Consider the following 288,358-nt stretch of genomic DNA (forward strand, 5'->3'; position numbering starts at 1 on the left):
AAGTTTCACGTCAATCAATAGGAGCGGGCGGGCTGGAGGGACGCGATGGGCGGCTGAAATGGTTAGTGGACGGAGCCCTCTAGGTGCTAATGACGCCCACATAGCACCTAGAGGCTCATTAGCATATCTATAAAAGTACATTTTTAGGGTGAACGGCAGCAGACAGATGATAAGTAAGAACACTGTTATGGACTGCTGACACTGGCACATCGCTAGTGTCAGTCAGCTAAATAGGACCAAATCTGGTGGTAGAAGCCCTTTAAGGTCCTTTAATCTTTCCTGGTAAGTTTTATCCTGCAATCCATCTACTAGTTTAGTAGCTCTTCTCTGAACTCTCTCCAAAGTATCGATATCCTTCTGGAGATTTCGTCTCCAGTACTGCGCACGATACTCCAAATGAGGTCTCACTAGTGCTCTGTAGAGTGGCATAAGCACCTCCCTCTTTCTACTGGTAATGCCTCTCCATATTCACCCAAGCATTCTGCTAGCATTTCCTGCTGCTCTATGACATTGTCTGCCTACCTTTAAGTCTTCTGAAATAATGACCCCTAAATTTCTTTCCTCAGATACTGAGGTTAGGACTGTATCGCTGATTTTATATTCTGCTCTTGGGTTTTTACGCCCCAGGTGCATTATCTTGCACTTAGCAACATTAAATCTTAGTTGCCAGATTTTTGACCATTCCTCTAGTTTTCCTAAATCCTTTTCCTTTCAGTGTATCCCTCCAGGAACATCAACCCTGTTACAAATCTTTGTGTCATCAGCAAAAAGACACACCTTACCATCGAGGCCTTCTGCAATTTCGCTGATAAAGATATTAAACAATATGGGTCCCAGAACAGATCCCTGAGGTACCCCACTGGTAACAAGACCATGGTCTGAATATACTCCATTGACTACAACCCTCTGTTGTCTGTCCCTCAGCCACTGCCTAATCCATTCAACAATATGGGAGTCCAAACACAAAGACTGCAATTTATTGATAAGCCTTCTATGTGGGACAGTATCAAAAGCCTTACTAAAGTCTAGATAAGCGATGTCTACTGCACCTCCGCCATCTATTGTTTTAGTCACCCAATCAAAAAAATCAATAAGATTAGTTTGACATGATCTCCCTGAAGTAAACCCATGCTGTTTTTCATCTTTTAATCCATGGGATTTTAGATGTTCCACAATTCTCTCCTTAAGTATGGTTTCCATTAATTTCCCCACTATTTATATCAGGCTTACTGGCCTATAGTTGCTCGATTCCTCCCTACTACCTTTCTTGTGAATGGGCCCAACATTTGCTAATTTACAATCTTCTGGGACCACTCCTGTTACCAGTGATTGGTTAAATAAATCTGTTAATGGTTTTGCTAGTTCACCGCTAAGCTCTTTTATTAGCTTTGGGTGTATCCCATCAGGCCCCTGTGACTTATTTGTATTAATTTTAGACAGCTGACTCTTCCTCTGTAAAGACACATGCATCAAAAGATTCATTAGTCTTCCTTCCTAACTGAGGTCCTTTTCCTTCATTTTCCTTTGTAAAAGCTGAACAGAAGTATTCATTGAGACAGTCAGCTAGTTCTTTATCTTCTTCCATATACCTTCCTTCTTTTGTTTTTAATTTAATTCCTTGTTTTAGTTTCCTTTTTTCATTTATGTATCTGAAGAATGTCTTATCGCCTTTTTTCCCTGACTGAGCTCATTTCTCTTCTGTCTGTGCTTTAGAAGCTCTTATAACTTGTTTGGCCTCATCTTATAAATTTGCCTGTCATCCTCGTTTTTTTTTTTTATAATTACTAAATGCTATCTTTTTGTTTTTAATGATTTTGGCCACTTCTGCTGAGTACCACAGTGGTCTCTTCCTTTTTTTGCTTTTACTGACAAACCTAATGCAATTATCTGTTGCCTTCAATAGTGCCACTTTTAAGTAGTCCCATTTCTCCTGGACTCAATTGAAACTGGTCCAATCTGATAGGGACTCGTATACCACTAATCTAATTTTAGAAAAGTCAGTTTTTCTAAAATCTAAAACTTTGGTTTTTGTGTAGTGTGACTCGGTCACTGTACTTATAGTAAACCACACTGACTGGTGATCACTAGATTCCAAGCTTTCCCCTACAGTAATATTAGATACCAAATTCCCATTTGTGAATACTAAATCTAAAATGGCCTCCTTCCAGGTTGGCTCCTCCACTACTTGCTGTAGAGATAATCCCAGTAGGGAATTTAGAATATCTGTACTCCTGGCAGAACTAGCTATTTTGGTTTTCCAGTTTACATCAGGAAGATTAAAGTCTCCCATAATGATAACTTCCCCTTTCAATGTCATTTTAGCTATTTCCTCAACTAGTAGATCATCTAATTCTTTGACTTAGCTAGGTGGTCTATATATCACACCTATACGAGTTACCTTATGATTATCAAGCTGCAAGGTGACCCAAACTGACTCTAAATTGGTCTTGCTAACTTGTATTAAATTAGATTTTATGCTATCTTTCACATACAGGGCCACCTGTGGCGAAAATAACCTCACCACTGGGTTTTGGAGGGGCCTGGTTGCCAGCCTCTTGCCCCAGGATTATGGGCCCTCTCATCAGCCCATGCAAAACTTAAACCTCATGGCGATTTGACTGTGTTTGTGGCATCTGAGCGCTCAGATCCAAGTCATATGGGGACATGTGGGGTTTTTAGGTGTGTGACAGAACCATCTGTCTGTGTAATTGTATTGTATGTTATGTGAGGGTACCCCGATAGCTCATTTTATTGTATTCATGTTGTCTGAGTGCCATTCACCTAATAATATGCACTCAGACTTGAGCTACCTGGGAATATGTTAAATGTCTGTGTTTGCTGTGGGGTGTGACATTGTGTGTTTGGGTGGTGATTCTTGTCCTGTTGTTCCCACATGTGTATTGGTGATTTCCCTTTGTCCTGAGAGATAATTGAATTGCTCCTCGGGTGTCTCCAGGGCAGAGAGGAGTAAACCATGATGCATTGTGGGGATGTGTTGTGTCTGTGTATCCTGAGTGCTACGTATCTGTCCTGTGTCACAGTCTTCCTTCTGGTCCCCTAGGGGCGTGTACACCAGATGGGGACCTGCATAAATACGGGCGGGTAGCCCTCAATAAAGTGTTCCTGTTTTTACACTCAACATAGAGCCTCGTCTCATGTGTGTGGGGATTGCTATACTTGTATACTCCCCTGGCTATTACTCCTAGCTCTTGTAAGAGCTGTTCCTTTTTCCTGGTTCCTGTGGTGGTATCGGTGTCGAGTGGAGTGCTTGGAGTCCTCGGGAGGCACTGGGAGCATTTATCAACGGAGGTACCCGGTCGGGTGCTAGGGGATCAGTTACATTGGTGGCAAGCGGCGGGATCGTTCTCACAGCCCAGAAGGACAGCTACAAAGAAACATCATTCCCTGGAATTACAATTTGAGGGCAGCGCATGTCCCAATACAGCGTTCCTGACAGCAGCAGGATGGAACCAGCAGTGGCATACGATGAGGAAGACCTGGATGGCCGGGATGCATTAAGGAAAGGCATCTGGTACCAGGCCCTGAATAATGTACAATACCAGTGAGGCGAAAGTCTCCCCAGTGAAGAGCAGCGATTGCAGAAGCAAGTGGCCCTGCGGATGCCCTTCCTGGGAGAGCAGCCCCTGGAGGAATGGGTGAGGGAACTAGAGCACCGGATATGGCAAGAGCTATAGCTGGAGGATGCCTACCAGGCGCTCTGGTGCTATATGGCACAGTATATACCCTGGACAGCTGAGCATGACAATCCAGAGGGAGAGGAGTTTGATGGTCCTGGCTTGTTATGGGAGTCCTTTGCAGAGCCTGACTTCGGGAGCCCTGCACAGTCCAGACTTCAGGACATTTTCTATGAGAAGGAGGCTAGGCAGGATTGGGATGACCCCCATGAGGTAGAGAAAGACCTGGCTCACCTAGCAACCCTGGAGTGGGAACTGGAGCAGGACTACCGAGATCTCTTCCACTCCATTGGGAAGGCACAGCAGGACAGCAAGATGACAGACCCAGGTCCAGAGCCCTTCAGCTGGGAGGATATTGGGGAGGTTTACTGGGAAGAACCCCAGGTGGCCAGTGGAGATGGGACCGAGGTCTCTCCACCAGTCCTGCAGGGAATTGGGAGCCCAGTCTCCATTCCCCAGCGGCAGGCTGAGTTACAGGGGGCAGAGACAGTCGGTCCTGTCCCCCAGCAGCAATGTGGTATGCAGGGAATTGGGAGCCCAGTCTCCATTCCCCAGCAACCGTGTGATGAGCAGGGAATTGAGAGCCCAGTCTCCATTCCCCAGCGGCAGTGTGATATGCAGGGAATTGGGAGCCCAGTCTCCATTCCCCAGCGGCAGTGTAATCTACAGGGAATTGGGAGCCCAGTCTCCATTCCCCAGCGGCCGTGTGATATACAGGGAATTGGGAGCCCAGTCTCCATTCCCCAGCGGCAGTGTGATATGCAGGGAATTGGGAGCCCAGTCTCCATTCCCCAGCGGCCGTGTGATTTATTGGGAATTGACAGCCCAGTCTCCATTCCCCAGCGGCCGTGTGATTTATTGGGAATTGGGAGCCCAGTCTCCATTCCCCAGCGGCAGGCGGAGTTACAGGGGGCAGAGACAGTCGGTCCTGTCCCCCCGAGGCAGAGTGTCCAGCAGGGAATAGAGAGCCCAGTCTCCTTTCCCCAGCAGCAGGACACTGTATTGGGAGCAGAGACGGTCGGTCGCCCTCCCCATCGGCTGGAAGTATGTATGGGAGAGGAGCTTGTTACCCCCTCTCCCCAGCGGCAGCTTAACGCACCAGGGGGAGACAGTAAGCCCCACAACAGTGCAGATGGGACCGTGGTCTCTGCACTTACAGCACAGGGGGTAGGGACAGTTGGTCTCCCCCTCCAGCAGCAGAGCTGGGTATCCAAAGGAGAGACAGTCGGTCTCCCCCTCCAACAACCAGGCTCCAACCAGGCTTCTTCCATGGTAACGCTGGCACCAGGGCAGAGTACCGCTGATCCCTGCCCACAAAGCAACCTCCACTCCAAGCCAGGGAGCAACACAGAGACCGGGAGTACCAGCTACCAACATAACGTTGGTGGATTCACTGGACAGAGACAGGCTACCAAATTCAACAGGTCCAGTATTTGGTTGTGGGTGGGCTGCCAGACTAACTCAGGTACCGACCGGCGTGAGGTCGGGTATCTGGTTAGCCTTCCCTGGGAGGGGGAGATGTGTGGCGAAAATAACCTTGCCACTGGGTTTTGGAGGGGCCTGGTTGCCAGCCTCTTGCCCCAGGATTATGGGCCCTCTCATCAGCCCATGCAAAACTTAAACCCCATGGCGATTTGACTGCTTGTGGCATCTGACCGCTCAGATCCAAGCCATATGGGGACATGTGGGGTTTTGAGGTGTGTGACAGAACCATCTGTCTGTGTAATTGTATTGTATGTTATCTGAGGGTACCCCAATAGCTCATTTTATTGTATTCATGTTGTCTGAGTGCCATTCACCTAATATTATGCACTCAGACTTGAGCTATCTGGGAATATGTTAAATGTCTGTGTTTGCTGTGGGATGTGACATTGTGTGTTTAGGTGGTGATTCCTGTCCTGTTGTTCCCACATGTGTATTGGTGATTTCCCTTTGTCCTGAGAGATAATTGAATTGCTCCTCGGGTGTCTCCAGGGCAGAGAGGAGGAAACCATGATGCATTGTGGGGATGTGTTGTGTCTGTGTATCCTGAGTGCTACGTATCTGTCCTGTGTCACAGTCTTCCTTCTGGTCCCCTAGGGGCGTGTACACCAGATGGGGACCTGCATAAATACGGGCGGGTAGCCCTCAATAAAGTGTTCCTGTTTTTACACTCAACATAGAGCCTCATCTCATGTGTGGGGATTGCTATACTTGTATACTCCCCTGGCTATTACTCCTAGCTCTTGTAAGAGCTGTTCCTTTTTCCTGGTTCCTGTGGTGGTATCGGTGTCGAGTGGAGTGCTTGGAATCCTCGGGAGGCACTGGGAGCATTTATCAACGGAGGTACCCGGTCGGGGTGCTAGGAGATCAGTTACACCACCCCTCCCACTTTCTTGCCTTCTCTGTCTTTCCTATATAGAGAGAATCCTGGTATTGTTATATCCCAGTCATTATTCCCATTGAACCATGTCTCAGTAACGGCCACTAAATCTATATTCTCAAATGCCATTATAGAATCAAGTTCATTGATCTCATTCACTAAACTGCAAGAATTTGGAGACAAGACTCTAAACTTGACATTTCTTAACCTATGTGCTACTGGCATCTTCTGGCATTGTTCCGGGGGGGGCAGTCGGACTGCTGGATTATCACTCTTTTGCCCCCCTTTCCTAGTTTAAATGCTCCTTAGCAAATACTTTGAACTGTTCACTGAGGACATTCATTCACTTGAGAGAAAGATGCAAACCATCTTTCTTTTACAGTTCTTTTCCATTCCAACGAGAGCTAACATGAGACACAAAGCCAAACCCTTGGTTCAGACCATGGATGGCTTCTCTTCAGCATAGGCATGACTTCCATCAGACACTTCCCCTTTCAACTTGATTAAAGAATCTGTCATTGAGGAGGTTATCCCGTGGACAGATACGTAGGTCTTTACAAGGCAGGTCAGAATTTCTGGTAAGAGGTGATGTCATGGTACCTAAATTCTAACTGCGAGAAAGAACACCGCACTGACTGAAATTCAGTCCAACCCTTACGAATTTCACCATTCTGATGGTTCTGCCCCCTGCAACTTGGGTTGCAAATAACTTGGTAAAGGAGGGGGCCTGTCCCTTAGGGATCTATACTCTTCCCCATTCACACAAAAACAGGTCAAATCCCTAACCCTCCCAACACCGCCAAAATAAATTTAGTGTGTGTACCCATAGAGACTTATGCAACCTGGCATATCTCTCTACACCTCCAAAGACACAGGTAGATCTATTCACGTGTCAATGGGAAACGACTATAGGATGCAAATGTGTATAGCCATTCGCTGGGCGAGTTTCCATGGGTATAGGATGTCACACATTTGTACCTAGAGTGTCTATGGGTACACAATCGACAAACATACAAAATCAATATATGTTCATAGTACTATGGGGTTTCAGGATTCCATAAGTTATACATCCTGAACCCTCATAGGAAACCAAGTAGAAAAACCTACAAATGAACAATATATAACAAATATGTCCATGAGGTCCCTGGCTTCAGGACTTTGTGGGGGTTATGTCCTGAGCCTCCTACAGTTAACTTCGTGAAATTCCATTTGGTTCTGGTGTAACTGGTCAGCAAGTCCCTTGACCTTCCGATCAGAGATGGCCTTGCCGTTCGCCTGGTGGTTGTTTCGCGGTGAACTTTGCGTGTTCGCGATTTGCCGAACTTATGGAGATATTCGCGCCTGCCATATTATTTTACACTGTGAAGAACTTTGACCCATGACACATCCAACAGGTGGTACAAGACAGCCAATTAAGATGTTTCAGCACATGTACATACCCCCTACCTTATAAATAAACCTGATCTGGCCTCCATTTTACATTCAGTCTTTTGCCAGTGTATGGAGAGGTTGCTATGTGGAGCAGGGTAGGGCTGTTAGGGACACCAAACGCTGTGTTACCTAATCGGACTAGATAGTAGGTGCACAGTGCAACATTACACCAATGTTGTCTGTCCGCCGCAGTCCTCACTATAACACAGCCCTACCGAAAACCTTGAGCCAAACAGTGCTACCTGTAATGATCAGAGACCTTGGTTGCTCATCGTGACATCCCACTTAACCATGTTTCAATATCACCTATTCTGCAATCCAACAACTTTCTCAATCCACAGTATAACACCATCCTACCCAAAGGGGACACAAGAATGAATCAAAACAGCAGCGACTGAACTCACAGCAGGGAATGTAGACAACAAAAATCAACAGGGCGAAACACATTCGTAAACCAGGACTACCGCCATCAACATAAAAAACATACAAACAAATAACATAGCATGGACATACACAGGGAACAAACGGTGTAGCAAATAGTACAGGGGTGTCAAATATTTCCTAGCCTAGATTGGCCATTCTGACCCCTCAGCACCTGGTGAGGCGTATGCTGCTGAGAGGTAACCCCTTTATGGCCAAGCTGACTAGATCCCACTGCATGATTTGTTACCTGGCTATTTCTACTGGACACATTGCAATTCCTTGCACAAGGGCAATTCCTTGCAATGTGTACCTTGTTCCAACACCTGAAGCACCTGACTTGGCTTGTGCTTTGTTCTTTCCTGATTTGCAGTGTTTCGATATATGACCTAAGCCACCACATGCAAAACATCTGATGTTTGCCCTGCATGGCTTAGGTCCATCTGCACTGCAGCTGTGCTCCCTTATGCTGTACTGTTCCATTTTCAGGGACGCACTCTTTACAATATTTCTTTTTTCCAAAGTCAGGGAAAAATCTCTGTTAGGCCTCATGCACACGATCGTTGTTCGGGTCCGCATCCCAGCTGCAGTGCGGACCCATACACTTCAATGGGGCCGCAAAACATGCGGACAGCACTCCGTGGCCCCGCAAAAAATAAATAACATGTCCTATTCTTGTCCGTTTTGCGGACAAGAAAAGGCATTTCTACAATGGGCCGCCCGTTTGGTTCTGCAAATTGCTTATATTTTGGGAGATTTGGCCTGTCACAGACTAATCTCCCCCCTTTTTGCCCTGCACAGGGCAAAATTTTGGGAGATTCTGGCCCTGACTTTAAGGAAAAAGGAAGGGCCGGCACCATTTTGGCAAAATTGGTGATGACTAGAGTTGAGCGCACACCTGGATGTTTGGGTTCGACGGGTTCGGCAGAACTTCACAAAAAATTTCGAGTTCGGGATACGAACTTGACCACGAACCCGAATCCCATTGAAGTCAATAGGGATCCGAACTTTTGAGCACTAAAATGGCTGTAAATATGTCAGGGAAAGGGCTAGAGGGCTGCAAATGCCAGCAAAATGTGGTTAAGAGCATGGCAAGTGCTCTGCAAACAAAAGTGGATAGGGAAATGACTTTAACATAAAATACGTAAAAATATAAAATAATAATCTTAATCTAGGAGGACGAGGTCCATATGGAGTAGGAGGTTGAGGAGGCGGTGGATGTGGCGGTGTAGGTCGAAACGGCAGTGGATTAGGAGGAGGTAGCCTACACTGCTTTTTGGATTTAAATTTAATTTTTTTTTTAAAATTAGGGTACACCCCAAAACATTGGGAAATATAACCTGTGATAACCCCCTCCAGTCGTGCTAAACACATGTTCAGACAATACACTGGCTGCAGGGCAGGCCAGCACCTCCAAGGCGTAAAGGGCAAGCTCAGGCCATGTGCCCAATTAGGAGACCCAGAAGTTGCAGGGGGCAGAACCATCAGTCAGTTCGTGTAAACATGTCGCACGTCCTCGTGATGTTCACGATCCAATTGGATATCTGCTCTATAAACTTTCGATGTTCTTTTCTGCGCCTACCATGTTGATCAGGGTTATCGGCGAATCAGGGTTCCACGCCGGAGAGGGAGCGTGAGAAAGAGAGACCACATCCAATGGAGGTTAATTGTTTCAAATTAAATATGATACAGTGGAAATATGGGACAAAGTATTGAAGCGCAAATGTGGGACAACTTGTTAAAGTTTAAGCATTGAATGAAAGGAGGGGGTGCGCATCAATTAAAGAAGAATTTCAGAAATTTTATTCCCTGTCACCTATTTAGAGCAGGGGTTTCTATCCGTCAAAATTGGTAAAATATCACCTGACAATGTAACAGACGATTTTTTGAAATTTATGTTCCTGTTACCTATGCAGAGGTGCCCCCGTGACGTCCACCATCCATTTGGATATCTTCTCTATCAACTTTCGATGTTCTTTTCTGAGCCTACCATGTTGATCACGGTTATCGGCGAATCAGGGTTCCATGCCAGAGAGGCAGCGTGAGAAAGAGAGACCACATGCAAGGGAGATAAATGGATGAAATTTTATTTTGATCGAGAGGAAATATAGGAAAAGTTATTAAAGCAGAAGGATTGAATGAAAGTGCCAATTAAAGACGAATTTTAGAAATTTAAGTCCCTGTCACCAATGCAGAGTAGGGGTTTTTCATCTCCAGAAATGGGTTAATGTCACCTACAAATGGAACAGATTATTTTTTTAAATTTCTGTCCCTGTCACCTATGCAGAGCAGAGGTTTATTCACATAAAAAAAAATTAAAATGTCAATCCAAGAATGTAACAGAAAAATTTGTGAAATTTATTAACCTGTCTACTAGGTACAGCAGGGGTCTATCACAGACAAAAATTGTTTAATGTCACCCGAAAATGCAAGAGAAAAATTTGTGAAATTTATTAAGCTGTCAACTAGGTAGAGGAGGGGTATATTACAGCCAAAAATTGGTTAATTTCACCCAAAAATGTAACATACAAATTTGTGAATTTTTTTTACCTGTCTACTAGGTATAGCAGTGATATATTACACCCAAAAATTGGTGAATTTCACCCAAAAATTTAAGAGACTAATTAGTGAATTTTTTACCTGTCTACTAGGTATAGCAGTGGTATATCACAGCCAAAAATTTGTGAATTTCACCAGAAAATGTAACAGACAAATTTGTGAATTTATTTAACTGTCTACTAGGTATAGCAGTGGTATATCACACCCAAAAATAGGTGAATTTCACCCGAAAATGTAACAGACAAATTTGTGATTTTTTTTTTACCTGTCTACTACGTATAGCAGTGGTACATCACACCCAAAAATTGGTGAATTTCACCAGAAAATGTAACAGACAAATTAGTGAATTTATTTAACTGCCTCCTAGGTATAGCAGTGGTATATCACACCCCAAAATTGGTGAATTTAACACGAAAATGTAACACACAAATTTGTATATTTTTTTAACCTGTCTACTAGGTATAGCAGTGGTATATCCCACCCAAAAATTTGTGAATTTCACCAGAAAATGTAACAGACAAATTTGTGAAATGACATAAATTAAAATGAAATACGTACAAATAGAATAAAAAAAACTTGATTTATGAGGTGGAGGTCCATATGGAGTAGGAGTTTGAGGAGGTGGTAGACGTAGCGGTGTAGGTGGAAGCAGAGGTGGAGGAGGATGAGGTAGCCAACACTGGTTTTTGGTTTTAATATAAATATTTTTTTCATTAGGGTACACTCCAAAAGAGTGTGAAATATACAAAATACAAGAATGAGTAATTGCGCTGTAGTATAACAATGGCTGGTTAAGGACGGTATACATGTTTATTCTGCTCAAGGTACGGACAAGTCCTGTGGGATCCATGCCTGGTTCATTTTAATGAACGTGAGCTTGTCCACCTCCAAGGCGTAAAGGGCAAGCTCAGGCCATGTGCCCAATTTGGCGACCTAGAAGTTGAAGGGGGCAGACCCGTCATTCAGTACGTGTCGGCGTGTGCACACATACTGCTCCATCATGTTGGTGAAATGCTGCCTCCTGCTAAGACGTTCCGTCAGCTGGTGGTGCTGGTAATTGTGGCGTGCTGACAAAGTTTTTCCACGTTTCGGCCATGCTAACGCTGCCTTCTGAGGTGCTGGCGGTGCCCCAGCTGCGTTGGCGACCTCTTCCTCCTCCTCTGCCTTCGCCTTGTGTTTCCACTGTGCCCCCGCTGTCAGGTGGGAATGCCACCAGCAGCGTGTCTACCAGCGTGCGCTTGTACTCGCGCATCTTATGATCACGCTCCAGTGACGGAATTAAGGATGGTACGTTGTCCTTGTAACGGAGATCCAGCAGCGTGGCCACCCAGTAATCAGCACAAATTAGAATGTGGGCAACTCGGCGGTCGTTGCGGAGACACAGCAGCATGTAATCGCTCATGTGTGACAGGCTGCCCAGAGGCAACGAAAAGCTGTCCTCTGTGGGAGGTGTATCGTCAGTGTCCTCTGTATCCCCCCAGCCACGCACCAGTGATGGCTATGAGCTGGTCTGGGTGCCACCCTGCTGTGAACAAGGTTCCTCCTCCTCCATCTCCTCATCCTCCACCTCGTCATCCTCCAGAACTGTGCCCTGGCTGTGGGTGCAGGAACCCACCCTTGGAGCCACTTGTGAATGACTGGCCGGAAACCCTACGAAATGATCCCTCATCCTCCTCCTCCTCCTGTGCCACATCCTCTTCCATCATCGCCAGCAGCGGCGTTATCGGCACTGGCCATGTTGGTGGAGTACTCGAAACTGCGCAACAAGGAACACAGGTTTCGCATGGAGGCCCATTCATTGGTGGTTAAGTGGTGCTGTTCCGCAGAGTGACTCACCCGTGCATGCTGCAGCTGAAACTCCACTATCGCCTGCTGCTGATGGCACAGTCTGGACAGCATGTGCAAGGTGGAGTTCCACCTTGTGGGCACGTCGCATATAAGGCGGTCGTCGCATATAAGGCCGAAGTTACGCTACAGCGCTGACAGGCGAGCAGCAGTAGGGTGAGAACTCCGAAAGCGCGCATAGACGGCCCGCACTTTATGCAGCAGCTCTGACATATCGGGGTAATTATTAAGGAATTTCTGCACCAACAAATTCAGCACATGCGCCAGGCAAGGGATGTGCGTCAAATCGGCTAGTCCCAGAGCTGCTACGAGATTTCACCTATTATCGCACACCACCAGGCCGGGCTTGAGGCTCACTGGCACCAACCACTCATCGGTCTGTTGTTCAAGGCCCGTCCACAGCTCCTGCGCGGTGTGGGGTTTGTCCCCTAAACAGATACGTTTTAAAACTGCCTGCTGTCGTTTACCCCTGGCTGTGCTGAAGTTGGTGGTGAAGGTGTTATGCTGACTGGATGAGGAGGCGGTAGAGGATGAGGAAGCGGAGTAGGAGGAGGAAGCAACAGGAGGCAAACTGAAGCGCCCTGCAATCCTCGGTGGTGAAGGACATGCTGCAAACTGCTATCCGCCTCAGGCCCAGCCACCACTGCTTTTACCCAGTGTGCTCTTATGGAGATATAACGTCCCTGACCGTGCTTACTGGTCCACGTATCCGTAGTGAGGTGAACCTTACCACAGATGGCGTTGCGCAGTGGACACCTGATTTTGTCCCCCACTTGGTTGTGCAGGGAAGGGATGGCTCACTTGGAAAAGTAGTGGCGGCTGGGCACGACGTACTGTGGGACAGCCACCGCCATAAGGTCTTTAAAACTCTCCGTCTCCACCAGACGGAATGAGAGCATTTCAAAGGCCAGTAATTTTGAAATGCTGGCATTCAGGGCTAGGGATCGTGGGTGGGTAGGGGGGTACTTCCTCTTCCCCTCCAGTGTTTGGGAGATGGAGAGCTGAATGCTTCCATGGGACATTGTGGAGATGCTTGGTGACCCAGATGGTGGTGTTGCTGGCAGATCCTCTGTTTGCGGGGAGGCAGGTGGCATTGTCACTAAAGAGGTGGATGAAGAGGCTGAGACTGCAGCAGAAGAGGAAGGAGGAGGAGCCCTTTCTTGGTTTTTGAGGTGTCTACTCCACTGCAGCTCGTGCTTTGCACTTAGATGCCTGGTCATGCAGGTTGTGCTCAGGTTGAAAACGTTTATGCCTCGCTTCAGGCTCTGATTGCACAGCGTGTAAACCACTCATGTCTTGTCGTCAGCACTTTATCTGAAGAACTGCCACGCCAGGGAACTCCTTGGAGCTGGCTTTGGTGTGCTCGGTCCCTTGCTGTGGTGGGCAGTAGCAGGCGTACTGTATAAAGGACAGCCGCTCTGCTTTTGCACCCTGCTCCCTCTTTTGCTTTGCTGGTAGCTCTGTGCGACCACCACCTATTCCTCCGAACTACATGGGTCACTCGCATGATCTTGATTCCATATGGGGTCAAGTACCTCATCGTCCTCCACATCATCTTCCACCCAGTCTTCACCCCTGCCCTCCTTGTCAGCCTGCACATTTTCAAAAGCCCCAGCAGTTGGCACCTGTGTTTCATCATCATCCGAGAAGTGCTGCGATGGTCCTCCCATGTACTCATCTTGAAAGATAAGTGGTTGGGCATCGGTGCACTCAATCTCTACCACTTCTGGGGCAGGGATAGGTGGATGACCTGGGAAACCCTGCTAACAGAGTCATCAAAAAGCAGAAGAGACTGCTGCATGACTTGGGGCTCAGACTGCTTGGCTGATTCGCAAGGGGGTGAGGTGACAGACTGATGGACATCGGCTGCAGGTGCCAACTCTGATCTTTCAGCAGAAGACTGGGTGGGAGACAATGTGAAGGAACTGAAGGCACTGTCAGCAACCCAATGTACTATCGCCTGTACTTGTTCTGGCCTCACCATTCGTAGAGCTGCATTAGGCCCGACCAAATACCGCTGCAGGTTCTGTCGCCTACTCGCACCTGAGGAAGGGGTTTCACTTGTGCGTGTAGCTGGCACAGATCGACCACGTCATCTCCCTGCAACAGGAGCTCCACCAGCAGCACCCCGACCTGGGACACTTCCTTTATTGGACGCCCTCCTCATATTTCTCAAATTTAGGATCTTGCCCTAAATGGGTGTTTTATTAATAGCAGAATAAAACCACAGTACCTAAAGTGTGTATCTCACACGTACAGATACAGACTAGGCCGAAATTAAAGGGAGTCTGTCACCACATTTGAGCATATTAGACTGATCAAATAGCGTTATATGTGCCACCCAGAACTTAAAAACGGTACCTTTGTTGTATATAATGGAGTTTTCTTTCAGCCAAAAATGAACTTTTAAGATTCTGTAAATGCGCCCTCTCAAGTGCCCAGGGCGGCGTCTCAATCGTCCGAGCCCCAGGCAGCACCTCCTCAACGGCTCATAACCCCACCCTCCGTGTGCCTCTGCCCGCCCGTTTACTCTCCTCCTCTCTCCTTTTCCACTGCGGCTGCGCGGTCAAATTGCTAATAGCAGAATAGAACCACAGTATCTAAAGGGTGTATCTCACACGTACAGATGCAGACTAGGCTGCAATTAAAGTTTTTGCACAAAATGGGTGTTTTGCTAATAGCAGAATAGAACCACAGTATCTAAAGGTTGTATCTCACAATGACATATGCAGCAAAGGCTGCAAAATTAAGTTTTTTGCCCAAAATGGGTGTTTTATTAATAGCAGAATAGAACCACAGTATCTAAAGGGTGTATCTCACACGTACAGATGCAGACTAGGCTGCAATTAAAGATTTTTGCCCAAAATGGGTGTTTTATTAATAGCAGAATAGAACCACAGTATCTAAAGGGTGTATCTCACACGTACAGATGCAGACTAGGCTGCAATTAAAGATTTTTGCCCAAAATGGGTGTTTTATTAATAGCAGAATAGAATCACAGTATCTAAAGGGTGTATCTCACACGTACAGATGCAGACTAGGCTGCAAAATTAAGTTTTTTGCCCAAAATGGGTGTTTTTTTAATAACAGAATATGACAGCAGTATATAACCCTTGAATGTCAAACGTGCAGATGCAGCAAGGGCTGTAAATTTTTTTATTTTGCCCAAAAAGGGTGTTTTATTAATAGCAGAATAGAAACACAGTATCTAAAGTGTGTATCTCACACGTACAGATGTAAACTAGGACGAAAATAAAGATTTTTGCCCAAAATGGGTGTTTTATTAAAAGCAGAATAGAACCACAGTATCTAAAGTGTGTATCTCACACTTAAAGATGCAGACTAGGCCGCAATTAAAGATTTTTGTCCAAAATGTGTGTTTTATTTATAGCAGAATAGAACCACAGTATGTAAAGGGTGTATCTCACAATGACATATGCAGCAAAGCCTGCAAAATAAAAAATTTTGTCCAAAATGTGTGTTTTTTTAATAACAGAATATGATAGCAGTATATAACGCTTGCATTTCACACATGCAGATGCAGCAAGGGCCGTAAAGTTGTGTATTTTGCCCGAAAAGGGTGTTTTTTTAAACCCAGAAAATTATAGCTGTATTTCTATCTAAAATTGCACACCAACTAATGCAACAGAGGCCCAAAATGAAGTTAATTGCCAAAAATGGATGTTTTTTCAAAGCCATTTGATACATATGCAAATTAACCTGAGATGAGTCAGAGCTTAACTCTTCTCTGGTCACACAAGTAAGATATGACTCTTTTAATGTTAATTTGCATAAAAGGCGGGAAGTACAAAAATGCATAATACTTATTCGAATTTGTCTGCAAATGAAATTAAAAGTGTAATTTATATGTTTAGGTTAATACAATGAACATTTAGAAACTCTCAGTGAAGGTAGCATAGTAGAGGTGACAGGTTCCCTCTAAATTGCACACTGACTAATGCGGCAGAAAATTATTGAAGTATTTCAAACTTGTTTTCAACAATCACAGATGCAGCAAGGGCTGCAAAAATTAAGTTTTTTGTTTTTGTTTTTTTATAACAGAATATGACAGCAGTATATAATGCTTGAATTTCACACGTGCAGATGCAGCAAGGGCTGTAAAATTGCCAAAAATGAAGATTCTGTAAATGCGCCCTCTCAAGTGCCCAGGGCGGCGTCTCAATCGTCCGAGCCCCAGGCAGCACCTCCTCAACGGCTCATAACCCCGCCCTCTGTGTGTCTCTGCCCGCCCGTTTACTCTCCTCCTCTCTCCTTTTCCACTGCGGCTGCGCGGTCAAATTGCTAATAGCAGAATAGAACCACAGTATCTAAAGTGTGTATCTCACATGTACAGATGCAGACTAGGCCGCAATTAAAGATTTTTGCCCAAAATGGGTGTTTTATTAATAGCAGAATAGAACCACAGTATCTAAAGGTTTATTTTCCACAATGACATATGCAGCAAAGGCTGCAAAATTAAGTTTTTTGCCCAAAATGGGTGTTTTTTTATTAACAGAATATGACAGCAGTATATAATGCTTGAATTTCACAGGTGCAGATGCAGCAAGGGCCGTAAAATTGGGTATTTTGACCAAAAAGGGTGTTTTTTAAAACATAAAAAATTATAGCTGTATTTCTAAACTAAATTGCACACTGACTAATGCTGCAAAGGCACCAGATGTAGGATATTGCCAAAAGAGTTTTTTTTTTTTTAAACCAGATTATTATTGCAGTATTTCAAGCTTGGATTTGAATGTCACAAAAGCACAGATGCATAAAATGGCCGCCGCCGCCCACCTAACTAACAGACAGATAAAAGTAATTTTTCTCTGGCACTGGGCTCAGGGCAGGGTAAAAAGATTGTGCACTGCACCCACACAACTAAATCTATGTAGATCGCTGAGTTAAATTGGAGTTCTGATTAAAGATTCTTTCCCATTCTCTCCCTCACAGCAGCAGCATCCTCTCACTACACTAAGCACAGCAGAGTGACGTGCAGCGCTACGTGACTCCAGCTTCATATAGTGGCTGGGTCACATGCTGCACTGGCCAATCACAGCCATGCCATTAGTAGTCATGGCTGTGATGGCTTCTAAGGTCACACAGTTAAACGCTTGTTGATTAGATGCTCTGCAGCCTTTCAAAAAGCGCTAAGAAATCGGCAAACACCGAACCCGAACTCGAACTTTTACAGATATGTTCGGGTTCAGGGTCCAAAAAACCTAAAGTTCGGTACGAACCCGAACTTTACAGTTCGGTTTCGCTCAACCCTACTCTTCACTAATGGTGCCAGTAGGTGGGTACAATACGTTATAGCTAGATTATGTCATGAGGCACAACAAATTCTCCTGGTTAATCAAAATCAGAAATTGTTCAGCTATTTGTGTTCCAGGTGTCAAGGCATACAATTACCTAAAGAAGACTGGTTACAATATTGGGTGGTAAAGTGGTTGTTTGCTTTGCAAAATCCTTACTTATTAAAAGAGTTTCTTGGCAATAAACTAGTCACAAAGTTTTCTCCTGGTCAGCCCCCAGCAATCATCTGTCCAGAAAACTGCCAGTAAGTGTTCAATTTCCCTGCAGTGTCACCACAGAAGAAACTAAGAATTAAACAGTACACATTCAAAGCAATGGGCTGTCTCTGTAACATAGGAAATAACAGGTCCTCTAGCATGAGAGACTGAGGATCTACTGCTCTTCCCTTTGAAATCCACCAGTAGATCACAGAATACTATCTGGCCACCACTGCTGTATACTTTTGGATCCAGGAACAATGCTCCAGGATTAAAAACTCCAAGAAACCAGATTTTTTCTTTGAGAAAGTCTTGATGTATGCCTACATTCATACAACAGTGACAAACAACCCCACAACAGTAAATAGTGTGCATCAAAAAATACATGTTCTATTTTTGTCCATTTTCGCAGCCAGGCAGAGACTATTCTAACTGGTTAGTGACCATTAAAAATGGGTACACTGTAAAAAAAAAAAGGGCCATTTTTTCACCGTTGTATGAATGTAGCATAAAAGATTTGTTAAACCAATTACAAGTTTTCAGGTATAGGGTGGCCATAAACATTAGATAGAAGTTGGTTGATGGTGGAACAGCAGTTGAACAAGCAAACATCTGGTTAACATTCGTTTCACAGACACGGGCATACACATTTTAGACCATAATGGTTACATACACATTCATGAAACTGGGCGAAGGACAAAAGACCTTTCTGGGTTCAAATTAAAATCCTTTTAATCCGTTCAAAAACATCTTTCTTTGATTTCAAGAACTTTCGTCTAACTAACTATTATACTATAATATTAAACATGGCAGACTTCTTAGGCTACTTTCACACTTGCGGCAGGACGGATCCGACAGGCTGTTCACCCTGTCGGATCCGTTCTGCGGCTATTTCGCCGTGCCACTGGACCGCCGCTCCGTCCCCATTGACTATAATGGGGACGGGGGCGGAGCTCCGGCGCAGCACGGCGGTGCGCCGCGAAAGCCGCCGGACTAAAAAGCCTGACATGCAGTAATTTTAGTACGGCGGCCTTTCGCCGTGCACCGCCGTTCTGCGCCGGAGCTCCGCCCCCATCCCCATTATAGTCAATGGGGACAGAGCAGCGGTCCAGCGGCACGGCGAAATAGCCGCAGGACGGATCCGACATGGTGAACAGCCTGTCGGATCCGTCCTGCCGCAAGTGTGAAAAAAGCCTTATCAGACAATAATGGTCTGTTATCTGTTGGCTAAAGCAATAGTTTGTTGTTACATTTCAACTGAAGAACTTTCATTTTGATTGAAGTAGTTTGTTTTGATCAACGGTAGACTAATGTGTATGCACCCCTTAAAGGGGTTGTCCGAGTTATGAAAAAAAATAATATAGCACTGGAAATCTGATATATAACTGAGCTAAGCAAGTTTTATGCAAAACAAAATATATATTTTTCTTCATTTCCCTGGTTCTTTTCTGGCCCTTTGTTTACATGCAATAAAAACAATCTCTGCCCCTCCCCCTGCACTGCTAAGGGAGTGGATACAAGAGCTGCCCTGAGTGACATGTCTGCCTGCTGGGAGACTCTGCAGCATGTTGTAAGTGTAGGACTACAAGTCCCAGCTGTATAATGACACTGCTAAGGGAGTGGATACAAGAGCTGCCCTGAGTGCTGGGAGACTCTGCAGCATGTTGTATGTGTAGGACTACATGTCCCACCTGTATAATGACACTGCTAATACACACAGGATCTTCCCCCTACCTTCTTGTGAAATGCTCTCTCTAGTTAGGAACATAGAAAGAACAAAAAAATAACTCGGATAACCCCTTTAAGGACCATTTACTGGTTAAGTTGATTGAGCTAATTAACTGGAGTACAAATGAGCAACTGTTCATTTGTTGGGTAATGCTATGACTGCAGTATGTAAATGCAACTAACAAGCCAGCAGTGATAGGAAATGAATGTTCCAAATCATTGCCCATTTCACTATAACCCATATTCTATTGTCCATTTACTGAGCTGAAATAGACATATTTCGGCACAGCTCACTTCACAATGGTTAAATGCGTCTCTATCTGCGATTTCGTCCTGCTCACGCCAGGTCCAAAATTGTTGGCGGGCCGTAGGCGGGGATGGGCCGGTCTCATTCACCACTTTCTATACCTGTTTTAGGAGTAGAAAATAGTCTAAATATAAGACAGCAAGGAAGCATGTCTTACATTTGGAACTGGATGTGCCGAAGTTATGGAGAGGCCTGCGCCTCTTCATAACTCCAGCAGATTCACCACCAGCTATGGGCCTTTGTCTAAAACACCGGTCTTAATTAATGTTCCCCTTAATCTAATATATAAAGCTGAGTGTATGTGTGTGTGTATGTATGTCTGCTAAAGGAATCCGCACCATCGCATTTACAATCACGAAATTTGGCACACAAGTACATCAGATGTCCGGGAAGGTTTTAGACCAGGTCTCAGCTCTCTAGGACGTACCGTTCCTGAGATATTCCCCAAAAATGCATTAGCCAATAGAAGCTTGGTCACATGACCCTTATCAGCCAATTGAAGCTCGCAGGCCAGTCTCCACACACAACTTTACACCAGGTTTCCATAACAACCCAGACATTTTTCTTCACTGCTGTAGGTGAGCTTTAAATGAAATCTGTCACCAGGAAAATGTAATGACCGGCGTCACGCACAGGGAGGGAAAAGGGAAAGCCCTGCCTAAGGGAGAGGGAAAGGTGGTGACCCCTGACTCACCTTGCGGCTGGCACCTGACTGCCCTGGCGTCCCTAGATGGGTTCCTCACCCATGCGGCGATCACGTGCCTAAACCCTGGCTTTTCCTAAAATGAGCCCTAGATAGTGAACGGGCCGGTGGGATCGCTAGTCCGCACCACTGACACTAAGAGGGAAACACCAGGGAGAGGACAGACAATACAGACAAACACATACACCCAGGTGGGCGACCACAGCAGACCACAAAGGTCCAACAGGGATCCGGAGGGTAGCATTCTGGACCGACAACCAGAGAACGCAGCAACACAGCTCCAGAGGGTCAGAATAGATGTCCAGTCAGGAAGCTCTATATCTGGCAACCAGAGAAGTGTGAGAGGGGAATATAAGGAGGTTGGGAGTGCTGGACAAGGAACAGCTGAGAAGAAAGAACTACGGATCCCTGAGTGAGCCAAAAGGGTTGCAAAGCAAACCCAGAAAGCTACCATAAGGAAACAGCCCTATCTTACATAGAGCGCGCAGCCAACCGCTGCGACCTCCTGACCCCGGGTATAACGGAGTCAGGCGTGGTTCTTGACACCCTCGTGACAGTACCCCCCTCTCTACGAGGGGCCTCCGGACACTCAGGACCAGGTCTCTCAGGATGAGAGGCATGAAAAACCCGAACTAGCCTGTCTGCGTTTACCTCAGACGCAGGAACCCACATTCTTTCCTCGGGACCGTAACCTCTCCAATGCACCAGATATTGAAGAGAGCGGCGGACCCGACGAGAATTAACAATTTTGGATATCTGAAATTCTAGATTACCATCCACAACAACAGGAGGGGGTGGCAGCGGTGACGGTTCTAGAGGTGGAACATATTTTTTGAGTAACGACTTATGAAAGACATTATGGATTTTAAAAGTCTGAGGTAACTCCAGGCGAAAAGCCACGGGGTTGATGATGGCTACAATTTTGTAAGGAACAATAAACCTAGGACCCAGTTTCCAAGAGGGAACCTTCAATTTAATATTCCTAGTAGACAACCACACATAGTCATTCACTCCTAGGTCCGGACCTGGCGACCGTCTCTTATCAGCCATGCATTTGTATTTACCTCCCATATTTTTCAAGTTAGCTTGCACCTTCTGCCATACCGATGACAGAGATGACGAAAACCGTTCCTCTCCGGGAACCCCAGAACACCCCCTGTTGAGGAACGGTTGAGACGTATGCATATATATCCATGCATGCCTGCAAACACGTGCGGGCATGTATGGTATATATGTGCATTCATTAGACATAGCATCATGGGACGATGTGCGCAGATGTGCCCAGCATCTGCGCACGTCTGCCCATGGTGGTCCCTGTGGGAAATATGTGAGGTAGGGGCTTGTGCCCCCTTATGATGTAGGGGCTTGTGCCTCCTTATGATGTAAAGGCTATTGTGGGGGGGCTTGTGCTCTCTGATATTCCCCAGGGGCTCATTCATGCCCCTGTGGGAATTCATATATGTATGTTCCCCCTTAATAGATATATCCTATAATGCCCCCTGTATCCTATAATGCCCCCTTATCATATATATCCCCATACCATATAAACCCCCCCTCCCTACATGGACACAGATGCATCAATGTAAATGTGCCCCAAGCATTTACATTGATGTAATCTGGGTGAAGGCGCCAGGATGACCGGACAAGGTCCGGTCATTCTGGTGACCTCAAAAGGATTCAAATTCAATAGAATTTGAATCCTTTTGTTCTAATTATCTGCAGTCCTGCTGGAGATAATTAAGCATAATAGAGAGAGAGGAGATACCTCCGCTCACTCTATTATGTGCATTCTGGCATCGCAATTACCCTTGCGATGTCCAGAATGCTGGGAGCTACAGGCGGGAGATCAAAGGATCTCCCGCCTGTCAGCAAGTGCACGCGGCCCTGCGGCGCGCGTGCAGGGATGCGCGGGCAGGCGCGGTGACGTCATCTCACCGCGCCGGCCCACGTGTCCTGTGTGTGTGCGCGCGCGCCCCCTGGTGACGCGGGAGTGCGGGCCGCCGGGGGGATAAATATCCGGCGGCCCCGGCACTCTGGCAGTTAGGAGAGGGCCCCCACCTTGATAAGCGCATCGGCGCTTAGGACGCGGCCCCTGCACTCGTGGTGGAGGATCGGGGCCCCCACCTGGTGAGCATATCGGCGCTCAGGACGCGGCCCCCCCCACCTGAAAGAGGAGCGCGTCCTGCGCCCCGGCTGAAGCCGGACCCGACCCCTGCAGCCCTTACCCCCCCTTCAGAAGGAGAGCGCGATTCGGCGCTGAAGAGGATCGGGACCCTAGTGCCTGGCCGCCCCCTCCTGAAGGACCGGACCCAGGAGAGTGCGTCCTGCGCTCTGGACTGGAATAGCCCTACTGGAAACATTAAGTATCACCACCCCCCTATTCCCCTATCCCACCAACGCCACATCCCCCATCCCATATATTACCCCTGGTAACCCCTATGATACCCCTGGTAACCCTTTACACCCCTGATATACCCCCCCTGGAAACCATAGTCCTATTTAACCCCTGGGTTACCCCTGCATCCCCTGGTTATCCCTGGATACCCCTTGTTGCCCTGTACCCCTAACCCTGATTAACCCCTGGTGGTTACCCTGGTTCCCTGCCTTGGTTGTCTGTCCTGTAGAGCATGCTTCTGCTCTGCAAACAAATCCTTTTAACCCTTCGTCATACCCTGTAGGGACAGTGAATAGTCAGGTGGGGTGGGTTCATATACTTGTATGTGTGACCTGTCTAGTTAGTTTATGGGTGGAATATGGGAATGTGTAGTGTAGTTTAGGATTGTATATTTAGTGCTGTATTGTAGTGTACTGCGTGCGTAGTGTATTGCGTGCGTAGTGTATTGTTAGTGTATTGCGTGGTGTAATAAATACCGTCATATTTGTACCCTTTGGTGTAGCGTGTACTTGTTAGCGGTAGCGAGTTAGTAAGGCGCATGCAGCTAGCATAGCGATCAGTGTAGAGCATAGCGAAGATATTGTTATTATTATATAAAGGTATAAATAGGTGGAGTTATCAATAGACGGCTCCTTCTATTTATGAATATTAATTATCGATATTTGCATAAATATTGGTGATTAATATTCCCCCTTTACACCCCCCCTCTTTGAAAGTACAGAATTGTGGATGAAAACCATATGCACCAAGAAATGGTGACTTGCCAGTTGATTCCTGACGACGATTATTTATGGCAAACTCAGCTAACGGTAAATATGATGACCACAACTCTTGGTTTTCAGACACAAAACATCTTAGATATGTCTCCAGGTTTTGGTTGGTACGCTCAGTCTGTCCATTCGACTGAGGATGGAAAGCTGAGGAGAAGGACAAGTGTACCCCCAAACGGGAACAAAAAGCTTTCCAAAATTTAGAAATAAACTGGGTACCCCGATCCAAAACAACATCGGAGGGGACCCCGTGAAGCTTCACGATTTCACTGACGAATACCTGAGCAAGAATCTTAGCATTAGGTAGTGCGGGTAACGCAATGAAGTGTACTATTTTGCTAAACCTGTCCACTACTACCAAAATAAGTGTTTTACCCGCAGACAAAGGTAAGTCAGTGATAAAATCCATTGACAGATGTGTCCATGGTCTATTGGGAATGACGAGTGGCAACAGAGACCCTGCAGGACGAGTATGTGAAACTTTTGCGCGCGCACAGGTAGAACAAGAAGACACAAAATCCAATACATCCTGACGCAACCTTGGCCACCAAAAACGACGAGACAATAGCTCCAAGGTTGCTTTACTACCCGGGTGCCCAGCAAGTGCCGAATTATGATGTTCCTTTAATAATTCTAAACGCAGGTTCAACGGTACAGACAATTTCTCTGAGGGGCAAGAGACCGGGGCGTCCCCCTGGGCATCTAACACCTTCCCCTCCAGAACAGAATGTACCGCAGAAACAACCACTCCTCTTTGAAGAATGGGCACCGGATCACTCACATTACCCCCTCCAGGGAAACAACGAGATAGTGCATCAGCCTTGGTATTCTTTGCCCCAGGACGATAGGTAATCACAAAGTTAAACCTGGTAAAAAATAACGACCACCTAGCTTGTCTAGGGGTGAGACGCTTAGCTGATTCGAGGTACAGAAGATTTTTGTGGTCCGTAATCACAGTGACGGGGTGGACTGCCCCCTCTAAAAAGTGACGCCATTCTTCAAACGCTAGTTTAATAGCTAATAGTTCCCTAATGCCAATATCGTAGTTCTTTTCTGCTGCAGATAGTTTTTTAGAAAAGAAAGCACAAGGACGCCATTTGCCAGGAGACGGACCCTGAGACAGCACCGCCCCCACTCCCACCTCTGACGCATCGACTTCAACAATAAAAGGCTGAGAGACATCAGGTTAGACTAGTACAGGTGCTGAGGTAAACCTCTCTTTTAGAGAGGAAAAAGCAACTTTAGCGGCGTCAGACCATTTCGAAAATTCAGTCCCCTTCCTAGTCATGTCAGTAAGGGGTTTTACAATAAGTGAATAATTTTTAATGAATTTCCTATAGAAATTCGCGAAGCCCAAGAACCGTTGCAGTGCTTTGAGGTTCTCAGGAAGATCCCAATCTAAAATTGTCTGGACCTTCCTAGGATCTATACGGAAACCTGAAGCAGATAAAAAATAACCTAGGAATTGTATCTCCTGAACGGCGAAGACACATTTTTCAATTTTAGCATATAATTTATTTGTCCGTAGGACCTGCAGTACTTGTCTGACATGCACCTCATGTGTTCTCAGATCAGACGAATAAATTAAAATATCATCTAGGTATATTACCACAAACCTGCCGATTAGATGACAAAAAATGTCATTAACGAAATGTTGAAAGACGGCAGGAGCATTGGTCAGACCGAAAGGCATAACTAGACTTTCATAATGCCACTCAGGGGTGTTAAAAGCTGTCTTCCACTAATCCCCCTCCTTAATACGAATCAGATTGTAGGCCCCCCTAAGATCAAGTTTGGAGAACCACCTAGCACCCGCAATCTGGTTAAACAGGTCAGGAATGAGAGGAAGAGGGTATGGGTCTCGGATGGTTAGAAGAAGGGGTGAAGAAGAGGGTCTGATGTGTCCCTTAGCCAAGCTCTCGAAAAATATAATCTTTCATGGCTTGTCTCTCTGGACCTGAAAGATTATATAACCTGGTCTTGGGTAATTTTGCGCCGGGAATAAGGTTAACCGGGCAATCATAAGGACGATGAGGTGGTAACTTCTGACAACCCTTTTCAGAAAAAACGTCCTCAAAATCCGAAATAAATGTAGGTAGGGTAGTTATGGAGGCGACTAAGCAATTGCTATTTAAGCTATTTTCTCTGCACTGCTCACTCCACTCCAATATCTCCCTGGCCTGCCAATCCACCACTGGATTGTGCGCTACCAACCAGGGAAGACCTAGCACTACCGGAGTGGGAAGCCCCTCCAGAACATAACATGAAAGCATCTCATTATGGTGGTCCCCTACCCGAAGGTGTAAATTATGAATAATGTGGGTGAGGTTTCTCTGAGACAGAGGAGCAGAATCAATAGCGAATATGGGAATAGGTCTCTGTAGCGTACAGAGAGACAAACCCATAGTGCGGGCAAAATGGGCATCTATCAAATTTACCCCTGCTCCACTGTCTAGAAAGAAAGAAATAGTCTCCGTCTTATCACCAAAAACAATAACCGCTGGCAACACAAATTGCGATGTACGTATGGAGGAAACGTATACCCCCCGGCTGACATCCTCCACACAGCCTGGGGTTAGTAGTTTTCCGACGGTCTTTTGTTTCTGAGGAAAGAAGGACAGACATTAATGAAATGACCCCTCTCCCCACAAAAAAAAAAAACCCCACGCCTACGGCGAGCCTCAGGAGGAAGGACCTGACGAGTAGTTCCTCCTAGCTGCATAGGCTCGTCTAAGTCCGTACAGACTAACTGCTGCTTGGGAGGGGTTACCAATTGCTCCGGTTTTTTCAACCTGTCCCTAAGGCGTCTATCTATTCGGATAGAAAGGGACATAACCGCATCAAGGGAAAAGGGGGTCTCATATAATGCAAGCGCATCCTTAACCCTTTCGGATAACCCAGAGCAGAACTGACTCCTGAGAGCCGGGTCGTTCCAATGGGTATCCGTAGCCCACCTACGGAAGTCAGAGCAATACTCCTCTACCGGCCGCTCTCCTTGTAGGAGTCTCCGTAATCTTGATTCAGCCAGTGCGACTAGGTCAGGGTCGTCATATATGAGACCCAAGGCCCCGAAAAACTCATCCACTGACCGAAGAGCCTGGGAATCAGTAGGTAAAGAGAACGCCCAGGACTGCGGGTCCCCCTGCAGCAGGGAAATAACAACCCCCACCCGCTGTTCTTCATTACCAGAGGAGTAAGGGCGCAGTTTAAAATATAATTTACAGGCCTAACGGAATGTCAAAAACTTGTCCCTTCCCCCAGAAAATCTGTCAGGGAGAGGGACCTTGGGTTCCGCAACAACCTGGTTACCAGTAGCAACCGCTGGGCTTGCGGTCAGTTGTAATTGATGCTGTTGCTGGAGGACTGACGCCTTCAATCCTGCCACCTCCAAAGACAGGCCATGAAATTGTTTGGACAGAGCAGCCATTTGATCCAACACATGAAGCGTGAACGAATTTCAAAATATGAAATTCGCTCATCTCTACACATAAGTAATGAGATCAGGCCTCTGAGTTAAGTTCCCAGTTTCTTCTATATTCTTTTTCGAAGTTGGGTAATTGATGGAAAATGCAATAACATGAAGACTTTTGTTTTCTTGAAATTAAATTCCATCTTTTAAAGATATCTCTTCCTTGTACTTTGAAACCTTCTTCCTATATGTAGGGCTGTAAAGAAATCAAATATCAGCATGCAGTCACCAGAGCAAGGCACAGAAAACTGTCACAATACTGTTATACAATATGACACGAAAATTGTGTAATACAAAGGGTTTGTGCTGCAAATAACACTGCAATATCTTCAGTTATATTAATAATAACTAAAATTCAGTTTTATTAATTATTTATTAATATTTTATGTTCTAGTAAAGATTCTATCCCTTTTTGTGGTTCTTCATTAATCTTAACTGTGAAAACAGAAAAATGTCACAACATGTGACAGCAAGGCCAAAAATCTAAGTAAATACAGGATTTTCCCGATATATATATATATATATATATATATATATAAATATATATACACACACTTGTGTATATTTTTGATGACTGTTTGTCCCTCCCTCCCCCCACCCAGAAAATAAAAGAGAGAAATAATTACTGAACCCCAAGTGATCAGTTGTTTAATAGAAAGGGTTGCTTAGCAAAACACACAATGCAAACAGAAAGCAACATCAGTGAGTGAGGGTTCATTCACACAACTGTATCTGTTATTGTTGAAAAGAAATTGCAGATCTTAGAAACACGGATACCAGCCATGTGCCTTCCGCATTTTACAAAACAAAACATCCTCCTCCATGATAGAAATTATTATTCTTGTCCGCAAATATGGGTAACAATAGGAAATGGTGGAGTCGGCATACTCCTGTCCCCACAAAGCACTTTCCAGGTCATTCCCCCAGTTTCATCACTCTAATTCCTTTCTTTTGAGGTTCACACCCTCAGGCTCTTCCATCCCCTCTCCCTCGGAGTAGCAGTAGTATACCATCCCCCTGGCTCACCCACCCAGTTCCTGGGTCACTTTGCTGCCTTGCTTTCACACTTCCTGCCCCATCTCCCCGTTTTCCTCCCAGCTTCTCTCTCTAACCTCCTCTCTTCACCTTTCTCAAGGTTCTAACTCTCAGACACACAAAGACGGTAACACACTTGACTTGGTTTTCTTCCGGCTCTGCTCAATCTCCAACTTTAATAACTCACCTCTTCCGCTTTCAGACTACAACATCCTCTCTTTCACTCTCACAAATCTGCACCCATCTCAGCACACCCCTACCTATTACATGCACAGAAATCTACAGGCCATTGACCCTCATACACTTACACTCTACACGCATCACTGTCCCCAATGTCTTCCCTCTTCTGCCATGATCTGGTCGTAAATCACTACAATGACACCCTCAGAAGCACCCTGGACAAAGTAGCATCCCCCACCATCAGAAACTCCAAACACAGACCAAAGCAGCCCTGGCTTACATTGCAAATTTGCTTCCTCCAGAGTTGCTCCAGGAGTGCTGAACGCCTATGGAGGAAAACTTACACACCAGAGAATTTCCTCCATTACAAATTCATGCTACGGACCTATAACTCTGCCCTCCACCTCGCTAAACAGACTTATTTCACCACCCTAATACCCTCACTGTCCAACAACCCCAAAAAAATCTTTGACACTTTCCACTCCCACCTCAGTCCTAAAGGTTAGGCCCCCATCGCAGACCTCTCTGCTCAAGACCGAGCCTCCTACTTCACAAAGAATATAGAACACATCCGGCATGAAATCAGTGCCCATCCACTAAGTGCTATTGATCCCCCCACCCCCACCCCCACCCCCGCCTCTCCCTTAGCTCACTGTTCACGTTTGACCCAGTCACAGAAGAAGAAGTCTCCAGGCTCCTCTCTTCTTCTTGTCCTACCACCTCTGACCCCATTCCCTCACACCTACTCCAGTCTCTCTTGTTTGTTGATTAGATGCTCTGCAGCCTTTCAAAAAGCGCTAAGAAATCGGCGAACATTGAACCCGAACCCGAACTTTTACAGATATGTTCGGGTTTGGGGTCCAAAAAACCTAAAGTTCGGTACGAACCCGAACTTTACAGTTCGGGTTCGCTCAACCCTACTCTTCACTAATGGTGCCAGTAGGTGGGTACAATACGTTATAGCTAGATTATGTCATGAGGCACAACAAATTCTCCTGGTTAATGAAAATCTGAAATTGTTCAGCTATTTGTGTTCCAAGTGTCAAGGCATACAATTACCTAAAGAAGACTGGTTGCAGAATTGGGTGGTAAAGTGGTTGTTTGCTTTGCACAATCCTTACTTATTAAAAGAGTTTCTTGGCAACAAACTAGTCACAAAGTTTTCTCCTGGTCAGCCCCCAGCAATCATCTGTCCAGAAAACTGCCAGTAAGTGTTCAATTTCCCTGCAGTGTCACCACAGAAGATACTAAGAATTAAACAGTACACATTCAAAGCAATGGGCTGTCTCTGTAACATAGGAAATAACAGGTCCTCTAGCATGAGAGACTGAGGATCTACTGCTCTTCCCTTTGATATCCACAAGTAGATCACAGAATACTATCTGGCCACCACTGCTGTATACTTTTGGATCCAGGAACAATGCTCCAGGATTAAAAACTCCAAGAAACCAGATTTTTTCTTTGAGAAAGTCTTGATGTATGCCTACATTCATACAACAGTGACAAACAACCCCACAACAGTAAATAGTGTGCATCAAAAAATACATGTTCTATTTTTGTCCATTTTCGCAGCCAGGCAGAGACTATTCTAACTGGTTAGCGACCATTAAAAATGGGTACACTGTAAAAAAAAAAAAAGGGCCATTTTTTCACCGTTGTGTGAATGTAGCATAAAAGATTTGTTAAACCAATTACCAGTTTTCAGGTATAGGGTGGCCATAAACATTAGATAGAAGTTGGTTGATGGTGGAACAGCAGTTGAACAAGCAAACATCTGGTTAACATTCGTTTCACAGACACGGGCATACACATTTTAGACCATAATGGTTACATACACATTCATGAAACTGGGCGAAGGACAAAAGACCATTCTGGGTTCAAATTAAAATCCTTTTAATCCGTTAAAAATGATCTTTCTTTGATTTCAAGAACTTTCGTCTAACTATTGGACAAAGTATTAAACATGGCAGACTTCTTATCAGACAAAAATGGTCTGTTATCTGTTGGCTAAAGCAATTGTTTGTTGCTACATTTCAACTGAAGAACTTTCATTTTAATTGAAGTAGTTTGTTTTGATCAACTGTAGACTAATGTGTATGCCCACCTTAAGGACCATTTACTGGTTAAGATGATTGAGCTAATTAACTGGACAGTAAAATGCGATTGATCAGAGTATAAATGAGCAACTGTTCATTTGTTGGGTGATGCTATGACTGCAATATGTAAATGCAACTAACAAGCCAGCAGTGATAGGAAGTGAATGTTCCAAATCATTGCCCATTTCACTATAACCCATATTCTATTGTCCATTTAAACTGGGTCTTGGGGGTCATTTACTGAGCTGCAATAGACATATTTCAGGCACAGATAGCTGCACAATTGTTAGATGCGTCTCTATCTGCGATTTCGTCCTGCTCACGCCAGGTCTAAAATTGTTAGCAGGCCGTAGGCGGGGATGGGCCGGTCTCATTCACCACTTTCTACACCTGTTTTAGGAGTAGAAAATAGTCTAAATATAAGACAGCAAGGAAGCTGTCTTACATTTGGAACTGGATGTGCCGAAGTTATAGAGAGGCCTGCGCCTCTTCATAACTCCAGCAGATTCACCACCAGCTATGGGCCTTTGTCTAAAACACCGGTCTTAATTAATGTGCCCCTTAATCTAATATATAAAGCTGAGTGTATGTGTGTGTGTATGTATGTCTGCTAAAGGAATCCGCACCATCGCATTTACAATCACGAAATTTGGCACACAAGTACATCAGATGTCCGGGAAGGTTGTAGACCAGGTCTCAGCTCTCTAGGACGTACCGTTCCTGAGATATTCCCCAAAAATGCATTAGCCAATAGAAGCTTGGTCACATGACCCTTATCAGCCAATTGAAGCTCGCAGGCCAGTCTCCACACACAACTTTACACCAGGTTTCCATAACAACCCAGACATTTTTCTTCACTGCTGTAGGTGAGCTTTAAATTAAATCTGTCACCAGGATAATCGCTATTGAAGTAAAGCCATGGCCTAATAGCACTTAGTACCTTAATTCCAGATGTGCCTTTGTTCCAGCAATAGAAGTTTTTATCCTCTGAAAATCCAGTTTATTTGTTTTGCAAAAATAAGGTGCCCAGAGGGGCGTCACTGTTGCAGAAAGGAGCCCAGACACACCCCCTGCCACAATGTGTCCACCCTCAAAAAACAAACGTAAAACCCCTCCCCCAGGTCCTGCTAAGCCACTCCCTTTCCCACTCCTCAGCCGACAGGGATTGAAAAAATGAAGTTAAAAATCAACTTCTGACAGCTGCAGGGGTGGGACGGTGATGTTCTTCCTGCAGCTTACACTCAGACAGCACAGTGCTGCTGTCTGAGAGTGAGCTGTTCAAAAGGACATCCTTGTGTCCGTCCAGGCCCTGCGCTAAACGGAGGACAGGGAGTCTGAAAGCCAGACTGTCCGGCCTTAAACTGGACCTCTGGCCACCCTAAGGGCAGGCTGCTGTGGAGGTCACAGTTAAGGGGATGGTCCGCTATGGAGGTCAGTGTTAAGGGGCAGATTGCTGTAAAGGCCACTGTTAAGGGAGGTCACTGTCAAGGGGAGGTGTGCTGTGAAACTCACTGTTAAGGGTACTTTCACACTGGCGTTTTGAATTCCGTTTGTGAGATCCGTTTCAGGGATCTCACAAACGGTTCACAACGGATCAGTTCAGCCCCAATGCATTCTGAATGGATAAGGATCCGTTCAGAATGCATCAGTTTGGCTCCGTTCCGCCTGCATTCCGCTCTAGATGCGGACACCAAAACGATGCTTACAATGTAAGTCAATGGGGACGGATCCATTTTCACTGACACAATATGGTGCAATTGAAAACGGATCCGTCCCCCATTGACTTTCAATGTAAGTCAAGACAGATCCGTTTTGACTTAGACTTTTTTTAAAAAGAATAATGCAAACGGATCCGTTTTGAACGGATACAAGCGTTTGAATTATAATTGCGGATACATCTGTGAAGATACTGTCACGACTGTGAGTGATCCAGACAGGTCTGGGAGGAGAAGGTCGCAGCGACTTGCTACTCGCGATAGCTTGTGAGTTTGCTCCGTGGTTCAGGGTATGTCATCCGGGTTTTGCCTTGTGAACCTTTTTGTCCTGACTGGGAGTTTGTAGGCATCCTTCTCAGGTGAGTCCTGTCTGCCACTCCCAGCTACTATATTAGTTTCAGTTTCACTTGCAGTCATTGCCAGATATAGTCCTTACTTCCAGTGCTATTCTGACCTTTGAAGGAGATCGTTTGACGGTGTTGCTGTGGAGCTCTTGTTTGGCGTGGACTTTCGTGTTTGGGATCGCCTTCTCTGCTCGTGACTGGATAAGTCTATCTCTGCTATAGATTGTTTGTTGCTGTCTTCTCCTGTTGTTCTCCTAGACGTGAGTGATGGTGATTAGTGCTCCCATCGGCCTTTCCCCAGTCTAGTCTTGTCATGGTGACTTAGGGTTTAGGCATCCTGCTCGCCGCACGGGTTCACACCCCGTCTAGGGTATCAGGGCAGACAGGTGCCAGCTTAGGGTTAGTCAGGGGTGGCCATTCTATCTCCCATCCGTAGATAAGGGTCCCCCTTCCCCTCCGTCTGGTGCGACACGACTGCTGCTGGGATAGCGGTCGTTACAGATACCAGACGGATCCGCACCTAACGCAGGTGTGAAAGTAGCCTAAAGGGGAAGGCTGCTGTAAAGGTTAAAGTTAAGGGGGTGGACTGCTATGGAGGTCCACTTTTAAGGGACGGGGACCTGTGGGGGGGGGATCAGTGTTAAGGGGTGGGGGGCTGTGGAGATCACTGTTGAGGGGGCAGGATGCTGTAGATGTCACTGTTAGAGTGGATAGTGTTAGTATATTTTAATGACATACACAAACATTAAATGAAATAGATTAAATATACCCGAGCGAAGCCGCGTCCTTCAGCCAGTGTGTAATATAAAGCGTTTGTTGTGCCATATTTTTCGAGTTCCACTGCTGGCTATACATGCACAAACTGCAACTGTTATAGATTGCGTGATGAGTGCAGCTAACACTAAGTGAAGTAAAAGACAGGTTAAAAAGACTAAATTTTATTTTTGATTATTTTACGGAGAAAAGACTCTTGGTGCTGATAACCAGATCCTATGTAATGTGGTGGAGCATAACTTGCTTCCATTGTAAATTCATGACACAATTCACTGCTTCATACTCACAAGAATTAAAAGGGTTTGTGTCACTTCAGTGACATTTATTATGTATTATTTATTACGTAGAGAAAGTTAATACAACGCACTTACTAATGTATAGGTATGATCCCGAAACTTTGCTGGCTGGATTTATTTTCCCATCACATTATACACTGTACATTTCCATGGTTACAACCACCCTGCAATCCATCAGCAGTGGCCGTGTTTGCACACTATAGGAAAATGCACTGGCCTCTCTGGTGGCCAAGACCAAGGGAGCTCACACACGCTGGTGCTTTTTCCTGAAGTGTGCAAGCACGCCCACCGCTGATGAACTACAGGGTGGTCGTAATTGAAATGTACAGTGTAGAATGTGATGGAAAAATGAATCCAGCCAGCAAAGGAGCCAATGTGGACAAACACAATACATTAGTAAGTGCCTTGTATTAACTTTCTCTTCATAATAAATGCTATTTGCTGAAGTGACACAACCCCTTTAACTGTAGCACATAAGTAGAGATGAGCGAATTTCATGTTCATTTGGTGGCAAAAACAGAATTGTGTAATGGATTCCATCACCATGGGAGTCCTCTCCTGCATAACGGAAACGGGACGGATCCGTTATGCAGGCCATAGACTTCTATTATGACGGAATGAATAACGGAATGCCTCTAAAGGCATTCCGTTATGCATTCTGTCATAGAATTGCGTTATGGTCCGTGGTAACAGAATCTATATCTCAGTTCTGCTTTTACCAACAAACGAAGCGTGAACGAATTTCAAAATATGAAATTCGCTCATCTCTACACATAAGTAATGAGATCAGGACTCTGAGTTAAGTTCCCAGTTTCTTCTATATTCTTTTTCGAAGTTGGGTAATTGATGGAAAATGCAATAACATGAAGACTTTTGTTTTCTTCAGATTAAATTCCATCTTTTAAAGATATCTCTTCCTTGTACTTTGAAACCTTCTTCCTATATGTAGGGCTGTAAAGAAATCAAATATCAGCATACAGTCACCAGAGCAAGGCACAGAAAACTGTCACAATACTGTTACACAATATGACACGAAAATTGTGTAATACAAAGGGTTTGTGCTGCAAATAACACTGCAATATCTTCAGTTATATTAATAATAACTAAAATTCAGTTTTATTAATTATTTATTAATATTTTATGTTCTAGTAAAGATTCTATCCCTTTTTGTGGTTCTTCATTAATCTTAACTGTGAAAACAGAAAAATGTCACAACATGTGACAGCAAGGCCAAAAATCTAAGTAAATACAGGATTTTCCCGATATATATATATATATATATACACTGTACACACTTGTGTATATTAATTCCTGAACTCCAAATGATCAGTTGTTTAATAGAAAGGGTCTGTCACTGAGCGATTTGCTTAGCAAAACACACACTGCAAACAGAAAGCAACATCAGTGAGTGAGGGTTCATTCACACGACTGTATCTGTTTTTGTTGAAAAGAAATTGCGGATCGGAGAAAAACGGATGCCAGCCATGTGCCTTCCGCATTTTACAGAACAAAACATCCTCCTCCATAAATAGAAATTATTATTCTTGTCCGCAAATATGGGTAACAATAGGAAATGGTGGAGTCGGCATACTCCTGTCCCCACAAAGCACTTTCCAGGTCATTCCCCCAGTTTCATCACTCTAATTCCCTTCTTTTGAGGTTCACACCCTCAGGCTCTTCCATCCCCTCTCCCTCGGAGTAGCAGTAGTATACCATCCCCCTGGCTCACCCACCCAGTTCCTGGGTTACTTTGCTGCCTTGCGGTCACACTTCCTGCCCCATCTCCCCGTTTTCCTCCCAGCTTCTCTCTCTAACCTCCTCTCTTTGCCTTTCTCAAGTTTCTAACTCTCAGACACACAAAGACAGTAACACACTTGACTTGGTTTTCTTCCGGCTCTGCTCAATCTCCAACTTTAATAACTCACCTCTTCCGCTTTCTGACTACAACATCCTCTCCTTCACTCTCACAAATCTGCACCCATCTCAGCACACCCCTACCTATTACATGCACAGAAATCTACAGGCCATTGACCCTCATACACTTACACTCTACACGCCTCACTGTCCCCAATGTCTTCCCTCTTCTGCCATGATCTGGTCGTAAATCACTACAATGACACCCTCAGAAGCACCCTGGACAAAGTAGCATCCCCCACCATCAGAAACTCCAAACACAGACCAAAGTAGCCCTGGCTTACATTGCAAATTTGCTTCCTCCAGAGTTGCTCCAGGAGTGCTGAACGCCTATGGAGGAAAACTTACACACCAGAGAATTTCCTCCATTACAAATTCATGCTACGGACCTATAACTCTGCCTTCCACCTCGCTAAACAGACTTATTTCACCACACTAATACCCTCACTGTCCAACAACCCCAAAAAACTCTTTGAGACTTTCCACTCCCTCCTCAGTCCTAAAGTTTAGGCCCCCATCGCAGACCTCTTTGCTCAAGACCGAGCCTCCTACTTCACAAGTATAGAATATAGAACACATTCGGCATGAAATCAGTGCCCAGCCACTTAGTGTTATTGGGTTCGCATCCAATACACAAAAATATGGAATTGATGTGGTAAGAAAAATATGGTCGTGTAAATAGGCCCTTATTCATATGGGAAGGATGACTTGTTTGTGAGGGTTGAAATGACGTACACTACCACCGACAAGAAATGTGTATCTTTTTAATTTAGCACTGTTGCCGTAGGTTATGATTTGATCATGTTGCACTGATCACTCCACCTAGTTGATGTGTTGGACTAATGTATGGCTGAAGACTGCAATGGTTATATACCTCAGACAGGATGCAATGGACATTGCAGGTGAGCCGCACTGGGGGCATTGAAAATGCACTTTGCATATACTACACTGCCATATGTATTGCAGTTTAAATGTGTATGATGTTAACAACACCTAGTAATCAACTGTAATATTGCGGTTGGATAATAATTTGTGTGGATTTACAAGGACTTTTTGGCCATATTACTTTATTATTCAGGACCTCAAGCTGTATTGAGGACTCATAATGACTGGGAGAGGCTAAACAGACATGCAGACAAGCCTCAGGAGCAGAGACACAGTAGTCCCTGAAACTGAGTGTGAGATGAGAAATGCTGTAGAGTCCTGGGTGCAGCTAGCTAGCACTGGAGGTAACACTAGCCATTAATGCATCATTTCTGGGCATAAATACACACTATGGTGGAGTTGAGGCCAGAGCAGAGGGTAGAAAAGAAATGTATGTATGCTAAAAGAGAAAAGAAAAAGGGAGCGTAAATGGGGATGAGGAAAACAGGGACAAGGGGAACGGATGGAATAGGAAGGGAGATGGAAATGGAATAAGGAATGGGATATTGGGTAAGAGGGGCGCCAAAGGATGCCAAAAGGATGAACAAGAAAAGAGACATGGATGAGTAGGCTGCTCACACTCATACAGCGGACTGACCCGCAGGCCGCAGTGGACAAGGATTCAAGGAAAAAAATGAATAAGAACTAGTGGAGCGCCAGGGTATGAAAAGGAGGAAGGCAGAAGATGATAGCCCCCAGAGATATATAGTCTCCCTAAGTGGTGTAAAGGCAAAGAGCCCCCAAAGTCCAATGTGAGAAACCAGGGAAAAAGGATAAAAGAAGGACCACAATAAAAAGTGATCGGCAGTTGCACAAAATGCCCGACTGATCACGGGTAATGGATAAAGAGAGGGGCTCCTAATAAAAACAGCAGATAAAATAAATATATTATTATTATTAAAAGCAATTACATCAGACTGATAAGGTATATATGAGAATAGAACCCAGTAGGGTGTATATACAGACTCTGTGTGTTACTCATTTCACCAGGTATGATTAATTATTGGTCCTGTACTAGTGGTTTACATATTTCTAATATTATGAATTGATTAGATTAAATATATGCTCCACGATTGGAGAGCACTTCCGGTTCTGGGGTCATGGGACCAGAGGTGAGTACTCCATCACGTGTAACTACTGCTGTTTTTTATTAAAAAAAATTGTAGATGGACACTATATATTCTTCTAAGCGTCCATGTGGTATGTGATATGTTGTGCTCCTGATGAAGGGGTTTTGAATACCCCCAAACGAGTCAAGCTTTTTTGAGATAAACAACCTTGTATCCTACTGAGAGTCCACCGGGTCATCCATCTGAAGGACACCAAGGGGACCAATACTCTACAGGTGACCTCGGCGAGGGAGGGTTTGGCGTCAAGTGTCTTGAGTTTATCTTGCGCCACCTGGTGAAGTGAGTAACACACAGAGTGTGTATATACACCCTACTGGGTTCTATTCTCATATATACCTCATCAGTCTGATGTAATTGCTTTTAATAATAATAATAATAATAATATATCTATTTTATCTGATGTTTTTATTAAGAGCCCCTCTCTTCATCCATTACCCGTGATCAGTCGGGCATTTTGTGCAACTGCCGATCACTTTTTATTGTGATCCTTCCTTTTTCTTTTTTCCCTGGTTCCTCACATTGGACTTTGGGGGCTCTTTGCCTTTACACCACTTAGGGAGACTATATATCTCTGGGGGCTATCATCTTCTGCCTTCCTCCTTTCCATACCCTGGCGCTCCACTAGTTCTTTTTCTTTTTTTCCTTGAATCCTAGTAGGCATGCTGAGAGCAACAAAGTCCTATATAATAGTCAGGCCTCTGACCAAGACCAGCTAGCCTGCTGCCTATAAGCAACCCTGTATAAAAGACTGTGTGAAATACTGCATGTTGAGAAATAGAGCATACAGTGAATGATTGGGACTATGCAGTGGTACTGCTCCCTGTATGGAAGCGGTGGTGATAACTCCAGATACAACCATCTTTATTGCTGCCACTCTGAGGTGAACAGAGCCAAAGCATCATTGCCCAAAAGTTGGGCGCAATGCAGAGGAAGAATGAATTGTTACTTCGGCATTGAGTTATATTTGCCACCTGTTGCCACTTAAAGTCTGTTGCCTCTAAGTAAGCCTATGCCCTCATCGAGACTCTGTAATCACCAATTTTGTTACCTGAACTGAGAAGTTTGTCTTGCTTAAATTACAACTGTACCCCATCCTTTCACCATCCTAAGTGAAGAGCCATGCATACCACTCAGGGCCAAAAGATTCTGCCTAAGGCCTAACCTACTTGCATGTTAGCTATTTAAAGGTTTCTTTAGAATAGTGCTTGTTTCTGAGACCATATGGACAGGTTAGTTTTTAAGAATTGTTCACATGAGGCGGTGCTGAATGTGGCTGTTGCTGCTGAGGTGATGTGCCTGTGGGTTGGTGGGATCCAGTGCCAAGAGGTCTTAGGGCCCTTGCACACGACCATATGCCCTCTTAGACATACGGTCCGTGAGTGGGCCATATGTCCCGAAGTGGCATTGATCGTGTGCACAGGAGCACACAGCATCATAGGTTACTGTAATACTGTGCACATCAGGCCTGGACATATGGCCCGCTAACAGACCGTATGTCTCGGAGGGCATACAGTCGTGTGCAAGGGCCCTTAACCTGATAAGCAGGGGTGTCGTTGGGTTGATGGGTATAGCTCCCTGCAGGTGCTATGCTGCGGTCATCGTAGTCACCATGTGGTGCTACACCAAATTAGAGTAGGGATCCAGGAGATGGGCCTCCCATGAATATCATTCTTGTTATTCCACATACTCTCGTGGAATCAGTGTTTATGTGCACAGACAGGTAGATTATGATCCAATAGAACAGCTAATCGACCAAGAGGGCCGGTATATTTTTCTTCACTGTTATTGGCAGGGGCAAAGGAGAATTATTGCATTTATATATATTCCACCTCCCTTTACGACAACGGTATTATGTAGACTGATGAATTATATCTCGGCACGAGAGGAGTGCCCGGTGCTGGTGATGGGCGACTTCAACTCGGTCATGGACATTAGAAAGGATAGGACCTCTACCATAACTAATTATGAATTGAGTTCTGGTTCAAGTACCTTACTTTTCAGAATGTGTAAAGAAATGGCATTGGTCGATATATGGCGGTCTCTTTATGGAGATAAGCTAGCATTTTAATGTTTTAGTAATACATATAGGTCCATGTCGCGAGTTGATCTGGCCCTCGCCAGCCCCGGGCTCATTAATAAGGTTAAAAAAATGAACTATGAACGTCATGGCGTCTCTGATCATAGCCCCGTCATGGTAATACTGCAGAACCAGAACAAAATAAATCAAAATAAAATTTTTAAACTCAATCCTCATTGGATGACATTAATAAAGGACCTGGACAAGATTAATGAAGAAATAAAGCTCTTTTGGAGCGATAACGTTAACTCAACCCATATCCATATGGTCTGGGACTCGCTTAAGGCATTCCTTCGAGGTACATATTCATATCAAATTAGAAAACAGAAAAATGCCTTTGCAGAAACGCAAAAAGAAATAGAAGGCCTGCTCGGCCAGGCAATGAAAGAGATCACCCATGTTAATACCCCAGAAAAACAACATCAATTAAAAAAAGTACAAGATGAATATAAACAATATCTATATAAAAAAGCGCAGAATAAAATGTTCTGCTCGGGGTTGAGAACTTTTAGCGAGTCCGGGAAACCAAGTAGACTGGTATCTATGATAGTAGAAAATCAAATGGGGAGTAATAATATAACCGGAATTAGGACTGAGGCGGGAATTATTCTACGAGACCCCGATGATATTCTAAGGGAGTTCACCCCATATTTTTCGATGCTATATGAAGCTGGGCCCCAAAATCAGGGAGGAAAAATAGATCAATATCTAGATAACATCAAGATCCCTGAATTTTATCAACAAGATATCGATTGGTTGAACAGACCTATTCAACTGATTGAGTTACAAACCACGTTGCAATCCATTAAGGGCAATACCTCCCCTGGGATGGACGGCTTTCCATTTGAAATATACCGAAAACATGGGGGAATGATTTTTCCTCAAATGTTGGAGATATTAAATCAATCTTGGATAATGGGTTCCCTTCCCCCCTCATGGATGGAAGCAACCATTACATTAATTCCTAAAAAAGGGAAAGATCCGCTGTCATCACATCTTATCGCCCCATCTCTCTGTTGAACACAGATTGTAAAATCTTGGCCAAACTGCTAGAGAACAGATTAAAAACAGTTATCCACAAAGTCGTCCACGCGGACCAAACTGGGTTTATTCCGAAAAGGAATATACAGGACAATGTAAGGAGGGCCTTTCTGAATGTTCAGATGGGGGATGGGGAGGACTGCTCCATCCTGTCCTTAGATGCCGCTAAGGCCTTCGACAGGGTGGAGTGGTCCTTCCTTTGGAGAGTAATGTCTCGGGTCAAAATAGGTGAATACTTCTCCAAATGGGTTCGTATTTTGTATCAAAATCCAGTATCTAGGGTCCGAATCAATGGCGTATACTCTGCCCCTTTCCCCTTGACACGCGGAACATGCCAGGGTTGTCCCCTTTCCCCCTTGCTCTTCTCACTGTTCCTGGCGCCAATGGCGTGTAAGATTCGAGCAGATGGGGAAATATCGGGTTTTGGGTGCGAGGGAGAGGATGACAAAATTAGTCTCTATGCGGACGACATGTTACTATTCCTGGGGAGAGGATATATGAACTTGCCCACGGTTATGGATAGTCTGGATGAATTTGGGTGCCTATCTGGATATGAGATAAACTGGGAGAAATCAAAATTCCTCCCACTAAAACGTCCGGTTCCGCCCGGGAATAATCTCCGAGTTAGTATACTGACCACAGCAGATTCTTTATCATATCTGGGTATCCAGATAGGGACCAAATTGGAACATTATACGAAATTGAACATACTTCCAATAATAGATAGAGTTAAGGAAAAAATTAGAACATGGCTTAAATTTCCCCTGTCACAAATTAATCGCATAGCACTTATAAAAATGACGTTGCTTCCAGTGTTACTATATTTGCTTCCAGTGTTACTATATGTATTTAATGCTAGCCCAATAACGATAGAAGACAAATTTTTTAATAAGCTAGAGTGCCTCTTCAATGAACTAATATGGAGGCGCAAACGAGTCAGAATTAAGATACAATATCTGTATAAAGAAGAGGGCGGACTCTCCGTCCCTTTTCTAAAGGGATACTATATAGCTGCCCAAATGAGATGGTGTGTGAGGAATCGAAAGAATAAATGCATTCGGCTTATTTATGGGGAGCACTGTAGACCCTGGGAGGATCTCTTTCACATTCTCGAAACTGGCATCATGGAGAAGAAAATAATAATGAACCCGTTCAGTAGGATGCTCGGGTATATTTGGCAACAAATTAGATATATGGTTGGAGTAACCCAGGCAGTTCAGTACACCCCACTGTGGGGGAATGCACATTTACCACAAGTTATGTTATTGGGTGACGCTGAATATTTGGAAAAATATGGTATATGCCTTATTGCACAAGTTTTTCATAAAGGACAGCTTAAGTCTTTAAATGAAATCCTACCAGATATTACATTAGGATTTATTGATAAATTTAGATATGAACAATTACGACACGCTATTTACTACACAGAGAATAAGAATTATTTAAATATTGTAAGGAACACCTTTTTAGATTTTTGTCAAGATATGACTCTTAATACTTCCATATCACACATCTATGCAAAGTTAAAATATGAATACACTAAAACAATCACATTTAGAAGTGAGGCTAAATGGGAAAAGGACCTGCAGAATGGGGAACCTATCCCGTGGAACGCTGTGTACAGAAATATTAAAAGATCAACGGTCTCCCCTGCCCATGCATGGATTCTTTTGAAAATTATACTCCGTCTCTATTATACACCAGCCTTTTTGCATACTATTTACAACGATAGGAAACAGAACTGTTATAAATGCAGTAAAGATAGAGGAGACTATATACATCTACTGTGGGAATGCCCAGGGATAAAAGAGTATTGGACTAAAATATTCTGGAAATTGCGGGACAGTTCCCCCATGAAATACGAAGCTTGCATTAATTATGTTATCCTGGGCGTTTTCCCGGAGATAGATAAAAATAAAACTGAGCAGATACTCTGGCTTCGGGGTATTGCACTGGCCAAAATATTAATTGTTAAATATTGGGGCACTTCGGAATACCCTAATTTTCAGGAGTGGATGGAACGGATGAACAGGGTTAAGCAATATGAATACATCCTCGCCCAAACAGCAGGAAAAAAGGCAGCTTGGATGCGGATATGGGGCAACCTGAAATGATAATACTAGGCGTAAAGACAGTAGCTCCGCGGAAAAAAAGGGGGTTGGAGGGAGGGAAGGGGGGGTTAAAAAATAAGAGGGAAATTTAGTATATGATGAGATTATGTACTACTGTATTATTGTTTTGTGATACCAAAATGGAATACTGTAGATTTTCACTATTTGTAAAATAAAATATATTATAAAAAAAAAAAAAAAAAAAAAAGAGTAGGCATCCATTCAAAAGAGGCCACCTTGAAGAGGTGAGTAGGCCTATGGATTTTGCTTAAAACGTATACAATGTGCTTTGTGTACATGTTTATGAATTATGCTGAGAAGGAATAGATCAATGCATAGCATGTGGTTGTGAGATACATGTCATTTTTCTACACATTGACATAATTTGGAATTCAGGAATTTTAAAGAAGTTTAAAAAGATAAATGTTATATACGGTATGTTATACAATAAGGGCCCATCTTCATTTAAAACAACAAAATATATAAAGCTATGTAATAAAGATTGGTATGAAACTAAAAGAAAATGCTTTATAAGATAAAACAGTAATAGTGTACAAACCTTTCTACTTCTTGTATGGTCTCTGGCAGAGGTACACCTAGTGTCTCAGGAAGAAAGCATGAAGTAATGCCAGAAAGAATAGGACAAAGGCTATAAATGATGAGTGGTAGATGAATATAAAAATCAGCCGTCATCTGAACCAATGGAGCAACTATTCCTCCAAGACGAGCCATCATGGTGCCTAGCCCCATACCAGACTGCCTGCAAAAAAATATTATAGGTAATAATGAACATTCAGATGGGATCTATAGATTTCACACTTTCTCCACCTCACATGGATGCTCACCTGATGACAGTTGGGTACAATTCACCAGTGTATAGAAACACACAGTTAAAAGCTGCTGCTAGACATCCTTTCCCAAAAACAGCCATTGAGGTTCTCACTGTCTGAAACTCTGAAAAAAGACAATACCTTTGAAGATACTCGGAACAAAATGCCACATAAGGTACAAGTAGTTATCCAAATCAATCGTTTGTGCAGAATAAAAAGATGAAAGCAATGAGAACCACTTGCAGAGGATATTTAGTTTTGATTCAAAGCAATCATGCTCAACGACAATAGTTTAAGCACAGCTTTTATGAAATATACAAAATGAATATCTTGTAACGTAGCCTAGTTTGGCTTGTGCTACAGTACGTAAACTAGAAACCTGATCTATAACCTGTGTATCTTGACTATACTTTGGGATTTTCACTGTACTAAAACCTAATTCTGCTTGACTACCGTCACGTAATCCTTGATTCACCTACAGTACATTCATGTCTCCTCTACGGCACCACAGACCTGATCTTTCTTGACCACTGGTACTGACAACTAGAACCCCTGTCTCCTTCGTGCATTTTACTGGACATTTCTAGTTACTTTCCACGTTGTCTTTGCCCATAGAAACTGCACTGAATTTACTTACTGTATATTGTTTCTGGTTACTCTCCAGGGAATCAATCAATCAATCAATAAACCAACTTGGGGACCAGCCCATTATCTTATCGCCGGGACCAGATGGCGTACACCCACGTATCCTAAGAGTATTACCGTATTTTTCACTTAATAAGACACACTATTTTCCCCCAAAAGTGGGGAGAAAATGGCAGTGCGTCTTATAAAACAAATGGTGCAATTTTTACATTGCTGACACTGATACATAGCCAGCCTCTTTGCTGCACAGCGCGGCCTGCGATGTATCAGTTACAGTTTACCTCTATCACGCGGGGTGGGAGGAGGGGTGGAGGCTGGAAACTGCTATTGCACTCGCAGCGGGGCTAGGTGCAGTCACTGTACTCCATTACACTGGGCCACGCTCACAGCTCATAGCAGAAATAAGAACAGTAGAGCCAGGGCCATTTCTTGGACTGGGCAGGCGGCCGCCAGGGGTGTCGGCAGCGAGGAGGCTCCTTGGCTGGTGTAGCGACTGCCACAAACACCACACACTGTAACGACATGCAGGACAGCAGCACCCTTACTACTTTATAGACGCCCTGCCTGTGTCACAACTTGCACACTTCCCATGAGAGGGAGAGATGTGTCTGCTGGGATTTGAACCGACAACTTTCTGTATCGGAGCCAAAGCACTTACTCACACAGCTATAAAGGCTGCATAGCCACTGACAGAATGAGACTTTTACTGTAGACTGTTATAGCCAGTGTACATCTATACACATGACAGCTGCCCCAACACACCCAGCACTGCTATATCTCTATATGACAGCTGCCCCAGCACACTCAGCTCTGCTATATCTCTATATATGATAGCTGCCCCAGCACACCCAGCAATGCTACATCTAATACACATGACAGCTGCCCCAGCACACTCAGTTCTACTATCTCTATATATGACATCTGCCCCAGCACACCCAGCTCTGCTACATATATACACATGACATCTGCCCCTGCACACTCAGCACTGCTATATCTATATATCTCTAAGTATTACTATACAGTAGATAGATATATAGAGATATAGCAGAGCTAAGTGTGCAGGGGCAGCTGTCATGTGTATAGATGTAGCAGAGCTGGGTGGGCTGGGGAAGCTGTTATGTGTATAGATGTATAAGAGCTTGGTGTGCTGGGGCAGCTATCATATATAGAGATATAGCAGAGCTGAGTGTGCGCTGGGGCAGCTGTCATGTGTATGGATGTACACTAGCTATCAAAGCTATAAACGAGTCTACAGTAGAAGTCTCATATTTTTTCAGTCCGTGGCTATGTAGCTCTTATAGCTGTGTGGTTAGGTGCTTTGCCTCTGATACAGAAGGTCGTGGGTTCGAGTCTCTGCAGAAACTTTTCAGAAATACACAAGCACTGACTCTATATATGGACATACAGCGAGGGACGGAAGAGGTTGCATCGCATCGCTGACATGGAAGTAAGTATAAAATATATATATATATTTTTTTAATACCCGACTGTTACTGCCACATGGGGGGAGCAGGAGGCACTTTATACTGGCACATGGGGGGAGGGGGGTTGGCACCTGATACTGGCACATGGGGGAAGGAAAGAGGCACTTGATACTGGCACATGGGGGGGTGGCACTATGATACTGGCACATGGGGGGGTGGCACTATGATACTGACACATGGGGGTGGGGGTGGGGGTGGGAAGGAGAGAGGCACTTGATACTGGCATATTGGGAGGGGGGAGATGGCACTATGATACTGGCACATATGGGGGGGGAGAGAGGCACATAATACTGGCACATTGGGGGGGGAGATGGCACTATGATATTGGCACATGGGGGGGTGGGAAGGAGAGAGGCACTTGATACTGGCACATTGGGGGCTACTGGCACATGATAAGAGGCAACTGGCACAGAAGGGGGGCTACTGGCACAGAAGGGGGCCTATGGCACATAAGGGGGGCTACTGGCACATAAGGGGGGCTACTGGCACATAAGAGGGGCTACTGGCACATAAGGGGGGCTACTGGCACATGATAGGAGGCTACTGGCACATAAAGGGGACTACTGGCACATAAGGGGGGCTACTGGCACTTGATAGGAGGCTACTGGCACTTGATAGGAGGCTACTGGCACATGATAGGAGGCTACTGGCACATAAGTGGGGCTACTGGCACATAAGGGGGCTACTGGCACATAAGGGGAGCTACTGGCACATAAGGGGGGCTACTGGCACATAAGGGGGGCTACTGGCACATGATAGGAGGCTACTGGCACATAAGGGGGCTACTGGCACATAAGGGGGCTACTGGCACATAAGGGGGGCTACTGGCACATGATAGGAGGCTACTGGCACATAAGGGGGATACTGGCACTTGATAGGGGGCTACTGGCACATGATAGGGGGTGACTGGCACATAAGGGGGCTACTTGCACATGATAAGGGGGGCACTCTGGCTACTGGCACATGATGGTGGGGGGCTCTTATTACTGGCACATGATTGGGGGGCATCTATGGGGGCTCTTATTACTGGCACATGATTGGGGGCCATCTATTGGGGCACTTATTACTGGCACATTATTGGGTGGCACTATAGGGGCATCTACTGAGGCTAAAAAGAAGGGGTATGTTATATGGGGGGCTCTGTATAGGGGCATTTTATACTGGGACACATTATGGTGGGTACTATGGGAAAGGGGGGAGAGGAGCACTATGGGGTCATCTACGGGGGCACTGAGAAGGGGTATTTTATATTGGCACATTATGGGAACATTAGCTCAACTGGGGGCATTACAAGGGGGTATGTTTTGCACATTATAAGGAGAATTATTTCTACTGGGGGGGCATTATGGTGGGCTTTATTACTCCCCCATGTTATCAGCTCCCTAGTAGCAGCACCAGCCTCTCCCTGCTCTGCTATCCCTCTGCCCATTCTCCAAATCCTTATTATGAAATCTTTCTCATTAGTATAAAACACAACATCAGCTCCACCGAGCCCCCGGCCAAAGTGTTGAAGTGGCTTCCGAGATCGCCAAGGGCCAAGCCAAGTAACTAAGTTTTCATGTGGAGTATGTTTATGTTATACACATATAGCCTACACTGTGCCACACAATATACAGTATACCTCTACACTGTGTAGGGGTTATACTGTTTATTGTACAGCATGGCACAGAGGTTATATTGTCCGGCATGGTCTAACCTCCATACATTTTATGTACAGTATACAGTAATCCGCCTTGCCATCTATCCTTTGAATCTGGTTTTATATGTTACTTGGTTTTTGTACATTTACTTGCGTGTGCTAGTTGAGACCTGCTGTGATTGGGTTTTAGTCAGTTATTAAATGCTAACATGACAGTTTTTTGGTTTTGCACATTATTGATGATTGTATTTCATGACTACTCTTCTAAGGGTATTGCCTTCCTTTATACTGCAGTTCTCCTGTACCACTCTGCCTGCCACTTTTAGCAGTTTAAGCAGTAATTTATGATTTTCTTTTGCTCTCAATAAATCTTGTGTTAAGCATAAAAAATAAAATAAAAATATGGTGAGACGGTTGCAAGTACTCTTCTGATATGATTTCATCGAGCAGTTTTGATGTGGGGGGGGGAAAGTTTTTTTGACACTCGCCCTGAGAGAAATTTTACCTAGAAACTGCACTGAGTCGAGCCCCTGTCAGGGCTGTCCGTGTGTTTTGATGTTATCACACTGTTATCTGTATGTAAACAGATTTCAGTGTGCATGGAGTGCAGAGGGGAAGCTGATACAAGGTGCGGGCTATAGCCGGGGGAAGGGAGCCTTTGACATCCAGCTCTCTACACTGGATTTCTACTTCAGTGCTCACCAGGCAGCTGACATAGTAGTGTACAGCTGCTGTGTTATGTACCTGGACGTAAGCAAGCAGTGTTAGGCAGCAGGCAAAGGATGAGCTGGGGAGAATGAGAGCTCAGAAAGTATAGTGTTATATGGATGTGAAAGATCCCCTGTTGTTCAGTAGTGTAAGGTATGAATACAGCCTATATACTAGATATACTCAGCAAATCACTCAGTTTCTCCCTGTTTAGTCCCTGTACACTTTACTGTATGGCAGCATTGGGAACACCCTTCCAGAGCACTGCCTATAATCATGTGATAACATAGCTCAGCTCACATAACAAGCACAGCAGGGGAAGCAAGAGCACAGAAGCAGTTGAAGATAAAGTGGGTGATGGGAATACCCCTTTAAATAAACAGACTTTACATGTAAAGACTGCTGTGAGCCGGGCCTGGTGCAATGGGGTCACTAGTCACACAGGGACATGAGAAGACACAGAGGGGACCAGCATAAGATACTATATACAGGTGAAACGCTAAAAAATTTGAATATCGTGCAAAAGTCCATTTATTTCAGTAATGCAAATTAAAAGGAGTTGTATTAATGCAGCTTAAAATTAGAATTTTGTGAAAAGGTTCAATATTCTAGGTTCAAAGTGTCACACTCTAGTCAGCTAATTAATCCATATCCTCTGAGCAAAGAGTACCTCAAAATTGTGACTTTGGGATTTCATAAGCTATAAGCCATAATCATCCAAATTATAACAAATAAAGGCTTGAAATATCTCGCTTTGCATGTTATGAGTTTATCTCATATGTTAGTTTCACCTTTTAAGTTGCATTACTGAAATAAATGAACTTTGCACAATATTCAAATTTTTTGAGTTTCACCTGAATGTGTCATCCACAGATCCCCCATAGCAGTGTATCATCCACAGATCCCCCCATAACAGTGTGTCATCCACAGATCCCCCATAACAGCGTCATCCACAGATCCCCCATAAAAGTGTCATCCACAGCGACCCCCATATCAGTGTGCCATCAACAGCCCCCCCATATCAGTGTCATCCACAGCTCCCCCATAACAGTGTCATCCACAGCTACCCCATAACAATGCATAATCTACAGATTCCCCCATAACAGTGCATTATCCACAGATCTCCTCCATAACAGTGTCATCCACAGACCACCATTACTTCAAAACCCACCAAAAGCACACCCAAAATATTTTTCTTATTTTCCTCCTCAAAAACCTTATAAAGCAACAAATACAGTAAGTAATGTCATAGCCAGACCCTTATTTCTGATATTTAAGGACTCTATACTGACAGGGAGTGTTCCACAGGATTGGTGCATAACAAATGTGGTGTCAATATTCAAAAAGGGTCCAAAAACAGAGCCGGGAAACTATAGGCCGATAAGTAACATCTGTCGTGGGTAAGAGATGCTATCTTGCAGTACCCCAATGAAAATAAGCAAATAGCGCCATATCAGCGTGGCTTCATGAGGGATAATGTAAAACGAATTTAATCAGTTTCTATGAGGAGGTAAATTTTAGACTCGACCGCGGCAAATCAATGGATGTCGTATATCTGGACTTCTCCAAAGCATTTGACACTGTACCACATAAAAGGTTTGTATATAAAATGAGAATGCTTGGACAGGGGGAAAATGTCTGTATGTGGGTAAGTAACTGGCTCAGTGATAGAAAACAGAGGGTGGTTATTAATGGTACACACTCAGATTGGGTCACCGTCACCAGTGGAGTACCTCAGGGGTCAGTATTGGGCCCTAATCTCTTCAATATATTTATTAATGATCTTGTAGAAGGCTTGCACAGTAAAATATCAATTTTTGTAGATGACACTAAACTGTGTAAAGTAATTAACACGGAAGAGGACAGTATACGGTTGCAGATGGATCTGGATAGATTGGAAGCTTAGGCAGAGAAGTGCAGTTGAGGTTATGCACATGGGAAGGAATAATGCAAGTCACCAGTACATATTAAATGGTAAAACACTGGGTAACACTGACATGGAAAAAGACCTATGAATTTTAGTGAACAGTAAACTAAGCTGTAGAAACCAGTGTCAGGCAGCTGCTGCCAAGGCCAATAAGATAATGGGTTGCATCAAAAGATGCCCGTGATGAGGACATAGTCTTTACAAAACACTAGTCAGACCACACATGGGAAACTGTGTACAGTTCTGGGCTCCTGTGAACAAAGCAGACATTAGTGTTGAACGAGCATTGCAATGCTCAGCCAAACACTGCGTGTGCTCGTGCACTATGCTCAAGTCAATGCATTTAAATGTAATTTAGCATCTATTTCTGAAAAGCTTCAGCCAGGATTTGAACTCCCAACCCCTTGTACATTAGAGGCAACAACCTTATCCACTTAGCTACAAAGCTGAACGCTAAACCACACCAGAAAAACCTCATAGTAGTTTCTGATATAGTGAAAATTCCTATTCAGAAGAAGACTTATTTTATATTTCTGTGCATGTTAACATTTAGCTGTATAGTGTAGTGGTTGATGTTCTTACCTTTAATGTACAAGGTAGGGAGTTCAAATCCCGGCATAAACATACATATACATTCACCTAAAGAATTATTAGGAACACCATACTAATACGGTGTTGGACCCCCTTTTGCCTTCAGAACTGCCTTAATTCTACGTGGCATTGATTAAACAAGGTGCTGATAGCATTCTTTAGAAATGTTGGCCCATATTGATAGGATAGCATCTTGCAGTTGATGGAGATTTGAGGGATGCACATCCAGGGCATGAAGCTCCCGTTCCACCACATCCCAAAGATGCTCTATTGGGTTGAGATCTGGTGACTGTGGGGGCCATTTTAGTACAGTGAACTCATTGTCATGTTCAAGAAACCAATTTGAAATGATTCGAGCTTTGTGACATGGTGCATTATCCTGCTGGAAGTAGCCATCAGAGGATGGGTACATAGTGGTCATGAAGGGATGGACATGGTCAGAAACAATGCTCAGGTAGCCCGTGGCATTTAAACGATGCCCAATTGGCACTAAGGGGCCTAAAGTGTGCCCAGAAAACATCCCACACACCATTACAACACCACCACCAGCCTGCACAGTGGTAACAAGGCATGATGGATACATGTTCTCATTCTGTTTACGCCAAATTCGGACTCTACCATTTGAATGTCTCAACAGAAATCGAGACTCATCAGACCAGGCAACATTTTTCCAGTCTTCAACAGTCCAATTTTGGTGAGCTCGTGCAAATTGTAGCCTCTTTTTCCTAAAATTGCTTAAATCACCTTTCTTTACCATTCTGACATTCAGTTTGGAGTTCAGAAGATTGTCTTGACCAGGACCACCCCCCTAAATGCATTGAAGCAACTGCCATGTGATTGGTTGACTAGATAATTGCATTAATGAGAAATAGAACAGGTGTTCCTAATAATTCTTTAGGTGAGTGTATATGTTTTTAGCCATAATATATTTACATATACACTCACCTAAAGAATTATTAGGAACACCTGTTCTATTTCTCATTAATGCAATTATCTAGTCAACCAATCACATGGCCGTTGCTTCAATGCATTTAGGGGTGTGGTCCTGGTCAAGACAATCTCCTGAACTCCAAACTGAATGTCAGAATGGGAAAGAAAGGTGATTTAAGCAATTTTGAGCGTGGCATGGTTGTTGGTGCCAGACGGGCCAGTCTGAGTATTTCACAATCTGCTCAGTTACTGGGATTTTCACGCACAACCATTTCTAGGGTTTACAAAGAATGGTGTGAAAAGGGAAAAACATCCAGTATGCGGCAGTCCTGTGGGCAAAAATGCCTTGTGGATGCTAGAGGTCAGAGGAGAATGGGCCGCCTGATTCAAGCTGATAAAAGAGCAACGTTGACTGAAATAACCACTCGTTACAACCGAGGTATGCAGCAAAGCATTTGTGAAGCCACAACACGCACAACCTTGAGGCGGATGGGCTACAACAGCAGAAGACCCCACCGGGTACCACTCATCTCCACTACAAATAGGAAAAAGAGGTTACAATTTGCATGAGCTCACCAAAATTGGACTGTTGAAGACTGGAAAAATGTTGCCTGGTCTGATGAGTCTCGATTTCTCTTGAGACATTCAAATGGTAGAGTCCGAATTTGGCGTAAACAGAATGAGAACATGTATCCATCATGCCTTGTTACCACTGTGCAGGCTGGTGGTGGTGTAATGGTGTGGGGGATGTTTTCTGGGCACACTTTAGGCCCCTTAGTGCCAATTGGGCATTGTTTAAATGCCACGGGCTACCTGAGCATTGTTTCTGACCATGTCCATCCCTTCATGACCACCATGTACCCATCCTCTGATGGCTACTTCCAGCAGGATAATGCACCATGTCACAAAGCTCGAATCATTTCAAATTGGTTTCTTGAACATGACAATGAGTTCACTGTACTAAAATGGCCCCCACAGTCACCAGATCTCAACCCAATAGAGCATCTTTGGGATGTGGTGGAACGGGAGCTTTGTGCCCTAGATGTGCATCCCTCAAATCTCCATCAACTGCAAGATGCTATCCTATCAATATGGGCCAACATTTCTAAAGAATGCTATCAGCACCTTGTTGAATCAATGCCACGTAGAATTAAGGCAGTTCTGAAGGCAAAAGGGGGTCCAACACCGTATTAGTATGGTGTTCCTAATAATTCTTTAGGTGAGTGTATTATTATATATACGTCACCAGAAGGCGGAGTCCAAACGCCGCAACATCTGGTAGGCTGCGTCAGCACGCACCGCGCGCATCACGTGCCTGCGAACCTGCCGTCACAGCCACCAGCACTGCTTCGCTTGCCTTTCCCGCCATTTTACAACAGGGCAATCTTTTGGGCAATAAATTTATCTGCCATCCTCCTTGTTCCCACTACTTTACACAAACCAAATCACCAACCCAGCAGGTCACATTCCTGATTATACATTGAAGTCATACAACAGTATATAAAATCACATTGTAGCAAAATTGAGCCGCGTAACTTCCACTGGATCCACCCAATACAGCATCCTAGATATACGAGGACCTAGGCAATAGAGGAGAGGGCTCTAGCCCACCTTCCCCCCTGTTACCCGAAAGCTCAACATTTAATCCTTTAGGTTTCAAAGTGTCTAAACAGAAAATCCATCTGAGCTCATTTTTCTTTAATACAGTTAGCCTATCACCTCCTCTTTCTAGCGGTTTTACATAATCCAAAATCATAAATCTCAACTCATTTTCCTTGTGATTTCTTTCCACAAAATGTTTTGACACCGGCAGATCTTTCCTTTTACTTCTGATGGATTGTCTATGGTTATTTAACCTGGTTTTCAGGTCACATGTGGTTTCGCCCACATAAAGCTTTTTGCAAGGGCACCATAACACGTAAATTACCCATGATGAATCATATGTAAGGTAATGTTTAATATTGAATGTTTCTAACGTGTCCGGATGTGTGAATACTGATCCCTTACACATAAGTTTACAGTTCACACATCCCAGACATGGGAAACATCCTGTACGCCTCGTCTTCAAGAATGTTTGTCTCAACTGGCCTTTTTCAGGCAGTCTTGAGTGCACCACTCTGTCCCTAATATTCCCTGCTCTTTTATATGCCATCATAGGAGGCTCTTTGAAAGCTGCAATGGTCGGGTGGCCACTACTAAGTAGCCCCCAATGACACCTCACTATACGTTCTATACTTTGGCTCAACTCATTATAGGATGATACAAAGGGTAACCTTTCATTGGTCTGTTTTTGTTTTGTAGTTAACAATTCATCTCTGGACATTTTTCTTACTTTATCAGCATGCCTTTTCACCAAATTTCTAGGGTAACCCCTATTCACAAATGACTGCTCCATATTTCTTAGTGCCTGATTCATATTGTCATCCTTGTCCACTATTCTCCTCACTCTGAGCATTTGGCTGAATGGTAAAGAATTTACCATCCTCCTTGGGTGTCCACTTGCAAAATGCAATAATGTGTTCTTATCAGTAGATTTAATATTAAAATCCATATGTATTTGTTCATCCTCTGTGTATACCTGAGAGCACATTTTATCTTTCAAGGAGTGCTGTGGAGTTTCATTGCTGTCTTCTGTCCTGAATCGAGGGATTACCGCGGACACCCTATATTGCATACAGTCTTAAAGGGAGTGCTGCCAGACTTTTTCCATGGATTTACTTGCGATTGAAGGCTCTGCACCCAATTCTACCATCATACAAGGTACTATACCTCAACAAATGGACATTTATGCACATGTCTTTTCATACAGCAGTGTGGATATACAGAGGATTATGGGTAATGTGGAGGGGGACACAGCCTTCCTCAATGTTCCCTCGGCTATGAACATTAAGAGGGATTATGAAAGCATTACTAAGAAACTGTTATCCATTGAGCTACACTCGCTTACATTAGCGCAATATTACAAAAACAAACGCATACCCCATCCTGTGAAAACAAACGCAAAAATATGTTTTCACAGGATGGGGATTTTAGAGCACGGTTTGAAGCTATTGCAAATAAGTATGCGATGGATGTCATGTTAGTAAACATTGAATTTTCGCAGAAGGAAATGGTGGTATTAAAAAGCAAGCTGCAGGATACCGAACACCAACTCAAATCTACCCTGTCTACTAATGAAGTTGAAGTCTTTCTGGTAAAACAACAAGCATTTCTGGATAAAATGCGCAAAGATCTTGAGGAAATCAAAAGGTCTAAATGGCATAGAGATCAAAATGATTATGGGTCTGGACACATCTACACCTGGGAACAACCCTGGCACATTGAGAGGAATATGATGCCAAAAAAGACACCCAGACGGAATAAAGAAACAAATAAATGGGTGAAAAATAAAGATACAAAGGATGATGTTAATGATATCCAGCCAGGAACTTTTTTAGGAGTACACAATGCTATGGGAGACGCCCCACAAGAAGGGGAGGTCGAAGACACAGAAGATCTGGGAAAAACCAGAGCGCAAAGATCAATGAGGACCAACAACCCCAGACAGATGAACATAACCAAGAAGAAATAGATATGAATGTAGTGGTAAACATTTCTTCCCACATCTTAACTGAGCATGAACTGAAGGTATTGAATAAGGGACTGTCCTTTTGTCCACAGGCTAAGCCTGATTGGTTTCAGTTGGAACTGGACTTGAACCGCCTCTTCAGGAATCTCAAACTGAGGGTGTGGTTCGACTCCAGTTCCTCTGAAGCCTTGATTGCAAATGAGGGCTCTACACCAGGTACTGGGTTAACATTGAAACAATTTGGTTTGCATTTAAAAAGTGATTTTTTTTCCTATTGTGAATTCACATGCTCTAGAATGTTTTATCGCAGCAGTGAAAAGAGATATAGCATTATTGAGACAAAAAACTAGATCAGATGCATTAGTAAAACCAAATATTACTGCACAGGAAATGTTTGCCTTGGAGAGTTTGTCCAGGAACCCCGATCTCACCATAAAACCCGTGGATAAGGGTGGTTGAATCGTGGTTATGGACACCTCTCAGTATATAAAACAGAACTATAGACAATTGGGAGAACCTGGTGTGTACAAACCATTGAGCAAGGACCCCGGGTTTGAGATTGCTAGAAAAATTGATGTACAATTAAATACAGCAGAGGAAATGGGCATCATAAATAAACAACTCAAAGAGTTTTTGCTAGTGAGGTCTCCAGTTACACCAACTATATATGTATTACCCAAAATACACAAGAGGCTGACGGACCCTCCGGGACGGCCTATAATTTCAGGCAGGAACTCTATTTTCTCAAATATTAATATCTTTCTTGATAAAATATTGAGAGAATATGCCATGGGCGCAAAATCATATATTAGAGACACTGGATACTTCATTAGCAAAGTAAGAGGGATACGGATATTAAATCTACTGATAAGAACACATTATTGCATTTTGCAAGTGGACATCCAAGGAGGATGGTAAATTCTTTACCATTCACCAAATGCTCAGAGTGAGGAGAATAGTGGACAAGGATGACAATATGAATCAGGCACTAAGAAATATGGAGCAGTCATTTGTGAATAGGGGTTACCCTAGAAATTTGGTGAAAAGGCATGCTGATAAAGTAAGAGAAATGTCCAGAGATGAATTGTTAACTCCAAAACAAAAACAGACCAATGAAAGGTTACCCTTTGTATCATCCTATAATGAGTTGAGCCCAAGTATAGAACGTATAGTGAGGTGTCATTGGGGGCTACTTAGTAGTGGCCACCCGACCATTGCAGCTTTCAAAGAGCCTCCTATGATGGCATATAAAAGAGCAGGGAATATTAGGGACAGAGTGGTGCACTCAAGACTGCCTGAAAAAGGCCAGTTGAGACAAACTTTCTTGAAGACGAGGCGTACAGGATGTTTCCCATGTCTGGGATGTGTGAACTGTAAACTTATGTGTAAGGGATCAGTATTCACACATCCGGACACGTTAGAAACATTCAATATTAAACATTACCTTACATGTGATTCATCATGGGTAATTTACGTGTTATGGTGCCCTTGCAAAATGCTTTATGTGGGCGAAACCACATGTGACCTGAAAATCTGGTTAAATAACCATAGGCAATCCATCAGAAGTAAAAGGAAAGATCTGCCGGTGAGATTTATGATTTTGGATTATGTAAAACCGCTAGAAAGAGGAGGTGATAGGCTAACTGTATTAAAGAAAAATGAGCTCAGATGGATTTTCTGTTTAGACACTTTGAAACCTAAAGGGTTAAATGTTGAGTTTATGGTAACAGGGGGGATGGTGGGCTAGTACCCCTCCTCTATTGCCTAGGTCCTCGTATATCTAGGATGCTGTATTGGGTGGATCCAGTGGAAGTTACGCGGATCAATTTTGCTACAATGTGATTTTATATACTGTTGTATGACTTCAATGTATAATCAGGAATGTGACCTGCTGGGTTGGTGATTTGGTTTGTGTAAAGTAGTGGGAACAAGGAGGATGGCAGATAAATTTATTGCCCAAAAGATTGCTGTAAAATGGCGGAAAAGGCAAGCAAAGCAGTGCTGGTGGCTGTGACGGCAGGTTAGCGGGCACGTGATGCGTGCAGTGCGTGCTGACGCAGCATACCAGACGTTGCAGTGTTTGGACTCCGCCTTCTGGTGATGTACAGCAGTTATGTACCGCCTAACAGGAGGGGTAAGGGTTGACACATGCGCATTGGCGAGGAATAGACGCGGAGAATCAGCGTGCATCCACACAAGTTAAGACGCCATCCCCTGGGTTTATTTTACAACCTCCCAGCAAGGTATAGATGTACGTTAAGGGATTTTAATTGCACTATGCACTTTATTATATGCACTTTATAACATGCACTATGATTATGAAAAATTGGAATCACAGTTATAATGCCATAGGATGTGTCTGGGAGGCCGGGCGGTCCCAGTTCACATTGAGATGTGGTGTAAATCAATGAATTGTAACATGTCCACAAAGGGGAGTGTACTTTTTTTGTATTGGTTGATGAATTAATTGGTAACAACCTTATCATGTATTTATACTGGCACTACTGCACTTTATGTTTCACCTGACTTGAGAAAGGTTCTGTGAGAGAGCCGAAATGTTGTCACTTGATATGTGTGAATAAAGAGCACATTTTATCTTTCAAGGAGTGCTGCGGACTTTCATTGCTGTCTTCTGTCCTGAATCGAGGGATTACCGGGGGCACCCTACATTGCATACAGTCTTAAAGGGAGTGCTGCCAGACTTTTTCCATATATATATATATATATATATATATATTATTTTTTTTTTATTACACATTTATTTTGTGCCATATATTTTTTACAATTACAAAAAAAATATATAACATAAATTTAGTCTCTCTATTTCTGACAGGATTCAAACTCCCACACTTGCACATTAGAGGCAATGATGATAACCACTACACTATACAGCTACATGTTAACCTGCACAGAAATATAAAATATGTCTTCTGCTGAATAGGAATACTCACTAGATCAGAAACTACTATGAGGTGTTTCTGACACAGTTTAGAATTCAGCTTTATAGCTGAGTGTATAAGGTCCTTGTCTCTACTGTACAAGGTTAGGAATTCGAATCCTGGCAGAAACATTTCAGAAATAGATATTATATTTTTTTGTAATTGTAAAAAATGTATGGCACAAAATAAATGTGTAATTACAAATAATAATAATAATAATAATATATATATAATTATTATATATCTATATATATATATATATATAGATAAAATCATACTTCTGATTTGTGCTCGGATCAACTATCAGAATGACAGTAACCTAAACATAGCAGTAGAGTAGTGGCGGAACTGCTGTAAAGGGTAGCCTAAAGGGGGCCACCCTGTAAGTAAGGATGATATGAGGGTTGGGTGGGAGGGGCATGACGCGACTGTGAACATTATGCGAACGTAGCTGACAGGGGAGGGGTACGCAGTGCTTTATATACGATGTGCGGGAGCCTCCCCTCCCACAAAAACGGCAACTGCGTTGCCTACATTTGTGCTCGGATCGACTATCAGAATGACAGTAACCTAAACATAGCAGTAGAGTAGTGGCGGAACTGCTGTAAAGGGTAGCCTAAAGGGGCCAAAAATACAAGACTCAGTAGTGGAGAAAACAGGGAACAGTATTACAACATCATGATAGCAAATTCTGAAAGCCAAAGACACGTCTCGTTTAAGGTAGGGTATGTAACGGGTGTACCATGGCGATTTCCAACTACCCGGTACTTAATAATGTGAACAGGTACATTGTACTTGACGCTGCTGAGGCGGCTCCTGTTCTGGATGAGTGGCTGGTTATTCTTAACGGATCGATATCTAACTAAGGCTATACGACACGTACGTACTCAGGGATATATGACTGCTTGGGGGCCGGAGTTGTACGCTAATACAAGGGGAGTTAGGCGGAGCGCATTTGATGAATTGCGACCGTACGTTAAAGACTGCCACTGGACACCACTTGTTACTCGTAGGGAAGAACTTCAATTTTACGGTTTTGCCTGGTCGTGAGGTTTTGTGTGATCAAGTGTTGGACACGGAGGAACCTAGGCATTTGGTTGTTTGTTTTAGCACGAAGGTACTGCTAGTGATGGGGCACGTGAATTTCCCAGGCCGCAGGAACCCCCTGAAACGTAAATACAGTGCTGTTTTGACCAAAGCGCAAGTCCTTAACCAAAGGGGTCTGCATAAACAACATGGATTTAACATTTCACCTGAGAATGGTATCCTGGACATCTTACTCACGGTTGACGCGTTAAGTATTCCACACAGGAATGCACTAATAGGGTGTGCTAAGAATGAAGATGACACGTCTGGATAGGAAAATGCCAATGGTGTTGTATCCCGGCTAAACAACTTGATCGTTCCGTGAGAATGTTTAAGATCTAAGTGGCAAAAAAGCGATAAACGTTAGTAGGTATGTGATGTGATACAACCCTGTTGCGGACAAGACTGTTGAAACCTGGAAACGGTACCAAGCCGTCTCGTAATTACTTGCCGTATTCTTGGATAATGACTTCTGCCTTATTACTGTACCTCCTACGGGAAGATGGACCGATACCCAGGACTTTGGCTGGACACCAACCCCTCAGCCCAAGTTAGAAGATGAAATAAGCATGCTTGGGAGAAGATGATGTCCGCCAAGGCAGACTTGGGATGACTGCTAATAGGGAAAACAATGAAGACCCGACGACCTAGAAAAATAAAAGTCAGAGAACGATAACGTGAGAGAGACTCTAATGGCGCAAGCCACGCGTGCGAGTCACCATGAGATAATTGTATTGCGAGCCACGGATGACCGGGCCATGCGAGCGGGTCTGCAGGCAGAAAAGACATCGAACCTACTGGTTGTGGGACCACGCAGCCGGCCTCGACTGGCGGAGTTATGTGCGTAATATTTGATTGGAGAAGTCGTACGTGAGAGACTCTAATGGCGGAGCCATGCGTGAGAGACTCTAATGGCGGAGCCATATGTGTAAAATTAACATGGAGAATCCATGCGTGAGAGACTCTAATGGCAGAGCCTATGCGTGAGAGACTCTAAGGGGCGGAGCCATGCATGAGAGTCTCTAAGGGCGGAGCCATGCGTGAGAGACTCTAAGGGCGGAGCCATGCGTGAGAGACTCTAAGGGCGGAGTCATATGTGTAAAATTAACAAGGAGAAGCCATGCGTGAGAGGCTCTAATGGCGGAGCCATGCGTGAGAGACTCTAAGGGCGGAGCCATGCGTGAAGGACTCTAATGTGTAAAATTAACACGGAGAAGCCATGCGTGAGAGGCTCTAATGGCGGAGCCATGCGTGAGAGACTCTAATGGCGGAGTCGTATGTGTAAACTAGAATGGAGAAGCCATGCGTGAGAGGCTCTAATGGCGGAGTTGTATGTGTAAACTAGAATGGAGAAGCCATGCGTGAGAGGCTCTAATGGCGGGGAAGTGCGTGAGACTCTACTGGCAAAGTCATATGTGTGACACTAAACGGAGAAGCCACGCGTGAGACTAATGGCGGAGTCATATGTGTAAAACTAAAACGGCAAAGTAATGCGTGAGAAACTCTAATGCAGAGTTATATGTGTAACACTAAAACAACGAAGTAATGCGTGCGAGAGTTATACGTGTAATACTAAAACGGAGAAGCCATGCGTGAGAGACTCTGATGGCGGAGTCATGTGTGTATAACTAAACGGAGAAGCCATGCGTGAGACTAATAACGGAGTCACATGTGTAAAACTAAACGATAAAGTAATGCGTGAGACTCTAATGGCGGAGTTATGTGTGTAGAACTAAAACGGCGAAGTAATGCGTGAGAGACTCTACTGGCGGAGTGATGTGTGTACAACTAAACGGCGAAGTAATGCGTGAGGGACTGTAAAGCGGAGTTATATGTGTAACACTAAAACAACGAAGTATTGCGTGCGAGACTCTAATGGCGGAGTCATGGGTGTATAACTAAACGGTAAAGTAATGCGTGAAACTCGAATGGTGGAGTTATGTGTGTAAAACTAAACGGCAAAGTAATGCGTGAGGGACTCTAATGGCGGAGTTATGTGTGAAACACTAAAACGGAAAAGCCATGTGTGAGAGACTCTAATGGCGGACTTATATGTGAAACACTAAATAGCTAAAGCCATGCGTGGCGGAGCCATGCGTGAGAGACTCCAATAGCGGAGTCATGTGTATACAACTAAACGGAGAAGCCATGCGTGGGAGACTAAAGGCGGAGTTCTGTGTGTAAAACTATAACGGAGAAGTCATGCGTGGGCGACTAAAAGCAGATGTGTGGTTTTTTAAGACAGTAGTGATGCGAACCACGTGCGCAACCGAAACATTAATCAACCGCGAACCGTGAAATTGAACACATGGGGGAAAAAAGAGCCAGAGGCATTGCAGCTCGCTAAGAGAAGACCCTGTTACGACCAACGAATGACCAACTTGTGAACGTGGTAGGAACACACTCTTATAGGCCTAGAAATGAAAAGAAATACAGCTTTAGTGGAAGCAGAGTATAACGCATGATATAAGAACAAGTGGGTGAATGCAGCACTGGATGTGAGTGGTGCCTAAAACATGGTCTGGGCACGGCTCTGAGTATGAGCATGAAGAGCATGGTATAAAGCAGTTGTATGAATGCAATCTGAAGTGAGCAGAGTATTGATGGAAAGCAACCGCGGACGCATGAACGCCGCTCAGCAGTGAAAAGCGCATGGGCCGAAAGAAAATGCGGACAACTGAACATAGCTTTTGAAGGTTTTTTCTTTTCTCTCCCCCTCGTATTGGCCTAGAAACACGTGAACGTGGTTGAACACAACCCTGATGCAATGCCAATTGATAGACATAGTGCACTTACGGACATGCACGTAACCGCTGACGCGTGCCTGCCCGTAAGTAATGTTTACCGAATAAACACATTCACATGAAAGAACATCGGAACTCAATTACAGATGTCATGACCCTATCTGCTAGGGCCACCATACGTGGACTGCTGATGCACATTACCCAACACCTTGCATGTTTGGCGCTAACTGCGGACGTGCGCCACCCACGTAGAACAGGGGACCGTTAAACATTTATATATCTATTTATTTCTCTTTACCATCACTTTAACACAGCGTGCGAAGCTGGAGCCACTGCAGACCCACGCCCCGCGTATAACCAAGTATCAGCAACATACAAACACACGTACTCTAAGCACGTGCAACCCCAATACTGAGCAGGACGAACGAACCAACAACCATCGTTCGACCATTAGCGCCCAAACTCAGCTCCATCCTAGAGCGCCACATGTCGCTGACCACAGCATGGGTCCCGTGTGAACCACTCTGATCCTACCATAAACGCCAGCACCCTCCTGGGACCTTCTGCCGTCACTCAGCCATAAGGAGCCTCCATGCCAGCTGCTGTATGCTAGAGCAGACCCAGGTAGTGAAATCAGCTGACACAACCCTACCGTGGTATATTTAGACTGACGTATAATTGATAAGCTTGTATGGGCACTGATACAGTATATGGGTCCTGTATGTATGGACTGTTATGCCGTAGTGACATGATATGGGCACTGACTGGTGACCACTACATTTGTGTCCACTGATGTGTTGGCTCCGTATGTACGGTCAACAACATGATTTCCCAATTGGCCCCCATGGATACTGTGGGCGACAGGGTAGCCCCTGTCAATGTGGGTGATAACTTGGAACGGCCACTAACAATGATAGAACCAGCTGAGGGTTTACATAAAGCATAATAGAACATGCTAAAAATAAATATAAATGCTGCACTGATTAGACCGAAACAAATGTTGCGGCGATACACTATCAGGAGAGCGATATCAGGACTGTTTACAGCGTTACCATGGCTCTGGCCGAGGACGCACAGCGCAGGAACAGGGAGCCCGACGTCGGAACCGGTGGTTTCGTGTGTCGGGCGCGCAGGTGCGGAGTACTCATGGAGACGCGGGGTTGCATGGCATCCGGTTCCCATGACACCTGCGGGGTGTGCCCCCCGCAGGCGCCATGAGATAGCATCACACTCTATGGAAAATGGCACGCATGCGCACTAGGTATACAGGAACGCCGAACTGAGCATGTACCTCCGTTGGACATACACTGAGTGGATGGTCTCCTTAGCGATGAGTACCCCAGGTCCTCGTCAAGCATTGCAGTAAGTACGTTCTTAAGATTTTTTATTTATTTTTTTCGTACTGGAGCGGGTTGTTACCCTCTTAGCTGCTTTAGGTGCCGCTCCTGCGTTTGGGCCTCCACGTGACTCTCTGCCTGCTGATGCTCCGCATCTCACTGGATGGTATGGAGGGTTCACGCAGCTAGCGGCGTGTCGGCATTACCCCCTGTGTTTTTCCAGATTCAAAACCACTGTTCTACGAGAGCCGATGTCCGCCGTGCAGGTAGTTCAAGGCGGCTGCACAGAGAACCGAATGTGCCGAGCCGTATGTGACAGAGCCACCTGTCCGGACTTGGGGCTCGGTTGTCAGAAGGAAAAGCGCGAGGCCGGACTTACCCTACCCGAACCGGACACACCCGCCGAAGAACGATGTGGGAACTCTGCTAGCCGTACATTGGGGCGCAGAGGACGCTGACCCCGCTCGTGACCCGGAAGTAAAGATGCGCCTGCGCATGACGCGGCTGTGAACGTGATGCGAACGTAGCTGACAGGGGGAGGGGTACGCAGTGCTTTATATACGATGTGCGGGAGCCTCCCCTCCCACAAATACGGCAACTGCGTTGCCTACACATATATGAATGCATAATATGAGGAAAACTACTACTGATGTTTATAGCCATAATATATTTACATATATTATAATATATTATATAGTCTAAATATATAATAATATATGTAAATAAATGTTGGCTAAAAAACGTATAAATGTTTCTGCCGGGATTCAAACTCTCTACCTTGTTCATTAGAAGCAAGGATGTTAACCACTACACTATACAAGTACATGTTAACCTGCAGAGAAATATAATATGTCTTCTTCTGAATAGGAATAACTATGAGGTTTTTCTGACACAGTTCAACATTCAGCTTTATAGCTGAGTGGATAAGGTCATTGCCTCTAATGTACAATGTTGGGAGTTCAAATAAACTGGGGTGTCCCCAAGCCCTGTCTCCATATATGGATATAGCTATATATGGAGTCAGAGCAGGACTACTAAGCTGAACTAGAGTCCTGACACCCTCCCCTCTTAGAGCAGGGGGTGGCTCAGGCTCTTCCATTGTGCTTGGTAGAACACCTGAGCATCGCAAAGTATTCTACATGAGCACCTTGGTGCTTGATCAACACTAGCAGACATATCAGAGCTGGAGAAGGTTTTGGTAGAGGGCAACTAAAGTAACAGGAATGGGGGTACTACAGTACCCTGAAAGATTATCAAAATTAGGGTAATTCACTTTAGAAAAAAGCAATCTAATAACTATGTATAAATATATCAGGGGTCAGTACAGAGATCTCTCCCATCATCTATTTATCCCCAGGACTGTGACGAGGGGACATCCTCTGCATCTGGAGGAAAGAAGGTTTGTACACAAACATAGAAGAGGATTCTTTACGGTAAGAGCAGTGAGACTATGGAACTCTCTGCCTGAGGAGGTGGTGATGGTGAATTCACTAAAAGAGTTCAAGAGGGGCCTGGATGTATTTCTGGAGTGTAATAATATTACAGGCCATAGCTACTAGAGATGGGTTGTTGATCCAGGGAGTTATTCTGATTGGAGTCGTGAAGGAATTTTTTTCCCCCTAAAGTGAGGAAAATTGGCTTCTACCTCACAGGGATTTTTTGCCTTCCTCTGGAACAACTTGCAGGATAATAGGCTGAACTGTATGGACAGATGTCTGTTTTCAGCCGTATAAACTATATAAATAAAGTTAATTAATGAATGTGGATTATTGGGGAGGCATCTTCCTTTCTACAGTCAACTTAAAGCGGATCTATCACCAGCGACCTCCCTATTTAACTGTTTGCATAGACACGTAGCTGTGGTTCACCTGTTTAAGACATAGTTTTTCTTTTGTTGATGTGAGACTCTGTTCCAGAGCAGAGTTATGAAACTTTTTTCTTAACATACAAATGGCCTTTGGAGCAACAAGAGCATCACTATTGCTGTTGTTGCACCCAAGCTCTGCTCATTTCTATGGCCAGCTCCTCCCTTGCTCCTTTGATTGACATGGCCAGTAGCAAAACAGTGACAAAGAGGCTAACCACAGAAAGGAGCAAAGATTGGGTGCAAAATGAGCAAGATGATGGCCTCATTGCACCAAAGGGCTAATTTGCACATTAAGTTAAAATATCATAACTCAGGAACAGAGCCTCAGATCAACAAAAGAAAAACAAGTGAACCCCAGCTACAGTATGTGTATATGCAAACAGTGTGATAGGTAGGTCGCTGAAGACTGATTCCCTATAATGAAACAAAAAAATCACAATAATAAAAAATGTATTACCTTCAGGAACAAAGACATTCACTAAAATTGCAATCCCCGCTAAAATCAAACTAGCAGCTTGTAGAATACGACGTCCCATGTGTGTTATCACAAAATAGGAGAAAAACTTAGCTGGGATATCAACTGTTCCAAAGATAATCTGAACAATATAGATGCTCAGTCCAAATTTCTGAAGGTCCATTGCTAGACCATAATAAGCAAAGCTGGTAGAGAACCTAAAAACAGAGAATAAGATCTTTATACAGTATGTAAAAGACTGGTGGATCTTAAAGAAGTTGTGCCAAGTTCCATTTAAAAGGATAAAGGATGTGTCAAAATGGTGGGCATCCACCCACGAGTCATATGTTCCCCTGTGTGAATGGAGTGGTGGTCATTGAAAAGAAAGAAGCGCATGTTTGAACACCACTCCATTCATATAGATATGGGATAAGTTTTGAAACTTTTCACAACCAAATTAAGAAACACACAATATGTATTTAAAAGTATCCAATTGATCTTCATACTTACCAAGTACAACTTATACAAAAAGATATCCGACGCAGCACAGGCGTCCTTATGAGATCCAACACAGAATAACTACTTCCTCGAGAAGCATTTATTTCCCTTTGCATGTCATATTTAATTGTCTAAGAGGAAGAAATGGAGTAACTGATCAAATATTACTTTACAACTGTCCTTTAAGCATGGAAGGCATGAGCGGTCTGAGCAAAAAACTAGAAGGACAATTCATAGTTTCACATTAATTTCAATAAACCACTACAAGTACAATGGTAAAGTGAGCATTGAAAAAATATTCAGTGCTTAGCGCTGAAATGGAACGTGGTCCCGTTCCACAAAAAATTGGGTTATATAACACAGCAGAATATAAGAAAAGTAAAGAAAATGTATGAATTTATTTCTCCCATCCAGCTTTCAAGAATTGGATTAAAGCTGTGTGAAAATAGAGTTAATTTTTGTTATACAGTTAGAGATGAGCAAATTCATTTAAATTTAGATTTTTCTGATTTGATTCTAACAAATCAAAAATTTGATTTGGGTCAGAATCCATTCTACCCACATCAAAAGTGATCCAAGTAGCTTACAAAACTTTCAATATTTTTTAATCCCGCTTCCACTCATTTTAGCTCTTTGATGCAATGACAGCAATAGCAAATGATGTCAGAGTGATACTGACATATACAGCTATGTGTATACACATGTTTCAGCATACACCATGTTATCTAAAAAATACAGTGGCTTGTTTTGAATAAGCATTCAAAAATTAAACTTTTTTGGGAGCAACATCATTACAGTGTGGATGTGGAAAGGGTTAACTGTGTAGTGGCAGCAATAACAGTGGAAGCAGTAGAAGCACATCATGGATCCTAATTGATAAGACATTAGTTATGCTGCTGTGTAAAAGGGTAGTAGTAGTGGCAAGGCAGTAGATGTCTAGCTGTGTAAAGGTAATGGTAGTGGCAGTAGGGGCAGTAGTAGCAGTAGTGGTGATGGTATGGAACACTATGGCAGGCAGACAGCAGGAGTGGCATGATCGGGCTTGCTATAAATAGCCAACATCAGCAATGGCAGATCCATTCATTGGCATCAGCCAGAGGTGTGTTAAAATCCTTGTGGATCCATGCCTCATTCATTTTGATAATTATGATGTTTCCTACACTTGAGGAGGAAAAGTTTTACTGTTTAGCTGTCACAATGTTACCTGCCACTCTGAAAACCCTCTCTGAGATGACACTGGAGGCTGGGCAAGACAGTACAGTGAGAGAAAACTAGGCTAGCTCTGACCACTGTTCCAATCTGCCTGCCCAGAAGTCCATGATGTCAGGGAAAAAGGTAAATGCTGGAGAAAGCATAGCTATCCAGTAATCAGAAGTTTGATTGATTCTAACGATACGCCTGTCGCTAGCATGCCCGAGGGCCAAGTTTATTCCGGCTTTGCCTCCCACGGCAATAATTGGTCATCATAACCAGGGTCATCATCATCAGTTTCATCCTTCACCACCACCAACTCCTCCTCCCCCTGCTTCTCCTCCTCCAGTGGTATCTCCTCATCCTCCTCCACTTCTTTCTCCATGGAACTTTGTACACATGGGTCTTCAACAGCTACAAGGTGGTCAGCAAGATGCAGAGATTGTCAGGTGGATGACACTGTTTATTCTGCAGTAATTCCTACTGTCAAATCTGGTGGTCTCTTCGAAGGGCCTGAGTATGTGACATGTGTCACTGATGAGTTGCCAATAACACATGCTCCCTCCTTTGGTGGTCTGGTGCATGATGTAATAATTCACTGCTTTAGGCTTCATTCACACGTCCATGGAACATGGTCCGTGAGATACCGGACTGGCATCCTGCTTAGTGCAGGAGCGCACGGCCTCATTGGTTGCTATGACGCCGTGTTTTTTGTGCCACCGCCGCAGTACAGTAATACACTCGTATGATCTAAACGAGTATATTACTGTACTGCGTGTGCTCCTGTACTAAGCAGGATGCCAGTCCGTTATTTCACGGACCATGTTTCACGGACGTGTGAATGTTGCCTAATGCTGCTCATACAGATGATCCAGCATACTCAAGGTGAAATTCCAATGAGTTGGAACATCGCAAATCAAGAGGTGCAATTGTAGACCATTCTGTTGCTGCAAGTCCAGAAAGACTTTCTTATCCACATAAGAATGGGTAAACTATGTATACTGAAAAAGGAGGTCAAACCAATGCAAGATAAGCGCTCCAGATTACCAAGAGTAAAGGCATTATTCAGAAAGTGGGTAATCTAAAATATATCATTTATTAATAATGCAGATAAAATATTTTCCAAAATAAAGTGTGCATAAGACAAACCTTGGGATAGAAAATGTATATGGACCCTAGAAATCACCTAGGTGTCTATCCCAAATGAAAATAACAAAAATACACTAGAATAGTGCACAGCGGCACCAGTATCCATTTGTCCTACCGGTACCGCGGAACTGGATACGGATCGTTCACCACCGACAAGCCTCCGATTGAGGTTTCTCCAAATAAATGTAAAAGATGAAAAAATAATGTCAGGCAGTGATGCACATGTGTGCAGGATCCCTGTAAAGGCCCTATGGCTGACTGATGTGAGTGTCTCTAATACTAGATATAGGTAGCAGCCTCACCACAGGGCACTCGTCCTTACAAGGACGACCCCGTCCAGAACCTGTCCCTTACAAAGAATAAACTATATGTCCCTAAAGGATCTAAAAATAACTCCCAACACGCATGTTTCACTGCCTAAAAAAACAAATTAAAGGCAATTCATCAGGGGAGATGAGGGAAAATGTACTAGGGATAGGTATAAGATAGGCCCTTCATCCCTAGAGACCAGTCTGACTAGATACGTCAGCCAGTAATGGGGGTATAACCAGATAATGGATACCTCCTAGGGCAGTCTCTATAGATAAAGAGACTATGGAACATGTAGTAATGTGATGCAAGAAGAACTGCACATGGGATGCCAACCTGTATGGCATTCCCACCATATTTAAATAGTAACCTGGCTGCCGCCTCCGCCGCCCACAATGTAGCAAGGCCAATGGGCGCATTCGTGCGCTCGCAAGTCAGCGCCGCGCATGCGCCCATTGCAGAGACAGGAGCAAGGTCTGAAGCGCACGGAAGTGCCCTGGATGCCGGCTCCTTCCTGCGCATGCGCGGCATCGTTTGTTCTCGCGATGCCGCGGCTGCCAGCTGAGTTGACAGCGGCACTGTAGACAAGGATTGATAACAATTGTCTATTGATGCTGCAAGGTAGCAGGGCGATCGGAACTCACCCCGCCACCACAGCATATTAGCCCAGAATCGGACCGTCAGTAAAGTACAGTATTTGGGCTACTAGTCAGATAAAGACTAAGATTAAATCTCTGGACTTTGACAAAAACAAATACAATGATGTTATGACTAGTAGATATATTGTTGACACAGAAAAATAGAAAAAGTCATATTCCTAATGATTAGAGAAAAGTCAAAGTATGATGGAAAAAACCATAGACAAGGTCTGTACCTATACGTAGGTAGGGGCATAGCTGAATCCATCACAGAAAACAGCTGTAATTCAACTGTTCGTTTAAGCCCGTTGGTGTGACTGTTCGTAAAAGAAAGATCCAGCGGGCTTCACGCTGTAGAAGGATCTTGTCCCAGTCGCCTCCACGTTTAGGGGGTGCGACTGCTTCAATACCATTAACTTTAATGGCACGCGGATCACCTTGGTGGAAATCACACACATGACGGGCCACAGCCGTATCTCGTCGTTTATCTATGTCGAGGAGATGTTCTCCTATCCGCCTACGTAACTCACGTTTGGTTTTGCCAATATACTCTTTATCACAAATGCACGTGATTTTGTATATTACGCCTACCGTTCTGCAAGAAATGAAATCCCTAATGTCGAATGTACGCCTGAGATTGTTACTGAAAAAAGTCTGCCCACAGGCCGACGGCTAAGCCAGGTATCAGGGGCAGCGGGTGGTAAAAGGTGGCTATGTACCAGCAAATTCTTGAGGCTCTTGCCTCGCCTATATGTCACCAGTGGGTAATCATATAGGACATCACTCACGTCAGGGTCCATCAGGAGAATGGGCCAATGGCGATCAAGGATCTCTCTTGACTTGTTGGCTGAGCCATCAAATGTGGTTATAAACCTTATCTTTTTGTCCATCTCCTGCTTCTTTTTGGGGACTAGAAGTGTGTCTCTGTGGATGTGGGCTGCTCTCTGAAAAGCCTTTTTAAAAACACAGTCGGGATAACCTCTGGCCAGGAATCTCTGTCTGAGATCAGCCGCCTGTATTTTGAATTCTTGTTTCTCTGAGCAGTTCCTCCGCAGGCGCAGGTAATGCCCATAGGGGATACCTCGCTTCAGAGGCATCGGATGGCTGCTCTGCCAGTGGAGGACTGAGTTGGTCGCTGTAGTTTTGCGATAAATGCTTGTTGAAAGCTCCCCCCACATTTCTTGGATATGCATACATCTAGAAAGGGTAGTGTTTCATTACTAATCTCATACGTAAAATGGAGACCGATGGAATTGTTGTTAAGGAATTCCACAAAAAGCTTAAAGGCTGTATGGCTAGCATTCCAGATTATGAGGATATCGTCGATGTACCGGGCCCACAGGGTAATGGGCCCGGTCATCGACTCCCCCTCTCCAAAAACGGTTGTAGCCTCCCACCAGCCCAGGAGCAGGTTTGCGTAGGACGGCGCACAGGAACAACCCATCGCCGTGCCCCTGAGCTGGTGGTAGAGGCGACCGTCAAACATGAAGAAATTATGAGTAAGTAGAAACCTGAGCAGCTGAAGGACCAGCTCATTGTGAGCCGCAAACTGCTGTCCTCGCATACTCAAGTAGTAACCAACTGCCCTCAAACCTGCCTCGTGTGGTATTGAGGAGTATAAGGCCTCAACATCCACACTGGCAAGGCAAGAGTGGTCATCAATACATACTCCGTCCACCCGCTTCAGTAGGTCCATAGTATCGCGGGTAAAGGACAGAAGGGCAGTAACAAAAGGCATCAATATCTGATCAACATAGACCCCTATGTTTTGTCCTATACTCCCAATACCGGCCACGATCGGTCTCCCTTTAAGTGGTGTTAGTCCTTTGTGGACTTTAGGGAGGCTGTAGAACGTGGCCGCCACTGGGTGTCGAGGATACATAAACTCAAATTCTTCCTGAGAAATGAGCTTATTAGTTTTGGCTGCAGACAGGATATCCCTTAGTTCTACCAAGTACGGGACAGTGGGATTGGAAGTCAATGTTTGATAACTAGTCTTGTCTTTCAGAATCTGTTCACACATGGACTGGTAACTATGTCTATTCATGATTACAGTATTACCGCCTTTGTCAGACGGTTTTATAACTATAGTAACGTCCTCTCTCAGGGATTTGATAGCACTCTGTTCCTCTAAAGAGCAATTGTTGGATCTGTGTGTTTTCTGAAGTTCCATAATATCTGCAGTGACTAGTTGTAAAAAGACGTCCAGACATGATATGTCTCCTGCTGGTGGCATTTATTACTCTTATTACGTAAGGGAGTAAATGGGCCAAGTCCCTCAAAAGTATGTACATCTGTTGACAAACTATGCAGTAGTTCTACATCTTGAAGTAGGTCTGTGGGTATTCCTAAAAGTTGACCTTTCTTCCTATCTATTGTTTTAAATTGTTTGTGCCAACGAAGCTTGCGTATGAACAGGTGTAGATCTTTAACCCATGTGAACGTATCATGCTGGCGAGTTGGGACAAACGAAAGTCCCTTAGATAACACCGCCATTTCACTTTTAGAGAGGGTGCGGTTAGACAAATTAATTATCTCTGGGCCGACTGATCTCGGTTGTTTGGACGGTTCCTCAGGTGGTAGTTGACTCCCTGGTCTAAAAAAACGCTGCGTTTTGCTCCAGTAGTAGTCCCTCTACCTTTGCCTCTGCCCCTCCCCTTTTATTGAACTTTTGCTTGTTTCTGCCGGGGTTACCACCTGATTCTCTGTCACTATCGGACAGTTCTGTTTCCTTAGTGGAAACCTCAGAGGTGATCTCTTTGGTAGGTGGCACCTCCCTCAGAACCAAGTAGGCTTTGTTTTCTTTAAACTCAGCTAAGTCTTTATTGAATTGTCTGTGCTTACGTTCACGCAAATAGTATTGGTACTTCTCAACGGTAGTCTGAAGCTGTTTTTCTTTGTTGAGAAAATCCGGGTCACTTGAAGAAGTCTTAGTAACCTCAACTTGAGCTTTTAGTTTCTCAGCAAGGGTAGTGAGGTTAATTCTCTCCTCCTCTTAGCTGGAGTGAGCTTTTTGTAAACCCCGGGCTTCTCTGCCTGTAAACAGGAGTGACAGAGATAAGGAGCCCCCGGGGTACAATACCGTGTTTGATGTAATTATCAAGGCTCTGTACCTCCCACCAACTTGATAAATGTTCTTTGTAGAGACGGTTGAGCTCCTTAAAGGCAACCTTAAAGGAGGGTATGCACTTTTTCTGTAGGTACGATCTATCTGAAAAAACCCCATTAGCCTCCTCCAACCATGTATCTGTGTTAATGCCACTGTCCAGAAATCCTGCCATACCGATTATTGAAATGAGTAAACTATGTATACTGAAAAAGGAGGTTAAACCAATGCAAGATAAGCGCTCCAGATTACCAAGAATAAAGGCATTATTCAGAAAGTGGGTAATCTAAAATATAACATTTATTAATAATGCAGATAAAATATTTTCCAAAATAAAGTGTGCATAAGACAAACCTTGGGATAGAAAATGTATATGGACCCTAGAAATCACCTAGGTGTCTATCCCAAATAAAAATAACAAAAATACACTAGAATAGTGCACGGCGGCACCAGTAACCATTTGTCCTACCGGTACCGCGGAACAGGATACGGATCGTTCACCACCGACAAGCCTCCGATTGAGGTTTCTCCAAATAAATGTAAAAGATGAAAAAATAATGTCAGGCAGTGATGCACATGTGTGCAGGGTCCCTGTAAAGGCCCTATGGCTGACTGATGTGAGTGTCCCTAATACTAGATATAGGTAGCAGCCTCACCAAAGGGCACTCGTCCTTACAAGGACGACCCCGTCCGGAACCTGTCTCTTACAAAGAATAAACTATATGTCCCTAAAGGATCTAAAAATAACTCCCTACACGCATGTTTCACTGCCTAAAAAACCAAATTAAAGGCAATTCATCAGGGGAGATGAGGGAAAATGTACTAGGGATAGGTATAAGATAGGCCCTTCATCCCTAGAGACCAGTCTGACTAGATACGTCAGCCAGTAATGGGGGTATAACCAGATAATGGATACCTCCTAGGGCGGTCTCTATAGATAAAGAGACTATGGAACATGCAGTAATGTGATGCAAGAAGAACTGCACATGGGACGCCAACCTGTATGGTTACTATTTAAATATGTTGGGAATGCCATACAGGTTGGCGTCCCATGTGCAGTTCTTCTGTTTACAGGCAGAGAAGCCCGGGGTTTAATACCCGTTGGGAACAACTTGCTACAAAAAGCTCACTCCAGCTAATGACTTTGTTATTAGAGGAGGAGAGAATTAACCTCACTACCCTTGCTGAGAAACTAAAAGCTCAAGTTGAGGTTACTAAGACTTTTTCAAGTGACCCGGATTTTCTCAACAAAGAAAAACAGCTTCAGACTACCGTTGAGAAGTACCAATACTATTTGCGTGAACGTAAGCACAGACAATTCAATAAAGACTAAGCTGAGTTTAAAGAAAACAAAGCCTACTTGGTTCTGAGGGAGGTGCCACCTACCAAAGAGATCACCTCTGAGGTTTCCACTACGGAAACAGAACTGTCCGATAGTGACAGAGATTCAGGTGGTAACCCCGGCAGAAACAAGCAAAAGTTCAATAAAAAGGGGAGGGGCAGAGGCAAAGGTAGAGGGACTACTACTGGAGCAAAACGCGGCAGTTTTTTAGACCAGGGAGTCAACTACCACCTGAGGAACCGTCCAAACAACCGAGATCAGTCGGCCCAGAGATAATTAATTTGTCTAACCGCACCCTCTCTAAAAGTGAAATGGCTGTGTTATCTAAGGGACTTTCGTTTGTCCCAACTCGCCAGCATGATACGTTCACATGGGTTAAAGATCTACACCTGTTCATACACAAGCTTCGTTGGCACAAACAATTTAAAACAATAGATAGGAAGAAAAGTCAACTTTTAGGAATACCCACAGACCTACTTCAAGATGTAGAACTACTGCATAGTTTGTGTCACGGCTGAGGATGGGGGAAATCCTCAGCCGTGCGATGCCAGATGCTGTTGGCCTACTCGGCCAGGAGAACAGGATAGGGAGCAGGTCACCTCCTAACAGTGTCCCTACCCTGTCCCTAACTCCTACCTGCATGGGCCGACCTTAAAGGTAGGAGGACCCATGCGCAGGAAATTCGGATCCCTAACTCACCCTCCGTCCGGTCCCTGCCCTAGGAGTCAGGGTAAGGCTACCTACTCCTCCTAGGCACGGAGGAGCAGGAGTCTCACTGGCCAAGCTGTTGGGAAAAAGGGGAACCAAAACAGACTAACGGAAATGGCAGGTGAACTAAGTAGTTCAACCAACCTGCCACAGCCTTGCTGACTGGATCCCTGAGAACACACAGAATCCAGAACCATTAGCTGCACAAACCAAACGAAGGAAGGACCCAACAGAACATCAGATGGACATCTCACACAACATGACATAAAACATAAAGTGACATTTTCTTTATGACCACAGGGGTGGCTCTCACAGGCAGGTAGAAACACAGGAGGCTGCTCCAGCCAGCATGACTGAAGCAACCTACTGAGCCATGCAAAAGTGAGAGGCTTTATAGGCCAAGAAGCCACACCCCACAGTCGGACACACCCAGGTGTGACCGCATGCCAAAGCAGCAAGCTGCCTAGCACCGCTCAGGCTGCTTAGCTGACAATGCTGAATACAACTAGTTGCCCGCGGCAACCACAAGTGAGACCACAAACAGCGACCCTCACCTGTGGTTGAACACACAAACTAAAACCGCAGGCAACCCCATGCGGTAAGGAGTCACGGACATAGCCATGGCCGTGACACTCCCACCCCTCAAAGCCCCCCCACCAAAAAAGGAAACTGGTGAGAGACTCGCACAAGGGGATAGAAGAAGGGAACGTCCACTCTCAGGACATGGTTCCCAGGAAGTCGCTGGCAGCTGCATCCTCTCCCAGCACTCACTCAGCCAGTCCAGCGAGACCTGCAGCCCAACACAGCGACACGGAAATGGAACCACTGAGAGTGGACGAGGGGACTCTCCACTCACGTCCCCACTCCAGTCGCTGCCAGCAGACACTCCCAACCAGCACGCAGCCGGACCACTACGGAGTGCTGCCAGCAAACGACCAGAGATAGGAACATGGAGAGGGATGAGGGATCACCAACACGGACACGGAAGGTAAGGTGGCGGGGAATAAGCCACCAACCGTGCCGTTAACGGTGATCCCCCCGGGACACTCTCCCTCCGGAGAACGCGCATGCAGGCCACAAAGGGATGGCACTGCATGCTGCACCCTCTTGCGAAGGTATGCAAAACGCACACCAAACAAACACCACGTGCTATAAAAATATCAGGGGACGCCAAGACAGAGCACGGTGAAGGAATGGCGGGGAATGCCACTCACCGCGCCGTCAGAGGCGAAACCACCAGAACGCTCTCCCTCCGAAGAGACGCATGTACGCCTACGTAGACGGCGGTACATGATTCACCCTCTTTCGAGGGATTGCATACTCCCACCCCTCAAAGCCCCTCCCAACAACAAAAGGGGAAAGTTGGTGAGGCATAAGAAACAATGGGAGGGTGGGAGGGGAAAGACAAACAAAAGGGGACACCAACACGGACAACGGTGAGCAAGGAATGGCGGGGAATGCCACTCACCGCGCCGTAAACGGTGCAACCCCCATAACGCTCTCCCTCCGGAGAACGCGCATGCACCCCATCCGCAGATAGCGGTGCATGCTTTACCCTCTTTCGAGGGAGCGCCACGCGAGAAGCCTCTGTGGTAATACTGTCACGGCTGAGGATGGGGGAAATCCTCAGCCGTGCGATGCCCGATGCTGTTGGCCTACTCGGCCAGGAGAACAGGATAGGGAGCAGGTCACCTCCTAACAGCGTCCCTACCCTGACCCTAACTCCTACCTGCATGGGCCGACCTTAAAGGTAGGAGGACCCATGCGCAGGAACCTCGGATCCCTAACTCACCCTCCGTCCGGTCCCTGCGCTAGGAGTCAGGGTAGGGCTACCTACTCCTCCTAGGCACGGAGGAGCAGGAGTCTCACTGGCCAAGCTGTTGGGAAAAAGGGGAACCAAAACAGACTAACGGAAATGGCAGGTGAACTAAGTAGTTCAACCAACCTGCCACAGCCTTGCTGACTGGATCCCTGAGAACACACAGAATCCAGAACCATTAGCTGCACAAACCAAACGAAGGAAGGACCCAACAGAACATCAGATGGACATCTCACACAACATGACATAAAACATAAAGTGACATTTTCTTTATGACCACAGGGGTGGCTCTCACAGGCAGGTAGAAACACAGGAGGCTGCTCCAGCCAGCATGACTGAAGCAACCTACTGAGCCATGCAAAAGTGAGAGGCTTTATAGGCCAAGAAGCCACACCCCACAGTCGGACACACCCAGTGACACACAGACACACTGGGAAGGGAGTTAACCCTTCCAGCACCACAGAAGGGAAAAACACCACTTAAAAGGGAAGTGCACATAATACATACAACGTGCATAACATACACACACACACCTAACATAAAGGTTGCTAGGTGTGACCGCATGCCAAAGCAGCAAGCTGCCTAGCACCGCTCAGGCTGCTTAGCTGACAATGCTGAACACAACTAGTTGCCCGCGGCAACCACAAGTGAGACCACAAACAGCGACCATCACCTGTGGTTGAACACACAAACTAAAACCGCAGGCAACCCCATGCGGTAAGGAGTCACGGACATAGCCATGGCCGTGACAGTTTGTCAACAGATGTACATACTTTTGAGGGACTTGGACCATTTACTCCCTTACGTAATAAGAGTAACAAAATGCCACCAGCAGGAGACATATCATGTCTGGACGTCTTTTTACAACTAGTCACTGCAGATATTATGGAACTTAAGAAAACACACAGATCCAACAATTGCTCTTTAGAGGAACAGAGTGCTATCAAATATCCGAGAGAGAACGTTACTATAGTTATAAAACCGTCTGACAAAGGCAGTAATACTGTAATCATGAATAGACATAGTTACCAGTCCATGTGTGAACAGATTCTGAAAGACAAGACTAGTTATCAAACATTGACTTCCAATCCCACTGTCCCGTACTTGGTAGAACTAAGGGATATCCTGTCTGCAGCCAAAACTAATAAGCTCATTTCTCAGGAAGAATTTGAGTTTATGTATCCTCGACACCCAGTGGCGGCCACGTTCTACAGCCTCCCTAAAGTCCACAAAGGACTAACACCACTTAAAGGGAGACCGATCGTGGCCGGTATTGGGAGTATAGGACAAAACATAGGGGTCTATGTTGATCAGATATTGATGCCTTTTGTTACTGCCCTTCCGTCCTTTACCCGCGATACTATGGACCTACTGAAGCGGGTGGACGGAGTATGTATTGATGACCACTCTTGCCTTGCCAGTGTGGATGTTGAGGCCTTATACTCCTCAATACCACACGAGGCAGGTTTGAGGGCAGTTGGTTACTACTTGAGTATGCGAGGACAGCAGTTTGCGGCTCACAATTTCTTCATGTTTGACGGTCGCCTCTACCACCAGCTCAGGGGCACGGCGATGGGTTGTTCCTGTGCGCCGTCCTACGCAAACCTGCTCCTGGGCTGGTGGGAGGCTACAACCGTTTTTGGAGAGGGGGAGTCGATGACCGGGCCCATTACCCTGTGGGCCCGGTACATCGACGATATCCTCATAATCTGGAATACTAGAAAAAACAGCCTTTAAGCTTTTTGTGGAATTCCTTAACAACAATTCCATCGGTCTCCGTTTTACGTATGAGATTAGTAATGAAACACTACCCTTTCTAGATGTATGCATATCCAAGAAATGTGGGGGGGGGGAGCTTTCAACAAGCATTTATCGCAAAACTACAGCGACCAACTCAGTCCTCCACTGGCAGAGCAGCCATCCGATGCCATACAGGTTGGCGTCCCATGTGCAGTTCTTCTTGCATCACATTACTGCATGTTCCATAGTCTCTTTATCTATAGAGACCGCCCTAGGAGGTATCCATTATCTGGTTATACCCCCATTACTGGCTGACGTATCTAGTCAGACTGGTCTCTAGGGATGAAGGGCCTATCTTATACCTATCCCTAGTACATTTTCCCTCATCTCCCCTGATGAATTGCCTTTAATTTGGTTTTTTAGGCAGTGAAACATGCGTGTAGGGAGTTATTTTTAGATCCTTTAGGGACATATAGTTTATTCTTTGTAAGGGACAGGTTCCGGACGGGGTCGTCCTTGTAAGGACGAGTGCCCTGAGGTGAGGCTGCTACCTATATCTAGTATTAGGGACACTCACATCAGTCAGCCATAGGGCCTTTACAGGGACCCTGCACACATGTGCATCACTGCCTGACATTATTTTTTCATCTTTTACATTTATATGGAGAAACCTCAATCAGAGGCTTGTCGGTGGTGAACGATCCGTATCCTGTTCCGCGGTACCGGTAGGACAAATGGTTACTGGTGCCGCCGTGCACTATTCTAGTGTATTTTTGTTATTTTTATTTGGGATAGACACCTAGGTGATTTCTAGGGTCCATATACATTTTCTATCCCAAGGTTTGTCTTATGCACATTTTATTTTGGAAAATATTTAATCGGCATTATTAATAAATGTTATATTTTAGATTACCCACTTTCTGAATAATGCCACATAAGAATGGCTAAAATGCGCAGACAGTCTCCTGGACATGGCAAGCCACAATACTTTTTCACAAAGTTTGCACCACTAAATTTATCACATGCTTCATGCAGTTAGCATGTGTTATTTTCCCTAAATGTAGAGCAGCCACAAAGTTCCTGCCATTGTTGCTAACCACCTTGCCTAGCTGTAGTTAGGGAAAAAGCCAGTAGAATGGGAGAACCCGAGCATTAAACCAGGCACCCTCTGACTTCCACTTCCGGCGCCGACATGGTAGGCGGCAAGTGAGCGCTGCTCCGTCCCTGATCCCTCAAAACCTCATATATCCCCTTGCTTACGTGAGGCTAAACGGCCAGAAACTCTTCCAGCGGCGGAGTCGTCGCATGGATCGTTACTAGGGATGAGCGAACCCGAACTGTATAGTTCGGGTTCGTTTCGAATTTTAGGGTGTCCGTGACACGGACCCGAACCCGAACATTTTCGTAAAAGTCCGGGTTCGGGTTCGGTGTTCGGCGCTTTCTTGCCGCTTTTTGAAAGGCTGCAAAGCAGCCAATCAACAAGCGTCATGCTACTTGCCCCAAGAGGCCATCACAGCCTTGCCTACTATTGGCATGGCTGTGATTGGCCAGTGCAGCATGTGACCCAGCCTCTATATAAGCTTGGGTCACGTTGCGCTGCACGTCACTCTGCTGATTCAAGCATAGGGAGAGGTTGCAGCTGCGACGTTAGGGCGAGATTAGGCAGATTAACTCCTCCAAAAGACTTCATTCTGTGATTGATCTGCAGCTGTGGATCATTGAAGTGCTAATATTGACTTGCTCACTTTTTTGAGGCTGCCCAGAGCGTTTTTAGATCACTTTTTTTCTGGGGTGATCGGAGGCCATTTTGTGACTTGTGGTGCGCCAGCACAAGCTATCACCAAGTGTATTTAACCATCAATAGTGTGGTTATTTTGTGCTATATCCTACATCAGCTGCAGGCTGAGCCTGTGTCACCGAAGTGCATTTAACCATCAACAGTCTGGTTATTTTTTGGCCATATACTACATCTGGTGCAGGCTGAGCCTGTGTCACCGAAGTGCATTTAACCATCAACAGTCTGGTTATTTTTTGGCCATATACTACATCTGGTGCAAGCTGAGCCTGTGTCACCCAAGTGCATTTAACCATCAACAGTGTGGTTATTTTTTAGCCATATACTACATCAGGGGCAAGTTGAACCTGTCACCCAGCGCCTAAAAAAAAGACCTGACATTTCTATTCAAGCAAATCTGTACTGTTTTAGCTGGTCAAGTTATTTGTAGTGACCGTAAAAGCACACTTTTTGTTCTGGGTTGAAAAACTATTCCCAAATTTGCCATTCTCAAAATAACTAGTTTCTGGTATATGAGGCCTACTTGAAATCTATCCCAAAAAGGATATCTTACATTGAAGGTGCTGATAGTGTCATTCAGAAAAACCTAAGACACACGCTACCGTGCAGATAGAAGTCTGATTCTGTGATTAAAACTATACCTGTCACACAGCGCAAAAAAAAACAGGTCTCACATTTCTATTCAACCAAATCTGTACTGTTTTAGCTGGTCAAGTTATTTGTAGTGACCGTAAAAGCACATTTTTTTTTCTGGGTTAAAAAACTATTCCCAAATTTGCCATTCTCAAAATAACTAGTTTCTGGTATTTGAGGCCTACTTGAAATCTAACCCAAAAAGGAAATCTTACATTGAAGGTGCTGATAGTGTCATTCAGAAAAACCTAAGACACACGCTACCGTGCAGATAGAAGTCTGATTCTGTGGTTAAACCTATACCTGTCACACAGCGCAAAAAAAACAGGCCTCACATTTCTATTCAACCAAATCTGTACTGTTTTAGCTGGTCAAGTTATTTCTAGTGACCGTAAAAGCACATTTTTTTTTCTGGGTTGAAAAACTATTCCCAAATTTGCCATTCTCAAAATAACTAGTTTCTGGTATTTGAGGCCTACTTGAAATCTATCCCAAAAAGGATATCTTACATTGAAGGTGCTGATAGTGTCATTCAGAAAAACCTAAGACACACGCTACCGTGCAGATAGAAGTCTGATTCTGTGATTAAACCTATACCTGTCACACAGCGCAAAAAAAAACAGGTCTCACATTTCTATTCAACCAAATCTGTACTGTTTTAGCTGGTCAAGTTATTTGTAGTGACCGTAAAAGCACATTTTTTTTTCTGGGTTGAAAAACTATTCCCAAATTTGCCATTCTCAAAATAACTAGTTTCTGGTATTTGAGGCCTACTTGAAATCTATCCCAAAAAGGATATCTTACATTAAAGGTGTTGATAGTGTCATTCAGAAAAACCTAAGACACATGCTACCGTGCAGATAGAAGTCTGATTTTGTGATTAAACCTATACCTGTCACACAGCGCAAAAAAAAAACAGGCCTCACATTTCTATTCAACCAAATCTGTACTGTTTTAGCTGGTCAAGTCATTTGTAGTGACCGTAAAAGCACATTTTTTTTTCTGGGTTGAAAAACTATTCCCAAATTTGCCATTCTCAAAATAACTAGTTTCTGGTATTTGAGGCCTACTTGAAATCTATCCCAAAAAGGATATCTTACATTGAAGGTTATGATAGTGTCATTCAGAAAAACCTAAGACACACGCTACCGTGCAGATAGAAGTCTGATTCTGTGATTAAACCTATACCTGTCACACAGCGCAAAAAAAAACAGGCCTCACATTTCTATTCAACCAAATCTGTAATGTTTTAGCTGATCAAGTTATTTGTAGTGACCGTAAAAGCACTTTTTTTTTTCTGGGTTGAAAAACTATTCCCAAATTTGCCATTCTCAAAATAACTAGTTTCTGGTATTGAGGCCTACTTGAAATCTATCCCAAAAAGGATATCTTACATTGAAGGTGCTGATAGTGTCATTCAGAAAAACCTAAGACACACGCTACCGTGCAGATAGAAGTCTGATTCTGTGATTAAACCTATACCTGTCACACAGCGCAAAAAAAAACAGGTCTCACATTTCTATTCAACCAAATCTGTACTGTTTTAGCTGGTCAAGTTATTTGTAGTGACCGTAAAAGCACTTTTTTTTTTCTGGGTTAAAAAACTATTCCCAAATTTGCCATTCTCAAAATAACTAGTTTCTGGTATTTGAGGCCTACTTGAAATCTAACCCAAAAAGGAAATCTTACATTGAAGGTGCTGATAGTGTCATTCAGAAAAACCTAAGACACACGCTACCGTGCAGATAGAAGTCTGATTCTGTGATTAAACCTATACCTGTCACACAGCGCAAAAAAAAACAGGCCTCACATTCTATTCAACCAAATCTGTACTGTTTTAGCTGGTCAAGTTATTTCTAGTGACCGTAAAAGCACATTTTTTTTCTGGGTTGAAAAACTATTCCCAAATTTGCCATTCTCAAAATAACTAGTTTCTGGTACATGAGGCCTACTTGAAATCTATCCCAAAAAGGATATCTTGCATTTAAGGTGCTGATAGTGTCATTCAGAAAAACCTAAGACACACGCTACCGTGCAGATAGAAGTCTGATTCTGTGATTAAACCTATACCTGTCACACAGCGCAAAAAAAAACAGGTCTCACATTTCTATTCAACCAAATCTGTACTGTTTTAGCTGGTCAAGTTATTTGTAGTGACCGTAAAAGCACATTTTTTTTTCTGGGTTAAAAAACTATTCCCAAATTTGCCATTCTCAAAATAACTAGTTTCTGGTATTTGAGGCCTACTTGAAATCTAACCCAAAAAGGAAATCTTACATTGAAGGTGCTGATAGTGTCATTCAGAAAAACCTAAGACACACGCTACCGTGCAGATAGAAGTCTGATTCTGTGATTAAACCTATACCTGTCACACAGCGCAAAAAAAAATATGCCTCACATTCTATTCAACCAAATCTGTACTGTTTTAGCTGGTCAAGTTATTTCTAGTGACCGTAAAAGCACATTTTTTTTCTGGGTTGAAAAACTATTCCCAAATTTGCCATTCTCAAAATAACTAGTTTCTGGTATTTGAGGCCTACTTGAATTCTATCCCAAAAAGGATATCTTACATTGAAGGTGCTGATAGTGTCATTCAGAAAAACCTAAGACACACGCTACCGTGCAGATAGAAGTCTGATTCTGTGATTAAACCTATACCTGTCACACAGCGCAAAAAAAAAACAGGCCTCACATTTCTCTTCAACCAAATCTGTACTGTTTTAGCTGGTCAAGTTATTTCTAGTGACCGTTAAAGCACATTTTTTTTTCTGGGTTGAAAAACTATTCCCAAATTTGCTATTCTCAAAATAACTAGTTTCTGGTATTTGAGGCCTACTTGAAATCTATCCCAAAAAGGATATCTTACATTGAAGGTGCTGATAGTGTCATTCAGAAAAACCTAAGACACACGCTACCGTGCAGATAGAAGTCTGATTCTGTGATTAAACCTATACCTGTCACACAGCGCAAAAAAAAACAGGCCTCACATTTCTATTCAACCAAATCTGTACTGTTTTAGCTGGTCAAGTTATTTCTAGTGACCGTTAAAGCACATTTTTTTTTCTGGGTTGAAAAACTATTCCCAAATTTGCTATTCTCAAAATAACTAGTTTCTGGTATTTGAGGCCTACTTGAAATCTATCCCAAAAAGGATATCTTACATTGAAGGTGCTGATAGTGTCATTCAGAAAAACCTAAGACACACGCTACCGTGCAGATAGAAGTCTGATTCTGTGATTAAACCTATACCTGTCACACAGCGCAAAAAAAAAACAGGTCTCACATTTCTATTCAACCAAATCTGTACTGTTTTAGCTGGTCAAGTTATTTGTAGTGACCGTAAAAGCACATTTTTTTTTCTGGGTTGAAAAACTATTCCCAAATTTGCCATTCTCAAAATAACTAGTTTCTGGTATTTGAGGCCTACTTGAAATCTAACCCAAAAAGGAAATCTTACATTGAAGGTGCTGATAGTGTCATTCAGAAAAACCTAAGACACACGCTACCGTGCAGATAGAAGTCTGATTCTGTGATTAAACCTATACCTGTCACACAGCGCAAAAAAAACCAGGTCTCACATTTCTATTTAACCCAATCTGTACTGTTTTAGCTGGTCAAGTTATTTGTAGTGACCGTAAAAGCACACTTTTTGTTCTGGGTTGAAAAACTATTCACAAATTTGCCATTCTCAAAATTGTGGTGAACGGGAACAATGAGGAAAACATCTAATAAGGGATGCGGACGCGGACGTGGACATGGTCGTGGTGGTGTTAGTGGACCCTCTGGTGCTGGGAGAGGACGTGGCCGTTCTGCCACAGCCACACGTCCTAGTGAACCAACTACCTCAGGTCCCAGTAGCCATCAGAATTTACAGCGATATTTGGTGGGGCCCAATGCCGTTCTAAGGATGGTAAGGCCTGAGCAGGTACAGGCATTAGTCAATTGGGTGGCCGACAGTGGATCCAGCACGTTCACATTATCTCCCACCCAGTCTTCTGCAGAAAGCGCACAGATGGCGCATAAAAACCAAGACCATCGGTCTGTCACATCACCCCCATGCATATCAGGGAAACTGTCTGAGCCTCAAGTTATGCAGCAGTCTCTTATGCTGTTTGAAGACTCTGCTGCCAGGGTTTCCCAAGGGCATCCACCTAGCCCTTCCACAGGGGTGGAAGAGATAGAATGCACTAACGCACAACCACTTATTTTTCCTGATGATGAGGACATGGGAAAACCACCTCAGCACGTCTCTGATGATGACGAAACACAGGTGCCAACTGATGCGTCTTTCTGCAGTGTGCAGACTGAACAGGAGGTCAGGGATCAAGACTGGGTGGAAGACGATGCAGGGGACGATGAGGTCCTAGACCCCACATGGAATGAAGGTCGTGCCACTGACTTTCACAGTTCGGAGGAAGAGGTAGTGGTGAGACCGAGCCAACAGCGTAGCAAAAGAGGGAGCAGTGGGCAAAATCAGAACACCCGCCGCCAAGAGACTCCGCCTGCTACTGACCGCCGCCATCTGGGACCGAGCACCCCAAAGGCCGCTTCAAGGAGTTCCCTGGCATGGCACTTCTTCAAACAATGTGCTGACGACAAGACCCGAGTGGTTTGCACGCTGTGCCATCAGAGCCTGAAGCGAGGCATTAACGTTCTGAACCTTAGCACAACCTGCATGACCAGGCACCTGCATGCAAAGCATGAACTGCAGTGGAGTAAACACCTTAAAAACAAGGAAGTCACTCAGGCTTCCCCTGCTACCTCTTCTGCTGCTGCCGCTTCGGCCTCTTCTGCTGCTGCCGCTGCCTCGGCCTCTTCTGCTGCTGCTGCCGCCGCCTCGGCCTCTTCCTCTGCCTCTGGAGGAACGTTGGCACCTGCCGCCCAGCAAACATGGGATGTACCACCAACACTACCACCTGCGTCACCAAGCATCTCAACCATGTCACACGGCAGCATTCAGCTCTCCATCTCACAAACATTTGAGAGAAAGCGTAAATTCCCACCTAGCCACCATCGATCCCTGGCCCTGAATGCCAGCATTCCTAAACTACTGGCCTATGAAATGCTGTCATTTAGGCTGGTGGACACACACAGCTTCAAACAGCTCATGTCACTTGCTGTCCCACAGTATGTTGTTCCCAGCCGCCACTACTTCTCCAAGAGAGCCGTGCCTTCCCTGCACAAACAAGTGTCCGATAAAATCAAGTGTGCACTGCGCAACGCCATCTGTGGCAAGGTCCACCTAACCACAGATACGTGAACCAGTAAGCATGGCCAGGGACGCTATATCTCCCTAACTGCACACTGGGTAAATGTAGTGGCGGCTGGGCCCCAGGCGGAGAGCTGTTTGGCGCACGTCCTTCCGCCGCCAAGGATCGCAGGGCAACATTCTTTGCCTCCTGTCCCCTCCTCCTCCTACTCAGCTTCCTCCTCATCTTCTTCCACCTGCTCATCCAGTCAGCCACACACCTTCACCACCAACTTCAGCACAGCCCGGGGTAAATGTCAGCAGGCCATTCTGAAACTCATATGTTTGGGGGACAGGCCCCACACCGCACTGGAGTTGTGGCGGGGTATAGAACAACAGACTGACGAGTGGTTGCTGCCGGTGAGCCTCAAGCCCGGCCTGGTGGTGTGCAATAATGGGCGAAATCTCGTTGCAGCTCTGGGACTAGCCGATTTGATGCACATCCCTTGCCTGGCGCATGTGCTGAATTTGGTGGTGCAGAAGTTCTTTCGCAACTACCCCGACATGTCAGAGCTGCTGCATAAAGTGCGGGCCGTCTGTTCGCGCTTCCGGCGTTCACACCCTGCCGCTGCTCGCCTGTCTGCGCTACAGCGTAACTTCGGCCTTCCCGCTCACCGCCTCATATGCGACGTACCCACCAGGTGTTACTCCACCTTGCATATGCTGGACAGACTGTGCGAGCAGCAGCAGGCCATAGTGGAGTTTCAGCTGCAGCACGCACGGGTCAGTCGCACTGTGGATCAGACACACTTCACCACCAATGACTGGGCCTCCATGCGAGACCTCTGTGCCCTGTTGCGTTGTTTCGAGTACTCCACCAACATGGCCAGTGGCGATGACGCCGTTATCAGCGTTACAATACCACTTCTATGTCTCCTTGAGAAAACACTTAGGGCGATGATGGAAGAGGAGGTGACCCAGGACGAAGAGGAGGAAGAGGGGTCATTTTTAGCACTTTCAGGCCAGTCTCTTCGAAGTGACTCAGAGGGACGTTTTTTGCAACACCAGAGGCCAGGTACAAATGTGGCCAGACAGGGCCCACTACTGGAGGACGAGGAGGACGAGGATGAGGAGGAGGTGGAGGAGGATGAGGATGAAGCATGTTCACAGCGGGGTGGCACCCAAAGCAGCTCGGGCCCATCACTGGTGCGTGGCTGGGGGGAAACGCAGGACGATGACGATACGCCTCCCACAGAGGACAGCTTGTCCTTACCTCTGGGCAGCCTGGCACACATGAGCGACTACATGCTGCAGTGCCTGCGCAACGACAGCAGAGTTGCCCACATTTTAACGTGTGCGGACTACTGGGTTGCCACCCTGCTGGATCCCCGGTACAAAGACAATGTGCCCACCTTACTTCCTACACTGGAGCGTGATAGGAAGATGCGCGAGTACAAGCGCACGTTGGTAGACGCGCTACTGAGAGCATTCCCAAATGTCACAGGGGAACCAGTGGAAGCCCAAGGCGAAGGCAGAGGAGGAGCAAGAGGTCGCCAACGCAGCTGTGTCACGCCCAGCTCCTCTGAGGGCAGGGTTAGCATGGCAGAGATGTGGAAAAGTTTTGTCAACACGCCACAGCTAACTGCACCACCTCCTAAAACGGAACGTGTTAGCAGGAGGCAACATTTCACTAACATGGTGGAACAGTACCTGTGCACACCCCTCCACGTACTGACTGATGGTTCGGCCCCATTCAACTTCTAGGTCTCCAAATTGTCCACGTGGCCAGAGCTAGCCTTTTATGCCTTGGAGGTGCTGGCCTGCCCGGCGGCCAGCATTTTGTCTGAACGTGTATTCAGCACGGCAGGGGGCGTCATTACAGACAAACGCAGCCGCCTGTCTACAGCCAATGTGGATAAGCTGACGTTCATAAAAATGAACCAGGCATGGATCACACAGGACATGTCCATCCCTTGTGCAGATTAGATATTAACTACCTCCCCTTAACAATATATTATTCTACTCCAGGGCACTTCCTCATTCAATACTATTTTTAATTTCATTTTACCATTATATTGCGGGGCAACCCAAAGTTGAATGAACCTCTGCTCTGTCTGGGTGCCGGGGCCTAAATGTGTGACAGTGGCCTGTTCCAGTGGTGGGTGACGTGAAGCCTGATTCTCTGCTATGACATGAAGACAGATTCTGCGCTGACATAAGGCCAGATTCTCTGTTATGGGACCTCTCTCCTCTGCCTGGGTGCCTGGGCCTAAATGTGTGACAGTGGCCTGTTCCAGTGGTGGGTGACGTGAAGCCTGATTCTCTGCTATGACATGAAGACTGATTCTGCGCTGGCATAAGGCCAGATTCTCTGTTACGGGACCTCTCTCCTCTGCCTGGGTGCCTGGGCCTAAATGTGTGACAGTGGCCTGTTCCAGTGGTGGGTGACGTGAAGCCTGATTCTCTGCTATGACATGAAGACTGATTCTGCGCTGACATAAGGCCAGATTCTCTGTTACGGGACCTCTCTCCTCTGCCTGGGTGCCTGGGCCTAAATGTGTGACAGTGGCCTGTTCCAGTGGTGGGTGACGTGAAGCCTGATTCTCTGCTATGACATGAAGACTGATTCTGCGCTGACATAAGGCCAGATTCTCTGTTACGGGACCTCTCTCCTCTGCCTGGGTGCCTGGGCCTAAATGTGTGACAGTGGCCTGTTCCAGTGGTGGGTGACGTGAAGCCTGATTCTCTGCTATGACATGAAGACAGATTCTGTGCTGACATAAGGCCAGATTCTCTGTTACGGGACATCTCTCCTCTGCCTGGGTGCCTGGGCCTAAATGTGTGACAGTGGCCTGTTCCAGTGGTGGGTGACGTGAAGCCTGATTCTCTGCTATGACATGAAGACTGATTCTGCGCTGACATAAGGCCAGATTCTCTGTTACGGGACCTCTCTCCTCTGCCTGGGTGCCTGGGCCTAAATGTGTGACAGTGGCCTGTTCCAGTGGTGGGTGACGTGAAGCCTGATTCTCTGCTATGACATGAAGACTGATTCTGTGCTGACATAAGGCCAGATTCTATGTTACGGGACCTCTCTCCTCTGCCTGGGTGCCTGGGCCTAAATATGTGACAGTGGCCTGTTCCAGTGGTGGGTGACGTGATGCCTGATTCTCTGCTATGACATGAAGACAGATTCTGTGCTGACATAAGGCCAGATTCTCTGTTACAGGACCTCTCTCCTCTGCCTGGGTGCCTGGGCCTAAATGTGTGACAGTGGCCTGTTCCAGTCGTGGGTGACGTGATGCCTGATTCTCTGCTATGACATGAAGACAGATTCTGCGCTGACATAAGGCCAGATTCTCTGTTACTGGACCTCTCTCCTCTGCCTGGGTGCCTGGGCCTAAATATGTGACAGTGGCCTGTTCCAGTGGTGGGTGACGTGATGCCTGATTCTCTGCTATGACATGAAGACAGATTTTATGCTGACATAAGGCCAGATTCTCTGTTACAGGACCTCTCTCCTCTGCCTGGGTGCCTGGGCCTAAATGTGTGACAGTGGCCTGTTCCAGTCGTGGGTGACGTGATGCCTGATTCTCTGCTATGACATGAAGACAGATTCTGCGCTGACATAAGGCCAGATTCTCTGTTACGGGACCTCTCTCCTCTGCCTGGGTGCCTGGGCCTAAATGTGTGACAGTGGCCTGTTCCAGTGGTGGGTGACGTGAAGCCAGATTCTCTGCTATGACATGAAGACAGATTCTGTGCTGACATAAGGCCAGATTCTCTGTTACGGGACCTCTCTCCTCTGCCTGGGTGCCTGGGCCTAAATGTGTGACAGTGGCCTGTTCCAGTGGTGGGTGACGTGAAGCCTGATTCTCTGCTATGACATGAAGACAAATTCTGTGCTGACATAAGGCCAGATTCTCTGTTACGGGACCTCTCACCTCTGCCTGGGTGCCTGGGCCTAAATGTGTGACAGCGGCCTGTTCCAGTGGTGGGTGACGTGAAGCCTGATTCTCTGCTATGACATGAAGACAGATTCTGCGCTGACATAAGGCCACATTCTCTGTTACGGGACCTCTCTCCTCTGCCTGGGTGCCTGGGCCTAAATGTGTGACAGTGGCCTGTTCCAGTGGTGGGTGACGTGAAGCCTGATTCTCTGCTATGACATGAAGACAGATTCTGCGCTAACATAAGGCCAGATTCTCTGTTACGGGACCGATCTCCTCTGTCTGGGTGTCGGGGCCTAAATATGTGACAGTGGCCTCTTCCAGTGGTGGGTGACATGAAGCCAGATTCTCTGCTATGGCATGAAGAGACTGATTCTCTGCTGACATGAAGCCAGATTCTTTGCTATGGCATGAAGAGACTGATTCTCTGCTGACGTGAAGCCAGATTCTCTGCTATGGGACCTCTGTCCAATTGATATTGGGTCATTTTTATTTTTTTTATTTTTATTTTAATTCATTTCCCTATCCACATTTGTTTGCAGGGGAATTACCTACATGTTGCTGCCTTTTGCAGCCCTCTAGCTCTTTCCTGGGCTGTTTTACAGCCTTTTTAGTGCCGAAAAGTTCGGGTCCCCATTGATTTCAATGGTGTTCGGGTTCGGGACGAAGTTCGGGTCGGGTTCGGATCCCGAACCCGAACATTTCCGGGAAGTTCGTCTGAACTTCTCGAACCCGAACATCCAGGTGTTCGCTCAACTCTAATCGTGACATAAAAATGATGGGGAGCAAATCCAGAGGCAAAGCACAAACTAAAGGAGCCAAGGTTGACGCCGATATGTCAAAGAAGGCGGAGCCGTCCATGCTACTATTGGAGGAAGAAGATTTCCCGCAGCTAATCAGCAGCCAAGTAGCTGGAACGGAAAATGCAGAGGGGTTGTCGCCTCAGGTTGACTACAAGAAGCTAGCCTTAGAGGTAGCAAACCGAATATTACCTGACTTACAGGACTCCCTATCCACTACGGTGGCGGCATCCTTGGCGGCCTTGCGGAGTGAAGTGGCGCGAAACACAGAGCGCTTAGATACAGCGGAAAATGGAGTGCAGGCACTGCAGATGGACATACACTCTTTACAACAACGAGTGCAGGAGATGTCGGGAGATAACAAGCGACTATGGGAGAAGATGGACGATCTGGAAAACCGTTCAAGAAGAAATAATCTTCGCATAGTAGGTCTCCCCGAATCCATAACTGGGAAAGAGCTGCACCTTGTCTGCGAAAGAGATATAACAGCAGCGCTGGGACTCCAGACCAACTGCAAGGCCGAGAGAGCGCACAGAGTGGGCCCTGCGAGAAGCGCGCAAGATTCCCGAAGAGGGGATGACATTAGACCCCAGAGACCGAGACAGGTCATCGTGAGGTACCTGGATTACTTCGAGAAAGCCGAATTACTGCGTCTGTACAAGAGACGGTCTAGAGATCTAGAAGTAAAAGGGCACCGCATTCTGATTTTTGGAGACTTCTCGGCCGAGATCACGAGACGTCGCAGAGCCTTTTCACAGATCTGCTCGAGGTTGTATCAGCAAAAGAGGAAATTCCTTTAATATACAGTACAGACCAAAAGTTTGGACACACCTTCTCATTCAAAGAGTTTTCTTTATTTTCATGACTAAGAAGGCATCAAAACTATGAATTAACACATGTGGAATTATATACATAACAAACAAGTGTGAAACAACTGAAAATATGTCATATTCTAGGTTCTTCAAAGTAGCCACCTTTTGCTTTGATTACTGCTTTGCACACTCTTGGCATTCTCTTGATGAGCTTCAAGAGGTAGTCCCCTGAAATGGTCTTCCAACAGTCTTGAAGGAGTTCCCAGAGATGCTTAGCACTTGTTGGCCCTTTTGCCTTCACTCTGCGGTCCAGCTCACCCCAAACCATCTCGATTGGGTTCAGGTCCAGTGACTGTGGAGGCCAGGTCATCTGGCGCAGCACCCCATCACTCTCCTTCATGGTCAAATACTCCTTACTTTCAAAGTTTTCCCAATTTTTTGGCTGACTGACTGACCTTCATTTCTTAAAGTAATGATGGCCACTCGTTCTTCTTTGCTTAACTGCTTTTTTCTTGCCATAATACCAATTCTAACAGTGTATTCAGTAGGACTATCAGCTGTGTATCCACCTGACTTATCCTCAACTCAACTGATGGGCCCAACCTCATTTATAAGGCAAGAAATCCCACTTATTAAACCTGACAGGGCACACCTGTGAAGTGAAAACCATTTCAGGGGACTACTTCTTGAAGTTCATCTAGAGAATGCCAAGACTATGCAAAGCAGTAATCAAAGCAAAAGGTGGCTACTTTGAAGAACCTAGAATATGATATATTTTCAGTTTCACACTTGTTTGTTATGTATATAATTCCACGTGTGTTTATTCATAGTTTTGATGCCTTCAGTGTGAATCTACAATTTTCAGTTATAGTCATGAAAATAAAGAAAACTCTTTGAATGAGAAGGTGTGTCCACACTTTTGGTCTGTACTGTATCCAGCGATTTTAAAGGTTTTCGGCGCGGATGGCAGAGTGGACGTGTATGAAAGTCCGGAGGAGTTTAAGAACTTACATGAAGATCCTGGAAGCAACTGTGGAGAGAGCCAACTGGACATTCCCACACGTAGGAAGCTGCCAACACCATGGAACTCTCCCCCGCCTGATAGGTGGAATTCATCGCAGCCAAAGGATCAGCGTTAAAGGCTACAAAATGGACGTGAGACCTGATGTGGGGAATAGCCCTACTGTGTTTTGTTATAGCATTGCAGACACATGTTAGCGATCTAGTTAGGATATGTTTTATAGTACTGCAGACATACACTCACCGAAAGAATTATTAGGAACACCTGTTCTATTTCTCATTAATGCAATTCTCTAGTCAACCAATCACATGGCAGTTGCTTCAATGCATTTAGGGGTGTGGTCCTGGTCAAGACAATCTCCTGAACTCCAAACTGAATGTCAGAATGGGAAAGAAAGGTGATTTAAGCAATTTTGAGCGTGGCATCGTTGTTGGTGCTAGACGGGCCGGTCTGAGTATTTCACAATCTGCTCAGTTACTGGGATTTTCTCGCACAACCATTTCTAGGGTTTACAAATAATGGTGTGAAAAGGGAAAAACAACCAGTATGTGGCAGTCCTGTGGGCGAAAATGCCTTGTGGATGCTAGAGGTCAGAGGAGAATGGGCCGACTGATTCAAGCTGATAGAAGAGCAACGTTGACTGAAATAACTCCTCGTTACAACCGAGGTATGCAGGAAAGCATTTGTGAAGCCACAACACGCACAACCTTGAGGCGGATGGGCTACAACAGCAGAAGACCCCACCGGGTACCACTCATCTCCACTACAAATAGGAAAAAGAGGCTACAATTTGCACGAGCTCACCAAAATTAGACTGTTGAAGACTGATAAAATGTTGCCTGGTCTGATGAGTCTCGATTTCTGTTGAGACATTCAAATGGTAGAGTCCGAATTTGGCGTAAACAGAATGAGAACATGTATCCATCCTCTGATGGCTACTTCCAGCAGGATAATGCACCACGTCACAAAGCTCGAATTATTTCTAATTGGTTTCTTGAACATGAAATGAGTTCACTGTACTAAAATGGCCCCCACAGTCACCAGATCTCAACCCAATAGAGCATCTTTGGGATGTGGTGGAATGGGAGCTTTGTGCCCTGGATGTGCATCCCTCAAATCTCCATCAACTGCAAGATGCTATCCTATCAATATGGGCCAACATTTCTAAAGAATGCTATCAGCACCTTGTTGAATCAATGCCACGTAGAATTAAGGCAGTTCTGAAGGCAAAAGGGGGTCCAACACCGTATTAGTATGGTGTTCCTAATAATTCTTTAGGTGAGTGTATGTTAACAATCTAGTTAGGATGGTGTTAAGCTAGAGAGCAGACGATGATTGCGTTAATGTATAGGCTGTATAATCGTAGTGGAGGCAGGTTGCTTATTCTGTTCTGTTTGCACACGTTTCCAGTGAGCGAGGGACATGGGAGATGAATGCATATTAGGATAGGTATCTGTTATTATATTCTATATACTTACCCTACTATGTCGGGAAGAAGTGAAGTTTGGAAATTAGGGACCCAGAGGAGGAAGAATGTTCGGTGATGTTCGCGAGGGATATTTTCACTGTTGCAGGGGTTTGGGGGAGGGAGGGGAGGGGGGAAAGTTCATTGTGGTAATATAGCTTCAAGAGGGTCCGGTCGATTATTAGTTTAACAAGTTCCCCTAGGGAGAAGACATGGTCAAACCTTATTTTGTGGGGCAATGGTTAAAGTTATCTCATGGAATGTGAAGGGGTTGAGATCCCCACAGAAACGTTTAATGGTATTGAGGCACCTGAACAGATTAGGAGCAGACATTGCTCTTTTGCAAGAAACCCATTTGGGTGAGGAAGACTTCCATAGAATGAGGAAACTCTGGGTTGGGGAAGTATTTGGGTCTAGGGCATGCAAGAGAAAGGCCGGAGTGCTAATCCTGATCCGGAAGAATCTCAATTTTCAGGTATCTTCGCATTCCTGTGACAAGGAGGGTAGAATTGTGCAAATCACCATTCAGTCAATGGGTAAAACAATGAGTGTCTACAATATATATGGCCCCAATGACTCTAGTGAAGTTTTTTACAGGACAGTACTGGAGAGGTTGCTAGGAGACCAGATAGGAGACAAAATAGTGGGGGGGGGGGATTTAAATTTAGTAGTGGATTGGGGGGAGGACAGAAGGACAGATAGAAATGCTAACCCTCCTAAACAACGCAATTCTCATATTTTACAGGATCTAATGGAGACTTTAGGTTTGGTGGATGTCTGGAGGACGTTGAATCCGGAGGGACGTGACTTTACATATTACTCCTCAGTGCACAAATCGTGGTCGCGCATGGATTACTTGCTGGTTTCAAGGAATATATTCGGGAGATGCAAGTCTTCCTCTATAGAAGACCTAGTGATTTCAGATCATGCGCCGATTGGTATTGGTTTGCAGGATTATACGCCTAGGGGCACCGACTATATATGGCGCTTCCATTCGGATTTATATGAAACTCCAGACTTCCACAAACTATTGATAGGTTGGTGGGATGATTACATTAGTGATAAAGACCAGCCGGATAATGCTCAATTAACCTGGCATGCTGGAAAGGCGGTGCTGAGAGGGAGGTTAATTTCGTATGTGGCGGGACTCAAAAAGAAAATAACTGAGCTGGAGTCGCATGGGACAAAACTCAGAGAAGCTTACAGAAGTAGGGATGAGCGAACCCGAACTGTATAGTTCGGGTTCGTACCGAATTTTGGGGTGTCCGTGACACAGACCCGAACCCGAACATTTTCGTAAAAGTCCGGGTTCGGGTTCGGTGTTCGGCGCTTTCTTGGCGCTTTTTGAAAGGCTGCAAAGCAGCCAATCAACAAGCGTCATGCTACTTGCCCCAAGAGGCCATCACAGCCTTGCCTACTATTGGCATGGCTGTGATTGGCCAGTGCAGCATGTGACCCAGCCTCTATATAAGCTTGGGTCACGTAGCGCTGCACGTCACTCTGCTGATTCAAGCATAGGGAGAGGTTGCTGTTGCGACGTTAGGGCGAGATTAGGCAGATTAACTCCTTTAAAAGACTTAATTCAGTGATCGATCTCCAGCTGTGGATCATTGAAGTGCTAATATTGAATTGCTCACTTTTTTTAGGCTGCCCAAAGCGTTTTTATATCACTTTTTTCTGCGGTGATCGGCGGCCATTTTGTGGCTTGTGGTGCGCCAGCACAAGCTACCACCAAGTGCATTTAACCATCAATAGTGTGGTTATTTTTTTGCTATATCCTACATCAGCTGCAGGCTGAGCCTGTGTCACCGAAGTGCATTTAACCATCAACAGTGTGGTTATTTTTTGGCCATATACTACATCAGGTGCAGGCTGAGCCTGTGTCAACCAAGTGCATTTAACCATCAACAGTGTGGTTATTTTTTGGCCATATACTACATCAGGTGCAGGCTGAGCCTGTGTCACCCAAGTGCATTTAACCATCAACAGGGTGGTTAATTTTTGGCCATATACTACATCAGGTGCAGGCTGAGCCTGTGTCACCCAAGTGCATTTAACCATCAATAGTGTGGTTATTTTTTGGCCATATACTACATCAGGGGCAAGTTGAGCCTGTCACCCAGCGCCTAAAAAATAGACCTGACATTTATATTCCTCCAAATCAGTATTGTTTTAGCTGGTCAAGTTATTTGTAGTGACCGTAAAAGCACAGTTTTTGTTCTGGGTTGAAAAACTATTCCCAAATTTGCCATTCTCAAAATTAGTAGTTTCTGCTATATCAGGCCTACTTTAAATCTATCCCAAAAAGAATATCTTAGATTCAAGGTGCTGATAGTGTCATTCTGAAAAACTTAACACACACGCTACCGTGCAGATACAAGTCTAATTCTGTGATTAAAGGTATATCTGTCACACAGCGCGTAAAAAATAGGCCTGACATTTCTATTCCTCCAAATTAGTACAGTTTTAGCTGGTCAAGTTATATTTAGTGACCGTAAAAGCACAGTTTTTGTTCTGGGTTGAAAAACTATTCCCAAATTTGCCATTCTCAAAATAAGTAGTTTCTGCTATATCAGGCCTACTTTAAATCTATCTCAAAAAGGATATCTTAGATTCAAGGTGCTGATAGTGTCATTCTGAAAAACTTAACACACACGCTACCGTGCAGATACAAGTCTAATTCTGTGATAAAAGGTATATCTGTCACACAGCGCAAAAAAAATAGGCCTCACATTTCTATTCAACCAAATCTGTACTGTTTTAGCTGGTCAAATTATTTGTAGTGACCGTAAAAGCACAGTTTTTGTTCTGGGTTGAAAAACTATTACCAAATTTGCCATTTTCAAATTTGTGGTGAACGAGAACAATGAGGAAAACATCTAATAAGGGACGCGGACGTGGACATGGTCGTGGTGGTGTTAGTGGACCCTCTGGTGCTGGGAGAGGACGTGGCCGTTCTGCCACAGCCACACGTCCTAGTGAACCAACTACCTCAGGTCCCAGTAGCCAGCAGAATTTACAGCGATATTTGGTGGGGCCCAATGCCGTTCTAAGGATGGTAAGGCCTGAGCAGGTACAGGCATTAGTCAATTGGGTGGCCGACAGTGCATCCAGCACGTTCACATTATCTCCCACCCAGTCTTCTGCAGAAAGCGCACAAATGGCGCATGAAAACCAAGCCCATCAGTCTGTCACATCACCCCCATGCATATCAGGGAAACTGTCTGAGCCTCAAGTTATGCAGCAGTCTCTTATGCTGTTTGAAGACTCTGCTGCCAGGGTTTCCCAAGGGCATCCACCTAGCCCTTCCCCAGGGGTGGAAGAGATAGAATGCACTAACGCACAACCACTTATGTTTCCTGATGATGAGGACATGGGAATACCACCTCAGCACGTCTCTGATGATGACGAAACACAGGTGCCAACTGCTGCGTCTTTCTGCAGTGTGCAGACTGAACAGGAGGTCAGGGATCAAGACTGGGTGGAAGACGATGCAGGGGACGATGAGGTCCTAGACCCCACATGGAATGAAGGTCGTGCCGCTGACTTTTACAGTTCGGAGGAAGAGGCAGTGGTGAGACCGAGCCAACAGCGTAGCAAAAGAGGGAGCAGTGGGCAAAATCAGAACACCCGCCGCCAAGAGACTCCGCCTGCTACTGACCGCCGCCATCTGGGACCCAGCACCCCAAAGGCAGCTTCAAGGAGTTCCCTGGCATGGCACTTCTTTAAACAATGTGCTGACGACAAGACCCGAGTGGTTTGCACGCTGTGCCATCAGAGCCTGAAGCGAGGCATTAACGTTCTGAACCTTAGCACAACCTGCATGACCAGGCACCTGCATGCAAAGCATGAACTTCAGTGGAGTAAACACCTTAAAAACAAAGAAGTCACTCAGGCTCCCCCTGCTACCTCTTCTGCTGCTGCCGCCTCGGCCTCTTCTGCTGCTGCCGCCGCCTCGGCCTCTTCCTCCGCCTCTGGAGGAACGTTGGCACCTGCCGCCCAGCAAACATGGGATGTACCACCAACACCACCACCTGCATCACCAAGCATCTCAACCATGTCACACGGCAGCGTTCAGCTCTCCATCTCACAAACATTTGAGAGAAAGCGTAAATTCCCACCTAGCCACCCTCGATCCCTGGCCCTGAATGCCAGCATTTCTAAACTACTGGCCTATGAAATGCTGTCATTTAGGCTGGTGGACACAGACAGCTTCAAACAGCTCATGTCGCTTGCTGTCCCACAGTATATTGTTCCCAGCCGGCACTACTTCTCCAAGAGAGCCGTGCCTTCCCTGCACAACCAAGTGTCCGATAAAATCAAGTGTGCACTGCGCAACGCCATCTGTGGCAAGGTCCACCTAACCACAGATACGTGGACCAGTAAGCACGGCCAGGGACGCTATATCTCCCTAACTGCACACTGGGTAAATGTAGTGGCGGCTGGGCCCCAGGCGGAGAGCTGTTTGGCGCACGTCCTGCCGCCGCCAAGGATCGCAGGGCAACATTCTTTGCCTCCTGTCTCCTCCTCCTCCTACTCAGCTTCCTCCTCCTCTTCTTCCACCTGCTCATCCAGTCAGCCACTCACCTTCACCACCAACTTCAGCACAGCCCGGGGTAAACGTCAGCAGGCCGTTCTGAAACTCATATGTTTGGGGGACAGGCCCCACACCACACAGGAGTTGTGGCGGGGTATAGAAAAACAGACCGACGAGTGGTTGCTGCCGGTGAGCCTCAAGCCCGGCCTGGTGGTGTGCGATAATGGGCGATAGCCGGTTTGACTCACATCCCTTGCCTGGCGCATGTGCTGAATTTGGTGGTGCAGAAGTTCATTCGCAACTACCCCGACATGTCAGAGCTGCTACATAAAGTGCGGGCCGTCTGTTCGCGCTTCCGGCATTCACACCCTGCTGCTGCACGCCTGTCTGCGCTACAACGTAACTTCGGCCTTCCCGCTCACCGCCTCATATGCGATGTGCCCACCAGGTGGAACTCCACCTTGCACATGCTGGACAGACTGTGCGAGCAGCAGCAGGCCATAGTGGAGTTTCAGCTGCAACACGCACGGGTCAGTCGCACTGCGGAACAGCACCACTTCACCACCAATGACTGGGCCTCCATGCGAGACCTGTGTGCCCTGTTGCGCTGTTTCGAGTACTCCACCAACATGGCCAGTGGCGATGACGCCGTTATCAGCGTTACAATACCACTTGTATGTCTCCTTGAGAAAACACTTAGGGCGATGATGGAAGAGGAGGTGGTCCAGGAGGAAGAGGAGGAAGAGGGGTCATTTTTAGCACTTTCAGGCCAGTCTCTTCGAAGTGACTCAGAGGGAGGTTTTTTGCAACACCAGAGGCCAGGTACAAATGTGGCCAGACAGGGCCCACTACTGGAGGACATGGAGGACGAGGATGAGGAGGAGGTGGAGGAGGATGAGGATGAAGCATGTTCACAGCGGGGTGGCACCCAAAGCAGCTCGGGCACTTCACTGGTGCGTGGCTGGGGCGAAACACAGGAAGATGACGATACGCCTCCCACAGAGGACAGCTTGTCCTTACCTCTGGGCAGCCTGGCACACATGAGCGACTACATGCTGCAGTGCCTGCGCAACGACAGCAGAGTTGCCCACATTTTAACGTGTGCGGACTACTGGGTTGCCACCCTGCTGGATCCCCGGTACAAAGACAATGTGCCCACCTTACTTCCTACACTGGAGCGTGATAGGAAGATGCGCGAGTACAAGCGCACGTTGGCAGACGCGCTACTGAGAGCATTCCCAAATGTCACAGGGGAACCAGTGGAAGCCCAAGGCGAAGGCAGAGGAGGAGCAAGAGGTCGCCAACGCAGCTGTGTCACGGCCAGCTCCTCTGAGGGCAGGGTTAACATGGCAGAGATGTGGAAAAGTTTTGTCACCACGCCACAGCTAACTGTACCACCACCTGATATGGAACGTGTTAGCAGGAGGCAACATTTCACTAACATGGTGGAACAGTACCTGTGCACACCCCTCCACGTACTGACTGATGGTTCGGCCCCATTCAACTTCTGGGTCTCCAAATTGTCCACGTGGCCAGAGCTAGCCTTTTATGCCTTGGAGGTGCTGGCCTGCCCGGCGGCCAGCGTTTTGTCTGAACGTGTATTCAGCACGGCAGGGGGCGTCATTACAGACAAACGCAGCTGCCTGTCTATAGCCAATGTGGACAAGCTGATGTTCAAAAAAATGAACCAGGCATGGATCCCACAGGACCTGTCCATCCCTTGTGCAGATTAGACATTAATTACCTCCCCTTAACAATATATTATTGTACTCCAGGGCACTTCCTCATTCAATCCTATTTTTATTTTCATTTTACCATTATATTGCGGGGCAACCCAAAGTTGAATAAACCTCTCCTCTGTCTGGGTGCCGGGGCCTAAATGTGTGACAGTGGCCTGTTCCAGTGGTGGGTGACGTGAAGCCTGATTCTCTGCTATGACATGAAGACTGATTCTGTGCTGACATGAAGCCAGATTCTCTGTTACGCGACCTCTCTCCTCTGCCTGGGTGCCTGGGCCTAAATATGTGACAGTGGCCTGTTCCAGTGGTGGGTGACATGAAGCCTGATTCTCTGCTATGACATGAAGACTGATTCTGTGCTGACATGAAGACAGATTCTCTGTTACGGGACCTCTCTCCTCTGCCTGGGTGCCTGGGCCTAAATATGTGACAGTGGCCTGTTCCAGTGGTGGGTGACGTGAAGCCTGATTCTCTGCTATGACATGAAGACTGATTCTGTGCTGACATGAAGCCAGATTCTCTGTTACGGGACCTCTCTCCTCTATCTGGGTGCCGGGGCCTAAATATGTGACAGTGGCCTGTTCCAGTGGTGGGTGACGTGAAGCCTGATTCTCTGCTATGACATGAAGACTGATTCTCTGCTGACATGAAGCCTGAATCTCTGTTATGGGACCTCTCTCCTCTGCCTGGGTGCCTGGGCCTAAATATGTAACAGTGGCCTGTTCCAGTGGTGGGTGACGTGAAGCCTGATTCTCTGCTATGACATGAAGACTGATTCTCTGCTGACATGAAGCCTGAATCTCTGTTATGGGACCTCTCTCCTCTGCCTGGGTGCCTGGGCCTAAATATGTGACAGTGGCCTGTTCCAGTGGTGGGTGACGTGAAGCCTGATTCTCTGCTATGACATGAAGACTGATTCTGTGCTGACATGAAGCCTGAATCTCTGTTATGGGACCTCTCTCCTCTGCCTGGGTACATGGGCCTAAATATGTGACAGTGGCCTGTTCCAGTGGTGGGTGACGTGAAGCCTGATTCTCTGCTATGACATGAAGACTGATTCTCTGCTGACATGAAGCCTGAATCTCTGTTATGGGACCTCTCTCCTCTGCCTGGGTGCCTGGGCCTAAATATGTGACAGTGGCCTGTTCCAGTGGTGGGTGACGTGAAGCCTGATTCTTTGCTATGACATAAAGACTGATTCTCTGCTGACATGAAGCCTGAATCTCTGTTATGGGACCTCTCTCCTCTGCCTGGGTGCCTGGGCCTAAATATGTGACAGTGGCCTGTTCCAGTGGTGGGTGACGTGAAGCCTGATTCTCTGCTATGACATGAAGACTAATTCTCTGCTGACATGAAGCCTGAATCTCTGTTATGGGACCTCTCTCCTCTGCCTGGGTGCCTGGGCCTAAATATGTGACAGTGGCCTGTTCCAGTGGTGGGTGACGTGAAGCCTGATTCTCTGCTATGACATGAAGACTGATTCTCTGCTGACATGAAGCCTGAATCTCTGTTATGGGACCTCTCTCCTCTGCCTGGGTGCCTGGGCCTAAATATGTGACAGTGGCCTGTTCCAGTGGTGGGTGACGTGAAGCCTGATTCTCTGCTATGACATGAAGACTGATTCTCTGCTGACATGAAGCCTGAATCTCTGTTATGGGACCTCTCTCCTCTGCCTGGGTACATGGGCCTAAATATGTGACAGTGGCCTGTTCTAGTGGTGGGTGACGTGAAGCCTGATTCTCTGCTATGACATGAAGACTAATTCTCTGCTGACATGAAGCCTGAATCTCTGTTACGGGACCTCTCTCCACGGCCTGGGTGCCTGGGCCTAAATATGTGACAGTGGCCTGTTCCAGTGGTGGGTGACGTGAAGCCTGATTCTCTGCTATGACATGAAGACTGATTCTCTGCTGACATGAAGCCTGAATCTCTGTTATGGGACCTCTCTCCTCTGCCTGGGTGCCTGGGCCTAAATATGTGACAGTGGCCTGTTCCAGTGGTGGGTGACGTGAAGCCTGATTCTCTGCTATGACATGAAGACTGATTCTCTGCTGACATGAAGCCTGAATCTCTGTTATGGGACCTCTCTCCTCTGCCTGGGGGCCTGGGCCTAAATATGTGACAGTGGCCTGTTCCAGTGGTGGGTGACGTGAAGCCTGATTCTCTGCTATGACATGAAGACTGATTCTCTGCTGACATGAAGCCTGAATCTCTGTTATGGGACCTCTCTCCTCTGCCTGGGTGCCTGGGCCTAAATATGTGACAGTGGCCTGTTCCAGTGGTGGGTGACGTGAAGCCTGATTCTCTGCTATGACATGAAGACTGATTCTCTGTTGACATGAAGCCTGAATCTCTGTTATGGGACCTCTCTCCTCTGCCTGGGTGCCTGGGCCTAAATATGTGACAGTGGCCTGTTCCAGTGGTGGGTGACGTGAAGCCTGATTCTCTGCTATGACATGAAGACTGATTCTGTGCTGACATGAAGCCTGAATCTCTGTTATGGGACCTCTCTCCTCTGCCTGGGTGCCTGGGCCTAAATATGTGACAGTGGCCTGTTCCAGTGGTGGGTGACGTGAAGCCTGATTCTCTGCTATGACATGAAGACTGATTCTCTGCTGACATGAAGCCTGAATCTCTGTTATGGGACCTCTCTCCTCTGCCTGGGTGCCTGGGCCTAAATATGTGACAGTGGCCTGTTCCAGTGGTGGGTGACGTGAAGCCTGATTCTTTGCTATGACATGAAGACTGATTCTCTGCTGACATGAAGCCTGAATCTCTGTTATGGGACCTCTCTCCTCTGCCTGGGTGCCTGGGCCTAAATATGTGACAGTGGCCTGTTCCAGTGGTGGGTGACGTGAAGCCTGATTCTCTGCTATGACATGAAGACTGATTCTCTGCTGACATGAAGCCTGAATCTCTGTTATGGGACCTCTCTCCTCTGCCTGGGTGCCTGGGCCTAAATATGTGACAGTGGCCTGTTCCAGTGGTGGGTGACGTGATGCCTGATTCTCTGCTATGACATGAAGACTGATTCTCTGCTGACATGAAGCCTGAATCTCTGTTATGGGACCTCTCTCCACTGCCTGGGTGCCTGGGCCTAAATATGTGACAGTGGCCTGTTCCAGTGGTGGGTGACGTGAAGCCTGATTCTCTGCTATGACATGAAGACTGATTCTCTGCTGACATGAAGCCTGAATCTCTGTTATGGGACCTCTCTCCTCTGCCTGGGTACATGGGCCTAAATATGTGACAGTGGCCTGTTTCAGTGGTGGGTGACGTGAAGCCTGATTCTCTGCTATGACATGAAGACTAATTCTCTGCTGACATGAAGCCTGAATCTCTGTTACGGGGCCTCTCTCCTCGGCCTGGGTGCCTGGGCCTAAATATGTGACAGTGGCCTGTTCCAGTGGTGGGTGACGTGAAGCCTGATTCTCTGCTATGACATGAAGACTGAATCTCTGTTATGGGACCTCTCTCCTCTGCCTGGGTGCCTGGGCCTAAATATGTGACAGTGGCCTGTTCCAGTGGTGGGTGACGTGAAGCCTGATTCTCTGCTATGACATGAAGACTGATTCTGTGCTGACATGAAGCCTGAATCTCTGTTATGGGACCTCTCTCCTCTGCCTGGGTACATGGGCCTAAATATGTGACAGTGGCCTGTTCCAGTGGTGGGTGACGTGAAGCCTGATTCTCTGCTATGACATGAAGACTGATTCTCTGCTGACATGAAGCCTGAATCTCTGTTATGGGACCTCTCTCCTCTGCCTGGGTGCCTGGGCCTAAATATGTGACAGTGGCCTGTTCCAGTGGTGGGTGACGTGAAGCCTGATTCTTTGCTATGACATAAAGACTGATTCTCTGCTGACATGAAGCCTGAATCTCTGTTATGGGACCTCTCTCCTCTGCCTGGGTGCCTGGGCCTAAATATGTGACAGTGGCCTGTTCCAGTGGTGGGTGACGTGAAGCCTGATTCTCTGCTATGACATGAAGACTAATTCTCTGCTGACATGAAGCCTGAATCTCTGTTATGGGACCTCTCTCCTCTGCCTGGGTGCCTGGGCCTAAATATGTGACAGTGGCCTGTTCCAGTGGTGGGTGACGTGAAGCCTGATTCTCTGCTATGACATGAAGACTGATTCTCTGCTGACATGAAGCCTGAATCTCTGTTATGGGACCTCTCTCCTCTGCCTGGGTGCCTGGGCCTAAATATGTGACAGTGGCCTGTTCCAGTGGTGGGTGACGTGAAGCCTGATTCTCTGCTATGACATGAAGACTGATTCTCTGCTGACATGAAGCCTGAATCTCTGTTATGGGACCTCTCTCCTCTGCCTGGGTACATGGGCCTAAATATGTGACAGTGGCCTGTTCTAGTGGTGGGTGACGTGAAGCCTGATTCTCTGCTATGACATGAAGACTAATTCTCTGCTGACATGAAGCCTGAATCTCTGTTACGGGACCTCTCTCCACGGCCTGGGTGCCTGGGCCTAAATATGTGACAGTGGCCTGTTCCAGTGGTGGGTGACGTGAAGCCTGATTCTCTGCTATGACATGAAGACTGATTCTCTGCTGACATGAAGCCTGAATCTCTGTTATGGGACCTCTCTCCTCTGCCTGGGTGCCTGGGCCTAAATATGTGACAGTGGCCTGTTCCAGTGGTGGGTGACGTGAAGCCTGATTCTCTGCTATGACATGAAGACTGATTCTCTGCTGACATGAAGCCTGAATCTCTGTTATGGGACCTCTCTCCTCTGCCTGGGGGCCTGGGCCTAAATATGTGACAGTGGCCTGTTCCAGTGGTGGGTGACGTGAAGCCTGATTCTCTGCTATGACATGAAGACTGATTCTCTGCTGACATGAAGCCTGAATCTCTGTTATGGGACCTCTCTCCTCTGCCTGGGTGCCTGGGCCTAAATATGTGACAGTGGCCTGTTCCAGTGGTGGGTGACGTGAAGCCTGATTCTCTGCTATGACATGAAGACTGATTCTCTGTTGACATGAAGCCTGAATCTCTGTTATGGGACCTCTCTCCTCTGCCTGGGTGCCTGGGCCTAAATATGTGACAGTGGCCTGTTCCAGTGGTGGGTGACGTGAAGCCTGATTCTCTGCTATGACATGAAGACTGATTCTGTGCTGACATGAAGCCTGAATCTCTGTTATGGGACCTCTCTCCTCTGCCTGGGTGCCTGGGCCTAAATATGTGACAGTGGCCTGTTCCAGTGGTGGGTGACGTGAAGCCTGATTCTCTGCTATGACATGAAGACTGATTCTCTGCTGACATGAAGCCTGAATCTCTGTTATGGGACCTCTCTCCTCTGCCTGGGTGCCTGGGCCTAAATATGTGACAGTGGCCTGTTCCAGTGGTGGGTGACGTGAAGCCTGATTCTTTGCTATGACATGAAGACTGATTCTCTGCTGACATGAAGCCTGAATCTCTGTTATGGGACCTCTCTCCTCTGCCTGGGTGCCTGGGCCTAAATATGTGACAGTGGCCTGTTCCAGTGGTGGGTGACGTGAAGCCTGATTCTCTGCTATGACATGAAGACTGATTCTCTGCTGACATGAAGCCTGAATCTCTGTTATGGGACCTCTCTCCTCTGCCTGGGTGCCTGGGCCTAAATATGTGACAGTGGCCTGTTCCAGTGGTGGGTGACGTGATGCCTGATTCTCTGCTATGACATGAAGACTGATTCTCTGCTGACATGAAGCCTGAATCTCTGTTATGGGACCTCTCTCCACTGCCTGGGTGCCTGGGCCTAAATATGTGACAGTGGCCTGTTCCAGTGGTGGGTGACGTGAAGCCTGATTCTCTGCTATGACATGAAGACTGATTCTCTGCTGACATGAAGCCTGAATCTCTGTTATGGGACCTCTCTCCTCTGCCTGGGTACATGGGCCTAAATATGTGACAGTGGCCTGTTTCAGTGGTGGGTGACGTGAAGCCTGATTCTCTGCTATGACATGAAGACTAATTCTCTGCTGACATGAAGCCTGAATCTCTGTTACGGGGCCTCTCTCCTCGGCCTGGGTGCCTGGGCCTAAATATGTGACAGTGGCCTGTTCCAGTGGTGGGTGACGTGAAGCCTGATTCTCTGCTATGACATGAAGACTGAATCTCTGTTATGGGACCTCTCTCCTCTGCCTGGGTGCCTGGGCCTAAATATGTGACAGTGGCCTGTTCCAGTGGTGGGTGACGTGAAGCCTGATTCTCTGCTATGACATGAAGACTGATTCTCTGCTGACATGAAGCCTGAATCTCTGTTATGGGACCTCTCTCCTCTGCCTGGGTGCCTGGGCCTAAATATGTGACAGTGGCCTGTTCCAGTGGTGGGTGACGTGAAGCCTGATTCTCTGCTATGACATGAAGACTGATTCTCTGCTGACATGAAGCCAGATTCTCTGCTATGGCATGAGGAGACTGATTCTCTGCTGACATGAAGCCAGATTCTCTGCTATTGCATGAAGAGACTGATTCTCTGCTGACGTGAAGCCCGATTCTCTGCTATGGGACCTCTGTCCAATTGATATTGGTTAATTTTTTATTTTTTTTTAATTCATTTCCCTATCCACATTTGTTTGCAGCGGATTTACCTACATGTTGCTGCCTTTTGCAGCCCTCTAGCTCTTTCCTGGGCTGTTTTACAGCCTTTTTAGTGCCGGAAAGTTCGGGTCCCCATTGACTTTAATGGGGTTCGGGTTCGGGACGAAGTTCGGGTCGGGTTCGGATCCCGAACCCGAACATTTCCGGGAAGTTCGGCCGAACTTCTCGAACCCGAACATCCAGGTGTTCGCTCAACTCTATACAGAAGCTTTACTTTAAATCCAACGGACAGGTCAGAAACGGCATGGAAGGCAGAGAAGCCGGAATATGAGTATTGGTTGCAGGGGAAGGAGCTTTTATACAGATCAAAAGCGGACGCGCAGCTGTATAAGTATGGAAATAAAACAGGGAGATTATTAGCAAATATGGCTAAGGGAAGTCAACATATGACCCCGATTCTAGCCTTAAAAGATAAAGATGGATCAGTAAGATATGACCCCAAGGTTATAAATGAAATCATCAGGGTTTATTATAGCAACCTGTATAAAAATGAGAAGGAGAATGTGGAAGTTGGAGAAAAATGGCTAGATTCTGTCACCCTCCCGAATATATCCCAGGAGGACTTGGACACCCTTAATGCCCCTATATTGGTTCAGGAAGTGCAGACAACCATCTCAAACCTAAAATTAAGGAAAGCCCCAGGCCCAGACGGGTATACAGGAGAAATTTATAAAATCCTGGGGGGAAGAACCTCAGAGCTTTTATCAAAAGTTTTTAATTTCCATACATCAGGGTTATTACTTCCGGAGACTGCTAATACGGCCCATATCAAACTAATCCCGAAACCGGGTAAGGACCCCTTACAGGCCGCTTCGTACAGGCCGATATCATTAATTAATACAGATGTCAAAATCCTTTCCAAGATATTAGCGGAAAGATTAGCACATATTCTTCCTAAGATCATATCGGATTCCCAAGTTGGTTTTATCAAAGGTCGCTCGGCAGTTACGAACATCCGGAAGGTATTAACTGTATTGGATGAGATAAAAATGAGGCCTGAGTCACATCCATCCCCAGCTTTGCTAGCAATAGATGCGGAGAAAGCGTTTGATAATGTAAGCTGGGGATGGATGAACAGGGTTTTGGACAGGATAGGGCTAAAAGGGAATTTCAGAACGTTTATCAAAGTGTTATATGCTAATCCTTCAGCCAGGATACACACCCCGGGCTTTCTCTCACCGACTTTTGCCATAGGCAAGGGAACTAGACAGGGATGCCCACTTTCGCCGTTACTTTTTAATATTGCCTTGGAACCTTTAGCCCGTTATCTTACCATCACCAAGGAGATAGAGAGAATTGAGGTAGGCTCCAGGGAAGTAAGACACGCTTTATACGCAGATGATCTGTTAGTTTTCTTGGCGAATCCCCAGAGAGACTTGCAGCCCTTGATTAAGAGACTATCAGATTTTGGAATCGCACCGGGCTTTAAAGTCAATGCGGACAAGAGTGAACTCCTGCTTCTCTCCCAGACATGTCAGACCAGAGATTTAAACCATCGCAGTTGTCCGGTTAAAATCGCCAAACATACGGTCCGTTATTTGGGAATCAATATAGGGAAAACCCCGGAGTCAATATACTCATTAAATTACCCCGCTTTGATACAGAAGATTCAGAGAGACACTGATAGGTGGTTGCATCTCCCGCTTTCTCTAATGGGCAGATGCTATTTATTGAAAATGGTCAGCTTTGCACGCCTATTATATCCTATGCAGACGATACCGCTGTTAATTAGACATACAGACATACAAACTTTAGAATCGGCGTTCCGCTACTTTATATGGAGAGGCAAACGCCCGAGGATTTCTCTACGAAAGCTCCAGCTTCCAAGGGAAAAGGGAGGGGTGAATTTCCCTGACATCAGGAGGTATAACCTAGCTAGCAACCTCCGACATGCCCTAGATTGGCTCTCAGGGAGAAATAGTTGCTCCAACTATAATCTAGAGTCGGCACTAGCTGCTCCGTGGTCTTTAGTAGCACTCCTCCACACGAAATAGGCTAACTTGCCACCTCCTATAAAAAAGAGTCTTCTAATAAGAGACACGATAGCCGCGTGGAAGGCGGTTCGTAAGGAATATGGGCTTCCGTTTACTCTATTGAAATATATGACTATCTGGGATCATCCAGAATTTGTAGAAGGCAGGCTTAATAGGCAATTCCGTGAATGGAGGATGCAGGGAATAAGATCAGTAAATGATTTATGGCATAATACCGATCATCGATACCTTAGTTTTGAAGAAGTGCGTAGCAAGTTCACACTGACCTCTGGGCACTATTTGGCGTATCTCCAGGTCTACAATTTTTTGAAACCTACGCTGGTCGATTTTAGGAGAGAATTCCCCAAAAATAGGTTTGATCTGCTAAGAGGCACAGCTTCTACCCCACTGTCATTATCGGACCTACAAGGTAGACTACATGAGACGCGACAGGAGATCTCCCCTTTACAGCCATTTAGAATGTGGGTTAAAGAGCTTATAGGGCAAGGGACTCATGAAGACATATTGAAAGGTTGGCTATATCTGAGGAAGGTGATTCCCAATGAAGTTTGGAGGGAAACTCAGTTTAGAATAGCGCACAGAGCCATATATGGGTTTTACAATACGCAAGCGTCTATACTAGCAAAGAAATTAACGCAATGCCCAAAATGTGGCCTGGAGAATTCTAACTTACTCCATGGAATGTGGGCATGTCCAAAAATAACGGAATTCTGTACAACCTTTTCAGAATGGCTTAAAAATACTTTAAGCATCAATATGACATTAGCCCTAGGCTTAATACTTTAAGCATCAATATGACATTAACCCTAGGACTTATCTTGTTCCATTACTATCCAGAGGGCACGAGGCTAGCTCAAATCATCCATATATGTATTCTAGCGGCAAAACGGTGCATACTCAAGAACTGGTTACAACAGACTACCCCATCGATAGGGGAAGTAATCATTCAGGTAAAATGGTGCTTGCATAGGGAGCTTTATTCGGCAGAGCAAAATACAGACAAGGCTCTGCAGAGATTGATGACCAGGTGGAAGGGCTTTATTATTAACGTTCTAGATCCCACTGAGATCAAAAAGCTAATGGATCCTTTGAAACAAACATCCTGGTACTTACTGGAGCAAATGAAAGGCACTTTAGGTAAATTGGAGCAGTAGGACTTTTATTAGTGTCATATTAGGGAGTTTAGGGAAGATTCAGTTAGGTAGGGAGAGTTGGTACCTGATCTTCTTGAAGCTAGGGTGGGGGGGGAGGGAGGGCGGGTGTTTGGGTTATAAAGGGCTTTGTTTAATATCTCTTGGTATAGATATTTGTAAAATAACTCATGTGATCATTGGATTTGTACAATGTAACTGACTGATAATTCAAAATGAATAAAAATTTGGTTTAAAAATAAAAAACAGGCACCCTCTGCTTTGAAGAGGGGAGGGTGTCTGATTCACATGGAAAGTTCAGAAATTTATGGAAACACCACTGAAATGGTTCGGGAACAGCATGGGGAGGATGTCTGGATGCATCTTGGACTCCCAGGTCACTGGTGGGAATGATATTGCCAATTTTACAGGCTAACAATAATACGCACAAAACCGAAGATAAAATCGATTTTAGAGGAAAAATTGTTAGGAAACATTCTTTCCTGTATATTTACTTGTATATAAAGTGCAAGTGCTGCAAAAAATTACAATAAAGAGGCACTTCGATACAACTTGTATATCACATAAAGGAGGGCCTCATTCACATTGTGGTACAATTGTTCAGGTAGTGGGACTCCTACACTCATAAAGCCTATGCACTAAGTGAAAGGGCTGCCAAAAATTCCAAGGAACCGACACTCCAATACACTCTTTATTACACATAAAGGAGGGCATCATATACACCCTTGAAAAATTATGATGATGGCCTGCTGGTGACTCTCAAACACATTAGGAGCAAGGGCCTGCTGGGGACCCTCTAAAATATTATTGGCGAGGGCCTACTGCTGATCTGACCATCTTAAACATTAGGGGTGAGGGTCTGCTGCTGAGCTGACCATCTAAAACATTAGGGGTGAGGGTCTGCTGCTGACCTGACTCTCTAAAACATTAGGGGCGAGTGCCTGCTGCTGAACTGACCATCTAAAACATTAGGGGCGAAGGCCTGTTTCTGATCTGACCATGGAAAAAATTATGGGCGAGGGCCTGCTACTGATATGACCATCTAAAACATTATGGGTCGAGTGCCTGCTGCTGAGCTGACCATCGAAAAAATTATGGTTGAGGGCCTGCAGCTGAGCTGACCATCGAAGAAATTATGGTGCTGACCCTCTAAAACATTAGGAGCGAGGGCAACCTAAAAAGCATGTTGACATGATGGAGGAGAAGGAGGAGGACGAGAAAAGGAAGATTGAACCATATACCCTTTTTTGTGGTGGAAGGGGTGCATGGGAATACAGTGTATTCAATACACCATAAAAGCCACATTTAAAGTGCCTTTATGGTCAGCCTCTTTCCTCTGGTGGAGTAGAGAAGTCATTGTGATAAGAGTCAACCGGTCAGCATTTTCAGTTAACAGGTGGATGCGCTTATCAGTTATTATGCCCCCAGCAGCACTAAATACACGCTCTGACAAAACGCTGGCAGCAGAGCAGGCCAGCACCTCCAAGGCGTAGAGCGCCAGTTCATGCCACGTGTCCAGCTTGGACACCCAATAGTTATAAGGCACAGAGGGATCATTGAGGATGCAGACACAGTCTGTTACGTACTCCTTCACCATCTTCCAAAATTTTTCCCTCCTAGTGACAGTAGGCCGTGCATCAGAGTGAGGGTGCTGGCGAGGTGTCATGAAACTGCCCTAGGCCTTGGGCCCTGCCTCTGTTGGAACTGCTGTGTGTTCCCCTCATCTCCCCACCTCGGTTGCCCAAAGAACTACGTACTCTGCCGCCAGTGTTGTCAGCTGGAAATTTTTAGATCAATTTTTCCACAAGGACCTTCTGGTATTGCACCATTTTGCTAGTCCTCTCCACCACAAGAATGAGAGATGAAAAGTTCTCTTTGCAGCGAGGGTCGAGAAGTGTGAACAACCGGTTATTGGTAATGGCCAAAATGCGTATAACGCGATGATCACTGGAAAGGCAGCATAACATAAAGTCAGACATGTGTGCCAGAGTCCCAACAGACAAGACCTCGCTGTCCTCATCAGGAGAATGACTCTCAATCTCCTCACCCTCTTCATCTTCTTCCTCCTCTTCGGCCCATTCAAGCTGAATAGATGGAATAAACCTGCTATGGGTACTACCCTCTGTAGCGGAGGCAACCGTCTCCAGCTCCTCCTCATCATCATCATCCAATTTGCGCTGAGAAGACGAACTGAGGGTGGTCTGGCTATCACCCTGTGTACTGTCTTCCCCCATTTCCACCTCTTCCACATGCATAGCATATGCCTTCATTGTGAGCAGCGAGCGTTTCAATAGACACAGAAGTGGGATGGTTACGCTGATAATAGAGGCATCGCCGCTCACCATCTGTGTTGATTCGTCAAAGTTGCATAAAACCTCACAGAGGTCAGACATTCATGCCCACTTGTCGCTTGTGAAGAGCCGAAGCTGACTGGAAAGGTGATGACCATGTTGCGGATGATATTCCACTACTGCCCACTGCTGCTCACAAAGCCGGGCCAACATATGGAACCTGGAGATCACAACGCACAACAGTCGGTGAGCTGGCAATTGCAAGCACTGCTGAAGCATTGCCAGACCGGTGGCAGCTGTAGATGATTTTCGGAAATGGGCACACACGCGAAGCATCTTCACCAGTAGCTCAGGCAAATTGGGGTAGGTTTTGAGAAACTGCTGAACCACTAAGTTTAACACGTAGGCTAGGCATGGTATGTGTGAGCTTGCCAAGCTCCAAAGCTGCCACCAAGTTACGGCCATTATCAAACACAACCATGCCTGGTTCTAGGTTAAGTGGCGAGACCCACAGCTCAGTCTGGTCCCTTATACCCTGCCACAGCTCTGCGGCGGTGAGCTGTTTGTCACCTAAGCAAATAAGTTTCAGCACAGACTTTTGCCGATTCCCCACTGCAGTGCTACACTGCTTTCAGCTACTGACTGATGGCTGACTGGTGCTGCAAGATGTAAATTCAGAGGTGGCAGAGATGGAGTTGGTGGAGGAGGAGAAGGGGGCGTTGCAGCCACTAATGTAGGTGGTGGCGGAAATCATGATGGAAGTAGGGCCCGCAATTCTTTGCTTCAGTAGCACCTGTGCCATCCCAGGGTATGACTCGCTCCTGGCCTCCACAACATTCAACCAGTGTGCCGTCAGGGAAATATAGCATCCCTGGCTACAAGCACTTGTCCATGTGTCAGTCGTTAAGTGGACCTTCCCAATAACTACGTTGTTCAGGAAACGGGCGATGTTACGGGACACATGCTGGTGTAAGGCGGGGATGGCACACCGGGAAAAATAGTGGCGGCTGGGGACTGAGTAATGAGGGATGGCCACCGCCATCAGGCTGTGGAAAGCCTCAGTGTCCACAAGACTAAATGGCAACATTTCCAGGGCCAGCAATTTGGAAATGTGCGCATTTAGTGCTATGGCCTGTGGGTGGGTGGTTGGGTATTTGCGCTTTCATTCCAATGCCTGGGGTATGGACATTTGTACGCTGCGCTGGGACACAGAAGTGGATGTTCTAGATGATTGTGCTTGCGAAGGTACAGGTGCAGGGCAGGAGGCATCCGGGCCCGCATCTTGGACAGGGGATTGGCCAGCACGTAACACAGGGGAAGAGGAGGCAGTGGTGTGACCTGCAGACACTAATTGTGGACCCAGGAGTTCGGCCCACCTATTAGTATGCTTTGATGCCATGTGGCAGATTATGCTGGTGGTGGTGAGGTTGCTAGTGTTAACGTCCCTGCTCATTTTGGTACAGCACAGGATTCTTTTATCGTCCGCACTTTCCTCAAAAAAGCGCCAGATTGCGGAACACCTACTCCTTGGCAAGGGAGATTGCCGCAAGAGGGTGCTCTGGGGAACAGTTGCAGGCCTGTTTGGTGTGGCCCGCCTTCTCTCTTTTGCCACCCCACTGCCTCTTCCAGCCTGTTGCGGTGCTGCAGATCCCTCCCCCTCTGTACTGCTGTCCTCATTCGCCTTGCCACCTTCCCAGGTTGGGTCAGTGATTTCATCGTCCACCACCTCCTCTTCCACTTCCTCACTCAGGTCATCCTCCTGACTTGTTAACCTAACAAGAACTTCACTTATTGACACATGTGTCTCATCCTCATCATGAACCTCTTGAGACACTAACTTGAGACTGGAAGCATTATCTGCTGCAATCCAACCGACCACCTGGACGCACTGGTGTGACGTTGAGAGTGGTGTCCTGCGCTGCCCTGCAAACTGGGACATAAAGCTAGGTATCGTGGATGAGTGTGTTTCTTGTGCTGTGGCCACAGGCACAGTTTCACTGCGCCCAGGGCCACGGATTCTGCGTGCACCATCATCAGCACAGCCACTTCTTCTTCCCTTACTGCTCGCCTTCCGCATATTAAATGGTAAATATGCTTGCAAGTATGTCACAGGTACAGTAGCACAAGTTTTGTAAGTGTATGTGCAAATAAATTAGACTGAATGTCACAGATATGTAGCATGGACAAACGTTTATACAGGAGATGTAGCACAGGTAATGTCGCTGTCACCAGCGGCGAAAAAATTACACTGAATGTCACTGATATTTTGGATGCGCTTATGTTATACTGGAGATGTAGCACAGGTAATGTCGTTGTCACCAGCAACGAAAAAATTACACTGAATGTCACTGATATTTTGGATGTGCTTATGTTATACTGGAGATGTAGCGCAGGTAATGTCGTTGTCACCAGCAACGAAAAAATTACACTGAATGTCACTGATATTTAGGATGGGCAAATGTTATACAGGAGATGTAGCACAAGTAATGTCGCTGCCTACTAGCAGCAAAAAAATTACACTGAATGTCACTGATATTTCAAATGCGCTAACGTTATACTGGAAATGTAGTGCAGGTATTGTCGCTGTCACCAGCGGCAAAACAATTACACTGAATGTCACTAATATTTCGGATACGCTAACATTATACTGGAGATGTAGCGCAGATAATGTCGCTGCCTTCAGCGGCGAAAAAATTACACTGAATGTCACTGATATTTCGGATGCGCTGTCAGAACTATTGGGTATAAATAAAGTCTATAAGTATAAGGCCTATATAAGATGTCTGAACATGAGCCTAAAGAACAACCATTTTGTCTTATTTTAAGAGGGCAGAGTGAGTTTAAGATTTTAACTCAGAATTACTAACCTAAGATTAACAATCTGTACCAAGGTGTTTACCCAAGTCTGTTTTTAGTAATTGCCTAGATAAGACAATGTATTAGACATATGCTGAGTCTTGATGATTTTCAGTGTATAGAAAGACTCTAATCTTTCTTTGGGGTTTTTATATTAAGCAATGTATGAGTAGATTGATTTTATATCATCAATTTAAATACGTGTGTTGTACTGTATATATAAGAGTGTGGTCCTTACAGATATATTCAGTTTTAAGGTTAGAATTGAGGTACAAATTCCTATGTCATTTTTAGAATCTCTCCCAGAAGCAAATTAATGATCTCTTTCCTTTATATATATATTTTTATATATATATATATATATATATATATATATATATATATGTATAAATATCTGTATAGATAAAAGATAAACCAGATTTGGGTTTAATCGGACATTTGTCGGCTGAGAGAAATCAAGTATTAAATTGATTTAAAATATAATTGAGGGGTATCATTATAAGAAGGCATAATTGTGTAGATATATATTCTCAATTATTTTTGACTTTCTCCCTATTTTGCATATCATTGAGTGAATTTTATTATCACCAATTTTATTATATATTATTTTGTACTAAAAAATTGTATTAATAAATTACATATATATTTTGTTGGTAACTGGGTTTTGTTTCAATTCAACGCAGATCACGTTCTTGTTTTAGCTTGATATTTATGACAATAAATTAGAATCTCCTTCATTATAGATTTTAATTTATTCACATAAATAATATAGACTGTCAATCGGAGACAGCATAAATATTCCGACATAATCTGGAGGTCCGCACCGAGATCTGCTTGTAATAGAAACAAAATTTTGGGGTGCAAAATATATATTAGATAAAGTTATTGTGGTACTTGTAGTGCAACAAGTAAAAATATGTCTGAGAACAAAAGTGAGGCTGCTGCTGCAGTAGTAAAGACTGATATGCATGATAGAAATACTCAAGAATTAATTGAATATATTGTGATGTGTCATCTGCATGACAGGTTGGATATTAAGAGAGAGTTAAAGGATTGGAGGGTTGAATTGGAAAGGAGAGCTGTAGAATATGCAGATGATGTCTGGTCTGATAAATCCCGGTTTGCTGATTTTCTCTGTCACATTTCCCAAGCTAAACATAAGAAAGATAAGGATTCATTAATCCTTCAATCTTGGCCTGAATTTGTATATTTAGTTATTGAAATAGCAAAACAATTAGAAAAAGCAAAATGTAAAAATGTTGAACAGGCATATGAAATTGATAAATTTCAAAAAGACCTATCTGAAATGGAAATTAAGGCGGCCACGGTTCCTGGTGAATTAGCACAATGGTCTGCTAAATTATCAGAATATAATGACAGAGACAATCAACAGCAAGAGGTAATAAAAACTCTGGAATGGAAATTAAGTCAAGCTACTAATGAACTGTCTAAATGTCAATTGTCTATGATGGATCTAGATGAGGAATGAAAAAAGTTGTATCAAGACAATAGAAATTTACGAACAGAGTTAGATAACAGGGATCTTGACCCTTTACCATTCAGACAGCCTAAGGATTCTAATAGACTGAAGGTAAAATATTCCAGGGGGGAATCAGATGCAGAAAGTAAATATGACAACCCCTTTAATGGAGAAGAGCTAATTTCTCTGGGAGAACATTCTCTTCCTAAATTAAAACCAATTTCACCTCCTAGGTCCTTTAAAAGTTCAGTACAGAGATCTTCTCAACCCATGATAGACACTACTAAAGTGATCAAGTTTCTCAAGGAAACTGTAGGTCAATTTGCTAAAAAGGGATCACCCTCCATAATAAGTCATTTGGAAATATATGAGGAGGCCATGAGAACTTTACATTTAGAACAGGACATACAGAAACTTGAATTTATTACCTGGGTATTCGAAGCAAAACACCGGTATTTCTTTAATTCCCTTAGAGACATGGGTAGGGATTCTTGGTCAGATGTGGTCGCAGAAATAAAAACTGAATTTGGTCCCTATAAGTCCGCTACTGCTGCAAGGAGGGCCTTATTTACCCTGAAATGTAGACCTAATCAAAGTCCCAGGGAATTTTTGTCAGTCCTCAAAAATGCCTATAGTTTGTCCGAAAAAGATCCCAATTTTGAAGGTAGTGAATTCATCCAGTTATTTTATGACGCTTTGCCCAATAAAATAAAATTTATTTTGGCCAGGGATTACCATCCCAGAAAGACTCTGGATTGGTTACTCACCGAGAGTACAACTCTGTATGCTGCAATACAAGATTGTGATGAGTCTCCTGATAGAAAATTCAAAAGAGCGAGTGAGGAAATAGCAGAAACTCACATAAAAAGAGATCAGGGAAAATTTGAGAGCCCTAAAAGGAGTTATGCTGAAGTGTTGAAAAATCCTAGACCTTCCCAGCCAAATAAAATTCAGCCTAGGCCAGATGGGAATAAGGGTCCAAATGTTGCTGAAAAGAACCCAAACCACCAGAAGGAGTTTAGAAATAGACGGTTCCCTCCTTTTCAACGATATCAAAATAATTATTATAGGGGATATCAATGTAGGCCAGAAAGGGCTCAAAGTGGTTCTGAGTCAGACGGTTCTGGGAGGTCACAATCATATCGGTCCCAAAATCAATCTCCCAAAGATTATGGGAGAAAGAGAAGTAGCCTGTATGATCGAATGGATCAAATCCAAAATCAGTTTGGTATGTTGATGCAGCGGATGGAGGAATTATCTAAAACCATCACTGCTAATCCTAAAAATCCTTTTTTAGGGGTAACCCCTCCTGTAGAGAGTCCTCCCCAAATATAAAGGGGGAGAAGCAGGTAAGTATGTCAAATGTTGCAGAGGTCGATGACTTAAATGTATGTGAAATGGAGCAATCTAATGTAATTGTCTTTTCCCATAAAAGGAATTTAACCCTTACAAAGCCACATGGCAAGGGGGAGGGGAAACCTGTCTGTTCTGTCTTACAGCACACAAAGTCTTCAGCTGCACAGATGAAGGTATACGATCCTGCTAATAAAAGGAAGGAGGTGGAGTCGAGGACCAGTATAATTGCCAAGCAGGAAAACAATTTCAATAATCATTCCAAATATCTTTGTTCCATACAGGAAATAGAAAATAGATATTATATGAAAGTTGAATTATTTGATAATTTCTCACCAATAATAGCCTTGATAGATACAGGTAGCCAAGCAACTTTATTATCTTTAAAGTACTTCCAAAAATTGCAGGATGTATCTTCTAACAGGTATAAGTTAAAAAGTTTTAATGCTAACCTGGTAAGTGTCTCAGGCAATGCCCTCAAGGTTTTAGGTAAAGCTTGGCTGGATTTTAAAGTAGGAAACAAAGTAATTAGCCATCCTACATTGATCGTGGATATGCCCATTGATAAATTAATTATTGGCATCGATTTCCTGAAAAGATTAAGCCCAGTTATTGATTTTGTTAATAAGGTGATATGATCTCAAGTGAGGATGCCCATTAATTATGAACAATCACAATCCTATGACAATAGGCGTAACTGCCATGTGATAGAGGAAAGGCCGGATTCCATTGAGGTACATTTCCGAAATAGCCAAGTCCCTGATGTCTCTTTCCTGCAAACCACTCCAAATTCCACTATAGGTGAACAGGAAGATAACACCATATGTGTGTCTCCTGAACGAGTAAAAGATGCCTGTTTGGAAGGGGATGTTCTTACAATCCACCTACACCCAGAAACTACTGACCCTACTGAGTTTAATGGTCACGAACAATTCCTAGTGGGAATGGAAAAGGTGGATGATGAGATGTTCTTCCCAGTACAGGTGAATGACTTAGGAAGAACTAAAAGGGCTAAATTAGATTTGCGCCATGAAAATAGTTATATTAGTAGGGATCTACTAAATCAAGTGGCCCATTCTAAAGTGATTCGATATCCAAATCCACAGGATAACTGGATACATGACTTGGATAATGATTCTAATAATCATAATATAATTGCGAAATGTATATTAACCATTTCTATTGCAGGAAAATCGGCTACTCATTTATTCCTGGTGCTTGATGAACCCAGATATCCCATGTACATTGCCAACGATATTTTACATCGTTTTGCTATCCATGTGGATATAGTGAATTCCACATTGTGGACAAGATTAAAAGGGAATCCTGATGGTTTTATGGATGAACTTGAAGCACTCAAGTCATCCCAGACACTGCCTTATGCAGTCAGTGTATTAGTACCACGAGATATAACAATCCCTCCAGGTACTAGTAATTTCCTGTTACCCATTCAGGTGTCAAAAGGCCAAAAATTAAAGAATTGTGATGCATTGATATGCCTATCAAACAGAATGCAACAATTAGGTATTTCAGTAAATTATACCCCTATGGTGAATTTACAAACCTTTAAAACCCAAATAATTGTGAATAATGGTATGCCAAATGAAGTCCATTTGTCTAAAGACACTATCATTGGTATGGCATTAGATTCAGATTATTATACGTTTGGGTTTCAGAATATAATTATTGGCCTAATACCTGAATCGTATCTAACAGAAGAACAATTGGTTGAACAAACATTTTATTCTTCTCCTGAAGGATTGTTCACCATTAGTTCAGTATATCCTTTTAATCTTGAAGAAGGTACCTGCAAGGTAGAGGAATCTTCCCTTACCTTTGATCATACAATCAATGAGCAGGAAGCCCAGGAATATCAGGAGTTTGCTGAAAAAGCAGGTAAGTCAAATCATGACCTCACTGACAGGTTGGAGGAAACCTATGAAATAGCTCAACCAGAAGTTTTCCCAGGGTTTATGGAAATGGTCCAGCAACAAATCTCATTAGCTGATGGATGCTCCAATGACCCAGAGCGACAACAACTAAAGGAAGTTCTCTTAGAATTCAAGGAGATCTTTGCTAAAGATTCCTTTGATTGTGGTCTGACTGACATACACATTGCCAGGATTCAGACTGATCCTGAGGCACCTCCCGTTTATATCAAGCAATATCGTCTTCCACTAGCTTGTTACGACTCGCTAGCGGAAATAATTCGTAATCTCAAAGAGAGAGGTATTATAAGACCAGTGCACAGTTCTTATAATAATCCTATTCTTGGAATTCTTAAACCGAATGGTCAATGGCGTTTATGTGCTGATCTTCATCAGCTAAATAAACGTGTATATATGTCCGGCTGGCCCGTGCCATATATAGACCAATGCTTGGTACAAATGCAAGGTGCTAGGATCTTTACCACCTTAGATTGCGCTCAGGGATATTGGACCATCAAAGTGAGTCCTGAAGACCAGTACAAATTGGCCTTTACTTTTGGTAAAGAACAATTTGCCTGGACTAGACTACCGTTTGGGTACATAAATTCAGGTCATGAATTTGCGGTATTTTTACATAAGGCTATGCCTGATGCCACAGAAAGAGGAAACTTAACTTATGTAGATGACATTTTGATGAAAAGTACCTCATTTGACCAACATATCCAAGAAATTAGGCATGTACTGAATCAGTTGAAAGAGGCAGGTGTGAAAATTTCTTAACAGAAAGCCCAGTGGTGTCGAACCAAGGTAAATTTCCTTGGACATGAGGTTACCTGTGAAGGCCTGAATCCCCAGAAGAAAAAGGTGGAGGCTGTGATGAAATCTAAAACGCCTACCAATATCAGTGAATTAAGATCATTCCTGGGAATGATGAATTACTCCCGTAAATTTATTGATAACTATGCAGAGATCAGTAAACCGTTGCTGACATTGTTAAAGAAAGGTGTACCCTGGACATGGGGGGAGGATCAGGAACAAGCTATGTCTGAGCTTAAAAGGAGACTCACCCAAGCCCAATGTCTAGCTTATCCAGAGGGGGGTAAACCCTTTTATCTGGAAACTGGTTTTACGAATCTTAGTATTAGTGCTGTCCTATGCCAAAAACAGGATAAATTGCATAAAGTTATAGCTTATGCAAGTAAATCCCTGTCACCAGTCGAAATAAAGTTTAGCGACTGTGAAAAAGCTTTACTAGCCACAGTCTGGGCACTTCAAAACTTTAGAAGTTTTGTACAGGGTGAGAAAATCATTGTTGAAACGGCCCATCAACCCCTACAATATCTACAGAGTGATAAAATTAGGGATGGTAACTTGTCCAACAGCAGGATCACTGCTTGGACCTTGTCTTTACAAGAATGGCCGTTGGAGGTTCGGTACAAGTAAAATAAAAAGTGTCCAGTAGCCCAAGGACTTGCTGAATTGCATAATTGCGCCGCTCCTTCTCATTCAGAAGAGCTGATAGATGATTTTCTAGAGGAACAAAAATCTTCCCCTTACAAAGTGTATGACGAAGACTATTGCTCTCTACTCCCCTGTGCGTACATAGATGGTTGTGCTTACCACTAGAGTTGAGCGAACACCTGGATGTTCGGGTTCGAGAAGTTCGGCCGAACTTCCCGGAAATGTTCGGGTTCGGGATCCGAACCCGATCCGAACTTCGTCCCGAACACGAACCCCATTGAAGTCAATGGGGACCCGAACTTTTGGGCACTAAAAAGGCTGTAAAACAGCCCAGGAAAGAGCTAGAGGGCTGCAAAAGGCAGCAACATGTAGGTAAATCCCCTGCAAACAAATGTGGATAGGGAAATGAATTAAAAAAAAAAAAAAAAAAAAAAAAATGAACCAATATCAATTGGACAGAGGTCCCATAGCAGAGAATCTGGCTTCACGTCAGCAGAGAATCAGTCTCTTCATGCCATAGCAAAGAATCTGGCTTCATGTCAGCAGAGAATCAGTCTCTTCATGCCATAGCAGAGAATCTGGCTTCATGTCAGCGCAGAATCAGTCTTCATGTCATAGCAGAGAATCAGGCTTCACGTCACCCACCACTGGAACAGGCCACTGTCACACATTTAGGCCCCGGCACCCAGGCAGAGGAGAGAGGTCCCGTAACAGAGAATCTGGCCTGATGTCAGCGCAGAATCTGTCTTCATGTCATAGCAGAGAATCAGGCTTCACGTCACCCACCACTGGAACAGGCCACTGTCACACATTTAGGCCCCGGCACCCAGACAGAGGAGAGCGGTCCCGTAACAGAGAATCTGGCCTTATGTCAGCGCAGAATCTGTCTTCATGTCATAGCAGAGAATCAGGCTTCACGTCACCCACCACTGGAACAGGCCACTGTCACACATTTAGGCCCAGGCACCCAGGCAGAGGAGAGAGGTCCCGTAACAGAGAATCTGGCCTTATGTCAGCGCAGAATCTGTCTTCATGTCATAGCAGAAAATCAGGCTTCACGTCACCCACCACTGGAACAGGCCACTGTCACACATTTAGGCCCAGGCACCCAGGCAGAGGAGAGAGGTCCCGTAACAGAGAATCTGGCATTATGTTAGCGCAGAATCTGTCTTCATGTCATAGCAGAGAATCAGGCTTCACGTCACCCACCACTGGAACAGGCCACTGTCACACATTTAGGCCCCGGCACCCAGACAGAGGAGAGCGGTCCCGTAACAGAGAATCTGGCCTTATGTCAGCGCAGAATCTGTCTTCATGTCATAGCAGAGAATCAGGCTTCACGTCACCCACCACTGGAACAGGCCACTGTCACACATTTAGGCCCAGGCACCCAGGCAGAGGAGAGAGGTCCCGTAACAGAGAATCTGGCCTTATGTCAGCGCAGAATCTGTATTCATGTCATAGCAGAGAATCAGGCTTCACGTCACCCACCACTGGAACAGGCCACTGTCACACATTTAGGCCCCGGCACCCAGACAGAGGAGAGCGTTCCCGTAACAGAGAATCTGGCCTTATGTCAGCGCAGAATCTCTCTTCATGTCATAGCAGAGAATCAGGCTTCACGTCACCCACCACTGGAACAGGCCACTGTCACATATTTAGGCCCAGGCACCCAGGCAGAGGAGAGAGGTCCCGTAACAGAGAATCTGGCCTTATGTCAGCGCAGAATCTGTCTTCATGTCATAGCAGAGAATCAGGCTTCACGTCACCCACCACAAGAACAGGCCACTGTCACACATTTAGGCCCAGGCACCCAGGAAGAGGAGAGAGGTCCCGTAACAGAGAATCTGGCCTTATGTCAGTGCAGAATCTGTCTTCATGTCATAGCAGAGAATCAGGCTTCACGTCACCCACCACTGGAACAGGCCACTGTCACACATTTAGGCCCAGGCACCCAGGCAGAGGAGAGAGGTCCCGTAACAGAGAATCTGGCCTTATGTCAGCGCAGAATCTGTATTCATGTCATAGCAGAGAATCAGGCTTCAAGTCACCCACCACTGGAACAGGCCACTGTCACACATTTAGGCCCAGGCACCCAGGCAGAGGAGAGAGGTCCCGTAACAGAGAATCTGGCCTTATGTCAGCGCAGAATCTGTATTCATGTCATAGCAGAGATTTAGGCTTCACGTCACCCACCACTGGAACAGGCCACTGTCACACATTTAGGCCCAGGCACCAAGGCAGAGGAGAGAGGTCCCGTAACAGAGAATCTGGCCTTATGTCAGCGCAGAATCTGTATTCATGTCATAGCAGAGAATCAGGCTTCACGTCACCCACCACTGGAACAGGCCACTGTCACATATTTAGGCCCAGGCACCCAGGCAGAGGAGAGAGGTCGCGTAACAGAGAATCTGGCTTCATGTCAGCACAGAATAAGTCTTCATGTCATAGCAGAGAATCAAGCTTCACGTCACCCACCACTGGAACAGGCCACTGTCACACATTTAGGCCCCGGCACCCAGACAGAGGAGAGGTTCATTCAACTTTGGGTTGCCCCGCAATATAATGGTAAAATGAAATTAAAAATAGTATTGAATGAGGAAGTGCCCTGGAGTAGAATAATATATTGTTAAGGGGAGGTAGTTAATATCTAATCTGCACAAGGGATGGACAGGTCCTGTGGGATCCATGCCTGGTTCGTTTTTATGAACGTCAGCTTGTCCACATTGGCTGTAGACAGGCGGCTGCGTTTGTCTGTAATGACGCCCCCTGCCGTGCTGAATACACGTTCAGACAAAACGCTGGCCGCCGGGCAGGCCAGCACCTCCAAGGCATAAAAGGCTAGCTCTGGCCACGTGGACAATTTGGAGACCCAGAAGTTGAATGGGGCCGAACCATCAGTCAGTTCGTGGAGGGGTGTGCACAGGTACTGTTCCACCATGTTAGTGAAATGTTGCCTCCTGCTAACACGTTCCGTATCAGGTGGTGGTGCAGTTAGCTGTGGCGTGGTGACAAAACTTTTCCACATCTCTGCCATGCTAACCCTGCCCTCAGAGGAGCTGGCCGTGACACAGCTGTGTTGGCGACCTCTTGCTCCTCCTCTGCCTTCGCCTTGGGCTTCCACTGGTTCCCCTGTGACATTTGGGAATGCTCTCAGTAGCGCGTCTACCAACGTGCGCTTGTACTCGCGCATCTTCCTATCACGCTCCAGTGTAGGACGTAAGGTGGGCACATTGTCTTTGTACCGGGGATCCAGCAGGGTGGCAACCCAGTATTCCGCACACGTTAAAATGTGGGCAACTCTGCTGTCGTTGCGCAGGCACTGCAGCATGTAGTCGCTCATGTGTGCCAGGCTGCCCAGAGGTAAGGACAAGCTGTCCTCTGTGGGAGGCGTATCGTCATCGTCCTGTGTTTCCCCCCAGCCACGCACCAGTGATGGGCCCGAGCTGCTTTGGGTGCCACCCCGCTGTGAACATGCTTCATCCTCATCCTCCTCCACCTCCTCCTCATCCTCGTCCTCCTCGTCCTCCAGTAGTGGGCCCTGTCTGGCCACATTTGTACCTGGCCTCTGGTGTTGCAAAAAACCTCCCTCTGAGTCACTTTGAAGAGACTGGCCTGAAAGTGCTAAAAATGACCCCTCTTCCTCCTCTTCCTCCTGGGCCACCTCCTCTTCCATCATCGCCCTAAGTGTTTTCTCAAGGAGACATAGAAGCGGTATTGTAACGCTGATAACGGCGTCATCGCCACTGGCCATGTTGGTGGAGTACTCGAAACAGCGCAACAGGGCACACAGGTCTCGCATGGAGGCCCAGTCATTGGTGGTGAAGTGTGTCTGATCCGCAGTGCGACTGACCCGTGCGTGCTGCAGCTGAAACTCCACTATGGCCTGCTGCTGCTCGCACAGTCTGTCCAGCATATGCAAGGTGGAGTTCCACCTGGTGGGTACGTCGCATATGAGGCGGTGAGCGGGAAGGCCGAAGTTACGCTGTAGCGCAGACAGGCGAGCAGCGGCAGGGTGTGAACGCCGGAAGCGCGAACAGACGGCCCGCACTTTATGCAGCAGCTCTGACATGTCGGGGTAGTTGCGAATGAACTTCTGCACCACCAAATTCAGCACATGCGCCAGGCAAGGGATGTGCGTCAAACCGGCTAGTCCCAGAGCTGCAACGAGATTTCGCCCATTATCGCACACCACCAGGCCGGGCTTGAGGCTCACCGGCAGCAACCACTCGTCGGTCTGTTGTTCTATACCCCGCCACAACTCCTGTGCGGTGTGGGGCCTGTCCCCCAAACATATGAGTTTCAGAATGGCCTGCTGACGTTTACCCCGGGCTGTGCTGAAGTTGGTGGTGAAGGTGTGTGGCTGACTGGATGAGCAGGTGGAAGAAGAGGAGGAGGAAGCTGAGTAGGAGGAGGAGGAGACAGGAGGCAAAGAATGTTGCCCTGTGATCCTTGGCGGCGGAAGGACGTGCGCCAAACAGCTCTCCGCCTGGGGCCCAGCCGCCACTACATTTACCCAGTGTGCAGTTAGGCAGATATAGCGTCCCTGGCCGTGCTTACTGGTCCACGTATCTGTGGTTAGGTGGACCTTGCCACAGATGGCGTTGCGCAGTGCACACTTGATTTTATCGGACACTTGTTAGTGCAGGGAAGGCACGGCTCTCTTGGAGAAGTAGTGGCGGCTTGGAACAACATACTGTGGGACAGCAAGTGACATGAGCTGTTTGAAGCTGTGTGTGTCCACCAGCCTAAATGACAGCATTTCATAGGCCAGTAGTTTAGAAATGCTGGCATTCAGGGCCAGGGATCGAGGGTGGCTAGGTGGGAATTTACGCTTTCTCTCAAATGTTTGTGAGATGGAGAGCTGAACGCTGCCGTGTGACATGGTTGAGATGCTTGGTGACGCAGGTGGTGGTGTTGGTGGTACATCCCATGTTTGCTGGGCGGCAGGTGCCAACGTTCCTCCAGAGGCGGAGGAAGAGGCCGAGGCGGCGGCAGCAGCAGAAGAGGCCGAGGCAGCAGCAGCAGAAGAGGTAGCAGGGGGAGCCTGAGTGACTTCTTTGTTTTTAAGGTGTTTACTCCACTGCAGTTCATGCTTTGCATGCAGGTGCCTGGTCATGCAGGTTGTGCTAAGGTTCAGAACGTTAATGCCTCGCTTCAGGCTCTGATGGCACAGCGTGCAAACCACTCGGGTCTTGTCGTCAGCACATTGTTTGAAGAAGTGCCATGCCAGGGAACTCCTTGAAGCTGCCTTTGGGGTGCTCGGTCCCAGATGGCGGCGGTCAGTAGCAGGCGGAGTCTCTTGGCGGCGGGTGTTCTGATTTTGCCCACTGCTCCCTCTTTTGCTACGCTGTTGGCTCGGTCTCACCACTGCCTCTTCCTCCGAACTGTGAAAGTCAGTGGCACGACCTTCATTCCATGTGGGGTCTAGGACCTCATCGTCCCCTGCATCGTCTTCCACCCAGTCTTGATCCCTGACCTCCTGTTCAGTCTGCACACTGCAGAAAGACGCAGCAGTTGGCACCTGTGTTTCGTCATCATCAGAGACGTGCTGAGGTGGTTTTCCCATGTCCTCATCATCAGGAAAAATAAGTGGTTGTGCGTTAGTGCATTCTATCTCTTCCACCCCTGGGGAAGGGCTAGGTGGATGCCCTTGGGAAACCCTGGCAGCAGAGTCTTCAAACAGCATAAGAGACTGCTGCATAACTTGAGGCTCAGACAGTTTCGCTGATATGCATGGGGGTGATGTGACAGACCGATGGGCTTGGTTTTCATGCGCCATCTGTGCGCTTTCTGCAGAAGACTGGGTGGGAGATAATGTGAACGTGCTGGATCCACTGTCGGCCACCCAATTGACTAATGCCTGCACCTGCTCAGGCCTTACCATCCTTAGAACGGCATTGGGCCCCACCAAATATCGCTGTAAATTCTGCTGGCTACTGGGACCTGAGGTAGTTGGTTCACTAGGACGTGTGGCTGTGGCAGAACGGCCACGTCCTCTCCCAGCACCAGAGGGTCCACTAACACCACCACGACCATGTCCACGTCCGCGTCCCTTATTAGATGTTTTCCTCATTGTTCCCGTTCTACACAATTTTGAGAATGGCAAATTTGGGAATGGTTTTTCAACCCAGAAAAAAAAGTGTGTTTTTACGGTCACTACAAATAACTTGACCAGCTAAAACAGTACAGATTTGGTTAAATAGAGATGTGAGGCCTGGTTTTTTTTGCGCTGTGTGACAGGTATATGTTTAATCACAGAATCAGATTTCTATCAGCACGCTAGCGTGTGTCTTAGGTTTTTCTGAATGACACTATCACTAGCTTTAATGTAAGATATTCTTTTTGGGATAGATTTCAAGTAGGCCTCAAATACCAGAAACTAGTTATTTTGAGAATGGCAAATTTGGGAATGGTTTTTCAATCCAGAAAAAAAACTGTGCTTTTACGGTCACTACAAATAACTTGACCAGCTAAAACAGTACAGATTTGGTTAAATAGAGATGTGAGGCCTGGTTTTTTTTTGCGCTGTGTGACAGGTATAGGTTTAATCACAGAAACAGATTTCTATCAGCACGCTAGCGTGTGTCTTAGGTTTTTCTGAATGACACTATCAGTACCTTCAATGTAAGATATTCTTTTTGGGATAGATTTCAAGTAGGCCTCAAATACCAGAAACTAGTTATTTTGAGAATGGCAAATTTGGGAATGGTTTTTCAACCCAGAAAAAAAAGTGTGCTTTTACGGTCACTACAAATAACTTGACCAGCTAAAACAGTACAGATTTGGTTGAATAGAAATGTCAGGTCTATTTTTTAGGCGCTGGGTGACAGGCTCAACTTGCCCCTGATGTAATATATGGCCAAAAAATAACCACACTGTTGATGGTTAAATGCACTTGGGTGACACAGGCTCAGCCTGCACCAGATGTAGTATATGGCCAAAAAATAATCAGACTGTCGATGGTTAAATGCACTTCGGTGACACAGGCTCAGCCTGCAGCTGATGTAGTATATGGCCAAAAAATAACCAGATTGTTGATGGTTAAATGCACTTCGGTGACACAGGCTCAGCCTGCAGCTGATGTAGGATATAGCACAAAATAACCACACTAGCGATGGTTAAATACACTTGGTGATAGCTTGTGCTGGCGCACCACAAGTCACAAAATGGCCGCCGATCACCCCAGAAAAAAAGTGATCTAAAAACGCTCTGGGCAGCCTCAAAAAAGTGAGCAAGTCAATAATAGCACTTCAATGATCCACAGCTGCAGATCGATCACAGAATGAAGTCTTTTGGAGGAGTTAATCTGCCTAATCTCGCCCTAACGTCGCAGCTGCAACCTCTCCCTATACTGATCATAGCAGAGTGACGTGCGGCGCTACGTGACTCCAGCTTAAATAGAGGCTGGGTCACATGCTGCACTGGCCAATCACAGCCATGCCAATAGTAGGCATGGCTGTGATGGCCTCTTGGGGCAAGTAGTATGACGCTTGTTGATTGGCTGCTTTGCAGCCTTTCAAAAAGCGCCAAGAAAGCGCCGAACACCGAACCCGAACCCGGACTTTTACAAAAATGTTCGGGTTCGGGTCCGTGTCACGGACACCCTAAAATTCGAAACGAACCCGAACTATACAGTTCGGGTTCGCTCATCCCTAGTAACGATCCATGCGACTATAGAGGACGAAAGAAAACTAGTGGCAGGAATTGGCATTGCATGGATAAATGAGTGCCCGAGTATTTCTATAGGTTACAGTATTGGTGCTAAGAGTAGCCAGGTAGCCGAATTAGCAGCTGTCTACCAAACTGTTAAAATTGCTATAGAGCACAATATAAAGGAATTCGTCATAGTTACTGATTCAAATTATGTGCGGAACAGTTTTTTAGAATATATGCCCACATGGAAGAGGAGTCACATGTTACGGTCCAATAACAAACCAGTGAAACACGCCAAGTTGTTTTGTACCATAGATGAGCTGGTCCGACATAATGATCTAACCATTTATTGGAAAAAGACTAAAGGTCATTCCAAAACCCAAAATAAAGATAAAGAGGGTAATGACCTAGCTGATAAACTAGCCAAACAAGGAGCCATAAATGGGGATCATGTGAATATAGATCATTTACTAGAAATGATTCCCGTTGACGCTATCACTAGACAACAGGCTAAGGCCCAAAATGAAAATAGGGTAGTTCAATGGAGCCACGAATCTTCTAGTGAGGATCTGATCAAAAGCCAGAAGGAAGATCTGATATTGGGAATCTTCTATAAGCATATTGAGGATCCTAATAATAATCCCATATCGGAGGATAATTATACATTATGAAATCCAAATCCCAATTTAGTATTCAGGATGGATTATTAATGAGAACCTCTAAAAATGGTATTCAGCAGTGGGTAGTTCCTACTACATTTAGAGGTTTAATGTTACAGCATGCCCATGATGCCCCTACAGCTGGTCATCGTGGAGAAAAGATTACATATGAGTCACTACGTGATTATGCCTACTGGCCTCATATGTAAAAGGATGTCCAGAGTTATTGTCAAGGTTGTTTGGTATGTGCGCAATTTCAACCTCAAGGTCCTAAACATCGTGCTCCACTTCAGAAGAAAGGTTTTTCATTACCCTGGTCTGACATCCAAATCAATTTTATTGGTCCTGTTACCCGGTCATCCCGAGGGAATAAATACATGTTAACCGTCACTTGTGGGTTTACAAAATGGGTAGAGTGTCTACCGGCCCGCAATAACACAGCCGAGACCTGCGCATTTTTGTTGATTACCCATGTATTTTCCAGATTTGGGTTACCATTAAGGATTGATTCAGACCGTGGATCACACTTTGTAAGTGAGGTAATGGCGAAGATGTGGAAGATGTTGGGTGTGAAGAGAAAATTACACATTGCTTATCGTCCAGCATCTAGCGGATCCGTTGAGCGCTATAACCAGTCTATTGTCAACATCCTTAAGAAATATGTTAAGGAGTCGGGTAAAGACTGGGATATAAGGTTACCATTAGTACTCATGGCCATTAGAGCTACTCCAAGCAGGGCTACCCAGATGTCACCTTTTGAGTTGATGACGGGGAGAAGAATGATACTTCCTCAACATCTGTTGTATCGCACATCAGATCATAACCTGATCAATGCAGCCACGACACATCAGTATGTGGAGGACCTCCGTAAGTATCTTCAACACGCGTTTGCTTTTGCGCAGAAGAATCTTGAGAAAGCCGCCATAAGTAACAAAACTTATTATGACTTGAAAACTACCAAAAAGGAATATGAGGTAGGAGATAGAGTGTATCTCTATAACTTTGCCCGGGATCGGGTAAAAGAAAGAAAATTTCTTCCATCATGGAAAGGTCCGTATGATGTAATTGATAAAATATCACCTGTAGTTTATAAGGTGAAAATTAATACCAAAGATAGTTTAATCGAGAAATGGGTCCATGTAAATCAATTACGAGTATGTCATCCGAGATCACAACTGAGAATTATAGAAGATGACGCTGAATAAGAGAATAAATAAGGATTGCGTTAATCTGATTTCTCTCAGTTCACAGAGGTTCCGATTCTGGTGTTTCCTTGCAAATCATTTTACATAGCAACGCTAGGGAAACTGTATATCTCGAAAGATTAAAGAATATGTATTCATATTTTCATTTTCTTTTTGAAAAAGGACGGGCGGAACCAGACGTGATTCCTGGCGACGAAGATGACAACCAAGATACAGATATCGTGCGGATGGTGTTGATCCGAGAGGTCCAATTGAAGAAGGAACTAATCATCAACCCGAATCTACAGCCGTGTTTCAGATGTCCCAAGATTGGGAATGATGGCAAAGAAGATTTTTACTTCAAGACTCTTTGCGAAATTGGATCCAAGGACATTCATTGGATGAAGATACCGGATATCACCATTTTAGCTTGGGAAAGGAACCAAATTGGTACATTATGCATGGGAACAAAGTCACAGCAATAATGGCATGATTGGTGCCGAGTTTTACATTTTCTTACATGCTAAAACCATTGGACACAGGATCTCTGTGACAATATACTTTTCCAGGATTGACTTTATGATGCGACGGATAAAATATTGATGGACATGAAAATTCTTCCGACCTTCTCCCAGTTAGGTTTTAAGGGGATCCTTGACTAACGTGGGAAGAAGGGGGGGGATTTGTCAGAACTATTGGGTATAAATAAAGTCTATAAGTATAAGGCCTATATAAGATGTCTGAACATGAGCCTAAAGAACAACCATTTTGTCTTATTTTAAGAGGGCAGAGTGAGTTTAAGATTTTAACTCAGAATTACTAACCTAAGATTAACAATCTGTACCACGGTGTTTACCCAAGTCTGTTTTTAGTAATTGCCTAGATAAGACAATGTATTAGACATATGCTGAGTCTTGATGATTTTCAGTGTATAGAAAGACTCTAATCTTTCTTTGGGGTTTTTATATTAAGCAATGTATGAGTAGATTGATTTTATATCATCATCTTAAATACGTGTGTTGTACTGTATATATGAGTGTGGTCCTTATAGATATATTCAGTTTTAAGGTTAGAATTGAGGTACAAATTCCTATGTCATTTTTAGAATCTCTCTCAGAAGCAAATTAATGATCTCTTTCCTTTAAGATTTTCTTGAATGGAGAAATGTGGACACAGGTGGTCATAAACAAACCCTGTCTTTTCCCCAGAACAATGACTTGAGTATGGTCATGTGTATCTTGATTTAATTAGGTCTGGTCAAAAGATTAAGGGATATGCGAGGTGTTTGAGCAGATACAAAAGTCATTGTCTATTCAAGATCTCCTCAAGGTTGTGTCTGAAACTTTAGTTAAAATTTAGTAAATAGATAAGAGAAATAAAGTGCCTCGATTTTTGTATGGAGTGCTAGTGCCATCTAGTGTTAGGGTAACATAAAGATCTAGCGTGTATTTTCCCTAGAGGGAGGTTCTATTAATTATAAGTGAGGTCACTAGTTAAAGGGCTTCTGTCACCCCACAAAAGTCTTTTTTTTTTTTTGGATAGTTACATTCCTTATAGCGCGATATAGGAGAATATAATCTTGTCACTTACTTTCATGCGGCCGTTTCTTTAGAAAACGAAGTTTTATAATATGTAAATCCGGTCTCTAACAGCAAGTAGGGCGTCTACTTGCTGGTAGCCGCAGCAGAAAACCGCCCCCTCGCCGTGTTGATTGACAGGGCCAGCCGTGATCTCCTCCTCCGGCCAGCCCTGTCAGTATTTCAAAAATCGCGCGCCTCTGTTCATTCGGCGCCGATGACATCACCGAAAGAGAAGACGTCATCGGCGCAGGCGCACTGAGGGAGTTCTGAGGAGACGAGCCTCTTCATCTCAGAGCGCCTGCGCCGAATGAACAGAGGCGCGCGATTTTTGAAATACTGACAGGGCTGGCCGGAGGAGGAGATCCCGGCTGGCCCTGTCAATCAACACGGCGAGGGGGCGGTTTTCTGCTGCGGCTACCAGCAAGTAGACGCCCTACTTGCTGGTAGAGACCGGATTTACATATTATAAAAGTTTGTTTTCTAAAGAAACGGCCGCATGAAAGTAAGTGACAAGATTATATTCTCCTATATCGCGCTATAAGGAATGTAACTATCCAAAAAAAAAAAAAAAGACTTTTGTGGGGTGACAGAAGCCCTTTAATGATAAAGCTTGGCCAAGCCCTTTCTAAGATAGGATAAAAAGATGGTCTGGGCTGACAGAAGGGATCCATCTATCTATCTAGCTATCGATCTATCTATCTCTGGAGTTTTCTCTCTAACTGTCATCAAGGGACGATCATCAAAAGGAAAAAGACCAGATCCAGCCCTGACCACCTTTTCAGTCATTGGAGGCAGCCATCTTAGAACCATTGAAACTGATTTCTGATAGCTGACATTTTGGTATAGTATAACCTTACCTATATTTTATAGGATAATTAATTAATATAATACATATCTATATATATTCAATTAACCATACCTTGCGTATAGCATCTGTTTTGGAATAAGATTGGGGTGTACCTGCAGCATCATCCTGAAAATTAATCCAATACAGGGAGATTAAAAATTTACTGGTGAAAACACGGTACTATCTCCAAGGAACTGAATTCAGTTCTAGACCGGTACGGTTGATTATATATGTATAAATATCTGTATAGATAAAAGATAAACCAGATTTGGGTTTAATCTGACATTTGTCGGCTGAGAGAAATCAAGTATTAAATTGATTTAAAAAATATAATTGAGGGGTATCATTATAAGAAGGCAAAATTGTGTAGATATATATTCTCAATTATTTTTGACTTTCTCACTATTGTGCATATCATTGATTGAATTTCAATTGTCAACAATTTTATTATATATTATTTTGTACTAAAAATTGTATTAATAAATTATATATATATTTTGTCTGTAACTGGGTTTTGTCTTCAATTCAACGCAGATCACGAGCTTGTTTTAGCTTGATATTTATGATAATAAATTATAATCTCCTTCATTATAGATTTTAATTTATTCACATAAATAATATAGACTGTCAATCGGAGACAGCATAAATATTCCGACAGCGCTAACGTTATACTGGAGATGTAGTGCAGGTAATGTTGCAACGGTAATGCAGCGGCCAAACAATTGCACGCAATTTAGCCCAGATACAACAATAGTCCTTAAAGGGCTTCTGTCACCCCACTAAACAGATTTAAATTTTTTTTGTGTACTTATAATCCCTATCCTGCGATATTGCTATACCTTATGTTATTAGCTTCTCTTTCGGTGACGTCATCGGCGCAGGCGCACTGAGGGAGTGCTGAGGAGCCGAGCCTCCTTATCTCAGAGCGCCTGCGCCGAATCAACACAGGCGCACGATTTTTGAAATGCTGACAGGGCTGGCCGGAGGAGGAGATCCCGGCTGGCCCTGTCAATCAACAGAAGGAGGGCGCGGTTTTCTGCGGCTGCTACCAGCAAGTAGATGGCCTACTTGCTGGTAGAAAGGTAATTAGCATATCATAAAAGTACGTTTTTTGCAAAATCTACTGAACAAAAATTATTAATAACATAAGGTATAGCAATATTGCAGGATAGGGATTATAAGTACACAAAAAAAAAAAATCTGTTTAGTGGGGTGACAGAAGCTCTTTAAAAGGACTTTTGGGTCTCTAACACCAACCCTGTCTAATTTAAAATTAAATTCTATTGAATCAATACCCTACACTATCTGTCCCTTCTACAGCACAGCTCTCCCTGACTAACACTGAGCCGAACCACTTGTCATCGGGTGCTTTATAGCACCCGATGACGCATTCCGGCCAGCCAATCACTGTAATGCCAGTAACCAACATGGCTACGGCATTACAGTGAGTGGCGGGGAGGAGACTCGAGCATGGCGCCCGAGCACATGTGGTACTCGGCCGAGTACCGCCATGTGCCGAGCATGCTCGATCAAAACTTCTCATTTGTTTTAACACTACATTGCAACACTTCAGTTTACACATTTGATAGGAGGGAGGAGGAGTGTAAGTAATGCTGTGACCCTGTTGAGGGTATCCATTGAGGTGGACGTGGAGGAGGCAGATAAGTACCTGGTGTAGGAACCAGACTGAAACAAATGGTGAGGTGTCAGTAGGACTTGGCCTTCTTGCTGTGGTGCTCTGTTGCCACTGCTGTGCAAGACATTAACCCACTAGGCCATAAAAACATGTACTATCCCTGTCCAGAACAACTGCCCTAGCTGTCCATGGTGGCATGTACTTTGCTGCACAGCCACAATTGCAAGGAGCGGCCCACAATCTCTATCATGTGAGAGTACAGGACGAGGATAGCTTTCTTGGAGAAATAATGGTGGCTAGGTGTCTTACATTAATACTGAGTGCAACGCTATCAGTTCCCCAAAGGCATCTGAATCCACTAAGTGGTATGGCAGGTGGGAATTAAGCGTGCACACCATCAGATTGCTGGATGGATGTAGATGTTTTCTGGCTACACATTCCATTATCAATGACTGACAATGGAGCAGAGGAGGAGGAGTCTGACTTGGAGAAGTACTAATTGATGATGGCAATGAAACTGCACTGGTTTTCGCTGTGGCCTGGCTGCCACAAAGAAGACCTGGAGTAGGAGGATAGCCTTGTTCAGATTGCTGGCAGCCAATTCTATTTTTCCACTGGATCTGGTGATGGTCCTATTTAACCATGGTGCCTATGTTTGAATGCCCATCGCTTATTTTCAACCTGCAGATCTTGCAAATGTCAGTGGTTTTGTCTGCCAGCACTGGGGAGAATAATTGGAGATAATCCCAAAGAGCTACACCAGCAAGCTTGGCTTAAAGGGGTTGTCTCACTTTGCAATTTGAGTACAGCGTGGATCTTTAGCTGTGCACTTTCAGTTCATTCTGGGGGCAATCACACTTTACTTGATTGATGGCATAGGCCGGGCTGTAATCACGCCCACAGCTTGCCTGTGCCGTGCTTGCTCCCCTGGCTGCAAGTGAAAGGGCACACTATATTACTTAGTTAAAAGCAGGTCGAACAGCCCTGAACAGCTGTTATCTATCACCAGATGACAGCCTAGATCCTGCACATATAATACACATATAATAGGTTAGTCCCCCCATGCCTGGAGCTGCTTTTTCTTGTGTTGAACAGTAGAGATGGCCTTGCAAATCGTCCAGCGGTTGTTTTGTAGCGAACTTTGCACATTCGCGATTCGCCAAACATGCAAACATATGGCGATGTTCACATGCGCCATATTCTTTTGCATTGCGCCAAACTTTGACCCATGGCACATCCATCAAGTGGAACAGGACAGCCAATTGAGACATTTCAGCACATGGACACACCTCTACCCTATAACAGAACCCGATCTGGCAGCCATTTTACATTCTGTGTTTTGCCAGTGTAGGGAGAGGTTGCTGTGTGGAGCAGGGATAGACTGTTAGGGACACCAAACGCTAGAAAATAGGGCCACAAGAGTCCTTTTAAGGACTGGTATTGGTGTGCTATCGATAGGTGTGATATACTGAGGGGTGTGATATACTTATAATATACTTTCTAACATAGAAAGTATCTTATAGTGCATTTGTATTGTGCAGCAGTTGTGTGCGGTTCTGCTGCGATACCGCAACTATATAGAGGTACAAACGCTATTGAAATAACTAATTGCAACTGGTGTGATATACCTGTTGCCCCCCAAAAAAACTGATTGAGGGGTGTGATATACCTATAATATACTTTCTAACATAGAAAGTATATAGTGCATTTGTATTGTGCAGCAGTTGTGTGTGGTTCTGCTGCGATACCGCAGGAATATAGAGGGACAAGAGCTATTGGAACATATATTTGCAACGGGTGTGATATACCTGTTGCCCCCCAAAAAACTAATTGAGGGTTGCAATATACCTGCTTCCACAAAATACTGATTAAGGGGTTTGATATACCTGCTTCCACCAAATATTGATTGAGGCCTGCGATAAAGCTGCTTCCACAAAATACTGATTGAGGAGTGCGACATACCTGTTTCCACCAAATATTGATTAAGGGGTTATATATACCTGCTTCCAAAAAATGCAGATTGAGGGGTTTTATATACCTGCTTCCACAAAATACTGATTGAGGGTTTTTACATACCTGTTTCCACAAAATACTGATTGAGGGGTGCGATATACCAGCTTCCACAAAATACTGATTAAGTGGTTTGATATAACTGCTTCCACAAAATACTGATTGAGGGTTGCGATATACCTGCATCCACCAAATATTGATTAAGGTGTTCTATATACCTGCTTCCACAAAATACTGATTAAGGGGATTGATATACTTGCTTCCACCAAATATTAATTGAGGCCTGCAATACACCTGCTTCCACAAAAACTGATTAAGGGGTTTGATATACCAGCTTCCACCAAATACTGATTGAGACGTACAATACACCTGCTTCCACAAAATACTGATTAAGGGGTGAGATACATCTGCTTCCACAAAATACTGATTAAGGGGTTTGATATACCAGCTTCCACCAGATACTGATTGAGGCCTGCGATATACCTGCTTCCACAAATACTACTCTTCTCTAGGGACTTTGGCACAGGGTCATTTTGAAAATGATAGGCAGAGGAAGAGGCAGGCCCGTTCCGCAGGGGTGGTACGGGTCAGGCAGGTGCACCAGGCTGGAGCATAAGTGGGAAGTTGGAGAAGGTGCGTGCAATTACGTCAAAGGACGCACCAGACTTGGTTGAGTGGCTCACTCAGCCTTCCGCTTCTGCACCCTCCTTACTCGCTACTTTGTGCACCCCCAAAGACACCACCACCATAGCCCTTCCACTCGAGTCAGAGGAATTATTTTACCATCCATTCCCAGACCTTACCGATGCGCAGGCTTTGGATGAGGAAGAGGAGGTAGCAACGGCTACCACCCAGCGGTCTGACGACAGTACCCAGATCAGCTCAAGGAGGGTGGTCCCCGCTGAATCTCTAATGTCAGTGGTTGTGAAAGTGACCATGATGACGTGTTGATGGACGTCATGTGGGTGTCCACAAGAGAGGTAGGGGAGGGGAGTTCAGAGGGAGAGACGGAGCAGCAGATAGGGAGGATAAGGAGGAGAAGCAGGCAGAACTCACAGTGCACAGGAGGCAAAAAGCAGACTGTAAATGTATCTGGAGCGAGCCATCCACGGTGACATCTTGCGCTCCCAGGACGCCGACACATGGCTCCGCAGTGTGGGCTTTTTTTAACGTGTCAGCTGCTGACAATAGTGTTGCCATCTGCAGCCTGTGCTGTCAACGCATAAGTCGCGGCAGGGGCGTAACTAGAAGTGACTGGGCCCCACAGCAAATATTTGTAAGGGCCCCCCCAGCGCGCTTCGCACCTCCCTCCTCCTGTGTAAACCCCACTCCTTTGGCACAGTGTAGCGGTATACTGTATATTGTGGGGCACAGTGTAGCTATATACTGTATATTGTGTGGCACAGTGTAGCGGTATACTGTATATTGTGTGGCACAGTGTATGCTATATGTGTATAACATAAACATATTTCAAATGAAAACTTACAGTTACTTGACTTGGCCCTTGGGGATCTCGGACACCACTTCAACACTTTGGTCGGGGGCTCGGCGGAGCTGATGTTGTGTTTTATCCTAATGAGAAAGATTTCATAATAAGGATTTGGAGAAGGGGCAGAGGGATAGCAGAGCAGGGAGAGGATGGTGCTGCTACTAGGGGGTCATACCATGGGGGAGTAATAAAGCCCACCATAATGCCCCCCCAGTAGAAATAATTCTCCTTATAATGTGACAGTGCAAAAATACCCCCTTGTAATGCCCCCAGTTGAGCTAATGTCCCCTTAGTGCCCTCATAATGCCCCAGTATAAAATACCCCTATATAGTGCCCCCAGTAAATTCCCCCATAGTGCTCCTCTCCCCCCTTCCTGCTAGTGCCCCCCATAATGTACCAGTATAAAATGCCCCATATATAGTGCCCCAGTAGGTGCCCCTCAGTGTCCGGCCTCTGATAGGCTGCCGGCCTAGTGTCCCCCATAATGCCCCCCAATAATGTGCCAGTAAGTGTCCCCATAGATGCCCCCCCATCATGTGCCAGTATCGAGGGGCCTCTCTCCTCCCCCCCACATGTCCCAGTATCATAGTGGCATCTCCCATCCCCTCAATGTGCCAGTATCAAGTGCTTCTCTCCTTCCCACCCCCCATGTGCCAGTATCATAGTGCCAAACCCCCCCATGTGCCAGTATCAAGTGCCTCTCTCTTACCCCCCCATGTCCCAGTATCATAGTGCCATCCCCCCCCCAAAAAAAGTGGCAGTATCAAGTGCCTCTCCCCCCCATGTCCCAGTATCATAGTGCCATCTCCCCCCCAAAAAAGTGCCAGTATCAAGTGCCTCTCCCCCCCATGTGCCAGTATCATAGTGCCAAACCCACCCATGTGCCAGTATCAAGTGCCAAACCCCCCCTCCCACGTGCCAGTATCAAGTGCCTCTCTCCTCCCCCCCATGTCCCAGTATCATAGTGCCATCCCCCCCCCCCCCAAAAAAAAGTGCCAGTATCAAGTGCCTCTCTCCCCCCATGTGCCAGTATCAGGTGCCAGCCAACCCCTCTCCCCCCCCCCCCATGTGCCAGTATCAGGTGCCTCCCCCCCCCATGTGCCAGTATCAGGCGCCAACCCCCCTCCCCCCCATGTGACAGTATCAGGTGCCAACCCCTTTTCCCCCATGTGCCAGTATCAAGTGCCTCCCGCTCCCCCCATGGCAGTAACAGTCGGGTATAAAAAAATAAATAAAATAAACACTTCTACTTACCTCCATGTCAGCGATGCGATGCAGCCTCTTCCTGTGTCCCGCCCTGTATGTCCATATATGGAGTCAGTGCTTGTATTTCAGAAAAGTTTCTGCTGGAATTCGAACCCACGACCTTCTGTATCAGAGGAAAAGCACCTTACCACACGATCATAAGAGCTGTCTTGCTGCTGACTGAAAAAATATGAGACTTCTACTGTTATAGCTGGCTAAGTCTACATCTATACACAACCCACCCAGCACTGCTATATCTCTATATGACAGCTGTCCCAGCACACTCAGCTCTGCTACATCTAATATACATGACAGCTGCACCAGCACACTCAGCTCTACTATATCTCTATATATGACAGCTGCCCCAGCACACCCAGTCTGCTACATCTATATATCTCTAAGTATTGCTATACAGTAGATAGATATATAGAGATATAGCAAAGCTGAGTGTGCTGGGGCAGCTGTCATGTGTATAGATGTAGCAGTGCTGGGTGTGTTTGGGCAGCTGTCATGTGTATAGATGTAGCAGAGCTGGGTTTGCTGGGGCAGCTGTCATATATAGAGATATAGTAGAGATGAGTGTGCTGGTGCAGCTGTCATCTGTATTAGATGTAGCAGAGCTGGGTGTGCTGGGGCAGCTATCATATATAGAGATATAGCAGAGCTGAGTGTGCTGGGACAGCTGTCAAATAGAGATATAGCAGTGCTGGGTGTGTTGGGGCAGCTGTCATGTGTATAGATGTACACTTAGCCAGCTACAACAGTAGAAGTCTCATATTTTTCAATCAGTAGCAATGCAGCCTTTATGGTTGTGTGGGTAAATGCTTTGCCTCTGATACATGGTACATGGAGGTTGTGGGTTCCCAGACACATCAGGAGACTTCAGGAGACAGTAAGATTAGATCACATTAGCGAGGGGGCCTGGTCCGCTGCGGCTATTTAACTAACTTGAAAATAAACTGTCACACACGCTGCAGCCCGGGGCTTGAAGCAGCCGCTTCCCCGGTAGCCACTGAGTCGCGGTAAGCCCAAAACCCACCTAGGCACCTGGCCTCCCATCATCTAGCCCAGTGGGAGGAACGCCGCCAGAACCCACAAAGCCGCACTCCATGTCCTGCCTCTTCTCCTTCTCCTCTCTCCTCCCATTTGTCATCCACTCCACCTTCCACCATGCCATTATAACGTTCATCTGGCAAAAGGCAGGCTTCCGTGGCCCAAATGTTAAAGCATAAAAAGTTGATGATGCCGGATAACCCTCTTGCCCAACGGCTGACCGCTGGCTTGTCGAAACTGCTAGCCCGGCAACTACTGCCATATAAACTGGTGGACTCAGATATATCTGACCACAGACAAGTGTTCTAGCAAACACCGGCGGTGAAGGTACATAACTTTTACTGCCCACTGGGTGAACATTCTGGCGGCCATCAAGCATGTAACCCATGGCACCAGTGTGGATTTGGTGTTACTGCCGCAGATTACATGCAGGCCTGCCTCTTCTTCTCCTCCTCCTATTCCATCCTCCGTCTCCTCCTCGGCTGACTCCTCCTTTTCCGCTGCTATCGCCTCTTCCGCTGCACCCCCAAAGCTCCCCAGAACCTATTCGACGTGCCAGGTGAGACGTTGCCATGGTGTGCTGTGGCTGTTGTGCCTGGAAGCCAAGAGCCACACCGGTCCTGCACTGCTTTCAGTTCTACGGTCACAGGCTGATCAGTGGCTAACCCTGATCAATTTGAAAGTTGGTAAAATGGTGTGCGACAACGGTGCCAATCTGCTGAGCATGCTGAAACGGGAAAATAACACACGTGCCATGCATTGCACACGTCCTGAACTTAAGTCATGCAGCGACTCATTGCCAAATACCCCGGGGTCCAGGACGTCTTGCGGCAGGCCAGGAAAATCTCTAGCCATTTTAGAAGATCTTACACGGCCATGGCTCGCCTTGCTGACGTTCAACTGTGACACCACCTCCCTGTCAGACATCTGATTTGTGACAGCCCGACGTGCTGGAACTCAACCTTGTACAGTCGTGGCCAAAAGTTTTGAGAATTACATAAATATTGGAAATTGGAAAAATTGCTGCTTAAGTTTTTATAATAGCAATTTGCATATACTCCAGAATGTTATGAAGAGTGATCAGATGAATTGCATAGTCCTTCTTTGCCAAGAAAATTTACTTAATCCCAAAAAAAACTTTCCACTGCATTTCATTGCTGTCATTAAAGGTTCTGCTGAGATCATTTCAGTAATCGTCTTGTTAACTCAGGTGAGAATATTGACGAGCACAAGGCTGGAGATCATTATGTCAGGCTGATTGGGTTAAAATGGCAGACTTGACATGTTAAAAGGAGGGTGATGCTTGAAATCATTGTTCTTCCATTGTTAACCATGGTGACCTGCAAAGAAACGCGTGGGGCCATCATTGCGTTGCATAAAAATGGCTTCACAGGCAAGGATATTGTGGCTACTAAGATTGCACCTCAATCAACAATTTATAGGATCATCAAGAACTTCAAGGAAAGAGGTTCAATTCTTGTTAAGAAGGCTTCAGGGCGTCCAAGAAAGTCCAGCAACCGCCAGGATCGTCTCCTAAAGAGGATTCAGCTGCGGGATCGGAGTGCCACCAGTGCAGAGCTTGCTCAGGAATGGCAGCAGGCAGGTGTGAGCGCATCTGCACGCACAGTGAGGCGAAGACTTTTGGAAGATGGCCTGGTGTCAAGAAGGGCAGCAAAGAAGTCACTTTTCTCCAGAAAAAACATCAGGGACAGATTGATCTTCTGCAGAAAGTATGGTGAATGGACTGCTGAGGACTGGGGCAAAGTCATATTCTCCGATGAAGCCTCTTTCCGATTGTTTGGGGCATCTGGAAAAAGGCTTGTCCGGAAAAGAAAAGGTGAGCGCTACCATCAGTCCTGTGTCAGGCCAACAGTAAAGCATCCTGAGACCATTCATGTGTGGGGTTGCTTCTCATCCAAGGGAGTGTGCTCACTCACAATTTTGCCCAAAAACACAGCCATGAATAAAGAATGGTACCAAAACACCCTCCAACAGCAACTTCTTCCAACAATCCAACAACAGTTTGGTGAAGAACAATGCATTTTCCAGCACGATGGAGCACCGTACCATAAGGCAAAAGTGATAACTAAGTGGCTCGGGGACCAAAACATTGACATTTTGGGTCCATGGCCTGGAAACTCCCCAGATCTTAATCCCATTGAGAACTTGTGGTCAATCCTCAAGAAGCGGGTGGACAAACAAAAACCCACTAATTCTGACAAACTCCAAGAAGTGATTATGAAAGAATGGGTTGCTATCAGTCAGGAATTGGCCCCGAAGTTGATAGAGAGCATGCCCAGTCGAATTGCAGAGGTCCTGAAAATGAAGGGCCAACACTGCAAATACTGACTCTTTGCATAAATGTCATGTAATTGTCGATAAAAGCCTTTGAAACGTATGAAGTGCGTGTAATTATATTTCACTACATCACATAAACAACTGAAACAAAGATCTAAAAGCAGTTTAGCAACAAACTTTGTGAAAACTAATATTTGTGTCATTCTGAAAACTTTTGGCCACGACTGTATATGCTTGATAGGCTGCTCCATCAGAAACGTGCCGTTAACGACTACCTCTAATGTTCCTTCCAGCCACATAATCACTTGTTCTTTTCTGTCAGGTAAATGCCAAATTTTTGGGGCCTGTACTGGCCTACAGTAAAATAGTTATCCAGTGACGGTCTAATATACCTCCAGCCACATAATCACTTGTTCTTTTCTGTCAGGTGAATGCCAAATTTTTGGGGCCTTTATTGGCCTACAGTAAAATTGTTATTCAGTGTCCGCCTAATGTACCTCCAGCCACATAATCACTTGTTCTTTTCTGTCAGATGAATGCCTAATTTTGGGGGCCTGTACTGGCCTTCAGTAAAATTGTTATCCAGTGACGGTCTAATATACCTCCAGCCACATAATCACTTGTTCTTTTCTGTCAGATGAATGCCTAATTTTTGGGGCCTGTACTGGCCTACAGTAAAATTGTTATTCAGTGACCGCCTAATGTACCTCCAGCCACATACTCACTTGTTTTTTTCTGTCAGGTGAATGCCATATTTTTGGGGCCTGTAAAATTTTTCTAGGCTCCACCAGGGCACATTTTTCAGAGGTTCTCTTTAAGACTCATAAAGATTACCCTGATTAAAATGCATATTTTTTGTGGGAATTATTGCCATTGATCCCCCTCTGGTATGTCATTGTCCATGTTCTGGGACTATTTGTGCACTTCTAGTAAGTATTTGGTGGCTGCAAATATGACCTGAAGGTTTTTCAGATTCGCCTGCCATTAAAGTCAATGGGGTCCGCCACGAACGTGCGGTTCGCGATTATTTGATTGCAAACGCATGTTCGCATTCACGAATTGTCCCGACCAATGTTCGTCCATCACTATTGAACAGCTCCGAGGCTTCTGACATTGCCGGGAGCGTTTCAACACAGTACATAGGAGGTGGCTGGGGCAGGAGGGAGCTAATGTGCATGTGCAGGTATGAGAGCTCGCTCCCCTGATCCCGGCCACCATGCAAGCCAGCGCTGGACTCTCTAATGAGCAGAGGCGGCTACGGCTGCTACAATGCAGCGGTGGCCGTAACCCCTGACAATGGGCATGCCCTAATGGACTACAAGATGAGGATTATCTAGGAGAGGAGCCAGCTTTGAAACATCAAGATAAGCCCATAATAATCATTGTGCCAAGTGAGACAACCCCTTTAAGTTTAGCACATTTTGTGCCCATGTCCACAGTAGCAGTGTCATTACCAGTTCCCAAGCTGACCACAGTAGAAGCATATCTGGCTCTGACAGGTTTGGAGGTTTGTGGCCATTTGTTGCCTCTGCTCTTTATTGTCGCTGCAGCCACCTCTCTTCTCTCATGTCACCTCCTTCTCAGCACCCCGATCTGGCTCCCATGTCCTGTCCAACACACAAGCAGCATTATAGTACTCACAGTCCCTGCAATTTTAAATTTTTATCAGACTGTGATATGTCCTCATGGGGTCCTTGGCCTCCCTTCTGATTTCCCCCCAAGAGCCACACTCACTGCTGCCCCTACTGCCACCACTCTGGCTAAAAGTGCCACTACTACTTGTACTACCACCACCACCAACACAGCCTCTGGCTGAGCCTCCTCCTCACAGCAGTCCAAATGCTGACTGTTCTCACACAACTCATGAAATACAGGAAACACATGAAAACTATCTTGAGTATTTTCACAGTACATGGATTGTTGTTTCTTCTTAGGAAAAATAAGGCTCCACACTAGGAGAGGAGGAGCAGGAGGAATCTGCAGACCCCCGGCTCCAAAACACAGTGTCAGACTCAAAGGTGACCTGAACATAATTGTGCTGTGACTGAGAGGATGAGTGAACTATCCAGTCCACAATGTCATCTTCTTTGTCCTCATTAATAGTGATGAGCGGCAGGGGTCATATTCGAATTCGCGATATTTTGCAAATATTTTGTAGAATATTCGTCGAATATTTGCAAATTAGAAAATTCACGATTTTTTTTTTTACTTGAAAAATCGGAAAGGTAATGATTGTGTAATATGCAAATTTTCGGATTCAAATTTTTTATTGCGAATTTTTCAACTTACAACTATTAGACAAAGAAGATTATAGCACTATATTAGCTAAATTGCTCTATTCGATTTTTTTCGAATATTCTCTATATTGCTATAACTTAGTTTTTTCGAATATTCGTAATATTCTAAAACAAGAATATATAGCATAATAGCCAATATTAAAAAAATAATAATATAGAGCAAAATTCGCAAACACTACTACTCCTAAAGTCAAGTATATTGCAGCCTTCTTATTGGCCCACAAGCTAGAAGCAATGAGGGATCATGTGTACTGATAAAAAAAAAAAAAAAAAATAGAAAAAATTAATTAGAATATTCAAAATTACGAATATATATAACTATATTCGAAATATTCGCGAATTTTCGAAGTACCTATATTCGCGCTAAAAATTCAAAATTCGAATATTCGTGATCAACGCTACTCATTAATTCTCTGGTGCCTACCAGAAGCGAGGAAGAACTGTGGCCTGCTGCTACTACTACTGGCCATATGTGTGGTGCTGGCTGTGCACTACTACAGCCATAGATGACGAGGCATGGGTCTTTTGTTTTCCTTGTATCATTTACAAAACAATTTATTATGATGCTTATTTAAACAATGACATGTCAGAAGTTAGGTACACAGATTTTTTAAATGGTAGCAAAATTGCCAATGTTGTGTTTTTGTAATTAACAGAGGTGCAATGTAAACATGCCATGCTATGAAAACGCTGGTATTGACACCAAAATGCTCTGAACTGTGCAAATACAGAAAGTAGCAAAACTTTTTTTTTTGGGGGGGGGGGGATTAACAAAGGTACAATTAAAAGTGCCCTCGCTATGAACTAAAATGTGCTGAATTGCGCAATTACAAACTGTGGAAAAATTCCAACTCTTTTTTTTGGGAAATTAAAGTTCTGGACACCAGAGAGGCCAGCTCTTTTCCTATAGTGTGCAAGCACAGGTGGCTGGATTGCAGAGGTGGCCATAATCGCTGGAAACCAACAGCGTATAATGTAATGGAAAAATGAATCAAGCCAGCAAAGAAAGCAATATAGACAATTACAATACATTAATAAGTGCCTTGTATTAACTTTCTCTACATGAGACAACCCCTTTAACAGCAATTTGACAGGTACTCATTAGGGTTGAGCGAACCCGAACTGTAAAGTATAGGTTCGTACCGAACTTTAGGATTTTTGGACCCCGGACCTGAACCTGAACATTTCAGTAAAAGTTCGGGTTCGGGTTCGGTGCGACGCTTTCTTGGCGCTTTTTGAAAGGCTGCAGAGCAGCCAATCAACAAGCGGTTAACTGTGTGCCCTTAGAAGCCATCACAGCCATGCCTACTAATGGCATGGCTTTGATTGGCCAGTGTAGTATGTTAACGACTACCTCTATATAAGCTAGAGTCACGTAGCGCTGCACGTCACTCTGCTGTGCTTAGTGTAGGGAGAGGATGCTGCTGGTAATTTCAGAGAGAGAATAGGAGAGAATCTTTGCTCAAAACGTGAATCTAACTCAGCGATCTGCATACATTGTGTTGTGTGGGTGCAGGGCACAATTTTTTTATCCTGCCCTGAGCCCAGTGACCGAAAAAAAAATAACTTTTATAAGTCAGTTAGGTGGGCAGGGACGGCTGCCATTTTATGCAAGCTTAGTGCACTAGCACTGCATCTGAGCTTTTAGGACATTGAAATCCAAGCTTTAACCCCTTAAAGACTCAGCCCTATTATACCTTAAGGACTTGGCCATTTTTTACAAATCTGACCAGTGTCACTTTAAGTGCTGATAACTTTAAAACGCTTTGACTTATCCAGGCCATTCTGAAATTGTTTTTTCGTCACATATTGTACTTCATGACTCTGGTAAAATGAAGTAAAAAAAAATCATTTTTATTTATAAAAAAATACCAAATTTACCCAAAATTTGTAAAAAATTGCAAATTTCAAAGTTTCAATTTCTCTACTTCTATAATACATAGTAATACCTCCAAAAATAGTTATTACTTTACATTCCCCATATGTCTACTTCATGTTTGGATCATTTTGGGAATGATATTTTATTTTTTGAGGATGTTACAAGGCTTAGAAGTTTAGAAGCAAATCTTGAAATTTTTCAGAAATTTTCAAAAACCCAATTTTTAGGGAACAGTTCAGGTCTGAAGTTACTTTGCGAGGCTTACATAATAGAAACCACCCAAAAATGACCCAATTCTAGAAACTACACCCCTCAAGGTATTCAAAAACGTCTTCAACCCTTTAGGTGTTCCACAATAATTAATGGAAAATAGAGATACAATTTCAAAATTGCACTTTTTTTGCAGATTTTCCATTTTAATAATTTTTTTCCAGTTACAAAGGAATGGTTAACAGCCAAACCAAACTCAATATTTATGGCCCTGATTCTGTAGTTTACAGAAACACCCCATATGTGGTCGTAAACCGCTGTACGGGCACACGGCAGGGCGTAGAAGGAAAGGAATGCCATACGGTTTTTGGAAGGCAGGTTTTGCTGGACTGTTTTTTTTGACACCATGCCCCATTTGAAGCCCCCCTGATGCACCCCTAGAGTAGAAACTCCATAAAAGTGACCCCCATCTAAGAAACTACACCCCTCAAGGTATTCAAAACTGATTTTACAAATGTCATTACCCCTTTAGGTGTTCCACAAGAATTAATGGAAAATAGACATACAATTTCAAAATTTCACTTTTTTGGCAGATTTTCATAGAAACATAGAAACATAGAATGTGTCGGCAGATAAGAACCATTTGGCCCATCCAGTCTGCCCAATATACTAAATACTATGGATAGCCCCTGGCCCTATCTTATATGAAGGATGGCCTTATGCCTATCCCATGCATGCTTAAACTCCTCCACTGTATTTGCAGCTACCACTTCTGCAGGAAGGCGATTCCATGCATCCACTAATCTCTCAGTAAAGTAATACTTCCTGATATTACTTTTACTTTTAACCTTTGCCTTTAATAATTTTTTTCCAGTTACAAAACAAGGGTTAACAGCCAAACCAAACTCAATATTTATAGCCCTGATTCTGTAGTTTACAGAAACACCCCATATGTGGTCATAAACTGCTGTACGGGCACACGGCAGGGCGCAGAAGGAAAGGAATGCCATACGGTTTTTGGAAGGCAGATTTTACTGGACTGGTTTTTTTGACACCATGTCCCATTTGAAGCCCCCCTGATGCACCCCTAGAGTAGAAACTCCAAAAAAGTGACCCCATTTTAGAAACTACGAGATAGGGTGGCAGTTTTGTTGGTACTAGTTTAGGGTACATATGATTTTTGGTTGCTCTATATTACACTTTTTGTGAGGCAAGGTAACAAGAAATAGCTGTTTTGGCACCGTTTTTATTTTTTGTTATTTACAACATTCATCTGACAGGTTAGATCATGTGATATTTTTATAGACCAGGTTGTCACGGATGCGACGATTCCTAATATGTATACTTTTTTTTCATTTATGTAAGTTTTACACAATGATTTCTTTTTTGAAACAAAAAAAATCATGTTTTAGTGCTTCCATAGTCTGAGAGCCATAATTTTTTCAGTTTTTGGGCGATTACCTTGGGTAGGGTATGATTTTTGCGGGATGAGATGACGGTTTTATTGGCACTATTTTGGGGTGCGTGTGACTTTTTGATCGCTTGCTATTACACTTTTTGTGGAGTAAGGTGACGAAAAATTGTTTATTTAGCACAGTTTTTATTTTTTACGGTGTTCATCTGAGGGGTTAGGTCATGTGATATACTTATAGAGCCGGTCGATACGGACACGGCGATACCTAATATGTATACTTTTTTTTTTCCCCTATTTTTTTACCAATTTTTTTTTTACTTTATTTGGGGAAAATTACATTTTTGTTTATTTTTACTTGAAACTTTTAATTTTTTGGGGGGGAAACTTTATTTTTTCAACTTTATTTTTCACTTTATTTTTTGTCTCACTTTGGGACTTGAACTTTTGTGGGTCTAATCCTTTACAATGCATTCCAATACTTCTGTATTGGAATGCATTGGCTGTATGAGTAATACTGTGTGTATTACTCATACAGCTTCCGGCTTGTGAGATCCAGGGGACTGAATCTCACAGGCTCGTCACCGGAAGGCAGCGCAATGCCTTCCTTAGACATCGCACTGCCTTCCATGCCATCGTGTCCCCCCCCACAGCCCCATTGGTGCCCGATGGCACCACCGGCGCCGCCGCCGCAACTTAGAAAAGCCGCAAACCGCAGGTCTGAATTGACGGGACCCCCCCGCGCATTTAGCCGAGGTACCTGCTCAATGATTTGAGCAGGCACCTTGTTCCGATCACCGCCGCCCACCGCGGTACGTCATGGGTCCTTAAGGACTCGGGAACCATGCCGTACCGATACGTCATAGGTCCCTAAGGGGTTAAAAACAGCACAAATAATCTGAAAAAAAATCTAAATTTTTTGGCAATTTACAACATCTGGTGCATTTGCAGGCTTAGTCAGTGTGCAATTCAAGCTAGAAATACAGCCATTATTTTCTGGGTTTTTAAAAACACACTTTTTTTTACCAAAAAACACTATTTTCCAGATCTGCAAGTGTTAAATTCAAGTTTAATATATACAGCTTTCATATTCTGCTACCAAAAAAATCACTTTTTTGGCAATATACAACATCTGGATTAGTCAGTGTGCAATTTAAGCTAGAAATACAGCCATTATTTTCTGGGTTTTTAAAAACACACTTTTTTTTACCAAAAAACACTATTTTCCAGATCTGCAAGTGTTAAATTCAAGTTTAATATATACAGCTTTCATATTCTGCTACCAAAAAAATCACTTTTTTGGCAATATACAACATCTGGATTAGTCAGTGTGCAATTTAAGCTAGAAATACAGCCATAATTTTCTGGGTTTTTAAAAACACACTTTTTTGCCAAAAACCACTATTTTCCAGATCTGCAAGTGTTAAATTTAAGTTTAATATATACAGCTTTCATATTCTGTTACAAAAAAAAACACATTTTTTGGCAATATACAACTTCTGGATTAGTGAGAAGCTAGAAATACAGCCATAATTTTCATGATTTTTAAAAACACACTTTTTTGCCAGATTCCACAATTTTTCTGGCCTTGCAGCATCAGCACGTGTAAAATTCCAGGGTTATATACTGCTGTCAAATTCAGTTATTAAACAAACACCCATTTGGGCAAAAAAAAAGTTTATTTTGCAGCCTTTGCTGCATATGTCATTGTGAGATACAGCCTTTACATAGTATGGTTCTATTCAGGTATTTGAAATACAGCCATTTGGTGCACAAATCTTTAATTGAGGCCTAGTGTGGGTCAGGCCATGTGAGATACACCCTGTATATACAGGGATTATATTCTTTGATTAATAAAACACCCTTTTTGGGCAAAATACACAATTTTTGCGCCCTTACATCATCAAGACGTTTGAAATTCCCTTTAAATACAGTGGTTTTATTCAGGTATTTGAAATACAACCATTTTTGGCAAACAAATTTAATTGAGGCCTAGTCTGGTTCAGGGCGTGTGAGATGCACCCTTTAAATACAGTGGTTTTATTCAGGTATTTGAACTACAGCCATTTTTGGCAAACAAATTTAATTGAGGCCTAGTCTGGTTCAGGGAGTGTGGGATACACCCTTTAAATACAGTGGTTTTATTCAGGTATTTGAAATAGTCATTTTTGGCAAATAAATTTAATTGAGGTCTAGTCTGGTTCAGGGCGTGTGAGATACACCCTGTACATACTGTCGTTCTATTCTACTCTTAATTAGACACCCATTTACGGCAAGATCCTAAATTCGAGAAATATGAGGAGAGCGTCAAATAAGGGACGTGGCCCAGGTCGTGGTGCTGCTGGTGGAGCTCCTGTTGCAGGGAGAGGACGTGGTCGATCTGTGCCAGCTACATGCACAAGTGAAACATGCACAAGCGAGTAGGCGACAGAACCTGCAGCGGTATTTGGTCGGGCCTAATGCGGCTCTACGAATGGTGAGGCCTGAACAAGTACAGGTGATAGTAGATTGGGTTGCTGACAGTGACTCCAGTTCCTTCACATTTTCTCCCACCCAGTCTCATGCTGAAAAACTACAGTTGGCACCTGCAGCCGATGTCCATCAGTCTCACACCTCACTCCCTTGCAAATCAGCCAAGCAGTCTGAGCCCCAAGTCATGCAGAAGTCTCTTCTGCTTTTTGATGACTCAGTTAGCAGGGTTTTCCAGGGCCATCCACCTAGCCCTGCCCCAGAAGTGGAAGAGATTGAGTGCACCGATGCCCAACCACTTATCTTTCAAGATACATGGGATGACCATCGCAGCACGTCTCGGATGATGACGACACACAGGTGCCAACTGCTGGGGCTTTCGAAAGTGTGCAGACCGACAAGGAGGGCAGGGGTGAAGACTGGGTGGAAGATGATGTGGAGGACGATGAGGTCCTCGACCCCACATGGAATCAAGGTCATGCGAGTGACCTATGTAGTTTGGAGGAAGAGGCGGTGGTCGTACAGAGCCACCAGAACAGCAAAAGAGGGAGCAGGGTGCAAAAACTGAGCGGCCGTCCTCTAGACAGTACGCCTGCTACGGCCCACCGCAGCAAGGGACCGAGCACACCAAAGCCAGCTCCAAGGAGTTCCCTGGCAGTTATTCAGACAATGTGCTGATGACAAGACACAAGTGGTTTGCACTCTGTGCAATCAGAGCCTGAAGCGAGGCATAAACGTTCTCAACCTGAGCACAACCTGCATGACCAGGCATTTAAGTGCAAAGCACGAGCTGCAGTGCAGTAGACACCTCAAAAACCAAGAAAGGTCTCTGGCTCCTCCTGCTTCCTCTTCTGCTGCAGTCTCGGCCTCTTCATCCACCTCTGGAGTGACAGTGCCACCTGCCACCCCGCAAACAGAGGATCTTCCAGCAACACCACCACCTGTTTCAACAAGCATCTCCACAATGTCCTACAGAAGCGTTCAGCTTTCCATCTCCCAAACGCTGGAGAGGAAGAGGAAGTACCCACTTACCCACCCGCGATCACTAGCCCTGAATGCCAGCATTTATAAGTTAATGGCCTTTGAAATGCTGTCATTCCGTCTGGTGGAGATGGATAGTTTTAAAGGCCTTATGGTGGTGGCTGTCCAACAGTACGTCTTGCCCAGCCACCACTACTTTTCCAGGCGAGCCATCCCTTCCCTGCACAACCAAGTAGGGGACAAAATCAGGTGTGCACTGCGCAACGCCATCTTGGCAAGGTGCACCTCACTACGGATACGTGGATCAGTAAGCACGGTCAGGGACGTTATTTCTCCATAACAGCACACTGGTTAAATGCAGTGGCAGCTGGGCCTGAGGCGGATAGCAGTTTGGCGCATGTCCTTCCACCACCGAGGATTGCAGGGCGCTTCAGTTTGCCTCCTGTTGCTTCCTCCTCCTACTTTGCTTCCTCATCCTCTACCAGCTCCTCATCCAGTCAGCGTAACACCTTCACCCCTAACCTCAGCACAGCCAGGGGTAAACGACAGCAGGTAGTTTTAAAACGTATCTGTTTGGGAGACAAACCCCACACCGTGCAGGAGCTGTGGACGTGCCTTGAACAACAGACTGATGAGTGGTTGGTGCCAGTGAGCCTCAAGCCCGGCCTGGTGGTGTGCGATAATGGGCGAAATCTCGTAGCAGCTCTGGGACTAGCCGGTTTGATGCATATCCGTTGCCTGGCGCATGTGCTGAATTTGGAGGTGCAGAGGTTCCTTAAAAATTACCCCGATATGCTGCATAAAGTGCGGGCTGTCTGTGCGCACTTTTGGCGTTCTCACCCTGCTGCTGCTCGCCTGTCAGCGCTGCAGCGTAACTTCGGCCTTCCCGCTCACCGCCTCATATGCTACGTGCCCACAAGGTAGAACTCCACCTTGCACATGCTGGCCAGACTGTGCGAGCAGCAGCAGGCGATAGTGGACTTTCAGCTGCAGCACGCACGGGTGAATCGCTCGGCAGAACAGCACCACTTCACCACCAATGACTGGGCCTCCATGCGAGACCTGTGTTCCTTGTTGCACTGTTTCGAGTACTCCACCAACATGGCCAGTGCCGATAACGCCGTTCTCAGCGTAACTATCCCACTTGTATGCCTCCTTGAAAAAACGCTGCTGGCGATGATGGAAGAGGTTGTGGCCCAGGAGGAAGAGGGATCATTTCGTAGGGTTTCCGGCCAGTCATTCCCAAGTGGCTCCGAGGGTGGGTTCCTGCACCCACAAACGCCAGGTACAAAATTGTCCAGCCAGGGCACAGTTCTTGAGGATGACGAGGTGGAGGATGATGAGGAGGAGATGGAGGAGGAGGAGGAACCATGTTCACAGCAGGGTGGCACCCAGACCAGCTCATGGCCATCACTGGTGCGTGGCTGGGGGGATACAGAGGACACAGACGATACACCTACCACAGAGGACAGCTTTTCGTTGCCTCTGGGCATCCTGGCACACATGAGCGATTACATGCTGCAGTGTCTCCTCAACGACAGCCGAGTTGCAATGCCCACATTCTAACTTGTGCTGATTACTGGCTGGCCACGCTACTGGATCCCCGTTACAAGGACAACACACTGTCCTTAATTCCGTCACTGGAGCGTGATCGTAAGATGCGCGAGTACAAGCGCACGCTGGTAGACGCTCTGCTGGTGGCACTCCCACCTGACAGCGGGGACACAGTGGAAGCACAAGGCGAAGGCAAAGGACGAGGAAAAGTTCGCCAACACAGCTGGGGCACCGAGAGCACCTCAGAAGGCAGGGTTAGCATGGCCGAAATGTGGAAAAGCTTTGTCAGCACGCCACAACAACCAAGCACCACCAGCTGATATGGAACGTCTTAGCAGGAGGCAGCATTTCACCAACAAGGTGGAGCATTATGTGTGCACACGCCTATACGTACTGATTGACGGGTCTGCCCCCTTCAACTTCTGGGTCTCCAAATTGGGCACATGGCCTGAGCTTGCCCTTTACACCTTGGAGGTGCTGGCCTGCCATGCGGCCAGTGTATTATCTGAACATGTGTTTAGTGCGGCAGGGGACGTCATCACAGACAAGCGCAGACGCCTGTCCACAGCCAATGTGGACAAGCTCACGTTCATTAAAATGAACCAGGCATAGATGCCACAGGACTAGGGATGAGCAAACCCGAACTGTATATACCGAATTTTGGGGTGTCCGTGACACGAACCCGAACATTTTCGTAAAAGTCCGGGTTCGGGTTCGGTTTTCGGCGCTTTCTTGGCGCTTTTTGAAAGGCTGCAAAGCAGCCAATCAACAAGCGTCATACTACTTGCCCCAAGAGGCCATCACAGCCTTGCCTACTATTGGCATGGCTGTGATTGGCCAGTGCAGCATGTGACCCAGCCTCTATATAAGCTTGGGTCACGTAGCGCTGCACGCCACTCTGCTGATTCAAGCATAGGGAGAGGATGCTGCTGCGACGTTAGGGCGAGATTAGGCAGATTAACTCCTCCAAAAGACTTCATTCTGTGATCGAGCTGCCCAGAGCGTTTTTAGATCACTTTTTTCTGGGGTGATCGGCGGCCATTTTGTGGCTTGTGGTGCGCCAGCACAAGCTACCACCAAGTGCTTTTAACCATCAATAGTGTGGTTATTTTTTGCTATATCCTACATCAGCTGCAGGCTGAGCCTGTGTCACCAAAGTGCATTTAACCATCAACAGTGTGGTTATTTTTTGGCCATATAATACATCAGGTGCAGGCTGAGCCTGTGTCACCCAAGTGCATTTAACCATCAACAGTGTGGTTAATTTTTGGCCATATACTACATCAGGTGCAGGCTGAGCCTGTGTCACCCAAGTGCATTTAACCATCAACAGTGTGGTTAATTTTTGGCCATATACTACATCAGGTGCAGGCTGAGCCTGTGTCACCCAAGTGCATTTAACCATCAATAGTGTGGTTATTTTTTGGCCATATACTACATCAGGGTCAAGTTGAGCCTGTCACCCAGCGCCTAAAAAATAGACCTGACATTTCTATTCAACCAAATCTGTACTGTTTTAGCTGGTCAAGTTATTTGTAGTGACCGTAAAAGCACAGTTTTTGTTCTGGGTTGAAAAACTATTCCCAAATTTGCCATTCTCAAAATAACTAAGTAGTTTATGTTATATGAGGCCTACTTGAAATCTATCCTAAAAAGGATATCTTAGATTCAAGGTGCTGATAGTGTCATTCAGAAAAACTTAACACACACGCTACCGTGCAGATACAAGTCTAATTCTGTGATTAAACGTATACCTGTCACACAGCGCAAAAAAAAATAGGCCTCACATTTCTATTCAACCAAATCTGTACTGTTTGAGCTGGTCAAGTTATTTGTAGTGACCGTAAAAGCACAGTTTTTGTTCTGGGTTGAAAAACTATTCCCAAATTTGACATTCTCAAAATAAGTAGTTTATGCTATATGAGGCCTACTTGAAATCTATCCCAAAAAGGATATCTTCGATTCAAGGTGCTGATAGTGTCATTCAGAAAAACTTAACACACACGCTACCGTGCAGATACAAGTCTAATTCTGTGATTAAACATATACCTGTCACACAGCGCAAAAAAAAATAGGTCTCACATTTCTATTCAACCAAATCTGTACTGTTTGAGCTGGTCAAGTTATTTGTAGTGACCGTAAAAGCACAGTTTTTGTTCTGGGTTGAAAAACTATTCCCAAATTTGACATTCTCAAAATAAGTAGTTTATGCTATATGAGGCCTACTTGAAATCTATCCCAAAAAGGATATCTTCGATTCAAGGTGCTGATAGTGTCATTCAGAAAACATAACACACACGCTACCGTGCAGATACAAGTCTAATTCTGTGATTAAACCTATACCTGTCACACAGCGCAAAAAAAAATAGGCCTCACATTTCTTTTCAAACAAATCTGTACTGTTTGAGCTGGTCAAGTTATTTGTAGAGACCGTAAAAGCACAGTTTTTGTTCTGGGGTGAAAAACTATTCCCAAATTTGCCATTCTCAAAATAATTAGTTTATGCTATATGAGGCCTACTTGAAATCTATCCCAAAAAGGATATCTTCGATTCAAGGTGCTGATAGAGTCATTCAGAAAAACTTAACACACACGCTACCGTGCAGATACAAGTCTAATTCTGTGATTAAACCTATACCTGTCACACAGCGCAAAAAAAAAATAGATCTCACATTTCTATTCAACCAAATCTGTACTGTTTGAGCTGGTCAAGTTATTTGTAGTGACCGTAAAAGCACAGTTTTTGTTCTGGGTTGAAAAACTATTCCCAAATTTGACATTCTCAAAATAAGTAGTTTATGCTATATGAGGACTACTTGAAATCTATCCCAAAAAGGATATCTTCGATTCAAGGTGCTGATAGTGTCATTCAGAAAACATAACACACACGCTACAGTGCAGATACAAGTCTAATTCTGTGATTAAACCTATACCTGTCACACAGCGCAAAAAAAAATAGGCCTCACATTTCTTTTCAAACAAATCTGTACTGTTTGAGCTGGTCAAGTTATTTGTAGAGACCGTAAAAGCACAGTTTTTGTTCTGGGGTGAAAAACTATTCCCAAATTTGCCATTCTCAAAATAAGTAGTTTATGCTATATGAGGCCTACTTGAAATCTATCCCAAAAAGGATATCTTCGATTCAAGGTGCTGATAGTGTCATTCAGAAAAACTTAACACACACGCTAACGTGCAGATACAAGTCTAATTCTGTAATTAAACGTATACCTGTCACACAGCGCAAAAAAAAATAGGCCTCACATTTCTATTCAACCAAATCTGTACTGTTTGAGCTGGTCAAGTTATTTGTAGTGACCGTAAAAGCACAGTTTTTGTTCTGGGGTGAAAAACTATTCCCAAATTTGCCATTCTCAAAATTGTGGTGAACGGGAACAATGAGGAAAACATCTAATAAGAAACGCGGACGTGGACATGGTCGTGGTGGTGTTAGTGGACCCTCTGGTGCTGGGAGAGGACGTGGCCGTTCTGCCACAGCCACACGTCCTAGTGAACCAACTACCTCAGGTCCCAGTAGCCAGCAAAATTTACAGCGATATTTGGTGGGGCCCAATGCCGTTCTAAGGATGGTAAGGCCTGAGCAGGTACAGGCATTAGTCAATTGGGTGGCCGACAGTGGATCCAGCACATTCACATTATCTCCCACCCAGTCTTCTGCAGAAAGCGCACAGATGGAGCATGAAAACCAAGCCCATCGGTCTGTCACATCACCCCCATGCATGTCAGGGAAACTGTCTGAGCCTCAAGTTATGCAGCAGTCTCTTATGCTGTTTGAAGACTCTGCTGCCAGGGTTTCCCAAGGGCATCCACCTAGCCCTTCCCCAGGGGTGGAAGAGATAGAATGCACTAACGCACAACCACTTAATTTTCATGATGATGAGGACATGGGAATACCACCTCAGCACGTCTCTGATGATGACGAAACACAGGTGCCAACTGCTGCGTCTTTCTGCAGTGTGCAGACTGAACAGGAGGTCAGGGATCAAGACTGGGTGGAAGACGATGCAGGGGACGATGAGGTCCTAGACCCCACATGGAATGAAGGTCGTGCCACTGACTTTCACAGTTCGGAGGAAGAGGCAGTGGTGAGACCGAGCCAACAGCGTAGCAAAAGAGGGAGCAGTGGGCAAAATCAGAACACCCGCCGCCAAGAGACTGCGCCTGCTACTGACCGCCGCCATCTGGGACCGAGCACCCCAAAGGCAGCTTCAAGGAGTTCCCTGGCATGGCACTTCTTCAAACAATGTGCTGACGACAAGATCCGAGTGGTTTGCACGCTGTGCCATCAGAGCCTGAAGCGAGGCATTAACGTTCTGAACCTTAGCACAACCTGCATGACCAGGCACCTGCATGCAAAGCATGAACTGCAGTGGAGTAAACACCTTAAAAACAAAGAAGTCACTCAGGCTCCCCCTGCTACCTCTTCTGCTGCTGCCGCCTCGGCCTCTTCTGCTGCTGCCGCCGCCTCGGCCTCTTCTTCCGCCTCTGGAGGAACATTGGCACCTGCCGCCCAGCAAACATGGAATGTACCACCAACACCACCACCTGCGTCACCAAGCATCTCAACCATGTCACACGGCAGCGTTCAGCTCTCCATCTCACAAACATTTGAGAGAAAGCGTAAATTCCCACCTAGCCACCCTCGATCCCTGGCCCTGAATGCCAGCATTTCTAAACTACTGGCCTATGAAATGCTGTCATTTGGGCTGGTGGACACAGACAGCTTCAAACAGCTCATGTCGCTTGCTTTCCCACAGTATGTTGTTCCCAGCCGCCACTACTTCTCCAAGAGAGCCGTGCCTTCCCTGCACAACCAAGTGTCCGATAAAATCAAGTGTGCACTGCGCAACGCCATCTGTGGCAAGGTCCACCTAACCACAGATACAGTACGTGGACCAGTAAGCACGGACAGGGACGCTATATCTCCCTAACTGCACACTGGGTAAATGTAGTGGCTACTGGGCCCCAGGCGGAGAGCTGTTTGGCACACGTCCTTCCGCCGCCAAGGATCGCAGGGCAACATTCTTTGCCTCCTGTCTCCTCCTCCTCCTACTCAGCTTCCTCCTCCTCTTCTTCCACCTGCTCATCTAGTCAGCCACACACCTTCACCACCAACTTCAGCACAGCCCGGGGTAAACGTCAGCAGGCCGTTCTGAAACTCATATGTTTGGGGGACAGGCCCCACACCGCACAGGAGTTGTGGCGGGGTATAGAACAACAGACCGACGAGTGGTTGCTGCCGGTGAGCCTCAAGCTCAGCCTGGTGGTGTGCGATAATGGGCGAAATCTCTTTGCAGCTCTGGGACTAGCCGGTTTGACGCACATCCCTTTCCTGGCGCATGTGCTGAATTTGGTGGTGCAGAAGTTCATTCGCAACTACCCCAACATGTCAGAGCTGCTGCATAAAGTGCGGGCCGTCTGTTCGAGCTTCCGGCGTTCACACCCTGCTGCTGCACGCCTGTCTGCGCTACAGCGTAACTTCGGCCTTCCTGCTCACCGCCTCATATGCGATGTGCCCACCAGGTGGCACTCCACCTTGCACATGCTGGACAGACTGTGCGAGCAGCAGCAGGCCATAGTGGAGTTTCAGCTGCTGCACGCACGGGTCAGTCGCACTGCGGAACAGCACCACTTCACCACCAATGACTGGGCCTCCATGCGAGACCTGTGTGCCCTGTTGCGCTGTTTCGAGTACTCCACCAACATGGCCAGTGGCGATGGTGCCGTTATCAGCGTTACAATACCACTTCTATGTCTCCTTGAGAAAACACTTAGGGCGATGATGGAAGAGGAGGTGGCCCAGGAGGAAGAGGAGGAAGAGGGGTCATTTTTAGCACTTTCAGGCCAGTCTCTTCGAAGTGACTCAGAGGGAGGTTTTTTGCAACAGCAGAGGCCAGGTACAAATGTGGCCAGACAGGGCCCACTACTGGAGGACGAGGAGGACGAGGATGAGGAGGAGGTGGAGGAGGATGAGGATGAAGCATGTTCACAGCGGGGTGGCACCCAAAGCAGCTCGGGCCCATCACTGGTGCGTGGCTGGGGGGAAACACAGGACGATGACGATACGCCTCCCACAGAGGACAGCTTGTCCTTACCTCTGGGCAGCCTGGCACACATGAGCGACTACATGCTGCAGTGCCTGCGCAACGACAGCAGAGTTGCCCACATTTTAACGTGTGCGGACTACTGGGTTGCCACCCTCCTGGATCCCCGGTACAAAGACAATGTGCCCACCTTACTTCCTACACTGGAGCGTGATAGGAAGATGCGCGAGTACAAGCGCACGTTGGTAGACGCGCTACTGAGAGCATTCCCAAATGTCACAGGGGAACCAGTGGAAGCCCAAGGCGAAGGCAGAGGAGGAGCAAGAGGTCGCCAACGCAGCTGTGTCACGGCCAGCTCCTCTGAGGGCAGGGTTAGCATGGCAGAGATGTGGAAAAGTTTTGTCACCACGCCACAGCTAACTGCACCACCACCTGATACGGAACGTGTTAGCAGGAGGCAACATTTCACTAACATGGTGGAACAGTACCTGTGCACACCCCTCCACGTACTGACTGATAGTTCGGCCCCATTCAACTTCTGGGTCTCCAAATTGTCCACGTGGCCAGAGCTAGCCTTTTATGCCTTGGAGGTGCTGGCCTGCCCGGCGGCCAGCGTTTTGTCTGAACGTGTATTCAGCACGGCAGGGGGCGTCATTACAGACAAACGCAGCCGCCTGTCTACAGCCAATGTGGACAAGCTGACGTTCATAAAAATGAACCAGGCATGGATCCCACAGGACCTGTCCATCCCTTGTGCAGATTAGATATTAACTACCTCCCCTTAACAATATATTATTCTACTCCAGGGCACTTCCTCATTCAATCCTATTTTTATTTTCATTTTACCATTATATTGCGGGGCAACCCAAAGTTGAATGAACCTCTCCTCTGTCTGGGTGCCGGGGCCTAAATGTGGGACAGTGGCCTGTTCCAGTGGTGGGTGACGTGAAGCCTGATTCTCTGCTATGACATAAAGACTGATTCTGTGCTGACACAAGGCCAGATTCTCTGTTACGGGACCTCTCTCCTCTGCCTGGGTGCCTGGGCCTAAATATGTGACAGTGGCCTGTTCCAGTGGTGGGTGACGTGAAGCCTGATTCTCTGCTATGACATGAAGACTGATTCTGTGCTGACATAAGGCCAGATTCTCTGTTACGGGACCTCTCTCCTCTGTCTGGGTGCCGGGGCCTAAATATGTGACAGTGGCCTGTTCCAGTGGTGGGTGACGTGAAGCCTGATTCTCTGCTATGACATGAAGACTGATTCTGTGCTGACATAAGGCCAGATTCTCTGTTACGGGACCTCTCTCCTCTGCCTAGGTGCCTGGGCCTAAATATGTGACAGTGGCCTGTTCCAGTGGTGGGTGACGTGAAGCCTGATTCTCTGCTATGACATGAAGACTGATTCTGTGCTGACATAAGGCCAGATTCTCTGTTACGGGACCTCTCTCTTCTGTCTGGGTGCCGGGGCCTAAATATGTGACAGTGGCCTGTTCCAGTGGTGGGTGACGTGAAGCCTGATTCTCTGCTATGACATGAAGACTGATTCTGTGCTGACATAAGGCCAGATTCTCTGTTACGGGACCTCTCTCCTCTGCCTGGGTGCCTGGGCCTAAATATGTGACAGTGGCCTTTTCCAGTGGTGGGTGACGTGAAGCCTGATTCTCTGCTATGACATGAAGACTGATTCTGTGCTGACATAAGGCCAGATTCTCTGTTACGGGACCTCTCTCCTCTGCCTGGGTGCCTGGGCCTAAATATGTGACAGTGGCCTGTTCCAGTGGTGGGTGACGTGAAGCCTGATTTTCTGCTATGACATGAAGACTGATTCTGTGCTGACATAAGGCCAGATTCTCTGTTACGGGACCTATCTCCTCTGTCTGGGTGCCGGGGCCTAAATATGTGACAGTGGCCTGTTCCAGTGGTGGGTGACGTGAAGCCTGATTCTCTGCTATGACATGAAGACTGATTCTGTGCTGACATAAGGCCAGATTCTCTGTTACGGGACCTCTCTCCTCTGCCTGGGTGCCTGGGCCTAAATATGTGACAGTGGCCTGTTCCAGTGGTGGGTGACGTGAAGCCTGATTCTCTGCTATGACATGAAGACTGATTCTGTGCTGACATGAAGCCAGATTCTCTGTTACGGGACCTCTCTCCTCTGTCTGGGTGCCGGGGCCTAAATATGTGACAGTGGCCTGTTCCAGTGGTGGGTGACGTGAAGCCTGATTCTCTGCTATGACATGAAGACTGATTCTGTGCTGACATGAAGCCAGATTCTCTGTTACGCGTCCTCTCTCCTCTGCCTGGGTGCCTGGGCCTAAATATGTGACAGTGGCCTGTTCCAGTGGTGGGTGATGTGAAGCCTGATTCTCTGCTATGACATGAAGACTGATTCTGTGCTGACATAAGGCCAGATTCTCTGTTACGGGACCTCTCTCCTCTGCCTGGGTGCCTGGGCCTAAATATGTGACAGTGGCCTGTTCCAGTGGTGGGTGACATGAAGCCTGATTCTCTGCTATGACATGAAGACTGATTCTGTGCTGACATGAAGCCAGATTCTCTGTTACGGGACCTCTCTCCTCTGTCTGGGTGCCGGGGCCTAAATATGTGACAGTGGCCTGTTCCAGTGGTGGGTGACGTGAAGCCTGATTCTCTGCTATGACATGAAGACTGATTCTGTGCTGACATGAAGCCAGATTCTTTGCTATGGCATGAAGAGACTGATTCTCTGCTGACGTGAAGCCAGATTCTCTGCTATGGGACCTCTGTCCAATTGATATTGGTTAATTTTTATTTTTAAAATTTTTATTTTAATTCATTTCCCTATCCACATTTGTTTGCAGGGGATTTACCTACATGTTGCTGCCTTTTGCAGCCCTCTAGCTCTTTCCTGGGCTGTTTTACAGCCTTTTTAGTACCCAAAAGTTCGGGTACCCATTGACTTCAATGGGGTTCGGGACGAAGTTCGGGTCGGGTTCGGATCCCGAACCCGAACATTTCCGGGAAGGTCGGCCGAACTTCTCGAACCCGAACATCCAGGTGTTCGCTCAACTCTACACAGGACTTGTCCATAGCTTCTGCAGAATAGACATGTATACCGGCACTAACCAGCATTTGTTATACTGCTGCGCAATTGCTAATTGTTGTATTTTTGATATTTCACACTCTTTTGGAGTGTACCCTAATTAAAAAAAAAATTATTAAAACCAAAAACCTGTGTTGGCTACCTCGTCCTCCTCCACCACCGCTTCCACCTACACCGCTACTTCCACCGCCTCCTCAAACTCCTACTCCATACGGAACTCCACCTCATAAATCAAAATTATTTTTTATTTGTACGTATTTTATTTTATGTCATTTCACTACTTTATCAGTTACATTTTCGGGTGAAATTCACAAATTTTTGGGTGTGAAGTACCACTGCTATACCTAGTAGACAGGTTAAAAAAAAACAAAGAAACTTGTCAGTTACATTTTCAGTTGAAATTCACCAATTTTTGGGTGTGATGTACCACTGTTATACCTAGTATACAGGTAAAGAAAATAATAAAATTTGTCAGTTACATTTTCTGTAGAAATTCACCAATTTTTGGGTGTGAAGTACTACTGCTATACCTAGTAGACCGAAAAAAATAAAAAATAAATTGGTCAATTACATTTTTGGGAGAAATTCAACAATTTTTGGGTGTGATGTACCACTGCTATACCTAGTAGACAGGTTAAAAAAAAATTGTCAGTTACATTTTCAGTTGAAATTCAACATTTTTGGGTGTAATGTACCACTGCGATTCCTAGTAGACAGGTTTAAAAAAAAATTGTCAGTTACATTTTCTGGTGAAATTAACTAATTTTTGGGTGTGATGTACCACTGCTATACCGAGTGGACAGGTAAAAAAAATAAAAAAATTCTCTGTTTTTTGGTGAAATTCACCCCTCCTCTACCTAGTTGACAGCTTAATAAATTTCAATAATTTTTCTTTAACATTTTCGGGTGACAATAAACAATTTTTTTCTGTCATAGACCCCTGCTCTACCAAGTAGACAGGTTAATAAATTTCACTAATTTTTCTGTTACATTCTTGGGTTGACATTATACAATTTTAGACGTGAATAAACTCCTGCTCTGCATAGGTGACAGGGAATATAATTTAAGAAATTCTTCTTTAATTGATGCGCGCCACCTCCTTTGATTCAATGCTTACACTTTAACAAGTTGTACCACATTTGCGCTTCAATAATTTGTCCCACTTTTCCGCTTTACTCTTTTGGCCAACATTTGGGCTTCTGTAATTTGTACCACATTTGCGCTTTAACAGCTTTTCCCACATTTCCGCTTTACTCTTCTGGCCCACATTTGGGTTTCTGTAATTTGTCCAAAATTTTCGCCTCAATAATTTTTCCCATAATTCCGCTTTACTCTTCTGGCCCACATTTAGGCTTCTGTAATTTGTCCAAAATTTTAAACTCAATAATTTCTCCCATAATTCCGCTTTACTCTTCTGACCCACATTTGGGCTTCTGTAATTTGTCCAAAATTTAAAACTCAATAAATTTTCCCATATTTCCGCTTTACTCTTCTGGCCCACATTTATGCTTTTGTAATTTGTCCAAAATTTTTACCTCAATAATTTTTCACATAATTCCGCTTTACTCTTCTGGCCCACATTTGGGCTTCTGTAATTTGTCCAAAATTTTAACCTCAATAATTTTTCCCATAATTCCGCTTTACTCTTCTGGCCCACATTTGGGCTTCTGTAATTTGTCCCACATTTGCAATTTAACATCTTTTACCACATTTTATAGACCCCTGCTCTATCAAGTAGACAGGTTAATAAATTTCACTAATTTTTCTGTTACATTCTTGGGTTGACATTATACAATTTTTGACGTGAATAAATCCCTGCTCTGCATAGGTGACAGGGAATAAAATCTAAGAAATTATTCTGTAATTGATGCGCGCCACCTCCTTTGATTCAATGCTTAAACTTTAACAAGTTGTACCACATTTGCACTTCAATAATTTGTCCCACATTTCCGCTTTACTCTTCTGGCCCACATTTGGGCTTCTGTAATTTGTCCAAAATTTTAACCTCAATAATTTTTCCCATAATTCAGCTTTACTCTTCTGGCCCACATTTGGGCTTCTGTAATTTGTCCCACATTTGCAATTTAACAGCTTTTACCACATTTCATAGACCCCTGCTTTACCAAGTAGACAGGTTAATAAATTTCACAAATTTTTCTGTTACATTCTTGGGTTGACATTATAAAATTTTAGACGTGAATAAATCCCTGCTCTGCATAGGTGACAGGGAATAAAATTTAAGAAATTATTCTGTAATTGATGCGCGCCACCTCCTTTGATTCAATGCTTAAACTTTAACAAGTTGTACCACATTTGCGCTTCAATAATTTGTCCCACATTTTCGCTTTACTCTTCTGGCCCACATTTGGGCTTCTGTAATTTGTCCAAAATTTTAAATTCAATAATTTTTCCCATAATTCCGCTTTACTCTTCTGGCCCACATTTATGCTTCTGTAAATTGTCCAAAATTTTTACCTCAATAATTTTTCACATAATTCCGCTTTACTCTTCTGGCCCACATTTTGGCTTCTGTAATTTGTCCAAAATTTTAAATTCAATAATTTTTCCCATAATTCCGCTTTACTCTTCTGGCCCACATTTATGCTTCTGTAATTTGTCCAAAATTTTTACCTCAATAATTTTTCACATAATTCCGCTTTACTCTTCTGATCCACATTTGGGCTTCTGTCACTTGTCCCACATTTGCAATTTAACAGCTTTTACCACATTTCTGCTCGATCCCAAATTTTTTTAAAAAATTTATCTCCCTTAAATTTGGTCTCTTTTTCTCATGCTCCCTCTCCGGCGTGGAACCCTGATTCGCCGATTACCGTGATCAACATGTTAGGCTCAGAAGAGAACATCGAAAGTTGATAAAGAAGATATCCAAATGGATGGTGGATGTCACACTGGGGCACCTCTACATAGGTGACAGGAACATAAATTTAAAAAAATCGTCAATTACATTGTCAGGTGACATTTTTCAAATTTTGCCGGATAGAAACCCCTGCTCTGCATAGTTGACAGGGAATAAAATTTAATACATTTTTCAGAAATTAATGCGCGCCACATCCTTTCATTCAATGCTTAAACTTTAAAAAGTTTTCACACTTTTATGCTTTAATAATTTGTCCCATAATTCAACTCTATAATTTAAAATTTGAAAAAATGAATCCTCCCTTGGATGTGGTCTCTCTTTCTCACACTCCCTCTCCGGCATGGAACCCTGATTCCCCGCGACCCGTGATCACCATGGTAGGCGCAGAAAAGAACATCGAAAGTTGATAGAGCAGATATTAAATTGGATCGTGAACATCACGGGGATGTGCGACATGGTGGGGCAGTAAGTTTGCACACGCCTACACGAACTGACTGACAGGGGTCAGCCCCTGCAACTTCTGGGTCTCCAAATCGGGCACATAGCCTGAGCTTGCCCTTTACCCCTTGGAGGTGCTGGCCTGCCCTGCAGCCAGTGTATTGTCTGAATGTGTGTTTAGCACGACTGGAGGGGGTTATCACAGGTTATATTTCCCAATGTTTTGGGGTGTACCCTAATTTAAAAAAATAAAAATACATTTCAAACCAAAAAGCAGTGTAGGCTACCTACTCCTCCACCGCCGCTTCCACCTACACCGCCACATCCACTGCCTCCTCAACCTCTTACTCCATATGGACCTCGTCGTCCTAGATTAAGATTTTTTATTTTTATTTTTAAGTATTTTATGTTATTTAAAGTCATTTCCCTATCCACAAATGTTTGCAGAGCACTTGCCATGCTCCTAACCACATTTTGATGCCATTTGCAGCCCTCTAGCCCTTTCCATGACATTTTTACAGCCATTTTAGTGCTCAAAAGTTCTGAAGTTCGGCCGAACCCGTTTAACCCGAACATCCAGGTGTCCGCTCAACTCTAGTTCTCATACCTTCAGACTCATAGCATTGAGCTGCCTTCTCACCATGTTTCAGAGCTGGATTATTTCAGATCCAAAAGATAAAATGAGCTCTATTTGCTGTTATATCTCAAAGATAAAATCAGAAAGGGCTTATTCCAATAGAACAAACCCTGTCTATACTGTATATCCTATTAGGAGATATGAACATCGTAAATGGGGTCCTATGCTTGGGACGCATCTATGTGCCAGAAAGCCATTCTGCAAGAATATTTTGTCTAATTCTGTTATAAATATTTACTTCATAATTTTTTACGGAACTTAAAAATGAATGACTTAATTGCTATTTTGACTGGGGATGTCTATGACTTTTGCTCAATGCTATATTAATCACAGAGATTCAGCATATTAGATATTGGTTAAATACATTCCACTGGTGCAGTAGCACGTAGATTGGTACTGTCAATTTGTATAGACAAAAATCTATGAAGGTATAAGGTACCACATGTTGCCCACAAGCTCAGGAAAATTGCTTGGATTGACCACTCAGTCAATCACTAGCTAAGGCGGGTCACCGCTGCAGCCAGAGATAAGCTGAGTGGGCTGTCCAAGTTATTGTTGTGACTGGCAGCAGAAACTGATGAACAGCGGGCAATGGAGCAGCATCAGAATAGCAGTGGTGGGGTATTGGTGAGGTGAATAATGATTCTTCTATATTTATACACATTTTGTTACTTTTTAAAATTAGATTATTAGATTATTTCCTTGGAAACCTCTTATAAATTGTGAAAGCTGATCGTTTCTACTGATTTGAAATCATTGTGTATCATTTACCTCCACTGTAAGTTTTTCTTCTTCTTCCACCCTCCCATTAATTCTGGCCACCTTCTTTAGGTCTTTGATAGTTTGTTCATATTTCCCACCTAGAACAAGCCAGCGGCTGGACTCAGGGAGCCACCTGTGGTTCACAAACAGTTATAACATCAATTATAATCTCTAACACCACCATGAAAAGTTACTAAAAGCTAGCCTGGTAAACAATCCACATGAATACATAGAGAGAACATAAAACAAATTGTGTAGTGTCCCACTACGTAAGGGTGGGCACTACTAAGAGTCATGTTGCTCTCACCTCCTGTGGGAAATTTATATGATATTTTATATTGCATTGTAATGTGTATTTTCATGCTATCTCCTATACCAGGCCTGCTAGGGGTGTAGTTTCTCCTCCCAAGCTGTAGAGGGAGCTAGGGAACCCCCTAGTATATATAGTTAGGCCCAGACAGGAAAGAGTTAGTTCAGTCCAGTCCAGGAGGCTAAGTAGCTCAGTCTAGCCCGCCTGAGGTTCCTGAGTAAGAAAAGCTTCCAGGGGAAGAAGTTACGTCCTGAAGATATATAGCACCTTTAAAAGTACAGTGCAGAGCCACTTTTATCCAGCCAAATAGAAAGCTGAAGGGCATAAGGATATTTACAGCAAGAGGATATATACCAGAGGAAGGTTTCCCTACCCAAGGATAAAGCCAGCAATAGGGCATACGGGCCTTTGTGAAAGCCAGACAGGATCTGAGGAAAGTACAGCCTGCTCTGTAAGTGTTATTCCCTCTGAGTATCTTGCAAAGACTTTGCCTGCCATTTGTATGAAGCCTGCCTGTATTCAACATTATACATATGGAACTAACTGAAGACTGTATATAGTTGGACTGTTCAGTAAAAAGATGTTCTGGTTCACTGCAACTTTGTGTACCTCAATTATTCCTACAACAAATCGGTGTGCCACCGTTACCGGCACTGGCGTCACAAACTTTAAGGGATCTTGCCACAGGCACACTTAACCAACAACAACCAGGGCACCTCACCTACCACCTGGCCTGGTCCCTATACACAGAGAGTGCCCCAGAAGATCCATGTGCCAGCCTCTCCATCACTGCTGTACGTCTGCCCAGGGTATATAAAAACTGTGAGTACCAAGAGCAACCCTCGGTTTGTTAACTACCCCTGTGACCTCACATTCGCTCACCCTACAGGGCTGCGTACTGCATATTTTGGCGTCACGAACAGGATGCAATTATTCCTACACCATAGTGGAATCTGAACTGTGTGCCATTATTGCCTATAAAGTGATAAATGCCCTATCTGTTTATTTGAAAATTGTTGGGCCAAAGAACTGTGAAAAATGGTGGTGTGAAAACTGTATATTGTGGACTGTTTGCTGCTTCCTAAGTCACCGCTTGCTGTCAGCGAATTGCCAGCCTTATGCTTAAAGATGGCCGCTTAAGCTGACTGGATAATAGTTGCGCCATCGTTGTGTCCCTCTGGCGCAAAAAAGAAGGAGAGGTGCCACCCTGCCTGTAAAGAATATACCGCCTACCTCAAATCCTGGAGCTCAGAGAGGCCGTGCCTATCTCCTGACGCTGCGCGTGGGACCTCCGCACGACGTAATCTCGTACCTCGCGAGACCTGGACTGCGCATCACCGGAGTGAGTAAACTTTCGGTACTAACCGATTCCTTTGTATTCAAGTGCCGTGAGGATTCCGATCCTTGCTGGGAGACTGAGGGGAGGTCCCTCGTTAGTAATAAGAGACTTAATCCAGGGGAAAACACATACAATTCGGATTTTGACCTGCTCTGCCGTTCCTTAAAGGGCCATACCCGCTCCGGGGTCACCGTTAGCAACGGCCTAAGAAAGTGAAGTCCAGCGTGAGTCTGCCTACAGAACTTGTCTCCATAGACCACGCCATGTCCGCACCTGAGGGAACTGGCAGGTGGCCCCCAATGGGCCTTCTGTATTTCACGCAGATGAGAACAGGGCGCCCGCCACTGCGACAGCATCCAGTCTGATGCCGCTGACCATGCCATATTACTTTGGGGCCCCCTGGTTCCCGCGATACTCTGGGGAAGCCCACAAGCTGAAAGACTTTAAAGACCAGATCATGGCCTTATTCCGGCTCTATCCTATCTCCGCGCAGCAACAGATGGAGATCCTCTTAGCGCAGTTAGAAGGGACCGCCCGCAGGGAAGTCATGACATGGCCTAGCTCCGAAAAAAATAACATGGGACAGATCTTTGATCGCCTCGGCACCACGTTTGAAGCTAGGACGGTGTCGGAAGTTAAAATGTGATTTTTCAGCAGAAAGCAACAGCCCGGTGAGTCACTCCGTGATTTTGCCTTGTCCCTGTAAGAGACCTTGAGGGCCGTGGTCCAGGTGGACCCCCGGGAGGCTGAGGACCAAGACCGGACTCTGAGAGAGCAGTTCATTGCGGGTGTAAACACTGAACATTTAAAGGGCCAGCTGAGGATGCTGTCGGCCCAACACCCCAAGGTTAAGGAACTGGCCATCAGTATCCTGGGTCAAAACCCGCCCACAGGGCCGGCGGCCTCCCTTGAACCTCAGGCCTGCCAGTCAAAAATTATTGATGTGAAAACGTCCGGAGCCAGTCAAGCCACCCAGGCTCCAGTAACAGATGTGGTGGCGGCGTTAATGGAGCAAGTGAACCATCTCACTAAGAGCCTGGAAAAGGTGTGCAGGAAAATAGAGGAATGGGAAAGATCATTGTTATTGGAAGACGAAAGCCCCCTACCTCAAAGACTCCTCCCGCCTGCATATAAAGAGGTCTACCCCAAAGAACCCGATGGGCGACCGAGTTACCGGTCTAAGAATCGCAAACAGTCTGTCTGCACCTATTGTAAAAAATATGGCCATACTGAGACAACGTGTTGGCAGTTAAACGGGCCACCCCCGAGGTCGAGGACCGCCCCTCGGGAGGTAGAACAGTAGGTCCCAAGGATCCAAGTTGGATGCCCAGATACGTGGGATCTCGTCCAAAAATTAACATATGCATTAACGGGATACCTTTTGAAGCCCTGCTGGATACTGGGTCTCAGGTCACCACCATCCAACGACCCACCTTTGAAAAATTCTGGGATTCAAGTCTCCTCACCCAGCAACCAGAATCCTGTCTGGATATCATTGCTAGCAACGGCTAGCCGGTGAAAGTCCATGGGTACTGGGAACCTACTCTTCAGGTGGGAGAAGCCACCTTACCACAGCAAGGTGTGATTGTTGTGCAAGCTGAAGTTAAAGGGGGACATCCCGTGATCTTAGGCACTAATGTCTTTAAAAATTGTTACTCTGAGGTACTTGAGGCCCTGAACCAGTCCATACCTTTAACTTCACCTGCTTCTAAAAGAGTCATTCAAAAGACTATCAGTGTGCTGTGTGCTCAGCAAAAATTTGCGAATGGAAAAGGAGAAATATGCACTGCCCGGATCCGGGATAACCGTCCGGTAATCCTGCAACCGAATTCCCAAATCCTTTTGTGGTTCCGTGCTGAACTAGGGATCCAGGGCCAAGACTATCAAGCCCTGGTGGAGCCTATCCGAATTGAAAATCATCCCTTCGTGCGAGTAGCCAAGAGCCTGGTGACCGTATCTCAAGATAAAGTGCCTGTCCGTTTGATTAATTTCAGTGATCACCCTGTTGCTCTCTCTAAGCACTGCCCGGTTGCTCAGCTTTTCCAGGTATCCTTCCAGAATGTTATCCGTCTGCCTGACACGGAGACGTCTCAAACTGCACAGAGCAGCAGTGCCCCTGCCAGCGCCTCTTTAGTATCCTGGTGGGAGGAACTTCATGTGGGGAACGAATCCACCCCGAAGGATCAAATAGAGGGAGTCCTGAATCTGGTGAAGGAGCACCATCAGGTCTTTAGCAAGCACTCCACGGACTATGGAGAGGTCAGTGTAATCAAACACACCATACCTACTGGCTCTCATCCTCCTATCAAGGAGAGATACAGACCCATACCGCCTACTACCTACCAGTCCGTAAAAGAGATGATACAGGAAATGAAGGACTCTAACATAATCCGGGACAGTCACAGTTCCTGGGCTGCACCCCTAGTTATTGTTCGTAAAACAGATGGCAGCATCAGGTTCTGTGTGGACTATAGAAAAATCAATCAAATCACCCACAAAGACGCTTATCCGTTGCCACGCATTGAAGAATCTTTGACAGCCCTGGGATCATCAGCCTGCTTCTCCACTCTTGACTTAACCAGTGGATATTGGCAGGTGCCTATGACCCCGGAAGACCGGGAAAAGACCGCTTTCACCACGCCCATGGGCCTGTTCGAATTTAACTACATGCCTTTCGGACTGTGTAATGCTCCAGGGACGTTCCAGCGGTTGATGGAGCGTTGTTTAGGCCATAAAAGCTTTGAGACTGTATTGCTATACTTGGACGACGTCATTATCTACTCCAAGACATATGAGGACCATTTAAAGCATCTGGCCGAAGTGTTTCAAGTCCTCGCTAAATATGGCCTTAAAATCAAGCCATCCAAGTGCCATCTGCTGAAACCAGCTGTAAAGTACCTGGGCCATGTTGTTAGTGTGGAAGGAGTCCAGCCCGATCCTGATAAACTTGCTGCTGTCCGTAATTGGCCTACTCCTACCACCGTGAAGGAGGTGAGACGTTTCCTCAGTTTTGCAGGATATTACAGACGCTTCATCCTGCATTTTGCACAGATTGCGGATCTGATCCAGGAACTCCTGAGGGGGCATCCCAAAAAGAGTCCAAAGACTCCTATCCCTGTTGAATGGAATGAGGAACGGGAGATTGCCTTCCAGCTCCTGAAGAAGAAGCTGACCGAACCCCCTGTCCTGGGTTACCCGGATAATCAGAAGCCATTCCACCTCTATACGGATGCCAGTAAAAGAGGCCTGGGAGCCGTGTTGGCTCAGGTGCAAGACAACAAAGAGAGGGTGATTGCCTACGCCAGTAGATCCCTGAGGGAAGCTGACAAAAACGATCAGAATTATAGTTCCTTCAAGCTGGAGTTCCTTGCTTTAGTGTGGGCTGTGACTGAAAAATTCAAGGACTACCTTGCTGCCACTCCGTTTGTCGCCTTCACAGACAACAATCCCCTGGCGCATCTGAATACAGCCAAGTTAGGGGCTCTGGAGCAAAGATGGGCCTCCCACCTTGCCAACTATGACTTCACTGTGAAATACCGGGCAGGTCGCTCAAATGATAATGCTGATGCCCTGTCTCGGCTTCCCACTACAGAAGCACCAGATGAACCAAAAGATGCCTGGGAAGAAGTGGAGATGCCGGCGTTTTACAACAAGTTTGCTCAGCAAGATAATGTTCACACTGAAAATAATTCAGCTGCTAATCCCTCTCCACCGAATAATCCTGAGTCCAGGGGTGAACAAGAAAGGTGGATTAAGCTCCAGTCAGAAAGTAGAGTCCTCAGTGAACTGCTCGACTAACTTACTAGTGGAAGAACTCCTGAAAGAGTCCGCAGGAAGAGTGCAGACCCAGAACTATTGAAATTGTGTAGACATCGCCATCAACTCTTCCTTCAAAAAGGCCTGTTGCTAAGAAGGAGCCTGGATCCAGCTTCCTGCGATAGGGTGTACCAGATCCTCATACCACATCGAGACGCCGGCCTTGTATTAGAGATGTATCATAACCGGTCCGGACACTTCAGCGTGCAGAAAACTGAGGCCACCATTCGCAGAAAGTTCTATTGGATTGGGATGAGGGAAGACATTGAAAAGTGGTGCCGGGAGTGTACTGCCTGTGCTGTCGGGAGAAGTGAGCGCCATGACCAGAGAGCGCCTCTCCACCCAATCGTGAGTAAAACTCCCCTGGAGCTTGTCGCTATTAATCATGTGAAGTTAGAGCCAAGTCGCTCAGGGTATACTTATGCCATGACCATTATTGATCACTTCACTAAGTTTGTTGTAGCAGTGCCTGTGAAAGACCTGACAGCCAAGACTGCGGCGGAAGCATTCTGGAAGCATTTCCTCCTGCCCTACGGCTGCCCAGAGAGAATCCTCACCGACCAGGGGTCTCCATTTGAATCACAGTTGTTCCAGGAGTTGTGCCTGCTACATAATTGCCAGAAGGTCCGTGTCACAACCAGACAGTTGAGAAGCTCTGACAGGAGCTTTCCAGATCCTCCTCCTTGAGTTTCTTTGTTTTGGTTAAGTTCCTTATCTCGTTAGTCTATCTCAGCTGTCATGCAGTTGGACTGATTGCTTCCCTTTAAGTTCCTCCCCATGATGCATTAGGTTGCGGCTTATACAACTTCCTGGAGTGTGTGTGCTTGCTGTTTCTATTTCCCAGTCCTCTGCAAGATAAGTGCTGTTCCTTTATTTGTGATTTTCTGTCTGCTGGATTTTCAGGTGACCCTGACTCCCTCCGTGTCTAGTGTAGGGAGCCGGTGGTCGTGTCCCCTCACTATTGTAGGGTCTTCAGGTATTAGATAGCCGAAGTACGTGGATATGCGCCCATCCACCTTTGGGGTGTTCGCATAGGCTGAGCAATTAGGGAGAGTGGCAGGTCTCATGTAGGGGTCTCCCTTTTGTTCCTTAGTTGTAGATCCAGTGAGTCATTATTGTATTGCATTGTCTTGTTTCCTGTACACCATCCGTGACAGTCCGGACCACAGCCTATCATCCGCAAGGTAACGGACTCTGTGAAAAAATGATCAAACTCTCATCGAAATGTTGAGAGCAGTGCCCCCTGAGACAAGGGGTAATTGGCCTACTCTGCTGCCACAACTTATGTATATGAATAACAATACAATTCACTACTCCTCGCCTTTTTATTTGATGTTCGGCCGTCAAGGGAGGCTTCCTGCTGACCACTCCCTGGACATGCAAATACCTGATGTCATTAACCCACTACCAAAGACTGATTGGGTGGTGGAGCATCAAAGGCGTCTTTAAAATGCCAAAGAGATTGTTCAGGAGTGCCCGGGAGAGGCAGCAGAGATTCTATGACCTGGCTGCTCATGCGGAACCTCTTGCTATAGGAGACGTGGTGTGGTTGAGGAATAACCACCGAACCAGCAAGCTGGACAGTAAGTGGGAGAGAACTCCCTACGTCATAACTGCTATTCCTAATGCTGAGACCCACGTTTACCAAATTTCCAGGGAAGGTAAAGGCTCCCAGATCATACACAGGAATCGTTTAAAGCCCTGCATAGAAGGAGAAACTGCAACAGAGGACATTGAGCCAGAGTCTCCTGGGCCAGAGTCGTCAGTCCAACCTGTTGATCCTATGCAGGCCGTTGAGAACCTGTTACATGACAAAGATCCACTTCATTGGTCTCTCACACCCTGGTTGAACTTGGTGGTACTGGCTCCAGTTCCTGTTATTATTATGTTATTATTGTATTTTATTATTATGGACTATCCTGGTTATTCCTGATACGCTGTACCAGGTCAGCGCCCCTGTTCCCTATACTATCCTGCGTGAAGAGAACGACGCCCCTTTTCACCGCACTTGTTCCTTTATTTTCCTTGCAAATGTAGTGATTGTGTATATGCCTGCTTTGCATTTTTTTTGTCTTTCAGGTCACAGTGTCCAGCTGGGCGGGCCCCCTATGTTGCGCCGAGGTCGGGCAACCTCAAAGTAGCGGGGTATGTAGTGTCCCACTATGTAAGGGTGGGCACTGCTAAGGGTCATAAATATTCAAAGAGTAAAGAGAGTCCAGATGGCACTACTCCCCTTTGTACAATGCTGAGTGGTATCTTATTAGCTGTCCTCTGTGTAAATCGGGCATAAGATGAACATGCGGTGGTGCCTACTTTCCAATAGTGATATAAATGTGCAATCAAGAAGATAGAAAAATCAGCGGCACTCACCAGTTGCAGGTTTTCAACATATCATCACTTTATTTGTGACAATAGGTACATGCTTACAGGGCTGGGGCGGACAAGCCTTTCACTAAGATCAGAAAACCGCCTGAGCGGTTATATATATATATATAGTTAGGCCCAGACAGGAAAGAGTTAGTTCAGTCCAGTCCAGAAGGCTAAGTTGCTCAGTCTAGCCTGCCTGAGGTTCCTGAGTAAGAAAAGCTGAGGTTAATCAGGGGAAGAAGTTACCTCCTGAAGATATATAGCACCTTTAAAAGTACAGGGCAGAGACACTTTTATCCAGCCAAATAGAAAGCTGAAGGGCAGAAGGATATTTACAGCAAGAGGATATATACCAGAGGAAGGTTTCCCTACCCAAGGATAAAGCCAGCAATAGGGCATACGGGCCTTGGTAAAAGCCAGACAGGATCTGAGGAAAGTACAGCCTGTTCTTTAAGTGTTATTCCCTTTGAGTATCTTGCAAAGACTTTGCCTGCCATTTGTATAAAGCCTGCCTGTATTCAACATTATACATATGGAACTAACTGAAGACTGTATATAGTTGGACTGTTCAGTAAAAAGAAGTTCTGGTTCACTGCAACTAATTTTAATCTGTGTGCTATTAGTGTGCACAGTGGGATGCACAGATACATCACACAGTCCCATACAGATGGAGATATTAATACCTCACACCTCTAATGCTCAGAATCTCATCTATAATCTTCTTCCAAGGGGGGAGTCATGTAGGTATGTGTTTGCAGGGTCTGGTAGCATACAAGAGTATTATAATTCACTGACACAATGCAGTGACTTGGACCACAGGGGGAGGCATGATGGAGGCAGTAGAGAGGGGGAGAGTGGAGATGGTGGAAATAAGGGTGGTTGTAGTTACTCACATTGACGTGTCCTTCTAGAGGTTGCCCCCCAAGTCAAGGGTGCAGTTGATGGAGGGGCACAACCCTTCTTCCCCTCGGGCACACACTGAGTTGGGCTATAGGAAGATGGTGTAGGCAACAGCCTAGTCCATTTTGGTTATAATAAACAGGTTCTCTTTTTATTAAATAGATTATGGGAGTTGCAGTACATATATCAGAAAAGGGCACAGTTATGAGTTTATATTACAGAGTAAGCTTATTCAAAAAGGGGTTATAGGTAGCAGCAATGCTGGTAGTAATCTTCCCGGACATTTGCTGTAAGTACACATATTTCCAAATAACTGTGCAATACCGTTCACATTTACTCTTTCTGAAGTTCCCAGTCTGCGAGGTGCAGATCCTAAATCTGGATGGCCAGTCTATTTCCAAATTGTGGTGGGCACCAAAGCAATATATCCTTTCCACAAGTAGTAAAGTATTTTGACATAAACAAACAAATGCCATACTATCTTTACAACAAGGTCTTGGAGGTTCTCTACCTTCATTAAAGGCTATCTTCCTCTCTTTTTGTTTACTTGATCTCTTGCAACTTTCAGTCTCAGGGATGAAGATTCCCTGGACTAAGCTTCTGTTTAGGCATACTTTTCAGAAGCTCACAGATACATGTCTTTCCTCTAGGCCTGCTTAGCAAAGACTCATTAACCAGGGGTTGGAACTAGTTAATCACCCAGGCAACTGGGCTAAACCTGCCAGTTTTAACTAACCACATAGGGCACAAGTATATAGCAAGAACACATTGCCATTAAAATGCTTAGGTAACAAATCACAACATTTCATTTTTTTAGCAGTAATCCTTTGCTACAGCAAACTTATATCTTGAAAATGATGATTAATTAAAGCATAAAGAATATTTTTTAAAAATGTGAAAAAAAAGCTCGGAATGTATGTGAGATACAGGGCTGGTTCTAGCTTTATTAGGGAGACTTTCAAGTACTATATAATGTCTGACTTTCATTTTTTACTTTATTCATGGCATCATTTCTTTAAATAAAAAAATTTATACATTACCATGCATATAAAAAGTAGACGAAGAAGGGAAGGGATGCAGCCAGCTGCAGCATACGCCAGTTTTCAATTAGAAATGCAAGGCCCACCAACACCAGCTGGCCAATTGTGTAACAGTACCCAGTGACTGTACTGGTAAAAGCCCGATACTCTGTGGGAATCCATTCCACAACTATACAGAGAGAGCACAGTTAATCAAAGTTAATTTAAGATGAAATTTATAAAACCCAATTAATATTTGGAAATTCTTATAATTTTCATCACCATTAAAAAGTTTTATATTATGTCATTATTGTAATCATTTAGGGGAATTTATCATAGACAGATTTTTTACACCGCTCTATGACATCCTCTGTGCTGCCTAAGGATGCGACTAATTTATGATGAGGCAGACGCCCAATCTATGGCAGCTCAGAACTGCTGTAGATTTCAGAAAGTGGCATAAAAGATGATATGTTTATCAGGCTCACTGGCTTGCCTGTCCCCACCTCCATGCACCCCCTTAAAGAAACAGTGGCGAGGGTGGCGTAAAAGTACCACTTGCATATAAATTTAAGCGCAATGGAATTTTAAAAGTTGCAAACACAAGGTTTGCAACTTTTTTACACCAAACATTGGAGGGGGAATGTTAATTCCACCCACAGTCTCTAGATGCAGGAATACTCCAATTATAAAGCTTCAGGGCAGCAATTTGTCACAGCATCTACAGTACATCATGTCCAAGGCTATTGTCCCTTTAAATCTCTCTTAATTAAGGTGATTATGTCACAGGACGCTGGCGACGCGCGTCCTTCCCCTTCGCCGACGTCCTGTTCCTCTCCGGCAGCTGCAGGAGGCGCCCTCCACGCAGAGCGGGGAGCCTCCTCTGTTGCCTCTGTTGCCAGGATACCTGTGTGGGCTGAGCACCGAGCTAGACACTCGGCACTCAGCTATCAGTCCTGGGACACGTCACATGACCTTAGCCCTTCAGTATATAAGCAGGCAACCTGCTGGCCACAGGTTGCCTGTGATATTGTTTATATAGGCTCTTGATACTCTGCTCCATTGTTCTTGAATTTGACCGACGGCTAGTTATTTGACGACGCTCCTGCTTCTCCCTTGTACTCTGACGCGACCTCCAGGTTTGACCTCCGGCTTGTTATTGGTATTGTCTTTGCATCTCCCTCGTATTATGACGTGACCTCTCATTGTGACCTTTGCTAGTTTGTTGACCCTTCTCGACTGCTACACGCTCCTGTCGCCGCACGCCGCCTGTTGCCTGTCTCTGCTTTCCTCTGTCCCTTCCGCGCTTACTCACGTTAGGGATCACCGCCCAGTTGAGCTCCGTCGCCTAGGACGGGTAAGTGCAAGTAGGCAGGGGCAGGGGCGTGGGTGGCAGACTAGTGGGTGCACGCTCTCCCTCTCTCCTTCCGGGGCGGCGTGACAGATTACTTATAACTTCTTTAAGTGAAATAACAAATATTATATTTGAGGAATTGGAAGCAGATACACTGTACATTTCATTTATTCATTCACCTGCCAAATAATAATTCCTTCATTATTTAATACAATGAATCTTGGAGTGTTGGATTTTATACTTGCTTAGAGAGTAGGAATTGAGAACAATCCCAGAGAGAGCAGTTCCAGTCAGGAAACGAAAGACACAATACACAATGTAGTTAGGAGCAAAAGCTGCGCATATTCCAGTCACAAACATCTGAAGTTTGACCAAATGTACAGCGGTCTGCGCCCAAACCTTTGAATAATAAAGATATAGAGATAATATTTTAGATTACGTACATTTCTAATTGATCAAATTTTGCTCTGTATGAGGCTGCAGACTATTTTATTATCTAGATATATAATATAGACAATGTTTCACAAATAGCTATTGATTAGTGCAAGGCTTCATTCACATTGGCATTGCTTATTTCCGTTGTTTTGCTCTGCCGTTGGAGCAGAACAACGAATATAAAGTCAATGCCAGATCTGTCATATCACAGAGCCCGATGACATCTTATGTACCCCATTGACTAATGTGGGTTTGCCGGGTTTCCAACATATGTTGGCAATTTTCGCGGACAAAATAGTATAGCATTCTATGCAATTCTGTCTACAGTTTTTTATAGCATCTGCTACTGAGGCTCCAAACTGAGCTCCCAATAATGATATGAAGAAGTCTTCAAAGATCCATGTAAAATATGGCCAGGACAATGTTGTCCTAAAGAAAAAACACATACACCTGCTACCCGGAGAGTTCCTTCCAGACCCCGGGGGGGGGGTTACATTTTTGGACGTGATCACGGGTACCATTGCAACTGATGATGTGGCATGACATTGCTGGGTCATGTGCCGTTTGGCAGCACATCAAAAGTGAGGCCAGTGAGGTAGAAGTTCTGGAAATGGAAGGAGTGCTGAATGAGCCCTTGGCACAGGAAACAGAGCACCCGGGAGAAGGGGAGTGTTTTTTTCCTTTAGGTACAAAACTGTCCTGGTCACATTTGCAATTGACCATAAAAAAAACCCCTTTAAGTGGTTGTACATAATTAGAAAACATGTCTGTTTACTTCAAAAAACAGTAGCACACATGTCCATAGGTTGTGTGAGGTATCATAGCTCAGTAGTATTCAGGTCAATAGGGCTGTGCTGACATATCTAACACATCTACAGCGGAACCATTTTTAAAAATCATTGACAACTCCTTTAATACTGTACATTGTTTTTCAATAGTTGTTTATTCTACCACACTAACATTTTATTTTTCTATACACTACACGCTTCACTGAATGCAATTGCGGTTCAATTGTTTATATACAACCTTTACTATTTCTTAAAGGTTCACTAAGTGTTTAGCAAACTTTTGATATGTTATAGAGACATATGAAAAGTTTTAACTGCTGAGAAAAGTGTGAAAAGACCCCACTGATCCATAGAATGAGAACAGAGAAGCACTTTTTGCAGATCGTGCTTTCTTTCTTCACTGGAGGGGATGGACTCAAGACAGGGACCATAGACTTTCTATTCAGTGTGTCTTGATTTGTCTCCTGCAGAGAGGAAAGAGAGCACGATAACGAGCACTTGCTTCTCCTCATTCTGTTGAATGGTGGGGGTCTTAGCAGTCAGGACCCCACCAATTAAAACTTTTTATATGTCTCTATGACATACCAAAAGTTTGCTGAAACTCAGTGAACCTTTATAGAGACATAGAACATAAGTTCCTCTCTCAAAATGAAACCGGAGGCATGAACCAACAATTTGAATGAATGCCATTTACAGCTCCATACAGCTCTGAACTACAAAGCCAGAATTCAGTCATGTGTATGTGGCCTAAAAGTGCCCCTTTATGGACTAATTAGGTCCAAACATAGCCGTTCTCTACTTTGAAGGGTTAGTCCACAAGCAACATCTATCTAAAACCCACAGGATAGCTGATAAATGTATAATAACTGGGGGTCAAGCTACTGAAAGCCCACCATTCACAAGAATGGGGGTCCCCTATTCTATGTGAATAGAGAGGTGGTCCATATGCGAGACCACATCTCTATTAATTTCTATGAAACAGACAACTACTGTCTATTGCTTTCTCTGTCACTCTCATAGAAAGGAATGGAGTGGTGATTACAAATGTGTAGCACAGCTCCATTCACACAAGGGACTCTGGGAACCCAGTTTTCATGATCGCTGGGTTCCCAGTTATTGGAGTCCCAGTGATCATACTTTCGTGATTACTGATAAAAGAAGACATTACATTGTCACCACCAACTTTACAATATAATACTCTACTAGCTCATATTTAGCTTACTCTTCCTTGACCTTCTATGGAAATGCTGATTTCAAAATGGTACATGATGCTCTTATTCTTTATCCTCAAGTCCAAAAACAAGCAGTTAAAAACCAAATACACTGATTTTTGCAGCAGAACATTAGCCTTGTGTGATCCATACTGGAATACATTGAAAAGGTTACTGTATGTGCAGCAAGCCCCCGTGGGAGCTTGTGTAGAGTAAGACATGGTAGTGGCCCTAATGTAGTGTTGTAGTAGTATCACAGTTTCCTACCTCAGGCTGTCACTCCGTGGGGTCCTCGGCAGTGAAAGTTATGAGGCCAAAGTGAAACGTGACAAAATCGTTTTTACTAAGTAAAACGTAGAAATTTAGTGCAATTCTTCTCTGCACCAGCAAGGATATCAGGCAGGTTGTTTGGTGGCAATTCGGCACTTAGGTGATACTGGCCTAGTGATTGTTTGGTGAAGGGTGGCTTTAGTTGTATTCCCTTATTTCACAGGCAGTGTCTGCAGCAGCAGAATATAGCAGTTTACTCTGCTGTCTTTATCTTCTCAAGACTTACCTTGAGGCAATTTAGTAATGGTTATCTCCAGAGAATCCTCTGTAGGAGAAGAAGCACTGTAGTCTACATCCTCTACACTCTGTAGCTACACAGCTACTCTCTTTATTAGCAGGAAGCAGGACCAACAATCCGCCTACTAAGAGGGGAGTAGCAGGGTGGTTAACCCTGTTCCTGCCAACCTTTGCTATACCTTCCTTGCTGGTAGTAATAGCCAGGAATCAAAAAGTGAAATACAATGCATAACAGTAAACAATTAGTAGTATCCCTAGGTCTGGTGTATTACAATCAAAATGTAATTTAATCTATATTTCACATTCAAGTTGTCCACTCTCTGGGCTGGAAATATTGTCTAAATTGAAAGCAAACATTGAGAGCAACTTCGACATGCTCTCCAGTCTTACAACCATCCAAGGCAGAAGTAAAGTCCCACAGATTGGTAATCAAGAAAATCATAAGAAAAACCTATCTATAATTTAAAAAATATAAAAGCTTCCTCCCTACTCAAAATGAAAAGTTCATTATCTGTAATATCTTTAAGGAACCACTGCACTTTCACACAATTTCATTTAATTTAATAGAGAATGTTGCAAATAACAAATTTCTAAATCACTTAATTTATAATATATGCCTGCATCCACCTAAAAAAAGCTGCCACTAGGGGTCTTACTTCCACCTAATTTGCAGTAAACTGCCTGTTGCCAGGCAAGATCCATCCCTAGTAACTGGGACACAGAAAACAGCAGAGAGGAAATGGGGGCATGCCAGAGCTAGCTGAGATCCTGAGATAAAAGAACTGTTTCTGTACAGTTTTGAACATTATAGGAGCCTCCTGAGTGTCTGTAAGTGTAATTGCCTCCTCCTTATCTGTTCTGTGAGCGCTGGAGCTTAAAACAAACATAGTGGGAAGTAAGGGAAAGGATGTCACAGCAGTACAGTGCTGGCAGATTTCACAGATAGGATATGCACCCTGCTTCTGAGTGGAATGAATCTTGCTGTGCAGCTGAAACAGGGAATAAAATGGCTGAAAAAGACTTTAGAGAAGCCCAAAAACATGTCTTTCTTCATAGTTATGACTGTAGACAGAAGCTTAGCCATTATGCCTTTTTTGTTTTTGAAAACTCAGGTACGCTAAAATAAACTAGGCCCGGAAGGAGCTGCAATAAAGATCAACAGCTGATTCAATAACAGAGCAAGCTGTACCGATCAAGTAACCACTGTGCCAAGTGACTGGTTTGACTTTGGGCCAAACCCTAAGGGCTTTATTCCAGTGCCCCATGGTTCTCACCTTTTACGCCTATATAAGGATCTGGTCTTAGCCGCAGGGGGGCGACCAGACTGATACTTCCTGGGATGGACCCGGTACACTTGGCAGCTGAGCTGCAAGGAAACAGACTCTGGTGCAAGGCAACAGCAATCTGGGCAAACAATATAGAACACTGTTCAGACACACAGCCAGGATACAGGATCACGGACAGAGTCACATAGCCAGGAACCCATGCACATCAGGATACAAGGAATATAGACAGATAAGAACATAATCATACAACAATGATACATTGCCTAGAACCCATGCGGAACCAATGCATGGCACACACAGACAGATCTGGAAAAAGAAAGACATAGTAATATAGAAAGGTCGTACATAGCCTGGAACCCATGCAGAATGGGGAACATGGAATTCCAGACAGGGACATTAGGACATGAAGACATTGAAGAATAACCAGGCTGACCACACAAGTCAGGGGAGAGAGTCACAAACACACTGGTCAGGAGCATGCACCCTGCACACAGCATTCCTGGAGACAGACTGAGCCCCAGGGCATACATCACACAGGTTTAAATAGCCAGTTCAATTAAGGACCTGACCACCTGATACAAACACAGGGAAACATTAACCCTAGATAAACACAGGGAACACACAATTCACAGGGTACAGTTCACACTATAGAAGACAGTAGCCAGCACGCACCACACAAGCAACCAGCATACACTGGGAGGTAAACACAGCCAGTACACAACACACAAGCAACAAGCATACACGGGAATCACAACCGCCACCAGTATGCAAGTGCACAGGCAGGCAGTCTACACAGCAATAGAGTGCCACAGTAAACTGCACATCATTACATACCAAGCAACCAGTATACATGGGTAACAGCCTGTAGCCAGTACGCAGGAGAGCAGACAGCCAGCCTACATGCCAACACAGTGTCACAGTGAACCGCACTGTGACTTCCAGCATGCAGAACTTTTTTCTACTAAAGATGTTTTCTCAAACAGAAACCTAACAGATAGTCAATGGGATCTGTTAGCTCCATTTCTGTCAATTATGTGCCAGATCCGGCACCTCCGTTATTTTCATTCTTATGCTCCTATAATGGTGCAGAAGAATAGAAATAGATATAAAAGCAGCCTTACAGAAAGTAATCTCCATTTGAAAATACATTGATAATCGAAAGATTTATTTTCAGCGCAGTAAATCTTACTTGTCTGATAGCCCACCAAATATTATGGATCCAACCAGCACTCCTGCCATGAAAATGGATTGAGCGAGCTGCCTCATTTTCTTCTGATTACAGACCAAATCCACTGTAAAAAATAGAAGAATGTAAATAGATAACATGTTGCCATTTTTCCTCACGAATCACACTCAGTTACTTTCAGTCACCCTCATCACTTCTAATGTCTTTTTATTCTCTGGTTGACTGGTAGACCTCAAACACTATATTTTACAGAACCATTAATAAGGTAGAATATCACTAAAGCTAAATAATTTGAAGGGTCTAAATGGGTTGATTAGACATCCCAAAAACATGCATTTACCGAGTGTATCCTATTAGTGGTCAAACCATGTATTACAAAGACATAAAAACCTCTATGCATCAATTCTCTTAGTGCATATAGAGGTTATAGAATGGGATACGCTTCTGGGCTTGTAAGTTTGGGTAACAAACCGCTATGTACTGTGCCCTAAAAATCGAGCACTTACCGTGAAAAGAGCATCCCCAACTGGTACTAGAACTCAACTAATGTCTAAAAAAAAAAAATAAGAACTCAATCCCTAACCTAATTATAGTACCCTACAAAACCCTATCCTCATACACATTTTGCCATTGTAATCATCTGGTTCCTCAAGGTGTACTGGGTAGCATGCTCTCAGTGTCAATTAGCTTCTGACACATCTCACCCGGAATTTTGGACCACTCTTTCTTAGCAAACTGCTCCAGGTCTCTCTTATTGGTTGGGCGACTTTTCCCAACAACAATTTTAAGATCTCTCCACAGGTGTTCAATGGGATTTGAGTTGAGCGGACACCTGGATGTTCGGGTTCAACGAGTTCGGCCGAACTTTACAAAAAATTTTGAGTTCGGGACCCGAACTTAACCCGAACTGGACCTCGAACCCGAACACCATTGAAGTCAATGGGGACCCGAACTTTTGAGCACTAAAATGGCTGTATAAATGTCATGGAAAGGGCTAGAGGGCTGCAAATGGCATCAAAATGTGGTTAAGAGCATGGCAAGTGCCCTGCAAACAAATGTGGATAAGGAAATGACTTTAAATAAAATAAAATACGTAAAAATAAAAAATTATAATCTTGATCTAGGAGGATGAGGTCCATATGGAGTAGGAGGTTGAGGAGGCGGTGGATGTGGTGGTGGATGTGGAAGCGGCGGTGGAGGAGGAGGAGGTAGCCTACACTGCTTTTTTGTTTTAAATTTAGTTTTAATTTTTTTAATTAGGGTACACGCCAAAACATTAGGAAATATAATCTGTGATAATCCCCTCCAGTTGTGCTAAACAGACGTTCAGACAATACACTGTCTGCAGGGCAGGCCAGCACCTCCAAGGGGTAAAGGGCAAGCTCAGGCCATGTGCCCAATTTGGAGACCGAATCAGGGTTCCACGCCAGAAAGGGAGCGTGAGAAAGAGAGACCACATCCAAGGGAGGATAATTTTTTCAAATTTAAAATTATAGAGCGGAAATATGGACAAAGTATTAAAGTGTAAAAGTGGGACAACTTTTTAAAGTTTAAGCATTGAATGAAAGGATGTGGCGCGCATCAATTAATGAAGAATTTCTTAAATTTATTCCCTGTCAACTATTCAGAGCAGGGGTTTCTATCCGGCAATGTTTGAAAAATGTCACCTGACAATGTAACAGACGATTTTTTTTTAAATTTATGTTCCTGTCACCTATGTAGAGGTGCCCCAGTGACATCCACCATCCATTTCGATATCTTCTCTATCAACTTTCGATGTTTTTTTCTGAGCCTACCATGTTGATCACGGTTATCGGCGAATCAGGTTTCCACGCTGAGAGGGAGTGTGAGAAAGGTAGACCTCATCCAAGGGAGGTCAATGGCTGCAATGGGATGAAGCGGAAATGTGGTGAGAAGCTATTGAGGCTCAAATGTGGGACAAATTACTGAAGCGCAATGTGGGAAAAGTTATTGAGGCGTAAATGTGTCACAAATTACTGAAGCGCAAATGTGGGAAAAGTTATTGAGGCGCAAATGTGGGACCAATTACTGAAGCGCAAATGTGGGAAAAGTTATTGAAGCGCAAATGTGGTACAACTTGTTGAAGTTTTAAGCATTGAATGAAAGGAGGTGGCGCGCATCAATAAAGAAGAATTTCTTACATTTTATTCCCTGTCACCTATTCAGAGCAGGGATTTATTCACATCCAAAATTGTAAAATGTCAACCCATGAATGTAACAGAAAAATTACAGAAATTTATTAACCTGTCTACTTGGTAGAGCAGGGGTCTATGACAGAAAAAAAATTGTTTATTGTCACCCGAAAATGTAAAAGAAAAATTATTGAAATTTATTATGCTGTCAACTAGGTAGAGGTCACCCAAAAATGTAACAGACAATAGTTTTTTTTTTTTTTTTACCTGTCTACTAGTTATAGCAGTGGTATATCACACCCAAAAATTGTTTGAATTTCAATCGAAAATGTAACTGACAATTTTTTTTATTTTTTTTTTACCGGTCTACTAGGTATAGCAGTGGTACATCACACCCAAAAATTGGTGAACTTCAATCGAAAATGTAACTGACAATTATTTTTTTTTTTTACCGGTCTAATAGGTATAGCAGTGGTACATCACACCCCAAAAATTGGTGAATTTCACCAGAAAATGTAACTGACATATTTTTTTTAACCTGTCTACTAGGTATAGCAGTGGTACTTCGCACCCAAAAATTGGTGAATTTCACCAGAAAATGTAACTGACAATTTTTATTTTTATTTTTTTACCGGTCTAATAGGTATTGCAGTGGTACATCACACCCAAAAATTGGTGAATTTCACCACAAAAATGTAACTGACAAAGTAGTGAATGACATAAAATAAATACGAATAGTGAAGTTCCACCAGGTAATATCGACAACAGCAGGTTTTATTCTACTTACAAAAGGTCTTAAATCTCAGTCATAAAAACAAGTCACTTTTCATCACAAATCCACCCTGGATGGGTGGATTTGTGATGAAAAGTGATTTGTTTTTATGACTGAGATTTTAAGACCTTTTGTAAGTAGAATAAAACCTGCTGTTGGCGATATTACCTGGTGGAAACTTCACTATTTGTACTAATACTTCCCTCTAGGGTTGCAGGTGTACGTGAGTGCACCTAGCCTCTGGTAATCGAATGTTTGGCTACAAGGTGGAATAACTTGAGCATTGAAAGAAGGGTCGGGATTGGAACTTTACACTCAGAAGGCAGCGTGATCAACATTCTTTGGATATTTTAACTGTGAAGCGATTATACTCACGTCGCTTGGTGGATCTGCAGCGGCGATAAGTACACCATAAAATTGGAGACTGTTTTTCCTTTTACATAAAATAAAATACGAATAAATAATAAAAAAAATAGATTTATGAGGTGGAGTTTGAGGAGGCGGTGGAAGTAGCGTTGTAGGTGGAAGCGGCGGTGAAGGAGGACGAGGTAGCCAACACTGGTTTTTTGTTTTAATTTTTTATTTTAGGGTACACTCCAAAAGAGAGTGAAATATCCAAAATTCAAGAATAAGCAATTGCGCTGCAGTATAACAATGGCTGGTTAAGGCAGGTATACATGTCTATTCTGCACAAGGTACGGACGAGTCCTGTGGGATCCATGCCTGGTTCATTTTAATAAACGTGAGCTTGTCCACATTGGCTGTGGGACAGGCGGCTGCGCTTGTCTGTGATGACGCCCCCTGCCGTGCTAACACACGTTCAGATAATACACTGACTGCAGGCAGGTCAGCACCTCCAAGGTGTAAAGGGCAGCTCAGGCCATGTGCCCAATTTGGAGACCCAGAAGTTGAAGGGGGCAGACCCATCATTCAGTATGTGTAGGCATGTGCACACATACTGCTCCACCATGTTGGTGAAATGCTGCCTCCTGCTAAGACGTTTCATATCAGCTGGTGGTGCTGGTTGTTGTGGCGTGCTGACAAAGCTTTTCCACATTTCGGCCATGCTAACCCTGCCTTCTGAGGTGCTGGCGGAGCCCCAGCTGCGTTGGCGACCTCTTCCTCTGCCTTCACCTTGTGCTTCCACTGTGCCCCCGCTGTCAGGTGGGAATACCACCAGCAGCGCGCCTACCAGTGTGCGCTGGTACTCGCGCATCTTACGATCACGCTCCAGTGACGGAATAAGGACGGTACGTTGTCCTTGTAATGGGGATCCAGCAGCGTGGCCACCCAGTAATCATCACAAGTTAGAATGTGGGCAACTCGCGGTCGTTGCGGGAGACACTGCAGCATGTAATCGCTCATGTGTGCTTTTCGATGCCCAGAGGCAACGAAAAGCTGTCCTCTGTGGGAGGTGTATCGTCTGTGTTCTCTGTATCCCCCCAGCCACGCACCAGTGATGGCAATGAGCTGGTCTGAGTGCCACCCTGCTGTGAACATGGTTCCTCCTCCTGCATCTCCTCCTCCTCACCTCATCAACCAACAGAACTGTGCCCTGGCTGGACAATTGTGTACCTGGCATTTGTGGGTGCAGGAACCCACCCTCGGATCCACCTGGGAATGGCTGGCCAGAAACCCTACAAAATGATCCCTTTTCCCTCCTCCTCCTCCGTGCCATATCCTCTTCCATCATCGCCAGCAGCGTGTTTTCAAGGAGGCATAGAAGTGGGATAGTTACGCTGAGAACTGCGTTATCGGCACTGGCCATGTTGGTGGAGTACTCGAAAGCGCGCAACAAGGAACACAGGTCTCGCCTGGAGGCCCAGTCATTGGTGGTGAAGTGGTGCTGTTCCGCAGAGCGACTCACCCGTGCGTGCTGCAGCTGAAAGTCCAGTCTGGTCAGCATCCACCTTGTGTTCTACCTTGTGGGCACGTCGCATATGAGGCAGTGAGCGGGAAGGCCAAAGTTACGCTGAAGCGCTGACAGGCTAGCAGCAGCAGGGTGCTGGTGATAGCCTTTCGGAACGCCAAAAGCGCACACAGACGGCCCGCACTTTATGCAGCAGATCTGACATATCGGGGTCATTTTTAAGGAATCTCTGCACCACCAAATTCAGCACATGCGCCAGGCAAGGGATGTGTGTCAAACCGGCTAGTCCCAGAGCTGCTACGAGATTTCGCCTATTATCGCACACCACCAGGCCGGGCTTGAGGCTCACTGGCACAAACCACTCATCTGTCTGTTGTTCAAGGCCCGCCCACAGCTCCTGTGCGATGTGGGGTTTGACCCCCAAACAGATAAGTTTTAAAACTGCCTGCTGTCATTTACCCCTAGCTGTGCTGAAGTTAGTGGTTAAGGTGTTACGCTGACTGAATGATAAGCGGGTAGAGGATGAGGAAGCAGAGTAGGAGGAGGAAGAAACAGGAGGCAAACTGAAGTGCCCTGCAATCCTCTGTGGTGGAAGGACATGCGCCAAACTTCTATCCGCCTCAGGCCCAGCCGCCACTGCTTTTACTTAGTGTGCTGTTATGGAGATATAACATCCCTGACCGCGCTTACTGGTCCACGTATCCGTAGTGAGGTGCACCTTGCCACAGATGGCGTTGCGCAGTGCACACCTGATTTTGTCCCATACTTGGTTGTGCAGGAAGGGATGGCTCGCCTGGAAAAGTAGTGGTGGCTGGGCATGACGTACTGTGGGACAGTCACGGCCATAAGGCCTTTAAAACTATCAGTCTCCACCAGACGGAATGACAGCATTTCAAAGGCCAGTAATTTAGAAATGCTGGCATTCAGGGCTAGGGATCGCGGGTGGGTAGGGGGGTACTTCCTCTTCCTCTCCAGTGTTTGTGAGATGGAGAGCTGAATGCTTCCGTGGGACATTGTGGAGATGCTTGGTGACCCAGGTGGTGGTGTTGCTGGAAGATCCTCTGTTTGCGGGGTGGCAGGTGGCACTGTCACTCCAGAGGTGGATGAAGAGGCCGAGACTGCAGCAGAAGAGAAGCAGGAGGAGCCAGAGACCTTTCTTGGTTTTTGAGGTGTCTACTCAGGTGCTCAGGTTTAGAACGTTTACGCCTTGCTTCAGGCTCTGATTGCACAGCGTGCAAACCACTCGTGTCTTGTCATTAGCACATTGTCTGAAGAACTGCCAAGCCAGGAAAACTCCTTGGAGCTGGCTTTAGTGTGCTCGGTCCCTTGCTGCGGTTGGCCGTAGCAGGCGTACTGTCTAGAGGACGGCCGCTCCGCTTTTGCACCCTGCTCCCTCTTCTGCTTTGCTGGTGGCTCTCTGCGACCACCTCCTCTTCCTCCGAACTACATATATCACTCGCATGACCTTGATTCCATGTGGGGTCAATGATCTCATCGTCCTCCACATCATATTCCACCCAGTCTTCACCCCTGCCCTCCTTGTCAGTCTGCACACTTTCGAAAGCCCAGCAGTTGGCACCTGTGTTTCGTCATTATCCGAGACGTGCTGCGATGGTCCTCCATGTACTCATCTTGAAAGATAAGTGGTTGGGCATCGGTGCACTCAATCTCTTCCACTTCTGGGGCAGGGCTCGGTGGATGGCCCTGGAAACCCTGCTAACAGAGTCATCAAAAAGCAGAAGAGACTGCTGCATGACTTGGGGCTCAGACTGCTTGGCTGATTTGCAAGGGGGTGAGGTGAAAGACTGATGGACATGGGCTGCAGGTGCCAACTCTGATCTTTCAGCAGGAGACTGGGTAGGAGACAATGTGAAGGAACTGGAGACACTGTCAGCAACCCAATCTACTATCGCCTGTACTTGTTCAGGCCTCACCATTCGTAGAGCCGCATTAGACCCGACCAAATACCGCGGCAGGTTCTGTCGCCTACTCGCACCTGAGGAAGGGGTTTCACTTGTGCGTGTAGCTGGCACAGATCGACCACGTCCTCTTGCTGCAACAGGAGCTCCACCAGCAGCACCACGACCTGGGCCACGTCCCTTATTTGACGCTCTCCTCATATCTCTCTAATTTAGGATCTTGCCCTAAATGGGTGTTTAATTAATAGCAGAATAGAACGACAGTATGTACAGGGTGTATCTCACACGCCCTGATCCAGACTAGGCCTCAATTAAATTTGTTTGCCCAAAAATGGCTGTATTTCAAATACCTGAATAGAACCCCTGTATATAAAGGGTGTATCTCACAATGACATATGCAGCAAAGGCTGCAAAATAAACTTTTTTTGCCCAAACGGGTGTTTGTTTAATAACTGAATATGACAGCATTATATAACTCTGAAATTTCCAACGTCTTGATACCGCAAGGGCAGAAAAATTGTGTATTTTGCCCAAAAAAGTGTGTTTTATTAATAGAAGAATATAACCCCTGTATATAAAGGGTGTATCTCACATGCCCTGACCCACACTAGGCCGCGATTAAAGATTTGTGCCCAAAATGGCTGTATTTCAAATACCTGAATAGAACCACAGTATCTAAAGTGTTTATCTCACAATGACATATGCAGCAAAGGCTGCAAAATAAACTTTTTTTCCCCAACGGGTGTTTGTTTAAAACTGAATATGACAGCAGTATATAACCCTGGAATTTCAAACGTGCTGATGCTGCAAGGGCAGAAAAATTGTGTATTTTGCCAAAAAAAGGGTGTTTTATTAATAGAAGAATATAACCCCTGTATATAAAGGGTGTATCTCACACGCACCGACCCACACTAGGCCGCAATTAAAGATTTGTGCCCAAAATGGCTGTATTTCAAATAACTGAATATAACCCTTGTATATAAAGGGTGTATCTCACACGCCCTGACCCACACAAGGCCGCAATAAAAGATTTATGCCCAAAATGGCTGTATCTAAAGTGTGTATCTCACAATGAAATATGCAGCAAAGGCTGCAAAATAAACTTTTTTTTCCCCAAACGGGTGTTTGTTTAATAACTGAATATGACGGCAGTATATAACCCTTGAATTTCACACATGCTGATGCTGCAAGGGCTGTAAAATGATGTATTTTGGCAAATAAAAGTGTGTTTTTAACCCCTTTAGGTCTGAAGTCACTTTGCGAGGCTTACATAATAGAAACCACCCAAAAATGACCCCATTCTAGAAACTACACCCCCTCAAGGTATTCAAAACTGATTTTACTAACTTTGTTAACCCTTTAGATGTTCCACAAGAATTAATGGAAATAGAGATACAATTTCAAAATTTCACTTTTTTTGCAGATTTTCCATTTTAATAATTTTTTCCAGTTACAAAGCAAGGGTTAACAGCCAAACAAAACTCAATTCTGTAGTTTACAGAAACACTCCATATGTGGTCATAAACCACTGTACGGGCACACGGAAGGGCGCAGAAGGAAAGGAATGCCATACGTTTTTTTTTTTTTTTTACACCATTTCCCATTTGAAGCCCACCGATGCACCCCTAGAGTAGAAACTCCATAAAAGTGACCCCATCTAAGAACTACGCCCCTCAAGGTATTCAAAATTGATTTTACAAACGTCGTTAACCCTTTAGGTGTTCCACAAGAGTTATTGGCAAATGGAGATGAAATTTCCGAATTTCAATTTTTGGGCAAATTTTCAATTTTAATCCATTTTTTCCAGTAACAAAGCAAGAGTTAACAGCCAAACAAAACTCAATATTTATGGCCCTGATTCTGTAGTTTACAGAAACACCCCATATGTGGTCGTAAACTGCTGTAAGGGCACACGGCAGGGCGCAGAAGGAAAGGAATGCCATACGGTTTTTGGAAGGCAGATTTTGCTAGACTGATTATTTGACACCATGTCCCATTTGAAGCACCCCTAGAATAGAAACTCCAAAAAAGTGACCCCATTTTAGAAACTATGGGATAGGGTGGAAGTTTTGTTGTACTAGTTTAGGGTACATATGAATTTTGGTTGCTTTATATTACACTTTTTGTGAGGCAAGGTAACAAGAAATTGCTGTTTTGGCACCGTTTTTATTTTATGTGCCCTATTATATGCCATAGGCATATAATTCTTCTCACGCTGAGGGAACAGAAAATGACAGAGGTAGGTTCAGCACAGGGCCTGCTCCCGGGTCATGCCCACTAAGCGATGTGTCAGAGGAACACACCAACTCTTGGCTAGGGGTGTCTGATGTCACATTCAAGCACTGCTGGGTTGCTGGTCAAGACAGGTCCGCTAGATGACACTGGAAGCTCAGGCCTCTCGCTGCGACTCCTGCTGCCACCCCCCTTCCCCCTTCCTCTGCTGCTACTTCTGCCTGCGACAGAAACATTTTGGCCACTGCCCGTTCCCGTTGAAGGGCCTGTCACCTGTCTGTCTGACATACTGTATAATTAAAGAATTAGGGCTCTTTCACACCTGCGTTCTTTTCTTCCGGCATAGAGTTCCGTCGTTGGGGCTCTATGCCGGAAGAATCCTGATCAGTTTTATCCTAATGCATTCTGAATGAGAGAAATCCGTTCAGGATGCATCAGGATGTCTTCAGTTCCGTAACGGAACGTTTTTTGGCCGGAGAAAATACCGCAGCATGCTGCGCTTTTGCTCCGGCCAAAAATCCTGAAGACTTGCCGCAAGGCCGGATCCGGAATTAATGCCCATTGAAAGGCGTTGATCCGGATCCGGCCTTAAGCTAAACATTGTTTCGGCGCATTGCCGGACCCGACATTTAGCTTTTTCTGAATGGTTACCATGGCTGCCACGACGCTAAAGTCCTGGCAGCCATGGTAAAGTGTAGTGGGGAGCGGGGGAGCAGCATACTTACCATCCGTGCGGCTCCCGGGGCGCTTCAGAGTGACGTCAGGGCGCCCCAAGAGCATGGATCACGTGATCGCATGGATCACGTCATCCATGCACATGGGGCGCTCTGACGTCATTCTGGAGCGCCCCGGGAGCCGCACGGACTGTAAGTATACCGCTCCCCCGCTCCCCGCTCCTACTATGGCAACCAGGACTTTAATAGCGTCCTGGCTGCCATAGTAACACTGAACGCAATTTGAAGATGGCTCCGTCTTCAAATGCTTTCAGTACACTTGCGTTTTTTCGGATCCGGCGTGTAATTCCGGCAAATGGAGTACACGCCGGATCCGGACAACGCAAGTGTGAAAGAGGCCTTAAATAAAAAATTAAATAATACACCCCAAAAAAGGAAGGTACAATGTAACTTCACTGCAGAACAGCAATTAAGACGTATTCTTTTTCCTATTAATACACCCCCCAAAAAAATATAACAATAAAATTCACTGCAGAACGTCTAATAGGATGTACGTATATTTCCTTTTAATACACCCCGTAAATGGCTCGGCTGTAGTACAATGTAACTTCACTGCAGAACGGAAAGAAAATATTGAATGGAATTATACCCTCCATATGTAGCAAACAATACTAGGATAAGAAATATTGTTGCACTTGCAGCTCAAACTATATATATATAAAGAAGGACGTATACTGTATATGTATGTATGTTCCGCAATCACTCAAAAACACAACCATCGATTTCAACGAAACTTGGTATACACATGCCTTGCTACCTGGAAAGAAATCTTGTGGGGTTCACAGCTCTCTATGACGTACCATTCCTGAGAAAGTCCCCAAAAATTACCTGCATTAGCCAATACAAGCCTGCAAGTCTTTCTCTTCATATCCCAACTGCCATACACACGGTCACATGTTCCTTATCAGTCAATAGAAGCTTGCAGGCACTTAGTCTCCACATGCACACAGTTTTACTCCAGGTTTCCATAACAACCCAGCCATTTTTCTTCACTCCTGTAGGTCAGCTTTAGGCTAGGGCTACACGATGATAGTCTATGGTGTTGCACTGCGACATGTGACATGCTGCGACTGAGACGTGATAATCACAGAAAAATCCATCTTGGATGGATTTTTTGCAACTGTCGTGTCGCAGCGTGTCACATGTTATAGTGCGACACCATAGCCTATCATTATAAAAATTGTTGAGACAAAATGTTGAGCGACACATGTCATCGTGTAGCCCTAGCATTAAAGGGGCAGGGCGCTGTGGAGGTCACTGTTAAGGGGGCAGGGGCCACTATTAAAAGGGCAACTGATGTGCAGGTCACTGTAAGGCATGGGGTACTGTGGAGATCACTGTCAAGGGAGTGGGAAACTCACTGTTAAAGGGGTGGGCTGCTGTGAAGGTCAAAGTTAAGGGGATGGGCTGCTGTGAAGGTCCCATTTTAAAGTGGCGGGAACTGTGGGGGGACAGTGTTAAGGGGTGGGGGACTGTGGAGTTCACTGTTAAAGGGGCGGGGTGCTGTAGAGGTCACTGTTATGGGGGATACTGTCAATATCTTTTAACGACACACACAAACATTAAATGAAATAGATGAAATATATCCCTGTGCAAAGCCGGGTCCTTCTGCCAGTGTTTTAATAAAAATACATCACTTGGCTCTAGTTCAGACCCTTTGGGCACCTTGTCTGTAACATTCAGTAAATTTCTCAGCTTATAAGTTTCCTAGTATAATTACCACCTCTCAACGGACAAAAGACACATTCCCTGACACATAAAAACTCGAAAAATCTCCCTCATGCATTTCTCTAAAATGTTTAGTGAGGAAACAAACATTTTCCTTGTTATTATTCGAGTCAGAAACATGGCGTCATATGCGCACCTTAAACGGTCCAGAAGTCTGCCCCACATATTGCAAGTTGCATGACATGTAGGTTGCCAGGCAAATCATATGTGTGGTATTGCAATTTATGTACAACCCAATTTGAAACTCCTACATAGCGGTACAGGCTTGAAAATAATTATTAACCCTAGCATTCCTGCATGCCTTACACGTCCGACATCCATACTTGTAAAAACCAGAAAAAAACAACCAAGTCCTTTCATGTTATAACACCCCTTTGGGCAGCAGTCAGTAGATGGGGTGTATGGTGTATGTTCTCACCCCACTATATCGCAGTGCCTCCACCCAAATCTTGCTTGGAGTTCTATAGGATAGCATAAGGGTCTTCCTCTTCTGCCAGAAGTCAACTTGTGAAACCCCTGCCCAGCTCAGTACACACTTACCCCAGGAAGGAGTTAACTGATCAACAGGATTATTTTGGAAAAGGTGAACGGTGAAGAACATAAAGATAATGTGATAAAAAGAACAGAGCACAGGTGAAGGGGTGGGCTGTAACAGTAAGCAGTGATGGTGATCCACACACACTCTCCTTTAACAGACAAATACAGTATGGCTTCCCAGCTATCAACTCCTAGCACTCAGCTTGCTATTAAGTCCAGTCTGAACAATAGGGCCCAGTTGCAGAAACGTTGGCGTGCTAATGTGGGTGCACTTACAATTTCCTGTCTGGGAACCAGCTTGCACCCACAAAATAATCATTATAGGTCACCCACAGAATTAACAGCTAGATTAATTATTATATTTCTGTGTCAGGGGTACAAAGCTGGTGTATTGCACCCACCAAAAAATCACTATAGGTCAGCCACAGAATCAATAGCCAGATGAAATTCCTAACGCTCGCCGTCAGTTCAGCTGCCTGCGTCCTGTCCCTGAACTGCTCAGAGCTGATGGGCGGCGCTACACGGGACCCAGCTTGTATACATTACTAGTATAACAGGAGATGTTTATCTATGAAAAACAAAATAGGCGCAGCAAAGGGTAATAAAGTAAAATGTACATGAATCACTCCAAAAGGAGGCTCACCTTATCATGTTGTGCATGTAGTAGGCACAACGCTACTGTGGGCTTGAAGAAGAGTATTGCAAACCCTAGAGATGGGTGGTCATGCAGCCAGGGATATGAGCACTTCCACGTAGGGATGCCTGGAGTCCCCAAGAAGGCAAATGGATTCAAAGGAAAAAAATAGATAATCCCACAGCGCAAAGAACCAGCCTTTGATGTCAACAGGAACTCGGTTTATTATTTTAGCAGATAGTACAAAGCGTTTCGGACTACTGTACCTGATGAAGGGGTTCTTGTCCACCAAAACGCGTTGTACTATCTGCTAAAATAATAAACCGAGTTCCTGTTGACATCAAAGGCTGGTTCTTTGCGCCGTGGGATTATCTTTTTTTTTTCTTTGTATACATTACTAAGCATGGCTGTGAAGTGCCTACAGTTTAAAAGCTTGTTGATTGGCTGCTCTGCAGCCTTTCAACAAGTTTTACTAAATGCCTGAACACCGAACCTGAACTTTTGCGGCAAAGTTCAGGTTCGGGTCCGGGTACCTAAACTCGCAAAATTCAGTACGGACCGAACTTTGGAGTTCAGGTATGCTTAACACTACCCTTGAGCTGCTAGATTAATATAAACTTTGCAGAGCATTGAATGGGGAATCTGTGGACCCATGTGAGGTACAGGGCTGGTTCTAGTTTTGTTAAAAAGAGAATGTCATGTACTAAATTATGTCTGATTAAAATGTTTACATTGGTCATAAGATAACCCCTTTAAGGTGCGCATATGACGCCATATTTTTGATGCGACTAATAACAAGGTAAATGTTTCTTACCTCACTAAACATTTTAGAGAAGTGCATGAGGGGATTTTTCAATTTTTACATTTCAGGGAATAGAATGTGTCTTTTGTCCGTTGAGAACTTTATGAATTAAACTTATGAACTTTACTGAAATTTATTGAATGTTAATTTCACAGACAAGGTGCCCAACTGGTCTGGACAAGCACCAAGACATTGAGCTGCAAGTACAACAATATTTCTTATCCTAGTATTGTTTGCTATATAGGGAGGGTATGATTCTGTTCCACATTTTTGTTCTTTCCTAGCTGTGATCATGTGATGCCCCTAATAGTGAGGCTGGTATGTGTTATTCAGTCTTGTAAGTCATGAGTAAGAACTAAGTCTAGTCCAAAATGTGTCGGTTGTTCCATGACGGGAAATTTGACTATGGAGTATTTTATGGATTTTTCAACAAAAAAGCTTTTATGAAATGGAGTCCCCTCAGATTCTGGATTTCCTTTCTTTGTTCTCAGCTGGACCTGCTTAGTCTAGATCCGTGCACATGGGAACGCTCGGGAGTGGTGAGCTGATCATCATTTCTAACTAGGTATTTTGCTCTGCTGGGGTCGTATAATGTGTCGCAATGTTATTGTTGGCCCCGCCTACTTGTGTTGCCCTGACTTTTATCAGCTTGGACTAGACTACACAGTGGGGACACATATTATTTTTTTTTAGGGCCACTTTAAATTCCCAGTCTACGAGTTTTCCTGCCTCTTCCCTGATTGTAGTCATTCATGGTAAAAAGGATCTGGCATGTTGGATTTCAGTATCCTTTGTTCTCAAGGTGTATAAATCTCCTTATTAAAAAACATGCATGTTCAGCTAAGCCAGGAAGATACAACACGCTATAATGTAATATGTGCTCCTCCAATGTGATAAGTGCCCCTCAATTTCATGGCTATAGTGTTAAATGAGGGGCCTATAACTTATTATCTGACGGGGGCAGATTAGTCTCATTCCATCTCTACTTATGTTTCACTAAACAGTTCAAAAAGTAAATCACAAGTAGGTCTTTTTCTAAGGTAAAACTTATAAATACAACCTGTTCTTTTTTTGAGAAAATGGAAGGTTGGAAGGAAGAATTGACAGGACAATAAATAAAGAATTAGTTCTCACCTGGTTTATAATAGTTGAAGAAAATTCGCTGTCATCATACATGTAGCCATCAGCACATATCTCAGTCTGTAAGTCACTAGTATTGCTTGTAAGACTATAATTAAGTAAATTGAGTTGGAGGTTTGTATATCTTGAGCAGCTAGAGAGTTTCCCATTTGACTGCAACGGAATATGAGCATGTAACCAAGGTCCAGTAAAATTACCTTCTTCCCAGGATTCATTAAGTTTACATCGATGTTTTGGAATAGCAGCAGTGAAGTTCTGCATGAGATTGTGGCTAGCCAACATGAAAAATGGCAAGCACAGAAGAATGACATGAATGATCTGATATCGTCCCATGCCACCTGTTCTCTCCAAGATCTCCTGAAAAGCCATGGCTGATCACACAGTTCACAATCTCCACATAAAATTCCAGGAACATTGAAGCTTTGATGCAAAAAGCATGACTTTTTACATAGTCAGTGGATGGCACAATGACAAGATATAAGAGTGCAGTGCATTTGTAGGCGTGACAACACCTGACCAATGGGTTAAACTTTTACCAGGTAATAAAATTAACCTTTGGAGAAAATAAGTTTTTTCTACTGAATTAGGGATAAAGGGCAATATGTAGGGTGACTGCTGGAATCCAACTTGATACATAGTTACATAGTTACTAGGGTTGAAAAAAGACAAGTCCATCAAGTTCAACCTTTCTCAGATCAATTATAAGACACTGATTAATTATGACAATGAATGCCAATTGCCACAATATAAGTCCTTTTTAAAAATTGCCATTATTTCCTCTTGGGGCAGGGCATTGTATTGTTTTACTACTTTAACTGTGAAGAATCCTTTCCTGTATTGATGTCTAAATTGATATGCCTCCACACCTAAACAATGTCTCCTGGTCTTTTGTAAAGTCCTTAACCTGTAGACGACCAGCGCTGTACAGCGAAGAGGGACGAGACTTAAGCCCCAGCGTCGTACATGTACATTTGAGGAGGGTATTGGCACCTTCTTCATCCCCATTTCAGGATAAATTTGATTTGCCACGAAGCAGAAGTTCCTTGTGCTTCGTGGTAGCGAATCAATTTAACCTGAAATACTGTAAAGAAAAAAAAATCATACTTACCTGATCCATTTGCTCACAACGGGCCAGGAGATTTCACACCAGATCTTCCAGCAAGATGGCGACTGGCCCGTAGTGAGCAAGTGGATCAGGTAAGTATGTTTTCTTTAGTTTTTTTTGTTACACCCGATTATTTCTATTAGATGCTGCGATCAGCTATGAACGCGGCATCTGAGGGGTACAATGACGCAATCGCGGCTCCCTGTCATTGTACCCACTACTTACAAAGAAATGTGCTTTGTGACAAAGTAATTTGTGACACAGCGAATCTTTTTGTAAAATTCAGTGAAGCAGCCAAATCGAATTTTTAAATATTCTCTCATCTCTATGACCACATCTGGGTTGTTACCATATTCAGAAGAAAATGGGTAACAAATTATGGGGTGCTTTTTTCCTGTTACCACTTGTGAAAATGAAAAATTTGGGGCTAAAGCAACATTTTATTGGAAGAATTGCAATTTTTCATTTTCACAACCAAGTGTTTCTAAGCTCCATAAAACACCTGTGGGGTCAAAGTGCTCAGTACACCCCTTACTAAATTCATTGAAGGGTGTAGTTTCCAAATGTCTAAAATTCTAAGCCTTCTAACATCCTAAAAAAAAAATATTACATTAACAAAATGATGCCAACATAAAGTAGACATATTGGGAATGTTGACTGATAACCATTTTATGAGGTATTACTATCTGTATTAAAACATGCAATAATAATAACAGTGTGTCACCAGAAAACAATCTCAGAATCGGTTAGATAAGTAAAACCATTCCAAAGTTATTACACATAAAGTGACACATGTCAGATTTGCAAAAATAGGCCTGGACAGGAAGGTGAAAACTGGCCTGGAGTAGAAGGAGTTAAAATGAATAAATTATGTACCAGTTCATTGTATTCACCAGAAATGTATTTGTACATATAAATACGATCACCTCTAAGGGTACTTTCACACTTGCGTTAAAGTTTTCCGGTATTGAGTTCCGTCACAGGGTCTCAATACCGGAAAAAAATGTTTCAGTGTTATCCTAATGCATTCTGAATGGAAAGCATTCCGTTTAGTATACAACATGTTGTCTTCAGTTCAGTCACTCTCACTGTATTTGGCCAGAGAAAATACCGCAGCATGCTGCGGTATTTTCTCCGGTCAAAATTCGGGAACACTTGCTGGATCCGGCATTTATTTCTATTGAAATATATTAATGCCGTATTCGGTAATAAGTGTTCCGGAAAACTGGATCCGGTTTCCCGATCTGCACATGCGCAGACCTTTAAAAATGAGAAAAAAATAAATACCCGATCTGTTTTTCCAGATGACATCGGAGCAACGGATCCGGAGTTTCAATGCATTTCAAATGCTATCCGTTTGCATACGGATTTCCGGATCCGGCAGGCAGTTCCGGCAACGGAACTGCCTGCCGGAATCCTACAACGCAAGTGTGAATGTACCCTTAGGCATCCTTTTTACATTCCAAACAAACCCAATGTTTTAAAGGAGTTTTCCGAGATTTTGATACTGATGACCTATCCTCTGAATAGGTCATCAGTATGTGATTGGGGGGGTCCTACACCTGGGACCCCCCCAATCAGCCGTTTGACAAGGTAACGACGCTCCTGTGAGCGCTACAGCCTTCCCGTAGCTTAGCAAGCACAGTGCTGTACATTGTTGTGATCAGCTATGTGAGAAGGCACTCGCAGTAGCGCCGCTGCCTTCCTTTAGCTTTCCCTAGGCCATGTGTGCTCAGCCCTATTTAAGGGAATGGGCCTGAGCTACAATACCAAGCACAGCCGCTATGCAATGTAAGGTGATGTGCTTGGTGAGCAGAGAGAAGGCCGTGGTGCTTCTGCGAGAACCAGTGCTTTCTCAAACAGCTGATCGGCTGGAGTCCTGGGTGTCAGACCCCCACCGATCAGATACTGATGACCTAGCCAGAGTATATGTCTGTGAAGGTTCTCATTTATCCAGGTCATGGTATATCTGTAAAGAATAAATCAAGGCAACTGGACTTACTGTAGATTTCTTGAAAACGTTTCACTTGTTCTTCCAACGAGCTTTCTCAATTCTGAGTGACTGTACAAGAATTCTCTGGGAATAAATATGTAACTGAATCAACATCTGGTAATTATACCCAGCATGGGGTCAGAGGTCATTATACCCAGCATCGGGTCAAAGGTGTTGATGCCATTATCCTAATTGGAGTCAGTAGGTGATAATGACCTCCCAGAAAAAGGTGTCAAGACAGCATTGTATGTGACAATACTGCGTATCTCATTAAGAGATAGAGCAATCAAAGGGGTTTATGAAAAATACAAGTGATCCAAACTTCCCATCTAGATTGACATTGACGTGATGCGTTGAAAGCCGAGGCGGACATCCTTTTGTACCAGCATTGTTCATTAATGGACTGTAGAATGTTTGAGACGTGTATGGGCGTTCTTGTTTTCCAGTTTGCCGCAATGTTTTGTCACATAGCTATGCATGCATGTAATCCTGTTTGCTAAAGATTTATTAGCTCTGTTTCCGCAATAGTAATACATGGATTTGGATTTGCGGAGGTAGAACTTAAATCTGGATTGCATTAACACATTTATCTCATATCTTAAATGTTTCAATTGGGTTGCAAAGGTAATTTTGGGAGATTTTTGGTTGTCACGCTCTACTTGTCTAATGCCTATGAGTAGGGATGAGCGAACCCGAACTGTATAGTTCGGGTTCGGTGTTCGGCGCTTTCTTGGCGCTTTTTGAAAGGCTGCAAAGCAGCCAATCAACAAGCGTCATACTACTTGGCCCAAGAGGCCATCACAGCCATGCCTACTATTGGCATGGCTGTGATTGGCCAGTGCACCATGTGACCCAGCCTCTATTTAAGCTGGTGTCACGTAGCGCCGCACGTCACTCTGCTATGATCAGTCTAGGGAGAGGTTGCAGCTGCGACGTTAGGGCGAGATTAGGCAGATTAACTCCTCCAAAAGACTTCATTCTGTGATCGATCTGCAGCTGTGGATCATTGAAGTGCTATTATTGACTTGCTCACTTTTTTGAGGCTGCCCAGAGCGTTTTTAGATCACTTTTTTTCTGGGGTGATCGGCGGCCATTTTGTGACTTGTGGTGCGCCAGCACGAGCTATCACCAAGTGTATTTAACCATCGATAGTGTGGTTATTTTGTGCTATATCCTACATCAGCTGCAGGCTGAGCCTGTGTCACCCAAGTGCATTTAACCCATCAACAGTCTTTTTATTTTTTGGCCATATACTACATCAGCTGCAGGCTGAGCCTGTGTCACCCAAGTGCATTTAACCATCAACAGTGTGGTTATTTTTTGGCCATATATTACATCAGGGGCAAGTTGAGCCTGTCACCCAGCGCCTAAAAAATAGACCTGACATTTCTATTCAACCAAATCTGCACAGTTTTAGCTGGTCAAGTTATTTGTAGTGACCGTCAAAGCAGACTTTTTGTTCTGGGTTGAAAAAGCATTCCCAAATTTGCCATTCTGAAAATAACTAGTTTGTGGTATTTGAGGCCTACTTGAAATCTATCCCAAAAAGAATATCTTACATTGAAGGTATTGATAGTGTCATTCAGAAAAACCTAAGACACACGCTAGCGTGCTGATAGAAGTGTCATTCTGTGATTAAACCTATAACTGTCACACAGCGCAAAAAAAAACAGGTCTCACATCTCTATTCAACCAAATCTGCACAGTTTTAGCTGGTCAAGTTATTTGTAGTGACCGTAAAAGCAGACTTTTTGTTCTGGGTTGAAAAAGCATTCCAAAATTTGCCATTCTCAAAATAACTAGTTTGTGGTATTTGAGGCCTACTTGAAATCTATCTCAAAAATAAAATCTTACATTGAAGGTATTGATAGTGTCATTCAGAAAAACCTAAGACACACGCTAGCGTGCTGATAGAAGTGTCATTCTGTGATTAAACCTATAACTGTCACACAGCGCAAAAAAAAACAGGTCTCACATCTCTATTCAACCAAATCTGCACAGTTTTAGCTGGTCAAGTTATTTGTAATGACCGTAAAAGCAGACTTTTTGTTCTGGGTTGAAAAAGCATTCCCAAATTTGCCATTCTCAAAATAACTAGTTTGTGGTATTTGAGGCCTACTTGAAATCTATCCCAAAAAGAAAATCTTACATTGAAGGTATTGATAGTGTCATTCAGAAAAACCTAAGACACACGCTAGCGTGCTGATAGAAGTGTCATTCTGTGATTAAACCTATAACTGTCACACAGCGCAAAAAAAAACAGGTCTCACATCTCTATTCAACCAAATCTGCACAGTTTTAGCTGGTCAAGTTATTTGTAGTGACCGTAAAAGCAGACTTTTTGTTCTGGGTTGAAAAAGCATTCCCAAATTTGCCATTCTCAAAATAACTAGTTTGTGGTATTTGAGGCCTACTTGAAATCTATCCCAAAAAGAAAATCTTACATTGAAGGTATTGATAGTGTCATTCAGAAAAACCTAAGACACACGCTAGCGTGCTGATAGAAGTGTCATTCTGTGATTAAACCTATAACTGTCACACAGCGCAAAAAAAAACTGGTCTCACATCTCTATTCAACCAAATCTGCACAGTTTTAGCTGGTCAAGTTATTTGTAGTGACCGTAAAAGCAGACTTTTTGTTCTGGGTTGAAAAAGCATTGCCAAATTTGCCATTCTGAAAATAACTAGTTTGTGGTATTTGAGGCCTACTTGAAATCTATCCCAAAAAGAAAATCTTTCATTGAAGGTATTGATAGTGTCATTCAGAAAAACCTAAGAGACACGCTAGCGTGCTGATAGAAGTGTCATTCTGTGATTAAACCTATAACTGTCACACAGCGCAAAAAAAAACAGGTCTCACATCTCTATTTAACCAAATCTGCACAGTTTTAGCTGGTCAAGTTATTTGTAGTGACCGTAAAAGCAGACTTTTTGTTCTGGGTTGAAAAAGCATTCCCAAATTTGCCATTCTCAAAATTGTGGTGAACGGGAACAATGAGGAAAACATCTAATAAGGGACGCGGACGTGGACATGGTCGTGGTGGTGTTAGTGGACCCTCTGGTGCTGGGAGAGGACGTGGCCGTTCTGCCACAGCCACATCTCCTAGTGAACCAACTACCTCAGGTCCCAGTAGCCAGCAGAATTTACAGCGATATTTGGTGGGGCCCAATGCCGTTCTAAGGATGGTAAGGCCTGAGCAGGTACAGGCATTAGTCAATTGGGTGGCCGACAGTGGATCCAGCACGTTCACATTATCTCCCACCCAGTCTTCTGCAGAAAGCGCACAGATGGCGCATGAAAACCAAGCCCATCGGTCTGTCACATCACCCCCATGCATATCAGGGAAACTGTCTGAGCCTCAAGTTATGCAGCAGTCTCTTATGCTGTTTGAAGACTCTGCTGCCAGGGTTTCCCAAGGGCATCCACCTAGCCCTTCCCCAGGGGTGGAAGAGATAGAATGCACTAACGCACAACCACTTATTTTTCCTGATGATGAGGACATGGGAATACCACCTCAGCACGTCTCTGATGATGACGAAACACAGGTGCCAACTGCTGCGTCTTTCTGCAGTGTGCAGACTGAACAGGAGGTCAGGGATCAAGACTGGGTGGAAGACGATGCAGGGGACGATGAGGTCCTAGACCCCACATGCAATGAAGGTCGTGCCACTGACTTTCACAGTTCGGAGGAAGAGGCAGTGGTGAAACCGAGCCAACAGCGTAGCAAAAGAGGGAGCAGTGGGCAAAATCAGAACACCCGCCGCCAAGAGACTCCGCCTGCTACTGACCGCTGCCATCTGGGACCGAGCACCCCAAAGGCAGCTTCAAGGAGTTCCCTGGCATGGCACTTCTTCAAACAATGTGCTGACGACAAGACCCGAGTGGTTTGCACGCTGTGCCATCAGAGCCTGAAGCGAGGCATTAACGTTCTGAACCTTAGCACAACCTGCATGACCAGGCACCTGCATACAAAGCATGAACTGCAGTGGAGTAAACACCTTAAAAACAAGGAAGTCACTCAGGCTCCCCCTGCTACCTCTTCTGCTGCTGCCGCCTCGGCCTCTTCTGCTGCTGCTGCCGCCGTCTCGGCCTCTTCCTCCGCCTCTGAAGGAACGTTGGCACCTGCCGCCCAGCAAACATGGGATGTACCACCAACACCACCACCTGCGTCACCAAGCATCTCAACCATGTCACACGGCAGCGTTCAGCTCTCCATCTCACAAACATTTGAGAGAAAGCGTAAATTCTCACCTAGCCACCTTCGATCCCTGGCCCTGAATGCCAGCATTTCTAAACTACTGGCCTATGAAATGCTGTCATTTAGGCTGGTGGACACACACAGCTTCAAACAGCTCATGTCACTTGCTGTCCCACAGTATGTTGTTCCCAGCCGCCACTACTTCTCCAAGAGAGCCGTGCCTTCCCTGCACAAACAAGTGTCCGATAAAATCAAGTGTGCACTGCGCAACGCCATCTGTGGCAAGGTCCACCTAACCACAGATACGTGGACCAGTAAGCACGGCCAGGGACGCTATATCTCCCTAACTGCACACTGGGTAAATGTAGTGGCGGCTGGGCCCCAGGCGGAGAGCTATTTGGCGCACGTCCTTCCGCCGCCAAGGATCGCAGGGCAACATTCTTTGCCTCCTGTCTCCTCCTCCTCCTACTCAGCTTCCTCCTCCTCTTCTTCCACCTGCTCATCCAGTCAGCCACACACCTTCACCACCAACTTCAGCACAGCACGGGGTAAACGTCAGCAGGCCATTGCACATGCTGGACAGACTGTGCGAGCAGCAGCAGGCCATAGTGGAGTTTCAGCTGCAGCACGCACGGGTCAGTCGCACTGCGGATCAGACCCACTTCACCACCAATGACTGGGCCTCCATGCGAGACCTGTGTGCCCTGTTGAGCTGTTTCGAGTACTCCACCAACATGGCCAGTGGCGATGACGCCGTTATCAGCGTTACAATACCGCTTCTATGTCTCCTTGAGAAAACACTTAGGGCGATGATGGAAGAGGAGGTGGCCCAGGAGGAAGAGGAGGAAGAGGGGTCATTTTTAGCACTTTCAGGCCAGTCTCTTCGAAGTGACTCAGAGGGAGGTTTTTTGCAACACCAGAGGCCAGGTACAAATGTGGCCAGACAGGGCCCACTACTGGAGGACGAGGAGGACGAGGATGAGGAGGAGGTGGAGGAGGATGAGGATGAAGCATGTTCACAGCGGGGTGGCACCCAAAGCAGCTCGGGCCCATCACTGGTGCGTGGCTGGGGGGAAACACAGGACGATGACGATACGCCTCCCACAGAGGACAGCTTGTCCTTACCTCTGGGCAGCCTTGCACACATGAGCGACTACATGCTGCAGTGCCTGCGCAACGACAGCAGAGTTGCCCACATTTTAACGTGTGCGGACTACTGGGTTGCCACCCTGCTGGATCCCCGGTACAAAGACAATGTGCCCACCTTACTTCCTACACTGGAGCGTGATAGGAAGATGCGCGAGTACAAGCGCACGTTGGTAGACGCGCTACTGAGAGCATTCCCAAATGTCACAGGGGAACCAGTGGAAGCCCAAGGCGAAGGCAGAGGAGGAGCAAGAGGTCGCCAACGCAGCTGTGTCACGCCCAGCTCCTCTGAGGGCAGAGATGTGGAAAAGTTTTGTCAACACGCCACAGCTAAGTGCACCACCACCTGATACGGAACGTGTTAGCAGGAGGCAACATTTCACTAACATGGTGGAACAGTACCTGTGCACACCCCTCCACGTACTGACTGATGGTTCGGCCCCATTCAACTTCTGGGTCTCCAAATTGTCCACGTGGCCAGAGCTAGCCTTTTATGCCTTGGAGGTGCTGGCCTGCCCGGCGGCCAGCGTTTTGTCTGAACGTGTATTCAGCACGGCAGGGGGCGTCATTACAGACAAACGCAGCCGCCTGTCTACAGCCAATGTGGACAAGCTGACGTTCATAAAAATGAACCAGGCATGGATCCCACAGGACCTGTCCATCCCTTGTGCAGATTAGATATTAACTACCTCCCCTTAACAATATATTATTGTACTCCAGGGCACTTCCTCATTCAATACTATTTTTAATTTCATTTTACCATTATACTGCGGGGCAACCCAAAGTTGAATGAACCTCTCCTCTGTCTGGGTGCCGGGGCCTAAATGTGTGACAGTGGCCTGTTCCAGTGGTGGGTGACGTGAAGCCTGATTCTCTGCTATGACATGAATACAGATTCTGCGCTGACATAAGGCCAGATTCTCTGTTACGGGACCTCTCTCCTCTGCCTGGGTGCCTGGGCCTAAATGTGTGACAGTGGCCTGTTCCAGTGGTGGCTGACGTGAAGCCTGATTCTCTGCTATGACATGAAGACAGATTCTGCGCTGACATAAGGCCAGATTCTCTGTTACGGGACCGCTCTCCTCTGTCTGGGTGCCGGGGCCTAAATGTGTGACAGTGGCCTGTTCCAGTGGTGGGTGACGTGAAGCCTGATTCTCTGCTATGACATGAATACAGATTCTGCGCTGACATAAGGCCAGATTCTCTGTTACGGGACCTCTCTCCTCTGCCTGGGTGCCTGGGCCTAAATGTGTGACAGTGGCCTGTTCCAGTGGTGGCTGACGTGAGGCCTGATTCTCTGCTATGACATGAAGACAGATTCTGCGCTGACATAAGGCCAGATTCTCTGTTACGGGACCGCTCTCCTCTGTCTGGGTACCGGGTCCTAAATGTGTGACAGTGGCCTGTTCCAGTGGTGGGTGACGTGAAGCCTGATTCTCTGCTATGACATGAATACAGATTCTGCGCTGACATAAGGCCAGATTCTCTGTTACGGGACCTCTCTCCTCTGCCTGGGTGCCTGGGCCTAAATGTGTGACAGTGGCCTGTTCCAGTGGTGGGTGACGTGAAGCCTGATTCTCTGCTATGACATGAAGACAGATTCTGCGCTGACATAAGGCCAGATTCTCTGTTACGGGACCTCTCTCCTCTGCCTGGGTGCCTGGGCCTAAATGTGTGACAGTGGCCTGTTCCAGTGGTGGGTGACGTGAAGCCTGATTCTCTGCTATGACATGAAGACAGATTCTGCGCTGACATAAGGCCAGATTCTCTGTTACGGGACCGCTCTCCTCTGCCTGGGTGCCTGGGCCTAAATGAGTTACAGTGGTCTGTTCCAGTGGTGGGTGACGTGAAGCCTGATTCTCTGCTATGACATGAAGACAGATTCTGCGCTGACATAAGGCCAGATTCTCTGTTACGGGACCTCTCTCCTCTGCCTGGGTGCCTGGGCCTAAATGTGTGACAGTGGCCTGTTCCAGTGGTGGGTGACGTGAAGCCTGATTCTCTGCTATGACATGAAGACAGATTCTGCGCTGACATAAGGCCAGATTCTCTGTTACGGGACCTCTCTCCTCTGCATGGGTGCCTGGGCCTAAATGTGTGACAGTGGCCTGTTCCAGTGGTGGGTTACGTGAAGCCTGATTCTCTGCTATGACATGAAGACAGATTCTGCGCTGACATAAGGCCAGATTCTCTGTTACGGGACCGCTCTCCTCTGTCTGGGTGCCGGGGCCTAAATGTGTGACAGTGGCCTGTTCCAGTGGTGGGTGACGTGAAGCCTGATTCTCTGCCATGACATGAAGACAGATTCTGCGCTGACATAAGGCCAGATTCTCTGTTACGGGACCGCTCTCCTCTGTCTGGGTGCCGGGGCCTAAATGTGTGACAGTGGCCTGTTCCAGTGGTGGGTGACGTGATGCCTGATTCTCTGCTATGACATGAAGACTGATTCTGCGCTGACATGAAGCCAGATTCTCTGCTATGGCATGAAGAGACTGATTCTCTGCTGACATGAAGCCAGATTCTTTGCTATGGCATGAAGAGACTGATTCTCTGCTGACGTGAAGCCAGATTCTCTGCTATGGGACCTCTGTCCAATTGATATTGGTTCATTTTTATTTTTTTAATTTTAATTCATTTCCCTATCCACATTTGTTTGCAGGGGATTTACCTACATGTTGCTGCCTTTTGCAGCCCTCTAGCTCTTTCCTGGGCTGTTTTACAGCCTTTTTAGTGCCCAAAAGTTCGGGTCCCCATTGACTTCAATGGGGTTCGGGTTCGGGACGAAGTTCGGTTCGGGTTCGGATCCTGAACCCGAACATTTACGGGAAGTTCGGCCGAACTTCTCGAACCCGAACATCCAGGTGTTCGCTCAACTCTACCTATGAGTAGTTCGATCTTTTGATTTCTTTTTCTCTTTTCCAAAGCAGAGTATTTTAGAAAGATACCCCTCATGACCGCTTTGTGAGCGCACCAGATCGTGGACAACGAGACCTCAGATGAGTTATTAAGAGTAAAATATTCCTATGGAGCCGGTAAGTATTCAGGGTTATTAAAAATGGAATTATTCAGTCTCCAAAGGGCTTGAGATGGAGAGCATTTTATGTTAATGAGTATAGAGGTAGGGGCAATAGAGGTTGGACCAAGTTATGGTACCGATATCTGATGAAATTATATTTTGTAGTAGTCTTTTGTCCACTAATACCATATCTATGCGGGAGTATGAGTTATGGGGGTTTGAGAAAAAAGTTAAGTCTTTTTCAGATGCATGGAATATGCACCATGGGTCAAAAATCTCCTCTTTGCGCAATAATTCTCTTAATGAGAAGTCTCTGTCCTTACTGTCCACAAGTGTCTTGTCAATTGTAGGGTCAATAACTTTATTATAGTCGCCGCAGAGTATTAAAAACCCCTGTCTTATTTGTGTCAGTTTGTTGAAGAAGCGGTAAAGGAAGTGAAGCTGTGATTTATTAGGTGCATATATGGATGCTATAGTGTAAATCTGATTATTGATTAGACAGACAATGATAATGTAGCGGCATTGGCTGTCTGTAGTAGTACATATCAGCTTAAAAGAGACCGTTTCTTTAATGGCTAGCATCACCCCTGCTTTTTTCTTTTCAGGGTGGGAGTGAAAAATATGAGGAAAGCGCCTATTTTGAATCCTGAAACTATCTTTAGGCAATAAATGAGTTTCCTGGGCACCTATAATGTCACAATGTAAGTTAGATACTTCTTTCCAGAAGCATGCTCTTTTGAAAGGGCTGTTCAACCCTGACATTTAACGATGAGATCTTTAATGCCATATCAGGTACCTAGGAACAAGCCTATAAACCCCTGTGATGCCATATAAAATGTGCAGTGCTACATAGAACAATAGAGTGCAAAGATGCATCAGTAAATCAGAAGCTGGAAATGACATGTCACCCTCAAAAGAAAAAAAAAACTGAATAAACAACAAGGAAAGTAAAACTTTTAAGAAACCATACAGTCTATAGTAAATCGCCAAACCCAGTCACAATTGCCATATGTAGGGTTGGGGAGAGAGGGGGAGATCCAGTTTGCGATGTAAAAACAACTATATCAGATGAGAAAAAGAAGAACAAAAATAGCAAAAAGGAAAGAAAAAAATATATATGTGGCGAAAAATCTGAATTTTATCTAACAGCGGACGTCCAACAGTCACCGCCAAGACATGACTTATTGAATGTCTAAACCGGCAACCAACAGCTCGTATATGGGGGAGTCTCTGAACTAGATGAGAAAGTCAAGGACTATAACATTTGTGTGTTTTGAGATATATAGATGGGTCAAGAGTGGAGGAAAGCAGACCCAATGTAGAATGGTGTAGGCAGGTGGGGTACCTTACATGGTTGGCACCCATGGAGGTTATCACGTCGTGGATTTAACCACAGTCCATTCTTTGGTCAGCGTGGGTGGCTTCTGTTTCCCTGGAGATCTGGCTCCCTCTTGTGGCTGGAGTAAGAACCACCTCTCCAGAACGTTTGCAGCTTGAGATGGAGAAAGTAAAATAAAGTTAGAGCCATTTCTACTGACAATAAGTTTCACTGGGAAACTCCAGCGATATGGGATTCCATTCTCTCTCAGGATTGTGGTATATTTAGCAAACTCCCTCCTCCTGTCTAGAGTTGCTGGAGAGAGATCAGCATAGAAAGAAACTTGTTTAAAACGCTCAGGAATTACTTTTTTTCTTCCTGCTTCCCTGAGAAGCTTGTTTTTAAAATGGAAGAAATGAAGGCGAGCTAGTACATCCTTTGGCGTGCTGGCCGGCATAGATTTGGGTTTAGGGACCCTGTGCACCCTATCTATATCCCCCTCTGGGGTGTCTGGCAGGATTGATGTAAAGAGATCAGATAATCCTGGCGAGAGTCCTCTTTAAAATCTTCAAGGATATTTCTGATTCTGATATTATTCCTTCTAGACCTATCCTCAAGGTCTGCTAATTTTAGTTTCATGGCAGAAACCTCATCCTGTGTCTCATTATAGGAATCCAGTAGGAAGTTGTGTGCTTCCTTAAATTCCTCCATCTTTTCCTCAAGGTGCACATTGGGATCCCGAATGGCCGTGATGTCTGCCCTTATAGTGTTTAAGGCTGACTGAATATCTGAGTGTATAGAAGTTTTCAGGTCTGCCATTAAATCTTGCATAGCAAACAGGGTGATCCTATCATGTTCAGAGCTTGTATTGGGGCTCATGTTAAAGTCAGACTTTGGCCCTGCTGGAGAGCTTTGGGCAGACCCTTCACTCACATGATTAGTTTTACTTGCAGGAGAAATATGTCCTACCAGCTCCTCATGGACCTTCTGCCTCGTTGTGTGCTTGTTGCTGGAGTTCATTGGTGTCTGTGCTGCCTTCTGCATATGCCGGGGGCCATCTTGGATTGGTGATGCTGTGAAGAAAGAGGTAAGTTTTGTGGGGAAACCAGGGTTTTTCTTCATCTTTGTCATCTCCATTGTCTTCCTGGGGGTGAGTGGGTGGAGAGGGGTCTGAACCAACGCAGTTTGGGTGCCTCTGAGGCGCTTTATAATGCTGTACTCGGATGTGGCTGCTGGAGATGAGCTATGCTGCTTCTGCTTAGCTCTGCATCCATCTCCACCCATTCTAAACTAATCTGATTCATCAGGAATTTCACAAAAAAATCTTCTTCAAAATGAATCTAAAGCTTTTGCTTTGGACAAAACACTCAAAACGGCACCCACAATTTTATTTTTTAAATTCAGTACACTAGCAAGGAAAACAGGGCATGGAGGAGGAAGACAGAGGATCACATGACACTGGGCAAGGCCATGGCTGGTGGGCTTGCCAGCAAATCTTTGCGGGCAGCCTGACAGACAATCAGGAGGGAGGATATTGGGTGATCCATCAGGCTCTATTAGGCTTTGTGCTAGCTCCTGAGCACAGATGCCATTGTGAGCATAGCCCCTGATGTGAAAGGATAAATCTGCCATGTACCTGACAGAAAAATCACAGACACAGGCCAGTAATCTTAAGCTCTTGCAGGTACAGTGTTGGGGTATATTTAGTTAAGTAGATTTAAAGGAAATTTGTCACCAAAATGTTATTGCCAGTTAACGATACATCTCCTTTTTAATAATCTGTTTTTATTTTCTGATTGTAGATTTATTTATTCTATTTCCTGAACATTATTATGGGAGCTGCTATCTTGCCTGAGCTGTTCTAAACATAATTTAGAAAATTGCTTTACGGCAGCCCAGGGGTGTATTGGCCATAGACTCTACAGGAAAATTTCCTGGTGGGCCGATGCCTAGGAGGGCCACCCAAGACCTACTCATGGCCACCAGCCAGGTACATAATTATCTGATTCTCTCCTACGCACTTGGCCAGCAGCCGCAGGTGTCCTCCTGAATTGAACTGTATCTATGTCCTTAGGACAAAGATACAATTGAATACTGTGACGCAGGTGGGTGTAATTTGTGCTGCACTGTGGTATTTGGTTCAGCTGGGGTGGTATATTGCTCTGCACTACAGTATTGCTTGCCCTGCCTAATTATGTTGCCTTCTGTCAGTTTGGACCTACCTATAACATGGGGGCCACTATTATTTTTTTTATTTTTTTTCAGGGCCCCTTTTAGTTCCCAATCTACCCCAGTGGCAGTCACATGAGCCATAGACTCAATGGTCTGGAGGGGACCTCATTGACTTCTATATGAGAGTTTTCTGGGCATGCTCTGTGCCCTGCGCAGAGGTCATTGTACAAGGAAAGAATAGATAAGCTTTGACAATCGCTTATTATGAATGGTGAGTCCTGTCTTATCTATACACAGAGGTGATCATTACAGGGCAGGGATCAGTATGTCACAGTACATGTTGGCATTCATGGTTTCCTCAATAAACTGTAGCTCGCCACAGCTGCCAGAACTCATGCAGCCCAAAACCACCATGCTTGACTATAGGCAAGACACACTTGTCTTTGTACTCCTCACCTGGTTGCCGCTGAACCAAGTTCGTTTATTTTGGTTTCATAAGACCACAGGACATGGTTCCAGTAATCCATTTCCTTAATCTCCTTGTCTTCAGCAAACTGTTTGCGGACTTTCTTGTGCATCATCTTTAGAAGAGGCCTCCTTCTGGGACGACAGCCATGCAGACCAATTTAATGCAATGTGCGGGGTATGGTTTGAGCACTGACAGTCTGACCCGCCACCCCTTTAACCTCGCCAGCAATGCTGGCAGCACTCATCTATCATCTATTTTGAAAAGACAACCTCTAGATATGACGCTGAGCACATGCACTCAACTTCTTTGGTTGACCATGGCGAGGCCTGTTCTGAGTGGAATCCGTCTTGTTAAACTGCTGTATGGTCTTGGCCACCGTTCTACAGCTCCGTTTCAGGGTGTTGGCAATATTCTTATAGCCTAGGCCGTCTTTATGTAGAGCAACAATTCTTTTTTTTTCAGATCCTGAGAGAGATCTTTGCCATGAGGTGCCATGTTGAACTTCCAGTGACCAGTATGAAAGAGTATGAGAGTGATAACACCAAATTTAACACACCTGCTCCCCATTCACACCTGAGACCTTGTAACACTAACAAGTCACATGACACCACGGAGGGAAAATGGCTAATTGAGCACAATTTTGCCATTTTCACTTAGGGGTGTACTTACTTTTGTTGTCAGTGGTTTAGACATTAATGGCTGTGTGCTAAGTAATTTTGAGGGTACACCAAATTTACACTGTTATACAAGCTGTACACTGACTACTTTTCATTTCATCAAAGGGTCATATCTTCAGTCTTGTAACATGAAAAGCTAAAATAAAATATTTATAAAAACGTGAGGGGTGTACTAAATTTTGTGAGAAACTGTACATTTTGCTGCATACTCTTTCCTAAAATCTGTACTTATGCAATTTAGCACAGATTAGGTTGTTGATAGCAGTGTACAGTGTGTTCATTGCAGAGTACATTTAATTGTGCCTGTAGTGCCTACCATGTCTGCATGTTGGCTTTATGGATGTGCTAGTCTACATTTTCTTGCAGAATGGAAAACAAAAGGCCTGTGTCTTCTCATCTATTGAGAATGTGGATGGCTGTGATGGTGCAAACAGCAGTAGCAGCACAGTAGTAGTATCAGCTGGCCACAATTCTCCCTCCCTTCTGGTAGACTACAGATTGAGGACAAAGAGGATGATATTGTGGACTGGATTCATGCTCTAACAGCAGGATGATGTCGATTTCACCTCTGAGTCTGACACCATGCCTTTGAGCCAGGGGTAAGTGCATTCCTCCTGCTCTTCCTCCTTGCGGCCCAAAAAAAGCCTTTCACTAGCATAATATATGTGTTCCCAATCCTAGTGGGGCACCTAATGAGGCAACAACACCTCATGTGCTATCAAACATATTTAAGATAGTCTTCCTGTTGATGAGTTGTGTGAGAACAGTCAGTGCTTATGCAATGAGCCGGACCGTGGGTGCAGTTACCCGGACACCAATTATGCAGTGGGTCAGGATATGGGTATAATAGTCTATGGTTTTTGCTTGTGACGCCAATTGCAGCGTGCGCAGGGTACAATCACAGGGCCCTTTAAGGTGTTGCAACTCACATACCAGGTTAGGAATGCCAGAGTGGTGTAATGTCTCTGTTTGATAATGGCAATAGTGTCAATGGTGTCTACTACCTTGGTACGGCTGGACTCCTGGATCCTGGCTCACTTGCAATAAATGAGTGTGTTGCTAGTAGGAGTAATTGAGGAACTTGGTAGCAATGAATGAGATCCAGACTTGGAATATAATTCAAACTGGTCTTTACCTGATGCAGCAGTAATCCATGTGAGATACAGCAATAGTCTTGGGTCCCAGCAGGTATTGGCAATATGTGGCAGGAATTACTATCTTCGGCTCTGTCTATCTTCTGCTGTGTTGGGGACTGACTAGCTGAGGAGGATTTTTGGCTTCTCCTGGTCTCTGGACGGTACTTACAGTTATGCTCACAGGGTATGATTCTTCCTGGAGTTCTGGAGGTGGCTGCTTGCTTTCTACCAGCTGAGGCTGAAGGGCTCAGGCTGGGAATGATGATCTTTGGTCTCAGCCGAGACAAGATTCTGAGCTGGATCCCTAGAACTGGGGGCTCCTACACACGCAGCCTTCCCCATGCAGGGAGAGCTGGAACCCACTGGATCAAGCTGGTTTTTCCCTCCCTTGCTGCAGGGTGTGGGAAACTCCACTTCCCTTAAGCAGGGGGGAAGAACAGAACTGGAACGTTCCATTCTGAATGGCCATACCATTAAAACTATTCCTACCAACGATGCCGCCACCTGCTGGTAGACCTGAAACATTACAAAGAAAATATCACATTTAAAATGGTTTCATCTGCACAGTGTTGAATGACATGAGGGAAATCACATCAAATGACCATGTCGATGCCCTTAGTAGATAGTAGCGGGGTAAAAGCGTTAGTAACCCCACTCTGGGATGTTACATTTGAACTCGCATGAGGAGGTTCAGGCGAAGATGGTAGACCTATAGCTGTGTTGGTGGTGGTAGCAGTAGTATTGGCACTTATAGCCATGGTGGTGATGATAGGAGCAGTGATACCAATGGTGACAGTGACACTTGGGGCAAATACAGAGGAGGGACTTGAGAGGAGGAGACCATGATGACATATCACAGTGTGATAAAAGTGGAGGGGAGGGTAAGGACTATGATGTGCTAAGCACAAATTCTGAGCATGACAGGGGAGCCCAGAAGGAGGCTATATCAGAGGAGGAGGATGGTGGCAATGGCCAGGGGCGGACTGAGAACCCTTTAGGGCCCCCGGGCAAAATAAATCAAGGGCCCCCTTACAGGCCCCAGCCATGTTCTGCTGCAAGCCCCACCCTTGTCCCGCCTCCATGCCCCGCCTCCAGCCACACCCTACACAATCTTTAATAAGATTTCACAGTTAAAGTGACACAAAAGGCACCCAGACCACTTCAGCTCATTGAAGCTGTCTGGGTACAGTGTCCCTTTTGCAAATCGAGCTGCAATGTTCTAGAGAAACTGCATTGTTTACGTTCCAGCAATAAGTCAGCCTCTAGTGGCTGGCAGCCACCTGAGGGCTTCCTGGAGTAAAACAGACCTTTGGTCTGGTATCTGACGCCGGACGTCCTCACACTCTGCATGATGACCTTCAGGGTCAGATTTTCCCCCATAGGAAAGCATTGATTCAATGCTTTCGTATGGGGTGATCTAATCTCAGCATCCATTAGTGAGCCTCTGTTAGAAACAGTCCCCTCCAGGCCCCAGTATAGACTACAATTGAGGGCTAATGGGCCATGGAGAGGGGTCTTTCTAGCAGAGGCTATCTCAGTGTCCTTTAGAGAGTGTGCTCGAAAGAATCCCTTCCCATTAGAGACTACAATGGAGTCTAATGGGACCTGGAGGGGGGGGTCTCTCCAACACTCTGGTTCCTATTCACAATATAGCAACACAACATAGCTCGCTGATACCTAGGCCAAGTTGGCTCATCTTACCTCAATTACAGTTGCTGGCTGGCAGCCTGTGGGCTTGCTGGATGCGACTGGCAGGCTTTGGGCCTGGCTGGCTGGCCTGTAATCCAGAGAGGGATTGTAGAAGCTTTGTAAGTAGTCATAAAAGACAGTAGAAGGGCCTGTTGGACAGTGGATGATGGTTATTTGGAGGTTGGAGGGAGAATAACTATTATGAGAGGACACATATCTGGGCATAACTACTGTGAAGGGAGCACATTTCTGGGCATAACTACTGTGAAGGGAGCACATATCTGGGCATAACTACTGTGAAGGGGGCACATATCTGGGCATAACTACTGTGAAGGGGGGGGGGAGGCCCTTCACAGTAGTTATTAATCCCTTTCAGCAGTCCCCCCTTTACTGAAGGGGGGACTGCTGAAAGGGATTAATAACTACTGTGAAGGACCTAGCCGTCTGGGCAACCCCACAGATCATCCCCCCACCCACCTTGTACTTGTTCCACTGATCCGCTACTTGCGGGCTATGTGGGCATAAGTTCAGTCACTTCGGTGCGCAATCCCATACTGCGTCGTGTGATCCCGCGAGACCCGTGACCTACATCGGCGGGTCTCGCGGGATCACGTGCTGCAGGACGGGATTGCGCACCGAAGTGACTGAACTCATGCCCGCGCTGCCCACAAGTAGCGGAACAATTACAAGAGGGGTGGGGAATAGCCAAATTAAAAAATATTTTGAACCAAAAGGTGTGCTTTTGGTGGGTTTTGAACTAATGGTGGTCTGTGGATGACACTGTTATGGGGGCTCTGTGGATGGCACTGTTGTGGGGGCTCTGTGGATGGCACTGATGTGGGGGCTCTGTGGATGGCACTGTTGTGGGGGCTCTGTGGATTGCACTGTTGTGGGGGCTCTGTGGATGGCACTGTTGTGGGGGCTCTGTGGATGGCACTGTTGTGGGGGCTCTGTGGATGGCACTGTTGGGGCTCTGTGGATGGCACTGTTGTGGGGGCTCTGTGGATGGCACTGTTGTGGGGGCTCTGTGGATGGCACTGTTGTGGGGGGGGGATCTGTGGGTGACACATATATAGCACCTTATGCTATATATGTGTCATCCACAGATCCCCCCATAACAGTGTCCCTGTCAGTGAATGACCCCCAATACAGGGTCTGGGGGCCGGCATCTGGTGTTGTAATGGCAGTCACTGTATTCTATTACACCAGGGCCCCGCTCACTGTAATATTGAGGCATTAATGTAGGCAATAGGCATTAAACAAGAGAAATCCTCTGCGATCCTCTCCCTCTCTGTACTCACAAACTCCCGTAGCAGGCAGGCCGGGCGGCAGCGCAACTCACTGACGTCACGCGCCCGCTCATCCCACTTTATGAATGAAGCAGGCGGAGCAGGCGCGTGACGTCAGTGAGTTACGCTGCCACCCGGCCTGCCTGCTACTGAGTTTGTGAGTACGGAGAGGATCGCAGAGGATTTCTCTTGTTCACATATGAATATTAGTATTACAGTGAGCGGGGCCCGGTGTAATAGAATACAGTGAGTGCACCGGGCCCCGCTGCCATTACCAGGCCAGCATAACATTCGGAATCGGGGCACTGGGTATAACACATTATATTATTCTGCGGCGGGCCCCCATCCCGGCGGAGCCCTCAGACCATGTCCGAAGTGCCCGACCGGTTAGTCCGCCCCTGGCGATGGCATTAAAAGGAGCAGAGGCAATGTATGGCCAGAATCTCCCAAAAAATTGGCACGGCCAGATCTGCTTTTATTGTGGTCAGCTCAGAACTGGTGATGCTGCTGATACAATGGGCACAGGCTCAAAATATGCCAGATCTAGGCCAAGCTCGGATGCTATTAACTGTGTGCAAGTATCTCCTATATGGCAGTTTTTCTCTAGAGTGCTGGCAGATAAAAGCACTGCCGTGTGCAAAATTTGCAGGATGAAAATAAGCCGTTGGCATTCAAACATAGACATAGGCACCATGGCTCTATTGCAGCATCAGGAGTTGGCACTACCAGATCCAGTGGGAAAATAAAACTGGGCAAAAATCAGAACAAGAATGTCCTCCTTATCTCAGTCTTCTTTGTAGCACCAAGGCCACATTCACAAGCAGTACAATACCCTTGTAATCGTCATTAGTGTTGATCGCGATTATTCTAGTCGCAAATTTTTATAGCGAATATTGGCACTTCAAGAATTCGCGAATATCTAGACTATAGTGCTATATCTTCGTAATGGCAAATATTCTAGATTTTTTTTCATCAGTACCCATGATCCCTCACTGCTTCTTGCTTGTGTGCCAATGAGAAGTCTGCAATATCATTGACTTTAGGAGTAGTGTTGATCGCAAATTATCGTATCGCAAATTTTCATCGAAAATTTTCCGATTGCTGATTTTAGCAATCAGGAAAATAATGACTGGAGATCACGAATTCGAGAATATATGACGAATATTAGCCCAAATATTCGCGAAATATCGCAAATTCGAATATTGCCCCTGCCACTCATCACTGTAGATCAGTGTTCTGGACCAATATATATTCTTCCAGTGCCTCCTGATGGTCCCTCTGTTAAACCTAGTATTCCCCTTAAAATACATCTGAAACATTGCATGTTCCATCACATACCTTATTATGGAAGAATACTTATACATTCCATCTCTGAGATACACAGAGGCAAAGTCTAATGGGGTCATTTAATAAACAGAAATACGCCTAAATTAGGCGTATTTCTGGTGCAGATTGTGGCTGTAAAAGGAAATAATAATTAATTATATTTTGGTTAATCTCAATGATTAATAGTCATAAATAGGCGTGAGTCGTCTAGTGATGACACTGCCTATTTATACTTTAAAATAAACTATCTCTGTTGTTTCTACACTGAACTAAACTACGTGCAAATTACTACTTCTACTACGGCGGCTACAACAAAAGACTATACACTGTATTTTATGAATAAATAAATATTTATTACACAATAGAAATACAGTCTATTAAGCTATATCTATATATATTTATATATCAATAGTTATAAATATATATACATATAGACGCACACACCACAGTACAGTAATAGCACTACAATAAACACCTAGCTACACTACACACAGTACAATATAATACACAATTCCACACCACAAATCTACCTAAACATTACACTTACACATATCAGCAACCCACCCAATCTATCTACACACTGTCCCTACGGGCAGCCGTGCAGCAGTAAAGGGGTTACTGCTGCATGGGTGCAGGGAGCAGTGAAGGGGTAAATTCAATACCAGCAATGCAAGGGTTAATGCAGGGGCTGTTGGTAAGATAGAGAATGCTGGGATACTGGCAGGGGGCAGTGGGAATGCAGGGGTTAATGGCATGCAGGACAGGGGATGCTCTGCAGGGCAGGGATAGGCAGGGACTGGTGGCAGTGGGAATGCAGGGCACAGGGATCACAGGGCAATGCAGGGGAGGATAGCAGGGGTTAATAGCGTTGGTGGTATAGCGATACTTATTCCAGTCCAATGCTCGTCTTCCAGGGGTGTGTCTGGGCTGCTGGGGACTGCATCCTGAGTGCTGCCTGCGCTCTCCTTTCTGATGCAGCCTGTGCTCTCCTTTTCAGGGGGGGTAGGGGATCTGAGTTTGAGCGCAGTGGCGCTGGGGTATTTAAACCCTGCGGCACTTGCTCCCATTTCCCACGCTGCAGGCATGCGCACACACGCCTGCAGCCAGGTCCACATGGGCTGGCGCAGCAATATGACGTCACCGCACCATCCCGCGCGGATCCTTTGATCCTCCCGCCTGTGGAGATATCGCATACCCCCAGCGCTGTAATTACAGCGTCGGAGGTACGCGGCACACAGGGGCAGGGAAGGTTCTCCTGTCCCTGTTATCTTTATTGATCCTCTGTCCTTTGAAGTGGCCGAAAATGGACATAATTGTCCAGTTGTTGGCCTCTCCTCAGCTTGGGGGGGGGGGGGGGGCACCCGGAACTGGGGGGGGAATATGCTGGCCACATTATAAATATATACAGTGGGATGCGAAAGTTTGGGCAACCTTTTTAATCGTCATGATTTTCCTGTATAAATCGTTGGTTGTTACTATAAAAAATGTCAGTTAAATATATCATATAGGAGACACACACAGTGATATTTGAGAAGTGAAATTAAGTTTATTGGATTTACAGAAAGTGTGCTATAAATGTTTAAACAATATTAGGCAGGTGCATAAATTTGGGCACCACAAAAAAGAAATGAAATCAATATTTAGTAGATCCTCCTTTTGAAGAAATTACAGCCTCTAAACGCTTCCTGTAGGTTCCAATGAGAGTCTGGATTCTGGTTGAAGGTATTTTGGACCATTCCTCTTTACAAAACATCTTTAGTTCATTCAGGTTTGATGGCTTCCAAGCATGGACAGCTCTCTTTAAGTCACACCACAGATTTTCAATTATATTCAGGTCTGGGGACTGAGATGGCCATTCCAGAACGTTGTACTTGTTCCTCTGCATAAATGCCTTAGTGGATTTTGAGCAGTGTTTAGGGTCGTTGTCTTGTTGAAAGATCCAGCCCCGGCGCAGCTTCAGCTTTGTCACTGATTCCTGGACATTGGTCTCCAGAATCTGCTGATACTGAGTGGAATCCATGCGTCCCTCAATTTTGACAAGATTTACAGTCCCTGCATTGGCCACACAGCCCCACAGCATGATGGAACCACCACCATATTTTACTGTAGGTAGCAGGTGTTTTTCTTGGAATGCTGTGTTCTTTTTCCTCCATGCATAACGCCCCTTGTTATGGCCAAATAACTCAATTTTAGTTTCATCAGTCCACAGCACCTTATTCCAAAATAAAGCTGGCTTGTCCAAATGTGCTTTAGCCCACCTCAAGCGGCACTTTTTATGCTGTGGGCGGAGAAAAGGCTCCCTCTGCATCACTCTCGCATACAGCATCTCCTTGTGTAAAGAGCGCCGAATGGTTGAACGATGCACAGTGACTCCATCTGCAGCAAGATGATGTTGTAGGTCTTTGGTGCTGGTCTGTGGGTTGACTCTGACTGTTCTCACCATTCGTCGCTTCTGTCTATCCGAGATTTTTCTTGGTCTGCCACTTCGAGCCTTAACTTGAACTGAGCCTGTGGTCTTCCATTTCCTCAATATGTTCCTAACTGTGGAAACAGACAGCTGAAATCTCTGAGACAGTTTTCTGTATCCTTCCCCTAAACCATGATGGTGAACAATCTTTGTCTTCAGGTCATTTGAGAGTTGTTTTGAGACCCGCATGTTGCTACTCTTCAGAGAAAATTAAAAGAGGAGGGAAACTTACAATTGACCCCCTTAAATACTCTTTCTCATAATTAGATTCACCTGTGTATGTAGGTCAGGGGTCACTGAGCTTACCAAGCCAATTTGAGTTCCAATAATTAGTTCTAAAGGTTTTGGAATCAATAAAATGACAACAGTGCCCAAATTTATGCACCTGCCTAATTTTGTTTAAACAATTATAGCACACTTTCTGTAAATCCAATAAACTTCATTTCACTTCTCAAATATCACTGTGTGTGTCTCCTATATGATATATTTAACTGACATTTTTTATCGTAACAACCAACGATTTATACAGGAAAATCATAACGATTAACAAGGTTGCCCAAACTTTCGCATCCCACTGTATATACTGTATATATAGATGCTTGGGCCACATCCATATACATACAGTGGGATGCGAGAGTTTGGGCAACCTTGTTAATCGTCATGATTTTCCTGTATAAATCGTTGGTTGTTACGATAAAAAATGTCAGTTAAATATATCATATAGGAGACACACGCAGTGATATTTTGAGAAGTGAAATTAAGTTTATTGGATTTACAGAAAGTGTGCTATAATTGTTTAAACAAAATTTGGCAGGTGCATAAATTTGGGTACCACAAAAAAGAAATGAAATCAATATTTTGTAGATCCTCCTTCTGCAGAAATTACAGCCTCTAAACGCTTCCTGTAGGTTCCAATGAGAGTCTGGATTCTGGTTGAAGGTATTTTGGACCATTCCTCTTTACAAAACATCTTTAGTTCATTCAGGTTTGATGGCTTCCAAGCATGGACAGCTCTCTTTAAGTCACACCACAGATTTTCAATTATATTCAGGTCTGGGGACTGAGATGGCCATTCCAGAACGTTGTACTTGTTCCTCTGCATAAATGCCTTAGTGGATTTTGAGCAGTGTTTAGGGTCGTTGTCTTGTTGAAAGATCCAGCCCCGGCGCAGCTTCAGCTTTGTCACTGATTCCTGGACATTGGTCTCCAGAATCTGCTGATACTGAGTGGAATCCATGCGTCCCTCAATTTTGACAAGATTTACAGTCCCTGCATTGGCCACACAGCCCCACAGCATGATGGAACCACCACCATATTTTACTGTAGGTAGCAGGTGTTTTTCTTGGAATGCTGTGTTCTTTTTCCTCCATGCATAACGCCCCTTGTTATGGCCAAATAACTCAATTTTAGTTTCATCAGTCCACAGCACCTTATTCCAAAATAAAGCTGGCTTGTCCAAATGTGCTTTAGCCCACCTCAAGCGGCACTTTTTATGCTGTGGGCGGAGAAAAGGCTCCCTCTGCATCACTCTCGCATACAGCATCTCCTTGTGTAAAGAGCGCCGAATGGTTGAACGATGCACAGTGACTCCATCTGCAGCAAGATGATGTTGTAGGTCTTTGGTGCTGGTCTGTGGGTTGACTCTGACTGTTCTCACCATTCGTCGCTTCTGTCTATCCGAGATTTTTCTTGGTCTGCCACTTCGAGCCTTAACTTGAACTGAGCCTGTGGTCTTCCATTTCCTCAATATGTTCCTAACTGTGGAAACAGACAGCTGAAATCTCTGAGACAGTTTTCTGTATCCTTCCCCTAAACCATGATGGTGAACAATCTTTGTCTTCAGGTCATTTGAGAGTTGTTTTGAGACCCGCATGTTGCTACTCTTCAGAGAAAATTAAAAGAGGAGGGAAACTTACAATTGACCCCCTTAAATACTCTTTCTCATAATTAGATTCACCTGTGTATGTAGGTCAGGGGTCACTGAGCTTACCAAGCCAATTTGAGTTCCAATAATTAGTTCTAAAGGTTTTGGAATCAATAAAATGACAACAGTGCCCAAATTTATGCACCTGCCTAATTTTGTTTAAACAATTATAGCACACTTTCTGTAAATCCAATAAACTTCATTTCACTTCTCAAATATCACTGTGTGTGTCTCCTATATGATATATTTAACTGACATTTTTTATCGTAACAACCAACGATTTATACAGGAAAATCATAACGATTAACAAGGTTGCCCAAACTTTCGCATCCCACTGTATATACTGTATATATAGATGCTTGGGCCACATCCATATACATACAGTGGGATGCGAGAGTTTGGGCAACCTTGTTAATCGTCATGATTTTCCTGTATAAATCGTTGGTTGTTACGATAAAAAATGTCAGTTAAATATATCATATAGGAGACACACGCAGTGATATTTTGAGAAGTGAAATTAAGTTTATTGGATTTACAGAAAGTGTGCTATAATTGTTTAAACAAAATTTGGCAGGTGCATAAATTTGGGTACCACAAAAAAGAAATGAAATCAATATTTTGTAGATCCTCCTTCTGCAGAAATTACAGCCTCTAAACGCTTCCTGTAGGTTCCAATGAGAGTCTGGATTCTGGTTGAAGGTATTTTGAACCATTCCTCTTTACAAAACATCTTTAGTTCATTCAGGTTTGATGGCTTCCGAGCATGGACAGCTCTCTTTAAGTCACACCACAGATTTTCATTTATATTCAGGTCTGGGGACTGAGATGGCCATTCCAGAACATTGTACTTGTTCCTCTGCATAAATGCCTTAGTGGATTTTGAGCAGTGTTTAGGGTCGTTGTCTTGTTGAAAGATCCAGCCCCGGCGCAGCTTCAGCTTTGTCACTGATTCCTGGAAATTGGTCTCCAGAATCTGCAAATACTGAGTGGAATCCATGCGCCCCTCAACTTTGACAAGATTCCCAGTCCCTGCACTGGCCACACAGCCCCACAGTATGATGGAACCACCACCATATTTTACTGTAGGTAGCAGGTGTTTTTCTTGGAATGCTGTGTTCTTTTTCCTCCATGCATAACGCCCCTTGTTATGGCCAAATAACTCAATTTTAGTTTCATCAGTCCACAGCACCTTATCCTAAAATGAAGCTGGCTTGTCCAAATGTGCTTTAGCCCACCTCAAGCGGCACTTTTTGTGCTGTGGGCGGAGAAAATGCTTCCTCTGCATCACTCTCGCATACAGCATCTCCTTGTGTAAAGTGCGCCGAATGGTTGAACGATGCACAGTGACTCCATCTGCAGCAATATGATATTGTAGGTCTTTGGTGCTGGTCTGTGGGTTGACTCTGACTGTTCTCACCATTCGTCGCTTCTGTCTATCCGAAATTTTTCTTGGTCTGCCACTTCGAGCCTTAACTTGAACTGAGCCTGTGGTCTTTAATTTCCTCAATATGTTCCTAACTGTGGAAACAGACAGCCGAAATCTCTGAGACAGCTTTCTGTGTCCTTACCCTAAACCATGATGGTGAACAATCTTTGTCTTCAGGTCATTTGAGAGTTAAGTCCAGCATATAGAGATAACCCTTATAAAGAAAGATTATACTTTAATTATTACTAAATTTACATATACTACACACAACATTATAGGTAGTGCCACCAGGGTATTCGGTGGACCAGTTTTTGAGGGAGGGGAAGGGGGGGCGGGAGATGCGTGATGTTGGCGAGAGGGATGATTGTCCCTACACTCGTACCCTAGTCTAGCCCTCTGCCCAGAGATGTCCCCTGATGGTGGGAACTCCCTGTCCTCGATCCTCAGCTACCCACTCCTGCTATACCCTGTCAAGTACAGGTGGGAGGGGGGATACTCCTGGGGATACTCCTATATCAGACAAACCGACATTACAGGACCAACAGTTCCCTATGTATACAGCTCTGATGATGCAAATTATAAACAGGTACACGGTGCACTCAAAAACAAATATTATTAAAAACACCCTAACGTGATAAATCCATCAATATGTTATAAGATAATTACAAAGGTGCAATGACCATAGTTGTATAGTAAACCCCAACGCGTTTCCCCCACCATGTGGGATCATCAGGGGGTGACTTAGATATGATATTATAGGATATTTGAATAGAAGATACAAAGAATAGAACGGGAGCCAGTCCTATAGAGGGGGGGCCTCCGTGACGTGGGTGTAGATCACCGTTCACAGTGTAACGGAGTCTCTTATGTTTTAATATGTAGATTGGACCAAATGATGTTTCTAGGAGGAGGAGGAGGTACAAGACCAGATGGCGCAGACATAAATTTCCAAGCCGTCCAAGATATGTGATGGGCCTCTGTAAAAAGAAGAAATGTGTACATGTGTTTATGCATACAGTTGTACACTTAGCCACTTCATGTATAGCTGGTATATATCCATCACCACTACAGCACCCTGATAAAGAGAGCAACTCACTGAGTCCGCAACGTGCTAGACGTGTGATAAATCGCCGTAGACCAGTATACACAGAAGGCTACGAGACCCCCTTAGAGTTTAGTCGTCAGCCCTTGTCCATAAATCGATTATGGATGTAACATATAGATATGACAATTAGAGTTGAGCGAACACCTGGATGTTCGGGTTCGAGAAGTTCGGCCGAACTTCCCGGAAATGTTCGGGTTCGGGATCCGAACCCGACCCGAACTTCGTCCCGAACCCGAACCCCATTGAAGTCAATGGGGACCCGAACTTTTGGGCACTAAAAAGGCTGTAAAACAGCCCAGGAAAGAGCTAGAGGGCTGCAAAAGGCAGCAACATGTAGGTAAATCCCCTGCAAACAAATGTGGATAGGGAAATGAATTAAAATAAAAAAAAAAAAAATTAAAATTAACCAATATCAATTGGACAGAGGTCCCATAGCAGAGAATCTGGCTTCACATCAGCAGAGAATCAGTCTCTTCATGCCATAGCAAAGAATCTGGCTTCATGTCAGCAGAGAATCAGTCTCTTCATGCCATAGCAGAGAATCTGGCTTCATGTCAGCACAGAATCAGTCTTCATGTCATAGCAGAGAATCAGGCTTCACGTCACCCACCACTGGAACAGGCCACTGTCACATATTTAGGCCCAGGCACCCAGGCAGAGGAGAGAGGTCCCGTAACAGAGAATCTGGCCTTATGTCAGCGCAGAATCAGTCTTCATGTCATAGCAGAGAATCAGGCTTCACGTCACCCACCACTGGAACAGGCCACTGTCACACATTTAGGCCCCGGCACCCAGACAGAGGAGAGAGGTCCCGTAACAGAGAATCTGGCCTTATGTCAGCACAGAATCAGTCTTCATGTCATAGCAGAGAATCAGGCTTCACGTCACCCACCACTGGAACAGGCCACTGTCACACATTTAGGCCCAGGCACCCAGGCAGAGGAGAGAGGTCCCGTAACAGAGAATCTGGCCTTATGTCAGCGCAGAATCAGTCTTCATGTCATAGCAGAGAATCAGGCTTCACGTCACCCACCACTGGAACAGGCCACTGTCACATATATTGAGGCCCAGGCACCCAGGCAGAGGAGAGAGGTCCCGTAACAGAGAATCTGGCCTTATGTCAGCGCAGAATCAGTCTTCAAATCATATCAGAGAATCAGGCTTCACGTCACCCACCACTGGAACAGGCCACTGTCACACATTTAGGCCCAGGCACCCAGGCAGAGGAGAGAGGTCCCGTAACAGAGAATCCGGCCTTATGTCAGCACAGAATCTGTCTTCATGTCATAGCAGAGAATCATGCTTCACGTCACCCACCACTGGAACAGGCCACTGTCACATATTTAGGCCCAGGCACCCAGGCAGAGGAGAGAGGTCCCGTAACAGAGAATCTGGCCTTATGTCAGCGCAGAATCAGTCTTCATGTCATAGCAGAGAATCAGGCTTCACATCACCCACCACTGGAACAGGCCACTGTCACACATTTAGGCCCAGGCACCCAGGCAGAGGAGAGGTTCATTCAACTTTGAGTTGCCCCGCAATATAATGGTAAAATGAAAATAAAAATAGGATTGAATGAGGAAGTGCCCTGGAGTAGAATAATATATTGTTAAGGGGAGGTAGTTAATATCTAATCTGCACAAGGGATGGACAGGTCCTGTGGGATCCATGCCTGGTTCATTTTTATGAACGTCAGCTTGTCCACATTGGCTGTAGACAGGCGGCTGCGTTTGTCTGTAATGACGCCCCCTGCCGTGCTGAGTACACGTTCAGACAAAACGCTGGCCGCCAGGCAGGCCAGCACCTCCAGGGCATAAAAGGCTAGCTCTGGCCACGTGGACAATTTGGAGACCCAGAAGTTGAATGGGGCCGAACCATCAGTCAGTACGTGGAGGGGTGTGCACAGGTACTGTTCCACCATGTTAGTGAAATGTTGCCTCCTGCTAACACGTTCCGTATCAGGTGGTGGTGCAGTTAGCTGTGGCATGGTGACAAAAATTTTCCACATCTCTGCCATGCTAACCCTGCCCTCAGAGGAGCTGGCCGTGACACAGCTGCGTTGGCGACCTCTTGCTCCTCCTCTGCCTTCGCCTTGGGCTTCCACTGGTTCCCCTGTGACATTTGGGAATGCTCTCAGTAGCGCGTCTACCAACGTGCTCTTGTACTCGCGCATCTTCCTATCACGCTCCAGTGTAGGAAGTAAGGTGGGCACATTGTCTTTGTACCGGGGATCCAGCAGGGTGGCAACCCAGTATTCCGCACACGTTAAAATGTGGGCAACTCTGCTGTCGTTGCGCAGGCACTGCAGCATGTAGTCGCTCATGTGTGCCAGGCTGCCCAGAGGTAAGGACAAGCTGTCCTCTGTGGGAGGCATATCGTCATCGTCCTGTGTTTCCCCCCAGCCACGCACCAGTGATGCGCTCGAGCTGCTTTGGGTGCCACCCCGCTGTGAACATGCTTCATCCTCATCCTCCTCCACCTCCTCCTCATCCTCGTCCTCCTCGTCCTCCAGTAGTGGGCCCTGTCTGGCCACATTTGTACCTGGCCTCTGGTGTTGCAAAAAACCTCCCTCTGAGTCACTTCGAAGAGACTGGCCTGAAAGTGCTAAAAATGACCCCTCTTCCTCCTCTTTCTCCTGGGCCACCTCCTCTTCCATCATCGCCCTAAGTGTTTTCTCAAGGAGACATAGAAGTGGTATTGTAACGCTGATAACGGCATCATCGCCACTGGCCATGTTGGTGGAGTACTCAAAACAGAGCAACAGGGCACACAGGTCTCGCATGGAGGCCCAGTCATTGGTGGTGAAGTGGGGCTGATCCGCAGTGCGACTGACCCGTGCGTGCTGCAGCTGAAACTCCACTATGGCCTGCTGCTGCTCGCACAGTCTGTCCAGCATATGCAAGGTGGAGTTCCACCTGGTGGGCAAGTCGCATATGAGGCGGTGAGCGGGAAGGCCGAAGTTACGCTGTAGCGCAGACAGGCGAGCAGCGGCAGGGTGTGAACGCCGGAAGCGCGAACAGACGGCCCGCACTTTATGCAGCAGCTCTGACATGTCTGGGTAGTTGCGAATGAACTTCTGCACCACCAAATTCAGCACATGCGCCAGGCAAGGGATGTGCGTCAAACCGGCTAGTCCCAGAGCTGCAACGAGATTTCGCCCATTATTGCACATCACCAGGCCGGGCTTGAGGCTCACCGGCAGCAACCACTCGTCGGTCTGTTGTTCTAAACCCCGCCACAACTCCTGTGCAGTGTGGGGCCTGTCCCCCAAAACATATGAGTTTCAGAACGGCCTGCTGACGTTTACCCAGGGCTGTGCTGAAGTTGGTGGTGAAGGTGTGTGGCTGACTGGATGAGCAGGTGGAAGAAGAGGAGGAGGAAGCTGAGTAGGAGGAGGAGGAGACAGGAGGCAAAGAATGTTGCCCTGCGATCCTTGGCGGCGGAAGGACGTGCGCCAAACAGCTCTCCGCCTGGGGCCCAGCCGCCACTACATTTACCCAGTGTGCAGTTAGGGAGATATGGCGTCACTGGCCGTGCTTACTGGTCCACGTATCTGTGGTTAGGTGGACCTTGCCACAGATGGCGTTGCGCAGTGCACAATTGATTTTATCGGACACTTGGTTGTGCAGGGAAGGCACGGCTCTCTTGGAGAAGTAGTGCCGGCTGGGAACAACATACTGTGGGACAGCAAGCGACATGAGCTGTTTGAAGCTGTGTGTGTCCACCAGCCTAAATGACAGCATTTCATAGGCCAGTAGTTTAGAAATGCTGGCATTCAGGGCCAGGGATCGAGGGTGGCTAGGTGGGAATTTACGCTTTCTCTCAAATGTTTGTGAGATGGAGAGCTGAACGCTGCCGTGTGACATGGTTGAGATGCTTGGTGACGCAGGTGGTGGTGTTGGTGGTACATCCCATGTTTGCTGGGCGGCAGGTGCCAACGTTCCTCCAGAGGCGGAGGAAGAGGCCGAGGCGGCGGCAGCAGCAGCAGAAGAGGCCGAGGCGGCGGCAGCAGCAGAAGAGGCCGAGGCGGCAGCAGCAGAAGAGGTAGCAGGGGGAGCCTGAGTGATTTCCTTGTTTTTAAGGTGTTTACTCCAGTGCAGTTCATGCTTTGCATGCAGGTGCCTGGTCATGCAGGTTGTGCTAAGGTTCAGAACTTTAATGCCTCGCTTCAGGCTCTGATGGCACAGCGTGCAAACCACTCGGGTCTTGTCGTCAGTACATTGTTTGAAGAAGTGCCATGCCAGGGAACTCCTTGAAGCTGCCTTTGGGGTGCTCGGTCCCAGATGGCGGCGGTCAGTAGCAGGCGGAGTCTCTTGGCGGCGGGTGTTCTGATTTTGCCCACTGCTCCCTCTTTTGTTACGCTGTTGGCTCGGTCTCACCACTGCCTCTTCCTCCGAACTGTGAAAGTCAGTGGCACGACCTTCATTCCATGTGGGGTCTAGGACCTCATCGTCCCCTGTATTGTCTTCCACCCAGTCTTGATCCCTGACCTCCTGTTCAGTCTGCACACTGCAGAAAGACGCAGCAGTTGGCACCTGTGTTTCGTCATCATCAGAGACGTGCTGAGGTGGTATTCCCATGTCCTCATCATCAGGAAAAATAAGTGGTTGTGCGTTAGTGCATTCTATCTCTTCCACCCCTGGGGAAGGGCTAGGTGGATGCCCTTGGGAAACCCTGGCAGCAGAGTCTTCAAACAGCATAAGAGACTGCTGCATAACTTGAGGCTCAGACAGTTTCCCTGATATGCATGGGGGTGATGTGACAGACCGATGGGCTTGGTTTTCATGCGCCATCTGTGCGCTTTCTGCAGAAAACTGGGTGGGAGATAATGTGAACGTGCTGGATCCACTGTCGGCCACCCAATTGACTAATGCCTGTACCTGCTCAGGCCTTACCATCCTTAGAACGGCATTGGGCCCCACCAAATATCGCTGTAAATTCTGCTGGCTACTGGGACCTGAGGTAGTTGGTTCACTAGGACGTGTGGCTGTGGCAGAACGGCCACGTCCTCTCCCAGCACCAGAGGGTCCACTAACACCACCACGACCATGTCTACGTCCGCGTCCCTTATTAGATGTTTTCCTCATTGTTCCCGTTCACCACAATTTTGAGAATGGCAAATTTGGGAATAGTTTTTCAACCCAGAACAAAAACTGTGCTTTTACGGTCACTACAAATAACTTGACCAGCTAAAACTGTACAGATTTGGTTGAATAGAAATGTGAAGCCTGTTTTTTTTTGCGCTGTGTGACAGGTATACGTTTAATCACAGAATTCTGACTTGCATATTATTGGCAATTACTAGCCAGCAAGCCAGATTTCTAGCCCAGTCCCTCAATTGCACAGAGGATTTATTTATTACGCTTCTCTGTGCACTTTTGAGACTGGTTGCCTGATGGTCACAGACTGTGACATATAGGCTCTTTGCCCCCTTTTAAACAAATTCTAATAAAGGTTTTGTTTTGTTAATTTTTAACGTTCATCAGGCTGTGAATATAGATTTCTAGTAGGCCTGATATAGCATAAACTACTTATTTTGAGAATGTCAAATTTGGGAATAGTTTTTCAACCCAGAACAAAAACTGTGCTTTTACTGTCACTACAAATAACTTGACCAGCTAAAACAGTACAGATTTGGTTGAATAGAAATGTGAGGCCTATTTTTTTTTGCACTGTGTGACAGGTATAGGTTTAATCACAGAATTAGACTTGTATCTGCACGGTAGCGTGTGTGTTAAGTTTTTCTGAATGACACTATCAGCACCTTGAATCTAAGATATCCTTTTTGGGATAGATTTCAAGTAGGCCTGATATAGCATAAACTACTTATTTTGAGAATGGCAAATTTGGGAATAGTTTTTCAACCCAGAACAAAAACTGTGCTTTTACGGTCACTACAAATAACTTGACCAGCTAAAACAGTACAGATTTGGTTGAATAGAAATGTCAGGTCTATTTTTTAGGCGCTGGGTGACAGGCTCAACTTGCCCCTGATGTAGTATATGGCCAAAAAATAACCACACTATTGATGGTTAAATGCACTTGGGTGACACAGGCTCAGCCTGCACCTGATGTAGTATATGGCCAAAAATTACCACACTGTTGATGGTTGAATGCACTATCTAGAGGCTATTAGTGAAGAAACAGTCAATGAAAGTTAGTTAATATATGCTCGTCCCTAAGGATAAGATAGGGAAAGCCCTGCCAATACAAAATGAACCTGTTCATGTTCATTGTTTTAGATTTTTAATGATTTAGATGCTTTGCGCATCTGGCCTTGTTTAAGGGGACATGAGGTCCTCAGGGCCTATCAGGGACACATTCAAGAACAGGGATGACCCCAGGTCAGGCCCGAGGGCCCGTCACAAGTCATGATGTTAAAAGATGGTATGGAAAGTAGAGAATGCCCTGGGGGGGGGGGGGGGTTGTGTTTTGTACACCACACGATTTCCTGAGTGATTAGTCCATGGTACCAATAAGGTCCCAATACGCACAAGAAATCGGACCCCCTTAAAGAAGGGGATTAAAGAAAACATAAAAAAGGTGAGCCTTTCATTTAGGCCCCGGGGAAACTGGGACCGGAGCCTGTGGATCCATTCGCTCTCCTTTTGGAGGATCCTCCTGTCCCAGTCACCCCCTCTGGGGGATGGAGGCACCAATTCAAGGACTGTGAATTGAAGGGCCCTGGGGTCGCCCCCATGAAGGTCATTTACATGAGAGGCTACCGGTGTTGGTTCCTTCTTAATGACATCATTTACATGTTCCAGTATCCTCCTTCTTACCTCCCTCACGGTCTTCCCCACATAGTCCATAGGGCATGGACATTGACAAAGATACACAACGCCTTTTGACCTACAATTTATAAAATCCCGAATATGAAACGTCCGCCCGGTTACCGAACAGACGATAGTCTTTGCCGTGGAGAGATAGTCACATGCTTTACAGCCTCCACATTTAAAGACCCCAACCGGCTTCCGATCTAGCCAGGTCCCCGTTTTTGCAGGTGGTATAAAATGGATGCAGACTAGTCGATCCTTGAGACTCCTGCCCCGTCTATAAGAGACTGTGGGGTGCTCGGTGACTATCTCCGAAATGTCCGGGTCCATTCGTAAGATCGGCCAGTATTTTTTAAGTACTTGCCTAACATCAAGATTTGCTGAATCAAAGTTAGAGATGATAAGCACCGGTTGAGGACCCTCTTTTGGCTTTCGTTTCGGGACTAGTAGGTTGGTTCTATCTCTTGTTGCGGCGTGTTTGAAGGCATCCCTTAATATATGTTGTGGGTAGCCCCTGGCCCTAAACCTCTCTTGCAAACGCCTTGCCTCTCCGAAGAAGGCCCGATTATTAGAGCAATTCCTTCTCACCCGAAGATACTGCCCCCTCGGAATGCCCCGTTTGAGGGGGGCCGGGTGATAGCTACTCCAGTGAAGCAAGGAGTTTGTAGCTGTTGTCTTCCTATAGATATTGGTGGATAGTTTGTCACCGATCTTGGTCACTCTCACGTCCAAAAATGTGATTGTTGTTGTGTCGAACTCATATGTGAACCGAAGCCCGATCTCATTTTTGTTTAGATCAGAGACAAATCTCTTAAACTCCGCTGGTTCACCCTTCCAGATTACAAACACATCGTCAATGAACCGAGTCCAGAACTGAATGTTACTGGACCACCAGACCACCTGGTCAGGGAAGACATGGGTATCCTCCCACCAGCCCAAGAAGAGGTTGGCATACGCGGGGGCACAAGGACTGCCCATCGCCGTCCCCCTGAGCTGGTGGTAGAAACGAGCATTATAGAGGAAAAAATTGTGGGTCAAGGTAAATTCCAGTAGCTTTAAAATGAAACCATTGTGTGGGCCATATTGTATCCCCCTGGTGCGTAGGAAATATTCAACGGCTCTAAGTCCACAGGAATGGGGAATGGAACTGTACAATGATTCAACATCTATACTGGCTAAAATGCAGTTCGGATCAAGGTTAAGGGTGTCAATTTTGTTGAGGAAGTCCATCGTTATAGACGGGGCAGGAGTCTCGAGGATCGACTAGTCTGCAGCCATTTTATACCACCTGCAAAAACGGGGACCTGGCTAGATCGGAAGCCGGTTGGGGTCTTTAAATGTGGAGGCTGTAAAGCATGCGACTATCTCTCCACGGCAAAGACTATCGTCTGTTCGGTAACCGGGCGGACGTTTCATATTCGGTATTTTATAAATTGTAGGGCAAAAGGCGTTGTGTATCTTTGTCAATGTCCATGCCCTATGGACTATGTGGGGAAGACCGTGAGGGAGGCAGGAAGGAGGATACTGGAACATGTAAATGATGTCATTAAGAAGGAACCAACACCGGTAGCCTCTCATGTAAATGACCTTCATGGGGGCGACCCCAGGGCCCTTCAATTCACAGTCCTTGAATTGGTGCCTCCATCCCCCAGAGGGGGTGACTGGGACAGGAGGATCCTCCAAAAGGAGAGCGAATGGATCCACAGGCTCCGGTCCCATACCCCCCGGGGCCTAAATGAAAGGCTCACCTTATCGTGTTTCCTTTAATCCCCTTCTTTAAGGGGGTCCGATTTCCTGTGCGTATTGGGACCTTATTGGTACCCTGGACTAATCACTCAGGAAATCGTGTGGTGTACAAAACACAACCCCCCCCCCCCCCCCTCAGGGCATTCTCTACTTTCCATACCATCTTTTACCATCTTGACTTGTGACGGGCCCTCGGGCCTGACCTGGGGTCATCCCTGTTCTTGAATAAGTCCCTGATAGGCCCTGAGGACCTCATGTCCCCTTAAACGAGGCCAGATGCGCAAAGCATCTAAATCATTAATAATCTAAAACAATGAACATGAACAGGTTCATTTTGTATTGGCAGGGCTTTCCCTATCTTATCCTTTGGGACGAGCATATATTAACTAACTTTCATTGACTGTTTCTTCACTAATAGCCTCTAGATCGGATCCCTTTGCTCCTTTAAATTAAATATATGTCCTCTTGTAGCAGTTTTTCTTCTGTTAAATATTCTCTCCTCTTTTACCTTGTTGATTCCCTTTATGTATTTAAAAGTTTCTATCATATCCCCTCTGTCTCGTCTTTTTTCCACGCTATACATGTTAAGGTCCTTTAATCTTTCCTGGTAATTTTTATCCTGCAATCCATCTACTATTTTAGTAGCTCTTCTCTGAACTCTCTCCAAAGTATTGATATCCTTCTGGAGATTTTGTCTCCAGTACTTCGCACAATACTCCAAATGAGGTCTCACTAGTGCTCTGTAGAGCGGCATAAGCACCTCCCTCTTTCTAATGGTAATGCCTCTCCATATACACCCAAGCATTCTGCTAGAATTTCCTGCTGCTCTATGACATTGTCTGCCTACCTTTAAGTCTTCTGAAATAATGACCCCTAAATCCCTTTCCTCAGATACTGAGGTTAGGACTGTATCGCTGATTTTTTATTCTGCTCTTGGTTTTTTACTCCCCAGGTGCATTATCTTGCACTTATCAACATTAAATCCTCGTTGCCAGATTTTTGACCATTCCTCTAGTTTTCCTAAATCCTTTTCCTTTCAGTGTATCCCTCCAGGAACATCAACCCTGTTACAAATCTTTGTGTCATCGGCAAAAAGACACACCTTACCATCGAGGCCTTCTGCAATTTCGCTGATAAAGATATTAAACAATATGGGTCCCAGGAGAGATCCCTGAGGTACCCCACTGGTAACAAGACCATGGTCTGAATACACTCCATTGACTACAACCCTCTGTTGTCTGTCCCTCAGCCACTGCCTAATCCATTCAACAATATGGGAGTCCAAACACAAAGACTGCAATTTATTGATAAGCCTTCTATGTGGAACAGTATCAAAAGCCGTACTAAAGTCTAGATAAGCGATGTCTACTGCACCTCCGCCATCTATTATTTTAGTCACCCAATCAAAAAAATCTATAAGATTAGTTTGACATGATCTCCCTGAAGTAAACCCATGCTGTTTTTCATCTTTCAATCCATGGGATATTAGATGTTCCACAATTCTCTCCTTAAGTATGGTTTCCATTAATTTCCCCACTATTGATATCAGGCTTACTGGCCTATAGTTGCTTGATTCCTCCCTACTACCTTTTTTGTGAATGGGCCCAAACATTTGCTAATTTCCAATCTTCTGGGACCACTCCTGTTACCAGTGATTGGTTAAATAAATCTGTTAATGTTTTTTCTAGTTCACCGCTAAGCTCTTTTAATAGCTTCGGGTGTATCCCATCAGGCCCCTGTGACTTATTTGTATTCATTTTAGACAGCTGACTCTTCCTCTGTAAAGACACATGCATCAAAAGATTCATTAGTCTTCCTTCCTAACTGAGGTCCTTTTCCTTCATTTTCCTTTGTAAAAGCTGAACAGAAGTATTCATTGAGGCAGTCAGCTAGTGCTTTATCTTCTTCCATATACCTTCCTTCTTTTGTTTTTAATTTGTTAATTCCTTGTTTTAGTTTCCTTTTTTCATTTATGTATCTGAAGAATGTCTTATCACCTTTTTTCCCTGACTGAGCTAATTTCTCTTCTGCCTGTGCTTTAGAAGCTCTTTCAACTTGTTTGGCTTCTCTCTGCCTAATCTTATAAATTTGCCTGTCATCCTCGTTTTTTTTAAAATAATTACTAAATGCTATCTTTTTGTTTTTAATGATTTTGGCCACTTCTGCTGAGTACCACAGTGGTCTCTTCCTTTTTTTGCTTTTACTGACAAACCTAATGCAATTATCTGTTGCCTTCAATAGTGCCACTTTTAAGTAGTCCCATTTCTCCTGCACTCAATTGAAACTGGTCCAATCTGATAGGGACTCGTATACCACTAATCTAATTTTAGAAAAGTCAGTTTTTCTAAAATCTAAAACTTTGGTTTTTGTGTGGTGTGACTGACACTGTACTTATAGTAAACCACACTGACTGGTGATCACTAGATTCCAAGCTTTCCCCTACAGTAATATCAGATACCAAATTCCCATTTGTGAATACTAAATCTAAAATGGCCTCCTTCCAGGTTGGCTCCTCAACTACTTGCTGTAGGGATAATCCCAGTAGGGAATTTAGAATATCTGTACTCCTGGCAGAACTAGCTATTTTGGCTTTCCAGTTTACATCAGGAAGATTAAAGTCTCCCATAATGATAACTTCCCCTTTCAATGTCATTTTAGCTTTTTCCTCAACTAGTAGATCATCTAATTCTTTGACTTGGCTAGGTGGTCTATATATCACACCTACACGAGTTACCTTATGATTATCAAGCTGCAAGGTAACCCAAACTGACTCTAAATTGGTCTTGCTAACTTGTATTAAATTAGATTTTATACTATCCTTCACATACAGGGCCACCCTTCCCACTTTCTTGCCTTCTCTGTCTTTCCTATATAGAGAGAACCCTGGTATTGTTATATCCCAGTCATTACTCCTATAGAACCATGTCTCAGTAACGGCCACTAAATCTATATTCTCAGATGCCATTATAGACTCAATTTTTTTGATCTTATTCCCTAAACTGCGAGCATTTGTAGACAAGACTCTGAGCTTGTAATTTCTTAACCTATGTGCTACTGGCATCTTCTGGCATTGTTCCAGGGGGCAGTCGGACTGCTGGATTATCACTCTTTTGCCCCCCTTTCCTAGTATAAATGCTCCTTAGCAAATACTTTGAACTGTTCACTGAGGACATTCGTTCCCTTGAGAGAAAGATGCAAACCATCTTTCTTGTACAGTTCTTTTCCATTCCAACGAGAGCTAACATGAGTAGTGATGAGCGGCAGGGGCAATATTCGAATTCGCGATATTTCACGAATATTTGGGCGAATATTCGCCATATATTCGAGAGTTTGCGAATTCATGATCTCAAGGCATTATTTTCTTGAATGCGAAAAATTCGCATAAAATTCGCATAAAATATTCACATGAAAATTCACATGAACTGGTATTTTTAAAAATATCGAATATTCACGGTTACGAATATATTTAGCAATATTCTAAATATTCGTGAATTCTCAAAATGCCGATATTCGCGATTAAAATTCGCAATTCGAATATTCGTGATCAACACTAAACATGAGACACAAAGCCAAACCCTTAGTTCAGACCGTGGGCTGGCTTCTCTTCAGCATAGGCACAACTTCCATCATACACTTGTCCTTTCAACTTGATTGAAGAATCTGTCATTGAGGAGGTTCTCCCGTGGACAGATACGTAGGTCTTTACAAGGCAGGTCAGAATTTCTGGTAAGAGGTGATGTCATGGTACCTAAATTCTAACTGCGGGAAAGAACACCGCACTGACTCACATTCAGTCCAACCCTTACAAATTTCGCCGTTCTTGGGGTTAAGGTCCCTGTCCCTAGGGATCTTTACTCTTCCCCATTCACACAGAAACAGGTCACATCCCTAACCCTCCCAACACCGCCAAATTAAAATTAGTGTGTGTACCCATAGAGACTCATGCAACCTGGCATATCTCTCTACACCTCCAAAGACACAGGTAGATCACAGATCCACATGTCAATGGGAAACAACTATAGGATGCAAATGTGTATAGCCAAATTATAACTCACCGCAGTGCGCTGGGCAAGTTTCCCTGGGTATAGGCTGTCACACATTTGTACCTAGAGTGTCTATGGGTACACAATCGACAAACATACAAAATCAATATATGTACATAGTACTATGGGGTTTCAGGATTCCATAAGTTATACATCCTGAACCCTCATAGGAAACCAAGTAGAAAAACCTACAAATGAACAATATACAGTTGCAAGAAAAAGTATGTGAACCCTTTGTAATGATATGGATTTCTGCACAAATTGGTCATAAAATGTGATCTGATCTTCATCTAAGTCACAACAATAGACAATCCCAGTCTGCTTAAACTAATAACACACAAAGAATTAAATGTTTTTATTGAGCACACCATGTAAACATTCACAGTGCAGGTGGAAAAAGTATGTGAACCCCTAGACTAATGACATCTCCAAGAGCTAATTGGAGCGAGGTGTCAGCCAACTGGAGTCCAATCAATTAGATGAGATTGGAGGTGTTAGTTACAGCTGCCCTGCCCTATAAAAAAAACACACACCAGTTCTGGGTTTGCTTTTCACAAGAAGCATTGCCTGATGTGAATGATGCCTCACACAAAAGAGCTCTCAGAAGACCTACAATTAAGAATTGTTGACTTGAATAAAGCTGGAAAGGGTTATAAAAGTATCTCCAAAAGCCTTGCTGTTCATCAGTTCACGGTAAGACAAATTGTCTATAAATGGAGAAAGTTCAGCACTGCTGCTACTCTCCCTAGGAGTGGCTGTCCTGTAAATATGTCTGCAAGAGCACAGCTCAGACTGCTTAATGAGATGAAGAAGAATCCTAGAGTGTCAGCTAAAGACTTACAAAAGTCTCTGGCATATGCTAACATCCCTGTTAGCGAATCTACGATACGTAAAACACTAAACAAGAATGGATTTCATGGGAGGATACCACAGAGGAAGCCACTGCTGTCCAAAAAAACATTACTACACGTTTACAGTTTGCACATGAGCACCTGGATGTTCCACATCAGTACTGGAAAAATATTCTGTGGACAGATGAAAACCAAAGTTGAGTTGTTTGGAAGAAACACACAACACTATGTGTGGAGAAAGAGGCACAGCACACCATCATCAAAACCTCATCCCAACTGTGAAGTATGGTGGTGGGGGCATCATGGTTTGGGGCTGCTTTGCTGCGTAAGGGCCTGGACGGATTGCTTTCATCGGAGGAAAAATGAATTCCCAAGTTTGTCAAGACATTTTGCAGGAGAACTTAAGGCCATCTGTCCACCAGCTGAAGCTCAACAGAAGATGGGTGTTACAACAGGACAACGATCCAAAGCATAGAAGTAAATCAACAACAGAATGGCTTAAACAGAAGAAAATACGCCTTCTGGAGTGGCCCAGTCAGAGTCCTGACCTCAACCCGATTGAGATGCTGTGGCATATTCTTAGGATTCACACCAGACATCCTAAGAATATTGCTGAACTGAAACAGTTCTGTCAAGAGGAATGGTCAAGAATTACTCCTGACCGTTGTGAACGTCTGATCTGCAACTACAGGAAACGTTTGGTTGAAGTTATTCCTGCCAAAGGAGGTTCAACCAGTTAATAAATCCAAGGGTTCACATACTTTTTCCACCTGCACTGTGAATGTGTGTGTTGGTGTGTTCAATAAAAACATGGTAACATTTAATCCTTTGTGTGTTATTAGTTTAAGCAGACTGTGAGTGTCTATTGTTGTGACTTAGATGAAGATCAGATCACATTTTATGACCAATTTGTGCAGAAATCCATATTATTCCAAAGGGTTCACATACTTTTTCTTGCAACTGTATAACAAATATGTTTGTGAGGTCCCTGGCTTCACGACTTTGTGGGGGTTATGTCATGAGCCTCCTACAGTTAACTTCGTGAAGTTCCATTTGGTTCTGGTGTAACTGGTCAGCAAGTCCCTTGACCCTCCGATTAGAGATGGTCTTGCAGTTCGCCCGGCGGTTGTTTCGCTGTGAACTTTGCGTGTTCGCGATTCGTCAAACATGCGAACATATGGAGATATTCTCGCCCGCCATATTCTTTTACATTGTGAAGAACTTTGATCCATGACACATCCATCAGGTGGTACAGGACAGCCAAATGAGATGTTTCAGCACATGGACATACCCCCTACCTTATAAATAAACATGATCTGGTCGCCATTTTACATTCAGTCTTTTGCCAGTGTAGGGAGAGGTTGCTGTGTGGAGCAAGGACAGGCTGTTAGTAACACCAAACGCTATGTTACCTGATCGGACTAGATAGTAAGTGCACAGTGCAACATTACACCAATGTTGTCTGTTCGTCCCAGTCCTCAGTATAACACAGCCCTACCAAAAACCTTGAGCCAAACAGTGCTACCTGTAACGATCAGAGACCTTGGTATCTCATTGTGACATCCCACTTAACCGTGTTTCAATATCACCCGTTCCGCAATCGAACAACTTTCTCAATCCACAGTATAACATAGTTCTACCCAAAGGGGACACAAGAATAAATCAAAACAGCAGCGACTGAACTCACAGTGCAGCCAGCCAGTAGTGCAGGGGCAACACGTGAAGTGCACGGTGGACCGATGAGGGGCCAAATTATAACACACAGTTCATCAGTTTACTCACGGTTAGCAGAAAGTCTCCCTGGGCTGGCAGCACAGTGTTGAGGTGGACAGCACGAAACCCTCCGGGGCACGCTCTGTGGTAGGGAAGCATCAGCCAAGATGGTGGTTGAGGTGCCCTTGATGTTAGGGTGCTTAGGGTGCTTGTTGCGACTGAGTCCCTTGATGGTTTTTGTCGTGACGCCAGTACCGTTAATGGTGGTACAACCATTAGTGGTAATAATGAGGTAAACAGTGGTAAGATGCAACTAACAACTTTTACAGTTTTTTTTGTAAATTCTTTATTTTCAGAATATTTCAATTTAGATATAAACAAACAATGACCATTTGGCCATATATAGTAGTATACAGAGTTAATATCACAGGTCATATACATTACATATATTAACTACTTGATGTATCTTTATTGATCTATAAGTAATATCATGCGGTAAAGCAATGATCACAGTCCCCTATATAACTCCTAGAGGTGTTAAGTAAAGACCTGATAATTGGATAGCAAGGTGTATCAAAGTATCAAGGGGGGCCATGGTTGTCTGGACCATATGCCATTTATACATAAAAAAGGTAAGATAGAAAAAGAAATTGAATAAGAAAGAAAAGGGGGAGAAAGGAGATAGAAGGAGAAGAAAGATGAAGGAGAGGAGGGGGGGGGGTGAAGGGGGGGATAGATGGTAAGCGAGGTTTAAGCTATTTTAGTGCTCAGTAGAACTGTGTATGAGTTGAGGAACTAAGCTCAAGATCAGGGTGTCAGTTAGATGACTCTAGCTCATCTGTGGTTTGTTATGATATGGGGTTATCAGCTAATTTCACATCACTGCCCATCACTCCATGACCTCCAAGGGTGCCAGGTTTTCAGAGATTTCTCGTGGTTTCTGTTGATCCAACTTGTCATTTCTTCGAAACTACAAATTTGATTTACCTTGGTAATCCATTCCTTTATTGAGGGGGCGTTTGCGTCTCTCCAGTGGAGAGGTATGATAGATTTGGCAGCCGCTATAAGGTGGGTTACTAAATTGCGTCTGGATGGTCTGTAAAGGTCAGTTGGAAGTGAGAAGAACACCATTTCAAGTGTGATCTTTAGCTCTGTAGCCGAGACTGTATTTATTATCTTATTAACGCCTTCCCAGAATGGGATGATTAGAGGGCATGACCACCATAAATGGGATAAAGATCCCTCTCCAATGCCGCATCTCCAGCAAAGCCGGTCTCCGGACAAACCACATTTGTGTAAGAACTCTGGAGTTCTGTACCATCTGGAAAGAAGCTTGAAATGATTTTCTTGCAGTCGTATACATGGCGATGATCCATGCGAGAAAGCTAGAAGCTTTTTGAGTTCCTGGTCTGAGAAAATGATGTCAAGCTCTCTCTCCCAGTCTCTAATATATAGTGTTTTTTTTTTCTCAATCTCTGCTCCCAATAAAGCGTATAATGCTGTAATTTTCCTCTGCTTGCGAAGTGGGGACAAAAGAGTTTTTTCAAACTCTGTCAGTTGTCTCACCGAGTTGGATCTCTCTCTCAATCCTCCGCACACAGCTCCTATATATGCTCTAGTGAGAAAAAAACTAGCGGAGTTTTTTATTCGTTCTATTAACTTGCTTATTATAGATGATTCTATGTCAGGGGTTAGCTCCCCCAGTCTGACTTGCTTTAATGACGACCAAACTTCCTGGTGAATATCTCTATTATTTCCTAGAAGGTCAGGAATGAGGTTTGCCGGCAATAAGGGCGACGGGTCCGGTGCTAACTTTTTGCTTAGTTCTTTCCATGTCTCTCTTATCCCTTTCAATAAGGGGTCTATATCTTTATTCTTAGTTTGACTTTTGTCAGTTAACCAGAGAAGTTGTTGTAGTGTGGGCCCTACACTATGTCGCATTAGTTCTAATACGTCTGGTTGTCTTTGAGGGTCTACTAGCTCCAGCCATCTATTTAGTTGTGTTGCTTGATAATACCTCGAGACGTCTGGGAGTCCCAGACCACCACCTGTTCTACTCCTTGTCAGAAGATCATGAGCTAACCTGGGTTTCTTCCCATTCCATAGGAATCTCAGAAAAAGTCTCCTAATCTCCAGGAAGAATGTTTTTGGTAGGTGTATCGGGACCAGTTGCATAACATATAGAATCTTGGGGAAGACGTATGTTTTTATCACATTTTTTCTGCCCATCCAAGACAGATAAGGTAAGTTGTACTTCAATAGAAGTTGTGTGATGTCCTTTTTAAGGGGAATGTAGTTACATTTAAATAGGTCATCCAGATTCTTAGGGATCTTTATTCCTAGGTATTTTATTGTTCCCTTGGTCCAGTAAAAAGGGAGGTTATTCTGTAGAGAGGTTGCTCTGGAGTCAGAAAGTGAGATATTTAATATTTCGGACTTAGAGTGATTGACCTTGAAGTCTGATATCTGGCTAAATAGCTCGATCTTTTTGACCAGTTGATCTAATCCTTTATCCGGGTTAGTCACCAGGAATAAAAGATCATCTGCAAAAGCAGTGCATTTTAGTTCTCCCTTGTTATGTTTGACTCCTTCAATTTCTTGGGTCTGTCTGATCAGCTGGATTAATGTCTCTATCACTAGTATGAATAAAGAGGGTGACAATGGACACCCTTGTCTTGTTCCATTTGATATTTCGAAGACTGGGGATAGTGTTCCGTTGACTTTTAGTCTGGCATGCGGCTGTTGGTATAGTGTGAGAATTGAGTGTATGAAGGGCTCAGGAAAGGCAAATTTTTCTAAAGTTAGCTTCATGAAGTTCCAGTTGACCCTGTCAAACGCCTTCTCGGCATCTATGCTCAACAGGGCCAACGGGAACCTCTTTGTTTTGGCTGCTTGAATAGCATGGAAGATCCTGTGTGTGTTATCTTTCCCCTCTCTGCCCTTAATAAACCCTGATTGTTCCGGGCCTATCAGATAAGGGAGTATTTTATTTAATCTTGTTGCAAGTATTTTGGCCCAGATTTTCAAATCTAAGTTCAAGAGGGAAATTGGCCTATAACTTCCACAGTTCTGGGGGTCCTTGCCATCTTTATGGATAAGAGTTACGTACGATTCCTGTGTCTGTCTGGGCAATGACCCTCCCTGTAGCAGTGCGTTACAAACATCTGTAAGTCGCGGAATTAGGATGTCCTGAAAGCTTCTATAGTAAAGTAAGGGCAGACCGTCTGGTCCTGGGCTCTTACCAGGGGGGAAACTTCTTATAATAGTGGACACTTCCTCCTGAGTGATTGGTGCAGATAATAGATCTATATCTGTTTAATGAACTGTTGGAAGCTTGAGGTAGCTTAGAAATTCTCTAATATGTGTCTGTCTGGTATCAGATTGATTTGGAGACATTGATTTGTTAAGGTTATATAGACCCTCATAGAATTGTTGAAAGGCTCTTGCTATCTCCGGCGTATCTTGAATAACCCTATCGTCGGGTAGTTTTATCTTGGGTATATATGTTACATTTTTCGTCTTTTTTAGCAAAGAGGTCATCAACTTGCCCCCCTTGTCTCCATGCGCGTACACTTTATGTTGAAAATTTAATATCTGTTTCTTTATTTTCTGAGCTAAGAGATTTTTGAGTTGTAGTCTAAGTTCTGCTAATTCCCCTTGTTTCTGTTTACATGCGGATAGTTTGTCTAATTTCTCTAACAACATTATCTGGGATAGTATGGAGTCTACCTTTTTCTGATATTCCTTTTTTACCCTGGTACCAATAGAGATGAGGCACCCTCTCACATATGCCTTATGCGCTTCCCATTCAATGGGTGAGGTGCTGTGTGCGGAGGAGTTGATCTCAAAATACATCTCTAGTTGAGATCTGACCTGATCGAGGCGAATTCTGTTGTTCAGCAGGGATTCGTTGAGTTTCCAATTCCATTCCCTCCTTAGTAGTGAGGCCAGGGTGAGAGTCAGGTGACATGGTGCGTGGTCGGAAATAGTGATATTCCCAATCTCGGCATCGCTGGAGACAGGCAAAAGAGAAGAAGATGTTAAGATGTGGTCAAGTCTCTGATATGATCTATGTAGGTTAGAGAACAACTTTTACTGTTGATGACTTTGGTTGCAGCAGTACAAAAATGCAGTATCTTGATGTTAGCAGAGTTGATTCTGCAAATCCACTGTTTCTAGGCTTTTTAGGTTTGACTTGGACTTAGCCGGATATTTTTTTGTATCAGTGCAATTTGGTGAGGTGGCCGGAGGCTATGGTATCCTTCACCTGAATATCCCAAAGGTCCTTGATGCCTGATTTGTGACTTTTATCCTTTGGATAGATAAGTCCCTTTTCCTTGTCCCTTTCTGGACTAAACTTTCATCAGAGCAGAAGTGCTAGATCTGCACTCTCTCACTCTCAGTATCAGTCTACTACTCACTGATCTCTGGTTTGTCTCCACTCTGATCTGATCTCCTCAGAGAGACCTCAACTGACTAACTAGGCCTGACCTAGGTATATATAAGACCTGAACTTTATCCCCATCTAGTGGTGGGATGTATAAATTACACCTAATCTGCCTGGTAACAGGTATTTTGCAGATAAATTGTACAAAGTACCACAATACAGCATAATACAATTGTTAAGACAAAAAATGCTTTTAAGCAGTGTCCACACACACGTAGTGGGACGCTGAATACCCCCATGGTAAAATGTAAGTCGACCTCGACACATTCTTGACTCGATGTTGTATCTTCCTGTAAGATATAAAAAGGGAAAAGCATGCATGCATAGGAAAATAATGCCATAACTTCCATTCTTGTACTTCTTGTACCTATAAATAAAATGGGTTAGGCAAGCATATCTCAGGCAACAACGTAATGTGACAAATTGGGTAACACATTTATTTTTTTCTGAATACTGTTGATGTACCGGAAACCAAAATTGTCCATAAAGATGAAGGGAAACAAAAATAAACATCTCAGGAGGCTCACAGGGTATGAGTCCGTTCCCTGGGCTCGAGTCAATGTCAAAATGGAATATCACGGAGGCTCAGGTACGTGAAAGTCTATCTCCGGGTGCAGACTTGAACGTTGCAAACAGGCAAATAGTCCCTTAAAAGGTCCTTTAAGGAAAATGGAACAAGAGAACTGTAGATTAGTCCTTTTTCTGGATCTGTAGAACTCCAAACAAGTTAAGGATGTACTCAACGTTGAATTAACAGAGCTGTAAATTAACTTCTCGGCTGCTGGAGCAGGAAATATCTGTAACGGACTGGTGGTTGTCCTTTTGTAATCCTGTCGGATCTACGAAGCGGCTGAGACTCTTCAGACCTTGCTTCCAGGGAACTTGAGGTTTCCTGAGTTGCAATAACTTCAGCTTCTGGTTGAAGTGTTGGGGTGTTGGCTTTAGCAGGCACTAAGATGTTGAGCCATGGAGTTAAGAACCATTGCAATGGATCAGAGGCTAATAATGTTTTTCCAAAGGACTGTATTGGTCCCTCTGGCTCAGTTGGTTTTTCCAGTTCTGGCTCAATGGGTTGAATTTCTTCTGGAACAGCTTCTTCTTGCGAAGTTTCTACTGGAGTATCTTCTTTAAGACACAATTTTAGGCAATTTCGATGTACTACCCAGGATTTATCCTCTTGGGTAATCTCATACGTGTCAGTTTCTGGATTGAGAATAGCAGTGATGGTGTAAAGTTCTATCTCCCATTTACTATCTAGTTTGCTGGTACGATGGTTATTTTTTAACCACACACGATCACCAATTTTGAGAGGTTCTGCCTTGGCAGATTGATTATAGTCTTTATGTTGTTTTTCATGGGCATGTCCCATGCGTGGTTGAACAATTTCCTGTGCATCAATCAAACGCCTTTGGTGTTCAGTCACCCAATCAGTTTTTGGTAGGGGGTTGATTGCATCAGGCACTTGTACGCCCAAAGTGTGGTCAGCAGGTAATGTACCTTGTCGGCCAAACATAAGGTAGTAGGGTGTATACCCAGTAGAACAATGAATAGTGTTGTTGTAGGTATACATCAGCTGAGGCAATAAAGTAGGCCAATCATTTTTTGTAGTAGGTGGGACTGCTCTTACCATTTCAATTAGGGTTTGGTTCATCTTTTCACAAAGTCCATTCCCTTGGGGATGATATGCTGTGGTCCTGATTTTCTGACAGTTGTGAAATGTACACAGTTCTTTAAAGAGTTGTGATTCAAAGGCAGATCCCTGATCTGTGAGGATTCTCTCTGGGCATCCATATGGCAACAAGAAATGTTTCCAGAAGCATCTGCAGTTGTTTTTGCGGTCATGTCTTTGACAGGTACGGCTACAACAAATTTAGTGTAATGGTCAATGATGGTCATAGCATATGTATAACTTGAGCGACTTGGTTCCAACTTCACATGGTCGATTGCTACTATTTCTAGCAGTGTTCTACTTACAATGGAATGTAAGGGGGCTTTTTGGTCATGTTTCTCATTTCTTCCAACAGCACAGGTGGAACATTCTCAACACCATTTTTCAATGTCTCCTCTCATCCCAATTCGATAGAATCTTCTACGGATGGTGGCTTCTGTTTTCTGCACACCAAAGTGTCCTGATTGATCATGGTACATCTCGAGAATAATTCTTGCATCACGGCGTGGTATTAGGATTTGGTATAGACGATCCCATGTAATTGGGTCTAAAGTTCTTCTTAATAGTAGGCCCTTCTGTAGAAAGAGGTGTTTTCTGTGTCTCCATAGTTTTGACAACTCTAGATCAGCATTCTTCCTGCGGATTCTTTCAGGTGTTCTTCCACTGGTGAAGAAATCTTGCAGTTCACCTAACACTCTGCTTTCATTTTGTAGCTTGATACATCTTTCTTTGTCTACATGGGATTTTAGATCCACTTGTTGTTGAAGGTTGAAAACCTTTTTCCATTTGACAGTGATGATGTCTTGGTGGGTAAAGTTTTTGTAGAAGGATGGCATTTCTACCTCTTCCCAAACATCTTCTTGTGAAGACGGCAGACGGGATAATGCATCCACATTTTCGTTTGCTTTTCCTGTTCTGTACTTTACAGTAGTGATGAGCGGCAGGTGCCATATTCGATTTCGACGAAATTCGCGAATATTCGATAGAATATTCGTTTTATATTCGTCGAAATCGAATATTCGTCATTATTCTTGTTATCGCGATTAATATGCGATTTAAATAATCGCGTATTGCGATTTTAACTTAAAGGCTACTCTCCTATTGAAATAGCAATGCGATTAATTCAAGTTATAATAATCGAATTTCGATTTTAACTTAGCACTGCTATATTCCATATTCGTTAATTCTAGCCTAATATGGAATATAGCAGTGCTAAGTTAAAATCGAAATTCGATTATTATAACTTGAATTTTTTTTTTTTTTTTTATTGTTATATTTTTTTTTTCCCCACTTCCCTAAAGTAGTTCTTACCTGTCCTTTGGATTCCTGGCTTCCTGGCTGCTCCAGTCAGTGCCCGTTGCCGCTTCAGCCAACTTCCGTGCTCATGGAGCGTCCCCATCACCATGGGAACGTCTCCATATACTAGAATGTACTGTCGGATTTGAGAATTACGTGAAAAATCGCAATTCGATTATTTCAAGTTATAATAATCGAATTTCGATTTTAACTTAGCACTGCTATATTTAATTCTAGCCTAATATGGAATATAGCAGTGCTAAGTTAAAATCGAAATTCGATTATTATAACTTGAATTAATCGAATTGCTATTTCAACTTGGACCTGGTTTACTATGGTTGGCTTGGTAGAATTAGCGAATATGACGAATATATTCGTCATATTCCACAAAACGAAGATAACGAAGTATTCTGCATCTTCGTTTTAGCTACCTATTCATCAACTTCGCTAATTCTAGCAATCATATAGGAAAGTTTACAATAGAGACAGCTAAGTTTAATTCGCTATGCGATTATATTACTTTGCTTTTTTTTATAAATAGAATAATTATAATAATTATCAGGTATTATAATTATTCTATTTTTTTTTTTTTTAAAAAGCAGTCATATAATCGCATAGCGAATTAAACTTAGCTGTCTCTATAGTAAACTTTCCTATATGATTGCTAGAATTAGCGAAGTTGATGAATAGGTAGCTAAAACGAAGATGCAGAATACTTCGTTATCTTCGTTTTGTGGAATATGACGAATACATTCGTTATATTCGTTTTGTGGAATAAGACGAATACATTCGTCATATTCGCTAATTCTACCAAGCCAACCATAGTAAACCAGGTCCAAGTTGAAATCGCAATTCGATTAATTCAAGTTATAATAATCGAATTTCGATTTTAACTTAGCACTGCTATATTCCATATTAGGCTAGAATTAAATATAGCAGTGCTAAGTTAAAATCGAAATTCGATTATTATAACTTGAAATAATCGAATTGCGATTTTTCACGTAATTCTCAAATCCGACAGTACATTCTAGTATATGGAGACGTTCCCATGGTGATGGGGACGCTCCATGAGCACGGAAGTCGGCAGAAGCGGCAACGGGCACTGACTGGAGCAGCCAGGAAGCCAGGAATCCAAAGGACAGGTAAGAACAACTTTAGGGAAGTGGGAAAGAAAAAAATATAACAATAAAAAAAAAAAAAAATTCAAGTTATAATAATCGAATTTCGATTTTAACTTAGCACTGCTATATTCCATATTAGGCTATTAAAATCGAAATTCGATTATTATAACTTGAAATAATCGAATTGCGATTTTTCACGTAATTCTCAAATCCGACAGTACATTCTAGTATATGGAGACGTTCCCATGGTGATGGGGACGCTCCATGAGCACGGAAGTTGGCTGAAGCGGCAACGGGCACTGACTGGAGCAGCAAGGAAGCCAGGAATCCAAAGGACAGGTAAGAACTACTTTAGGGAAGTGGGAAAGAAAAAAATATAACAATAAAAAAAAAAAAAAAAGAATATTCGAAATATCGAATTTATATCACTATATTCGAAATATTCGCGAATTAGCGAAGTGCCGATATTCGCGAAAAAAATTCGAAATTCGAATATTCGCGCTCAACACTACTTTACAGTAAAATTGTAGTTAGCAAGGCGTGAGGTCCATCTTTGCTCCAACGCTCCTAACCTGGCGGTGTTAAGATGTGCTAGTGGGTTGTTATCTGTGAAGGCCACGAAGGGTGTTGCGGCAAGGTTATCTTAAAAATTTTCTGTGACAGCCCACACGAGTGCGAGGAATTCCAATTTGAAGGAACTGTAGAGTTCTACTAGCGTAGGAAATGACTCTTTCTTTACCTTCTTCTACTTGCGACAAAACAGCTCCCAGGCCTTTCTTACTTGCATCTGTGTAAAGATGAAATGGCTGTTGGTAATCCGGATAACCTAAGATTGGTGGTTCTGTTAACTTCTTTTTCAGGAGCTGGAAGGCAATTTCTCTTTCAGTGTTCCATTCAACTGGTATTGGAGATTTCTGATATCTTTTAGGATGCCCTTTCAAAAGTTCCAATATTGGCTCTGCAATTTGGACAAAGTGAGGAATGAAACGTCTGTAATATCCTGCAAAACTGAGGAAACTTCTTACTTCTATCACCGTAGTAGGGGTGGGCCAATTTCGGACTGCGGCTATCTTCTTTGGATCTGGTTTAACACCTTCAGAGCCGACGATATGCCCTAAGTATTTAACTTATGGCTTCAGTAGATGACACTTGGATGGTTTGACTTTTAGTCCATGCTTAATAAGAATTTGAAAAACTTCGGCTAGATGTTTCAAGTGTTCTTCATAAGATTTGCAGTAGATGATGACATCGTCTAAGTACAACAGGACTGTTTCAAAATTTTTGTGGCCCAGACAACGCTCCATTAATCTCTGAAAAGTTCCAGACGCATTACAAAGTCCAAAAGACATGCAGTTGAACTCAAATAGGCCCATAGGTGTGGTAAATGCAGTCTTCTCCCGATCTTCTGGTGCCATTGGTACTTGCCAGTATCCACTGGTTAAATCAAGAGTAGATAAGTAGTCTGAAGATCCTAAAGCTGTCAGGGATTCCTCTATGCGTGGTAAAGGGTAAGCATCTTTGTGAGTATCTTGGTTGATTTTTCTGTAGTCCACACAGAATCTGATGTTGCCGTCTTTTTTACGGACAAGGACTCGTGGTGCAGCCCAGGGACTATGGCTGTCTTTGATGATATTTGAGTCTTTCATCTCTTGAATCATTTGCTTGACGGATTGGTACATAGTAGGTGGTATAGGCCGATACCTTTCTTTGATCGGTGGGTGTGAACCTGTAGGGATGGAGTGTTTTATGATGTCCACTTCCCCATAGTCTGTAGAATGCTTACTGAAGGCACGGTGATGCTCTTTCACGACTTGCAATACTCCTTCCAATTGGTGTTCTGGTGTGGGAGCATCTCCCACATGAAGTTCTTTCCACCAAGGGGTGTTTAAATTTTGGCTCTGTGGGTGTTGTTTCTCAAGATCTGTAGTCACGCTGATGACGTCTTGAAAGGTAACCTGGATCAGCTTTGAAATGGGTCGGTATTTTGTTAACGTTACACTGTGATCACTCAAGTTTAGAAGACGAATAAGCACTTTACCTTCAGAGATGGTTACCAGGCTTCTTGCAGCTCTAACTAAAGGATAGTCCTCCAAGACAACGGGCTCTACCAAGGCTTGGTAGTCTTGACCTTGAATTCCGACTATAGCTCGGCACCACAGGAGAGTTTCGGTGTTGGGCTTGAGAATCACTGGTTGATTGTCTCGGATGCAGACACAGCAGATTTCTCCTTTTTCATTGGCAAATTTCTGTTGTGCGCTCAGTACACGGATGGTTTGTTGGATTACCTTCTTAGAAGCAAAAGAAGCAGTAGGCACTGACTGGTGTAAGGCTTCCAGCATTTCAACATAACAGGACATTCATGCCTAGGACTATTGGAGGGTTATTGTTGTTTTCTTTGACTTGTACCACGATAATGCCTTGTTGGAATAGGATGGTTCTTCCTACTTGAATGGTAGGTTCCCAGTAACCCAGTATTGGTACAGGTTTGCCGTTACTAGCTATGAGACTCAGACAGGATTCGGGGGCTTGGTAAGTGATTTTGGTCCCAGTATTTTTCAAATGCAGTTTGTTGGATGGTAGTGACTTGGGATCCTGTGTCAACTAGGGCAACAAAAGGAACTCCATTTATTTGAAGTGTCACTTCTGGACGGGATCCTACATATCTTGGCATCCAATAGAGATCATCTGGACCTATTGATCTACCTCCCGAGGGGTGGTCCTTGGCCTCGGGGGTCGCTCGTTTAACTGCCAGCAGGTGGTTTCAGTATGGCCTGGTTTGTGACAGTATGTACAGTTAGGCCGCCTGGGGGTACTAGTGCGGTCAGGTGGGCGTCCGCCTGAATTTCTGGAATAAGTCTCTTTATAATCAGGAAAGAAGAGCCTTCTGGATACAGGTTTCTCATCCTCCAGCAATAATGTTTTTTCCCATTGTTTCAATTTTTTGTGAACTTTCTCGAGACTTTTAGTCAGGAATTGCACTTTCTCAGTAAGGGCAGCAACTGCATCAGGAATTGGGGCTTGGGTTGCCTGACTGACGACAGGTAAAGGTTTGACAGGGGTGACCGGCTGTGTTGCTGGCACTACAGCGGATCCAACGGGTTCTGTTGGTGAACTTTTTCCCAGTATACTGATAGCTGATTCTTTGAAGTCTAAGAAAGCAGCACTTGGATTCTGGGCGGCTAACATTCTTAGTTGGCTCTTTAAAGAGGACCTTTCACCAGAATAAAACCTCTAAACTGACTATACAGACGTGTAGAGCGGCGCCCAGGGATCCCCCTGCACTTACTGTTATACCTGGGCGCCGCTCCGTTCGCCGGTATAGCCTCCGGTATCTTCATAGTTAGGCTCCACCCAGGGGAACTTGACAGCGTCTCTTTCTCCTATGCTGTAGCGCTGGCCAATCACAGCGCTCAGCTCATAGCCTGAGAGTTTTTTTTCTCTCAGGCTGTGAGCTGAGCGCTGCGATTTTTATGCTGGGGACTAGTATAGCACCTCCATATACTTTTCAAGCAGTTTAAACAGTTCTGTAGCCCAAAACAGCGCACAATAAGCAAAAGTCTCTCAATCAAATAAGGGGCTTATTCACATGCGACAGTCTCTCAAATATGGCGCAAGGGTTATTATCCTGTTTGTGACGCCAAGTAAAGATATGCAGCCAGCCAGTAGCTCAGGGGAAACACGTGAGGTGCTCGGTGGACCGATGAGGGGCCAAATTATAACACACAGTTCATCAGTTTACTCACGGTTAGCAGAAAGCCTCCCTGGGCTGGCAGCACAGTGTTGAGGTGGACAGCACGAAATCCTCCGGGGCACGCTCTGTGGTAGGGAAGCATCAGCCAAGATGGTGGTTGAGGTGCCCTTGATGTTAGGGGTGCTTAGGGTGCTTGTTGCAGCTGAGTCCCTTGATGGTTTTTGTCGTGACGCCAGTACCGTTAATGGTGGTACAACCATTAGTAGTAATAATGAGGTAGACAGTGGTAAGGTGCAACTCACAACTTTTACTGTTGATGACTTTGATTGCAGCAGTACAAAAATGCAGTCTCTTGATGTTAACAGAGTTAACACTGCAAATCCACTGTTTCTAGGGTTTTTAGGTTTGACTTGGACTTAGCCGGATATTTTTTTGTATCAGTGCAATTTGGTGAGGTGGCCGGAGGCTATGGTATCCTTCACCTGAATATCCCAAAGGTCCTTGATGCCTGATTTGTGACTTTTATCCTTTGGATAGATAAATCCTTTTTCATTGTCCCTTTCTGGACTAAACTTTCATCAGAGCAGAAGTGCTAGATCTGCACTCTCTCACTCTCAGTATCAGTCTACTACTCACTGATCTCTGGTCTGTCTCCACTCTGATCTGATCTCCTCAGAGAGACCTCAACTGACTAACTAGGCCTGACCTAGGTATATATAAGACCTGAACTTTATCCCCATCTAGTGGTGGGATGTATAAATTACACCTAATCTGCCTAGTAACAGGGATTTTGCAGATAAATTGTACAAAGTACCACAATACAGCATAATACAATTGTTAAGACAAAAAATGCTTGTAAGCAGTGCCCACACACACGTAGTGGGACGCTGCAACAGCAGGGAATGTAAACTACATAAATCAGCAGGGCGAAACAAATTTGTAAACCAGGACTACCGCCATCAACATTAAAAACATACAAACAGATAACATAACACATAGCATGGACATACACGGGGAACAAACGGTGTAACAAATAGTACAGGGGTGTCAAATATTTCCTAGCCTAGATTGGCCATTCTGACCCCTCAGCACCTGGTGAGGCGTATGCTGCTGAGAGGTAACCCCTTTATGGCTGACAAGACCCCATTGCACGATTTGTTACCTGGCTATTTCTACTGGACACATTGCAATTACTTGCACAAGGGCAATTCCTTGCAATGTGTCCGTTGTTCCCACACCTGAAGCACCTGACTTGGCTTGTGCTTTGTTCTTTCCTGATTCGCAGTGTTTCGCTATATGACCTAAGTCACCACATGCAAAACATCTGATGTTGTTCCAAAGTCAGGGAAAAATCTCTGTTAGGCCTCATGCACACTACCGTTTTTCGGGTCCGCATCCCAGCCGCAGTTCGGACCCATTCACTTCAATGGGGCCGCAAAAGATGTGGACAGCACTCCGTGGCCCTGCAAAAAAAATATAACATGTCCTATTTTTGTCCGTTTTGCGGACAAGAATAGGCATTTCTACAATGGGCCGCCCGTTCGGTTCCTCAAATTGCTTCTATTTTGGGAGATTTGCCCTGTCGCAGACTAATCTCCCCCCTTTTTGCCCTGCACAGGGCAAAATTTTGGGAGATTCTAGCCCTGACTTTAAGGAAAAAGGAAGGGCCGGCAACATTTTGGCAAAATTGGTGATGACTAGAGTTGAGCGGACACCTGGATGTTTGGGTTTGACGGGTTCGGCCGAACTTCACAAAAAAGTTTGAGTTCTGGACCCGAACTTGACTCCGAACCCGAATCCCATTGAAGTCAATGGGGACCCGAACTTTTGAGCACTAAAATGGCTGTAAAAATGTCATGGAAAGGGCTAGAGGGCTGCAAATGTCAGCAAAATGTGGTTAAGAGCATGGCAAGTGCTCTGCAAACAAAAGTGGATAGGGAAATGAATTTAAATAACATAAAATACATAAAAATAATAATCTTGATCTAGGAGGACGACGTCCATATGGAGTAGGAGGTTGAGGAGGCGGTGGATGTGGCGGTGTAGGTGGAAGCGGCAGAGGCACCCTACACTGCTTTTTGTTTTAAAAAAATATATATTTCTTTTTTTAAATTAGGGTACACCCCAAAACATTGGGAAATATAACCTGTAATAACCCCCTCCAGTCGTGCTAAACACAACACATGTTCAGACAATACACTGGCTGCAGGGCAGGCCAGCACCTTCAAGGAGTAAAGGGCAAACTCAGGCCATGTGCCCAATTAGGAGACTCAGAAGTTGCAGGGGGCAGAACCATCAGTCAGTTCGTGTAGGCGTGTGCAAACATACTGCCCCACCATGTTGCACGTCCCCGTGATGGTCACGATCCAATTGGATATCTGCTCTATCAACTTTCGATGTTCTTTTCTGCGCCTACCAAGTTCGGTTATCGGCGAATCAGTATTCCACGCCGGAGAGGGAGCATGAGAAAGAGAGACCACATCCAAGGGAGGTTAATTGTTTCAAATTAAATATGATAGAGTGGAAATATGGGACAAAGTATTGAAGTGCAAATGTGGGACAACTTGTTAAAGTTTAAAGAGGACCTTTCACCGATTCTTACCCTATGAACTAAGTATACATACATGTGGAGCGGCGCCCGGGGATCTCTCTGCACTTACTATTATCCCCGGGCGCCGCTCCGTTCTCCTGCTATGTCCTCCGGTATCTCCGTTCCCTAAGTTATGGTAGGCGGAGTCTGCCCTAGCGCTGGCCAATCGCATTGCAGAGCTCACAGCCTGGGAGAAAATAACCTCCCAGGCTGTGAGCTCTGCGCTGCGATTGGCCAGCGCTAGGGCAGACTCCGCCTACCATAACTTAGGGACTGGTATCTCCGCCTACTATAACTTAGTGAGCGGAGATACCGGAGGGCATAGCAGGAGAACGGAGCGGCGCCCGGGGATAATAGTAAGTGCAGTGAGATCCCCGGGCGCCGCTCTACATATCTGTATAGTTAGTTCATAGGGTAAGAATCGGTGAAAGGTCCTCTTTAAGTATTGAATGAAAGGAGGTGGCTCGCATCAATTAAAGAAGAATTTCTGAAATGTTATTCTCTGTCACCTATGCAGAGCAGGGGTTTCTATCCGTCAAAATTGGTAAAATATCACCTGACAATGTAACAGACGATTTTTTGAAATTTATGTTCCTGTCACCTATGCAGAGGTGCCCCCATGACGTCCACCATCCATGAAATTCTATTTTGATTGAGCGGAAATATAAGAAAAGTTATTAAAGCAGAAGGATCGAATGAAAGTGCCAATTAAAGACGAATTTTAGAAATTTAAGTCCCTGTCACCTATGCAGAGTAGGGGTTTTTTATCGCCAGAAATGGGTTAATGTCACACACCAATGAAACAGATTATTTTTAAAAATTTCTGTCCCTGTCACCTATGCAGAGCAGGAATTTATTCACGTCAAAAATTGTAAAATGTCAACCCAAGAATGTAACAGAAAAATTTGTGAAATTTATAAACCTGTCTACTAGGTAGAGCAGGGGTCTATTACAGACAAAAATTGTTTAATGTCACCCGAAAAAGTAAAAGAAAAATGTGCGAAATTTATAAGGCTGTCAACTAGGTAGAGGAGGGATACAGTATATTACAGCAAAAAATTTGTTCATTTCACCAAAAAATGTAACCGGCAAATTAGTGATATTTTTTTTTACCTGTCTACTATGTATAGCAGTGGTATCTCACACCCAAAAATTGGTGAATTTCACTCGAAAATGAAACAGACAAATCAGGGAATTTTTTTACCTGTCTTCTAGGTATAGCAGTGGTATATCACAGCCACAAATTGGTGAATTTCACCAGAAAATGTAAAAGACAAATTTGTGAATTTATTTAACTGTCTACTAGGTATAGCAGGGGTATATCACACCCAAAAATGGGTGAATTTCACCCGAAAATTTAACAGACAAAATTGTGAATTTTTTTAACCTGTCTACTAGGTAGAGCAGTGGTACATCACACCTAAAAATTGGTGAATTTCACGCGAAAATGTAACAGACAAATTTGTGTATTTTTTTAACCTGTCTACTAGGTATAGCAGTGGTATATCACACCCAAAAATTGGTGAATCTCACCCGAAAATGTAACAGACAAATTAGTGAAATGACATAAAATAAAATACATACAAAAAAAATAAAAATAAAATGTATTTATGAGGTGGAGGTCCATATGGAGTAGGAGTTTAAGGAGGCGGTGGACGTAGCGGTGTAGGTGGAAGCAGCGGTGGAGGAGGACGAGGTAGCCAACACTGGATTTTGGTTTTAATATTTTTTTTTTAAATTAGGGTACACTCCAAAAGAGTGTGAAATATCCAAAATACAAGAATGAGTAATTGCGCTGTAGTATAACAATGGCTGGTTAATGCCGGTATACATGTCTATTCTGCACAAGGTACGGACAAGTCCTGTGGGATCCATGCCTGGTTCATTTTAATGAACGTGAGCTTGCCCATATTGGCTATGGACAGGCGGCTGCGCTTGTCTGTGATAACGCCCCCTGCCATGCTAAACACACGTTCAGATAATACACTGGCTGCAGGGCAGGTCAGCACCTCCAAGGCGTAAAGGGCAAGCTCAGGCCATATGCCCAATTTGGAGACCCAGAAGTTGAAGGTGGCAGACCCGTCATTCAGTACGTGTAGGCGTGTGCACACATACTGCTCCACCATGTTGGTGAAATGCTGCCTCCTGCTAAGACGTTCCATATCAGGTGGTGGTACTGGTTGTTGTGGCGTGCTGACAAAGCCTTTCCACATTTCGGCCATGCTAACCCTGCCTTCTGAGGTGCTGGCGGTGCCCCAGCTGCGTTGGCGACCTCTTCCTCTGCCTTCGCCTTGTGCTTTCACTGTGCCCCCGTTGTCAGGTGGGAATGCCACCAGCAGCGCGTCTACCAGCGTGTGCTTGTTCTCGCATCCAGTGAGGGAATTAAGGACGGTACGTTGTCCTTGTAATGGGGATCCAGCAGCGTGGCCACCCAGTAATCAGCACAAGTTAGAATGTGGGCAACTTGCATAGGCGTGCGCACGGGGTGTGCCGGGTGTGCCTGGGCACACCCTAATCAAGCCGACTTGAGGTTTACAATGTGCGGCACTGCAGGCAGCAGAGCAATACAGCTGATGCCTGAAATCTCCAATAACAGAGCTCTGTACATTACAGAGCTCTGTTATAAGGGAGGAGGCTGCTGATTGGCCAGTATCAGCTGGCTGCCCTGCTATTGGCTGATCCTCTCACACCCCCTTCTCTCAGGAGCTGAACATAGCAGCAGTAGCTTCCTTTTCAGTTATTATGAAAACAGGAAGAGCGCGCCAGCCCTGCTGCTGCTGAAGTGCCAGGGACAGCATAGGAAGGGAGCCATCACCATGTGCCCAGGTGAAGTGACAGGGTGAAGTGTCCTGCAGGCTTCTATCTACTGCTGGGTGGGAGCTCAATGTGGAGCTTTATGAATTGAAAAACTAATAGCCAAGACAGAGGCTAAAAAAAACTGCTTCTGACCCTTATGTTAAAACATAACTTTCATTTGATTGCTTTAACACCTAATGGAAAAAAATCATTTTAAAAAGCTGCTGTTTCTCTAGATGACCTTATAGTAGTGGTAATAGAGTTTCAGGGGTCTATAAAAGCAGCTACACTATTTTTACAGACGTTTGAGACTCTATTAACAGTACTATTAACATAAGGTCATCTAGAGAAAAAGCAGGGTTTTTTTTATTCTTTTTTTTTTTTTTCCGTTTAGGTGTTAGAGCAATCTAATGAAAGTTATGTTTTAACACCTAAAGGAATTTTTTTTTAAAAAACTACTGTTTCTTTAGATGACCTTATGTTGATAGTAGTGTTAATAGAGTCTCAAAGGTTTGCAAAAATAGTGTAGCTGCTTTTATAGACCCTTGAGGCTCTATTACCACTACTATAAACATAAGGTCATCTAGAGAAAGAGCAGCTTTTTAAAAAAAAAAAAAAATTCCTTTAGGTATTAGAGCAATCAAATGAAAGTTATGTTTTAACATAAGGGTCAGAAACAGGGTTTTGTTTAGCCTCTTGGTTATTAGTTTTTCTATGTAAGTTCTCTGGATCAATGAGATTTTTTCCCCCGTATGGTTTTATATGGAGAGCAATGTCCAGTGATAACAGAGAGGACTATACTGTATATTGTACGGGATGGTGCAGGGGTTATACTGTATTGTATGGGATGGCGCAGTGTTTTTTATGCTCTTTGATGTGACAATTATCTTTAGGTTTTCCTATCGCCCACCTTTGATGGCGCTGTGCCCAGCTCTGAGCTGATCCCGCTCAGCAGCTGCCAAGGCTTAGAGGAAACACTGGTTCTGTCACCCCCGTGCTGCACTTTTTCGCCCCATAAGATGCATTTTTTTCCCCAAAAGTGGGGGGAAAATGCCCCTGCGTCTTATGGGGCGAATACTAATCAAGTTATTAGTACCAGAGGGCCAGGAAGCGCTATACTCACCTCTTCCTGGTCCTCATGCGCTCCACTGTGAAGGCTGCGCACAGTGTGAGGCCGCGCTGTGACCTCACACTGTGCGTGCCCACACAGCATACTGTACAAGAGGATTACCGAGCGCGAGCGGTGAGGAGCGGCAGCGTCCGGAGCAGGAAAGTGTTTTTTTTTTTTTTTTTTTAATATGGGGCACGGGGGATTGATATGAGGCACTGGGGGCTGATATGAGGCACTGGGGCTCTTATCTGAGGTCTGATTGGGGGTCATTCACATTGGGGTCTGATCTGAGGTCTTATTGGGGTCTTATTGACATTGGGGGTCTGATTGGTGGTCTGACCTGAGGTGTAATGAATTTTTTTTCTTATTGTCCCTCTCTAAAACCTTATAGGGCGAATAGAGCGTCCTATAGGGCGAAAAATACGGTAAGTTTAAAAATGATTTCTTCTCCCTTCATTATATTGATAGTGCAGGTCTGTATGTATACAGAGTGTATTTGTGTATATATTCAGCAGGCTGAATCCAGCCTGCTTTTGTGGGAGGGGCGTAGGGGGCTTCTTAAGCTCCGCCGCCCAGCTCTCCGGGTGCACGTCCTCTCTCGCTTTTCGTGGGTAGGAGGCATTGCACCTGTCATTTCTTCGCTTCCGGCCAAGCTGCCCGCACGTGCGGCGATTCTGTGCGCCAGAACCCGCCGCTTCTCAGGTAAGTTGCCCCCTCCAGTTCCTTCATCTCCAGCCAGCTCCCACACCGTCCACCCCGCGGCCATCTCCTCCATTACCGGCCGGTCCTCTTTCTCTCCCGCCGCTTCCGCCTCGCCGTCACGCGCTCCAGCGTGGAGCGCATTCTGTGACCGCCGCGCGGTGAGGCGGAAGTCGGCGGGGGGCTGCCGGCATGATCCCATGCTCCCTGTACTCGGAGCCAGCGCAGACCGGTCCTCCGGGTCCCCACAGCTCCCCCTCCCACCATGCCATCTCACCTGCCACAGGACCGCCCTTGCCCCGACCGGCTCCACCGCAAGCTGTTTCCCCCGCCCGACCCGCCCACTCCCGCGCCTTCCGCCCACCGCCATGCGCTCCAGCGTGGAGCGCATCGCGCTGCCACAGCAGGTCAGAGGTCGGCGGGGTGAGCCTACAACCTGCGTCGGGCTCCACCACTGCTCACCAAATAAATATGTCAAGTCATCCTCATGCACAGAAATGAATATTAATGTTAGAAATATATGGTTTGCTCTTCGCTGGACTGGGCTCTGTGAGCCATGGTTGCCAGGGATGCACAGTAGTTGGTAACAGTGATGGGATTTATTTCCGAATCCTATGATGCTTGGCAAACTTTGACCAAACATTTTCATTTAACCCAGGAAATTGTCTGGGCACAAACTTAGAATTCCTGGTGATTACTATATCATAGACATACCTTTCTCCCCCTCAGTCCCCGGCCGCCCACCGCTTTCTCTAGCCACCCTGCCCAGACATTTAAACAAACATGGCTGCGGCCATCTCCATTCCCACACACCACCCCCGACACCTGGCAACCTGCAGTCACCCAGACACCCGCACACCAGCATCGGGGGAGGGACAATGCGGCCTTCTTGTCCGGCCTGGCCCTCCCACTTTGCCCCCCCAACACTGGTTCTCTCACCCACCATCCCATGGTGCACTTCTCTGCGCGGGCTTGTCCTCCCCGGTGCCGGTCCGGTGGTCCGTCCGTCCCCCCCTCCCGCCGAGTGCAACCCCTACCTTTTCTCCTCCCGGGTCCGGCTGGTGGCCTCCATTCAAGCACCCGCCAGGTGACCAGCGTTATCCTTCTTCAAGTAGTCCCGTCCGGGTATTAAAAAAAAAAAAAAAGGAAAATTTTGTCTCCAAACCCGTCCATCCTCCACTACTTTTCTGTCAGCAGGAACGCCCTGTTCTCTTCTCTTTTCTTTCCTCTCTCTCTGATCTTTCCTCTCTCTGGTCACTTGTCCACACCCGTTTCCCTCCGTCCATCCGGCATCACCTGTTTGTGTCCATCTCTCTCTTTGTTTTTCGCTCGGGTCACGCAACCCATGTGTCTTCAAGGTGGTGCGCCCACCTCGCTTTCACACACCTACCCTGGGCCTGGTACGCCCAGGCCCTACCTTGTCCCTCTTCTCCAAAGGTACGCCCTGAACCGCTCCTTACCTCGTCCACCCAGGATCGCCCTGGCACGCATTTCACTCTCTGACCCTTTTTGCATACGTTATCAGTTTCGCCGGGATGCATTCCCACCCATGGCGCGCTTCCCACCCCTTTGCTTGCCGCTGCAGCAGTCACACGCGGCATTCCCGGCACCGGCCCGGTCATATCCCAGGGAAACCGCTGGTCACGCACCAGCCATGGTTTTCCCAAAAATCAACACGTCCGGTTTTTGTTCTTTCAGGTGGCTAAGCTACTCCGCGAAGTGCTCCCTTAAAAATCTATTTCGATCTTCCAGGTAAGTAGCAGACACGATTCGCTATTCTGGCCGCCCGGCATAGCCAATCGTTGCATCATACACCGTTCTTTGTAGGCAAAGCAGTGACATTCTCGGCTTCCCCTGTTTTCCCGTCCCCGTTTTTTCGCGGCATAGACGGCTCCTGTGACTTAAGGTAAGTTGACAATTCACGGCCGCCAAGGGGATCACGCGTCCTACGGCCGCCTCCAGACGCTCTCGCTCCCCCTCCAGCTTTTCGTCTTCTCCCTCTTCGTTTTTCAGCTCTAAACATGTCCCACGTTTCCGATCTCGAGGACGCTCTATCAACCGTGGAGTCCGCGGTATCGGAGCGAGCAAGTCGCTCTTCTTATCGGATATGGACCATTCCCAAGATGATCGCCGAGCTCAACAAGCGAGGAATCCGCCACTCGGCCACAGCCCGAAAGGCTGAATTATATCGTCTATTGTTTCCTGAGCCATCCACAGAGTCCACGGAGCAGGTGTCCATGTCAACCATACAGTTGTCACTGACACAACTTCACGCCGCGATCAATAACATGTCCAGCGCCATGGGCGACTTCAACACCAGACTCCAGGCAGTCGAAAGCAGGGACGCTTCGCCTGCTGCTCCCTCCAGTCCCGCCCCTGGTCCTTCCACTTCTCAGCCGTCATCCCCAGGTAGGTCGTCCGGGGCTCCCGAAATAGCTCCTTCCTTTTTCGTCCCCGAAAACCTGCGCAGAGACATACTCGCAGGCAAGGACGTGAACCTGGCAGCGGTCCTCATCTCCACGCACAACACGGTGGAAAATCGGACCATCGCATGCGGGGACGTGTCCGTAGTTCTGAAGGCCAAGGACTCCCGCCTGAATAAAAAACTCTCCATCCCGGAGTTCGTGCTCGCGTTCAGCCTCTACCGCGACATCATCTGCTCGGCACATCCCGCTAGAAGAGAGGAGCTGGACGCTTACTTATACCGGGTCACGGAGCTCGGACACAAATACGGAGGTTGCTCTTTCTACGACTATCACCGGTCGTTTTCGGCGAAGGCAGCCGCAGCCCTCGCCCAGTTCCGGCATATCACCAATTGGGCCTCTCTGGACATGGAGCTATTCTGCAGACACTTTGCAGGTCTCAGGTCACCTTTTTGCTCCAACTGCCAGTCAGTTCTGCATGCATCCGACTGGTGCCCAAACGCCCACGCCCCATCCCAGCCCAAACAGTTGCCCAGCACTTCTGCCCCCCAGAAACCGGGTCCGCTCCTGGACAAATTAGGTCGCCCAATTGTGTTCCTGGGTAAAAACCAGTTGTGCAACAACTTTAATTCCAGTTTCTGCAACTACAGCAAATGTAAGGCGCTCCACATTTGTTCCACCTGCTTCCGGGCCCATCCCCAGTCCTCCTGCTCCCAGCGCTCGGCAAAAAGCTGACTAGCCGACATTAATGTCCCCCTTCTCGTCTCCCTCCTCAATACCCATCACGATCCCGCCTTCGTCGATTTCCTGCGTTCCGGTTTTTCAACAGGTTTCCACACCGGTCTTGTCACTCTGCCCCGTGATTCCTGGGAGACCCCCAATCTCATGTCGGCCATAGAGGACCCGGCCTCGGTGGATTCTCTTTTGCAGGTCGAGCTGCAGAAGGGTTTCATCATAGGCCCTTTTCCCACCCCTCCCTTCCAGGTCTACAGGGTGAGCCCTATCGGGCTGGTCTGCAAGAAGAATACCAATAAAAAACGCTTAATCTACGACTTGTCTGCGCCTCATGCATCTGACGTCCCGAGTCTCAACTCCCTGATACCATCGGAAGAATACTCCATGCACTACTCTTCCCTGGATGAAGCCATCCAACTCATCCTACAGGTTGGGGTGGGCGCTTGGCTCTCAAAAGCGGACATTTCGGACGCTTTCAAGCTCCTGCCAATCCAACCACAGCTCTCGGGGTTTCACGGGATCAAATGGAGGGACCAGTACTTCTTCGCCACTCGCCTCACGTTCGGGTCAAAGAGCAGCCCCTGGCTCTTTGATCAGTTCGCCCAGGCCCTCCATTGGATCCTGGTAAACCACGGTAATTGTCCCAGAGTCATACACTACCTGGACGATTTCTTGCTGATCGAGCACCCCAACCACGTGCCCGACCGTTTGGAAAGTCTCCTTAGCATTTTCTCCGCCTTACAGGTCCCAGTGGCGCCATCAAAGGTCGATGGCCCTAATACGGCCCTCACCTTCTTGGGTATCACGCTAGATACCTGCAGAATGGAAGCCAGACTCCCAGAGGACAAACTAGTCAGACTCCAATCATCCATTTCCGCTCACATAGGATCCAGAACCATGACCAAGGGCGACCTGCAGTCACTTCTGGGTTCTCTCAACTTCGCAACCCGCATCATGCCACAAGGACGATCCTTCACAGCAAGACTCCTCCAATTATTACCAACAGCCACTACCCAGGACTCGCTGATTCAACTGGACCGTGAAGCCCTGGCCGACCTAGACATGTGGAGGGTCTTTCTGGCGGCATGGAATGGCATCTCCATGTTTGTCCCTCGCTGGAGTCCCACCTGTCCGACCGTGTACTCCGATGCGGCCGCGTCCGTCGGGTTCGGCGCCTTATTCGGCCACCAGTGGTTCGCCGGTTCCTGGCCCTCTCAAATCCACTCAGACCCTCAAGCCATTCAGTCCTCTCCGCTCCTTGAGTTGTACCCCATCGTGGCAGCCGCACAAGTCTGGGGCGAAGAATGGAGTAACATGCCAGTTCGGTTCATCACCGACAACCACACGGTCGTCGACATCATCACTAAAGGCAGATCCAGCTCACCCAAAGTCATGCGCTTCCTACGCAAACTCACCTGGCTTGCCCTCAAACACAATTTTCATGTTTCTTGCACCCACATCCAGGGCATCAGAAACGTCGCAGCGGATGCCTTGTCTCGCCTAAATCTAACTCTCTTCTTCCAGGTCATGCCGCAAGCCGAGAGAATCGGGATTCCCCCCCGGACTTCGGCTCCCTGATCCTGGACTAGACAGACACCTATCCATGGCTCAAAATCTCATCCGCAAGTCCTTGTCCGAAAACTCCACCAGGAATTACCAGTCAGGTTGGAAAACTTTCCAGGTTTTTCGTCGCCTTCACCCCAGGGGCAACGTAAGCGAAACCACTTTCATCATGGCCTTCCTGGCATACTGCCACAAGGACCTACACCTCTCTTTCAGCACCATCAGATCATATCTGTCAGGGGTCCAACATCACCTCATGATCAGTCATCCAGACAGCAACTCAGTCTTTTCTTCCCACGCCATCAAAGCCACACTGCGGGGTATTCAAAAAAGCTCTCACAAACCCATTCCCTCCAGGCAACCTGTGTCAGGGGACCTGTTCAGGAAACTCTCCTCCTCCCTAGACGGCAGTCCTTTTGGCCCTTTCAGAAGCTGCATTCTCAAGGCCGCCCTCTACTTAAGCTTTTACGGCTTTCTCCAGCCCGGGGAATTCACCGGCTCCTCTCCTCACAACATAGGCCCCACTCTAAACCAACTCATCCGTAGTCACGAACATTTCACTTTCACCTTACCAGTCTCCAAAACTTCACAAATCGGGCCCCCAGTGCGCATAGAATACTTCCCTACCTCCAACTCCTGGTGTCCCGTGGCCGTCCTCAACAGGTTGCTAATCACCCTGGGCAACCGGGCTCCCGCCAGCCCTCTCCTTCCTTTCCCGTCACAGCCACTCACCTCCTCGCAGTTCGTCAAACACATTCGCAGCCTCGCGTCAGGGCTAGGGTTCAACCCCCAGGCCATCACGGGCCATTCGTTCAGGATCGGAGCCGCCTCCGCCGCATCCAAACATGGGTACCGGCCCACATCATACGCAAAATGGGTCGCTGGAAGTCCTCTTGTTTCTCACAATACATCCCGCAGCCAAAAGCCGAAATCGCCGCAGCTTTCTCTGACTTGGTTCTGTAAATTCCATCTTCCACAATAAAGAGTCGTTTCCTAAACCTTTCCTACTCGTATTTTTGCCCCCTTTATTTGGCCTACCCTCATCACGTGGCAACAGGCACACCACCAGCCACTTTAGCTAGTTAGGTTCAGTCACACTCATCAGGCTTCGCGCCGTAGCCAGGACCACAAATTCAGCAGGCTGAATCCAGCCTGCTTTTGTGGGAGGGGCGTAGGGGGCTTCTTAAGCTCCGCCGCCCAGCTCTCCGGGTGCACGTCCTCTCTCGCCCCTCCCTCCCAGCCCTTCTCCTTACATCTCCCAGGATATGCCCCCTTTATTTGGCCTACCCTCATCACGTGGCAACAGGCACACCACCAGCCACTTTAGCTAGTTAGGTTCAGTCACACTCATCAGGCTTCGCGCCGTAGCCAGGACCACAAATATATATATATGTGTGTGTATATAATATATATATATACATACATACACAGGGTGTGCGCTGCGTCTGTGTTTGTGCTTTAGGGTGCACACCCTAATGCAATAGGCTGCGCACCCCTATGGCAACTTGGCGGTCGTTGCGGAGAAACTACAGCATGTAATCGCTCATGTGTGCCAGGCTGCCCAGAGGCAACGAAAAGCTGTCCTCTGTGGGAGGTGTATCGTCTGTGTCCTCTGTATCCCCCCAGCCACGCACCAGTGATGGCCATGAGCTGGTCTGGGTGCCACCCTGCTGTGAACAAGGTTCCTCCTCCCCGATCTCCTCCTCATCCTCCAGAACTGTGCCCTGGCTGGACAATTGTGTACCTGGCGTTTGTGGGTGCAGGAACCCACCCTCGGAGCCACTTGGGAATGACTGGCCGGAAACCCTACGAAATTATCCCTCTTCCTCCTCCTCCTGTGCCACATTCTCTTCCATCATCGGCAGCAGCGTTTTTTCAAGGAGTCATAGAAGTAGGATAGTAACGCTGAGAACGGCGTTATCAGCACTGGCCATGTTGGTGGAGTACTCAAAACAGCGCAACAAGGAACACAGGTCTCGCATATAGGCCCATTCATTCGTGGTGAAGTGGTGCTGTTCCGCAGAGCGACTCATATGTGCATGCTGCAGCTAAAACTCTACTATTGCCTGCTGCTGCTCGCACAGTCTGGCCAGCATGTGCAATGTGGAGTTCCACCTTGTGGGCACGTCGCATATGAAGCGGTGAGCTGGAAGGCCGAAGTTTCACTGACAGGCGAGCAGAAGCAGGGTGAGAACGCCGAAAGCGCGCATAGACGGCCCGCACTTTATGCAGCAGCTCTAACATATCGGGGTAATTATTAAGAAATCTCTGCACCACTAAATTCAGCACATGCGCCAGGCAAGGGATGTGCGTCAAATCGGCTAGTCCCAGAGCTGCTACGAGATTTCGCCCATTATCGCACACCACCAGGCCGGACTTGAGGCTGACTGGCACAAACCACTCATCGGTCTGTTGTTCAAGGCCCATCCACAGCTCCTGCACGGTGTGGGGTTTGTCCCTCAAACAGATACGTTTTAAAACTGCCAGCTGTCGTTTACCCCTGGCTGTGCTGAAGTTGGTGGTGAAGGTGTTACGCTGATTGGATGAGGAGGCGATAGAGGATGAGGAAGCGGAGTAGGAGGAGGAAGCAACAGGAGGCAAACTGAAGCGCCCTGCAATCCTCTGTGGTGGAAGGACATGCGGCAAACTGCTATCCGCCTCAGGGCCAGTCGCCACTGCATTCACCCAGTGTGCTGCTATGGAGATATGGAGATATAACGTGCCTGACCGTGCTTACTGGTCCACGTATCCGTAGTGAGGTGTACCTTGCTACAGATGGCGTTGCGCAGTGCACATCTGATTTTGTCCCCCACTTGGTTGTGCAGGGAAGGGATGGCTCGCATGGAAAAGTAGTGGCGGCTGGGCACGACGTATTGTGGGACAGCCACCGCCATAAGGCCTTTCAAACTATCCGTCTCCACCAGACGGAATGACAGCATTTCAAAGGCCAGTAATTTTGAAATGCTGGCTTTCAGGGATCGCGGGTGGGTAAGGGGGTACTTCCTCTTCCCCTCCAGTGTTTGGGAGATTGAGAGCTGAACGCTTCCATGGGACATTGTGGAGATACTTGGTGACCCAGATGGTGGTGTTGCTGGCAGATCCTCTGTTTTCAGGGTTGGAGGTGGCACTGTCACTCCAGAGGTGGATGAAGAGGCCGAGACAGCAGAAACAGAGAAAAACTGAGCTCATAGTACCAAAAATATAAATTTTATTGAAGCATAATTAAAATAACAGAAATAGAGAAAGCAAATGCATGTGATGCCGTTGAACATGATAATAGGAGTGGAGGACAAAAAGGAGCGCCACCCCGGGAGGGAAAACACACGGATGAGAAAATACAATAATTCTGTATAGCATGGGAAGAAAGAATGCTGGGTACAGTGCCCAACCCATGCAGAGATAATAGAACCAGTAGGTGCCAGGTGAAACAGTGGTCAACACATACATCCCCAATGGCATGGGGTATGCTGCACAAAAAAGACCAGCTGTAAGTAAACAACAAGATCGTATAGCCTGGGGAGAGTAACAGGAGACCAGAGCTCACCTATCGCAAACCATGTGCAAAGAAACCCAGGGTGGCGCTACCCCAACGTGCGTTTTGGCGTGCCTTCATCAGGGGGTAGCGCCATCACTGTGAATCAGGTATAAAAGGTCTCTCTCAGCCAATGACTCGTCCCCAGGTGCGTATGTCAAAGAGGCGCGCAAAAAATCCAGGCCGACCGCATCCAGCCACCGCACGGCGGGGGTCCCGTCTGCACGCCCACACCATGTGATGAGTCACATGATCGGGCGGCTCCGGCGTGAGGACGCTCGGGCGTGAGGCGCCGGAGGCGGCACTGGATGACGCGAGCACGCATCGCACAGGGGGAGGAGAGTCAGGGAACCAGCATAAAAAACATAGGACACCATGCCATCCATAGAAAAAACGGCTCTTCTCACTTCTGAAACAGAAGCCATTACATATTTGTACATCGGTGCGGCATGACTTACTTTAGAGATAGTATACACATAGTTGAACAACAAATACATAAAGTGCATTTATATATATGTATGCATATCATGCATTAAAGTGCATTCATAGATATAGCCCAGAACAACAAGCATAATCATAATTGAGCATGTAAAATAGTGGGTACAATCGCTGATTGTGTAATATAAGTAAATACGTGAATGGAAAAAATTTATAAATGAATGAAAGGATGAGGATGATTGTACAAATAATATAAATATGTAATTAAAAGTGGTGCAGACAAGTAGATATTAGAATCCATGATTACAGAAAAAATATAGTAATGACAAAAAAAATTTTTTTTTAGAATTTGCATGTATAAATAAAGGATAATGATACATCGTGAGTACAAAGAATCCATTATTGAAAGAGTGATAGAACAAATGCATGATATCTAAATAACAACTTAAAGAGTAATATACCTGATAGTGAATAAATAATGTGAATATGAGGGATGTGAAAAATAAAATAAAATATAAATAAAAAAATATATATGTACAAATAAATAAATAGAATAATACATGATGGTAAGATAATTCATGAAATGTGTAAATATATAAATATATAAAACCAGATTAGAAATACATTATATGTATTAAAATACATGGTAAGTGAAGTGCAAATGTGCACAAATATAGTGAAAAACAAGGTATATGTAAGGCCGACACAAAAAATGTGTGATAATACACACCATGGGATGAATGTTTGAGTGTGAGGGCATGGAGAGGGGAGGGAAGGAGGGAAGTGGAGAGGGTGAGGGAAGGGAGGAGGAGGAAAAGGAAAGGAAAAGGAAAAACACAAGAAAGAGGGGGAAGAGGGGGGGAAGAGGGGGGAAGGAGCAAAGGGGAAAGGAGACCAGCAGCAGAAGAGAAAGCAGGAGGAGCCAGAGACCTTTCTTGGTTTTTGAGGTGTCTACTCCACTGCAGCTCGTGCTTTGCACTTAGATGCCTGGTCATGCAGGTTGTGCTCAGGTTGAGAACGTTTATGCCTCGCTTCAGGCTCTGATTGCACAGCGTGCAAACCACTTGTGTCTTGTCGTCAGCACTTTGTCTGAAGAACTGCCACGCCAGGGAACTCCTTGGAGCTGGCTTTGGTGTGCTCGGTCCCTTGCTGCGGTGGGCAGTAGCAGGCGTACTGTCTAGGGTACGGCCGCTCCGCTTTTGCACCCTGCTCCCTCTTCTGCTGTGCTGGTGGCTCTGTGCGACCACCGATCTCTTCCTCCGAACTACACAGGTCACTCGCATGACCTTGATTCCATGTGGGGTCGAGGACCTCATTGTCCTCTACATCATCTTCCACCCAGTCTTCACCCCTGCCCTCCTTGTCGGTCTGCACATTTTCGAAAGCCCCAGCAGTTGGCACCTGTGTTTTGTCATCATCCGAGACGTGCTGCTATGGTCCTCCCATGTACTCATCTTGAAACATAAGTGGTTGGGCATCGGTGCACTCAATCTCTTCCACTTCTGGGGCAGTGTATGGCCCTGGGAAACCCTGCTAACAGAGACATCAAAAAGCAGAAGAGACTGCTGCATGACTTGGGGCTCAGACTGCTTGGCTGATTTGCAAGAGGTGATAGACTGATCGACATCGGCTGCAGGTGCCAACTCTGTTCTTTCAGCAGGAGACTGGGTGGGAGACAATGTAAAGGAACTGGAGGCACTGTCAGCAACCCAATCTACTATCGCCTGTACTTGTTCTGGCCTCACCATCCGTAGAGCCGCATTAGGCCCGACCAAATATAACTGCAGGTTCTGTCGCCTACTCGCACCTGAGGAAGGGGTTTCACTTGTGCCTGTAGCTGGCACAGATCGAGCACGTCATCTCCCTGCAACAGGAGCTCCACCAGCAGCACCACGACCTGGGCCACGTCCCTTATTTGACACTCTCCTCATATTTCTCAAATTTAGGATCTTGCCCAAAATGGGTGTTTTATTATTAGCAGAATAAAACCACAGTATGTAAAGGGTGTATCTCATAATGACATATGCAGCAAAGGCTGCAAAATAAAGATTTTTGCCCAAAATTGGTTTTTTTATTACTAGAATATGACAGCAGTATATAACCCTTGAATTTCACATGTGCAGATGCAGCAAGGGCTGTAAAATTGTGTATTTTTCCCAATAAGGGTGTTTTTGTTTTATTAATAGTAGACTAGAACCACAGTATCTAAAGTGTGTATCTCACACGTACAGATCCAGACTAGGCCGAAATCAAAGATTTTTGCCTAAAATGGGTGTTTTGCTAATAGCAGAATAGAACCACAGTATCTAAAGGGTGTATTTCACACGTACAGATCCAGACTAGGCCGAAATTAAAGATTTTTATCTAAAATGGGTGTTTTGCTAATAGCAGAATAGAACCACAGTATCTAAAGTGTGTATCTTCTACGTACAGATGCAGACTAGGCCGCAATTAAAGATTTTTGCCCAAAATGGGTGTTTTATTAATAGCAGAATAGAACCACAGTATGTGAAGGGTGTATCTCACAATGACATATGCAGCAAAGGCTGCAAAATTAATTTTTTTGCCCAAAATTTGTGTTTTTTTAATAACAGTATATAACGCTTGAATTTCACACTTGCAGATGCAGCAAGGGCTGTAAAATTGTGTATTTTGCCCAAAAATGGTGTTTTTAAAACCCAGAAAATTATAGCTGTATTTCTAGCTTAAATTGCACACTGACTAATGCGGCAGGATAAAAAGATTGTGCACTGCACCCACACAACTATATCTATGTAGATCGCTGAGTTCAATTGGAGTTCTGAGTAAAGATTCTGTCCTATTCTCTCCCTCACAGCAGCAGCATCCTCTCCCTACACTAACCACAGCAGAGTGACGTGCAGCGCTACGTGACTCCAGCTTATATAGAGGCTGGGTCACATGCTGCACTGGCCAATCACAGCCAAGCCATTAGTAGGCATGGCTGTGATGGCTTCTAAGGTTACACAGTTAAACGTTTGTTGATTGGCTGCTCTGCAGCTTTTCAAAAAGCGCTAAGAAATCGGTGAACCCAAACTTTTACAGAATTGTTCGGGTTCGGGTCTGGGGTCCAAAAAACCTAAAGTTCGGTACGAACCCAAACTTTACAGTTCGGGTTCGCTCAACCCTACTCTTCACTATTGGTGCCAGTAGGTGTGTACAATTTTGCCCAAAAAGGGTGTTTTTTAAAACCCAGAAAATTATAGCTGTATTTCTAGCTTAAATTGCACACTGACTAATGCTGCAAAGGCACCAGATGTAGGATTTTTTAAAACCAGATTATTATTGCAGTATTTCAAGCTTGGATTTGAATGTCACAAAAGCACAGCTGCAGTGCTGGTGCACTGAGCTTGCATAAAATGGCCTCCGCCGCCCACCTAACTAACAGATGGATAAAAGTTATTTTTCTCTGTCACTGGGCTCAGGGCAGGATAAAAAGATTGTGTACTGCACCCACACAACTATATCTATGTAGATCGCTGAGTTCAATTGGAGTTCTGAGTAAAGATTCTGTCCTATTCTCTCCCTCACAGCAGCAGCATCCTCTCCCTACACTAAGCACAGCAGAGTGACGTGCAGCGCTACATGACTCCAGCTTATATAAAGGCTGGGTCACATGCTGCACTAGCCAATCACAGCCAAGCCATTAGTAGGCATGGCTGTGATGGCTTCTAAGGTTACACAGTTAAACGCTTGTTGATTGGCTGCTCTGCAGCTTTTCAAAAAGCGCTAAGAAATCGGCGAACCCAAACTTTTACAGATTTGTTTCGGGTTCGGGTCTGGGGTCCAAAAAACCTAAAGTTCGGTACGAACCCGAACTTTACAGTTCGGGTTCGCTCAACCCTACTCTTCACTATTGGTGCCAGTAGGTGGGTACAATACGTTATAGCTAGATTATGTCATGAGGCACAACAAATTTTCCTGGTTAATGAAAATCAGAAATTGTTCAGCTATTTGTGTTCCAAGTGTCAAGGCATAAAATTACCTAAATAAGACTGGTTACAGAATTGGGTGGTAAAGTGGTTGTTTGCTTTGCACAATCCTTACTTATTAAAAGAGTTTATTGGCAATAAACTAGTCACAAAGTTTTCTCCTGGTCAGCCACCAGCAATCATCTGTCCAGAAAACTGCCAGTAAGTGTTCAATTTCCCTGCAGTGTCACCACAGAAGATACTAAGAATTAAACAGTACACATTCAAAGCAATGGGCTGTCTCTGTAACATAGGAAATAACAGGTCCTCTAGCATGAGAGACTGAGGATCTACTGCTCTTCCCTTTGAAATCTACCAGTAGATCACAGAATACTATCTGGCCACCACTGCTGTATACTTTTGGAGCCAGGAACAGTGCTCCAGGATCAAATACTCCAATAAACCACATTTTTTCTTTGAGAAAGTCTTGATGTATGCCTACATTCATACAACAGTGACAAACAACACCACAACAGTAAATAGTGCCCATAAAAAAATACATGTTCTATTTTTGTCCATTTTCACAGCCAGGCAGAGACTATTCTAACTGGTTAACGATCATTAAAAATGGGTACACTGTAAAAAAAAAAGGTCCATTTGAAGGGTTGGTTTTAATGGCGATTTTTTCACCGTTGTGTGAATGTAGCATAAAAGATTTGTTAAACCAATTACCAGTTTTCAGGTATAGGGTGGCCATAAACATTAGATAGAAGTTGGTTGATGGTGGAACAGCAGTTGAACAAGCAAACATCTGGTTAACATTCGTTTCACACACACGGGCATACACATTTTAGACCATAATGGTTACAGTTGTTGAAACTGCCCATACACATTCATGAAACTGGGCGAAGGATGAAAGACCTTTCTGGGTTCAAACTAAAATCCTTTGTTCAAAAAGATATTTCTGTGATTTCAAGATCTTCTGTGATTTCAAGATCTTTTGTCTAACTATCGGACAAAATATTAAACATGGCAGACTTCTTTTTAGACAATAATGGTCTGTTATCTGTTGGCTAAAACCATTGTTTGTTGTTAAATTTCAACTGAAGAACTTTTATTTTGATTGATACTAATGTGTATGCCCACCTTAAGGACAATTTACTGGTTAAGATGATTGAGCTAATTAACTGGACAGTAAAATGCGATTGATCAGAGTACAAATGAGCAACTGTTCATTTGTTGGGTGATGCTATGACTGCAGTATGTAAATGCAACTAACAAGCCAGCAGTGATAGGAAATGAATGTTCCAAATCATTGCCCATTTCACTATTACCCATATTCTATTGTCCATTTAAACTGGGTCTTAGGGGGTCATTTACTGAGCAGAAATAGACATATTTCAGGCACAGATCGCGGCACAATGGTTAGATGCATCTCAATGCGTCTCTTAGGCCTCATGCACACGACCGTTGTGTGCATCCGGGTCCGTTGTTTCGTTTTCCGTGATTTTCTGCGGACCCATTGACCTTCAATGGGTCCGTTGAAAACTCGGAAAATGCACCATTTGTCATCCGCGTCCGTGATCCGTGTTTCTTGTCCGTCAAAAAAATAGGACCTGTCCTATTTTTTTGACGGACAACGGTTCGCGGATCCATTCAAGTCAATGGGTCCGTGAAAAAACACGGAGGCACACAAGATTGTCATCCGCGTCCGTGATCCGTGTCCGTAGGCTACTTTCGCACAGACGGATCCGCAGATACGACTGCATAGGCTTTTTCAGATCTGAGTTTTCACATTGTGAAAACTCAGATCCGACAGTATATTCTAACACAGAGGCATTCCCATGGTGATGGGGACGCTTCAAGTTAGAATATACTAAGAACTGTGTACATAACTGACCCCTGCTGCCTGGCAGCACCCGATCTCTTACAGGGGGCTGTGATCCGCACAATTAACCCCTCAGGTGCCAGGTCTGTGTGGCGCATTGCTTATAGCACAGACCTGTCACTTACCAGTAGGAGGAGAGCCCGGCCGGTCACAGACAGCGCAGGTAAGCATAATACTTCTAAAATTGCTAAGTAACCATGGCAGCCAGGACTTCAGTAGCGTCCTGGTTTCCATGGTAACCGATCGGAGCCCCAGCGATTAAACGGGGACTCCGATCAGAACTCTCCGCTGCCACCAATGATTGGGGGGGGATTTTAATTAGGGGGGGAGAGGGGAGGCCGCACTGGCCACCAATCTATTTAAAGGGCTTCTGTCACCCCACTAAAGTGATATTTTTTTTTGGGGCTAGTTAAATTAGTTATATAGCGATATATGAAAATATAATTGTGTTACTTACATTGATCCAGCAGTTTATTCAAAAAACGAAGTTTTATCATATGCAAATTCGGTCTCTACCAGCAAGTAGGGCGGCTACTTGCTGGTAGCTGCTGCAGAAATCCGCCCCCTCCTCTTGTTGATTGACAGGGCCAGCCGGGATCTCCTCCTCCGGCCAGCCCTGTCGGCATTTCAAAAATCGCGCGCCTGCGTTGATTCGGTGCAGGCGCTCTGAGATGAGGAGGCTGCGCCGATGACATCACCGAAATAGAAGACGTCATCGGCGCAGGCGCACTGAGGGACTGCTGAGGAGACGAGCCTCCTCATCTCAGAGCGCCTGCGCCGAATCAACACAGGCGCGCGATTTTTGAAATGCCGACAGGGCTGGCCGGAGGAGGAGATCCCGGCTGGCCCTGTCAATCAACAAGAGGAGGGGGCGGATTTCTGCAGCAGCTACCAGCAAGTAGCCGCCCTACTTGCTGGTAGAGACCGAATTTGCATATGATAAAACTTCGTTTTTTGAATAAACTGCTGGATCAATGTAAGTAACACAATTATATTTTCATATATCGCTATATAACTAATTTAACTAGCCCCAAAAAAAAAAAATCACTTGAGTGGGGTGACAGAAGCCCTTTAATACAGGGGAGGGAGGGAGGGGGGGCCGCACTGGCCACCAATGAATTTAATACAGGGGAGGGAGGGGGGCCGCACTGGCCACCAATGAATTTAATACAGGGGAGGGAGGGGGGCCGCACTGGCCACCAATGAATTTAATACAGGGGAGGAAGGGAGGGGGGCCGCACTGGCCACCAATGAATTTAATACAGGGGAGGGAGGGAGGGGGGGCCGCACTGGCCACCAATGAATTTAATATAGGGGAGGGAAGGGGGCCGCACTGGCCACCAATGAATTTAATACAGGGGAGGGAGGGGGGCCGCACTGGCCACCAATTAATTTAATACAGGGGAGGGAGGGGGGCCCGCACTGGCCACTAATGAATTTAAAACTGGGGAGGGAGGGGGGTCTGCCCCCTGCTGCCTGGCAGCACCTGATTTCTTACAGGGGGCTATGATACACACAATTAACCCCTCAGGTGCAGCACCTGAGGGGTTAATTGTGCGGATCACAGCCCCCTGTAAGAGATCGGGTGCTGCCAGGCAGCAGGGGGCAGTCATGTACACAGTTCTTAGTATATTCTAACTTGAAGCGTCCCCATCACTATGGGAACGCCTCTGTGTTAGAATATACTGTCGGATCTGAGTTTTCACAATCTAACTCAAATCCAATGGTATATTCTAACATAGAGGCGTTCCCATAGTGATGGGGACGCTTCAAGTTAAAATATACCATCGGATTGGAGAAAACTCCGATCCGATGGTATATTAATAGGGACTCCTGACTTTACATTGTCGGATCCGTTTGCAATTGCACCATATTGTGTCAACGTCAAACGGATCCGTCCCCATTGACTTGCATTGTAAGTCAGGACGGATCCGTTTGGCTCCGCACGGCCAGGCGGACACCAAAACGACTTTTTTTTTACTTTCCTTCATGTCTGGTGATCCTCCAAAAATCACGGAAGACACACGGAAACAAAAACGGAAACGGATCACGGAACAACGGAACCCCGTTTTGCGGACTGTGAAAAAATACTGTCGTGTGCATGAGGCCTTAATCTAATATATAAAGCTGAGTGTATGTGTGTGTGTATGTATGTATGTCCGCAAAGGAATCCGCACCGTCAAATTTACAATCACGAAATTGGGCGCACAAGTACATCAGATGTCCGGGAAGGTTTTAGACGTACCGTTCCTGAGATATTCCCCAAAAATGCATTAGCCAATAGAAGCTTGGTCACATGACCCTTATTAGCCAATTGAAGCTCGCTGGCCAGTCTCCACACACACACACAGCTTTACACCAGGTTTCCATAACAACCCAGCCATTTTTCTTTACTGCTGTAGGTGAGCTTTAAACAAAGTCTGTCACCAGGATAATCGCTATTGAAGTAAAGCCATGGCCTAATAGCACTTAGTACCTTATTTCCAGATGTGCCTTTGTTCCAGCAATAGATGTTTTTATCCTCTGAAAATCCAGTTTATTTGTTATGCAAAATTAAGGTGCCCTGAGGGGTGTCACTGTTGCAGAAAGGAGCCCAGACACACCCCCTGCCACAATGTGTCCACCCTCAAAAGACGAACTTAAAACCCCTCCCCCAGGTCCCGCTACGCCACTCCCTTTCCCACTCCTCAGCTGACAGGGATGGAAAAAATGAAGTTAAAGATCAACTTCTGTCAGATGCAGGGGTGGGTGGGACGGCGACTTTCTGTTCAAAAGGACATCCTTGTGTCCGTCCAGGCCCAGTGCTAGACGGAGGACAGGGAGTCTGAAAGCCAGACTGTCCGGCCTTAAACTGGACCTCTGGCCACCCTAAGGGCAGGCTGCTGTGGAGGTCACAGTTAAGGGGATGGTCCGCTATGGAGGTCAGTGTTAACAGGCAGATTGCTGTAAAGGAGGTGTGCTGTGAAACTCACTGTAAAGGCTACTTTCACACTGGCATTTTGAATTCCGTTTGTGAGATCCATTTTAGGGCTCTCACAAACGGTTCAAAACGGATCAGTTCAGCCCCAATGCATTCTGAATGGATAAGGATCCGTTCAGAATGCATATTAAGGGAGAATATTAATTATCAATTCTTATGCAAATATCAATAATTAATATTTATAAATAGGAGAAATCGTCTACTGATGACTCCACCTATTTATACCTTAAATAAAGATATCAATATTACTTTGCCTTACACCAATCGCCAAACTAGCTGCATGCGCCTTACTGAACTAGCTACTGCTAATAAAACACACTACACAGTAGGTCCAAATAACACACAATATTTATTACTACCTACGGTACACTAAATAGTGACGCATACAATACACTAACAGTACAGCACTACAAATACAGTACTAACTACACTACACAATCCCAAATTCCACCCACAAACCTTAACTAACATACACACATACAAAAGCAGCCCACCCTTACTATCACTGGACTATTACTTTCCCTGGGGAAAATAAGAAGGGTTAAAACAAGGTGCAGGAGCAGGGCTTACTGGGACCTGCAAGGGTTAATGCAGGCCACAGATATAAGGCTGCTGCAGGGGCACAGCAGGGCAGGGAGCAGGGGTATAGTGTTAGATAAATGCAGGAATAATAAGGAGGGAGGTAGGGGAATATGAATGTGGGCAGGTAGGGGTAAATAATATGGACAGGTAGGGGTAAATAATATGGGCAGGTAGGGGTTAATAGATGTGGGATTGTGGTAGGGGGAATAAGGACAAGTATCGTTGGTGGGATAGTGGTAGGGGAATAAGGGATCGTTGGTGGGATAGTGGTAGGGGAATAAGGGCGAGTAAGGGTTAATATCGTTGGTGGGATAGTGGTAGGGAAATAAGGGTTAATATCGTTGGTGGGATAGTGGGGTAATACTTAGCCCTCCAGGGTTATGCTCGTTGTCCAGGGGAGGATTCTCATGGGGGGCAGCTCGGCTCTTTTTACCCCAGTGCAGGGGCCGCCGGATATTTATACCTGGCCGTCTGGAATCCCGGGCCGCCCGCGCTGTGGCGCGTGCGTGCGCGCCACAGGCAAGGACACGTGGCCCGGCGATATGACGTCACCGCGCCGGCCCGTGCGTCCCTGCACACGCTCGGCCGGGTCGCGCTGCTCGCTGCCAGGTGGGAGAAGTCTTTGATCTCCCGCCTGTAGCGATTTGCATTCCAGGCAGCGCAATGGTAATCGCGCTCCCGGAATGCGCATAGCAGAAGGAGGGGAGGTTTCTCCCGTATTTCTGTTATGCGTAATTATCTCCAGCAGCGCTGAAGATAATTAAAACAAAGGACTCTGATTCTGTTGAATCAGAGTCCTTTGTAATTATCAGGATGACCGGACCCTTGTCTGGTCATTCTGATGCAATCAACCAGATTGCATCAGTGTGAATGCTTGGGGCACATTCACACCGATGCACCTAGTTCCAGCAAAGGGGCCTAGGGATTAGAGGGGTATATGTCTTGAGGGGGGCATCTAAAGGGGGAACAATTCCATAAGGGGATAAATATGTATTACAGGGGGCATTATGAATAGGGGGACACATAAGGGGACATATTCCCCACAGGGGCTGCAATGAGCCCCTGGGGGACACTAAGGACAGATGTGCGCAGAAGCGGAACACATCCACGCACATCATCATTGTATGCACATATATTACATATGCATGTATGTGTTCGCATGCATATATATATAAATATGCATATCTTTCAACCCTTCCTCAACAATGCATCAGTTTGGCTCCGTTCCGCCTCCATTCCGCTCTAGATGCGGACACCAAAACGATGCTTACAATGTAAGTCAATGGGGACGGATCCGTTTTCACTGACACAATATGGTGCAATTGAAAACGGATTCGTCCCCCATTGACTTTCAAGACTTTTTTTTTAAAGAATAATGCAAACTGATCCATTCTGAACGGATACAAGCTTTTGCATTATAGGTGCGGATCCGTCTGTGCAGATACCAGACGGATCTGCACCTAACGCAGGTGTGAAAGTAGCCTAAAGGGGAAGGCTGCTGTAAAGGTCAAAGTTAAGGGGGTGGACTGCTATGGAGGTCCAATTTTTAAGAGACGGGGCACTGTGGGGGGGAGGGATCAGTGTTAAGGGGTGGGGGGCTGTGGAGGTCACTGTTAAGGGGCAGGATGCTGTAGATGTCACTGTTATAGTGGATAGTGTTAGTATATTTTATTGACATATACAAACATTAAATGAAATAGATTAAATATACCCGAGCAAAGCCGGGTCCTTCAGCCAGTGTGTAATATAAAGCGTTTGTTGTGCTATACTTTTCGAGTTCCACTGCTTGCTATACATGCACAAACTGCAACTGTTATAGATTGCGTGATGAGTGCAGTTAACTCTAAGTGAAGTAAACAACGGGTTAAAAAGACATCATTTTATTTTTGATTATTTTACGGAGAAAAAGACTCTTGGTGCTGATAACCAGATCCTATGTAATGTGGTGGAGCATAACTTGCTTCCATTGTAAATTAATGACACAATTCACTGCTTCAAGAATTAAAAGAGTTTGTGTCACTTCAGTGATATTTATTATGTATTATTTATTATGTAGAGAAAGTTAATACAAGGCACTTACTAATGTATAGGTATGATCCCGAAACTTTGCTGGCTGGATTTATTTTCCCATCACATTATACACTGTACATTTCCATGGTTATGACCACCCTGCAATCCATCAGCAGTGGCCGTGTTTGCACATCATAGGAAAATGCACTGGCCTCTCTGGTGGCCAAGACCAAGGGAGCTCACACACGCTGGTGCTTTTTCCTGAAGTGTGCAAGCACGCCCACCGCTGATGAACTACAGGGTGGTCGTAACCATGGAAACAAGCAGTGTATAATGTGATGGTAAAATGAATCCAGCCAGCAAAGGAGCCAATATGGACAATCACAATACATTAGTAAGTGCCTTGTATTAACTTTCTCTTCATAATAAATGCTAATTGCTGAAGTGACACAACCCCTTTAACTGTAGCACATAAGCGAATTTCATGTTCATTTGGTGGTAAAAGCAGAATTGCGTAATGGATTCCGTTACCATGGGAGTCCTCTCCTGCATAACGGAAATGGGATGGATCCGTTATGCAGGCCATAGACTTCTATTATGACGAAATGAATAACGGAATGCCTCTAAAGGCATTCCGTTATGCATTCCGTCATAGAATTGCATTATGGTCCATGGTAACGGAATCTATATCTTAATTCTGCTTTTACCAACAAACGAAGCGTGAACGAATTTAAAAATAGGGAATTCGCTCATTTCTACACATAAATAATGAGATCAGGCCTCTGAGTTAAGTTCCCAGTTTCTTCTGTAATTTTATTTCGAAGTTGGGGAATTGATGGAAAATGCAATAACATGAAGACTTTTGTTTTCTTGAGATTAAATTCCATCTTTTAAAGATATCTCTTCCTTGTACTTTGAAACCTTCTTCCTATATGTAGGGCTGTAAAGAAATCAAATATCAGCATACAGTCACCAGAGCAAGGCACAGAAAACTGTCACAATACTGTTACACAATATGACACGAAAATTGTGTAATACAAAGGGTTTGTGCTGCAAATAACACTGCAATATCTTCAGTTATATTAATAATAACTAAAATTCAGTTTTATTAATTATTTATTAATATTTTATGTTCTAGTAAAGATTCTATCCCTTTTTGTGGTTCTTCATTAATCTTAACTGTGAAAACAGAAAAATGTCACAACATGTGACAGCAAGGCCAAAAATCTAAGTAAATACAGAATTTTGCCTATTGATATAGATATACAGGGAGTGCAGAATTATTAGGCAAATGAGTATTTTGACCACATCATCCTCTTTATGCATGTTGTCTTACTCCAAGCTGTATAGGCTCGAAAGCCTACTACCAATTAAGCATATTAGGTGATGTGCATTTCTGTAATGAGAAGGGGTGTGGTCTAATGACATCAACACCCTATATCAGGTGTGCATAATTATTAGGCAACTTCCTTTCCTTTGGCAAAATGGGTCAAAAGAAGGACTTGACAGGCTCAGAAAAGTCAAAAATAGTGAGATATCTTGCAGAGGGATGCAGCACTCTTAAAATTGCAAAGCTTCTGAAGCGTGATCATCGAACAATCAAGCGTTTCATTCAAAATAGTCAACAGGGTCGCAAGAAGCGTGTGGAAAAACCAAGGCGCAAAATAACTGCCCATGAACTGAGAAAAGTCAAGCGTGCAGCTGCCAAGATGCCACTTGCCACCAGTTTGGCCATATTTCCGAGCTGCAACATCACTGGAGTGCCCAAAAGCACAAGGTGTGCAATACTCAGAGACATGGTCAAGGTAAGAAAGGCTGAAAGACGACCACCACTGAACAAGACACACAAGCTGAAACGTCAAGACTGGGCCAAGAAATATCTCAAGACTGATTTTTCTAAGGTTTTATGGACTGATGAAATGAGAGTGAGTCTTGATGGGCCAGATGGATGGGCCCGTGGCTGGATTGGTAAAGGGCAGTAAGCTCCAGTCCGACTCAGACGCCAGCAAGGTGGAGGTGGAGTACTGGTTTGGGCTGGTATCATCAAAGATGAGCTTGTGGGGCCTTTTCGGGTTGAGGATGGAGTCAAGCTCAACTCCCAGTCCTACTGCCAGTTTCTGGAAGACACCTTCTTCAAGCAGTGGTACAGGAAGAAGTCTGCATCCTTCAAGAAAAACATGATTTTCATGCAGGACAATGCTCCATCACACGCGTCCAAGTACTCCACAGCGTGGCTGGCAAGAAAGGGTATAAAAGAAGAAAATCTAATGACATGGCCTCCTTGTTCACCTGATCTGAACCCCATTGAGAACCTGTGGTCCATCACAAAATGTGAGATTTACAAGGAGGGAAAACAGTACACCTCTCTGAACAGTGTCTGGGAGGCTGTGGCTGCTGCTGCACGCAATGTTGATGGTGAACAGATCAAAACACTGACAGAATCCATGGATGGCAGGCTTTTGAGTGTCCTTGCAAAGAAAGGTGGCTATATTGGTAACTGATTTTTTTTTGTTTTGTTTTTGAATGTCAGAAATGTATATTTGTGAATGTTGAGATGTTATATTGGTTTCACTGGTAAAAATAAATAATTGAAATGGGTATATATTTGTTTTTTGTTAAGTTGCCTAATAATTATGCACAGTAATAGTCACCTGCACACACAGATATCCCCCTAAAATAGCTAAAACTAAAAACAAACTAAAAACTACTTCCAAAAATATTCAGCTTTGATATTAATGAGTTTTTTGGGTTCATTGAGAACATGGTTGTTATTCAATAATAAAATTAATCCTCAAAAATACAACTTGCCTAATAATTCTGCACTCCCTGTATATATATATATATATATATATATATATATATATAATCAATGAAAAAGACCGGCACTCGCTGTTGATAATTCTTTCAACAGCGAGTGCCGGAATTATCAACAGCGAGTGCCGGTCTTTTTCATTGATTCTACATTGGGACGCCATCCCATAGACTCGTGCACCGTGACCATATACAGCAGTGCCGACCTGTGATTATTATATTATATATATATATATATATATACACATACTGTGTATATATATATACAGTCAGGTCCATAAATATTGGGACAACCACACAATTCTAACATTTTTGGCTCTATACACCACCACAATGGATTTGAAATCAAACGAAGAAGATGTGCTTTAACTGCAGACTATCAGCTTTAATTTGAGGGTATTTACATCTAAATCAGGTGAGCGGTCTAGGAATTACAACAGTTTGCTTCTGTGCCTCCCACTTGTTAAGGGACCAAAAGTAATGGGACATAATTATAATCATAAATCAAACTTTCACTTTTTAATACTTGGTTGCAAATCCTTTGCAGTCAATTACAGCCTGAAGTCTGGAACGCATAAACATCACCAGACACTGAGTTTCATCCCTGGTGATGCTCTGCCAGGCCTCTACTGCAACTGTCTTCAGTTCCTGCTTGTTCTTGGGGCATTTTACCTTCAGTTTTGTCTTCAGCAAGTGAAATGCATGCTCAATCGGATTCAGGTCAGGTGATTGACTTGGCCATTGCATAACATTGCACTTCTTTCCCTTAAAAAACTCTTTGGTTGCTTTTGCAGTATGCTTTGGGTCATTGTCCATCTGCACTGTGAAGGACCGTCCAATGAGTTCTGAAGCATTTGGCTGAATATGAGCAGATAATATTGCCTGAAACACTTCAGAATACATCCTGCTGCATTTGTCAGCAGTCACATCATCAATAAATACAAGAGAACCAGTTCCATTGGCAGCCATACATGCCCACGCCATGACACTACCACCACCATTCTTCACTGATGAGGTGGTATGCTTAGGATCATGAGCAATTAATTTCCTTCTCCATACTCTTCTTTTCCCATCACTCTGGTACACGTTGTTCTTGGTCTCATCTGTCCATAGGATGTTGTTCCAGAACTGTGAAGGCTTTTTTAGATGTCGTTTGGCAAACTCTAATCTGGCCTTCCTGTTTTTGAGGCTCATCAATGGTTGACATCTTGTGGTGAACCCTCTGCATTAACTCTGGTGACATTTTCTCTTGATTGTTGACTTTGACACACATACACCTACCTCCTGGAGAGTGTTCTTGATCTGGCCAACTGTTGTGAAGGGTGTTTTCTTCACCAGGGAAAGAATTCTTCGGTCATTCAACACAGTTGTTTTCTGTTGCCTTCCAGGTTTTTGGTGTTGCTGAGCTCACCGGTACGTTCCTTCTTTTTAAGAATGTTCCAAACAGTTGTTTTGGTCACGCCTAATGTTTTTGCTATCTCTCTGATGGGTTTGTTTAGTTTTTTCAGCCTAATAATGGCTTGCTTCACTGATAGTGACAGCTCTTTGGATCTCATCTTGAGAGTTGACAGCAACAGATTCCAAATGCAAATAACACACTTGAAATGAACTCTGGACCTTTTATCTGCTCCTTGTAATTGGGATAATGAGGGAATAATACACACCTGACCATGAAACAGCTGAAAAGCCAATTGTCCCATTACTTTTGGTCGCTTAACAAGTGGGAGGCACATAAGCAAACTGTTGTAATTCCTACACCGTTCACCTGATTTGGATGAAAAAACCCTCAAATTAAAGCTGACAGTCTGCAGTTAAAGCACATCTTCTTTGTTTCATTTCAAATCCATTGTGGTGGTGTATAGAGCCAAAAATGTTAGAATTGTGTCAATGTCCCAATAGTTATGGACCTGACTGTATATCTATACATTTGTGTATATTTTTTATGACTGTTTGTCCCTCCCTCCCCCCCATAAAAATAAGAGAGAAATAATTCCTGAACCCCAACAGTGAAGGAGGGTTCATTCACGCAACTGTATCTGTTTTTGTTGAAAACAAATTGAGGATCTGAGAAACACGAATACCAACTTTAATAACTCACTTCTCCCGCTTTCTGACTACAACATCCTCTCCTTCACTCTCACAAATCTGCACCCATCTCAGCACACCCCTACCCATTACATGCACAGAAATCTACAGGCCATTGACCCTCATACACTTACAGACACTCTGCACGCATCACTGTCCCCAATGTCTTCCTTCTTCTGCCATGATATGACCGTAAATCACTACAATGACACCCTCAAAAGCACCCTGGACAAAGTAGCATCCCCTACCCCCAGAATCACCAAACACAGACCAAAGCAGCCCTGGCTTAAATCGTAAATTTGCTTCCTCCAGAATTGCTCCAGGAGTACTGAACGACTATGGAGGAAAACTCACACACCAGAGAATTTCCTCCATTACAAATTCATGCTACGGACCTATAACTCTGCCCTCCACCTCGCTAAACAGACTTACTTCACCACCCTAATATCCTCACTGTCCAACAACCCCAAAAAACTCTTTGACACTTTCCACTCCCTCCTCAGTCCTAAAGTTTAGGCCCCCATCACAGACCTCTCTGCTGAAGACCTAGCCTCCTACTTCACAAAGAATATAGAACACATCTGGCATGAAATCAGCGCCCAGCCACTAAGTGCTATTGATTCTTCCCCCCCCCCCATATCCTTTAGCTCACATTCCACGTTTGACCTAGTCACAGAAGAAGAAGTCTCCAGGCTCCTCTCTTCTTCTCGTCCTATCACATGCACCTCTGACACCATTCCCTCACACCTACTCCAGTCTCCCTCTCTGGCCGTCACTTTTTACCTAACAAAAATCTTCAACCTCTCTCTCTCTCTTCTTGTATCTTCCACCCCTCTTTCAAACACTATCATTACTCAATTATAAAAAAAAAAAAGTCTCTCAACCCATCCTGCACAACTAACTACAGACCAGTCTCCAATCTTCCCTTCATCTCTAAACTCCTGGAGCGTCTGGTCTACTCTAGACTCATCCGCTATCTCTCTGTTCACTCTCTCCTTGATCCATTACAATCTGGTTTCCGCACCCTATATTCGACAGAATCTGCCTTCACCAAAGTGACAGATGACCTCCTGACAGCAAAAGGCAATGGTAACTACTCTCTGCTCCTTCTCCTTGACACTGATCTTTCCTTCACCCCCTACATCCAATCTCTCTCCCGCTCATGTCGCCTGCACCTCAAAAACATCTCTAGAATCTGCCCCTTTCTCATTATGGAAACAACAAAAACTCTCATTGTTGCCCTGATCCATTCCCGCCTCGATTACTGTACCTCATTATTAATTGGTACCCCCTCACCAGACTTTCCCCTCTCCAATCTATTCTTAATGCAGCAGCCAGGGTCACCTATCTGTCCAACCACTACTCCGACGCCTCCACTCTGTGTCAGTCATTGCATTGGTTGCCCGTACACTATATAATCCAATATAAACTGCTTGTCCTCACCCACAAAGCTCAGAGTGCTGCACCCCCCTACATCTCTTCCCCCATCTCTGTCTATTACCCAACCCGTGCTCTCCGTTCAGCCAATGACTTATGACTGACTTCCACCATAATCCGAACCTCTCACTCACTCCCACTCACCAAGACTTCACCCGAGCTGCACCGGTTCTCTGGAATGCCCTACCCCAAGAAATCAGGTTAAAACACAACATACACAGTTTTAAGAGCTCCCTAATAGCACATCTTTTTAGGGTGGCCAATCACATCCCCTGATCTAACTCCTTTCCATTTAGCCCATATATTGGCTGCTGACTGGCTCATACAGCTTTATAACTGCTCCGCTATTCTCTCAAGATAGCTGGACCATTGTACAAAACAAGCACCT

The 288,358-nt window shown here is 45.2% G+C and overlaps 1 pseudogene; it reads right to left on the bottom strand.

The window, feature by feature from the left end:
• Positions 1-34,455: 34,455 nt before the first annotated feature.
• On the bottom strand, positions 34,456-198,952 carry LOC120980680 (annotated as a pseudogene).
• Between the last annotated feature and the right edge of the window lie 89,406 nt (positions 198,953-288,358).

Source organism: Bufo bufo, chromosome 10 (assembly GCF_905171765.1).
Source record: "Bufo bufo chromosome 10, aBufBuf1.1, whole genome shotgun sequence".
Lineage (NCBI taxonomy): Eukaryota > Metazoa > Chordata > Amphibia > Anura > Bufonidae > Bufo > Bufo bufo.